Source organism: Macaca fascicularis, chromosome 6 (genome assembly GCF_037993035.2).
Source record: "Macaca fascicularis isolate 582-1 chromosome 6, T2T-MFA8v1.1".
In the NCBI taxonomy this organism is placed as follows: domain Eukaryota; kingdom Metazoa; phylum Chordata; class Mammalia; order Primates; family Cercopithecidae; genus Macaca; species Macaca fascicularis.
In genome coordinates this window covers 74,484,891-74,749,130 of record NC_088380.1, presented here as the reverse complement: position 1 = coordinate 74,749,130, position 264,240 = coordinate 74,484,891, and the positions used below count along the sequence as shown (strand labels likewise).

The 264,240-nt window shown below is 41.1% G+C and overlaps 2 long non-coding RNA genes, 1 other non-coding gene and 2 pseudogenes across 3 annotated transcripts; 4 read left to right on the top strand and 1 right to left on the bottom strand.

The window, feature by feature from the left end:
- The first annotated feature begins 23,953 nt into the window (after positions 1–23,953).
- LOC102117506 (small ubiquitin-related modifier 2 pseudogene) lies at positions 23,954–24,351 on the top strand (annotated as a pseudogene).
- Positions 24,352–31,178: 6,827 nt separating this feature from the next.
- LOC102117166 (succinate dehydrogenase cytochrome b560 subunit, mitochondrial pseudogene) lies at positions 31,179–32,416 on the top strand (annotated as a pseudogene).
- A 54,370-nt stretch (positions 32,417–86,786) lies between these two features.
- On the top strand, positions 86,787–262,319 carry LOC102115920 (uncharacterized). Its single transcript, XR_012413709.1, has 4 exons — positions 86,787–86,968; positions 252,332–252,415; positions 255,282–256,459; positions 262,251–262,319. It is a non-coding gene; the product is annotated as an uncharacterized lncRNA (long non-coding RNA).
- LOC135971306 (uncharacterized) lies at positions 99,359–152,084 on the top strand. Its single transcript, XR_010587397.2, has 4 exons — positions 99,359–99,518; positions 133,393–133,698; positions 146,671–146,818; positions 150,896–152,084. It is a non-coding gene; the product is annotated as an uncharacterized lncRNA (long non-coding RNA).
- LOC123574262 (U8 small nucleolar RNA) lies at positions 217,491–217,623 on the bottom strand. The gene has a single exon (XR_006699148.2). It is a non-coding gene; the product is annotated as a U8 small nucleolar RNA (small nucleolar RNA).
- Positions 262,320–264,240: the final 1,921 nt, after the last annotated feature.

Below are 264,240 nucleotides of genomic sequence, written 5' to 3'. Positions count from 1 at the left end.
GTGATCATGCTACTGCACTCCAGCCTGGGCAACAGAGCAAGAAAGTCTCGGGGGCGGGCGGGGGGCGGGGGGAAGAAAGAAAAAGAAAGGATTCTTCTTTGCCACAGGGAGCCTGGGGTCATCTATCAAATAAAATAACTGAGGAAGGTGACTGCTTTTGTGGCTTTTTGTGTGGGGCCTGGAGTACTGGTAACTGTCGTTGTTGGAGTTCCTGAAATCCAAGTGTGTAAGGACAGAACATAGGAGAAGGAAGAGGATTTTGTTAAGTGTTGCTGCAAACTGTTTTGTCTTCTTTTTTAGAATTGATTTTCTTTAAACTCTGCCTGTGAAACTGTGTAATTCAGGCACATCTGTAAAAACAGGTCAGGTAGTGTTACCTGAAAAGGGGTCCCCATCCAGACCCCAAGAGAGCTTGGATCTCGTGCAAGAAAGAATTCGGGGCAAGTTCATACAGTAAAGTGAAAGCAAGTTTATCAAGAAAGTAAAGGAATAGGCCGGGCGCGGTGGCTCAAGCCTGTAATCCCAGCACTTTGGGAGGCCGAGACGGGCGGATCACGAGGTCAAGAGATCGAGACTATCCTGGCTAACACGGTGAAACCCCGTCTCTACTAAAAAATACAAAAAAAAAACTAGCCGGGCGAGGTGGCGGGCGCCTGTAGTCCCAGCTACTCGGGAGGCTGAGGCAGGAGAATGGCATAAACCCAGGAGGCAGAGCTCGCAGTGAGCTGAGATCCGGCCACTGCACTCCAGCCTGGGCGACAGAGCGAGACTCCGTCTCAAAAAAAAAAAAAAAAAGTAAAGGAATAAAAGTACGGGTACTCGATAGGCAGAGGGCGCAGTGGCTCATGCCTGTAATCCCAGCACTTGGGAGGCTGAGGCAGGTGGATCACCTGTGCTCAGGAGCTTGAGACCAGCCTGACCAACATGGTGAAACCCTGTCTCTACTAAAAATACAAAATTAGCCAGGTGTGGTGGTGCATGCCTGTACTCCCAGCTACTCGGAAGGCTGAGGAGGAGAATCGCTTGAACCCGGGAGGTGGAGGTTGCAGTGAACTGAGATCGCACCATTGCACTCCAGACTGGGCAACAAGAGTGAAACTCCGTCTCAATAATAATAATAATAATAATAATAATAATAATAATAATGCCCAACCTCCTGGGAATGCAGCCAAGTAAGTCTCCGCCTTATTTTACCCAGCCCCTATTCAAGATGGAGGCACTCTGGATCAAACGCCTCTGAGGTAGGACTGGGTATTATAAAGGTTATTTTTCTGTTGCTAAAAATTTAGGAATGTGGGCTCCTGTGTCAGTCTTGGTTTGAATCCCAACTTTGCCACTTAGTAATTGTGGGTCAGTTAGTTGGCCTTTCTGTGCCACAGTTTTCTTATCTGCAAAATAGGAATAGTAGTATTTATATTGTAGGGTTGTTGGGAGGATTATACATATGTTAATATGTGAAAAGTCTCTAGAATTTGTTAGGTTTTGAAGGGAACGCGAGGGTTAGAGAAAGACACACACACACAAACACACACAGAAAGAGGGTGGCTCGACAGTAAATGCAGGCTTCATGTCCAGCATAAAACCTACAGAAGTGGGGGACCAGCCTAATGCCAGAGCCCACCACTGCTTACAGGCTGGGGGTACTTATAGGTATGGGTGGGAGGGGTCTGGGCAGGATGGCTTGCTGCCTGGCAGGATATTGATGAGATGTTCCTGTGATGAGGCAGTTCTGGCCCTTGTTCTGGCAGATGTCATCGTGGTGTTCCTTGGAACTTTGCCCAGCAACATATGATAGGGATGTTTCTTTATTTGGGCCTTTGTCCACCTTGTGGTCGAGTGGTTAGACAGGATGTTTCTTACAGCCCCGAAACCCTGTGAAATGTTTCACTTTGACCAAGGTCTGCAAAATAGTGGGGAGCTTACAAAATGGTGCAGTTTGGACTAACAGAACTGTTGTCAGACGCGTTTGAACCAGGGCAACTCCATCTTAAATAGGAGCTGGGTAAAATAAGGCTCAGACCTACTGGGCTGTATTCCCAGACATTTAAGACATTCTAAGAGATGTCTATGGAGTAGCCATTCTTTATTCTTTATTCCTTTACTTTCCTAATAAACTTGCTTTCGCTTTATGGACTTGCCCTGATTTTTTTTTTTTTTTTTTTGAAACCGAGTTTTGCTCTTGTTGCCCGGGCTGGAGTGCAATGGCATGATCTTGGCTCACTGCAACCTCCACCTCCCAGGTTCAAGTGATTCTCCTGCCTCAGCCTCCCCAGTAGCTGGGACTACAGGCATGCACCACCAACTCCAGATAATTTTGTATTTTTAGTAGAGACGGGGTTTCTCCATGTTAGTCAGGCTGGTCTCGAACTCCCGACCTCAGGTGATCCACCTGCCTCAGCCTCCCAAAGTGCTGGGATTACAGGCATGAGCCACCACGCGCGGCCCTGAATTCTTTCTTTCATGAGATCCAAGAGCCCTCTCTTGAGGTCTGGATCTGGACCTCTTTCCTGTAACACTATGACTAGTATAAAATGTCACTCAATAGATGTTAAATATTATTACTCTGGGAAATTTGGGGATGATTTGGAGATGAAAATGGGGTTTTGACCAGTATAAATTATAATTAACTTACAATACTCTAATTTGAATACACACAAAGAGCTTTAGTAGCATAAAAAATGAGGTATCACTGTCTGCCTACTGGAACTTTATTGTTGAAATCACCTATGCAAAAATTATAACAGTGAGAAAATTACAGCAAAAGAGATCTGACCTAATCAAACCCTGTCTCGCCTTTAGCTTTCAAACTGTCCTTAATTATACCTGGGCTTGGGCCAAGCTAACTTTGGGAGACATTTATAGTTTAAATGATAATGGCCCTTCCCCCAAACTCAATCACCTTTGTAAAGCTATTGAGAGAACATCAGGCTAGGAGAATGAGAGGAGCCTGAATTCTGCTAAAGTGTAGACATCAAGGAGTGCTAGCCAGTATTCCAGAGGTCACAGCTTACCTAATTACTCCTGCAGATAGCATCACTCTTGTAGAACCTAAGATTGGACTTTTGAGACATCTTTTCAGGCTTTTTTCTGTATTTTTTGGGCATGTCTGAAGACTGATGGGTCCAGGTGTATCATAGTTCCACCTCGATCCAACTACCACTTCTGTGGCCCCACCCAGAAGGACTCAGCACACAGGAGGACCATTTGCCACACCCCTATGATTGCACCCCAACCAGTCGGCAGCAACTCCCACTCTCTTCCCCCAAACTATCCTTGAAAATCCCTAGCCTCTGAATTTTTGGGGAGGTTGATTTGAATAATAATAAAACTACAGTCTGCTGTTTAGCTTGCTCTATGTGTGTAAAACTTTTCACTATTGCAATTCCCCTGCCTTGATAGATTGGCTCTATCTGGGTAGCAGGCAAGAAGAACCCATTGGGTGGTTTCATTGTGGAAATATTTGGCAATTTGAGAGCAAGGCGCAGTTGGCAATATTACACATAAAAGGCACAAATACCAAGGTTTCCCAAATAAGGCATGATAAGCAGAAAAGACTCGATCTAAAACTTGGATAAGAGTTTGGATGCGAGAGGAAGGCTTTGAAGGAAGACTCATCCTGTGAGAACACAGCAGAAGGTATGACCTTTAAAGGCTAAAGATGTGTACACTTTTGTTTGAGGCAAATAAGAGTAAGAAAGATACTGCTGATAAATAGTCAAAGTCAAACTCTGTAAAATATGTGAAGAGATTTATTCTGAGCCAAACTAGTGACCAACGGCCCATGACACAGTCCCAGGAGACCTTGAGAACATGTGCCCAAGGTGACTGGGCTACAGATTGGTTTTATACATTTCAGGAAGACATAAGACATCAATCAATACATATAAGATGTACATTGGGGCTGGATGTGGTGGCTCACGCCTATAATCCCAATACTTTGCAACACTTTGGGAGGCTGAGGCATGTAGATCACCTGAAGTCAGGAGTTTGAGACCAGCCTGGCCAGCATGGTGAAACCCTGTCTCTACTAAAAATACAAAAATTAGCCGGGTGTGGTGGCAGGTGCCTGTAATCCCAACTACTCGGGAGACTGAGACAGGGAGAATTGCTTGAACTCAGGAGGCAGAGGTTGCAGGGAGCTGAGATCGCACCACTGCTTTCCAGCCTGGGCAACAGAGCAAGACTCCATCTCAAAAAAAAAAAAAAAAAAAAAAAAGTACATTGGTTGGGTCTGGACAACTGGAAGCAAGGCGGGTGTGGGGCTTCCAGGTTACAGGTAGATTCAAAGATTTTCTGATTGGCAATTGGTTGAAAGAGTTATTATCTAAAGACCTGGAATCAATAGAAAGGAATGTCTGGGTTACCATAAGTGGTTGTGAAGACCAAGGTTTTATCATGTAGATGAAGCTTCCAGGTAGCAGGCTTCAGAGAGAATAGCTTGTAAATGTTTCTTATTAGACATAAAGAGTCACCGGGAGCAGTGACTCACAGCTGTAATCCCAGCACTTTGGGAGGCTGAGGCAGGTGGATTACCCAAGGTCAGGAGTTCGAGACCATCCTGGCCAACATAGCAAAACCCCGTCTCTACTAAAAATACAAAAATAAGCTGGGCATAGTGGTGCACATCTGTAGTCCCAGGTACTAGGGAGGCTGAGACAGGAGAATTGCTTGAACCTGGGAGGCGGAGGTTGCAGTGAGTCGAGATCGTGCCATTGCACTCCAGCCTGGGTAACAGAGCAAGACTTCGTCTCAAAAAAAAAAAAAAAAAAAAAAAAGGAGACATAAAGAATCTGTTCTGCCAGTGTTAAGGTCTCTGTGTTGATGTTAAAGCTGGTCAGCTGTGCCTGAATTCCAACAGGGAGAAGGGTATAATGAGGCAGGTCTGGCTCCCCCATCTCATCATGGCCTAGCTTTTTAGGTTAACTTCGGAATGCCCTGGGCCAAGAGGAGGGGTCCATTCGGATGGTTGGGGGGCCTTTGAATTTTATTTTTGGTTTACATTACAGTACTCCATCAGCTATATTGGGATTTTAAACTCAGGATGTTTAATAGTATTATGTCTATTTATTGAATTTTTATAAAAACATCCATGTCTTTTGCCTGTATCTGATAATAATTGACTCAGAGTGGGATGGGCCAGATAAGGCCCAGAAAAGAATGATAATCTTGCTTCACTTTCTCGAAGTGACTTTTCTTTTTCTTTTTTTTGAGACAAGGTCTTACTCTGTCACCCAGACTTGAGTGCGGTGGCAGGATCATGGTTCACTGCAGCCTTAACCTGCTAGGCTTAAGCAATCTTCCCATGTCAGCCACCTGAGTAGCTGGAACTACAGGTGTGTGCCACCACACCTAGCTTTCTTTTGTAGAAATGAGGTCTCACTATGTTGCCCAGGCTGGTCTCAAACTCCTAAGCTCAAACAATCCTCTTGCCTCAGCCTCCCAAAGTGTTAGGATCACAGTTGTGAACCACTATGCCCAGCAAAGTGACTTTTCTGTAGCTGTTTTTGGGTAGCAGTTTCTTCGTAAAATTGCTGTTTTCTAATTAGGATGGCAGCAGTAATAACTATTTTTCCAGAGCTAGTTTAGTTCCTTTGGAACTCAATGAACTAGGTGAAATGACATGTACGAATTGAGATGAGCTTTTATCTTAAATGGAACTTGAATATAGTTGATATTTTGATTTGGTTAGAATCACATTTTTCCATTTTTCTTTCTTCCTTTTTCTTTTCTTTTCTTTTTTTTTTTTTTGAGACAGGGTCTCATTCTGTTGCCCAGGCTAGAGTGCAGTTGTGTGATTTTGGCTCACTGCAACCTCTGCTTCCTGGGTTCAAGCAATCTTTATACCCCAGCCTCCTAAGTAGCTGGGACTATAGGTGCATACCACCATGCCTGGCTAATTTTTGGTTTTTTTTTTGTAAAGATGGGGTCTTGCAATGTTGCCTAGGCTGGTCTTGAACTTCTGGGCTCAAGCAATCCTCCTGTCTTGGCCTCCCAAAGTCCTGGGATTATAGGCATGAGCCATCGGGCCTGGTACATTTTTCTTTTTTTAAACTTTTTTTTTTTTTTTTTGAGATGGAGTTTTGCTCTTGTTGCCCAGGCTAGTGGGTAATGGCACAATCTCGGCTCACTACAACCTCCGCCTCCCAGGTTCAATCGATTCTCCTGCCTCAGCCTTCCCAAGTAGTGGGATTATAGGCATGTGCCACCAAGCCTGGCTAATTTTGCATTTTTAGTAGAGACAGGGTTTCTCCATGTGGGTCAGGCTGGTCTTGAACTCCTGACCTCAGGTGATCTGCCTGCCTTGGCCTCCCAAAGTGTTGGGATTACAGGCGTGAGCCACCACGCCTGGCTGGGCCTGGTATATTTTTCTTTTAGGCCAAATGTAAGTACATTTCTTACAATTGTTTTTTGTGGTAGAAGGAAAAGTGCCTCTCTTTTCTTTCTTCCTGTTCAACTCTGAACCCATTCCAAGCTGGCTTCTATACTCCTCACTCCCCTGAAGCAGCAGGACACAGTAGTCCTCACTTACCTGTGGGGCAAATGTTCCAAGCCCCCAGTGGATGTCTGAAACCATGGATAGTACCAACCCCTATAGATACTATATTTTTTCCTATATGTACATATCAATGATAAAGTTTATAAATTAGGCACAGTAAGAAATTAACAACAATATCTAATAATAGAACAATTATAATGATATACCATTCACAATTTCACAGAGAGATTTGTTCTTACTGTAGATCTTAGCAACCTTGGGATACAATTTTTTTCTTTCCTCATTAAGTTGAGAACTTTCAACTTTTCACTTAAAGGAAGCACTTTATGGCTTCTCTTTGGCATTTCCAAATTGCCAGCACCACTACTCTTGTGCAACGGGGTCATTTTTAAGTAAAATAAGGGTGACTTGCATGTAAGCACTGCAATGCTGTGACAGTCAAACTGATAAGGGACAAGGATAATAAGTGTCTCATGGGCAGGAAGCATGTACAGCTATGCTGGACAAATGGAGAATTCATGTCCCAGCTGGGCTGGAGTGGGACAGCATTAGATTTCATCACACTACTTGGAACTGTGCTGAATTTAAAACTTATGAATCACCTGGGCATGGTGGCTCATGCCTGTAATCCTAGCACTCTTGGAGGCTGAGGCAGGCAGATCGCTTGAGCCCAGGAGTTCGAGACTAGCCTGGGCAACATGGCAAAACCTTGTCTTTACAAGAAATACCAAAATTAGCCAGGGGGTGGTAGTGCGCACCTGTAGCCCCAGTTACTTAGGAGGCTGGCTGAGGTGAGAGGATCACCTGAGCCCAGGAGGCAGAGGTTGCAGTAAGCTGAGATCATGCCACTGCACTCCAGTCTGGGTGACAGAGCAAGACTCTGTCTTAAAAAAACAAAAACAAAAAACAGGCCGGGCGCATGGCTCACACCTGTAATCCCAGCACTTTGGGAGGCCGAGGCAGGTGGATCACCTGAGTTGGGAGTTTGAGACCAGCATGACCAACATGGAGAAACCCCATCTCTACTAAAAATACAAAAAAATTGGCCGGGCCTGGTGGCTCATGCCTGAATCCCAGCACTTTGGGAGGCCAAGGCAGGTGGATCACCTGAGTTGAGAGTTCGAGACCAGCCTGACCAACATGGAGAAACCCCGTCTCTACTAGAAATACAAAATTAGCCGGGCATGGTGGTGCATGCCTGTAATCCCAGCTACTTGGCAGGCTGAGGCAGGAGAATTGCTTGCACCTGGGAGGCAGAGGTTGTGGTGAGCTGAGATTGTGCCATTGTACTCCAGCCTGGATAACAAGAGCACAACTCCATCTCAAAAAAAAAAATTAGCCAGGTGTGGTGGCAAGCACCTGTAATCCCAGCTACTTGGGAGGCTGAGGCAGGAGAATTGCTTGAACTCTGGAGGTGGAGGTTGCAGTGAGCCGAGATCATGCCATCGCACTCCATCCTGGGTGACAGAGTGAGACTCTGTCTCAAAAACAAACAAAAAACAAAAAAAACCCTTATTAATTGTTTATTTCTGGAATTTTTCATTTAATATTTTCAGACTGTGGTTGATCACAGGTAACTGAAATTGTGGAAAGCAAAACCATAAGGGGCCTACATACTTTCAGCTGTATATTATCTCATTTCTGTACAGCTTTCAATATAATTGATCTCTCTGTCCTTCTTGAAACATTCTCTTTCCTTGGCTTCCAGAATACTGCATTTGATTGTCTCAAAGGAAATTCGAGTTCTTTGTGTCCTAAAATAAACTTACACTCTTTCCCCCAAACCTAATCCTCTTCTATCTCATTGGATGGCGCCATTTATCAAGTTTAGCAAATCAAAAACTTAGTTATCATCCTTAACACCTCCCCTTTCTTGTAATCTATTACCAGGTTGCATCATTTTTTACCTTGTAAGTGTTTCTCAAATCAATCCAAAAATTTTCATCTCCATCACTATCAAGTCTACGCTGCCATCATCTTTACCACTACAGTCATCTCCTAGCTAAGCCTTCCAAGTTTACACTTTCCTTTATCCAATCTATTTTCCACATTCTGTCGTGGTAATATTTTCCAAATGCAAATCTTATAATGCATTGCCCGCCGCATAACACTCCACCCCCGCTTTCCAGTGGCTTTCCATTATCCTTATGACAAATCATTACCAATGGCCAATAACATCCTACATGGTTTTGCCCCAATTTACCTTTTCAGCTTCATTTCACATTAAGCTGTTTCCTGCTCTCTGGGTTCCACTAGCCCGTTTTGTACCTTCCTCAATAGCGCTGTTTTGTCTTCCAATACAAGACATTGCTCAGATAATTTTCCATGCCCTAGAACACTCCTGTTAAATCAAGTTTAGCCTAAAGCTGCCTCCTTACATATTTTAACTTCAGTCTAAAAGTTTCTCTGTACATCATGAACTATTACCCAAATAGAGTTGTAAACAGATTGTAGCCTACTCTTGTGCTAAGTTTTGACCAAAGGTGGCCAACTGTTCAAACTGTGTTCAAGTAAGGCAAACACCGAGCTGTAACCAATTTGACCTTTTCTGTACCTCACTTCCATTTTCTGTATGCCAATTTCCACTTTCTGTCCATAAATCTTCTTCCACCACATGGCTGTGCTGGAGTCTCTGAGCCTACTCTGGTTCGGGAGGCAGCACAATTCATGAATCATTCGTTGCTCAATTCAACTCTTCTACATTTAATTTGGCTAAAGCCTTTCTTTTAACACTCCCTACCTTAACATTTTCTCATTAACACCCTCCTTATCCTTTTTCTTGCAGGTTGAGTTCTCCAGAAGCAGACTCACATGGAGTTTAGTGTGGAAAAGGGTGTTTTTGGGACAACAGCTGGGAAAGAGAGGGAAAGAAAGCATACTTTGGAAGAGGGAGAAGTCAAGAAGTAGTACAGTCCAACAAAAGCCTCATGGAGAACTTTTGAGCTAAAATGAACTTTCAGGTATCTTACATTCAGTTGAAGTGACTGGGCCTTTATACTCCCACTTCAGTCATTCATGAGATGTACATCAATCTTGGAAGGATGATTCTTTGCATGTAAGGAATCCCTAAAGGTACCTATAGCTAAAGATCATCTGCTGACCACATTCCCCATAGGGCAAGAGATCTTTCTTTGAAGGAGGATTTGGGTTGTGCACAGTAGTGTTGCAGCACCTCCTTCTTAGTTCAGCTAAAAACAAGATCTTTGTCACATGACCATGAAAGATTAGGCTTGCAGACACTTTGAAGGGTGAGAAAAGTAGAATTTATTGGTCACAAAGGGAAAAAAAAAAGGGAAACAGGGACTCTCAGCAGAGGGAGAGTCCTGCTAGTATACAGGCTTCCCACCTTACAGATTGAATCAAAGGTTCCACCCAGGAAGAGAAGGGCCAGGCTCCTCCTGCTGTAAAGGCTGTGAACTTCTGTGGCTCTACCCCAGTGTGCACAGGCTGGTCAGAGTTTCTCTGGGAGACTCTTTACACTTGGCTATCTCAGTAGTATGTTGGTACATGTTTAACAACCAGCTCTTTGGGAGAAAAAGCCCCATTTTATAGTGTTTGCCAATTTCCATGGTGTACATACCCCCACCATGGCCAGTTTCAAGCTATCAATTGTGATATCAGTGAATGTGGAACTGGGAAAAGATACACAACAGATAACCTCAAAAGCACAGATAATAGTAAAATGTAGCAAAAAATAATTAGGAAGTGATGCTTTTTGAGTATTATTGATTTGTGTTTTTAATATAGTTATAAGTTTACATAATATTTAATAATGGCTGTTTAAAACCTGTCTCAAAATTCCTAACAGTTCAACCGTTGGCTCCCATGAGGTAGTATGATCTGACTCCAGTACCACTGCTGGTCACACATCACAGCATCCACCACACTTCTGACCCAGCTCAGTAATCACTTTCTCAGGGAGCCTTTCTAAAATCCTCAATGAAGATAAAATATTACTATTATATGTTATTAAGCTACTGTGTACTTCTTTATCACAGGGTAGTTTTTTATTTATTTTACTGATAGATTAGTTGATTATGCTCCACGAGAGTAGAGACAGAGACTATTTTACTTCTTCCCTCTATCTCCTCTATCAAAAATTGCTGGGCGTGATGGCTCACGCTTGTAATCTCAGCACTTTGAGAGGCTGAGGCGGGCAGATCCCTGGAGGTCAGGAGTTTGAGACCAGGCTGGCCAACATGGTGAAACCCCATCTCTACTAAAAATACAAAATTAGCACGGTATGATGGTGCAGGCCTCTAATCCCAGCTACTTGGAAGGCTGAGGCTGTAGAATCACTTGAACCTGGGAGGTGGAGGTTGCAGTGAGCTGAAGTCACACCACTATCCTCCAGCCTGGGCAACAGAGTGAGACTCCATCTCAAAAAAAAAAAAAAAAAATTGCAGATACAATACTTGTTGAAAGAGTAAATGAATGATGAAAACAGAAAGTGTGTATATCTTTATATATTCCAGAAATCTGTTCCTTCTAAAAAAGAGGTTTTCTTCTATTATAAATGAATTATGTACAAAGGAGTCTCATCACATACAAATTTACCATATGCAAACTCAACCATATTAACTCAACCCCATGAAAATAAGAGAGGGAGAAAGTGGCAAAGTAAATGGTGCATGATTCTACCTAACATTCCGCTCAGTGAACCGTAGGCTGAGCATGAGATGGGATGTGCAAATCTGCTTTCCCTTGGTCCCTAGTTTGTTGGTCCTAGTGCCTGGGTGCCCCTGATAACATCATCTTACCGGAGTTAAGTGTTATTCTAAAAAGAAATACATGTAGATAGTTGCTTTTCTGTTGTTCCATCTGGTGCTCAATCAAACAAATAGCAACAATTCCAATGATAGGGGGAAAAAAATAGGCCATGTTGCAAAATTACCCTAAACAGTTACTAAATCACTATTGGACTTTCTGAGAGATGGCTCAATTTTTTTTTTTTTTTTTTTTGAGATGGAGTCTGGCTCTGTCGCTCAGGCTGGAGTGTAATAGTGCGATCTGGGCTCAATACAACCTCCGTCTCCTAGGTTCAAGCGATTCTCCTGCCTCAGCCTCCTGAGTAGCTGGGACTACAGGCCTGCACCACCGGCTAATTTTGTGTTTTTAGTAGAGATGGGGTTTCACCATTTTGTCCAGGCTGGTCTAGAACCCCTGACCTCAGGTGATCTGCCCGCCTTGGCCTCCCAAAGTGCTGGGATTACAGGCATGAGCCACCGTGGCTGACTGAGATGGCCCAATTTAAGGGATGTTTGGGGTAATATTGCATACATGATTTTTGGTTTTTGTATTAGCTTGGCACTGAATCTCCATGGAATATGAAACTGCATTGTTTTATTTATTTATTTATTTATTTATTTTTTGAGACGGAGTCTTGCTTTGTCGCCCAGGCTGGAGTGCAGTGGCACCATCTCGGCTCACTGCAAGCTCCGCCTCCTGGGTTCACGCCATTCTCCTGCCTCAGCCTCTGAGTAGGTGGGACTACAGGTACGCACCACCACGCCCGGCTAATTTTTTGTCTTTTTAGTAGAGACGGGGTTTCACCGTGTTAGCCAGGATAGTCTCGATCTCCTGACCTCGTGATCTGCCCGCCTTGGCCTCCCAAAGTGCTGGGATTACAGGCGTGAGCCACCGCGCCCGGCAAAACTGCATTGTTTTATAAAAGAACTGAAAATATAGAAAATTGGAAGAAAGTATACACACTTAAAGCCGTAAAATAAGAAATCTATCTCTAAAATGCTCATGCAATAATAGCATATTTCCTTTTAGTCTCTTTTCTAAGGATAGTGTTTTGGAATTTTAGTTTGTATATTGTGGTACATGTATAATTTTGTATTCTTTTTTCTCATACTATAACTGAGAGAGAAAAAACATCTTTTAATCTGAGAAAGGCAAGCCTCTTTAAATTATCCAGGCCCAGAGAGGCATTTAAACTGCAACAGCAGTCACTCCCCTCTTGAAGCCACTTGCAACGCGGGGCACTAGACTATAGTTCAACAATGGATAGCCAATGGCTAACCAATGTTGTTTCTGTAAGCCAAGGAGACTTCCTGACAAGGAACTTTAGTAATTGCACCCTCCTGACATGTGGGTTTGAGCCTCTCCTTTGCTTCCCAGAGCACTCTAAAAAGCAAGCTGGAAGTATGTCCCATGCTACAGTCCTCAACCTTGGCCCAAATTAACTCTCTATATTTAAAGTTTGCCTTAGTTTTGCCCTTTTAGGTTAACAGAACACAGAAATTTCTGTATTATAGTAAATTCAGTATAAATGTATATCTTGAATTTTCTGAAAAATGTGCTAGACATGCATTTTCCTCATTATGTTCTTTTTTCTTTTTCTTTTCTTTCTTTTTTTTTTTTAGACAGTCTCTCTCTCTGAAGCCCAGGCTGGAATGCAATGGCACGATCTCGGCTCATTGCAACCTCCGCCTGCTTGGTTCATGCGATCCTCCTACCTCAGCCTCCCAAGTAGCTGGGATTACAGGCATGCGCCACCATGCATGGCTAATTTTTGTATTTTTAGTAAAGATGGGGTTTCACCATGTTGGCCAGGCTGGTCTCGAACTCTTGACCTCAGGTGAGCCACTCACCTCGGCCTCTCAAAGTGCTGGGATTACAGGCGTGAGCCATGGTGCCCAGCCTTTCCTCATTATGTTCTAAAAATGATGGTTTAGTAACTATAACTACATAAGTGTTAAGTAAGGTTTATAGCAGGCCATTGTTTTGGGATAACCTCCTGCCCTAGGCCCCAGCAGCCCAAACCAGAATGGAGTCACTTATGCTAAGTGCCACGTAATCAAACAGAACTTTGAAATGGGCCAGTTTTCCAAAACACAGGAGATTCCAGTCAACCTGAGACAGCATAATAAGGAAGTCCCCTCTGTTTTTGTTTGTTTGTTTGTTTTTGAGACTGAGTCTCGCTCTATTGCCCAGGCTGGAGTGCAGGGGCAGCAGTGGCATGATCTCAGCTCACTGCAACCTCCACCTCCCGCGTTCAAGCGATTCTCCTGCCTCAGCCTCCTGAGTAGCTGGGACTATAGGCGTGCGCCACCATGTCCAGCTAATTTTTGTATTTTTAGTAGAGATGGGGTTTCACCATGTTGGCCAGGTTGGTCTCGATCTCCTGATCTTGTGATCCACCCGCCTTGGCCTCCCAAAGTGCTGGGATTACAGGCGTGAGCCACCGCGCCCGGCCAGTCCCCTCTGTTTTTAACCCTAGAAGGAAAGTAACTATGAAATGGCCAATTTACCTTTTGGTCTCTGTTTCCGTTTTCTTCAGCCCTTTTTGGCCTACAAAGCCAACCTCCTCTGCTCTGTCTACCAGAACACCCGTTCTATTTCATACAGTGAGGCGTTGCCTGATTCTAGAATCACAAATAAAAGCCAAGTGGATTTTTAAACTAAATTTGTTGTAATTTTGTCTTTTTTTTTTGTTTGTTTTGAGATGGAATTTCACTCTGTAACCCAGGCTGGAGTGAAGTGGTGCGATCTCGGCTCACTCTAACCTCTGCCCCTGCCAGGTTCAAGCAATTCTCCTGCCTCAGCCTTCCAAGTAGCTAGGAATATAGGCACCAGCCACCACACTCAGCTAATTTTTGTATTTTTAGTGGAGACAGGGTTTCACCATGTTGGCCAGCCTGGTATCAAACTGACTTCAGGTTATCCACCTGCCTCGGCATCTCAAAGTGCTAGGATTACAGGTGTGAGCCACCGTGCCCAGCCTGTAATTTTGTCTTTTGAAATAAATTAAAGTCAAACATCCTAATAGCAAATAGGCCAAGAAATGAACAGATAAGAGACAGTATAATTTAGCCTGAGTGGCTACAGCTGTATAAAAAGATGCTTGACCCCGTTAGTAACAGGGAACTTCAAATGGAAACCACAGTGAAATACAATTCCGTATGCTTTGGATTGGCAAAACTTTTGAAGTGTTATGACATCATCAAATGTAGTGTGGACCTTGCCCACTGACTAGACAGAGCCGATTTCTCAAGACAGGGCAACTGCAATAGAGAAAGAGTAATTCAGGCAGAACTGGTTGTGCGAGAGACTAGAGTTTTGTTATTGATTCAAATCTGTCTTCCTGAGCATTTGAGGAGCAGAGTGTTTAAGGACAACTTGGTGGGGGAGGCAGTGGGCCAGGAGTGCTGATTGGTCAGGGATGAAATCATAAGGAGTCAAAGCTGTCATCTGGAGCTGAGTCAGTTCCTGGGTGGGGGCCACAAGATCAGATGAGCCAGTTTATTGATCTCGGTGGTTCCAGTCAAGTGCAGGGTCTGCAAAGTATCTCAAGCGCTGATCTTAGGAGCAGTTTAGGGAGGGTCAGAATCTTGTAGCCTTCAGCTGTGTGACTCCTAAACCGTAATTTCTAATCTTGTGGCTAATGTTAGTCCTACAAAGGCAGTTTGGTCCCCAGGCAAGAAGGAGGTCTGCTTTGGGAAAGGGCTGTTATTGTCCTTGTTCCAAACTATAAACTATAAACTAAGTTTCTCCCAAAGTTAGTTCAGCTTACGCCCAGGAATGAACAAGGACAGCTTGGAGGTTAGAAGCAAGATGAAGTCGATTAAGTTAGATCACTTTCACTGTTTCAGTCACAATTTTGCAAAGGTGGTTTCAGACATGAGAAAGAGAACTGACTTCTTTGGGAGAGCACATCATTAAAATTCCTTTGCAGAGCAATTTGGCATTGTTTAGTAAAGTTGAAGATGCACAATTATTTGATAGCAATTTTACTCCAGGATGAACATCCTAGGGCGGTGGTTCTAAAGTGTGGTCTTCAGGCCAATAGCATCAACATCACTTAAGGACTTGTTAGAAATGAATTAGAAACTCCAGGGGTAGAATTCAACAGTCTATTCTTTAATAAAACTCTCAGGTGATTCTGATGCTTTCTAAAATTTGAGGGCCACTGGCCTAGAGAAATACTTGCAAATCAACACAAGGAGTCAGATTTGGGGTTCATTTTGGCATTGATGGTAGTAGAATAGATGGGGTAACAATTTAAATGCTCATCAATATGATACGCAATGAAAAATTATATATTCATATCATGAAACACTATATAGCAGATACAGTGAGTGAATTAAAATTATGTGTATTAAGTTAAATAAATATTTAAACTTGAGTGATAAGACTTAGGAATTTTCAGAAAGCAAACAAACCAACCCCCCCTTCCCCACCAAAGAAAACTTGAGTGAGAAAAATAAGCTTAAAAGGACATATACAGTATTATACAATTTCTGTAAAGTCAAAAATCATGCCAAACAATATTATCTTTTGTTAAGAAATATATACTTGTGTAGTAAAAGTATAAATACATAAAAGAGAATGACAAATGCTAAATTAAAGATATTGTACTGGGAATGTGGTAGGGAAGGGAGTCTATTGTGTTTATAAATGTTTTAAATGTTTTATTTTAGACTGAGTGGGTGTTCATTGTATTACCTAATGTATTTTCTTTCTTTCTTTTTTTATGAGATGGAGTTTCACTCTTGTCACCCAGGCTGGAGTGCAATGGCGAGATCTCAGCTCACTGCAACCTCTGTCTCCCAGGTTCAAGTGATTCTTCTGCCTCAGCCTTCCGAGTAGCTGAGATTACAGGCATGCACCACCAAGCCCGGCTAATTTTTTGTATTTTTAGTAAAGAGGGGGTTTCTCCATGTTGGTCAGGATGGTCTTGAACTCCCGACCTCAGGTGATCTGCCCGCCTCGGCCTCCCAAAGTGCTGGGATTATAGGTGTGAGCCACCGCGCCTGGCCATATAATGTATTTTCTAGACTTTTTTTGCTTTATTTGTTTTATAAAGAATTGAAATAAAATGAAACTTATATACATGAACTCCAGAAAAACTCTGATACATAATCCTCTTGGGATCATAGTACTTTATTCTTTTTTTTTTCTTTCTCTTTTTTTGAGACGGACTCTCTCTTTGTTGCCCAGGCTGGAGTGCAGTGGCACAGTCTTGCCTCACTGTGACCTCTGCCTCCCAGGTTCAGCTGATTCTCCCGCCTCAGCCTCCTGAGCAGTTGGGATTACAGGCATGTGCCCCCACGCCTGATTAATTTTTGTATTTTTAGTAGACATGGGGTTTTGCCATGTTGGCCTGGCTGATCTCAAACTCCTGGCCTCAGGTGATCCGCCTGCCTCAGCCTCCCGAAGTGCTGGGATTACAGGTGTGAGCCACCACGCCTGGCCCATAGTACTTTGTTCTTGATCCTTTTTTCCTCCTTCACAAAGGTGACTTTATTGATTTCTCTGGTGATGTTTTGGGGTCTGCCCCCTTCCCCCAGCTCTCTCCAGTCACCCGTCCCCAACTCAGTCATAGAGGAGACCACCTTTTCCGCACAGGAAGGAGCTCAGGAACCCTGTCAGTGCATAAAGGAGGGCACAGAGAGATAAGGAGAGTCTGGAGAAGGAAGCAGGGAGTCTGAGATGAGAGGTCTCCAACAGAGTGCGGGAAGAGGGGCCTGGGGGCAAGAGAGAGGCAAGAAGCAAGGAGGAGGCTCTCAGTAGAGGCAGAGGGAGAAGAGAGGTGGAGCCCACAGAGTCCTTTTAAATCTAGCCGTACCCCGACTTTGGACCCCACCTGCAGCTTGGTCTCACCACCTCCCCATCCCTCTTTGCATCCTCTCTTTCAGCCCTGAGGCTGGTCTTGCCACTGCCCAGACATTTCAAGTTGTGCATCTTCCTTGCCGCCTCCACAACCTTTCATCTAGGGTCCCTCCCTCTTTTCTGTCCAAAGTCCTTCCCATTTTTTAAGTTAAGTTGGAGCACTAGATAAATCCAGGCACCAGAGATGGGTTGTGTGTGTGTGTGTGTGTGTGTGTGTGTGTGTGTGTGTGTGTGTGTGTGTGTGTGTTTGAGAGAGAGAGAGAGGCGGGGAGAGAGAGAGGGGGTGGGGAGAGGTAGAGAGGGGCGGAGAGAGAGGTGGGGGAAGAGAGAAAGAGAGAAGGAGAGAGTATTTAGGGGGCTGGGGTGAGGCTGCACAGGAAGCTGAGGGGGTCAGAGGAAGGGAAAGGGCGGAGGAGGAGGAGTGTGTGGTGTGGCCCCAGGAGCGCCCTTGGTCATCGGATCACTGTGCTGAGGGTGGAGTAGTACTCCGGGTGCCCTGGCAGCAGGGGCCGCTTGAGGGTGCGCCAGGTTTCATTTCGGTTCTGCCACACATAATGCACCAGGTCAGCTACCCTCCAAAGGCAGGGGCCACATTGGTGCTCCCCTGGGCCCTGCCCCACCCCACACAGCTCTTCCTCCCCTGCCAGCAGCAGGAGCTCCTGCTCCACCGAGGTCTGGTCGGGTGCCGGGGCCGCACACGATGCCTGTCCTGGTGCCCGGTGCCAGCCTCACCAGCCTGAGCACTCCCTGGAGGGCACAGTCCCAGTGTCACGGGTTGGCGGATTGGTTCACTTGGATCTGCAGCCCCACGAAGGCCTCCACGGGCACCGAGGTCAGCTTTTCAGAGAGGTTGAGATGGTGCACCGTCCCCGCCAGGAACGAGAAGGCTGCCCCTAAGAAGCGGGCGAGGACATTACGGGACAGATGCAGCTCCTCCAGGACAGGTGGGTGCTGGAAGGCACCGCGGGCACTGACACCAGCTGGTTGGCACCCAGGCCTGCGGGTGTAGCTGGGATGTGGCGGGGAAACAGAGCTTAGGCCTGCCTGGCTGCAGCCGAGCGTCTGTTCACCGGCTTCCTCTGCCACGTGGCAGCCTTGGGGAGGTTCCTGGGGGCTGGGCACGGTACCCTGGTGCCTGTTACCAGCGGGAGGGATGGGAGGTGACAGGCTTCTGGTGGGAGCGTGGCCACAGATGGGCAGGGTCCTGGAGTGGAGTAGGACCCCTGTCGGCGGCAGGGCCTTCTCCTGTGCCGCTGCCGTCTCCGGGGAAGTAGCCTCCCTGCTGCTGGGCTCTGGAGACCCACTGCCTCCTCCACAAGCCCTGTTTGCTCCTAGCTGCTGGAAGTTGCGGGCTGGGACCGAACAGTGTTGGGTTTCCTCGCATGTGGTTCCGGGCCCAGGTGTGGAATACCTGAGCCAGGGCTTGGCCAGTCAGTGCCAAGAGAGGGCAGATCCTGGACCTGGATGAGCTCTGCCATGGGGAAACCAGACCCCAATTCCAATTCCTGCCTCTGGCTCCACTCCCAAAGCCTTGGCACTGCCATCTTTCTTCACTCTTCGAGTTTGGGACTGCCTCCCAGAACCCCTCTTCTTTACCCAGAGTCTGGCTGGACGAAAGGATCCCTGGTTGGCAGGCCAGAGGTGCAAAATAGGGTGGGGCCCATCTCACATCCACTGCCTGCAGCAACCTGTATCCCCCACCTCCATCCATCCCTCTGCTGTCCTCAGCCCTTCTAGCATGTTCTGTGGCACTTTCTTCCATGGTGAGCAGACGTCCCTCTGCCTTTTCCTTGGAAAACATGTCTCTCTTCAGGGGACCTCATTTCCTGGCTTCTCACGGTGCTCAGTCCCTTTCTATTCTTAATCCTAATGTAAACATATATGACAAAAAGACTTGAGGAACTAGACTTTTCAAGCTCCTCCTGGCTCTTTAACACTAAAATTTCATATGTAATTAAGAAATAGAACCCAAGGGCTGGGCGTGGTGACTCACTCCTGTAATCCCAGCACTTTGGGAGGCCGAGGCAGGTGGATCATGAGGTCAGGAGTTCGAGACCAGCCTGGCCAAGAGACCAGCCTGGCCAATACGGTGAAACCCTGTCTCTACCAAAAATACAAAAATTAGCCAGGCATGGTGGTGGGCGCCTCTAATTCCAGCTACTGGGGAGGCTGAGGCAGGAGAATCGCTTGAACCCGGGAGGTGGAGGTTGCAGTGAGCTGAGATCTCACCACTGCACTCCAGCCTGGGTGACAGAGCGAGACGCCATCTCAAAAAAAAAAAAAAAAAAAAAAAATTGAACCTAAGACTCATAGGCCTTAGTATATTTAGTGAATAGCTCTTATTTATCTTTATAAGTTCTCTTTGTGCCTGACTTATTTCTCATTACCTTCATGTTCTTATTTTATTCTGATCTTGAATTAAAGAGATACCAGGGATTTACAAAATAGAGTTATAGGAAATATTTTTCAGCTATTAAAGTGCACATAATTAAAAACCTCAAGACAGTTTCAAGAATGCTGCAGAGAACTCCTGTGTTCCCTTCACCTGATTCCCTAATCGTTAGTAACTTACCATATCTGCCTTATTATTATTTTTCTCTCTGTGTAGATACAGATTCTTTTTCCAGAACTATCTGAGAATAAGTTACAGACATGCTGCCAATCACCCCTAAATACTTTAGTGTCTGTTTCATAAAAATAAGGATACTCTTCTATGTAATCATAGAATGCCCATGAAAATCGGGAAATTAACATTGAATCCAAAGCATCTTATTTTTTTTTTTTTGAGATGGAGTTTCACTCTTGTTGCCCAGGCTGGAGTGCAATGGCACAATCTCGGCTCACTTCAACCTCCTTCTCCAGGGTTCAAGCAATTCTCCTGCCTCAGCCTCCTGAGTAGCTGGAATTACAGGCACCTGCCATCATGCCTGGCTAATTTTTTATATTTTTAGTAGAGACAGGTTTCACCATGTTGGCCGTTGGCCTGGCTGGTCTCAAACTCCTGACCTCAGGTGATCCACCTGCCTCGGCCTCCCAAAGTGCTGGGATTACAGGCGTGAGCCACCATGACCGGCCACCATAGCATCTTCTAATCCACAAACTTCATTCAGATTTTACTGATTTTTCCCAGTAAAGTTATTTATAGATCCAGGATACAATGCAGGATCACGTGTTGCATTTAATTGCCATGTCTCATTTGTTTGTTTTTTTTCTGGAACAATTCCTAGTCTCTTCTTTCTTTCATGACCTAGAATTTTGAAGAGGACAGGTCAATTATTTTGCAGAATGTCCACCAGATTGTGTTTGATGTTTCCTCATGATTGGATTTAGGATAATCATTTTGGCAGAAATACTGCAGAAGTGATGCCGTGTTCTTTTTTTTTTTTTTTTTGAGACAGAGTCCCGCACTGTTGCCCAGGCTAGAGTGCAGTGGCGCAATCTCAGCTCACTGCAACCTCCGCCTCGTGGGTTCAAGCGATTCTCCTGTCTCAGTCTCCCCAATAGCTGGGATTACAGGCTTGTGCCACCATGTTCAGCTAATTTTTGTATTTTTGTTAGAGATGAGGTTTCACCATGTTGGCCAGGCTGGTCTCTAACTCCTGACCTCAAGTGATCCACCTGCCTTGGCCTCCCAAAGTGCTGGGATTACAGGCATGAGCCACCAAACCCAACCAGCTGTGTTCTTCTTAATGCATCACATCAGAAGGCATATGATGTTGATTTGTCTCATCACTGGTGAAATTAACTTTCATCATTTGGTATGATGATGTCTGCCAGATTTTGCAATGTAAAGTTAGTAAGTATTTTTGTCTTGAGATACTTTGAGACTGTGCAAAAATATTGTTACTGGTTTATTTTATTTATTTATTTTTATTTTTTTAGATGGAGTTTCACTCTTGTTGCCCAGGCGGGAGTGCAATGGCGAATCTTGGCTCACTGCAGCCTCCGCCTCCCAGATTCAAGCGATTCTCCTGCCTCAGCCTCCCGAGTAGCTGGGATTACAGGCATGTGCCACCGTGCCCGGCTAATTTTGTATTTTTAGTAGAGACGGGGTTTCTCCATGTTTGTCAGGCTGGTCTTGAACTCCCGACCTCAGGTGATCTGCCTACCTCGGCCTCCCAGAGTGCTGGGATTACAGGTATGAGTCACCATGGCCGGCCTATTTATTTATTTTTTGAGACAGGGTCTTGCTGTGTCACCCAGGCTGGAATTCAGTGGTGAGATCATAGCTCACTATAGCTTCGAACTCCTGAGCTCAAGTGATTTTCTTGCCTTAGTCTCCCAAGTAGCTGGGACTACAGGTGCCAGCCACCACACCACACTCGGCTAATTATTTAAGTTAATTTTGTTTTAGAGATGGGGGTCTCAGTGTTGCCCAGACTTACCTGTTTATATAAGTACCATTTTATTTGCTTTTTCACCAAAACGATTATTACTGTGAAGGTTACAAAATGATAATCATTGGCTGGGTGCGGTAGCTCACACTTGTAATCCCAGCACTTTGGGAGGCTGAGGAGGGCCAATCACTTGAGCTTAGGAGTTTGAGACCAGCCTGGGTAATAAGGCAAAACCCCATCTTTACAAAAAATACAAAAATTAGCCGGGCGCAGTGGCATATGCTTGTAGTCCCAGCTATGTGGAAAGCTGAGGTGGGAGGATTGCTTAAGCCCAGGAGTTGGAGGTTGCAGTGAGCTATGATCATGCAGTCTGGGTGACAGAGTAAGACTCTGCCTCAAAAAAAAAAAAAAAAAAAATCATTCCTTCTATTATTTCTTCCACATTTATTAGTTGACCTTCATATTGTAAGGGAAAGCTTTCCCCTCCCTCTGCTCTCATTTATTTCTCTATTAATTTTTTGACTTTAATAAAAATTTTGTTTATTTTATTATATTTTTTGAGATGGAGTCTCCCTCTGTCATCCAGGAAAAAAAATTTATTTTTTTGTTTGTAATTTCTATTTTATGTTGTCAATACTTATGAGGAATATTTATCTATTAATTGATATTAGTATGGGCTCATAGGTTCCTATTTAATGGGTTATAAGAAATTGCTATAATTATGTCATTATTTTGATGCTCTAGTTATCCCAGAGTTAGCCAGTGGGAGCCCCTTGGCTGGCTCTTGTGTCACTTTGACACATCCCCATGATCCTTTGAGAATTGCCATACTTTATGGTACAATATGTTCTAGGTGTATTGTATGTTTTCTCTGCTTTAGCCCCAAAGTCAGCCATTTCTTCAAGGAGTTCTGGTTCCTTTTGAGGAGAATAGTATTTAAAACCAAAGTCTCAGTGTCTGGTACGCTCATTGCCGCTGGTGTACTCATCGCATTTATGTGTGTGTGTGTGTGTACATGTGTGCATGCACATGTACATATACAGTCATCCTTTGGTACCTGTTGGCAGGGGGATTGATTCCAGGACCTCCCATTCATACCAAAATCCATGGATGCTTAAATCCCTGATATAAAGTGGTATAGTATTTGCATATAACCTATGCACACTCTCCCTTACACTTTAATTCGTCTCTGGATGACTTACAATACCTAATACAATGTAAATGCTCTGTAAATAGTTATATTGTATTGTTTAGGGAATAATGACAAGAAAAAAGTGTGCATGTTCAGTACAGATGCAGTTTTTTTCCAAATATTTTTCATCCATGGTTCATTGAATTCACAGGTGTGGAACGCACAGACCCAGAGGGCTGACTATGTGTGTATACCTTAGAGATCAGGAATTCAACAAATAAATTTTGGGGGAACATAAACATTCAATGAACCACACCAACCATAAAACTGTTAGAAGAAAACATAGGTATAAATATCTGTGGCCTTAAATTAGGTAATGATTTCTTAGATATGACATCAAAAGTACAAGCAACAAGAGAAAAAGGTAAATTAGACTTCATCAAAATTTAAATCTTATGCTTCAAAGGATTCTACCAAGAAAATGAAAAGATGCAGACACAAAGAGGGGAACAACAGACACTGGTGCTTACTTAAGGGTGGAGGGTGGAAGGAGGGAGAGGATAAGAAAAAAAGTCTACTGGATATTAGACCTAGTACCTGGATGATGAAATAATCTGTACATCAAACTACCATGGTATGAGTTTACCTATATAAAAACCTGCACATATACCCTGGAACCTAAAGTAAAAGTGAAAAAGACAAACAAAAATGTAACTAGAAAATATCCACTATTGAGACAAAATTATACAAAACCTAAATAAGGCGAGGCATGGTGGCTTACGCCTGTAATTCCATCACTTTGGGAGGCTGAGGCAGGCGGATTGCTTGAGGCCAGGAATTTGAGACTAGCCTGGGCAACATGATGAAAACCCATCTACGAAAAATACAAAAATTAGCTGTGCATAGTGGCATACACCTGTAGTCCCAACTCAAAAGGCTGAAGCAGAAGGATTGCTTGTGCCTGGGAGGTGGAGGTTGCAGTGAGTTGAGATCTTGCCATTGCACTGCAGCCTGGGTGACAGAGCAAGACCCCATCTCAAAAACAAACTAACTAACAGAAAAAAAAAAAAAAACCAAAAAACCCCCAAAAAACGAAACTTCAAAACCAACCCTAAATAAATGGAGGGATATACCATCTTCATGGATTAGAAAGCACAATTTTAAACATGACAAAGCCCCTGAATTGATATACGGATTCAACGAAAGCTAAAGTAAAATCCCAGCAGTCTGGTATGAGAATATGTGTTTGGTGAATGTTGATAAGCTGACTCTAAAATGCATATGGAGCCCTCATCCACCACTGCTGCTTCCCTCTTCTGCTGCTCCTGGGGCTGCTTGTGTGCTGGTTTGGTGTGGACTTGGTGCCTTTTTTGTGAAGCAGCAGCTGAGGAGACTGGTGCTTGCATGGCTGATGAAAAGCCCAAGGAAGGGGTCAGGAATGAGAACAAAGAACATATTAATTCGAAGGTGATGGGGCAGGATGGTTCTGTGGTGCAGTTTAAGACTAAGAGGCATACACCACTTGGTAAACTAATGAAAGCCTATTGTGAATGACAGGGATTGTCAATGAAGCAGAATAGATTCCGATTTGACGGGCAACCAATCAATAAAATAGACACACCTGCACAGTTGGAAATGGGGGATGACGATACAATTGATGCATTCCAACAGCAGACGGGAGGTGTCTACTGAAAAGGGAACCTGCTTCTTTACTCCAGAACTCTGTTCTTTATTTTATTTATTTATTTTTGACACAGAGTCTAGCTCTGTTGCCCAGGTTGGAGTGCAATAGCGTGATCTCGGTTCACTGCAACCTCTGCCTCCCGAATTCAAGCAATTTTCCTGCCTCAGCCTCCCGAGTAGTTGGGATTACAGGTGCCCACCACCATGCCCAGCTAATTTTTGTATTTTTAGTAGAGACGAGTTTCACCATGTTGGTCAGTCTGGTCTCGAACTCCTGACCTCAGGTGATCCACCCACCTCGGCCCCCCAAAGTGCTGGGATCACAGGTGTGAGCCACCACGCCTGGCCAGAACTCTGTTCTTTAAAGATCAAGATTACATTCTGCATTAGAAAACTGCAATTCGGTTCCACCACATCCTGACTACTACAGTGTAGTTTTCTCTGTTCTTTCATTTCCCACTTCCCCATTCCTTTATTGTACATAAAGTAACTGGTATATATGCCCAAGCATATCACAATTTTTAAAAACTAAACAGCCAATGGTATGTTTTGATTGATATCAAGTGGGGATGGGATGGGGAAAAATACTGATTCTGTGAAAATACCCCCTTTCTCCATTAGAGGCATGCTCATTCAGCTCTTATCTTTATATTCCAGTAAGTTGTTTTCCTCTCAGTATTTTAACAAAAAAAAAAAACCATAAAAATCCTTTCGCCGGGCTCAGTGGCTCATGCCTGTAATCCCAGCACTTTGGGAGGCTGAGGCGGGCGGATCATGAGGTCAAGAGATCGAGACCATCCTGGCCAACATGGTGAAACCCCGTCTCTACTAAAAATACAAAAATTAGCTGAGCATGGTGGTGGGCACCTGTAATCCCAGCTAAACAGCCAATGGTATGTTTTGATTGACATCAAATTATATAAATGACTATTAGTGGAAAAAAATAAAATGCATATGGAAATGTAAAGGACTAAGCATAGCGAAAACAATCTTCAAGAACAGAGCTATAGGACTGACACTATCAGACACAATGCTTATTATAATGTTAGATTTACAAGTGTGGCATTATTACAGGAATATATGGAGGCCAGGTGTGGTGGCTCACGCCTGTAATCCCAGCACTTTGGGAGGCTGATGTGGGCAGATCACTTGAGGTCAGGAGTTCGAGACTAGCCTGGCCAACGTGGTAAAACCCATTTCTACTAAAAATACAAAAAAAAGAAAAAAAAATTAGCCGGGCATGGTGGTGTGTGCTTGTAATTCTAGCTACTCAGGAGGCTGAGGCAGGAGAATTGTTTAAACCTGGGAGGTGGAGGTTGCAGTGAGCCGAGATCACGCCACTGCACTCCAGCCTGGGCGACAGAGTGAGACTTCATCTAAAAAAAAAAAAAAAAAAAATATATATATATATATATATATATATGTATATATACACACACACACACACACACAGAGACACACACATTTGTGTATATACATATGTGTGTATATATGTGTGTGTGTGTGTATATATATGTGTGTGTGTGTATATGAACAGACCAGAGGCATAGAATTGAGAGTCCAGAAATTGATCACATATGCATGATCACTTAACTTATGATAAAGTGGAAAACAAGCTTTTTAAAAATGTAAGCTGCTTTGAAGCAATTATAAATCTTTAAGAAAAAAAAGAATCTTGATCCCTACCCTTACATCCTACCTTAAAAAAGAATTTTAATCATGTTGTACACGATAAAACACAGAATGGCCAGGGGTGGTGGCTCATGCCTGTAATCCTAGCACTTTGGGATTCTATGACTGGTGGATCAGTTGAGGCCAGGAGTTTGAGAACAGCCTGGCCAACATAGTGAAACTCTGTGTCTACTAAAAATAGAAAAATTAGCCGAGTACGGTGGCATGTACCTGCAAACCCTCAGCTACTAGGGAGGCTGAGAGATGAGAATTGCTTGAACCCTGGAGGCAGAGGTTGCAGTGAGCTGAGATTGTGCCACTTTGGCCTGGGTGACAGAGCAAGATTCTGTCTCAAAAAAAAAAAACAAAAAAAAACCAAAACCATAAAATGTTATATCAATTTTTAAAAAATTAAATTATGGCATAAAATTGGTGCTTCTATTTTGCTAAGATACTTTTAAGTAATAAACAATTTCCTTAAATTAGAAAAAAATTCTAGAGGATTGCGATCTAAATTGAAATGTAAAACAAAATAGGTTTTCAGAAGTTAAAAATAGGAGGCCGAGTGCGATGGCTCATGCCTGTAATCCCAGCACTTCGGGAGGCCGAGGCGGGCAGATCACAAGATCAGGAGTTCAAGACCAGCCTGGGCAATATAATGAAACCCGTTCTGTACTAAAAATACAAAAAATTAGCCAGGTGTGGTGGCGGGTACCTGTAATCCCAGCTACTTGGGAGGCTGAGGCAGGAGAATCGCTTGAATCTGGGAGGCGGAGGTTGTGGTGAGCCAAGATCATGCCATTGCATTCCAGCCTGGGCAACACGAGCAAAACTCCATCTCAAAAAAAAAAAAAAAAAATAATGATGATGATGACAGATTGGGCTATAGTAGAAATAAAAACTTTTATTCATGTAAGGGCATGGCTAAAGGGTGAAAAGGCAATTCAAAGAGTAGGACAAAATATTTACAACACATAATCCCCCAAAAGGACTCATATTCAAAATGTATAAATAACCCCTGCCAATCAGTAAGAAAACAAACATATAATTCACTCACTCAATAGAAAAATAGAAAAATGGGCAAAAGAACAGGTACTTTACAGAGAAACTAGCCTAATGGCCAGCAAAAATATTAAAAAATGGTCAAGTTCATTAGACATTCAAGAAATGCTAACTAAAACTGCAATGTGATATCACAACTACAAAAACAAGTAAAATTTTAAAGCCAGACAACACCAAGTGTTGTCTAAGATGTGGAACAACCTGGAACTCCTGTGTATTGCTTATAGCACTGCAAGCTATTTGAAAGTATTGATGAAAGTTGAACATATACATACTCTATAATACAGAAAATTTTACTCCTATGATACCCAACACAGATATATACATATATTCCTCAGGAGACATGTTTAAGAATGTAGCATCATACTAGCTTACATGAAGGAAAAATACTTGGGCCGGGCGCGGTGGCTCAAGCCTGTAATCCCAGCACTTTGGGAGGCCGAGACGGGTGGATCACGAGGTCAGGAGATCAAGACCATCCTGGCTAACACAGTGAAACCCCGTGGCTACCAAAAAATACAAAAAACTAGCCGGGCGAGGTGGCGGGCACCTGTAGTCCCAGCTACATGGGAGGCTGAGGCAGGAGAATGGCGTGAACCCGGGAGGCGGAGCTTGCAGTGAGCCGCGATCCGGCCACTGCACTCCAGCCCGGGCGACAGAGCGAGACTCCGTCTCAAAAAAAAAAAAAAAAAAAAAAAAAAAGAAGGAAAAATACTTTTCCACGCAAATGAAAGCTGAGGGATTTCATCAACAGCAGACCTGTTCCACAAGAGATTAATGCTAAAGAGAGTTCTTCAATTTGAAAGGAAAGGATGTTAATGAGCAATAAGAAATCATCTGAAGGGCCTGTAATCCCAGCACTTTGGGAGGCCGAGGCAGGTGGATCACCTGAGGTCAGGAGTTCAAGACCAGCTTGGGCAACATGGCAACATGGCAAAACCCTATCTCTACTAAAAATACAAAAATTAGCCAGGAGTGGTGGTGCCTGCCTGTAATCCCAGCTACTTGGGAGGCTGAGGTACGAGAATTGATTGAACCTGGGAGGGGGAGGTTGCAGTGAGACCAAGATCCTGCCATTGCGTTTCAGCCTGGGCAACAGAGCAAGACTCTGTTTCGAAAACAAACAAACAAACAAATAAATAAATAAATAAAACAAATAATCAGAAGGTACAAAATTAACTGGTAATAGTAAGTATACAGAAAAACACAGAATATTATAACACTGTAATTGTAGTGTATAAACTACTCGTATCTTAAGTAGAAAGATGAAAAGATGAACCAATCAAAAATAAAAATTACAGCAACTTTTCAAGACATAGACGTTACAATAAGATATGAATAGAAGGGGGCCAGACGTGGTGACTCACGTCTATAATCCCAGCACTTTGGGAGGCTGAGGCAGGTGGATCACGGGGTCAGGAGTTTGAGACCAGCCTGGCCAACATGATGAAACCCAGTCTCTACTAAAGATACAAAAAATTAGTTAGGTGTGGTGGCAGCATGCCTGTAATCTTAGCTACTTGGCAGGCTGAGGCAGGAGAATTGCTTGAACCCAGGAGGTGGAGGTTGCAGCGAGCTGAGATTGTGCCATTACACTCCGGCCTGGGCAACAGAACAAGACTCTGTCTCAAAAAAAAAAAAAAAAAAAAAAAAAAAAAAGAGATATGAAAAGAGGCTGGGTGCAGCAGCTCATGCCTGTAATTCTAGCACTTTGGGAGGCTGAGGCAGCTGAGCCCAGGAGTTTGAGACCAGTCTGGCCAATATGGCAAAACCTCGTCTCTACTAAAAATGCAAAAATTAGTTGGGCATGGTGGTGTGCACCTGTAATCCCAGTTTCATGGAAGGCTAAGGCACGAGAATTGTTTGAACCTGGTAGGTGGAGGTTGCAGTTAGCTCAGATTGCACCACTGCACTCTAGCCTGGGCAACAGAACAAGACTCTGTCTCAAAACAAAACAAAACAAAACAACAACAACAAAAAAAGACAGAAAAAAGAAATGAATAAAAATAACAAAAAGTTAAAAAGTTGGGGGAAGAAGTTAAAAGTGTAGAGGGTTTTATTAGTTTTATTTTTGCTTGTTGGTTAGTTTATGCAATTAGTTTGTTTTTGTTTTTGTTTTTGAGACGGAGTTTTACTCTTGTTGCCCAGGCTGGAGTCCAATGGCGCGATCTTGGCTCATCGCAACCTCCATCTCCCAGGTTCAAGTGATTCTCCTGCCTCAGCCTCCCGAGTAGCTGGGATTACAGGCATGTGCCACCACACCTGGCTAATTTTGTCTTTTTGGTAGAGATGGGGTTTCTCCATGTTGGTCAGGCTGGTCTGGAACTCCTGACCTCAGGTGATCCTCCTGCCTTGGCCTCCCAAAGTGCTGGTATTACTGGCGTGAGCCATTGTGCCTGGCCACAATTAGTGTTAAGTTGTCATTAGTTTAAAATAATGGGTTATAGGATATTACTTGCAAGCCTCATGGTAACCTTAAATGAAAAATACATACACACTATGCATACACAAAAAGTAAAAAGAAAAAATTAAGATACACCACCAGAAAAAACCACCTTCACTAAAAGGAGGACAGCAAGGAAAGAAAGAAGGGAGAGAAGACCACAAAACAACTAGAAAACAAATAATAAAATGGCAGGAATAAATCTTTACTCATCAAAAATAACATTGAATGTAAGTGGACTAAACTCTCCAATCAAAAGACAGAGAGTGGCTGAATGGATAAAAAAACAAGACTCAATGATTTGTGGTCTACAAGAAACATACTTCACCTAAAAAGACACACATAGACTGAACATAAAGGGATAGAAAAAAGTATTCCATGCAAATGGAAACCAAAAAAGCAGGAGTAGCTCTGTTTATATCAGACAAAATAGATTTCCAGACAAAAACTATAAAGAGAGATGATGAAGGTCATTATATAATAACAAAGGGTCAATTAAGCAATAGCATATAACAATTACAAATATGTAAGCATCCAACACTGGAGCACCCAGATATAAAAAGCAAATATTATAAGAGCTAAAGAGTCAAATAGACCCCAATACAACAATAGTTGGAGACTTCAACACCTCACTTTCAGCATTGGAGAGATTATCCAGACAGAAAATCAACAAAGAAATATCAGACTTAATCTGCACTATAGAGCAAATGAATTTAATAGATATTCACCTAACATTTCATACAATGGCTACAGAATACATATTCTTCTCAGCAAATGGATTCTTCTCAAGGATAAACCATATGTTAGGCCACAAAACAAGTCTTAAAAAACAAAAAAATTGAAATCATACCAATTATCTTTTCTGACCACAGTGGAATAAAACTAGAAATCAATAACGGGAGGAACTTTGGAAACTATACAAACACATGAAAGAAAATTAAACAATAGGCTCCTGAATGACCAGTGAGTCAATGAAGAAATAAAAAATTTCCTGAAACAAATGAAAATGGAAACACAACATAGCAAACCATATGGGGTACAGTATTAAGAGAAAACTTTATAGCAATGAGCACCTACATAAAAAAGTAGCAAAGCTTCAAATAAACAACCTAATAATGCATCTTAAAGCAGGGGTCCCCAACCCCCTGGCCATGGACCAGTACTGGTCCGTGGCCTGTTAGAAACCAGGCTGCAGAGCAGGAGGTGAGTGGCGGGTGGGCAAGTGAACACTACCACCTGAGCTCTGCCTCCTGTCAGATCAGTGGTGGCATTAGATTCTCATAGGAGCACGAATCCCACTGTGAACTGTGCACGCAGGAGATCTAGGTTGCGTACTTTTTATGAGAATCTAATGCCTGATGTTCTGAAGTGGAATAGCTTCATCCTAAAACCATCCCCCATCACCCCCTGCTGTCTATGGAAAAATTGTTTTCCATGAAACTGGTCCCTGGTGCCAAAAAGGTTGGGAACCACTGTCTTAAAGAATTAGAAAAGCAAGAGCAAACCAGACCCAAAATTAGTAGAATAAAATAAATAATAAAGATCAGAGCAGAAATAAATGAAATTGAAGTGAAAAAAATACAAAAGATCAATGAAACAAAAAGTTGGTTTTTTGAAAAGATCAAGAAAATCGACAAACCGTTAGCCAGACTAACTAAGAAAAAGAGAGGAGACTGGAACCCAAGATGGCTGTGCTCTTGCTGAAACATGTTGGTCGTGATTGCCTTTGAGTCCACTTTAGCCCTTAGCTCTATATCGGAAATGCTGTTCCTTTGGGAACCACAGCCAAAGAAGAGATGGAGCGGTTCTGGAATACGAATATAGGTTCAAACCGTCCTGTATCTCCCCACATCACTATCTACAGTTGGTCTCTTCCCATGGCGATGTCCATCTGCCACTGTGGCACTGGTATTGCTTTGAGTGCAGGGGTCTCTTTCTGGCATGTCGGCCTTGTTACTCCCGGGGAACTTTGAGTCTTATTTGGAACTCGTAAAGTCCCTGTGTCTGGGGCCAGCACTGATCCACACAGCTAAGTTTGCACTCGTCTTCCCTCTCATATATCATACCTGGAATGGGATCCAACACTTGATGTGGGGGACCTAGGAAAAGGCCTGAAGATTCCCCAGCTATACCGGTCTGGAGTGGTTGTCCTGGTTCTTACCGTGTTGTCCTCTATGGGACTGGCAGCCATGTGAAGAACAGAGGTTCCCAGCATCATCTTCCTACACCTTATTACATTCATCCATCTTTCTATTTTTCATTCTTATCTCCAGCCTGGGAAAAGTTCTCCTTATTTGTTTAGATCCTTTTGTACTTTCAGATCCCCTTGGAGCAGTAGAGTACCTTGTAGACCATAATAGTGGAAAAGGGTCTAGTTTTCCCCCTTGTTTCTAAAGATGGGGTGGCTGCAAAAACTCCCCATTTTTCCCCACAACTTGCCAACTCTAGAAGCAGTTATTCTGTCTCCATATTGGGTTTTGATTTGTGCTGAGGGTCAGCTTTTGGCTCCTTCTTCCTGAGACAGTGGAAACAATGCCAGCTCTGTGGCTTCTGCCCTGGGGACTGGGGGGTGAGGCTTTGGGTGCCACTGCCTGTGGGTTGCTGGCTTAAAGGACAATTCTGTTCATTGGTGAGAGCCCAGGCCATTAACACCTATGCAGTGTTATTGAAAGAAGAGAGGTGGGGGTGGAGGGGAATTAGTCTGTTCCAGTTAGAGGGAGATAAAGAAGGCTAGTTAGTTCTTGGAGCAGCTACTTTTGAGGAGAAAATATATAGCTTTTGACACAAGAAGAAGATCCAGAAAATTATTGAACATATTAGTGGTTATTTCTTTTTCTTGGATTTCCAGAAAAGCCTCTTAATTTTATGCTTTCTCATCGAAGTCATGTACCCTTTTTTTCTGAAACTGAATTAAAATACTCATTTAAAAAAAAAAAAGAAAAAGAGAAGACCCAAATAAAATCAGAGATGAAAAGGAGACATTAGAACTGGTTACTGCAGAAATTCAAAGGATCATTAGAGGCTCTTATGTGCAACTATATGCCAGTAAATTGGAAAACCTAGATGAAACGGATAAATTCCTAGATACATACAACCTACCAAGACTGAACTATGAAGAAATCTCAAACTTGACAAGACCAATAACAAGTAATGAGATTGAAGCCATAATAAAAAGTTTCCCAGCAAAGAAAAACCTGGGACCCAATGGCTTTACCGATGAGTTTTACCAAACATTTAAAGAAGGACTAATACCAATCTTACTCAAACTATTCTGAAAAATAGAGGAGGAAGAAATAAGTCCATACGCATCCTATAAGGCCGATGTTACCCTGATACCAACATCAGACAAAGATGCATCAAAAAAAGAAAACCATAGTCCAATATCCTTGATGAACATTGATATAAAAATCCTCAACAAAATACCAGTAAATTAAATTCAACAACACATTTAAAAGATCATTTATCATGACCAAGTGAGATTTATTCTAGAGATGCAAGGATGATTCAACATATGCAAATCAATCGACATGATATATCATATCAACAGAATTAAAGATAAAAACCATATGATTATTTCCATTGATGCTGAAAAAGCATTTGATAAAATCCAACATCCCTAAAAAAAAAAAAAAAAAAAAAAAAAAAAAAAAAACAAAACTGGGAATAGAAGGAACATACCTTAACACAGTAAAAGGCATATATGACAGACCCATAGCTAGTATCATACTGAACAGGGGAAAACTGAAAGCCTTTCCTCTAAGATCTGGAATAAGACCAGGGTACCCACTTTCACTACTGTTATTTAACATAGTACTGGAAGTCCTACCTAGAGCAATCAGGTAAGAGAAGTAAAAGGTATCCAAATTGGAAAGGAAGAAGTCAAATTATCCTTGTTTGTTGAGATAATCTTATATTTGGAAAAACCTAAAGACTTCACCACAAAATTATTAGAACTAATAAATTTAGTAAAATTGTAGGATACAAAATCAACACAAAAATCAGTAGGATTTCTATATGTGAACAGTGAACAATCTGAAAAAGAAATCAAGAATTAATCATAGCTAAAAATAAAATAAGATGCCTACATGTAAACTTAATGAAAGCAGAGAAAGATGTCTATAATGAAAACTATAATGCATTGATGCAAGAAATTGAACATGACACAAAAAAATGGAATGATATTTCACGTTCATGAATTGGAAGAATGAATATCATTAAAACATTCATACTACCCAAAGCAATCCTCAGATTTGATATAATCTCTAGCAAAATACCAATGACATTCTTCACAGAAATAGAAAAATTAGTTCTAAGATTTATGTGGAACCACAAAAGACCCAGAATAGCCAAAGTCATCCTGAGCAAAACTGGAAGACTCACATTATCTGACATCAAATTATACTACAGAGTTACAGTAATAAAAACAGCATGGTAGTGGCATAAAAACAGACACATGACCAATGGAACAGAATAAAGAACTCAGAAACAAGTCCCCGCATCTACAGTGAACTCATTTTTGACAAAGGTGCCAAGACCATACGTTGGCGAAAGGACAGTCTTTTTAATAAATGATGCTGAGCAAACTGGATATCCATATGCAGAAGAATGAAACTAGACCCCAATCTCTTACCATATAAAAAATCAAATCAAAATGGATTAAAGACCTAAATCTAAGACTTCAAACGATGACACTAATAAAAGAAAACATCAGGGAAACTGCAGGACATTGGTGTGAGCAGAGATTTCTTGAGTAATATCCCAAAGCACAGGCAACCAAAGCCAAACTGGACAAATGGGATCACATCAAGTTAAAAAGCTTCCGCACAGCAAAGGAAACAATCAACAACCCACAGAATGGGAGAAAATATTTGCAAACTATCCATCTGACAAGGCATTAATAACCAGAATATATAAGGAGCTCAAACAACTCTACAGGAAAAAAATCTATTAATGTGATTAAAAAAGGGCAAAAGATCTAAATAGACATTTCTCAAAAGAAGACATACAAATGGCAAACAGGTATATGAGAAAGTGCTCAACATCACTGATCATCAGAGAAATGCAAATCAAAACTATGATGAGATATCATCTCACCCCAGTAAAAATTGCTTTTAAGCAATATACAGGCAATAATGAATGCTGGTGAGAATGTGGAAAAAAAGGAACTCTTGGTGGGAATGTAAATTAGTGCAGCTATTATGGAGAACAGTTTGGAGGTTCAACAAAAAACTAAAAATAGTGGTACCATATGATTCAAGAATCCCACTACTGGGTATTTATCCAAAGGAAATGAAATCAGCATGTTGAGGAGGTATCTGCACTCCATGTTTATTGCAGCACTCTTTACAATAGCCAAGATTTGGAAGCAACCTAAGTGTTCATCAATGGATGAATGGATAAAGAAAACGTGGTACATATACACGATGGAGTACTATTTTTATTTATTTATTTATTTATTTATTTATTTATTTATTTATTTATTTTTTGAGACGGAGTCTTCCTCTGTTACTGAGGCTGGAGTGCAGTGGCATGACCTAGGCTTATTGCAACGTCCTCCTCCCAGTTCAAGCGATTCTCCTGTCTCAGCCTCCCAAGTAGCTGGGACTCCAGGTGCATGCCACCACGCCCAGCTAATTTTTGGATTTTTAATAAAGATGGGGTTTCACCATGTTGGCCAGGATGATCTCCTTCTCTTGATCTGCCTGCCTTGGCCTGCCAAAGTGCTGGGATTACAGGCATGAGCCACTGCGCGACCTTCTTTTTTTTTTTTTTTTTTTTGAGATGGAGTCTTGCTCTGTGGTGCTCTTGGCTCACTGCAACCTCCACCTCCCGGGTTCAAGCAATTCTCTACCTTAGTCTCCTGAGTAGCTATGATTACAGGTGCCCACCACCACTCCTGGCTAATTTTTTGTATTTTTAGTAGAGACAGGGTTTCACCATCTTGGCCAGGCTGGTCTTGAACTCCTGACCTTGTGATCCACCTGTCTCAGCCTCCCAAAGTGCTGGGATTACAGGCGTGAGCTGCCGCGCCCGGCCACAATAGAGTACTATTTAGCCATAAAAAAGAATGAGATCTAGTCATTTGCAACCACATGGATGGAACTGGAGGACATTATGTTAAGTGAAATAAGCCAGGAACAGACAGACAAACTTTGCAAGTTCTCACTTAGTTGTGGGAGCTGAAAATTAAAACAATCGAACTCATGGAGACAGAGTAGAAGGATGTTTATCAGAGGGTGGGAAGGATAGTTGGGAGTGGGCAGAAGTGGAGATGGTTAGCGGGCACAAAAATACGGTTACATAGAATGAATATAATATTTAGTATTTGATAGCACAACAGGGTGTCTATAGTCAGCAACAATTTATTGTACTTTTTTTGAGATGGAATTTCACTCTTTTTTTTTTTTTTTTGAGACGGAATCTTGCTCTGTCGCCCAGGCTGGAGTGCAGTGGTGCGATCTCGGCTCACTGCAAGCTCTGCCTCCCAGGTTCACACCATTCTCCTGCCTCAGCCTCCCCAGTAGCTGGGACTACAGCTGCCCGCCACCACGCCCGGCTAATTTTTTGTATTTTTAGTAGAGATGGGGTTTCACCGTGTAAGCCAGGATGGTATCGATCTCCTGACCTCGTGATCCACCCGCCTAGGCCTCCCAAAGTGCTGGGATTATAGGAGTGAGCCACCGCGCCCGGCCAGCAATTTCACTCTTGTTGCCCAGGCTGGAGTGCAATGGTGCGATCTCAGCTCACTGCAACCTCCTTCTCCCGGGTTCAGGCGATTCTCCTGCCTCAACTTCCTGAGTAGCTGGGATTACAGGTGTGTACTACCATACTCGGCTAATTTTGTGTTTTTAATGGAGACGGGGTTTTGCCACGTTGGTCAGGCTGGTCTTGAACTCCTGACCACAGGTGATCCACCTGCCTCAGCCTCTCCAAGTGCTGGGATTACAGGCGTGAGCCACGGCGCCGGGCCTGTACATTTTAAAAAACTAAAAACTGGGCCAGATGCGGTGGCTAACGCCTGTAATCCCAGCACTTTGGGAGGCTGAGGCGGGTGGATCACCTGAGGTCAGGAGTTCGTGTCCAGCCTGACTAACATAGTGAAACCCTATCTCTACTAAAAATACACAAAAATTAGCTGGGAGTGGTGGCGCATGCCTATAACCCCAGTTACTCGGGAGGCTGAGGCAGAAGAATTGCTTGAACCTGGGAGGCGGAAGTTGCAATGAGCTGAGATCGAGCCATTGCACTCCAGCCTGGGCAAAAAGAGTGAAACTCCATTTCAAAAAAAACAGTACATAAAATAAAAATAAAATAAAATAACTAAAAAGCTGCAATTGAAATGTTTGTAACACACAGAAATGATACATGTTTAAGCTGATGGATACCCCATTTACTTTAATGTGATTATTACTCATTGTATACCTGTATCAAAATATCTTATATACCCCATAAATATATATACCTATTATGTACTTATAACAATATAACAATTAACAACTTTATTTTTTTTTAGATGAGTCTTGCTCAGTCACCTAGGCTGGAGTGCAATGGCGTAATCTTGGCTCACTGCAACCTCTGCCTCCTGGATTCAAGTGATTCTCCTGCCTCAGTCTCCTGAGTAGCTGGGATTACAGGCACCCGCCATCATGCCCAACCAAGTTTTGTATTTTTGTAGAGATGGGGTTTCACCATATTGGCCAGGCTGGTCTCAAACTCCTGACCTCGGGTGATCTGCCTGCCTTGGCCTCCCAGACTGCTGGGATTACAGGCATGAGTCACTGCATCTGGCCTCCTTTGACTCTAATTCCAACTGTGGGGTTCTTGCCTGGACCATGTTCAGGTATAGCTTCTACACTGTGTTCTTTTTTTTCCTTTTTTCCTCCCTCCCTCCTTACTTTCTTCTTTCTTTCTCTTTCTTTCTTTCTTTCTTTCTTTCTTTCCTTCTTTCTTTCTTTCTTTCTTTCTTTCCTTCTTTCCTTCTTCTTTCCTTCTTTCCTTCCTTCCTTCCTTCCTTTCTTTCTCTTTCTTTCTTTCTTTCTTTCTTTCTTTCTTTCTTTCTTTCTTTCTTTCTTTCTTTCTTTCTTTCTTTCTTTTCTTTTCTTTTCTTTTCTTTTCTTTCTTTTCTTTTTTTGAGACAGTCTTGCTCTATTGCCCAGGCTTGAGTGCAGTACTGAGATCTTGGTTCACTGCAACTTCTGCCTCCGGGTTCAAGCGATTCTCCTGCCTCAGCCTCCTGAGTAGCTGGGATTACAGGCACCTGCCACCACACCCAGCTAATTTTTGTATTTTTAGTAGAGACAGGGTTTTGCCATGTTGGCCAGGGTGGTCTGGAACTCCTGACTTCAGGTAATTGGCCTGCCTTGGTCTCCCAGAGTGCTGGGGTTACAGGTGTGGGCCATCACACCTGGCCATGTTTTCTTTATTTTCTAATCCATCGGTTGTTGCTGCTTACCATAATCTTTAACCTTAACTTACTCACCATGGTTGGGTGGTTGTCCAGTGAGAATTGGATATGGAAGAACTCTGAAAGGTCAAACTCTCAGAAAGTCAGAAAGGTCAAGTCTTGCTCAAGGAGAGTTGTCTGAGTGTCGTTTAAGGCTGGATTGTGGTGCTGACATCTTTTGCTAGAATCACTGTGATAGGCCAGAATTTCATCACGACACCCCCCTATTCAGGGACATTTGGTGACTGTCTTCTTGCCAGTACATAAAGTTCCAAGTTCTCTCCTCAATTGGGTTCTATCCTTCCCTCCCTGTTCAACCTCGTCACTATCTTTCCTGCCTAAACTGCACTGGGGCTTGAAAGCACTTCAAGGAATGGAATAATTCAACGGCCCCTTGTTGGGGAAGGGGTTGTACATGAGATTGAGAGTGTTTTAAAGCAGGATTCAATGTGCATTTTAATCTGTAAATATTTTAAAACTTCAGTAATAGTGAAAGAAATGCAAATCAAAAAAGAAAATATGCCGTGGCGGACACAGAGATGTGTGTCATGGATCCCACTTTCAGGGGGAGCTTGTCTAGTTGTTAGCTCACAGCCTGCAGCTGTCAGCTTCTTTAAGGCTTGCCTCAGCTTCCTGGGGTAGCCCACAACCAATGACTGATTGAAGCTGTGTTACAAGGCCTGGTTATTTTGTCGTAATGCACAGCAATTCTGTTCCATCATACATACTCCACAGCACATCCTGTGGTTGAGACTTCGCCAGGCCTGCACTGGCGTTCCACTCTTCCATCTGCCCTGTCCTGCTTCCTGCTCTGTTCCTTCTATGGGTGTTGATTTTGAAAAAATATATTGCATGCAGATCCCAAATCACTGTGCTCCTGGAGAACCCAACTTGTGTAAGATATTTTTTTCTGAGAAATTTCAAACTAACACATTAAAAAACTGGCAAATCAGGCTGGGCATAGTGGCTCACACCTGTAATCCCAACACTTTGGGAGGCCAGGGCAGGACGATCACTGATGCCAGGAGTTCAAGATCAGCCTGGGCAACAGAGTGAGATCTCTGTCTCTACAAAAAATTAAAAAAAAATTACCCAGGTATTGTGGCACCTAACTGTAGTCCAAGCTACTTGGAAAGCTGAGGTGGGAGGATCACCTGAGCCTAGGAGTTCGAGGCTACAGTGAACCATTATTGCACCACTGCACTCCAGCCTGGGTGATAGAATGAGACCCTCTCTCAAAAAGAAAAACAAAAATTAAAATGCATCAAAAAACATGTAGCAGTGTGAGTGGGGCTTCTGGGTTAAAAATATGTATGACAGAACCATTAACGGGTAGATGAACAGATGTGACAAAACAAGTATAATATTATGTTAATAGAATCTAGGTGATGGGTATGTGGATAGATGTTCATTGTAATTCATTCTTTTTTCTTTTTTTTTCCAAGATGGAGTCTTGCTCTGTCTCCCAGGCTGGAGTGCAGTGGCACGATCTTGGCTCACTGCAACCTCCACCTCCAGGATTCAAGCGATTCTCGTGCCTCAGCCTCCCAAGTAGCTGGGATTACAGGCACATGCCACCATGACTAGCTAATTTTTTTTTTTTTTTGTATTTTTAGTAGAGACAGGGTGTCACCATGTTGGCCAGGCTGGTCTCGAACTCCTGACCTCGTGATCCACCATCCTCGGCCTCCCAAAGTGCTGGGATTACAGGCGTGAGCCACTGCACCCAGTCCCATTGTAATTCATTCTAAAGTTCTTTTGACTTTGCTGTATGTTTGAAAATACATACAGTGGAGTGCAGTGGCGCAATCATGGCTCACTGCAAATCTAATCTAGAAGAAGATACAGTGGAATGTTGACAATTATAATCTTTGGGTAGAGGGCTCATGGGTGATTAGTTTTTTTTTGTTTAAACTTTTAAACATTTTCTTATTGTTCTGAATCTTAAGTCACTCCGTCAATATTATTATTTTTACAATTTGAAAAGTAACTCTCTAAAATTATTCATAATGGTTTTATTAATAACAAAGTAAAAACTACAAATCACCCTTACAAAAGCACCAAGTGCAGAGCTGGCAGGGGCTGTATATTTCTTTTAATCTTGGTACCTCAGTTAACACAGAAGAAGACTGAGGACAGGTGAGATAGAGAAACTGCCCAGCAAGGATCAGACAGAGCGTAACCAGCAGAGACTGAGATGAGCAGGACCGGAACCCCAAACAACTGGCCGCTATTCTAGGGCTTTCCCTCCTGCCTCTGCTATAGTGAATGTCCACTGTAGAGGTATAGCTAAGTTGATTTTGGCATAGTGATATTGGTGTACAACTATGCGGTCATTTAGAAGAATAAATATGAAGACAATGAATAAACATAGAACAGTGTAAAATAATGACAGATTTTTAAAAAGTAGAATATCATGGTAATAATGCTGACTACAACCGTATTTTAAAAATATTTCTGTAGGCCGCACGTGGTGGCTCATGCCTGTAATCCCAGCACTTTGGGAGGCTGAGGCGGGTGGATTACCTGAGGTCAGGAGTTCGAGACTAGCCTGGCCAACATGGTGAAACACCGTCTCCATGAAAAATACAAAAACTAGCCGGGCATGGTGGCATGAACCTGTAATCCCACCTATTCGGGAGGCTGAGGTAGCAGAGTTGCTTGAACCCAAGAGGCAGAGGTTGCAGTGAGCCGAGATGGCGCCACTGCACTCCAGCTGGGCCACAGAACAAGACTCCATCTCAAAAAATAAATAAATATATAAAATAAAATAAAATAAATTTCTGTAGATACACTTATTTCAGTATTTATACCATTATGCTCCACTTTTAAGTCTATTGATTATATATATATTTTTCAACATTTTGATATAAAAATCTCCAAACATACAGCAAAATTGAAAGAATTTTACAATGAATTACAATGAACATCCATCCACATACCCATGACATAGATTCTATTAATGTAATATTATGCTTGTTTGGTCATGTCTGTTCATCTACTTATTAATTTTTCATCATGTGTATTTTTAACCCACAAGCCCCACTCACACCCCTCCATTATATTTTTTGATGCATTTCAAATTGCAGATATCAATACACTTTCCTCAAACACTTCAGCATGTATACTACTAAGCGAAGTTTAATATTTGTAGATTTTTCTTTTTATATAAAATTTATGTAAAATGAAATACACAATCTTATGTATACATTTATCAAGTTTTGACAAATACATATATATTTCTAACCAAACTCCCATCAAGACATGAGACATTATCATCAACTCAAAAAGTTCCTTCATGTCCTGTCTCAGTCAATCTCCATGCCCACTGTCCTTGTGCATTCAGGCTGCTATAACAAAATATCACAAACTAGAGGTTTATAAACAACAGAAATTTGTCTCTTATGGTTCTGGAGGCTGGGAAGTCCAAGATCAAGGCTCTGGCAGATTCAGTGAGTGGTGAGGGCCTATTTCCTAGTTCATAGATGGCACTTCTTGTTACATCCTCACATGGCGGAAGGGGCAAGGCAGCTCTCTTGGGCCTCTCTTTTTTTTGAGGCAGGGCCTCACTTTTTCACCCAGGCTGGAGTGCAGTGGCAAGATCTCAGCTCACTGCAGCCTTGACCTCCCAGGTTCAAGCTATTCTCCTGCCGTAGTCCCCCAAGTAGCTGGGACTACAGGAGCATACCATCACACCTGGCTAATTTTTGTAGTTTTTTGTAGAGATGGGGTTTTGTCATGGTGCCCAGGCTGGTCTCGAACTCCTGAGCTCAAGTGATCCATGTCTCCCAAAGTTGTAGGATTATGGGTGTGAGCCACAGTGCCAGGCTAGGTTTCTTTTCTAAGAGCCCAAATCCTACTGATGAGGACTCCTCCTTCCTGTCCTAATCACCTTCCAAAGACCCCATCTCTTAATACTATTGTATTGGTGATTAGGTTTCAAGATATGAATTTTGAGGGAACATATACATTCAGGTGATAGCACTCACCCAAAAGAAGAAACAACTGTTTTCGTTTTTCTACCACAGAGTAGATTTGACTGTCCTAGAGCTTCATGTAAACGGAATCTTACAACATGTTCTCTTTTGAGTAAGACTTATTTCACTCGACATAATGTTTTTGGGATGTATCAATGTTGCTGTTATATCAATAATTTACTATTTTTTGTTGATGTGTATTTTGTTACTTTTTCTTCACTGCATAAGTGCAGCACAGTTTATTAATTCCCTTATTGATGAATACAGTTTAGGGGAAAGATAGGCTTTTTTTTTTTTTTTTTTAAAATAAACAAGGTCTCTTCCAAGGTTATTTATAATTTACAGAAGAAAAAAAAAAGAAAGAAATGAGGTCACTCTGTCATCCAGGCGGGAGTGCAGTAGCATAATCGTAGCTCACTATGACCTTGAACTCCTGGGCTCAAGCAATCCTTCTGCCTCAGCCACTTGAGTAGCTAGGACTACAGGTGCACACCACTACATCCAGCTAATTAAACATTGTTTTCTTTTTTGTAGAGACAGAGTCTTGCTATGTTTTCCAGGCTGGTCTTAAACTCCTGGCCTCCAGGGATCCTCCTGCCTCAGGTTCCCAAGTAGCTGGGGTTACAGGCAGGAACCACCACATTTGGCTAGATAGTATTTTTTTTTTCCTTTGTTAAATATCTAGGAGTAGAATTGTGACATCACAGAGCAGGTGTCTGTTTAGCTTTATAAGAACATGTCAGACCTTTTCCCAAAAGGTCTCATTTCACAAGCCTACCAACAATGTCTGAGAGTTCTGGTTTTCTAGATCTGCATCACAGCTGGTGCTATCAATCTTTTTAATTATAAGCCATTCTGATAGATGGGTAGTGGTATCTCATTCACTTTGCATTTCCCTAATGACTAATAGAAATGATCAATAAGCACATGAAAACGTGCTCACTTTTTTATGTCTTCTTTTGACAAATGTCTGTTTGAGTATTTCATCTAACTTTTGTTTAGGTGATTTGTCTTTTTATTACTAACTTGTAGGAAAACATTATATTCTGCCTATACCATTTCTTTTTTTTTTTTTTTTGAGACGGAGTCTCGCTGTGTCTCCCAGGCTGGAGTGCAGTGGCGTGATCTCGGCTCACTGCAAGCTCCGCCTCCCGGGTTCACGCCATTCTCCCGCCTCAGCCTCCCAAGTAGCTGAGACTACAGGCGCCTGCCACCACGCCCGGCTAGTTTTTTGTATTTTTAGTAGAGACGGGGTTTCACCATGTTAGCCAGGATAGTCTCGATCTCCTGACCTCGTGATCCACCCGCCTCGGCCTCCCAAAGTGCTGGGATTACAGGCTTGAGCCACCGCGCCCGGCCCGATATACCATTTCTTTATCACAAACGTTTTGCAAATTTCTTTCCAGCAAAGAAGATAAAACTTTTTTCTACCTCCAGTTTCAATACTAGATACGTTATAAATTATTTTAATAAACTTTAAAAATAGCTGAGAATCATAAGATCTCAGTTCTGATATATTACTTAATTATTAATCCTAAGCAACTTTCTCCCACTATATAATAATTTCCTTCATGTCAGAGTCAACTTCTTAGCTATTGTTTTTTCTTTCCTCATGGTAACTGGTAAGGTATTTTAAAGTCAGTAAATACTGAGTGAATATTATTTCTGTGTTGGAATCTAGCAGCATTTTTGTTACTTGAAGAACAGGAATAGAGTCTTGAACTTAGTCACAGCTTCAGTGTAGACTATGACATCAGCTCTGTCATGATGACATCCTGTGGTTTGTTTGCTGTTGAGTCGTCTTCATTTAGGAAAGACAGACAGGTGTCATATGTCCAGAGATAATTATTTCACAGGCAACTTTCCCTTCTCTGAACTATTAAAACCACTCCTCTCTTGGGGCACCCTGAAACATTGCTGGAGTGGAATCTGTGTTTACGCTGCTTTCTTCCTATGCTGTAAGCACTTCGAGGGCAAGGATGTATCCCATTTGCACCTCAATTGCTCCCCAAACTGACCATCAGGGTCCCTTGCACATAGTGGGAGCAATAAACACTTGTTGAACAAATACATAAAGTGGAAAAAAAAATACACAGACAAAAATACCTTAAACCACAAAGCATAATATACCAAGCTGGCAACAACAACAACAACAAAAAAGTTTAGGTCATATATATATATATATATATATATATATATTTTTTTTTTTTAGACAGAGTTTCATTCTTGTTGCCCAGGCTGGAGTGCAGTGGGGCGATCTCGGCTCACTGCAACCTCCACCTCCTAGGTCAAGTGATTCTCCTGCCTCAGCCTCCTGAGTAGCTGGGATTACAGGCACTTGCCACCAAGCCCGGCTAATTTTTGGTATTTTTAGTAGAGATGGGGTTTCACCATGTTGGCCAGCCTAGTCTTGAACTCCTGACCTCAGGTGATCTGCCTGCCTCAGCTTCCGAAAGTGCCTGAATTTACACCTATTACTTGTAATAGGTGTGAGCCCCTGCACCCGGCTTCGTTGTCCATTTTTAAGGACAATGAATGATGGCATAAGTAGCTGGAGCCTAAAATACTTGTATGCTCATTCTTCTAGTGAAGCTGACATAGTTTGTGTCACCCAGGCTCAGTCATTGAGTAGGATGTAGGACCTATGTCATCCATCAGTCCATTTAACAGACATGCATGACATATCAAGCGTCTGTGTGGCCCTGTGATAGGCACTGCCTGTAGAGAAGGGAGAAAAGAAATTTTTGAAACCACTAGAGGACGACATAATACAACACAATCCACCCTGAATTTAGGCAGGCCAAATGCCAAAATTCAGAGACGGGAAGGGTGGGCAATGAAACCTGAATGACTTAGGGGATGGAAGCAGGTTTCTAGCCTTTACCAAAAAATCAGTATACATTTGGCTTATTTCCTGCCTCTAGCAGACCTGCTGAATACCCCTTCCTTTTCAGAAATGCTGGCTTTACTTCTTTGCATGAATCTGGATTTTGAGAGCACTGAGGCTAGTCTATTTTCAACATAATATATTGGTTTGCTCTGTGTTAAACATCCTGAGTAGTTCATAACTAATTCTTTTAACTCTATTATTTTTTGAATGTGCTTTTCTTACTTATGCACCCCTCATACTTCTGTTTTTATCACAACATGATTTGAGTAGAAACTTTTGAGAATTTCTGTAGTTATCTTTTGATGTGTCTTTCTATTAAAAGGGAACCAAAACATTTATCTTAATTTTTACAAGCCATTAAAATTTATCTAGCTAAGTCCTCAGTGACTACAAGTTAAAATGGCTGAGTTTTGTATCTCCGGTGCTTAGCACAATGAAAGCCTGGCATGTAGTAGGCACTCAGTGAAAGCCTGGTGGACCTCTCTTACTAAAAGAATAGGGAAAATGTCAGACAACAGCTTGCCTGTTCACAGGCCATATTAAAATGTTTATGTCTAGAGCCTTTTGTTGAGGGAAATGGATACTTCTACAGCCTCTTGCATTTGTGTACTGTATCTCTGGAAAGCCCAGATCTACTTCGATTACCAATTCTTGCCTCTTGTCCTTTATTGATCACCAGTGCAAATTCTTGAGAGAGAAAACCTGATTGAGTTAGCAAGTATCTATAGGCTTCCTCACAGGCCTCCAGCCCAGTGGTTTTCAAATGTGAGCATGGAATCACCTGGAAAGCTTATTATCCTTATCCATAGGTGGTTACATCCACAACCACATCACATATTCCCCGGCCTACAGCTGAGGACTATCCACCTACAGGCCAGAGCAGTGGTTTTAAAGTGTGATCTCAAGATCAGAAACATCAGCATCACCTGGAAATGTATAGCAATATGGGTGATTGGACTCTGCTGGAGATCTGCTGAATTAGAACCTCTGAGGGTAGTGCATAGCAATCTGTGTGTTTTTCCTTTTTCTTTTCTTTTCTTTTCTTTTTTTTGTTGAGACAGGGAATCACTCTGTCATCCAGGCTGGAGTGCTGCCATGGTGCAATCTCGGCCCACTGCAATCTCTGCCTTCCAGGTTCAAGCGATTCTCCTGCATCAGCCTCCCGAGTAGCTGGGATTATAGGTGTGCACCACCATGCCTGGCTAATTTTCGTATTTTTAGTGAAGATGGGATTTCACCATCTTGGCCCAGGCTGATCTCGAACTCCTGACCTCAAGTGATCTGCCTGCCTTGGCCTACCAAAGTGCTGGAATTAAGGCGTGAGCCACCACTCTGGGCTGCAATCTGTGTTTTAAGAAGCCTTCCAGGTGATTCCATGCTCACATTAGAGAACCACTGGGCTGGAGGCCTGTGAGGAAGCCTATAGTTACTTGCTAACTCAATCAGGTTTTCTCTCTCAAGAATTTGTACTGGTGATGAATAAAGGACAAGAGGCAGTAGATCTGGGCTGCCCAGAGATGCAGTTCACAAATGCAAGAGATTGTAAAAGCCCTGGTCTAGTGGAAGTTATATTAGTTGTGAGGCAGAGAAAAGATACTCAAAGTTGATATCAAAGAGGATGGTAGCAGTGGAGCTGGAGGAGCAGAGAAAGAAAGTTGCTGAGTCACCATGATGGTGTGGGTCAATGAACACAGCTGCAGAAGAGTCACCATGGTGACCTGGGTTTATTTGTTGCTATGGCAGCATTGCACCTTCCGGTTCTGGGAACTGCATCCGGAACTGTGAGAGAATAGATTTCCATCGTTTCTCTTCAGCCTGTGATATTTTGTTGTGCCAGCCTGAGCTAAGGCATACTTTAGGTGATATAATCTCATAGAAATCTAGTCAGGTTGTTTTTGCTTTTTTGAGACGAAGTTTTGCTCTTATTGCCCAGGCTGGAGTGCAATGGCACGATCTCGGTTCACTGCAACCTCTGCCTCCCAGGTTTAAGTGATTCTCCTGCTTCAGTCTCCTGAGTAGCTGGGATTACAGGCATGCACCACCGTGCCCGGCTGATTTTTGTATTTTTAGTAGAGACGGGGTTTCACCATATTGGCCAGGCTGGTCTCAAACTCCTGACCTCATGATCCTGCCTTGGCCTCTGAAAGTTCTAGGATTACAGGTGTGAGCCACTGTGCCGGCCAAGTCAGTTTTTATCTTCATATAACTGGCCATAGTTTTACTAGAAACATCAGAAGAGGAATATCACAACTGTCACAATTTGGGGAAATTTTCCTAGGCTTCTTTGAGTAGATTATTGGAGAGACCTATGCTGGACTGCTTGGTTCCCTAATGAGAAATTAATTCTGTAGCATCTGTTATGCTGGTTTTTTTTTTTTTGTTTGTTTTGGTGGTTGTTATTTGTTTTAAATCTCGCTGAAAATTTTCTTGAAGCAGGTATAGGCTCAAGTTGATTATTATTATTTTTCTTTAGAAACCAAAAACTTGTATACTTTTTTTTTGTTTTGTTTTAGATGGAGTTTCACTCTTGTTGCCCAGGCTGGAGTGCAGTGTGGCATGATCTTGGCTCACTGAAACCTCCATCTCTCGGGTCAGGCAACCTCTCTTTCCTGGGTTCAAGTAATTCTGCCTTGGGCCTCCCTGGGATTACAGGCATGCGCCACTATGCCTGACTAATTTTGTATTTTTAGTAGAGACGGAGTTTTACCATGTTGGCCAGGCTGGTCTCGAACTCCTGACCTCAAGTGATTCGCTCACCTCAGCCTCCCAAAGTGCTGGGATTACAGGGGTGAGCCACTGCGCTTGGCCTTGTATGCTCTCTTAAGCAGCTCTTTCATCAGCTTTAGAAAGCTTCTCCTTTGTCCTGGTGGGAGGCAAACCACATCTATGTTTAAGATGCTTGAGTTACAGAGACACTGGTGTGCCTCATCCTTAGGGTTGAAACTGCTTTTGCAAAATTATGACAGACAGTGAAAGAGATCTAACTGGCTCTATCTTGGTTCTACCCTTTAAGCTGTCCTTTCTCCCTCCTGGGCATAGGCTGAACTAACTTTGGGAGGAACTTACAGTTTAAAACGAAGACAAGAATAGCCCTTTCCCAAAACAAACCTCTTTCTTGTGTAGGGACTAGCCTGCCTTTGTAGTACTAATAAATTAGCCATGAGATTAGAAATTATGGTTTAGGAGTCATGCAGCTGGAGGCTACAAGATTCCGATCCTCCCTAAACTGCTCCTAAGATCAGCGTTTGAGAGATTTTGCAGACCCTGCACTTGATGGATCAGCTGGCCCCACCGAGATCGATAAACTGGCTCATCTGATCTTGTGGCCCCCATCCAGGAACTGACTCAGCGCAAGATGACAGTTTCAATTCCCTATGATTTCATCTCCTACCTAACCAACCAGAACTCCTGGCTCACTGGCTAACCCCAACTCACCAGGTTGTCCTTAAAAACTCTGATACCCCAATGCTCAGGGCAACTGATTTGAGTAATAAAAAAACTCTGGTGTCCTGCACAGCTGGCTCTGTGTGAATTACTTTTTCTCTGCTGCAATTCCCCTGTCTTGATAAATTTGCTCTGTCTAGGCAGCGGGCAAGGTGAACCCATTAGGCAGTTCCAGGGTCTCCCAGTACACAGCTTCATCACAACATGAATGAATGCGGCTTGAGTAGGGGTTTGTATGTTGAATTCGAACCCACAAAGTTGAAATTCTTTCCTTTTCAATAGGCTCTGCAATTTGCCTGATAGCAGATTACAAGGACCACTAAGAGCACTGCTTCCAACCCAACCTTATAAGCACTTAACAGACTAAATATGTTATGAACATAATAAATTTAAAATAAACATATGAGAATCTGTATGGCAAATGCATAATATTCCTTTGAAAGTTTTTTATTTTGTGATTTGGGGTGGGTGGGTGTTCACTTATATCAATGATGTTGGAAATGTGAGAACGTTCTGAAACTATAGAAATGATGTAGTTGGAGGACTAATAAGCCAGGTGTAACTCTTCCTTCTGTGAGACAAACAACCCAGAGAGGTTTCCACAAGTGCATATTAACTGCTCTAAATAATTCTGTTCTTTCCAGAGAATGACAGAAAGATCAAGTCTAGAAAGTTGGTGTAGAACTGATGGAATATATGAGTTCAGATCAGGTTAGTACAGAGGACATTTTAGAAAACCAAACCAAACAACCAGAGTCAATCAGATATATAACTGAGCAAGGCTGCTAGGATGTGTACTTACACAAGGTGCAAAGGTGCAATTACTATTGAAAATCTGGTCATGGAAAGAATGCTGGTTTTTTATTGTTGTTGCTGTTGTTTGGGGTTTGTTACTGTTTTGTATTGTGAGTATGGGCCTTTTCCCCCCCACTCAACTCACTAACTTTTCTTGTCAGACTAGACTCAAGTATTTAAAAAAGGCAGCATTGGCCGAGTGCAATGACTCACGTCCATAATGCACTTTGGGAAGCTGAGGCAGGCAGATCACTTGAGGTCAGGAGTTCGAGACCAGCCTGGCCAACATGCAACATGGTGAAACCCTGTCTTTACTAAAAATACAGAAATTAGCTATGAGTGGTGGCAGGTGCCTGTAATCTCAGCTATTTGGGAGGCTGAGGCGGGACAATTGCTTGAACCTGGGAGGCGGAGGTTGCAGTGAGCTGAGATCGTGCCACTGCACTCCAGCCTGGGTGACAAGAGTGAAACCTCCTTTTTTTTTTTTTTTTTTTTTTAAAAAAAAAAAGCCAGTCTTGCTTTTTGGGTGGACTAATGGCATTTAGCCAAAATGAAAAAAAAAAAATCATTAAGTTGAAAAACCCTGCGGGACAGTTTATGCTGAGAGGGTAAATTGGACAGCTTTACAGATGCCTCATGTTAGGAAATGTTCGTGGATTTGAGTTTTGAATGTAGGAGCAGAGTTATCTGAATACGTGGAGTTGATAGAGACAGACATTCCTTGATGAGGAGCAGAAATTCCCCAGGGACCTTGTAAATCTGAAGCAGATAAAGGGAAATGAAGAAACCAAGTTTTACAGCTTTGATGAGTGGCAAAATTTGTCAAGAAGAGCTAGATATTAAGTAATTAGCTTTTGGAAAGCAAAGTGTATTGGATTTGGCTGTGATGTGAAGGAATTCATTTAATAAATCAAAACGAAAACAAAAACAAAAACAAAGAAGCGAAGCATGAATCTCCTAATCAGCAGAAAAGGAAGTACAGCCGGAGACAATCGTATTCCTGATTGATACTGATCTAAACTGGTGCTGGAACATTGAGTTCTTTGTTTTGTCTTGTTTTTATTTGTTATTATTTTTTAAATCAAGGGAGATAATGCTGGTAGAGCCCCACATACCCAGAGCCCTGAGAAAAAGGGTACATGCAATGAGGCAGGGCCTCCGGGATGTGAAGGGGGACTTGTTTCGCGTTTGACTTACTTTGCTGTCCGAAAACGACAAATACAATGAAGTGCCACAGCTTAGATAGGAATAAGACGGAAGGACAGAGAAGGATGACAAACTAAATCACACAAAGGCTCATGCGCCACAAGAACTATGAAACCTAGGTGTTCTGAATCTCTGGGTTTAGATTTCCGATTTTTAAAAAATCAAACATTCTAGCTGTTACGTGTCACTAGACACTCGGAAGAGCACAGGAGAATCAAGTAAGGGCAGCTGTTTGCTGAGTCTCATCTTATACTACAGCGCCACCTATTGGACGCTGATAAAAATACATCCGGAAGTACCTAAAACCTGTTGAAGTCCTGTCTACGCAATTTTATAAGTAACTATAAATTGTAGAATCATAGGATTTCAGAGTGATGGGGCTTTAAAAGTAATTGGAGTCAAGTTTGTGCCCAACATTTGAATCACTTTTATAACATATTTGATTAATGTTTAATTCTGCTCAAACATCTTCAGTGAATGAAAACACACCCTCACTAAGCCCCTCATTCTATTAATATGAATACTTTCACACACTTTTACTTTTCACTCAGTGCTTCGCCACTCCCTTCTGCAGCACCTGGACAGAACCTAGTCCTAGGTCTTTCCAGGGTTCTTGGGAGTGAATTGGCTTCACTTTCATTGGAATTCCTCTTTGCAGACTCATTGACGGTAGGTTCTGCTAAATTAGTTACTATACACTTTCTGTTTTTCAAATTATTGCTCACATCTCCTGTCTTCTATTTCTCCTCTCTCATTCTCTTTTTTTTTTTTTGAGTTTTACTTTTTGTAAACAATTAATCTATTATCATTTTGATAGGCTTTGGAGGACAGAAGAAATAAACCCCACCATGTTTAATTAGGGGCCTAGTCATGTTTTCCTGATTCTGTTCTCTTTTTTTTTGAGACGGAGTTTCCACTCTTGTTGCCCAGGCTGGAGTGCAGTGGCGTAATCTCGGCTCACTGCAACCTCTGCCTCCCGGGTTCAAGTGATTCTCCTGCCTCAGCCTCCCGAGTAGCTGGGGTTAAAGGCATGCACAACCATTCCCGGCTAATTTTTTAAATTTTTTTTATTTTTTTATTTTTAGTAGAGACGGGGTTTCTCCATATTGATTAGGCTGATCTTGAACTCCCGACCTCAGGTGATCTGCCCACCTCAGCCTCTCAAAGTGCTGGGATTACAGGCGTGAGCCACCGCGCCTAGACCTGATTCTGTTCTTATGCATGAAAGAAATGTAAGCATAGGGCTTTACATTTATTTCAGTTAAAATTTTTATTAAGCTTGGCTTGTCATTAGAGCCTTTGGATCTTCACTCTGCCATATTAAATGTATTGGCTACCTTTCCCAGCAGTCAGAGAAGTGCATTAGCAAGCCAACTGTACACTCAGCTATTTACTCAATGAACAGGACAAGACTGCACACAGAATTCCTTGACACTAGAAACTCTGGGCTGACATTGATTCATAATTAGCACTTATCTTTGTGATCATCTGGGCCACATTCTTCCGTCTTGTTCACAAGGTAAAAGTCTCTGTAATATGCTGAGTTCAAATGATGAAGCTGCATATTGACAGCTTCTTCTGATTAGTCAGTCTGGCAGAGTTTGGATAAAAACCAAAGTCCTGTTAATTCATTAAATCATGACTTTCTCTATCTGAATCTTATGCAAAATTAAATGCTCCCCTTTCTTCTCCCCGTGTTCAAGGTGGTATTGGACAACCTGCCTGAGAATTGCACTATTGATTCCCGCCCCAGTTTCTAGAATTCTTTTGTGATAATGAACAGCAGCTCATTTTATCACCAATCTCTTCTAGGTGTAGGCTAGGATGTAGTTTGTTGGGGCCAGGAGGTTTGCACCAATGTAGAGAACCCAGATGCTTTCTTATGATCTTTCCACCAGTTTGGATTTATAGATCTCTCATATGGATGCTTGTTGTATTATTTTCTGGCCAGTAATCTTTCTCCTTGGCAGAAATTAAAGACAGAAAATAGGAGATAAAGTGGTATCTGCCTCTATTATCTATCTTTCACTACTCTTGTATAATTCCAGAAAGGGCTCTTTTTTTTTTTTTTAAATTCTTTTTGAGATGGAGTCTTGCTCTATTGCCCAGGCTGGAGTGCAGTGGCATGATCTTGGCTCACTGCAACCTCCGCCTCTCAAGTTCAAGTGATTCTCCTGCCTCAGCCTCCTAAGTAGCATGAACCCCAATGCTGGGATAATTTTTGTATTTTTAGTAGAGACGAGGTTTCACCATATTGGCCAGGCTGGTCTCAAACTCCTGACCTCAGGTGATCCATACACCTCAGCCTCTCAAAGTGCCGGGATTACAGGTGTGAGCCACCATGCCCAGAAAGTGCTTTAAGTCAGTCTTTACATTTAAAAGTTTATTTGCCTTTCCTTTGGGTGGTATAGAATCTGAAGTTATTTGGCTAGGCAAGCTTGCTGGATTTCTTCAATTTGACCTTTTAGATTCATTTTCCACCTTTCTCTATAATTTTCTGTTCTGGGAGGCTGTGGATCACAGCAAAGGCACCCATGCCTTCTGGCTTTCTGCAGGAGATGTGAAGGAGAGAGAGAGGAGCATGGGGCCAGGGCATATATTTCCTTGGTTCCTTCCTGTGAGGTTGACACAAGTTGCTGTGTCTCTTAACAGAATGTCACTGCTCTTATCTAGGTGGCCTGCTCTATGCCATTCTCTTTTTGGGTCCCGGCAAGTTCTCTTTTACCCTATTCTTATACAGTTCCACTGCCACTATCTCTTATGGCTCTGCTATCCCCACTCACCCCTTTGTAGTTAGTCCCTCTGTAAATAAAACCTCCTCCAATTTTCCTAATTTGTGTGTGCCATCTGTTTTTGTTCCTTGAGGTGGAGAGAACTGGACTGATACAGAAAGTTTAAAACAAGGGTGAGAGGAAGTTCTTCTATTGTGTCAGGTTTTTTTGGACAGCGTGATAAACTATTATTGGACGGTCCAGTAACTGACCCTTTGTAAAATTTTTGGTGCATCAGAGTCAAAGAGAGAAACTATTTTATGAATTTTTTAGATTAGAAAACCAAGTGGTATTTTTTCTCATATTAATATCTATATAACTGAATGCTATATTCCAGAAATGATTACTGATATTTTGGTTTCCAAACTGTTGGACAAAAAACAGGTATATGAAACACAGGAATAATTTCTAGAATATATAAGGAACTCCTACAAATCAATATGGAACAGACAAAAAATAAAGCAGAAAAATGGGCAAAGGGTATAAATAGACAAGTCACAGATGGAAAATGTATATGAAAAGATGCACAACCTCACTAGTAATCTGGAAAATGCAAACTAAAACAAGATAGCACTTCATATGCATTATAAGGGCAAAAGTAAAAAAAGTCATTGAATAGTCTTTGGGGAGTGGGTACAAGTGTAAATTGATACATCCACTTTGTTTATTTATATATATTTTGTGTTTTTATATGTTTATTATTTTAAAAATTGAGTTGGGATCTTGCTATGTAGCCCAGGCGAGTCTCAAACTCCTGGCCTCAAGTGATCATCCCAGCTTGTCCTCCCAAAGCGCTGGGATTACAGGTGTGAACCACTGTGCCTAGATGGTGCAACCACTTTGGAAAATAATTTGGCAATATTTTGTAAAGCTGAAAGTAAGCATGCCACAGGATCCAATAATTCTAACTCTAGATATTCATTGGTCTAGAACTTTTTGCACACATGCACTAGGAAACATGGAAAAGGATGTACGTTGTGGCACTGCTTGCAAAATATGAAAATTGGAAATAAGCTAATGTCCATCAAAAAGGGAATGTATAAATAATCAAGGTATGTTTATATGATGAAGTGATACAAAGTGGTTGAAATGAATGAACTCAATCAATATATATTAGGAGGCAATGAGTTTTTTTTTTTTTGAAAAAGCAAGTTGCAGAAAGATGTATACTAGATGCCACTATTTTTTTCAACTTGGGTAGAAATTAACACACAAAGAAGAGCATCTTTTGTTTGTGGATAGGTATATATGCAGCAAAACACAGGCTGAAAGACTAAGCCTAGGCCGGGCGTGGTGGCTCACGCCTGTAATCCCAGCACTTTGGGAGGCCAAGGCGGGTGGATCATGAGGTCAGGAGATGAGACCATCCTGGCTAACACGGTGAAACCCCGTCTCTACTAAAAATGCAAAAAATCAACCGGGTTCGGTAGCAGGCGCCTGTAGTCCCAGCTACTCGGGAGGCTGAGGCAGGAGAATGGTGTGAACCCAGGAGGTGGAGCTTGCAGTGAGCCCAGATCGTGCCGCCCCACAGCCTGGGTGACACAGCAAAACTCTGTCTCAAAAAAAAAAAAAAAAAAAAAATACTAAGTCTAATTCATGGTAACAGTTCCTTACAGGGCATGGGTTTCCAGCCCCTGGGCCATGGATTGGTATGGTAGAAATAAGCTAATTTAGGAACCAGGCTGGACAGCAGGTTGTGAGTGTCTGGCAAGCAGGCAAAGCTTCATCTGTATGTACTTATAGCTGCTCCCCATTGCACACATTACCTCCAGAGCTCTGCCTCCTGTCAGATCAGTGGTGGCATTAGATTCTCATAGGAGCGCGAGCCCTATTGTGAACCATGCATGTGAGACATCTAGGTTGTGTGCTCCTCATGAGAATGCCTGATGATCTGTCACTGTCTTCCATCACACCCAGATGGGACCGTCTAGTTGCAGGAAAACAAGCTCAGGGCTCCCACTGATTCTACATTATGGTGAGTTGTGTAATTATTTCATTATATATTACAATGTAATACTAACAGAAATAAAGTGTACAATACATGAAATGTGCTTGAATCATCCCCAAACCACCCCCCTGCCCTCCATCTGTGCGAAAATTGTCTTCTATGAAACCAGTCCCTGGTGCCAAAAAGGTTGGGGACTGCTGCCCTCGGGAGTCTGAGGGGACTGAGACTGTGAGGGAGCAAAAAGGCCATCCCACTGGGTCCCCTTCTCACACTCTCGACTGCTGGTCTTTCAAATGCTCTCTCTCAGGCCCCAGCCCCATCAAGGCTTGCCTGTTCTTCTCTAGCACAAAGTCCCCTTTCAGGAGATTCCTCCTCATGAAGCAGCCCAAAGAGTGGGCACATAGCAAAATTTTCTCATACTGAATTCACTCATTCATTTTCCTTTTTTTTTTTTTTTTTTGAGACGGAGTCTCCGTTGCCCAGGCTGGAGTGCAGCCGTACCGTCTCGGCTCACTGCAACCTCTGCCTCCTGGGTTCAAGCGATTCTCTTGCCTCATTTCCAAGTAGCTGGGACTACAGGCGCCTGCCACCATGCCCGACTAATTTTTTGTATTTTTAGTAGAGACAGGGTTTCACCGGTCTCAAACTCCTGACCATGATCCACCCTCCTTGGCCTCCCAAAGCTCTGGGATTACAGGCGTGAGCCACCACACCCGGCCTCGTTTTCCTTTTTTCTCTTCCCTTTTTCATCCTATTCCTTCTTGTTCCCATACTCCACCAAAATTGTTACCAAACCCTAAATAAACATTTATCTTCCACCTCTCAAAGAGAAAGTGTATTTTTAAATTCACATTTGAAATCCCACCCTCTTTTTCTGCTTGCTTAGGGTACCACATTCCCCGCCCTTGCCCCATCCCATCATTTGTGGGACTGTACATTTGCCATGCTCTCTGTATTGCCAGGGAGAGCCTATGATTTGTGAAATTCTCTTAGATTTTTTTTAAATTTTGTTTTATTATTATTATACTTTAAGTCCTAGGGTACATGTGCACAACATGCAGGTTTGTTACATATGTATACTTGTGCCATGTTGGTGTGCTGCACCCATCAACTCGTCGGAACCCATCAACTCATCATTTACATCAGGTATAACTCCCAATGCCATCCCTCCCTACTCCCCCCTCCCCATTAGGCCCCGGTGTCTGATGTTCCCCTTCCCGAGTCCAAGTGATCTCATTGTTCAATTCCCACCTCTGAGTGAGAACATGGGTGTTTGGTTTTCTGTTCTTGCGATAGTTTGCTGAGAATGATGGTTTCCAGCTGAATTCTCTTAGATTTGACTGGCTGCCTTAATTTTAAGGTTGAGAAGGCAAAAACGGTTTATTTGGGTGTAAAAAGTTCTTTAGAGTCAGGAACACAGTCTTTGCAACATTATTTTCAAAGGGTCTGGAGAGTTACACCCAAGCCCACAGAAGTGAGGAAGGAAAGGAAAGAGTTTTCCACCAGTTGACACGGTGCTGAGAGCTCTGCCCCTTGTCATATCAGCACATTCTCATTGAATTGGCTTTGTCTGAAAATGGACTTCACATTTCCCACCTTATAATTCAGCATGTATGCTATTTCCTGTCAGTTTAACTCACCCCAAACTTTTGTTTAACAGTAACCAGTTCCTGTTGTTAATTCTCAGAAATAAGAGGACACTTTGGGAGGCTGAGGCAGGTGGATCCCTTAAGCCCAGGAGTTCGAGACCAGCCTGGGCAAAGTGGTGAAACTCCATCTCTACAAAAAACACAAAATTAGCCAGGCAGGGTGGCACACCTGTGATCCCAGCTGCTCAGGAGGCTGAGGTGGGAAGATCACCTGAGCCAGGGGAGGTTGAACCTGCAGTGAGCTGTGATCTTGACACTGCACTCCAGCCTGGGCAACAGAGTGGGACCCTGTGTCCAAAAAAAAAAAAAAAAAAAAAGAGAGAAGAGAATAGTGCAACATGGCTTTTTCCTTGTTACTGTCCTGTCATCTCCCCGGAGTCCCTGAAACAACACAAATGATGGCTCTTAGCAGAGACCAGAAGTGAGGTCAGGACAGAGGACCCTCCCTGAATGATCCCTCTCACCCATTCTTTTCATTCATTTGTCCCACTGGCCTTCATGAGTCGATTATTTAACTCTATTAATGTATCCTTCTTTATGAGTGACATTTCCTAAACTTCTTCCTACAGAGTGTGTTCTGTACCCAGTGGTAGCTCAAAAAATGTTGCCTGGTTGATAATCACTGGGTCAGCTGGGCCGAGGAAAGAAGAAGTGGTGTCCTTGGAGGAAGGCAGCTTTTCCTCACCTCCACGTTGGACTTGATGTCTGAGTCCAAACATGTCTCCTATTTCCTTTTTGGTCTTGGAGATTACTTTCTTGAGATAAGTAAAAAGAGTCCTCACTTGCTTACCAAGTTTGATTTTGCTTGAGTTCTTATAAATAACAATTTTGTTTATTGACAGGGGAGTCAAAAGGCTCATTTTGTCCAACTTTCTGATTTTGCAGATCAAGAAATAGGTCCAGAGGCATTGAGATTTCCCCAATAACAGTAATATTATTTTATATAACATAGCTCACAAGTACTACTGCCTCCATTTTACAGAGGAGGAAAGAGATGTTCAGAGAGATGAGGTGGCTGGCCCCAGGCAGCGCAGAGAGTGGGTAACAGCCTGGGCTTGAAGCCAGGTCTCCCGGTTCCCACTATGATGTTCTTTGATGGATTCCACATGGCCTCTGGGCATGAGAGAGGACTTTGGAAATAGATAGTCTGCTGTCCAGAGCTCCAATTAATTTTTATATCTATACTTGGTAATCTAAAAACACTACTGCAAGAACATACACATTTAAAACATTAAATTATATTTATTTGTCATTCATTGGTAAAGCACGTGATATAAAATTCAAAGGGCACAAAAGGGCATAGTGAAAAAAAACCCTTCATGCTCTGGTTCCCCAGCCATCCAATTCCCCTCCCCAATCTCTTTGTCCTTCAGATACATGCGATGCTTAGATGAGCAAATATGTACATACGCACATATAAATTTTCAATGAAAGTGAGGGCATACTGTACCCTGTTCTGTACTTGCTTTTTAAAAAAATTTGATGTATTTTGAATACCAACCCTTATCAGTGCACATAGAGCTACCTCCTTCTTTTTAATGACTGCAAGTATTACATTGAATAGAGGTGCCGTAATTTACTTGTCTAGTCCTCTCTTAATGGATATCAAGATGGTTGCTGCTCTTAGGCTATTGCTGTGATAAATACAATAATTATGTGTATACATGTTTTTGTTTATATGTGCTAGGATACCTAGCAGAGGTTGGCAAAGTATAGCCTGTGGGTCAAATTCAACCTGCCATTAAAAAAAATAAAGTTTTATTGGAACACAGCTCTGCCCATTTGTTTGCCTGTTGTCTATGGCTCCTTTCATGCTACAATAGCAGGGTTGAGTAGTTGTAATAGTGATGGATGGCCTGGAAGCCTAAAACATTTACTATTTGGTCCTTTTGCAAAAGTTTGCTTGCCTCTGAGCTATAGGATAAATTCTTTTTTTTTTTGAGACAGAGTCTCACTCTGTTGCCCAGGCTAGAGTACAGTGGCGCGATCTTGGTTCACTGCAACCTCCGCCTCTGGTGTTCAAGCAATTCTCCTGCTTCAGTCTCTCACATAGCTGGGATTACAGGTGCTTGCCACCACACGTGGCTAATTTTTTTTTTTTTTTTTTTTTTGTATTTTTAGTAGAGACAGTGTTTCACCATGTTGGCCAAGCCAGTCTTGAACTCTTGACCTCAGGTGATCCACCCGCCTTGGCCTCCAAAGTGCTGGGATTACAGGCATAAGCCACTGCGCCCAGCTGATAAATTCCTATTGGTAGAATTGCTGGGTCAAGGACTTTGCATTTCCTACTTGATTGTTATGGCCAAATTCTATTCATAGAGGTTGTACTATTTTATTCTTCCACTAGCAGTATACTTTACCATGTTCTCACCATTGTAGCACATCAAATGTTTTCTTTTTATTGGCTTATGATTTAAATAATTTTAAAATAATTTATTATAATTGTTGTGGATATGTAGTTGGTGTATTTTATGGGGTACATGAGATGTTTTGATGCAGGCATGCAATGCATAATAACCACATCGTGGAAAATGGAGTATCCATCCCCTCAAGCATTTATCCCTTGTGTTATAAACAATCCAATTATACTCTTTTAGCTGTTTTAAAATGTACACTGAAATTATTATTACCTATAGTCACCCTATTGTGCTATCAAATACTAGGCCTTATTCATTCATTCGAACTATTTTTTAATACCCATGAATCAACCATATCTCTCCCCCATTCACTACATCAAATGTTTCATCTTTGCCAATCTATTGGTAGAAAATGATATTTCTCTTGATTTCTTTTGCATTTCTCTGATTTTGATTGAAGTTGAGTATCTTTTTATGGCTGGAGGAGAGATGAGCCTGTGAGGGAAAGAGAAATGAATGTGTAGGAAGATATCAGCCTGAGTTCTCTGATGCAAGTAAGAGAACTTATACCATCAAACTAATCCATGGACACCCTCCCTTCAGCCTAGGCTCCCTTGGTCACTCAGTTCCTTCTTGGCCAGAAAATGAATTCCAGCAGCACCTGCCTATTTGCATCCTTCTCTTCTTGACAGTCGTGCAAAGTGTGAGTCAGTTGCAAGACAGGGGAGGTGAGTGCTGATTTCGGTATGGGGGAAGTGGAATTTAAACTATGGGAAGTTCTTAAACATAAGAAGGCTTTTCAAAAGGTGCAGGGCAGCCTGAAACAAATACCTTTGGCAAGTACTATACCGTGGGGTGAAAACTGCTTTTCTTTTTTGTTTTTATGTTTTTTAATTTTAAATTTTAAATTAAAAAAAATTTTTTTTTTTTTTGAGATGGAGTCTTGCTCTGTCTCCCAGTCTGGAGTGCAGTGGCAATCTTGGCTCACTGCAACCTCTGCCTCCTGGGTTCAAGTGATCCTCCCACCTCAGCCTCCCGAGTAGCTGGGATGACAGGCGTGTGCCACCACGTCTGGCTATTTTTTTTTTTTTTTGTATTTTCAGTAGAGGCGTGGTTTCACCATGTTGGCCAGGCTGGTCTCGAACTCCTGACCTCAACTGATCTGTCCGCCTGGGCCTTCCAAAGTGCTGGGATTATAGGCATGAGCCACTGCGTCCAGCCAAAACTGCTTTTCAGTGTGTGGGCAGATAGGAAACTGTTTCTCTTCCCCTTAGGGGTTTATACTGTGCTGTCCCTGGGGATTAATGTTTGTCATTAGGAGGGTTGTGTGACAGAGCAAAAGATCTAGCAGTTTCCTAGCAGGATCAAGAGGCCCATCTACTCCTCTCGCCAGCAGGGACTCAAGTGATGAGGACCAGAGATTTGAGGGTCCAAGTTAAGCATTTACAGGTCCTTGTTTTTCTTAAGTTTAAAATGGAGATTGGTCCATTGGTCAATCCTTGATCTGATGCTCTGAGGCTGGGGGTGTGGGGATTAAGAGATGCAGGGGCTAACAGCCAGCTGAGTCTTCACAGTTTGTCAAATATAAAGATAAATTTTTTTTGAGAATAAAGCTTTATCCTAAAAAGAAAGCAAATTACTAAAGCTTTGTAGTTCATGAGGTTAAAGAAAAGGTTCTTAGCAACTAGTTAGATACTTAAAATGTGGCAAGGCGGTACAGGTAATTGCATTTAGATGTGTAAAAATTAGATTTCTAAGTTTCCAGAGAGGAACTATTCGAAATGGCTCTGTTGGAGATGGGCTAAATTAATTATGGTAAATCCATTTAATGGAATAGTATGTGGCTGTTAGAAGAATGCAATAGTTAAAAGAATACAATAGTATTGGGGCTGTTAAAAGAATGCAACAGTTAAAAGAATACAACAATTCCAAAGTACAGATATGGAATTCTTTCCAAGAAATTAATAAATGAAAAAAGTAAGGTAAGAAACAGTAAGTGTCTTAGGCTGAGATCTCTGGAAACAAAGACTGAGACAGAGATCCTTGTGTTTTTAGGAGAGGGTGCTCCCAGGAGATGGGGTGGAAACAGCATAGAACAGTGGATAAAAGGTAAGCAAGAGATGATCTCAGTGGATATCAGCGTTAGCCTGATCCTACAGGGAGCTCTGGAGCATGAATTGCACCGTAAAGCTGTCCAACCTTTTGTGCCCCTGTGCTGGCTACAATGTGCCGCAGGATGGAGAATTCTCTGTAGAAGGGGGCAACTGTGAACCATTAGCTGCTAACACTCATAGCGGCCAAGAGATGGGTGCACTGGCTTCCATGGGGGATCTAGGCCGAGCTGCAGCAGCACCCCCTGCAGAAGGCATACTGCAGGAAGGATACCGTAGTATATATGCTTGTACATTCATGGGAATCTAAGAGTAGATGCTCTTATCCTGGAGTACATGGATCCTTAAGGGATTCACAGACAGAACCGTATTACAGGCAAACTGGTTTCTTTTGTAATCCTCTGCACTTTAGCTTACATATTTTCACACATTATTCTGAGAGGGGGATCCATAAGCTTCATCGGATACTGAAGGGGTCTGTGGTACACACACAAAAATGAAGAGAACAAGAAAGTGGTAACATGTTTGCCCTGGGTGGGGGATGAATTCTAGGGGTCTGGAGTCAGGAGTGGGAAAGAGATTCCTATTCTTTGTATATCGTTTTGTGCTATTGGAATTTTTGCTATGTGCATGGATTACATTCTAAAAAGATTAAAACATAATAAAATGTATTTTTAAAAACTATCTCCTCACTTTTTTTTTTTTTTTTTTTTTTAAGAGACAGAATCTTGCTCTGTCGCCCAGGCTGGAGTGCAGTGGTGTGATCGTGGCTCACTGCAGCCTTGAACTCCTGGGCTCAAGCCATCCTCCTGCCTCAGCCTCCTGAGTAGCTAGGACCACAGGTGTGTGCACCACACCTGGCTAATTTTTAAATTTTTTGTAGAGATGGGGTTTCACTGAATTGCCCAGGCTGGTCTTGAACTCCTGGCCTCAAGCGATCCTCTTGCCTCCGTCTCCCAAAGCGTTGGGATTACGACTTTGAGCCACCGTACCCAGCCCTATATTTCCTGGATTTTCTTTTCACTCTTACTTCCCACGTTGCTTTTTCTGTTTTACACCATTTCTGCAATTGCTTGTCTTCCTCTTCCCAGTCTCTTCCTATCTCTAATGCTTGCGTTTGATTTTAAAGCTGTTCTGGCACACTCGGATGGAATCCTGCATAATAATATTTTACTAGTTTTTTCCCCGACTCCTTATCAAATGCTCACTAAAGTGTATAGTTATTTCTTAGCATATACGCACAGACTTGCGAAATAGAGCACTTTAATCTGCACAATTCTTTGAAATTCAGCATTTAAAACATGCCTTTAAATGAACAAAATATTTGTATAATGAGAATAAATTTTGAAGGTTGTTTCACATTCAAGATTCTTTGAGGTTTTTAATCAGAACAGGTCCGAGGACAACAACTGATGCCTCCTTTATTCACAACACATTTTTAAAAAGTCGAGATTTACTAAAATCTACCTTTCGGGATTTTAAAATGGATGCGCAATCTCCACCACTTTTGTTGCCAAGGGAGAACACATCTGCCCTGGAAAACCCTCCTGCGGAGCGATGTCAGCAGAGATAAATGAATGAGAGTACATGCAGTTCTGGAATAATAGTGTAATTTGGCTAAAGGGTGACATCATCTCTTCACTGCTGTATGTGCCATTCTAAGTAGCAATAAGTCCAGCTGAGCTAGAGAATGAATTATAAGGAAAGTACATTGGCAAGGTAGAATAAAATATAAAAAATAGGAAGTGAAATTGAAAAAGAAGGTAGCTTTGAATAGATCCAGTCCACAATATATTTTTTTCATATGGAAGCTCTTGATTTATTCACCACATCATAATTAGCCATTATTTTGGATTATGTGGAAAGATGCAAAGCTTCTTTCCTAATGGCAGGTTTGCTCTATATACACATGTGTGCCACCAGAGTATAAATAGGGACGTTGGAATTGATTTTAGTCTTTAAAGAGTACATTTAAATGCTGGAAAATAAAATGCCTTTATCAGTTAAATCTCCTTACTGTGATCCTACATGCCTCATTGGTAACACTTGAAGAAGGGTTTGCTGGGTTTTATTTTGGTACCGAGAAAAGAATGCCATCGTTCTTCATGCTGATGAATCCTGAAAAATGATTTGTTTCGGGGAGGATCAGTCTGTGACTCTGCATGGGTTCTTGAGGGGTCGGCCAGTATTGACTCATTGCTTTTTTTCTCTTTAAGTAACAGCTTTATTGAGATCGGATTCACATACCAATATATTGCTTCTGTTCCCTAATTTTTTAGAGTGCAACTCAAACCCCTAATATCTCCCTGTCTTCTAATTCCTCAGGCAACAGATGAATTTCTGCAAAGGAACTGATACTAGCTATGAGTAATAAATATTGCAGATGGATTAAATCAAAGAATCAAATTTCAAAGCCAAATTAAAGAGTCATGAAAAGGAGAGAGAAGCAGAAATGAAGAAAAAAGAACACAGAAATAAAATGAGCAACACTGAAAAGAAAATTGTCTGCTGTTCGAATAAAGACCCGAGATCTTTCACTGCTGGGTCTTCAAAGGCAGTGCCCTTTTTGAGCAGCAAGTCCCAAGATCAAGAAATCAGAAGGAATTAAGACTTTAACTAATTAGTAGTAACGAAAATTTACTAGACATCAACAACAAATTTACAAGGCAAATTTATTTCCAAAGTACATTCACATATATCACAGGTAAAATGAGGTTTTCACAAACACCATTTTAAACATAGGATTTATTTGCAGGAGCTATTTTTGTGGCTTAGGGAGCAAATGGTTCATTGAAACAGAACTTTGCTGGTCTGGTTTCAAAGAATTCTATTATACAAAAAATTCTGTAGAACAGATGGGATCAAAAGTCCCTGAACACGGAACAGGAATATCAGGTAATGAAAATGTTCTTTTGGTATAGTATTATGTTTTATGCTTTAAAAGTATTAGTACGCAAGAAACTCAGGCAAGAGCATAAAAGAGGAAGTAGGATAATATTTTATATTTGAATAGGCTTTAGACTTTCCAAAATACTCACATCCTACTGAAGCTTGGTAGCAAGTATTATTCTTGTTTAATCGATGAAAAACATGCTTCCAAGAAAGATGCATTACAAGCGACAGAAAACTCAAGTAGATTACACAATAAAAGGTATATGTCTCTCTCTGTCTGTCTCTGTCTCTGTATATTGGCTCACAAAATTGAAAAGTTCAGGACTAGAACGAGCTTTCAGTGTGCCTTGAAAGAGATGTTCGATTGATACTATCAGGGCCCAGATTCCCTTGACATCTCTCAGTTCTGTTTTCCTAGTATGTGGTTAACTCTGATTAGCCAGGATGGAGACAATAACTGCTGAGCTAAATGCATGGAGCGGGGCAAGGATGGTCCTCCACAGGCAAAGGTGGGGGTGCATTTTAATATGAGTATGGGGGAATGGATCAGATCTGGGCTAGATCTGATACTGAAGAGGTGTAAACAGATAACCAACAAGATGTTAACAAGATGACACAATTAAAAAGATTTTAATCAAGGCTAGAACCCAACTCCTCTGAATCCTGGCAAGACATTGGTAGGAACAAAACTGGGAAACAAGACAAGGGATGTCCCAGGAGCTGATGTTTCCATAAGAGCATAGTTGAGAAGAGAGGGAAGAAAACAATAGTTAACAGAGGTAGGTGGATTTAGAAAGAAGGCTTTACTTTGAACAAGACTTGACCCTAGTTGGGACTTTGCTGAAGGAATCCCTAATAGACAGACCTGAGCCACCTCCTTCCTTTGTCATATATATGTATCTCATATGCACCTTACATATATGATGACTGCTCTTTAAATAACTGAGAAATCCTAATTTCTGGATCTTACCCTGGCCCAACTCCAAATTATCTTCTTTGGTTTTAGCTGGATCTTTAGGAAGACTGGTCTATCTAATGTTGTATCTCATTATGCCCTATTTGCCAGGCCACTGTGATAAGGAGATCCTCATATAATTCCTTTCTGTGTTGCTGCCCTGACTACTGTCTTCCATGTTTAGAGTTCAAGTTCTCCTTTTCTAGTAGCTGAAACACACGGAGATCAAAATAAGCTTCATTAAGGCAGCATTCTACAAAGACAGTGGTTCTCCAGTGGTGGTCCTCAGATTACCTGCATTTTTTTTTGATACTTTATGAAAATTAAAAAAAAACAAACCAAAACATCACCTGTTTCTTAAAATTTTGGTGGAATTCATTGAATACAACTCTCTTAGGTCAGATGCTACTTTAGAAATTACATCATTGATCACATTTTCACATTTTTTTTTTTTTTTTTTTGTTTACAACGCTTGATCTAGTCACATTTTCACCTAATAGGTTTATTTAACTCAGGACTTTATGGAGTTGAGAAAAGCACTTTGTTACTAGAAGAATATATAGGTTATTTAACATAGTCACCTGTAGCAGTCAATATACAATAAACTATAATGATACACAGTAGTTCTAAGGTCGGTCTTGCTATTCACATTATTTTCCAGGGCCGCTTCACTGAGGAACTGGAGATAGCATTTAACTTGTGTGACTAGTTATGGCCTGGTCTGGCTTTCCTTCTGTAGATATTGTCTTGTTCTTGTCTCATCCTTTTCTTGCTTCCAAGGCCTTACTAGTAAATTCTAATCTTTGCTTATGCAGTCTTTAAGTATTGTGTTTTCCTCTATTGATTTCATGGAAGGCTTCCGTCTAATGTAGCATCCACTGGCCCTGGTTGTGCAAAGCTTCTTTTCTCTCCAACAAGCAGGAGTCTTGGGTCTTTACCTCTTTTTCTGCAAGAGCTGCACTCTCCTGTTCTTTTAAGGCCGTGGCAGATGATTTCTCGTCACCTCCTCCCTCCCTGCCAACTTCCTTTCCTCCCTCCAATTTCTTTTATGACAGGAGTTCTTCTTCATTGAAGTTAACATTAAAGCAGTTAGCTTTTTTTCTTTTTTTTTTTTTTTTGAGATGGAGTTTGACTCTTGTTGTCCAGGCTGGAGTGCAATGGCGTAATCTCGGCTTACTGCAATCTGCACCTCCAGGCTTCAAGCGATTCACCTGCCTCAGCCTCCCGAGTAACTGGGAATTACAGGCATGTGCCACCACACCCAGCTAATTTTGTATTTTTAGTAGAGACAGGGTTTCTCCATGTTGGTCAGGCTGGTGTCGAACTCCTGACCTCAGGTGATCCACCTGCTTCGGCCTCCCAAAGCGCTGAGATTATAGGCGTGAGCCACCGCACCTGGCCAACAGTTACTTTTTAACTAAAGCTGAAGTTAAAACAGTTTCTTCATAGGCAGACATATGAATGCTATAATTTTCTTTTAATAACATCTAATGTACTCTCTCCTCCTATCACCAAGCAGTAATTTTGAGTCTTACTGTTTTGTCCTTTGTGCCAGGGTTCTCAAGGTGTCTTACGTGAAAAAACTCTGTGGCACATTACATTTGGGAGCTGCTGATTAAAGACTTATAAGCTCTTTTGCTGACCATTTTTCCAGAACCTTGACTGGAATGTTAATATCCATTGTAAATCTCTACGTGGGTACCAGTGTTTTGATGAGAAGCACTCTGGGAAATGTTTCCCTTTTCTTGATCTTTTGAGCCAGTCTCAATGTATTATAACTTGAGTGAAACAGGGCTGTCCTTTATGCCAGTCTCAGCATACTGCGACATCCAAAGGAAATCCAAGTTTGGCTAAAAAAGTCACCCACCTTGAAAAACAATGTATGCTGGTCAAGACAGATGCCTCCTGGAGAGGGAGCAAAAGGATAACCGCACCACCCAGAATCATCTTTATAGATCTCTCTTCCCGAAGGCCGCCTTAACATCCTAGCTGCTTCTCAATGTCTCTCTGTAGCCTCTTTTCTGTAAACTCTAGCCCTTTGATTTTTCCTCTCACCTCCGAGGTCTATTATATTCTTTCCAGATGAGCTCCATACTCTTTCTCATAAGTAAATTAATTTGACCTTTCTTGAGCTCTTCCAGCTTTTCATTTTACCCAACACTGAGATCATTGCAACGGTTTCCGGAAGCTAGACAGAGCAAAGACAGATTCTTCCTCGGAAGGCATGGGGGGGGGGCTAGAAGGTCATTCTGGGGGCTTTGGAAGGAGCATATACAACACCCCTTTTTCCTGGGTAATAAAACATGGAATAGATTGATGAAGAACAGCTTTGTTCCTAGTAGAGGTAACTGGGGAATGAAACTTACACTTACTCAAAGAGTCATGGGCAGATCTGGGCCAGTACTGCAAGGTGGCAGCTTACTGTGTGTGGAAGACAATGCCTACTTCTCAAGAAAGGGCCACTCTGAAAGAAAGATGTGGTCTGCAGAAGGGGCTCAGTCATACATGCTTCATTCTCTCTTCCCATTTCATTTCTTCCAGTGGGTGTCCTGGTCACAACCTCTGTGCCTAACATAACAACTTCCTCTAAAATATTTATTTGTGATACCTTAGGCCTGGCCACGTTTGTCTGGGACAAATAATAAATAAATTATAAATAAATATTTCACATTTGTGAAGTATCCAAATTGCACAGGGCCCGCCTTCTCCCACCCACTCCTCCCACTCTAGACTCATGAACACTGTAGAAATTGCTCCATGGCATTTGCACAAGATGTCACCCATGGCTGAGTTGTACTTTGTCTTAGACCAATAGAAAGTCATGCTTGTTTTTCCTTCTCAGGGACTTGTTGGTTTTGTGGGAAAGCTCTGTAAACCCATGAGTCAATAAGACACCTTTGCTTTAGATCTTCCCCTACTTAACAATTTAGTCACTGATATGATGTGGTAACAGTCTATATCAGCCTGCTGACAGAGGGTTCATGTTGGGGGATGTGTTTTATATTTTAATTAGCATGCATTTCTTCTGATCTATGCCTGAGCAGCCTCTCAAACTGGCATGGAAGCATTATGTTTTGCCATCGAGTGCTGGGGGCTCCAACTAAAGTTGTGTGACCATCTTTGGGTGCCTCCTGCTTCAAACACAAGTCTTCTTCAGACTTCGCTTGGCTTCTCAGCCATCTGAAGTTCTCTACAGACTCTGATGATACCAGAAGATGAGAAATTAGGATTAGTCTCACTTTTGGGGAGCTCCCATTCAAATACAGCAGAGGTACAATGAGATGGAGACATACCTCAATATTACAGCTCTGTAGTTCTTGCCATACCAATTTAAAGAGCTGTAACCCAGGCGCGGTAGCTCACACCTGTAATCCCAGCACTTTGGGAGGCCGAGGTGGGCGGATCACGAGGTCAGGAGATCGAGACCATCCTGGCCAATGTGGTGAAACCCTCTCTCTACTAAAAATCCAAAACTTAGCTGGGCGTGGTGGCAGGAGGCACCTGTAGTCCCAGCTACTCGGGAGGCTGAGGCAGGAGAATGGCGTGAACCCGGGAGGCGGAGCTTGCAGTGAGCCCAGATCGCCCCACTGCACTCCAGCCTGGGCGACAGAGCGAGACTCTGTCTCAAAAAACAAAAACAAAAACAAAAACAAAAACAAAAACAAAACAAAACAAAACCCCCAAAACTGTAAAGAGAGTCCTTGGGCTGCCCTGCTCTGTGATTCTAGAGAACTATGTTGCTCAAAGCAGGAGATAGACCCTTCCATGTGGGGTGTTGTTATGGTGGCACTTACCTTCTTCCTCTTTGTATCTTTATCTTATCTGAGGTGCATGCAGATGATTGGAATTGAGGAAGGCAGTTTTTAAGACTCCTGGGTAAGCATGACTCCGGTGGTATTTGCTGACCAGTGTATTCATCTAGTTCCACATTGAGGATTTCTTCTCCATTGAAGGAAGCAAAACTTGATTAGGCCTATTTAGCTCCTATGATGTCTGTTTCACTGCACCTCTTTCCCCAGTGTCCAACTTCAGTTTCCACTCCTCCTTCAGTCTCCTCTCCTCTCCTTCATGAAGACTTCCTTGACCACCAAAGCCCAGAGAAATTTTGTCATCTCAGTGATGTTCACTGACTTAGCTTTATCTAACACCCGTGTTGTGCCAGGTGCTGGGTGGAGAATGTGAATCAACAATGCTGAACAACAAGTTCCAACTCTTGAACGATATGCAGGAATAGTCATAGCCCTTTTTATCTTTGCTTTGAATGTAGTCTGTTAAACAACTCTAGGGAGGCACTGTACATGTGGTTTTCTTTGTGAATGGTGCCCCCTAGAGTTGGACAACTCAAAGGGCAGGCTGAGGCTGAAACTTGAAGGGCGATTGAATGTCAGTCAACTTCAAGGGTTGACTGAATGTTAATCATATATTGCCATGCATTTTTTTTTGCAATCTAATTATAAACTTTTTTAGGGTAAGGGTTATATTTTGATAGTTTTTGTATCTTTATGCATAGGGTTTAGCATGCTGGTTTTTCCTTTAATCAAAATTCAGGAAATACTTAATTGAGTTATTGAAATAGCTTTCTTGGTGAGATTATCAAATTAACTTGTACACTGTTGTGGGAGCAGCTGGATACCAATTTCTTATCCATCATGGTGAGGGCGTGGAGGGGAGAATGGAGAATTAATTTTTATAAAGCTCTCCAGGTAATTCTCTTCAGACCATTTAGAAAATGTTGTCCCAAGATTTCAGCATATGAATATCAGGAAGCAGATTGACATAAAACTCTTCAATGTACCACAAACAGCCAAGAAAGTGATGTTAAATTTAGGATCCATTAGAAATCTCCATAGAATGGAATAAAACTATAAAAATTTAAAAAGAACATAATTAACAAGAATTAAGGGAAAGAGAAAGACTTTGGTGAAATCATGATGCTTCAGTTACCAACTGCTGCATAACAAACCATAAAAAACCAAAACTGACCGGATGCAGTGGCTTACACCTGTAATCCCAGCATTCTGGGAGGCTGAGGTGGGCGGATCACCTGAGGCTGGGAGTTTGAGACCAACCTGACCAACATGGAGAAACCTCATCTCTACTAAAAATAAAAAATTAGCCAGGTGTGGTGGCACATGCCCATAATCCCAGCTACTCGGGAGGCTGAGGCAGGAGAATCACCTGAACCCAGGAGGCAGAGGTTGCAGTGAGCCAAGATCACCCCATTGCACTCCAGCCTGGGCAACAAGAGCAAAACTCCATCACAAACAAACAAACACAACCAAAATGGAGTGGCTCAAAGCAACTCTCATGCATTATTTCTCATGGTTATGTGAGCTGACTGGGCTAAGCTCGGTGGTGTCTCTGCTCCATGTGGTGGAGCTGTGGTCATTCATGCAGCTATATTCAACTGGGAGCTTGGCTGGAGCGGAACATCCAAGATGGCCTCATATTGTCCAGAGCTTTTTCCCTGTGATATCTTATCCAGTAGTCTAGCCTCAACAACTTCAACTACTTCCTCTCCTTCTCCTTCTCCTCCTCCTCCTCCTCCTCCCCTCCTCCTCCTCCTCTCCTCCTCCTCCTCCCCTCCTCCTCCTCCTCTCCTCCTCCTCCTCTCCTCCTCCTCCTCTCCTCCTCCTCTCCTCCTCCTCCTCCTCCTCCTCCTCCTCCTCCTCCTCCTTCTTCTTCTTCTTCTTCTTCTTCTTCTTCTTCTTCTTCTTCTTCTTCTTCTTCTTCTTCTTCTTCTTCTTCTCCCTCTTCTTCCTCTTCCTCCTCTTCCTCCTCCTCCTCCTTCCTCTTCTTCTTCTTCTTCCTCCTCCTCATCCTCCTCTTCTTCTTCTTTTCAAAAGAGAAGATATTTACTGATGAGACAGACATGAAGGGATTATTTGTTACTTTTGGGCAGCTGGACTGAGGGAGACCAGCCAGCACTGGCTCACAGTGGTAACCAAACAGTGGGGCCAAGATGGGTGACATTTTTTGATGCTCCCACTTTCACTCCTGACATCATCCAGGAATTCATCTATGGCATCTCCAGACAAAGAAACACCGTTCTCATGGATGCTATAAGCTTTGAGAATTGGCAAAAACCTTAGATGTCATCCAAAAATCTATATGTGTCCTTGAGGCCTCTTTCCTTCATGCTTCACTTCTGATCCACCAGCAAGTCCTGCTGATCTGTCTCCAAAATAATTTCCAAATCTGTGCATTTCCAAGGTCACTGTCACCACGCTGGTTATGGTCACCAACATTGTATACCTCCAGTTGGCTTCCCTGTTTTATTTGATCAGCTCTTCTTGAGACCACACACATGCATTTTCCATGTGCAAATCAAATGATGCCACACCCCTGTTTGGAGCTCCAGGCATTTCTCTTGCACCCTGAGTAAAATCCCAGCTCCTGAACAGGGATATTAATTTCTAGGGCTGTCTTAACAAAACACCACAAACTGGATGGCTTAAAATGACAGACATTGATTCTTTCACAGTTCTGGTGGCCAGAAGTCTGAAATCAAGGTGTCAACAGAGCCATGCTCCCTCCAAAGGCTCTGGGGGAGAACTGGTTTGTACCTCTCTCCCAGCTTTTGGTGGTGACCAGCAATCCTTGGCATTCCTTGGTTTGCAGCTGCATCACTCTCATCTCTGCCTCTGTCACTATGTGACATTTTTGCCGTGCATCTCTGTTTTCACATGACTTTCCTTTTCTCATAAGGATGCCAGTCAAACTGGATTAGGTCCCACCCTAGTAAGCTCATCTTAACTTGATTCCATCTGCAAAGAGCCCATTTCCAAATAAGCTCACATTTATAGGTACCAGAGGTTAGGACTTCAACGTACCTTTTTGGGTAGCCCCAGCTTCATTACAGCATGACAGGTGGCTTCTAAGAGGAGGAAGCAGAATTTGCAGTTCTCTTAAGGTCTGGGTTTAGAAGTCCCAGAATTCCATTCCATTCCTTCCCCTCCCCTCCCCTCCCCTTCGCTTCCCTTGACAGAGTCTGGCTCTGTCGCCCAGGCTGGAGTGCAGTGGTGCAATCTTGGTTCACTGAAACCTCTGCCTCCTGGGCTCAAGCCATCCTCCCACCTCAACCTCCCAAGGAACTGGGACCACAGGCACATGCCACCACACCCAGCTAATTTCTTTAAATTTTGTGTGGAGATGAGATTTTGTCATGTTGCCCAGGCTGCACTCAAACTCCTGAGCTCAAGCTATCCGCCTGCCTCAGCCTCCCAAAGTACTAGAATTACAGACACGAGCCACCATGCCCCACCAGCTGGTGCTACATCTTTTTGGACAACACAAGTGATAGGGCCAGCCCAGATTCTAGGGGAAGAGAAATAGACTCCACCTCTTAATCCGTATACAGAGAGGGGAAGAATTGTTGGAGGCCATATTTGATTAGTATCTACCACACATTTTCATAGCCACATCTGACGCATAGTAAGAAGTGACTATACTTTTGGGCCATCTAATTTTAAGCCAAAACCCAAACCAACCAACCAACCAAACAAACAACAACAACAAAAAACTGCTACAGGTTCCATGTAATTGAATGCTATTCAGTAACAAAAAGGGACAAAATACTTATACATGCGATTACATGGATGCTCAACCTCAAAAACATCATGCTGAGGGAAAGAAGCCAGACAGAAAACCCACTTATTGTAGGATTCCATTTGTGTGAAATGTCCAAAAAAGCAAATCTAAGGAGAGAAAAAGTTGAATAGTGGTTGCTTGGGGTTGGAGGGAGGAATGAGGATTAATTGTAAGTGGGCATTGAGAGATCTTACTGGTGTAATAAAAATAAAAACTAGAAAAAAAAGTAAAAAAGTAAAACTAGACAATGTGGATGGTTACGCAGTTAAGTAAATTTATTAAAAAATCATTGAATTATTCATGTAGAAGGGGTGAATCTTATGGCATATAAATTATGTTTCACTAAAGTTATTAAGAAAATATGGGATGGTGGTCTTTAATTCAAAAGACATGCTCCTAAAGACCTTGCCTAATTTGAACCTTGCACAATTTCAAGTTAATTTTCCCATAGAAATAGAGGTAAAGTAGAAGGGATGTGTCTTCAAAGTGCAAAATCCCACACCTCTTGTGGTCTATTTTTGCTTTAACTGCCTTTGTTTTCTCAGCCTTACATCATTTACACAGTACTCCCTCTTAATTTAACAATAGAGCATATCAAGGCTGATATCTGGCCTTCCTCATAATTTTTTATCACATTTAACTTCCAGTTCACAGCTATTGATTTTCTAGCGTGTTTTTCAGCAGTAGGGCCATCACTTATATGAGCTGTTGGATGACACTGTTATAGACTATTCAAAAGACTTTAATTCTTAACCACTGTGAAATTTAAAATAAGACCCCAATGGCCACTAATACCACTGGCCGAGGTGTGGTTGTGCATGCACAACAGTGCCTGTTGATTAACGATGGCAGGTATTTCTGTAACCCGTTAAAGTGACACTTTCCAATGCAGTAACAAAAACACAGCTTACAAACTTCCCAGCCTGCCCACCTTGAAATTTTGCAAATTTTGACAAATTTCCGCATCTAAGGAGATTCATATGTTTTAAATTTTGGTCACAAAGTGAAACTTTATTATTATTACTTTGTGTATTGCACTATTTGAAATAATGCAAATTCACAGGAGTGGCAAATGTACTATGTTGCACAGTCGGTGATGGGGAGATCTTGCCAGCCTAGTTCTCCCTGCCTCCCCCATATTATTGAGATGGAAAAACCTCCATATTCAGCATGTGCAGTCCAGATGGCAGATGAAGCCCTTTGTATCTGCATCTATTCAATTTTTAAAGAGTTTGTGTTCCATGAATTTGCATTAAGTTTCAGGTTAGACTCAATAATCCTAAATACCAAGTGAAATTGTGCCTGATCCATTCAGCCTCTGGAGCTTGTCAGAAACTCCAAAATTGGCTTGAATTTTCTTCAAGGATTTATGAATCTGGGATGAATTTGAGGTTCATAAAGTGATCCAGCCAGAGTTGCTTAGTCTGGGATTTCAGAAGACGTGTTTCGCACATTTCTCTCTTCACGTCAAGCAAGTTGTCATCGTCTGCTGGATTTGTGTCCTGCTCTCCCTAAATGACCTCGCTACCCATTTTAGATCCTCGTGTCTTCATTGATGTTATGGGTTCAGTTGTGTCCCTCCCAGATTCATATACTGAAGTCCTAACCCCCAGCGCCTTAGAATATGACCTTATTTGGAGATAGGATCTTTACAGAGGTAATCAAGTTAAAACGAGGTCATTAAAGTGGGCCCTAATCCAATACGACTGGTGTCCTTATAATCAAGGGAAATTTGGACATAGATAGGCACACAGGGAGAACATCAGGTAAACATTAAGGCAGAGATCAGCGTGATGTGTCTACTAGCCAGAGAATGCCAAAAATGGTCGCAAACCACTAGAAGAAGAGAAGGCAGGAAACAGAATCTTCCTCACAGCCTTCAGAAGGTACCAATCTTGTTAACCTTGATCTTGAACTTATAAACTTCAGAACTGTGAGGCAACTAATTTCTGTGTGTAAGCATTCAGTTTGTGGTACTTTGTTAGGCAGCCCTAGCAAACTAATACAGTTGATAAAATAAGAAGAAAGACAAATAACATGTGTTTTGGATTTTGACCAAATCTTTTCTTATACATTTGTATCAGTTGTTTTTCATAAGAACTCAAAAAAGTAGGCATAAGCTTCATTTTACACAAGAGGAAATGGAGGCCAAGAGACTTGATCAAGGTCACACAGCTCCTTTCCTTACTTGACACAGGACGAAGATCTCCTGATTCCTAGTTGTCCCATCCTCTTGTGCTTGTTGGTGGCAGGGTTTGGGAATTAAAGGCAGAATTAACAGAGATAACCTCAATCTACATTATTAGAAGTTGAATTAGAGAATAACACAAGCTAACGTTTATTAATCTCCATGTGTCATGACCCCCTGCATCCCCCAACTTTTTTTTTGAGACAAGGTCTTGCTATGTTGCCCAGGCTGGTCTTGAACTCTTGGACTCAAGCAATCTTCCTGCCTCAGTCTCCAGAGGAGCAAGGATTACAGGTGTGCACCACCACACCCAGCAAGCACTGTTTAAGGCTTTACCAAATTAACTTACTTCTCACAACAACCGTATGAAATCAATGCTATTATTATTATCATCATTTTATGGGAAAAGAAAGTGAGGCAGAGAGGCGCCAGGTAATGAAGAAAGTTGTTTCCAGTCATGTGAATGAGTTTCCAGGAGGAACGTGAAACTTTGTCCAATTGCTTTCTCTGATGATTTTATTTTAACATATTTACCATCTATAATACAGAAGTTACATGTCTATTGTGAGAAAAAAATTTATAAGATTTTACTATAATAACAGATCAATTATCTTAATGCTTCCATATTGGCTTCTAGACTTTTCTTCTATGTGCATACATAACATTTACCCAGAGTAATCATAACATGAAGGAAAATTGGCATTCTCCTTTCTTTCTACTTAATATCATACCAGAAACCTTTTTCTTACTTTAATGTAGTATCCACCATGATCATTTTAATGAATATTTCAGAAACTCTCCATTAAGCTTTAGAGGCTCTTCTTTTTGGAAGAACCTAAGGGTAACTTGGCCAAAGTTGAGGAAAAAGTGAACATGACTCTCTAGGCTACCTGCAATTTTATGTTTTTATTCTTTGGTGCTTAACTAGTAAACACCAATGATGTTTGTTGAATGCTGTTCCAGATACTATTGCTGTGTAACATACCACCAAAATTTGTTGTAAAATGGCAACTATTTTATCATGCTTATGGATACTGTAGGTCAGAAATTCAGAAGGGTTGAGTCAGCACAGTGGGTACAGCTCATCTCTGCTCCACGATGAATGGGGCCTCAGTTGGAAAGACTTGCAGATTGGGGGACAACTTGTTTACTGGGATCTAAAGCCATCCAAAGGCTCTTTCATTCATATGTCTACAGGTTGATGCTCACTATTGGCTGAGACCTCAGCTAGGGATGTCAGCTGGAACATCTGAAGCTGGCTTCTTGATAGTTGATCTTCCCCATAGTATGGTAGCTAGGTTCCAAGAGCAGCATCCCAAGAGAACGTGGTAGAAACTGTGAACCTTTCATGACCTAGTCTTAGAAGTACCTAGTGTCACTTGCATTAGAGTCATAAGCTCTCCTAGATACAAGGAAGGGAAACTAGACCACCATATCTTGATGTGAGCACAGTTAAAATTACACTAAGGGCATGTCAGATAGGAAGTATGGATGTGGTTCATTTTAAAAAACAAAATCTACTCCAAGGTCTTTGATATGAAGCTCTCTATTTATTTGTGATTGCTCTCAGTTTGTTGAGAGCATTGCTCTTGTGGATAATATACTTAAAAAATATAACTGCATTTCTCTTTTCTTTAATCTAGATTTTTTTTTAAAGTGGCTATTTGATACATTATACCCCTAATGTATAGTTGCTAAAGGAATGAACTAATCCTGGTTTCACCACTAACTTCATGACCTTGGACAAGTGCTTCTCTTATCTTTAGTTCCCTCATCTCTAATAACGGGAACTACTTTGTCTGAATGTTGTGAAGGTTAAGTATAATAGTGTAAGTAAAGCAATTAGCATGATGCCTGGTTCATAATAAGTGCTCCATAAACAATAACCACTGTATTTGTCATCATTGTGGTCAAGGCAGGAATGGCTTACACAATGTTTTTCCAAATCAGATACAAGTGATGCTTTGACCTAGCACTTTGATTAAAAAATTCTCAATAGTTGATAGCTTCAAATAATCTTAAAGGAAGATGTGGGATAATAAAAAGCTGATTAAAAAGGATGGCAGAATGAATTTAACTGGAATTTGAAGAACAGTGTGTTGAATTGGTGTCATGAGGTTCTTTCAAAACCCAAATGGAAAGGAAGTCCATTGAATATAAAATTGAGAAAATGGGACTTTTGAGGGATTGATTTTATATTGAAATCCTGGTGGTGTCACCTGGGACTTGCATTGTCATCCCTCCACTGCCTGTCTCCTGAAGAGTCAAGCAGACTCAAGCCCACATGCTGCCAGCACCCTTACAGCAAATCTCTGCAGATCCTTGCGCTTATACAACTGGGATCCCTGGTTTCCACTCTCATGTATTTCCAGGGCTGTCTATATTTTGTCCTCTCAGAGTAATACATTGCCTTTTCTACCTTTTACAAGAAATGGAATTCCACAGAGGGCATTTATCATGACTTTTTTTTTTTTTTTTTTTTTTTTTTTTGAGACCGAGTTTTGCTCTTGTTGCCCAGGCTGGATCTCGGCTCACCGCAACATCTGCCTCCCAGGTTCAAGTGATTCTCCTGCCTCAGCCTCCCGAGTAGCTGGGATTACTGACGTGCACCGCCATGTACGGCTAATTTTGTATTTTTAATAGAGATGGGAGTTCTCCATGTTGGTCAGGCTGGACTTGAGCTCCTCACATCAGGTGATCTGCTTGCCTCAGCCTCCCAAACTGCTGAGATTACAGGCGTGAGCCACTGTGCCTGGCCTATCATGATTTTTATAGGACTATTAAAGACTGGGGCTGTGGGGGTGAAGGTTCACACTGTCGAGCATTTAACAGTTTGCTCTCTCTCATCTCCTTATCACCCTTACTCTTTACTTCTTGCAGGTCTCAACTCTGCATACCTGGCCCTCCCATGGTTGATCAGCCTCCTAAGAAGTATGGTCCAATTTACTAACTATTGAGAAGAATTGCAAAAAATTTAAACAGAGAATTTGGGAGAATCAAAATAAAATGCCACACATGTGAAATGTAATGCTGTTTTTAATCGTGGAAATGCAGTTTGACTGGAGTATGCTGAAATGTGATCACATATCATCCCCAGAAGAGCACTCTGAAGTGGGTATTATTATTTTATCCCTATTTTACAGATGAGAGGACTGAGGCACACACAAATAAAGTGGCCAAAGTTATTTGACGCCCTGATATCTAACTACAAGACCTATGCCCTTAATTCTTTCTTTTTTTTTTTGAGACAGAGTCTCTCTCTGTCACCCAGGCTGGAGTGCAGTGGCGTGATCTTGGCTCACTGCAGTCTCAGCCTCCTGGGTTCAAGCGATTCTCCTGCCTCAGCCTCCCAAGTAGCTGGGATTATAGGCACCCGCCACCACGCCCAGCTAATTTTTGTAATTTTAGTAGAGATGGGGTTTCACCATGTTGGCCAAGCTGATCTTGAACTCCTGACCTCGTGATCTGCCCGCCTTGGCCTCCCAAAGTGCTGGGATTACAGGCGTGAGCCACCACGCCTGGCATACGCCCTTAATTCTTATTCTGTTTAACATTTTCTGATAATTCTGTGTGGCCTTTTTCCATATTGGGCTACAGATTTTCCAGACTCAAATAGTTTTAAGGAAGAGTTATTTGATCTTCAGGAGTTGTTTTCACCTTTTATATGGAGGTGCCTATGATCCCCTCCATCGATAAATTGACATGCTCCCAATTTTGCCTTTTTGAAATGCTACTTATATACGTATTTAAAAATGTTTTTTTTTTTTTTTTTGAGACGGAGTCTCGCTCTGTTGCCCAGGCTGGAGTGCAGTGGCCGGATCTCAGCTCACTGCAAGCTCCGCCTCCCGGGTTTACGCCATTCTCCCGCCTCAGCCTCCGAGTAGCTGGGACTACAGGCGCCCGCCACCTCGCCCGGCTAGTTTTTTGTATTTTTAGTAGAGACGGGGTTTCACCGTGTTAGCCAGGATGGTCTCGATCTCCTGACCTCGTGATCCGCCCATCTCGGCCTCCCAAAGTGCTGGGATTACAGGCTTGAGCCACCGCACCCGGCCTAAAAATGTTTTAATAGTGAAATCACCAATGTGCAAAAGTTACAAATGAATCAATATACTGTAAAAGATGTTCATTGGGAAGAGAAGACCTCCCCAGTTTTTTGGCAATCATCTTACGATATTTCTGATTAATGACTTCATTTGGGCCATTTCAATGTTCAGTGGTCTCCATTTGTTAGTGTTGATTATAGGATGCCATGCGTCACTGGAGAATGACTCGTTTTGACCAACAAATGTGAATTAAAATCAATAGAAATGTCATTAGCATCCCAATATCATGAAAGATAATATAACCATTCCTTATGCATTCCGTTTATTAAAATTTGCTAAAGTGTGAAATATGTAGGACAAGTAATGATGTTTTAATCTTTCACCAAGGTAACAATTGAAAGCTGATTGATTCCATTCAGTAATTATAAAATCAGAATGATGGAAGATTGTAATCAAGTAGGATTCATTCTCCTACTTTGTCACTCCTCCATGCAAGATAAAATTCTCATTTGCATCATCTCTTTTATCTGAAAAGAAATCAAACTTCTATTTGCTTCACTAAATCCATGAGGCAGATAATAGCCTTTCCTGACTCTGGAAGGGATAGAGAGGCGGCTGCTGCCTACTAATAACTGAGAAGAGAAGGACAGTCGTTCTTTAAGTCTGGGTTGTCTCTGTGAGAACGGCCAACTCTACTGGGATCTAAATATTCGAAGTACAACATCCCTCCAGTGTTTGTATAACATACCCAATAAGGTAGGGGCTTGTACATTATGATGATGCTTTTCCTTGCTTACGTAAGGCAAGCCTGGCTGGATGTAGCTGACCAAATGTTATAGGACGTAGTCAATTCACTTGGCTTGTAGAGAGCTGTGGTCAACTTTCTTTTTCCAAAAAGCCTGGCAAGAACCCTAATATTCTTGTCTTTGAGGTATGGAACAGTTGCCATTAGCTCATGGCTATGCAGTTGTTAGGCTGGGTGTTAAGAGTGAGGAAGAGGAGAACAGTGGGGGCAGGAAAAGGGAGGGGTGTGGATCCATGTCATTAAGACTAAAATCTAGAAACTCAAGCCTTGGAAGAGGAGAAGGCCAGAAAATTCAGGAGGTATGGACAACTTGAATGGCTCATATTCATTATCTTATGGGCCTGGTTGATGGCTTTGAAGATAGAGGTGTGGCCAGGTGCGGTGACTTACGCCTGTAATCACAGCACTTTGGAAGACCCAGGCGGGAGGATCACTCGAAGCCAGGGGTTCAAGACCAGACTGGGCAACGTGGTGAAACCTCGTCTCTACTAAACATACAAAAATTAGCTGGGTGTGGTGGTGCATGCCTGTAATCCCATTTACTCTGGAGGCTGAGATGGGAGAATTGCCTGAATCCGGGAGGCAGAGGTTGCAGTGAGCTGAGATTGCGCTACTGCACTCCAGCCTGGGTGACAGAGTGAGACTCTGTCAAAAAAAAAAAAAAAAAAAAAAAAAAAAAAAAGAAGAAAGTAGAGGTAGCACAGTAGATCATGTCTGGCCATCATTGTTATGTAACCCAGAATGTATCATCAGCTAACTTGGGAATAGTTAACTCTTATTGAGAAAATAAAAATTCCTTAGGGAAGGCTTTCTTCCCTATATGTGACTGCTCCCTGCCCTCCCTTTAGATCAAGTGCTCCGCTATATGCCTTCAAAAAATACTGTGCTTTTCCTTCCTAGCACTTTTCACATAATCATGTTTGTGAGATTATTTGGTTAATACCCCACCATTAGACTGAAAGCTTGGGGAGGGCAGGGACTGAGCGTATCTGGCTTTGAATGTGGCTGAATAAATATTCCTGACATATGCTCAAAATCTCCTTTCCTTCTCAGGGAGTCTGGCCTGCATAGGAATTGGCATTGCTTGGTGAAAATTTTCTTTCCTACTTGACTGCAAAATATGTCCATCTGTCTCTTGGACCTTCCGGTTCCCACTCAACTGGTCATAATGATTCAATGTCTATAGGACCTGATTACACAACAATTTGGAAGTGACTTTATAACACACCCCACAAATTAACCAGGAAGTATTTCCATTCTCAAAGGACTTGGATGCTTTACAAACTTTTCTTTGACATGATTGAGGATGTGAAGGCTGGGATTTTAAAATGCCTTTCTTTGGCTCAGGGTAGGAAAGAACGTTGGGGTGATGCTTGTTATTTGCTATACAAATATTTACTTTCATTGTTGTGTTACTGACCTTCCAACAGATTTTCTGTGGGCAGCAGAGCATTGTGAAAAGATTGTTGTTTTTGGAGCCAGGCAGATTGGAATTTAAATCCCAGTTCTAATGGTTACTAGCCATGAGGCATCTCATTGAAAACTTGGGAAAATGGTGCTTGTTTTGTAGGGTTATTCCATCTCTAGATACTAGAGCTTAGAGTGCCTAATATGGTACCTGATACGTTGTAAGGGCCAAATATGTGGTTGGAAGGTTACAGTTAGGATTATCATTGCCAAATTTCAAAAAGTGGAAATTGATGGCCATGGAAGTCAGATAATTTACTTTAAAAATTCACCGTGAGATAGTGCTCAGAAGAAATGGATATAACTTTTTTTTTTTTTCCTTTTTTTGAGACAGTTTCACTCCATCGCCCAGGCTGGAGTGCAGTGGTGTGGTCTTGGCTCACTGCAACCTCCACCTCCCAGGTTCAAGTGGTTCTCCTGCCTCAGCCTCCCAAGTATCTGGGATTACAGGCACGCACCACCACGCCCGGCTAATTTTTGTATGTTTAGTAGAGACAGGGTTTCACCATGTTGGCCAGGCTGATCTCGAATTCCTGACCTCAGGTGATCCGCCCACCTTGGCCTCCCAAAGTGCTGGGGTTACAGGCATGAGCCACTGTACCTGGTGGGATATAGCTCTTTTAAACTTCATAGAGAGGCAGACTTTTAGGAATGCTGGAGAAAGATTAATATTCAGGAACATATGGGCATTGACTCTAGTTTCTCTACTACCCTAAGATGTAGCTTTGTCGATGAATATGTTACAGAACCAGAAGAGCTTGGCATTGAAATACATTCCCTTACGTGGCGGTACATAGATTATTAGTGTAAGTTCTGATGTGGCGATGTCAACTTTAAGTTTAAAATGGCGCTGGTTTAGCAAGAATTCGGTAGCTTTCTAGGACTCTTGCTTGCTTGGGGAAGGTTCTATGAGGGATAGAGAAGACAGACCAAAGTACACTGCGTCTACTGCTATTGTGGGTGGAATTTCCCTTCTGCTAAGAGTGATTAGTTTTTAACAACGGGAATGTAAAGCAGATGTGTCTGAGGCTCTGCCTGCTACTTGGAACCCCCTGGAAACACTGCAATCCCTCTGCCCCGTGGTTCTCACACTAGCCTCGTATTAGAATCACGTGGGAAGTGGTTAAAAAAGGCTGATGCATGGATCCCCCATTAGACCAATTAAATAAGGAAGGGGACTAGACATCTGCGTAAAACACACACACACACACACACACACACACACACCCCTCTCTAGCCGAGTTGAATGTCTCAGGGTTGAAAATCACTGCTGGCCCCAATTTCTCAATACTCAATACTTTAGAAAATTTCAGGAGCTTACATACAGGGACACAGCAAATAGAAGAGAGAATAAATTGTAAAAGAGCTTGTATCTCTGCTTTGTTGTATTTGGTTGAGGGCATTGGTCTGGGAATTAGGCCCTGTTGCTACCATCACCTGGAATAGGCAGCTCACTGTTTTTCAAACCGTTAAAACTCCAGGGGAGGCGAGGTGATGGGTTCTGGGAATGGGATGTCAAGATTTGTCATTTTCAATGCGGCGTTTTTAGGAAATACTCCGCTTAGAGTGCTTCCCTTGGGCCTGCTGGTTTGGCAGCTTTACGTCCAGCACTTAGATCTCCCTCTGATCTCAGAGAGCAGAAGACAGCTCTGTCGGCAAAGACAGCGTGAAAGCCAGCCCCTACAACGGGCTGCTCGATCGTCATCCCCACACAGGTGGTGCCCCTCCCGGTTAGGCACTCGCCATGTGAGTGTTAACTGAGTGGGTGGCTCCCACCTCTTCCATAGCCCTTGTGGAGGACTCAAGATCACGTGTCTTGGAATGGGAGGGGCTCAGGAGATGTGTTGGGTCACTCCACCCAGTGGGGGAAGACTGAGGCCCAGAGAGGCCACCCAGACAGGTGCACAGGGTTGGGGTGGAGCGGTTGGCCACCGTGCAGGTCCTTAAGCCTAGGTTAGGGCTTTTCCCATCTTTTTTTATTCCCTCCACTTTTAAAAATTTTATTTTAAATGGTTCTGAGCCATATCCACTTTTTTTTTTATTCCTTGGTTTCTCTGGCTTTCTCTTTTCCTAGCTTCCTTCTGACTCCATCCTCTCCCATTTTCCCCTATTTTTCTTATCGATTTTGTCATCTTAGCTCTTATGTTCTTTGTTTTGCTTTGATCGAAGTGTTCTGACAGGAAAAGATGGTTAATTTTTCTTAGATTCAAGCAATCTGTTCCAGTGAATAAGGTGACTGTTTAAAGTTTGTGATCTGTAGTTCAAAAATGTAAAAAATTGGGTCAAAAGCAGGAAAAAAAAAAAAAAAAACATAGGAAAACGGATGGAAAGAAAACTCAAAGTTCACCATTTCCGAACTCCTTCACAGAGGCAGATGCTGTCAGGTGGAGACGGGAATGAGGCCATTGTTTCCCAAACTCTTCACAGATGGCAAGAGATGATGCTGGACAACTAGATTGCAGTGTGAAAGCTCATTTGAAGAAAACTTCTTGTGGCATCTCAGCAGGAGAGCGTTTTTATGAACAGGATGGTTATTGCTCGCCTGGCTGGAAATTTTTATTTTCTGCGTCATTCTATTTGATATCACGGGGATTTGACCAGAGGATACTTCCCTCCGTGTGTATGACATTTTGTATGTGGGATAATAAGTACCTTCTCTCCAAACATTTTAGGATGTAAAAATGTACTAAAGTGACATGTACTTTCTCCCTCAGATATTACCAGATTAATCTCTATAAAAGCAGAAAAAGGAGAAAATGTAGATCTGAATGTAATTTTTGTTCAATATCTTTTTTGCTTCCCGTAACTTCCCGGAAGGAAGAGATTATTATGAAATTCTCTGGAAGGACGAAATCTGTGTTCCAGTCTTGGGGAGAACATGACCCCTCTTAAAGTGTTTTCTAACAGGCTGCAGTAGTGGATGCTAATTTAGTTTTGGTGTTCAGTATCCATCCATCCACCTTTTATGGAATCCTCTCTTCTCCAGGCTCAGGTCATTTACTAAAATAAAGCTGGTCTTATGCCCAGCTCTATCTAGGGAGCATATAACCCGCGCTTAAGTCACGTGCGTGTGGTCTTCTCCTGCCTGTAGTGACTGGTTGGAGATTGGCGTGTGATCCTGGGGAGCCAATGAGACTACTGAGGGAGAAACATGTCCTGTTGTTCCACTTGAACCTGAAAGGATATGTGCTGTAGTTGTAGCCAGTTATAAAGAGAAAGCCCATTTGAGAGTGAACTGACACAGAAAATGAAACCTGATTGATAGAAAACAGATAATGTTTGAATATACTCAGAGGAGACTTAGACAACTGGGCAGAGTTGGGGATAAATTAGTGAAGATCAATGTGGGCTGAATTGTGCTCTCCTGCCACCTCCAATGAAAGATATGTTCAAGTCCTAACTCTGGGTACCTGGGAACGTGACTTATTGGAAATAAGGTCTTTGTAGACATAATTACGAAGTCAGTTAAAAATGATGTCATGCGGCCGGGCGCGGTGGCTCAAGCCTGTAATCCCAGCACTTTGGGAGGCCGAGACGGGCGGATCACGAGGTCAGGAGTTCGAGACCATCCTGGCTAACACGGTGAAACCCCGTCTCTACTAAAAAATACAAAAAACTAGCCGGGCGAGGTGGCGGGCGCCTGTAGTCCCGGCTACTCGGGAGGCTGAGGCAGGAGAATGGTGTAAAAACCCGGGAGGCAGAGCTTGCAGTGAGCTGAGATCCGGCCACTGCACTCCAGCCTGGGCAACACAGCGAGACTCCGTCTCAAAAAAAAAAAAAAAAAAAAAATGATGTCATGCAAGAGTAGAGTAGGCCTTTAATCCAAATGACTGGTGTCTTTATAACGAGAGAAGAGACACAGAGACAGAGACACGTAGAGCAGAGATGCCATGTGAAGACAGACACACACATGGAAAAAGGCCACATAGGCCAGGCGCAGTGGCTCACAACTGTAAACCCAGCACTTTGGGAGGCTGAGGAGGGAGGATTGCTTGAGGCCAGGAGTTTGAGACCAGCCCGGGCAACATAGTGAGACCCTGTCTCTCCAAAAAAAAAAAAAAAAATTGGCTGAAAGTGGTGGCATGTACCTGTACTCCTAGCTACTTGGGAGGCTGAGGTGGGAGGAGGATGGCTTGAGCCCAGTAAGTTGAGGCTGCAGTTAGCCATGATCATGCCACTGCACTCCACCCTGGGCAACAGAGCGAGACTCTGTCTCAAAACAATCAAACAAACAAACAACAACAAAAAAGTAGCATGTGAAGAAAAGACTGTTTTATTTTTTTTTAATTCCAGGGAAAATATAAACTTGTTCAGAAAAGGAAAGGTGAACAGGATATACTGCATGGCTTTGTGGTCAATAATTTAATAGTTATAGTTCCATAAATATTGATTATTGCTCTTACCAAAATTATAGTATACTGGAAAGTATATATGTGTGGTGGGGTTGCGCATGTGTGTGGGGGTACTTATGAAGTCATCTTCCATAGTGCAAAGTCAATATATGAAGCTTAAACTAAAAAATCAAGAGGCAGGAACATGAACATGCCATTTAGAGATATAGAGGTAAAACGTAAATGGTTCAGTTAAAAGAGCTGAAAGTATCTGCCTTCTGGAGCAGGAAACAGGAGGTAGGGACTGCTTGGACTGCTGTAGAACAGTTTGACTCTTTATACTATGTGCATGAATTACTTTGATATAAAGAAAAACTGCTTTAAAGAGGAGAAGAAAATTTGAACCTGTGAAACAAACTACTTGTAGAACTATGGAATGTAATGACTTTGGATAAAATTATGACACTAGATACATTTATTTTGGGGCTAGTTGCTAGTACCTCTGTTTTCTGGGCAGTGGGGGGTGGGGGTGGAAGGGAGGGGGTCAAAATTCCTCCATGAAGCCTTTATATCTCCCCTTCTCCTATATTCAAGTCCCACTCTTATAAAAGAATAGAACCTCCATTACTCCAAGTTTGTAATTACTTTTTAAAAACATAAAGTTCATTTTTACAGGGATCTTTCCTTAAGATCTGAAGGAGGTTCTAAAGATGAAATTTCCTTCTATGTATGTTTCCCTGGGGTGGGACTCACAGACATTTTCTTATCCCACTGGAATTCTGAGTTGCATAAGTTTGTTTCTGAGTAGTAACTAAAAGCTCAGTGTCTTTGGCCTCTCACACTGACCTTTAAGGCAAATGCCTTTGAACCGTCCACTCCAGTCTGTCAATCCTCCTTGAAGAATGGTCCAGCCTGCACTGCTGCTTTTTACCATCAGGGGGCAGTGGGGCCATGAGTGCCCAGGGAGACAGGGAAGGATGCTTAGCACCTGGCAAGTGGGAGGAAGTGTCTCTCAGTGTTTGCACTTAAAGCATCTCAGTAGCTAGATACTTCATTGGTACAAATGGTGTATTTTCTTCTAAATTTTGTGCAATACAAAAAGGCAGGAAGTTTGATCTTAATGCATTTGCCATGGCCATCTATTTCACTATGAGCCAAGAATTTATTAGGAAAACGAAAAGAATTGAAACTGCTAACCTGGTTCCCTGTGCTGTTGTAACGCTATCTTGATGGGTTGCTGTGAAAATGTGAAGATGTCTGTCAGGCAGGAAAAATTATGTAAAAATGATGTGGGTATAGAAAATGGGATCGACAAAATGTAATAAACTCCTCCTGGGCTGAAGAGCAGAGCTGCATATGTAATGAAGTACTTTAGGATTACGTCACCTTTTATATAACATCTGGCAGTGACTTTTATTTCAGAGCTAATTTGAAGAAGCCAGGCGCTTTTCTCTTCCCCTCCCCAAGACTGCCTTTATCTGAAAGAAGAAAGAAGGAACTGTTAGATTTTGCATGCAAAGAAAGCCAGAGTGGCTAGATTACTCCCTTAGGGTAATGGAGAAAGGAAAAAGAAATTGAAAAAGGTCAGGTGAACAAAGCAGAAGGAATGAAGAGGTTTGTGTGATTCTTAGTGAAATTGGACCAGTCTAAGCAACCAGACAGGTAATCTGGGTGACTCTACCCCTCCTTCTTCCCTCCTGTGCCCCTCCCTTGGCTGTGGCTGTATAGATATGACCCAAGAATCCTATGGAAATAGCATTTCCTTAAATATTTTGTTTGAAGTGAAGGGTGGAAAAAATCATTGAGATAATTTGGGAAAATCCTAAAATTTGAAAAAGCTCAGAGCTCAAACACCTTTCTCCCCCAGTAATATCCAGACATTGATCTATCACAATAGATTATTCAGATGGTCAACTTGCTGCTTTAATTTGTCTATATAGGCAATGGTGAAAAGTCTTTTATGAAATTGAATGGGAATTCACTCCTTTGAAGCCAGGGACACAGGAGGGATGAAGACCCTCTTTGTACTTCCCCTTTTCCTTCCCTCATAGCTTCTGGGTCTATGGTTGCCTTGGCGCAACCTGGACCTTGCTGGACCATGTTTGCTGACCTCCTTGTTCTCTTTCATCATGTGTTTTTTGAATCTTCCATTATTGTGTCAACCCTGGAAATGCTCTTGTCTGAATTTCAAGGCCATGTCTACAGTTCAGAAGAGGTAGTGTCTTACTTACGTATCTAATGGGTTCCCAAAAATGTGTTTGAAAGTTAGTTGGATATTTGAAAGTCGAACAATAGATTTGCATGTTGTAAGGAAGAATTTGTTCTCAATTCTAGCTAAAGTATATGATGAAATCCCTAATTATGGTTTCTGCCAGTGCCACCTCCCTCAGGCCTTGGCAACCCTGTGGGTGGGTGAGAACAGGCACATGGCTGGAGTGGGTGGCAACTGCCAGTCGTTGTGGGCTGAGGAAGTTAATCCAGGAATCTCTCCTTCCAAGACTTAGCCCTCCTTCTCTCAGCCCAGCCTGAAAGGGCAAGGGCTGGAGTAGAGGGTCTGGTTCTTTTTTTTTTTTTTGAGACAGAGTTTTGCTCTGTAACCCAGGCTAGAGTGCAGTGGCTCGATCTCGGTTCATTGCAACCTCTACCTCCTGGGTTCAAGCTATTCTCTTGCCTCAACCTCCCAAGTACTGAGATTACAGGTGCAGGCCACCATACCTGGCTAATTTTTTGTATTTTTAGTAGAGATGGGGTTTCACCATGTTGGCCAGGCTGACTTCAAACTCCTGACCTCAAGTGATCTGCCTGCCTCGGCCTCCCAAAGTCCTGGGATTACAGGCATGAGCTACCTCCCCTGGCTGAGGGTCTGGTTCTTAACCTACCTCCAGGAATAATCACATGTGACACCTATGAGGTGGTGGACATGGTGTTGGTGGACGTGCGCAGAGTACTGGAGTGGTTGGGGCTGGTCAAACGACACCCTGAGAAATGTTGGTCCTGTGTGAGCTGAGAAACTCCAGGCTCCCTGGCCATGATCTCTGGAGTTCTGTCTGGCAGTTCTGGCCAATGGAGACTTATCTCTGGAGGTGCTAGAAAATTCTTCTGTTGTCTTAACTTAAAACTGGCCCCTTCTCTGAGTAGCTGTGGCTGCCTGGCATGAGATTGTTCTATCAATAATCTAAGGTAATTCAGGAAAGATTGAATTTTGAGTAAAAAAGGTTTTGCAGATGTTAGTGTTTAATTTTTTTTTTTGAGATGGAGTCTCGCTCTGTCGCCCGGGCTGGAGTGCAGTGGCCGGATCTCAGCTCACTGCAAGCTCCGCCTCCCGGGTTTACGCCATTCTCCTGCCTCAGCCTCCGAGTAGCTGGGACTACAGGTGCCCGCCACCTCGCCCGGCTTGTTTTTTGTATTTTTTAGTAGAGACGGGGTTTCACCGTGTTAGCCAGGATGGTCTCGATCTCCTGACCTCGTGATCTGCCCGTTTCGGCCTCCCAAAGTGCTGGGATTACAGGCTTGAGGCACTGCGCCCGGCCGCTAGTGTTTAAGTTTTGATAGTGTGGTGTCTTGGTTATGTACTGCAGCATAGCATACTACCCGAAAACTTAGTGTCTTAAAACCACATTTTAATTATCTCACAAGTTCCTTGGTCAGGAATTTGGTCAGTGCTTGGCTGGGTGATTCTTCTGCTTCACATGGCATTGACTGGAGTCACTTAACGGTCTGGTGTGAGCTGAAGCATCCAAGATGGCTTCCCTCACATGCCTACTGTCTTGACAGAAATGGCTGACAGGCTTTGGGCCCTTCTCCCTCTTGATGCAGTCTTAGAGTATCTCTATATGTTCTCTTTAGAAGGCCAGTTGGACTCTCACATAGAGGTTCACTCAGAACTCTGCTGGTTATTTTAGAGACTAGGGTTGGAATTGGCATAGCACCAATTCTGTGATACTCCATTGGTCAAAGTAGTCACAGGACAGCCCAGAATCAAGACTAATGGAAACAGATCCCTTCTCCATAGGAGAGGAGTGTCAAAGAATTTGTAGCCATCTTTGATCCACCACATGGGGGTTGCATAACTATAGAATGTGTGGAATTGAAGCAACAAGGAAAATATGTGGGAGAAACACATTTCCTGTCTTTCCTAGCTAGGAATCAGAAGGACTAAGCTTCATTTTCTGCTGTCACCCGAGGCAAATGTTTTGCAAAACTAGGGCAATATTGAGGTTTGTGTCCCCCCTTCATGCTTTTGGTTCAAGATACAGCTCTTGTTAAAGTGCTTAGGAACTCTGCTGGTAGGTGCACTGTAAAAACGTAAGTGGATAACGTCTGAAGGATACTTTGGAGATGATATTGGCAAATTTCCAAAGGAAGAGTTGGGAACGTTTCTCGTTTTCTCCATTGTATCACGCAGCTGTGCCAATGACTAAACAAGCAATGGATTATTCAGGTTTTGAAAACTTTTCAGGTTTTTCCTTTTGTCTACAGCAGAGCAGGGAGGGGGAGAGACTTGGTTTTTAAAGTCTAATTTAACTACGTTTAATTTCCTTTGTCTCTAAGTTTGATATGCACGATTTCAACAAAAGCTTTAGCAAAAATGATAGCAATAGTGTGTTGCTTATTATTGTAGATATGATACAATACTGGCAGCATCATGGGGTCCTCTTTCAGGCACTAATTTAACCAGTTTTTGAAGAGATAATTTGTGCACATAGTACAAATTTTAAAGGAACAATAGGACACCAAATACAAATCCGTCCCCCGCCCAATTCCCATTCCTGAGTCCCTCATGTCCCTTCCTCAGAGACAGTTGCTCTTTATTGTATATCCTTCTGGACAAATTCTCTTTTTTTCTTTTTTTGAGATGGAGTCTCACTCTGTTGCCCAGGCTGGAGTGCAGTGGCACAATGTTGGTTCACTGTAACCTCTGCCTCCCAGGTTCAAGTGATTCTCCTGCCTCAGTCTCCCAAGTAGCTGGGACTACAGGCACATGCCACCATGCCTGGCTAATTTTTGTATTTTTAGTAGAGATGGGGTTTTGCCATGTTGGCCAGGCTGATCTTGAACTCCCGACCTCAGGTGATCTGCCCACCTTGGCCTCCCAAAGTGCTGGGATTACAGGTGTAGCCACCATCTCCCGTCCTTCCAGACAAATTCTATACATATACAAATATCCACTCTCTCTGTGTGTATGTATAATTGTAGGATATTTGGTTATATATCCCTTTCCCTCACAAAGAGAAACATACTGTATATGGTTTGCACTTTGCTTTTTCATGAAATGATGTATTGGAAATTGTTCTGTATCAGTAAATCTAGATTAACTTCTTTTTTCTCAAGAGCTACATAGTATTTTATTGCATCATCCTTTTTTTTAAACAAAACAAAACAAACAAACAAACAAAAATGACCAGGCGCGGTGGCTCATGCCTGCAATCCCAGTACTTTGGGAGGCCAATGCGGCAGATCATGAGGTCAAGAGATCGAGACCAAGAGATGCAGACCATCCTGGCCAAAATGGTAAAACCCTGTCTCTACTAAAAATACAAAAATTAGCCAGGTGTGGTGGCATGTGCCTGTAGTCCCAGCTACTCGGGAGGTTGAGGCAGGAGAATCGCTTGAACCTGAGAGGCAGAGGTTGCAGTGAGCTGAGATCGCACCACTGCACTCCAGCCTGGTGACAGAGTGAGACTCTGTCTCAAAAACAAACAAACAAACAAACAAAGAAAAAAACTAGTCTCTGATTGATGGTTATCTGGTTATCTAGGTTGTTTCCAATCTTTTGCTGTTATGAATAACATCAAAATGATTAGTCTTAGGCACGCATATCTTTGCATATGTGCAACTATATCTAGGATGGGATTGTGGGATTGAGGAGTATGAACATTGTAATTTTGATATCTATTACAAATGATCCTCCATAGAGATTCTATTAGTTTACATTCTGCCACTCAGCTTTTGTTTTAGATTCTGGTGATTGTCAGTGGAATTTGTTCTGAGGGAGTCAAAGGTTAAGAAACAAGCTGTAAGATTGAACAAGAAAAGATCCACATTTGTGTTTTAACATCAGTCTTATTTATTTATTTATTTATTTATTTATTTATTTATTTATTTATTTATATTTGAGATGGAGTCTTGCTCTGTTGCCAGGCTGGAGTGCAGTGGCGTGATCTTGGCTCACTGCAACCTCTACCTCCCAGGTTCAAGCGATTCTCCTGCCTCAGCCTCCCGAGTAGCTGGGACTAGAGGTGCGCACCACCATGCCCAGCTAATTTTTGTATTTTTAGTAGAAATGGGGTTTCAGCGTGTTGGCCAGGATAGTCTCGATCTCTTGACCTCATCATCTGCCTGCCTCAGCCTCCCAAAGTGGTGGGATTACAGGTGTGAGCCACCGTGCCCGGCCCATCAGCCTTTATTTTATGAAATTTCTAAGTAGTCTACCAAATATCCTGGCAAAATGGACTAGCATCATGTAGTCCTCACCAGAAGAAAGCCTGTCTCGTGAAAGAATGAGAAGTCTGGACTTGGAGGGGTAAGAATCTGTTTCTGGTCTGACATTGCTAGTACTCACTTTTGGATTTTAGCAAATTATCCTTTCTTTGATCTCAGTTTTCTTATTTGTCAAATGAATATTTGTAGCAGATGATCTTAGAAGAATCATTGGATTCAAAATTATTTGATTCTATGAAAATCCTTTCACTTTTTATAATGTAATAAAAAGTCCTATACAGAAATAGTTGCATAACTTGCAAATCCCTGTGCAAAATGAAAATGCAGGTCCTCTGATCAAAAGTTATGTAATATTTAAAGATGGCCACAGCATTTACCCAAGTGTGGGCCCTTTTGAGCACAGGGACCCTTTGTAACTGCACAGATGGTGAGTCTGCAAAGCTGGTCCTGCTCCTATGAAGACTCTTGCCTCTAAATCAGTAGTTTATCTGTACTTAAGTATTTGGTGGCCACTTTGACATAGAGATGCACCTGAAATTCCCAACATCCTTTTTTTTAAGGAAAGCTGCCTTGGTACACAGTGCCTTGCCGAAGGAAGTAGCCCTAAACTGTACGTTGTGCAGAGGGTACCTGCTGATTGGACCAGAGGCAGCCACCTGACCCACGGGCAACCAGTTCATAGGCTGGCAAGTAACTTGAAGGGTGGTCTGGCAGGGAAAGCTCTGGCCAGTGGGAATTAGGTGATTACGTTGGTGAAACAGACACTCTGGAATTTGAGCTGAGAAATATGGAGAGGATCAGCCAGCTAGATTGGGGATTAGGGGTTGGTGATAGTGGCGGGGGGCGTGTGTAGGTAGAGAGGGAAGAAGTCACATATGTTGTCATGTGTAACTGACCAGTGAACCCTCATTACCTGAGGTAGCCTAAGTGAATTTATTTCTGTCCTTTGTAACCCAAAGAGCATAATTAACCCAGTGTTATGCCAGACCATAGCTTCAGCCTGTTAGTGATTAAGCCATCTAGGGAGTATGGATTAAGAGTAATTAAAAGTATGGAAATAGAAAAATAGCTCCCAGTCCCCATTTTCTCCTTCATCTGCCAGCTACTGCATTGGAATCTGCTGGCTGAGCAGCCTGCATTGGCCAGGTGAGGGGTGATCTGAGCTGGTTGAGGGGGGCCCTTCTGTTGTTTTCCTTCTTTTTTTTTTGTGGCTTAGCCAACTTTCTTACATATCCCTAGGACAGTTTTTAAAAAAACTTCTCCTAAGTTATTCTTGACATCTTGTTCTACTTCCAGTGAAGTAGCCCTAGGAAAAACGTAGCTGTCAAATGTGCAACAAGACACACATTTTCTTGGTATCTTTTTCTTTCTGCCGGACTATGCTAATGGATCCCTGGAGTCTGCAGCAGGATGAGGCAGTAGCTGGACCAAATGACCTCCCCAGACCTTTTGCAGTTAAGCCATGCTAAGGAAAGTATTTCAATATAGTCACTTTCCAACCCGCAATTATAGAATATCTATATAATTGTTCGATGTTTTTCTCTTTCCTTCATGGCTCAATAGAGGCTGAGTTTGTTGGTCTTCAGATGAATAACCAACGAATTTGGTCAGGGATGTCTTATAACTTATCGTTGCCAGTAATTTGCTTTCTAGGATGCATTAAAATCTGTGGTGTGTGGGTGCATTACTTATAATAACATACACTGCGCAGAGAAGCCCTCTTCAATGAGGCATACATAAAGCTGCACCATGCAAAATGGATCCTGATTCGAATGAATCACTCTGTAGCCCGAAAGCCCTGGATACACGTGACATAGGACTCAGAGTGCTCATCTGACCCACAGGTGCCTCTCCACAGGGCACAGTTTAGCTGTGTTTATGGGGGTAGACTGGGGGAACACATTGTTCAACTGGCATTAAACATGGAAAAAGGGAAATTTCTGTTTGCCTTTATGTTAATGCACTGCCTTCAGTGTTCTGCCCCGAAAGGGCCCAGGTCTGGGAGAAGAAACAAAGGTGAAAGGCCTAGAGTTCTGTTTTTCCTAGCCTGGGGCATCAGCTGTACTTTACCAACATCCAACAAATATCTTGGTGAATACCTATGTATGGGTGCAGGGCCTGGCTTGAGCCTGTGGGCTATCTGGGTTGATTACCATGGAAATATACTTGAGGCCTGTGTGACCAACATTTCTATACATGGCAAAGGGAATAATGAACCTGGTAAGATTTCCAAGTTCGTTTTCCTGTGAATTTCAGGAACCTAAGCCTTTCCATGTCTGTCTTCTTTTCATAAAGTGAAGATGCCAACATTGATATTACTCTAAATGCTGGGACATCACCCCCAACATATATTACTGTAATACTTTTTGTTTACATGAAACATATCTGGGTTTTTGAAAATAATAAACATTGAAATACGATTTTAAAAAAGAAGCATTGGCCAGGTGTGGTGGCTCACACCTGTAATCACAGCATTTTGGGATGCCGAGGTGGGCAGATCACCTGAGGTCAGGAGTTCGAGACTAGCCTCACCAATATGATGAAACCCCGTCTCTACTAAAAATACAAAAATTAGCCAGGCGTGGTGGCATGCGCCTGTAATCCCAGCTACTTGGGAGGCTGAGACAGGAGAATCGCTTGAACCCGGGAGGTGGAGTTTGCAGTGAGCCGAGATCGCGTCATTGCTCTCCAGCCTGGGCAATAAAAGCAAAACTCTGTCTCAAAAAAAAAAAAAAAAAAAAAAAAAAAAAAAAGCATTAATATTTAAGGATATCTGGCTGACTGAAAAAGATAGTAGATCAGAAACACTTATCTAACTGTCTGATCACAGGAACAAACCAGGGCAGATATACATATATTTAAACTTATTAGGAGGCTGCAGTGTTAACTGATTAGTAGGTGGGGTGGACCAGGACAATGTCATTTATTTAGGCATTTAAAGCATTCTCTGTAAAATGTATCCTAAGAGTCATAAACTCAACCTGGCAGTAGTAAGTGTGAGGGAAAAACTCCCATGGATTAGAAGCTGATTATCCTGAGGAAGTCCAGAGATGAAGATCATGGCTGATTCCTAGGATGCTGAGGATTAATGGCAGATGACCACAGTGCTCTCCTGTAGTTTATTTTATCATTTGGTTTGTTTTATCATTTCTGTTTCCCATTAGTTTAGAGAACATTCTCATAAACATACCTATTTCACACCCACATGCCAAGTCATGAAGTAATGCCATTTAATTTACAACCAAATATAGATCCATTGCTGACCTTTCCCAGTTTTATAGAATCATGGATTCTTCTGAAAAATCCTCAAAGAGAACAACATAGATGGCAGAAGCAGGACATAGGGCTTTCTCAGGTGTCATTGAAGTCTCCTGCTTCTTGATGAGGCCACCAGGACTCTGCAGTGGCTCTCCGACCCCAAGGCAGAGATGGCTGCCCACACGAGCCTGCAGGCTCTAGTGTGAACCAAGAGAGGGCACACACAATTTGTGGATTACAGGAAATGTCAGTGAACAATAGAAGTTAGACAAAACTGTGAGGAATTTCAGAGGCCAGGATGAATGAGAAATTGGTCAATATGGTGTAATGTTCCCCTTAAACAATTGCTTCACCCCCATCTAGCTTGGCTGCAAAATGTTCAAACAACACAACAGAATATAGAATAAAAAGTGAACATTTTCTGGGTCAGGTGTGGTGGTTCACGCCTGTAATCCCAGCACTTTGGGAGGCCGAGGTGGGTGGATCACTTGAGGTCAGGAGTTCAAGACCAGACTGGCTAACATGGCGAAACCCCATCTGTACTAAAAATACAAAAAATTAGCTGGGTGTGGTGGCGTGCGCCTGTAATACCTCCTACTAGGAAGACTGAGGCAGGAGAATTGCTTGAACCTGTTAGGTGGAGGCTGCAGTGAGCCGAGATCATGCCACTGCACTTCACCCTGGGTGACAGAGCAAGACTCTGTCTCCCCCCGCCAAAAAAGTAAACATTGTCTAATTTCTCATCTCCCCTGAATTTTACTCCCCTCCCCAGAGGTAACAACTGCTTTCTGTTTTCTGTGTACATCGAACTTTCACACCCAAATATATGTATGCATTTAAGTGTGGAAAGTAACTGGGATGATAACGCACACTTGTTATTTAGCAATGTCTTAGTACAAATAGATCAGCTTCATTCTTTAAACTACAGTGTTATTCTCCTTTAGGTGGACATTTAACATTCTCTACTGTAAACAGTACTGCAGTGAAGAACCTTGTTTGTGCTTCTTTGTGAACAGGTGTAAGCATTTCTCTAGAAGAGAGGCTTGGCAGTGAAATTTCTGGGTAGAACTGTATGTATATTTACAATATTGACAGATACTGCCAAATGGTCATCTAAAAAAATAGTCATTTTTATTTCCACCATCAGTGTATAGGAGTATCTATTTTTTCTACATCCTTGACAACCCTGGATATGTTTAATCTTGATAATTTTTGTCAATATGGAGGATAAAGAAGAGTGACTTAATTGTTTTATATTTCCTTGATGAGTAAATGTTGAACATATTTTCCTTACTAATTGACCATTTGCATTTGTTTGTGAAATGTCTATTCTTGTTTATTGCGCATTTTTTCTATTGTTTTTTGTTTTATTGACTTAGAGTCACTATTTTCTAAATACAAATTACTTGGATTTTATGTATTTCACATATTTTATACACTTTAGACATTTGTCATTTTTCTTTTCTTTTCTTTTCTTTTTTTTTTTGAGACAGGGCTGTAGTGCAGTGGTGTGATCTTGGCTCACTGCAGCCTCCATCTCCTGGGCTCAAGCAATCATCCCACTTCAGCCTCCCAAGTAGCTGAGATCACAGGGGTGTGCCACCATATCTGACTAATTTTTATATTTTTTTGTAGACATGAGAGTTTCGCCATGGTGCCCAGGCTGGTCTCCAACTCCTGAGCTCAAGCGGTCCACCTCAGCCTCCCAAAGTACTAGGATTACAGACATGAGCCATTATGCCCAACCAACTGAGCCATTTTTCTTTGTCCCTGGCGTTTTATATTGTAAAGAAGTGTGTGTAGTCAAACCTGCCCATCCTTTTTCTTTTATGGCTTAGTTTTCCTGCTCCCAGATTATAAAAAATATTTTCCCTAAGACTTTGTTGGTAAAAAAATTACTTAATCCTTTAATGTATTCAATATATAGTTTTGTATAATGTGTGATAGAGTGAAACTTTCCTTTTTTCTGGAAGAAATGATCATTTCAGACGCACTCAACCTCTGATATATCCCATACACCCTGTGTGAAATCTTGGAATTATAGATCCTTAGAACGTCTGTAGAGAGAATTCCCTGAAATTGTGCACAGATTTTTGTGTGATGTGTTTAGATGCATTTTCTTTTTCCCTGTGGGAAGATCCCTTAATTTTCATCAGATTTTCAGAAGGATGCATGATGCAACAAAGGTTAGGCAGATGTGCGTTACATTCTCTCCCCCACCCTCCATCAGAGAGTACCAGAGAGGCAGCCTTGTTTCTATGTTTCTTTCCAAACTCCCCTTTTCAATTATTCAAGTCTCATTTAATATTAGTAGTGCTTTCCAGTTAATTCACTCAACAAATGTTAAGTGAGCATCTGCTACATTAGGCTTCGTATCAGCAAAGCTCGCTAAGACCTGGAAGCTGCACTCCACCAGCTGATAGTCTAGTTGGGAAGACCACAAACAATGTAATACATTAGACCATCAGCCCCCAACTTTTTCAGCACTGGGTATTGGTTTCGTGGAAGACAATTTTTCCATGGATGTGGATTGGGGGAATGGTTTTGGGATGATTCAAGCACATTACATTTATTGTGTACTTGATTTCTATTATTATTACATTGTATTATAATATATAATGTATACCTGTATATATGCATATGTCATTACATGTAATATATACAGTGACAGATCATCAGACAATAGATTCTCATAAGGAGCGTGCAAACTAGATTCCTTACATGCGCAGTTCACAATAGGGTTCACGTTCCTATGAGAATCTAATGCCCCCGCTGATCTGACAGGAGATGGAGCTCAAGTGGTAATGCTCACTCATCCGCTGCTCACCTCCTGGTGTGTGGCCTGGGGGTTGGGGACCTCTGCATTAGACTACCGTTTAAGTGTCATGATAATGGTATGCACAGAGGGCTGTGAGTGTTTATAGGAGAAAGCAAGTCCTAGATTTTGTGTGTGTGTGTGTGTGTATGTGTGTGTGCAGTCATTTCAGGAAGGTAATTCTGGCATCAGTGTGAGGAATAAAGACAAAACAGAGACCAGTTGGGAAGCTGGTAGAGAAATGGGAGAAGCATTAGAGATTGAACTGAAGCTGTGTCAGTGAAGAGGGAGTGGATGTGAAAGATTCAGGACACACCAAGAAGGTAAAACAGGCTGGAATTATTTGTTGAGCTATTGATTATGGGGATTAGTGGGGAATTAGAAGTCAGGAACAATTGTGAGGTTTCTGGTTTGGGTGACTGTTTCCTGGCATCATTGCTGAAATTGGAAACAGGATGAGTATCAGATTTAAAGGAAAAGTTGAGTTTAGTTTTGCACATTTACAGTACTGTACATTGATATAGACAGAAATGGATGTGATCACCCTAAATGAGAGTGTAGACAGGCATTGATCTGGTAGCTAACAATGTTTTAGAGGTTCATGGAAAAAGGGAAAGGTTATTAGGTTGAAAAAGAGAAATATGAGAAAAATCAAGAGAAAATGTTGTAAGACATGGTGAGAGAGAGTTTCAAGGAGGAGGAAATGGTCAACAGGGGGAAATGTTGCAGATAAATCAATCGAGATAAAGACAGAAAGGGCAAGCCTGACCCAACGTGGTGACACCCCGTCTCTACTAAATATACAAAAATTTGCTGGGCGCAGTGGCTCATGTCTGTAATCCCAGCACTTTGGGAGGCCGAGGCAGGCAGATCACTTGAGGCCAGGAGTTCAAGAACAGCCTGGCCAACACTGTGAAACCCTGTCTCTACTAAAAAACAAAAACTAGTGGAGCATGGTGGCTCATGTCTGTAGTCCCAGCTATGGGCATGAGTCCCAGCTACAGGCTGAGGCATGAGAATTGCTTGAGCCTGGGAGGCAGAGGTTGCAGTGAGCTGAGATCATACCACTGCAGTCCAGCTTGGGCAACAGATTGAGATGCTGTCTAAAAAAAAAAAAAGGACTGATTTTCCAGATTGGATTAATAGGACTTCAGGACCCCCAAAGGACCACATCCTAGAAGTTGTAACTCGATCTGCAAAATGTATGCAAACTTCTGTTAAATTAGATTGAAGGCCACATTTGTAATCAAGAGCCTTGGGGGCAACAGAGACAGAAAAGCAAACAGGAACACTGAAACATTTTGTTTTTCTCCCCGTCAAAACTAAGATAAACAGTTATGTGACAAGTGGCAGAGGAAGAACAAAATGAATGTAATATATTCTAAGTAAGAACTATAAAGGCAAGAAAGATTTTAGTTTCAAATGGTAATTTCATTTTGAGCTGTAATGAGCAAAATGTGAGGAGCAAAATGGACTTTTTCTATAGCAGAGCACACGTGAAAGTGAGATTTCTGTTTCTGCCTGTTCTCTCAGTGACCAGTACTAGTGTGGAACGGAAGATGAGATGAGCTTATATCCCCTTGTGTGTGCTGTGCGTTTTAATGATAGTTTGGCGTGCAGGGGCAGAGGCCTACAGCTTTAAAAAGTGGATGTGCTTTATCATTTTAACTCAAGATGACGACTCATTTTTCCCCTTTGGTGAGTGTACAATCTTGCATTATTCCAGGCAATCCTTTTTTCCAAATAGGAAATGCAGTCTGTTTTTTTCTCCTTTTGACAAATGCCATACAGATAAACCTCTCAGCATAATTGTTCCTCTTTCAAAGATTTTCGTGTGGAATATTTATAGCAAAATGTAAGTCTGTCTGGTATAAACAGTGTTAATTATGGCGATTACACTCTCCTTTACACTTCTCAGTGATTGCTTAGAATGTCATGTTGGAATTTAAAAGTCCATTTTGAAAAGAAGGAAGGGAAAATGAGAGTTCTGTGGGACGGATAAAGTGCTTAATGTTCTTTTGGTGGGTCGAGTCAATAATATTACCTTTTTTGAGTAAAGAGAAAGGAAAACTATGTTTGTTTACCTGAATTTAATGTCTGTTGTCATTTTTTTGGTTGAATGTTTTTATTTCAGCTGTGTATTGCAGTTAACTAGCAAAGATAAATCAGAAGCAGACTCTTAGATAGGTTGGGAAAAAAATGTTCTTACCAAGGAAGTATCAGAGAAGGAAGAAGCTGGCTCAGTGGCTCATGTCTGTAATTCCAGCACTTACGAGGCTGAGGCAGGAGAATCACTTGAGCTCAGGAGTTTGAGACCAGCCTGTGTAACATAGGGAGACCCCGTCTCTCCAAAGAAAAAGAAATTTGCTGGGTGTGGTGTGCTCCTGTGGCATCCCAGTTGCTTGGGAGGCTGAGGTGGGAGGATTGCTTGAGCCCAGGAGGTCGAGGCTGCAGTGAGCCATGATCGCACCACTGCACTCCAGCTTGGGCGACAGGATAAGACCCTATCTAAAAAAAAAAAAAAAAAAAAAAAAAAAGAAGGAAGAAATATCCATAACCAACATTTTTTTCCTGCAAATATAATACTGTTACTTGGCTGGGCTTGGTGGCTCACACCTGTAATCCCAGCAGTTTAGCAGGCTAAGGCAGGCAGATCACTTGAGGTGAAGAGTTTGAGACTGGCCTGGCCAACATGATGAAACCCTGTCTTTACTAAAAATACAAAAATTAGCCGGGTGTGGTGGTGCATGTCTGTAATCTCAGCTGCTCGGGAGGCTGAGGCAGGAGAATTGCTTGAACTTGGGAGGCAGAGGTCGCAGTGAGCCGAGATTGCATCAGTGCACTCCAGCCTGGGCGACAAGAGCAAAACTGTGTCTCAAAAAAAAAAAAAAATACTGTTACTTGACAATGTTTCTAACTTGCTGTTTCCAAGTCACACCAATCTGAGGGGACAGGCTTGGAAAACTAGGGTGAGGGTGATGGCCACAAATGGATTTGACCTTGAGAACTTACTAGGCAGAATCCTTGGGACATCAATCCTTCTCTTTCCCGTCCACTTCCCAGGCTCTTTCCCTTTCTCTGGCCTGGTCCTGGGTGATGCACATGTTTTCCCTGGAGACTCTCAGCCTCTCAAACATCTGTCCTGCTGTTACCAATGCTGCTCTTTGCCTTGAGGATTGGTGGCCTCAGTGGAAGTTCATGTCTTTCACCTTGAAGGCCTTACGGTGCCTGTGTCCTGAACCCTCTCACTCTCTTTCCTCCAGTTATTGTCCTCTAAATGCAAAACACCCCAAACAATAGTCTGGATCTTTGTGTCCTTCTAAACTTTTGGGAAGCTTTAGATGACCAGTCCCAGGGCTGAGGATATTTAAATGGCTTTCCTATTTATCAACACCAAACCACTGTCTCAGGAAGATATCCGGTGTTCAATAGTCTCATACTTCAGGGAGGGTTTTCTATCTATACTAAAGATGCTTCTAGGAGAGATTGGGGTAGAGTTTTAGAGGCATTGCCAATTGGTCCTCTCGGCCAGAGAACCCATAAATACCTCAGGTACAAAGACTCCCTGAGAATGAATTCTGCTTTGATGCTGCTCAGAAGATGATGATGCAAATTAAACCCCAATTCTGAAGACTTTTTAAAGCCTTTTCAAAAGGGAAGTTTTTTCATAAATGCTCTGACCTGATATTTCACTGAAATACCTTCAGTCTTAATTAAACCAATTTTCATTCATTTTCTAAAGCAATTCTCTAGGTGTATCAATAGCTCTCTGAAATTTCTGCGAATGGTAATGAGATTATAGAAATTAGACTTTATTGGCTGCCTGACCATATTGCTAGTGTCACCATAGTCTCTCCCCTATCCAGACATTTTACTTTGTATCACCAGAGTTCGCATTAGGCAGTCCTAGCTGTATAAGTTGATTCTCATTATGATTTTCTTCAGTCAAGAGTATTGAGTGCTCACATGGCTGGCACCAGATACCATGAGAAATTATGAGTCTCTGTTCTCAAAGCCTTTGTACTGTAGTTACAGAGGCTAGGGTGTGAACTCCAGGGCATCAGAGGCCATATGCTTTGTCAGTCCTGGAGGTAACAGAGACCTGAAGGTTAGGCTGCAGGGATCCAGCATTTCAGGAAGAGGAAGTACAGTGTCATCTTTGAGAGCATGGGCTTTTAAGTCAGATCTTGGTCCAAATTTTGGCTCTACCATCTATTGACTGGGTGCCCTTAGGCAAATTTCTTAACCTTTTTGTACCTTAGTTTCCTCTTCTGTAAAATAGGAGTGATAATATTATATCTACCTTTCGTAGACTTTTCTTGAGGATTAAATGAAAAAACAAACAAACAAAAGGCTTAGCACAGAGCCTGGAACAGAAAAAGTGCCCAATTATAAGTGATAGCCTTCATATTAAGTGGACTGTTGGCCTCTTCTTGGAAACTGCTTGTTCTAAGAAGGGCCCAAAGACAGAAATAACTACAGAGGTATTGAATATTCAGACTATACCAAGGGAAAGGGGCATTTTTTCTATCAAGAGTCACTGACCCCTGATAGAAAAGGATCAATTAAAGGCCTTGTAAAAAAACCTAATTTGCTTTTTTCCTTCAGGGAAATATAAAATATTGAATTTACCTACTTTAAAGAACAAGGAACATAGCACTTTACTCAATAAATACCTTGAATAGATTTCTAGAACTTTAAGGGACCTCAGAGACCATCTAGTATAATTTCTTCATTTAATAGATGAGACAGCTGAGGGCCAGAAATAGAAACTGACTTCATCATAATTACCTTCCTTGACCATAACAGCCCACAGGAATAAACCTTTTACTTCTAACTCCTAGCGTTTTTCTACTATACTATGTACCTAGTTGATCGGTAAAACAACAGGGAGAGGAAGAGAGAAAGACAAAACCAAGATGAGGGAGAGAGAAAGAGAAGGAGTTAAGAAGAGAATAAGAATGATAGGAAAGTAGAGAGAGAGAGAATGAGAAAAAGAAGAAACAAGGTGGTCATTTCCAACAGCAATTTGTTTAATTAAATGTACATCTTGCTTTTTGAGAAGTCCTGTTGTTCTGACTGAGTGTCTGAATGAATGACAAGACCTCATCACCAGTTGGGAGTCTATTGCAATAATCCGGAAGAGAAATGTAATGAATTGGACTATGGTGACAGCAATAGGTTGAATTTGGGATGTATTTCGCAGAGATAGAGAGATATATTGTCGGATGGATGTTGGGAGATAAATGAATGGAAGGGCAATGGGTGAATCCAAACTTCTTAATTAATTGAGTGGATGGTTCCCCATGTACTGAGATGTGGAAGTCTTTGGATATGCTATGTTTGACATACCCAGGAAAAATTCTGAGTGTACAGTTGGATATTTGAGTCTGAAGCTCAGGAAAGAGAGCAAGCCTGGAGATGTAAATTTGGGAGTTGTCAGTATAAAGATATTTATGGGACTGGATGAGCTCATCTAGGGATGGGATGAAAATAGAAAGGAGAAGAAGGCTGAGTCCTGTCTAGAGTACTCCATCTTTTGGAGGACTGGCAGATGAGAGGGTGCTTGCAAATGAGGCTCAGAAGTTATTACTGGGGAGTATTCTGAAAATGTAGGTTTCTGAGGTCTTAGCAAGTAATTTGTTAGGATAATTTATAATGGAAGAACAGAATATGGAAGAATGTGGGTTGGATAGTAGGACAGGTAGGTGGGTTAGAACTGTGTGTACCAAAGTAGTGTCAAAGAATGGATTGGTGGGAACTTGAAGATCTGTAGGAGAGTACCTCAAGCCTTGCACCTGTCCCATGAACCTGGTTAAAAATATTCTGAGTAGGTCGGGCGCGGTGGCTCATGCCTGTAATCCCAGCCTTTGGGAGGCCAAGGTGGGCAGATTACCTGAGGTCAGGAGTTCAAGACCAGCCTGGCCAACATGGTGAAACCCCATCTCTACTAAAAATACAAAAATTAGCCAGGTGTGGTGGCAGGCACCTGTAATTCTAGCTACTCAGGAGGCTGAGGCAGGAGAATCGCTTGAACTTGGGAGGTGGAGGTTGCAGTGAGCTGAGATTGCGCTACTGCACTCCAGCCTGGGCGACAAGAGTGAAACTTCATCTAAAAAAAAAAAAAAATTCTGAGTAGAAAGAATTTGTTCAGATTTGCAGTGATACAAAGATGGAGAGATAGTTCTTATGTCAGATTGATTAGTAGACCAGATTGATTTGAAAGACCTGGCAAGCCATGTAGAAGTCTGTTGTACTAAACCATGCTTGGTGTGATGAGGGCCTGGTCTAGAAGGGTGGCCGTGGGAGTGGAGGATTGAATTCTAGAAACACTTGAGAAGGAAGAGTTGGCATAATTTTGTGAACGGATTGGATATAGGTGATGACAGAGAGGAAAGAGGCCCAAATGATCCAAGTGCACTATAATTAGTTTATGTTTTTAGTGTGTGAATATTAAGAATAATTAAAAAATAACAAACATGAGTTAAAATAACTTGTTCTTTGCCAGAACCATTCAAACTCTGATAGTTTCAATTTATATACTTTGTTCTGTATGTGGAAGGGATAATAAAAATTTAGTAAAAATAATTATAATCAGTTGGCTCTTCCAACCTTAAAAGGTTAGTAATTACCAATTAATGTGTTTCTGTTTGCAGAAAAACTGAGAGCTGAAGCCAAATGGTATAAGATCGGTTCAGACTTCACATTTTGATGGTTTGCCAGTTGAATATTGATATGACTGCATTTATTTATGAGGTTGTTGATCATTTGAATTGCCCTGTGAGGGCTTGAGTTATTTTACAGAACCATTCTCTTCTGCTTAACTAAATGACATTAATCTTACCCTTCAGAAAGCAGTGACTTTCAGCCAAGTAGAGAGTTCTTCCCTGTATTGAAGATGCTCTTAGTGATTGGGATGTGTGAGTGCCTTGCTTGAAAGGTCTGGAGCTTTTTCCATGCCTCAGAGACTTTGCCAAGCTTCTTAATGGGGTTGACCAATTGGAGTAGCCATGTTCACCTTTCTTAAGGGAAGAAAAGCATTTCAAGCACTTATTTATATAAACACTTATTTCCATATAATTGTTTTCCTACACTGGTTTAAACGCAGGTATTCCTTTGAAAGGAATAATTATTATTGCTTTCAAAACTCTTAAATTTTGACTTTTCCAGTAGTCTCTATGAAATTAGGGATTTTTTTTTTTGTCATTTAAACTATTCAAGTTTGAAAGTTTTACTGTGTATGCCATTTTGTGCACTTTACACCCAATTCGCTTATATAAGAACATCAACTGCTTACACTGAGAGAAAGGTTTCTACCTCCCCCTGCCAAGTTCTGAACATGAAGACATATATTTAGATGAGTTTAATAAGTGTTAGAATAGTAGAAATTTAGAGCTGGAGAGGATGTTAGATATTATCAATTCTACTTACTTCCTTTTTCAGACGAAGAAACAGAGGTCTAAAGACGTGAGTTATTTGCCCAAGTTCATATACCTGATTGATGGCAGAGATGCTATGTTCTCACTGCAGCCTGTCAGGTGGTACATGATTTTGGTTTGTCCCACTACTGATGATGTTAAGTTTGATCACTTGATTAAGGTGGTGTCTGTCAGGTTTTGTTCCTATAAAGTTATTCTTTTTCCTTTTGTAATTATAAAATGTTTTGTGAGGTGGCACTTTGAGACTCTGTATATATTTCTTTCCTCATCAAACTTTTATTGACTCTTATCCATTGATGCTTCTTGGTTGAATTAATTTTCATGATGATGTTTACCAAATGGTGAGTTTCATCATTCCTTTTACAAATATTATTTTGAATTGTACTGTAAGGAAAATTTTTATCTTTCCTCTTTTGGACTCTTATATTGAATTTCATGGATTTCTATTTTATTCAATGAATCTATTTCTATTGCTACTTATTGATGTTCAGATTTTCCCAGATAGGCTAGTGGGAAGTGCTTCAAGCTGGTTTCTATGTCCTTTAACATGGCTCCATAATTTTATTTTGATAATTTAATTTTTTTTATTGTGACAAAATACATATAATGTACAATTTACCATTATAACCATTTTATTTTTTTAATTCTAATTTTTGTTATTTAAACTGTTTCGACAGCTCAGTGGCATTAAGTACCTTCATTTTTTTTTTTTTTTTTTTTTTTTTGAGGTAGAATGACAGAGGTTAGCTCTTGCTGGCCAGGCTGAGTGCAATGGTGCGATCTTGGCTCACTGCAACCTCTGCCTCCTGGGTCCTACCTCAGCCTCCTGAGTAGCTGAGATTACAGGCATGTGCCACCACACCTGGCTAACTTTTTTCTTTTCTGTTTTTTTTTGTATTTTTAGTAGAGACAGGCGTTTCACCATGTTGGCCAGGCTGGTCTCGAACTCCCAACCTCAGGTGATTCACCTTCCTCGGCCTCCCAAAGTGCTGGGATTACAGGCGTGAGCCACTGTGCCCAGCTGATATTGTGAAATCATCACTACTAATATCTAATTTGAGACATTTTTGTCACCCCGAATGGAAACCCCATACTATTAATAATTAAGCATTCATTCGCCATTTCTGCCCTCCTGGCAATCACAAATCTGCTTTCTGTCTCAATGGATTTGCCTATTCTGGATATTTCACATAAATAGAGTAATACAATATGTGGTCTTTTGTGTCTTCCTTCACTTACTGTAATGCCTTCATGGTTCATCCATGTTGTAGTTTGTATCAGTACTTCATTTCTTTTTATAGTTTAATAATATTCCATTGCGTGGATATACCACATTTTGTTTATCTATTCATCTATTGATGAATATTTGGGCTGTTTCCATCTTTTGGCTATTGTGAATAGTGCTGCTATAAAAATTTACAGACATGCTTTGTTCAAATGCTGTTTCCAGTTATTTTTGGTATATACCTAGGAGTGGGATTGCTGGATCATGTGATAATTCTATGTTTACCACATTGAGGAACATCCAAACTATTTTCCACAGTGGCTGCATTATTTTACATTCCCACCAGCAATATACAAGGGTTTCAATTCAATGTCTTCACTTCCTGACAAACACTGATTCTCCTTCCCTCTTTTTAATTGCTATCCTAGTGAGTGTGAAGTGGTATCTCATTGTGGTTTTGATTTGCATTTCTCTAATAACTAATGATGTTGAGACTGTTTTCATGTGCTTTTTGGCCATTTATATAACTTTGAAGAAATGAATACTCAACTCATTTTAAATAGGGTTGTTTCTTTATTTGTTGTTGAATTATAGGAGTTCCTTATGTATTCGGGATACCAGAGCCTTGTCAGATAGATGGCTTGCAAATATTTTGTCCCATTCTAAAGGTTGCAGTTTCACTCTTGATTCTCTCTTTGATGCACAAAGCATTTTAAATTTTGATGAAGTCCAATTTATCTATTTTTTTTTTCGTTGCTGTGCTTTTGGTGTCATACCTAAGAAACCATTGATAAATCCAAAGTCATAAAGATTTACCCTTATCTTCTAAGAGTTTTATAGTTTTAGCGCATACATTTTGATATTTGATCCATTTTAAATTAATTTTTTGTATATGGTGTGAAATAAGAATCCAGCTTCATTCTTTTGCAAATGAATATCCAGTTCTCCTAGCATCATTTGTTGAAGAGATTGTTAGCCTGCCCTTGTCATCATTTTTTTGAGCACTTCTTAAATGTAGACTAAACCAATATTCTGAGCTTTCCCCTGCCAGCTTTGGAAACAGGCATTTTCCCAAGAAACCCGGATTCTCTCTTTTGTTTTTTTTAGACAGAGTTTCACTCTTGTTGCCCAGGCTGGAGTGCAATGGTGTGATCTCGGCTCACTGCAACCTCTGCCTCCCGGGTTCAAGCGAATCTCCTGCCTCAGCTTCCTGAGTAGCTGAGATTACAGGCATGCACCATCATGCATGGCTAATTTTGTATTTTTAGTAAAGACAGGTTTTACGATGTTGATCAGGCTGGTCTTGAACTCCTGACCTCAGGTGATCCACCTGCCCTGACCTCCCAAAGTGCTGGGATTATAGGCATAAGCCACCATGCCCGGCCAAGAACACTGATTCTTTTTAGCAAATAATGATATTCAGAAATGAAGATTTGGGCACTAGGTGTGTTCAAACCTTTTGGGGGCTGATCTTCTTAGGCTCTCTCAATTGTCAAAGCTCTATACACAATACACCTGCACACGCATATTGAAAACCATGAGTTCCCACCCATGCTTCCAATTTCAAGCAAACATCATGGAGTTCATTCTACTTTTCTCCTTTTATTTATAACTCATCTCTGAAGTAAAAAACCTGGCTTTCATTATTCTCAACGTATTTATTTATTACAGGCTGAGTAACTCTTATCTGAAATGCTTGGGACTGAGAAGCATTTTGTTTCAATTTTTTTACGTTTTTGTTGACTTTGGAATATTCGCATTATACTTACTGCTTGAGCTTTCCAAATCCAAAAATCCAAAACCTGAAATGCTCCCATGAGCATTTCATCCACCACCACTGTTCCCCCCTGCACAGATGATCTCACTCTACTTGACTTTTGACCCTTTGTGCTGGGCTATGACCACCTCTCTACTGAGTAGACACCCTCTTCCTTTGATTTAGCTTGGACAACCCATGCTAAATCTGGGTTGTTCAGATTTAGCATGGTGCTAAATGGGTGCACAGATGATCTCATTTTGCTCCAGCTTTGATACCCCATGCTGAGCTGCTGCTGCTACTTTTCTCCCCACAGCCTCCAGAGACCTACCTTGCTTGGCCCTACCTAGTTGATTTTGGACTGAATTATTCATGAAGGAAGGAGGAAGAAAGGGAAACAGGAATCAGTTTCTAGGCTAGTCATCTTTTTTTTTTTTTGTAATGTTACAACTTTTCACTGTGTTTGATGCACTTCTTGCTTTTCTATATTCTCATATAATTATTTTCATGTCTTTGGCAGATGGATTAGCTGGCTATAAAATTCTAGCTTAACTGTTTTTTTTTTCCTTTTCACTACATAAAAAAAAAAAAACCTTTTAAGGGAATTATTTTAGATTGACAGAAAAGTAGCAAAGATAATACAGAGTTTTTGTGTGCTCCTCACCCATATTTGCCCTTATATTAACATCTTAGATGACCACCTCTCTGCACTTTTAAAATAGTGTTTCATTAACTTCTTATATCTACTTTTGCTAACAAGGAATCTGTTGTCAGGAATCAATTGTCACACTGTTTTAGGTTGTTTGTCTTTTCTCGCTGATGAATTTTAAGACTGTCTCTTTACCCTTGATTTCAGCTTTTCACTTCAGTGTGTCCAAGCTTGGTTTTATTTGTATTTATTCTATTTAGTATTTGGTCATACTGATCCGGCAATTAATCAGGTTTCTTTCTTTAATTCTGGAAAATGATCAGCAACTATTTTTTTTTCTTTTTAGAGGCAGAGTTTTACTCTGTTGCCCAGGCTGGAGTGCAGTGGTGTGATTTCGGTTCACTGCAACCTCTGCCTCCTTGGATTCAAGTGATTCTTGTGCCTCAGCCTCCCACGTAGCTGGGATGACAGGCATGTGCCACCATACCTGGCTAATTTTTATATTTTTAGTAGAAATAGGGTTTTGTCATGTTGGCCAGGCTGATCTCAAACTCCTGGCCTCAAGCGATCTGCCCGCCTTGGTCTCACAAAGTGCTGGAACGTGAACCACCATGCCTGTTCTGCAACAATTTTTTCAGATATTTATTCCTTATCATTCATTTTAGTTTCTTCTTTTGGAAATTCTATTCATTAAAATATTTGGACTCTCTCAGTCTATCTTTCACGTTTCATACATTGCTACTTAAATTCTATCTCTATCTATCTATCTATCTATCTATCTATCTATCTATCTATCTATCTATCTATCTATCTATCTATCTATCTATAAAAGGGAGAGCAGTATAGTTCTGTTTATTGTATTTATTTATTTATTTTTAAGAGACAAGGCCTTTCTCTGTTGACCAGGCTGGAATGCAGTGGCATGATCATAGCTCATGGTAACTTTAAACTCCTGGACTCAAGCCATCCTCCTGCCTAAGCCTCCTGATAGCTGGACTACAGGCACGTGCCACCATGCCTGGCTAATTAAAAATTTTTTTTTCGTATAGATAGGGTCTCACTATGTTGCCCAGGCTGATCTCAAACCCCTGGCTTAAAGTGCTCCTCCCACCTTGGCATCCCAAAGTAGTGAGATTACAGGTGTAAGCCATGGTGTCTGGTCCTGTTTTTGTATTTTAAAATTCAATCAATATATATCATTTTCTAAATTTCTAATTGTTTCTTTTAAACGTTCACTTATTCTTGTGGCATTTTAAAACATGTTTTTGTTGAAGAATTTTGTTTTCTTTTGTTTTCCCTTTTCTGTAAATGCTTACTGTTTATAATTTAAAGTCTTTGTTCAGCTGTCCAATAAAATTAATTTTCCAGAGTGAATGCATGATTGTTAATTTTGTTGGCTTTCTTTTGTAGCAACCTATTTTTGTTTTTTGGAATTTTCGTTTACCACTAATTTTGAATAAGCCTTTTTTTTGTTTTGTTTTTCATTTGTCTCTCCTTCTTCCATCTTTGCCCATCTGCCTCTCTGTTCAACATTTTTGCAGTTCTCTCTTACAATGTCCTTCAGAACCCTAAATCTATAATGAGGCTTTAAATTAATTGCTGGTTGGAGTTCCTGCACTATAGTGATGGTAGAGTACCCAAGAGCCAGTCATATGGCCAATGAGCAGTTTGGCTCAGTTCTTAGTGGCAAGGCTGTGGGTTTTAAAGCTATAATGTATGCATTCTCCACAGGGACAATGTTGCTCCTGATCATTTAAAATTTGATTCTTAGAAGGTAAATAATCTTAGATATTACAATGGTTTGTGGCTCTTCAAAGCACAACCCTACCTCCTAAAAATTATATTCCCTAGCATTTAATTTCTCTCACTAGGAAAAATTTAAATAACATTTATCTTTTTAGAGGGATAATCATGAAAATAAAACTTGAGAAAGACTGCAACAGCTCTAAGCAGAAGTTGTCTATGTTTTGTTCAGTCTGCTTCCTTAAGCAGCAAGCCTGGTTTCCGCCTTATCCATGGAACTTTGAAAACTCGTTGACTCTCATGGAGCTGAGTTTCTGGCCACCACAGCCACAGCTTTAGCCTGGCTCTCAGTTTTGCACCTCTGTTCCACGGAGATGTTTATCTTTTTTTGAATATGACACGTTTTCTCCTTTTGTATATTTTAGCCCATGTTTTCACATATTTGGATAACAAAGGGAAAATCAAAGCATGAACTCATTGCCCACTCTTGACTGGAAATCAGTATCTATTATGTTATTTACCAACTACTATTCTAATGCCTTTACACTTTTTTTTTCTTAACTTTTATGACTTACAATACAGGAATATCCAGCTATTAGATATCAATTAAATTCAATCATTATTTGTGTTTACTTCCTAGCTTTGGATTTTTGAGGTTACTAAATAATGTAGATCCTCTTTAGTGGTGCCATCTTCAATGAGAGGTTTTGGCTTTTGCAGCTGGAAATTTATGGCTAAATTTCTTTTCTTTTCTTTTTTCTTTTCTTTTCTTTTCTTTTCTTCTTTCTTTCTTTTTTTTTTTTTTGAGATAGAGTCTCGCTCTGTTGCCCAGGCTGGAGTGCAGTGGTGTGATCTTGGCTCACTACAACCTCTTATGGCTGAATTTCTCTAGAGTATCATTCAATGCATTCTTTGACAACATTTGCAATTATACTTCGAGTCCTTCCATTGTTTCAATCACGATAGCATGACATTTCAACCTTCATGTTTCATCTGGCAGTATGGCATACTGGTTAAGGGGCAGACTGCTCTGGTTGCAAATTCTAGCTGTGCCATTTATTTACTAGCTGTTTGCCTTGGGCAAGTTATTTAATCTCACCATGCCTCAGTTTTCTCATATGTAAAATGGGTTGATTATAATAAGAATAACTCCTATCTCATAAAACTGTGAAGCATTAAATGTATGAATACATGTAAAATTCTTAGAACTGACATAAGATAAACACTCAATAAATATCAATTATTGTATTTTTTCTCATGTTTCCCCTCTGGTTTTTAAGCTTTTATTTTTCTGAGAATTTCTTGACTTTCTCTTCCAAATTTATTTATTTAGAAAGAGTTTCGCACTTTTCGCCTAGGCTGGAGTGCAATGATGCGATCTCGGCTCACTGCAACCTCTGCTACCCGGGTTCAAGCGAGTCTCTTGCCTCAGCCTCCCGAGTAGCTGGGCTTACAGGCATCTGCCAGCATGCCCAGCTAATTTTTCGTAGTTTTAGTAGAGACGGGGTTTTGCCATGTTGGGTAGGCTGGTCTCGAACTCCTGCCCTCAGGTGATCTGCCTGCTTCAGCCTTCCAAAGTGCTGGGATTAGAGGCATGAGCCACTGCGCCCAGCCTCTCTCTCAAACTTTGTATTGAAATATTTCTTTTGGTTATTTATGTATTTATTTATTTTGACTATTTTATTTTTAATTTCCAGGTGTTTTTCTTAATTTTTTACTTTTCTTTTTTCATAGATCCCTGTTCTTATGTTATTGTGCACCATCTTTATGAAGTCTCTATTTTTTTGCCTTTAAAAAATTAAAAAAATTTTTCTGAGTACATAGTAGGTATATTTATTTATGGAATACATGAGATGTTTTGATACAAACATGCAATGTCAAATAAACAGATCATGGAGAATGGGGTATCCATTCCCTCAAGCATTTATCCTTTGAGTTACAAACAATTCAATTACACTCTTTAAGTTATTTTAAAATGTATAATTAAGTCACTATTGGCCTGGCTTGGTGGCTCATGCCTATAATCTCAGCACGTTGGGAGGTTGAGGCAGATGGATCACCTGAGGTCAGGAGTTCGAGAACAGCCTGGCTAACACAGTGAAACCCTGTCTCTACTAAAAATAGAAAAATTAGCTGGGCGTGGTGGCACTTGCCCATAATTGCAGCTATTTGGGAGGCTGAGGCAGGAGAATCACTTGAACTCAGGAGGCAGGGGTTGCAGTGATCTGAGATCACGCCATTGCACTCCAGCCTGGGCAAGAAGAGTGAAACTCTGTCTCAATTAAAAAAAAAAGTTATTATTGACTATAGTCACCCTATTGTGCTATCAAATAGTAGGTCTTATTCATTCTTTCTATTTTTTTTTTTTTTTGTACTCTGCAACCATCTCTACCTCCTTCTCAGCCCCCTACTACCCTTCCCAGTCTCTAGTAATCATCCTTCTACTCTGCATGTTCATGAGTTCAATTGTTTTGATTTTTATATCCCACAAATAAGTGAGAACATGTGATATTTGTCTCTGTGCCTGGTTTATTTCACTTAACAAAATGATCTCCAGTTCCATCCTTGTGCAAATGATGGGATCTCATTAATTTTTATGGCTGAATTGTACTCCACTGAGTATATGTACCACATTTTCTTTATCCATTCATCTGTTGATGGACACTTAGGTTACTTCCAAATTTTAGCTATTGTAAACAGTGCTGCAACAAACACAGGACTGCAGGTATCTCATTGATATACTTATTTCCTTTCTTTTGGGTATATACCCAGCAGTGAATTGCTGCATCACATAGTAGCTCTATTTTTAGTTTTGTGAGGAACCTCCAAAATGTTCTCCATAGTGGTTGTACTAAATTACATTCCCACCAACAGTGTACAAGTGTTCCCTTTTCTCCACATCCTCTCTAGCGTTTGTTATTGCCTGTCTTTTGGGTGTAAGCCATTTTAACAGAGGTGAGATAATATCTCATTGTAGTTTTGATTTGCATTTCTCTGATGATCAATGATGTTGAGCACTTTTTCATATGCCTGTTTGCCATTTGTATGTCCTCTTTTGAGAAATGTTTATTCAGAACTTTTGCCCATTTAAAAATCAGATTATTAGATTTTTTTTTCCTATAGAGTTGTTTGAGCTCTTTATATATTCTGGTTATTAATCCTTTGTCAGATGAGTCATTTGCAAATATTTTCTCCCATTCTGTGGGTTGTCTCTTCACTTTGTTGATTGCTTCACTTTATTTGCTGTGCATAAGCTTTTCACTTGATATGATCTCATTTGTCCATTTTTGCTTTGGTTGCCTGTGCTTGTGGAGTATTGGTTGAGAAATCTTCGCCCAGTTCAATATCCTGGAGACTTTCCCCAGTGTTTTCTCTTAGTAGTTTCATAGTCTGAGGTCTTAGATTTAAGTCTGCAATCCATTTTGATTTGATTTTTTATATGGTAAGAGATACAGGTCTAGTTTCATTCTTCTGCATATGGATATCCAGTTTTCCCAGTACTTTTTATTGAAGAGACTATCTTTCCCACTGTGTCTGTTCTTGGCACCTTGTCGAAATCAGTTCACTGTAGATGTATGGATTTGTTTCTGGGTTCTCTATTCTATTCCATTGGTCTATATGTCTGTTTTTTTTTTTTTCTTTTTTTTCTTTTTTTGAGACAGAGTCCCACTGTGTCTCTCAGGCTGGAGTGCAGTGGTGTGATCTTGGCTCACTGCAAACTCCACTTCCTGGGTTCATGCCATTCTCCTGCCTCAGCCTCCCAAGTAGCTGGGACTACAGGTGCCTGCCACCACCCCTGGCTAATTTTTTGTATTTTTAGTAGAGACGGGGTTTCACCGTGTTAGCCAGGATGGTCTTGATCTCCTGACCTTGTGATCCGCCCACCTTGGCCTCCCAAAGTGCAGGGATTACAAGTGTGAGCCATCGCGCCTGGCCTATGTGTCTGTTTTTATGCCAGTACTATGCTGTTTTGCTTACTATAGCTCTGTAGTATAATTTGAAGTCAGGTAATATGATTCCTCCAATTTTGTTCTTTTTGCTTAGGATGACTTTGGCTGGTCTGGGCCTTTTGTGGTTTTGTACAAATTTTAGGGTTTTTTTTTTTTTTTGTATTTCTGTGAAGAATGTCATTAGTATTTTGATAGGGATTGCATTGAATCTGTAGATTGTATATAGCTTTGGGTAGTATGGACATTTTTAACAGTACAGATTTTTCCAATTTGTGAAAATGGAATATTTTTCCATTTTTTTGGTGTCCTCTTCAATTTCTTTCATCAGTGTTTTATAGTTTTCATTATAGAGATATTTCACTTCTTTGGTTAATTCCTAGGTATTTAGTTTTATGTGTGGCTATTGTAAATGGGATTACTTTTTTGATTTCTTTTTCGCATTGTTCACTGTTCACATATAAAAATGCTACTGATTTTTGTATGTTGATTTTGTATCCTGCAACTTTACTGAATTTGTTTATCAGTTCTAACAGTTTTCTTGTGTAGTCTTTAGGGTTTTCCAAGTATAGGATTATATTACCTGCAAACAAGGATAATTTGACATTCCCCTTTCCAATTTGGATGCTCTTTATATCTTTCTTTTGTCTGATTGCTCTAGCTAGGATTTCCAGTACCATGTTGAATAACAGTGGTGACAGTGGGCATCCTTGTCATGTTCTAGATCTTAGAGGAAAGGCTTTCAGTTTTTCCCCATTCCTTATATTATTCACTGTGGGTCTGTCTTATATGGCTTATATTATGTTGAGGTATGTTCCTTCTATCCTGTCTTTTGGGAGTTTTTATCATGAAGGGAAGTTGACTTTCATCAAATGCTTTTCAGCACCAATTGAAATGATCATATGGTTTTTATCCTTCATTCCTTTGATATAGTGTATCACATTGATTGATTTGCATATATTGAACCATCCTTGCATCCCAGGGATAAATCCCTCTTGGTCATGTTGCATGATCTTTCTAATGTATTGTTGAATTTGGTTTGCTAGTATTTGGTGGAGGAATTTTGCATCAATATTAATCAATATTCAATTGGATATTGGCTTATAGTTTTCTTTTTTTGATATGTCTTTGTCTGGTTTTGGTATCAGGGTAACACTGGCCTCATAGAATGAGTTTGAAAGTATTCCTTCCTCCTGTATTTTTTGCAATAGTTTGGGTAGGATTGGTATTAGTTCATTTTTAAATGTTTGGTAGAATTCAGCAGTGAAAGCCGGGCATGGTGGCTCACGCCTGTAATCCCAGCACTTTGGGAGGCTGAGGCGGGAGGATCACAAGGTCAGGAGATCGAGACCATCCCGAGATTGCGCCACTGCACTCTAGCATGGGCGACAGAGCCGGACTCCGTCTCAAAAAAAAAAAAAAAAAAAAAATTCAGCAATGAAGCCATCAAGTCTCAGGCTTTTCTTTACTCGGAGACTTCTTATTATGGCTTCTGTCTTGTGACTTGTTATTGGTCTGTTCAGGTTTTGGATTTATTCCTGATTCAATCTTGGTAGGTTGTATGTGTCTAGGAATTTGTTAATTTCTTCTAGGGTTTTCAATGTATTGGCATATAGTTGCTCATAGTAGCCACAAATGATCCTCTGAATTTCTTCAGTATCAGTTGTAATATCTCCTATTTCATTTCTGATTTTATTTATTTGTATCTTCTTTTTTTTTTCCTTTGTTAGTCTGGCTAAAGGTTTGTCACTTTTGTTTAACTTTTCAAAAAAACAACTTTTTGTTTCATTGATCTTTTTTTTTTTTTTCTTTTGACAGAGTCTCGCTCTGTCACCCAGGCTGGAGTGCAGTGACATAATCTTGGCTTACTGCAACCTCTGTCTCCTGGGTTCAAGTGATTCTCCTGCCTCAGCCTCCCAAGTAGCTGGGACTACCAGTGCATACCACCATGCACAGCTAATTTTTGTATTTTTGGTAGAGACGGTGTTTCACTATATTGGCCAGGCTGGTCTTGAATTCCTGACCTCAGATGGTCTGCTGGCCTTGGCTTCCCAAAGTGCTGGAATTACAGGTGTGAGCCACCGTGCTGGCCTTGTATTGTTTTTTATTTTTCATTTCAATTTCATTTGTTTCTGCTATGATCTTTTTTTTTTCTTCTACTAATTTTGGGTTTGGTTTGGTCTTGCTTTTCTAGTTTTTTAAGATGCTTCATTAGATTATTTGAAGATTTTCCTCTTTTTTATTGTAGGCACTTATAGCTAGCTATAAACTTCCCTCTGAGTACTGCTTTTGCTGTATCCCATAGGTGTTGGTATGTTGTGTTTCCATTATCATTTGTTCCAAGAAAAATTTCAATTTTCTTCTAAATTTCTTCATTGATCTACTGATCATTGAGGAGCATATTTTTTAATTTCCATGTATTTGTATGGTTTCCAAAATTCCTCTTATTATTATTAATTTCTAGTTTTATTCCATTGTAGTCAGAGAGGATGCCTGATATTATTTCAATTTTTGAGTGTTTTAAGGTGTGCTTTGTGACATAACATATGGACTTTGAGAATGATCCCTGTGCTCAGGAAAAGAATGTGTATTCTGTAGCCATTGGATGAAATGTCCTGTAAATATCTATTAAATCCATTTGGTCTATAGTGAAGATTAAGTCTGATGTTTCTTTGTTGATTTTCTGTCTGGAAGATTTGTCCAATGCTGAAAGTGGGGTGTTAAGTCTCCAGCTATTACTGTATTGGGGCCTCTCTCTCTCTTTAGCTCTAATAATATTTGCTTTATATATTTGGGTGCTCCAGTGATGGGTGCATATATAATTGTTGTAGCCTCTTGTTGAATTGATCCCTTTATCATTATATAGTGACCTTCTTTGTCTCCTACAGTTTTTGTCTTGAAATCTGTTTTAGTCTGATACAAGTATAGCTACTCATACTTTTTTTTTGGTTTCTGTTGGCATGAAGTGTATGTGTGTCTTTATAGGTTAAGTGTGTTTCTTGTGTGCAACAGATGAATAGGTCTTGTTTTTTCATCTATTCATCCACTCTATGTCTTTTGATTGGATAAGTTAGTCCATTTACATTCAATGTTATGTAAATGACATAACATTATGTAAGTTCTTACTTATCAATAACAATATTGACATGATTTAGTTTCTTGCTTTTAATTTTTTGTGTATCCATTGGATGTTTTTTGGTTTGAGGCTACCATGAGTCTTGCAAATACTATCTTATAACCCATTATTTTAACCTGATAACAACTTAACACTTTGCATAAACACACAAATAAGCAAAAAGAAAACCAATAAAAACTATGCCTTAACTTCATCCTCCCACTTTTTAACTTTTTGTTTTTTCTATTTGTATCTTATTGTACTATGTCTTGAAAAGTTGTTGTGTTATTGTTTTAGGTTAGTTCATCATTTATTCTTTCTATGTAGGATAAGAGTAGTTTACACACCATAGCTACAGTGTTATCATATATATATTTTTTTGTATGCTTACTATTACCAGTAAGTTTTGTATCTTCAGGTGGTTTCTTCTTGCTCATTGACGTCTTTTTCTTTCTGATTGAAGAACTCACTTTAGCATTTCTTGTAGGACAGATCTGGTGTTGACGAAATCCCTCAACTTTTGTTTGTCTGGGAAAGTCTTTATTTCTCCTTCATGTTTGAAGGATAGTTTTGCTGGATATACTACTCTAGGTTAGACATTTTTTTCCCTCAGCACTTTAAATATGCTATACCACTGTCTCCTGGCCTGTAAGGTTTCTGCTGAAAAGTCTGCTGCCAGATGTATTGAAGTTCCATGGTATGTTATTTGTTTCTTTTCTCTTGCTGCTTTTAGGATTCATTTTTTATCCTTGACTTTTGGGAGTCTGACTATTAAATGCCTTGAGGTAGTCTAAATCTCCTTTGTGTTGTATAATTCTCTTCTACTTGGAATATTGATATCTTTCTTTAGGTTTGGGAAGTTCTTTGTTATTATCCCTTTCAATAGACTTTCTACTCCTATCTCTTTATCCCTTCTTTGAGGCCAAAACTTTTAGATTTGCTTTTTTGAGGTTATTTTCTAGATCCTGTAGGCATGATTTGTTGTTTTTTATTTTTTTTATTTTATCTCCTCTGACTGTATATTTCAAAAAGAGTCTGTCTCCAAGCTCACTAAGTATCTCTTCTGCTTGATCAATTCTGCTATTAAAGGACTCTGATGCATTCTTCACTACGCCAATGGAATTTTTCAGTGCCAGAATTTCTGCTTGATACTTTTTGATTATTTCAATCTCTTTGTTAAATTTATCTGATAGAATTGTGAATCCCCCCAAAAAGAATTATGAATTCCTTCTCTATGTCATCTTGAATTTATTTGAGTTTCCTCAATACAGCTATTTTGAATTCTCTGTCTGAAAGATCACAGATGTCTGTTTCTCTAGGATTGGTCTGTGGTATCTTATTTAGTTCATTTGGTGAACTAAATAAGGTTTTACCGGATGGTGCTGAGGCTGGTAGATGTTCTTCAGTGTCTAGGCAGTGAAGAGTTAGATATTTATTGTAGACTTCACTGTCTGGGCTTATTTGTACCCATCCTTTTTGGGAAAGCTCTGCAGATATTTGAAAAGAGTTGGCTGTTTTGACCTAAGCTGTAGTTGCTGTAGGGAACACCCTAGCCCCAGCAATGCTGTGGTTCTTGTAGACTCGTAGAGGTACTGTTTTGGTCTTGAACAAGATACTGGAGAATTCTCTGGATTACCAGGCAGAGACTCTTGTTCTTTTTGCTTACTTTCTTCCAAACAAATAGAGTCTCTCTCTTTCTGTTTTGAGCCATCTAAAGCTGGGGATGGAATGACACAAGCACCCTGTGGCCACTAAAACGATGACTGCTCTGGGTCAGACCTGAAGCCAGCACACAACTGGATCTTGCTCAAGGCCTGCTGTAACCACTCCCTGGTTACTGCCTATGTTCACTCTAGGTCCTGGTGCTCTACAATCAGTCAGTGGCAAAGCCAGCCATTCCTGTGTCTTGTCCTTCATGGCGGGGAGGTACTCCAGGCCCTTGGTGGGTCCAGAGGTACTGTCTGGAAGTCAGGGACTAGAAGCCTATCTGGTATTCTATTGTACTGCTTCTGAATTGGCAGTCAAAACACAAGATGCCATACTTCCCACTGTTCCCTCCCCTTTCCAAAGGCAGAGGAGCCTCATCCTGTAGCCACCACTACCCCTGGCCATCAGGAGTACTGCCAGACTACCTCATAAGGATGACCCAAAGACCCATAAGTGAGCTTATGGTGAATGATGCCTGGCCTGGAACTCAACCTGTAGGGCAGAGGGTTCCCCTCTGGCCCAGGGCAGGTCCAGAAATGCCATCCAAGAACCAAGTCCTGGAATTGGAGACCCCAAGAGCCCACTTGGTGTTCTACCCCACTCTGAGTGTGCTGGTACCTAAGGTGCCAGACAAAGTCCCCTTTACTTTCCCCTCTGATTTTCTCAAGCAGAAGGAGTTTTGCCCCATATGCACCACAGCTGGTAATGTGCTGAGTGTCACCTGAAGCCAGCAAGTCTCAAAGTCTTACCCAAGGCCCTCAATGTAGTACCTGGGTATTGCCACTGGTTATTCAGAGGTCCCTCTTCATTTAGCAGGTGATGAATGCTGCCAGCACTGGGTCCTTTCCTTTAAGGCAGCAGATTCTCTTCTGGCCCAGGGTATGTCTAGAAATGTCATCTGGGAGCTAGGGCCTGGAACAGGGGCCTCATGACTCTGACCAGTCCCCTGTACTGCTGTGGCTGAGCTGGTATCCAAAGTACAAGACAAAGTCCTCCCCACTCTTCTCTCTCCTCTCCTCAAGTGGAAGGAAGGGGTGAGTTGTGCAGCTTGGGTTAGGGGAGGATTGATGCCATCACTCCTTTGGCTGCTGCAGCTAGTGTCTTAGCATGTTGTGTGTCCCCTGATTCCACTGTCTCTGGGCCTAGTTCAGCACTTGAACTTTCCTAAGAGTTTCAGTTCATATAGCCTAGACTGCCTTTCAAGTTTACTCAAGCTCAGACTGCTGGGATTGGCGATTCCCCTCTGTCTAGGTCTGGTTTAAATGCTCTCCCTGTGGGCAGGTGTCAGCTGAGTTTGGTCTGGTTTTCCTTTCTTCTCTAACAGGACAGCACAGAGTTCAGTGCCCCACAATTGCTGTGCTCTCCCTCCTGCAGTGCTCAGAGATAGTCTCTGCACTACACAGCTGATGCCTGGGATGGAGAGGGGTGGCATCAGTGATTCAGGACTGTTTTTTCTATCTCTTCAGTGCCTCTTTCGGTGATATGAAGTGAAAACTAGCTACCATGAGTGCTCACCTGATTTTTGGTTCTTATGCAGGTATTTTTTCTGTGTAGAATGTTGCCAAATTGGTGTCCTTGTGGGGGTTGGGAGACAATTGATGAAACCTTCTATTCTGCCATCTTGCCCTGCCTCTCTGCTCTGTGAAGTCTCTTGGAGGGTATTAGTGGGTGTTAAAAAAGTGTTCCCGTCCCATGCCTCATTTTGGTTTCTTCTGAGTTGCTATTTGCTTCGTTTATTTTAGGTACTACCCTTTCATTTTAGGAGTTTTTTCCTAAGGTCTGGTGATCCTAGGTTACCATTTCATATTAAGAATGAGGCACTAAAAAGTAAATTGGAAGTCATGCAGTCTTGTAAAGCTTGTTGAATGACGGATTTGCTTCTACATCATTGTACCAGGAGACTTATTTTATGGGAGATTCCCCTCACATCAGTGAGAAGAATTCTTTCCACTGGTACTTCAGAGAAGAGTCTTCTGATCTCCTGACTTGGGAGATAGTTTTTTTTTTTTTTTTTAGACAAAGTCTTTGGAGTCTTGCTCTGTTGCCCAGGCTGGAGAGCTACAGTGCAGTGGCACACTCTCAGCTCACTGCAACCTCTGCCTCCTGGGTTCAAGTGATTCTCTTGCCTCAGCCTCCCAATCAGCTGGGATTACAGGTACCTGTCACCATGCTTGGCTGCTAGGCTAATTTTGTATTTTTAGTAGAGATGGAGTTTCACCATGTTGGCCAGACTGGTCTCAAATTCCTGATCCACCTGCCTCAGCCTTCCAAAGTGCTGGGATTAGAGGCATGAGGCACCATGCCTAGCTGGAGATAGCCCTTTGATTAGACATGTTCTTTTTTTTTCTTGTTTTTTGAGATGGAGTTTTGCTCTTGTTGCCCAGGCTGGAGTGCAATGGCGCAATCTCAGCTCATTGCAACCTCCGCCTCCCAGGTTCAAGCGATTCTTCTGCCTCAGCCTCCCAAATAGCTGAGATTACAGGCTTGCGCCACCATGCCCGGTTAATTTTGTGTTTTTAGTAGAAACAGGGTTTCACCATGTTGGTCAGGTTGCTCTTGAACTCCTGACATCAGGTCGTCTGCCTGCCTCGGCCTCCCAGAGTGCTGGGATTACAGGCGTGAGCCCCTGTGCCTGGCCTGATTGGACGTGTTCTAAGGAGTGGAGGGAAAGATTTGGAGTGAGATCATTTTCTGTGTATACTTTCAATTAATTTCGGTGGGTTCACCCCTGAGCCTTGACTTGTACTGTACAGAGCCTTATGTCCTGAGAGTGGGAAGAGAAGAGGCAGAGCAACTGCTCTTACAGAAACTTCCACCTTACCCTCATTCGTCTCTTTTCTGTTTTGTATCTCATCCCTGCCCACTGGTGTACCTGGGACCTGAGCCTCTTTATTTTGCTTTGTTGGCAAAGTGTCTCTTATTGTATTTCTGCCTGCATCCTCTCTGCCCACCAGTTCCAGTAGTTCTGTGCCATAACATTTGGGATTTTCCTGATGCAGATTATTGACACCTCTGCTTCTGTCTCTTGGATTTAATGCACTTGGTTTTAAGGAGAGGCTTTCTCATACTTTAGTAAGGTTTGCAGTGACTGACAAGGCAATGGAGTTGTTTCTCTTGATCAGGGAAAATTTTAAAAAAAATTTTGGTTGATTTTTTAAAAATGCATAATTGCTTAGAACAACATTAGAAAATAAAGACAAGCAAAAATGGGAGGAAATCATTCACAGTTCTGTCATCTATTTTGGTGTATATTCTTCTAACTAAAAAATGCAACTCTACGTTTATAAGTAATATGGAGTTCTATAAAAACGATTATGCTGTAGTTACTGGTCTTTCTGTAAAATGTATCTTTTCTCACTTATTAATACAAGGTGACTGTATTCCTGGGTCCATAACTATGGCAGCCCAGCATGTTCCATTGTATCAATTACCCATTTTAGAGCATTTAGATTCTTGTCAACATTTTGCTATTTAAACAGTGTTGCAGTGAACATGCTTATGTATATTTATGTTCATTTGTTAGGAAGAATTCTAACAACAAAGTTCTAGAGGCCTTTTCGTTGTCTTTAATCAAAGAGGAGACAAAAAGCTGAGGGAAGCCCTATTGGGACCATGCCCTGGGAAGTGCCAGGCATGTAGCAGGACCTGGGTAAATGTTATTAAGTGAACAAAGGTCAAAGTTGGCATGAGGAGTTTTGGTAACATGGATGAAAAAACAGCTCTGAAGACTCTGAGGAGACAACTTGGAAACATAACTTTGTGTTCATAAAGAAGGGTCCTGTGAAACTCTGAAAACTGGCAGTATGTTTCATAAGCAACAAATCTCGCCCTTTCATCCAGTTTAGTTACTGAAACAAAATAGATTTTTTTTTTTTAGGTCCAAGTGATTGAATGAATTAGAATATATAATGCTTACTGTTATGTCTGGAATCATCTTTATCTCTCTTTATTACACTTTCCATCATATATTCTGGTGGTCTACTTTATCCTCTCTTGAGGTTATGGAACAGGGTTGAGGCGAGGAGGTAAATATTTGAAAAATTGGAGCAACCAGCCAGCTAGGAAAAAAAAAAAAAAAAGAGAAAGTATAAAAAATCTTCCTCTTATTCCCTGTTTTCTTTATGTTTCTCTTTCTTTTTTAAAATTTCCAATCTTTGCTACGGCAGTGTGTTCCTCTCGAATCACCCACTCATTCCTCCAGGGGTCATTGGAGAGTTATTATTTTAAGTCTAGTTCCCAGGTATGACTTCAAATGCAGTGAAAGCTTCTACTGAGACTGTCTAAAACGTCTCTTGAATCATCTGCCTAGAACACAGCAAGAACCAGGAAACGAGCTGACAAGCCTGAGCAAAAGAGGCAGCATCAAGCTGATGAACTGAGGTGTGGGCATTTTACTCACGGGAAAGGCCCTCGGAGCCCACGCTGAGTATGCACTGAAAACAACAAGTGTGATCAGTGGGTTCCAAACACCCAGCAGATACCTGTGAGGGTGATCTGGCTGTGACATCTGTCACCCTCTTGATTGCCAGGGTTGATTCGGTTGATCTGGCTGGCTAGGTGGGCGTCCCTTTCCCCCCTTACTGTTCCATGTGTGTCCCTCCTGAATCTTTGCACTTGGTCGAAGATGACCATCCTGGATAGAAGAGGACCAGTCTTTGGTCAAGGGTATACAAGTAGCTATGCCTGCTTGCTAGAACCTCCAAACAAGCTCTCAAGGTCCAAATATCCAGCACATAATTAGCAATGGATTAGAAAAGGGAGCTGGGAAGGTGGAAGGAAGCAGAAACAGTGAGCCCCTGAATGAAAGAGACAGAAACACTGAAATCTCAGAAGACAGCAGTGTGGGGCTAATGAACCTAAAGGCAAAGGGCCCTACCCATCCACAGCCCCTGTGAAGGCAGTCACTGGTGGGCCTGAGGACGCACCATCAGGGAGAAGTTCAGTTTAGTGCAATCTGTGGAAAAAAGCAGAGAGCACAGGCTGTCGTGGAGAAGGATTTCCATTCAAAACCGTGGATGTCATAGAAGTTTTGATGCTTGAAAGACCTGTGATCATCTAGAAAGCTTGGTTTTTCCCAAAGGATTCTGTGAGGCTGATTAAGGTTGGTTTTTTCTCTGGGTTTATAGAACTGAAATCACTAAGGTTGATGAGATATGGGGATATTGGCTACTTACCAATGAAGTAATATGGCTGGATTGTGTGGAAAGGGGATGAAATAGAGAAGAGGAAAAGCTGTTGTAAAAATGACTTGAGGTTTTTCTTTCTAATTTTTTTTTTTTTTTTTGAGACAGGGTCTCACCCTGCCACCCAGGCTAGAGTGCAGTGGCACAATAATAGCTTATTGTAACCTCAAACTCCTGGGCTCAAGGGATCCTCCTGCTTCAGCCTCCCAAGTAGCTAGGATTACAAGTACGTGCCATCGCGCCTGGCTAATTTATTGAGTTTAAAGAGAAGAGCAGGTGTGCTTGGTCCTGGGTGCAGAGTGGGTGCTGAATGCATATTCATAGCACTGAAGGGAACTGCTTTCCAGACTGATTCTCTCCCACCCAGTGCTCTGACTGTTACACCTAGAGCTGAATGTGATGGAGGGTGGGGGACGGAGAAGAGGGAAAAGTCTTTCTAGGGAGGCTGCAAGGGAAGGGCTCCTGCAGTGGAACCTGCTGGTGGTAGCTGGGCCGCCTGGGTAATGGCTATTTTGTGTGGCAGTTGGTCCTGGACGGGGTCCCACTAGATGAGAAGCCTGGCTGGCCCCATAGTCATGCTGTGTGGTCTGCCCCTGCTCTGTGTAGGGCCTGCAGTGGACCCTGAGCAGGCTGGGGAGAAGCTCCTGGTCATGTCCGCCCTATCTAGATCATGCAACTGTGTGAACAGAAAAGCAACGGGATCCCCAGGTTATAATACTGATAAGTCTAGCCTCCATCCCATACAAAGAGATGCTGAACTATTTAGGTTAGGGATGCAGGTGGGTTACTGTTTTCCTTGGATTATTAATGGAGAATCATTTTCTAATAATGCACTGACTCTAGGACTGGCACAGGTGTAGTTTTTTAAAAGAATGGATACATTTGTAGGGTTTTAAAAGAAAAATTCCAGTAAAATTTCTACTCTTGGTTGACAGGGCATTACTCTATCTAAAGACTTTGTTATGAAAACTGCATACAATTTTACCATTATTTTACTGTATAATTTAATACTATTGTTTTTCATTTACAAACTGATTCTTATTGGAAAAGTTTTAACTATTTATAAGAGCCTTATAAGGAAACTAATATTGCTCCTGCTTTTATAGGTGAAGAGAAATGAAGCTCACAGCTTGAAATGAGTGGCCCCAAGGATTACCAGAAAAGAAGTTAATGTTTGGAAAGAGAAAATAAAAGTTCTCTGTGTTTTACTTCCCCTCCCACAGATAATAAAAATTGACATTTTGTTGTATTTTTCTCTAAGCATTTTTTTCCTTTGCTATAAATGCAAAAGTCATCACAATATTTGGTAAACATTTTCCTCTCATTCAGTAGTTTCTGAAAACATGATTTTAAGTAGTTGTGTAACATTCTCTCGTGCAGTTGTCCCACAGTTCATAGTTCATTTAACTTCTCTTTTCCTGTGGGGTATTTGAGCTGCTTCGTATTTGCCTGTGTAAAGAATTCTGTGAGAAACATGTTTGCCCCTTCTTTCCTTTCCCTCCCTCTCTCCCTCCGTCCCTCCCTTCCTTCCCTCCTTCCATCCTTTCTCCATTCTTTTCTTTTCTTTCTTTCTTCCTTTCTTCCTTCCTTCTCTCCCTTCCTTCCTTCCTTCCTTCCTTCCTCCCTTCCTTCTTTTTCTTTCTTTCTTTCTCTCCCTTTCTTTCTCTTTCTTTCTTTCTTTCTTTCTTTCTTTCCTTCTTTCTTTCTTTCTTTTTCTTTCTTTCTCTCTCTCCCTTCCTTCCCTCCCTCCCTCCCTCCCTCCTTCCTTCCCTCCTTCCTTCCTTCCTTCCTTCCTTCCTTCCTTCCTTCCTTCCTTCCTTCCTTCCTTCCTTCTCTTACTGTGTCACCCAAGTTGGAGTGCAGTGGCCAGTGATCACAGCTCACTGCAGCCTTGAACTCTGGCTAATTAAACATTTTTTGTAGAGATAGGGTCTCACTATCTTGCCCAGGCTGATCTCGAACTCCTGGCCCCAAGTGATCCTTCTGCCTTGGCCTCCCAAAATGCTGGGATTATACACATGAACCACTGCAGTCAACCTGCGTCACATCTTTGTAGGCAGAGAGGCCTGATTTGTCCAGAGATTGTTGGGCAGTCTAGAGAGGCAGAAAGCTACTATCATTATTGTGGTGATCTAAAAATCACCTAAATGTGCAAAAAGCTCTTCTAAGTGTGGGGCACAAAGGTGGAAAAGACATAGTTTTGACTATAAAGAGCTAGCAATTTAATTACTACTTAGGAGGCGAAGTCTACACGAAAGATAATAATTAATACAAGGCAATAACTAGCCCCAAGGCATGAAATGGGGACCAGCACATGTTGTACAGAGACTTGACACTAAAAACTGTTGATTTATTTTCATTTGCAAGAGCTGAGAGTTTGGGCCACTGAGGATGTGTGATCCAAAGTCTGGTGTGGATTTATAATAAAACAGAACTGGTTTCAACTTCTAGCTCTGCTAATTACTATCAATTTCAACTTGGACCAATCACTTTCCTTCTTGTGACCTCAGCTTTCTTATCTGTGAAATGGGAACAATAACCTCAATGTTACAGAGGGAAATTAAATGAGATGATGAACTTTTAATGGACTCTAGAGTACTTTTTAAGGTTAATAATTATTATAAATGGAAGAATTCCAGATGAATGCCTGGCATTCTGACATTTTGATATTCTTCTTTTTTTAAAAAATTAGAGTCAGGGCCGGGCGTGGTGGCTCATGCTTGTAATCACAGCACTGTGGGAGGCTGGGCAGGCAGATCACCTGAGGTCAGGAGTTTGAAACCAGCCTGACAAATATGGAGAAACCCCACCTCTACTAAAGAAAAAATAAATAAATAAAATTAGCCAGGCATGGTCAACATACCTGTAATTCCAGCTACTCGGGAGGCTGAGGCAGGAGAATCGCTTGAAACCAGGAGGTGGAGGTTGTGGTGAGCTGAGATTGTGCCACTGCACTCCAGCCTGGGCAACAAGAGTGAAACTCCATCTCATAAAAAAAAAAAAAAAAAAAAAAAAAAGAAATTAGAGACAGGGTCTTGCTGTGTTGCCCAGGCTGGTCTCAAACTCCTGGGCCCCAGCCATCTCAAGCCATCTGCCTGCCTTGGCCTCCCAAAGTGCTGAGAAAACAGGCGGGAGCCTCTATGCCTGACCTTGATATCCTTTTACAGTCACTATATAATAAAATAATGTACAGCACAGACATAGACATAGACATAGACTTTTGGCCTTCAGAATTTGGAACAGCAGAGCAACGGGGAGTTTGGGGCTGCAGTAAAATGTTCAAGAACTGTTATGTTCTAAAGTGGAAGCCAACCCCCCCAAAATGAAAAGTGCATGTGTCAAATGCTGTATCTCATTCTCCCTTTTAAATGGTTTTGCATCTAGCATATTTGCAGGTCAGTGCTCCAGGGACAATAAATGGCTTGTTGGCAGAACAAAATGTTGGTCTCACAGTGCTTGTGCGTCCTCCAGCACCGGGAGGAGATGCGCAGCAGCTTGTCCTAAGATAGATGGAAGGTGGTACCTCTTTCTTGTCAAAAATGAAATTGCATGAAATTCTTCGTTCACTGTGCAAGCAGAGAAGCTGGAAGTATAAGTAGAATGGAAAAACAATCTTTCCTTCTTAAGGTCCTGAGGAAGAGAAAGTCCTTGTTGTCGGGAGAAATAAAGCTGGAATTGGATAGCATGGAGCACTAATGATAGTAACCAGTGTTATTAGTTCTTTGTGCAAATGTGTGTGAAGCACGTTTAGGAGATAGAAGTGGGTTGTGTGGAACAGAAATATGGACGCACACATTTTAGTCAGGAGAGGCTGATGCATGGAGAGGAGATCCTGAGATTGGCAAAGGGAGAGTGGGCCTGAGAGAGGCCCAGGAATCCTTGGGCTGGAGTGTACCAGGACCAACACTCTGGGGCCGTGCGGGGCAGGACAGAGGAGAGGGTAGGCTGGAGCCAGAGAAGGTGTGAGGGTGTGTTTGAGATGGCAAGTGGGTGTGGGAGTGGGTATGAGTGTATGTGGGAATGCGTCAGTGTGTGAGAGGATGTGTGTGTGAGTTAGAGGATGTGTGTGTGTGAGATGATGTGTGTGTGTGAGTGAGAGGATATGAATGTGAGTGACAGGATGTGTGTGAGTGTGTGAGGGGATGTGTGTGTGTGTGAGAGAGGATGTGTGAGTGTGTGAGAGGATGTGTGTGTGAGAGGATATGTACGTGAATGTGTGAGAGGATGTGTGTGTGAGAGGATATGTATGTGAGTGTGTGAGAGGATGTGTGTGTGAGAGGAAATGTATGTGAATGTGTGAGAGGATGTGTGTGAGAGGATATGTATGTGAGTGTGTGAGAGTATGTGTGTGTGAGAGGATATGTATGTGAGTGTGTGAGAGGATATGTATGTGAGTGTGTGAGAGGATGTGTGTGTGAGTGTGTGAGAGGATGTGTGTGTGAGAGGATATGTATGTGAGTGTGTGAGAGGATGTGTGTGTGTGTGAGAGGATGTGTGTGTGAGAGGAAATGTATGTGAATGTGTGAGAGGATGTGTGTGAGAGGATATGTATGTGAGTGTGTGAGAGTATGTGTGTGTGAGAGGATAGGTATGTGAGTGTGTGAGAGGCTGTGTGTGTGAGAGGATATGTATGTGAGTGTGTGAGAGGATGTGTGTGTGTGAGTGCGTGAGAGGATGTGTGTGTATGAGAGGATATGTATGTGAGTGTGTGAGAGGATGTGTGTGTGAGAGGATATGTATGTGAGTGTGTGAGAGGATGTGTGTGTGAGAGGATATGTATGTGAGTGTGTGAGAGGATGTGTGTGTGAGAGGATATGTATGTGAGTGTGTGAGAGGATGTGTGTGAGTGAGAGGATATGTATGTGAGTGTGTGAGAGGATGTGTGTGAGTGAGAGGATGTGTGAGTGTGTGAGAGGATGTGTGTGTGAGAGGATATGTATGTGAGTGTGTGAGAGGATGTGTGTGTGTGAGTGCGTGAGAGGATGTGTGTGTGAGAGGATGTGTGTGGGGATGTGTGTGTGACAGGATGTATGGGTGTCAGTGTGTGAGGATGTGTGTGTGTGTGTGAGAGGATGTGTCTGTGTGTGAAAAGATGTGTGTGTGAGTGAGAGGATATGTATGTGAGTGTGTGAGAGGATGTGTGTGAGTGAGAGGATGTGTGAGTGTGTGAGAGGATGTGTGAGTGTGTGAGAGGATGTGTGTGAGAAGATGTGTGAGTGTGTGAGAGGATGTGTGTGTGAGAGAGGATGTATGAGTGTGTGAGGGGATGTGTTTGTGAGGATGTATGAGTGTGTGAGGATGTATGAGCGTGTGTGAAAGGATGTATGTGTGCATGAGAGGATGTATGTGTGAGTGTGTGAGAGGATGTTTGTGAGTGTGTGAGAGGATGTATGAGTGTGAGTGTGTGAGAGGATGCATGTGTGCATGAGAGGAGGTGTGTGTGTGTGTGTGTGAGGATGTGTGTATGTGTGAGAGGATGTGTGTGTGAGAGGATGTGTGTGTGTGGATGTATGAGGGTGAGTGTGTGAGAGGATGTATGTGTGAGTCTGTGAGAGGATGTGTGTGTGAGAGAGGATGTATGTGTGAGGGGATGTGTGTGTGTGAGGATGTATGAGTGTGTGTGAGAGGATGTGTGTGTGTGAGTGTGTGAGGATGTGTGTGAGAGGATGTATGAGTTGTGTATGTGTGATAGGATGTATGAGTGTGTGTGAGGATGTGTGTGTGTGAGAGGATGTGAGTGTGAATGTGTGTGAGATATATGAGTGTGAGTGCGTGAGAGGATGTGTGAGTGTGTGAGAGGATGTGTGTGAGAGGATGTATGAGTGTGAGTGTGTGAGAGGATGTATCTGTGAGTCTGTGAGAGGATATGTGTGTGAGAGAGGATGTGTGTGTGAGGGGATGTGTGTGTGTGAGGATGTATGAGTGTGTGTGAGAGGATGTGTGTGTGAGTGTGTGAGGATGTGTATGAGAGAGGATGTATGAGCTGTGTGAGATGATGTGTGTGTGCGTGAGGATGTGTGTGTGAGGGGATGTGTGTGTGCGAGGATGTATGAGTGTGTGTGAGAGGACGTGTGTGTGAGTGTGTGAGGATGTGTGTGAGAGAGGATGTATGAGTTGTGTGGGATGATGTGTGTGTGCGTGAGGATGTGTGTGTGAGTATGTGAGAGGTTGTATGAGTGTGAGTGTGTGATAGGATGTATGTGTGTGAGGATGTGTGTGTGTGAGAGGATGTGAGTGTGAATGTGTGTGAGATATATGAGTGTGAGTGCGTGAGAGGATGTGTGTGTGTGAGTGTTGTAGGATGTGTGAGGATGTGTGAATGTGAGAATGTATGCATGTTTGAGTGTGTGAGAATCTATGAGTGTATGTTTGTGAGTAATGGTGTACGTGTTTGTCTAATCAAAGGAAATCTCATGTTTGAGGACCACTAGTAAAGGATTTCTCCAAACTTTAGGAATCCTGGAATTTTAGCCGACAATATTCTCTGATATCAGCTTTTCCGTTTTGGAAACACTTTCTCTGGAGCAGCTGCATAGAACGGCGTTTGTGCAGAAATCTGGAGTCAGCCTGCTGAGAGGCCTTCTCTGTGTGAACCTGGGCAAATAACCCCTCTGTCCCTTAGTTTCCTTGTCTCTGGAATGTGGATGACAAGATTAGTTCCTACCTTATAGGGTAGTTGTGAGGGTTAAATAAATGAGTTAATGCACCTAAGGCATTTAGCATGTTGCCTGGCACATAGTAAGTGCTAAATAAAAGTTAACCGTTATCAAAGTGTTGGGTAAAGGCAAACTTCAAGTCCATTCTGGCTGTCATTTAAAAACCACTTAATGTTTGATTAAAATAGTCACATCAAAGGTCAAAATATGTAACAAGTTGAAACGTTTCTTCTCACCTGTGTCCCCCCTGCAGTCCTCACACCCCTATAAACATGTAACCACTGGAATTAATTCTTTGGGCAAACTTTTAGAAATACTTCATGCTGTAATCCCAGCACTTTGGGAGGCTGAGGCGGGAGGATCACAAGGTTAGGAGATCGAGACCATCTTGGCTAATATGGTGAAACCCCGTCTCTACTAAAAAAAAAAAAAAAAAAAAAAGAAAAAAAAAAAAAGAAAAAAAAATTAGCCAGGTGTGGTGGCGGGCGCCTGTAGTCCCAGCTACTTGGGAGGCTAAGGCAGGAGAATGGCGAGAACCCAGGAGGCGGAGCTTGCAATGAGTGATCGCCCCACTGCACTCCAGCCTGAGGGACAGAGTGAGACTCTGTCTCAAAGAAAAAAAAAAAAAAAGAAATACTTTATGCACGTAGAAGCGAACACAAACATATCTCCTCCTTCTTACACAAATGACAGTATATTATGCATATTGTTTCTATACTTTTCCTTTGCAAACATAAAGATGTGGCGATCTTTCTATATTCTTATAGAATGAACTTCCTCACTATTTTTTTTTAAAGCTGCATAGTATTCCATTGTTTGGATGCATCATAACTTACCTACTCATTTTTTTTGGCGGACATTTAGGTTGTTTACAACGTCTTCCAAACTGTCTGACACGATGTTTTTACAGCCCAAATACTGGGCAGAGCCGTCTGCATGAAACATTTCTAGGAGATTATCCATGCACTATGGAGGAGCCGAAAAAAGTTCTTGTATCCTCTCTTTATCCCCGCTTTTTGCTGTAGTCAACTGTAATCAGTCCAGGCAAGAGGGTTTTATGGGATTTGGGCTTTGTACCATCAACATTCATTAAATAATACTGGAATTTTTTCCTGCCACGGATGAAAACTTAGCCAGTTGGTAATAACTTACACATTTGCTGCCTGAAAAGGAGCAAACAGCCGGTAAGTGTGACTAACGTGGACAGTCCGGTCAGGCCCATCCCCAGCACGGTGTCCACTCACCAGCAGAGGGCTCTCTCCTTTTGGGAAAAATACAAATGTCTCCAGGAAAGGTTTTAAACTTCACACCCGGACACCCAGTGTGGTGTTTCTCTTCTCTGCAGTGCATTGGTCTGTCACTCCCTTGCATATTTAGGGATTAGCTGAATACTGCATTTGTCTGTGTTTTGAGTGTGTTTATGTGTGAGGTGTTGTGGGGGAGGAAGAGTCCAGCATTCCCCAGAGGTCTGAGGAGAAAGCCTGTGATTTGACCCAGAATCAGGGATTACAGTTTTTCCCTTCTTCAGGGTATGAGGCATCCTGGCCTTGTCCTGTGTTTCAGGATTAGAAACCACACACATATGTCCCAGTTTCCTGGGATATGCTTGTGAGATGATTGGGCCCTCAACCCCTGTTTATATGACTCCTGGTGACTGCTCTTTCGGGTTAGTGTTCCCAAAAAGTCAGGTGAAAATCTATCTCATTACTTTAAAAGGGAAGAGGAAAAGCACTGACTACCCCCGCTCCCCCTTTCTTTAAGGACAGAGTCTCACTCTGTTACCCAGGCTGGAGTGCATGGGCGCCATCTCACCTTACTGCAACCTCTACCTCAAGCAATCCTCCCACCCCAGCCTCCTGAGTAGCTGCGACTACAGGCACATGCCACCGTGCCTGGCTATTTTTGTATTTTCTGCAGAGGCAGGATTTCAGTATGTTGCCCAGGTTGGTCTCGGACTCCTGGGCTCAAGCGATCCACCTGCCTCAGCCTCCCAGAGTGTTGAGATTACAGCTGTGAGCCACCATGCCTGGCCAGTAGTACTGACATTAATTTAGCATTTCCTGAGGTAGTCTAATGAGGTTAGGCCACTGTGTCCTACTTCTCTCCATTCTCATTGGGTTGATGTTACTCCTGCCCTTTCCATCCCAAACAGTGCAGTTCAGGAAACCAGGCTGAAGAACGTGAAGTATATCGCCCAAAGTCAGACACGAAGGAACAACTGCTTTGGAGCTAGCACATTCCTGAGCTGGAATTGCACCACTGGTCAATGGGACTGCAGAATCCAAACTGTTTTCTACCGGAACAACTCCTTCCCTGCAGGAAGCAGGGTGCTCATGGCTGAACCATGGTCTGAGAAGGTTGATGAAGTCACTGACTCAGCCCCAGCAAGGAAGTTGTCCTTCGACTTCTGACCTCTGGCCCTGTTTGAAAACCAACTCAAATCGTCTTTCTTTTTCAGGTAAAGATAAAATGATGCCATGAATTTCTATTTTCTTTTATTCAGGGCACACCTAGGCTAATATTGAACAAACTTCAAGGAAATGAAAGACACAAGGGGTTTGAGAAACTGAATGTAGAGCCTGCCTCTTGGAAAATGATCCGTTCCCAGACCTGAGTCATTAGGGCAGGTGCACGGAGCACCTGCACACTGGGCTATTGCCCAGAGGTTCTCCAGCTAGGGGGACTGGAAGACCCCAAACTGGTGGTGTCACCCAGGCCAAAGCTGGCCTCTCGGTCTTATTTTTTTTTATGTTTTATTTTTTGAGATGGGGTCTCACTCTGTCTCCCAGGCTGGAGTGCAATGGCATGATCATGGCTCACTGCAGACTTGACTTCCCCAGGTCAAGTGATCATCGCACCTCAGCCTCCTGAGTAGCTGGGACTACAGGTACACAGCACCACACCCAGCTAATTTTTTTTGTATTTTTTGTAGAGGCAGTATTTTGCCATGTTACTCAAGCTGGTCTTGAACTCCTGGGCTCAAGCAATCCACTTGCCTCGGCATCTCAAAGTGTTAGGATTACAGGCGTGAGCTGCCATGCCCGGCCCCTGTCTTATTTGATTAGAGAAAGAAGCAGCACAGAGCGAAGAGAGGCAGGCTGTTTAGATGCTCATCAAATGAGCCCTACAGGTGCTTTTTAACACTCTTTCTTGTAATTTCGCAGAGACAGGGAGCAGACTACTGGGAACTGACTAGGTATTATATAACTAACTTAGATAACTCTTCATCTTCTTTTAAAACTCAGAAACACCTGTTATACTGCTCTTAAAGTCAGTCTTACTAGGTTACCTCACAGGAGTTTGAGAAATAGTTTTCTCTTGATTACTTCTTTTTTGCTCACAATGTTACACACCTGTCAAGCATGTGGCAACAATGTTTGTTCAAATCTCTCTGGAGTTACAATTCACACTGATGGTGATATGGTCTGAATTTGTATCCCCGCCCAAATCTCAGTGAAATTGGAGGAGGGGCTTCGTGGGAGGTGATTGGATCATGGGGGTGGATTTCTCCCTTGCTGTAATAGTGAGTGCGTTATCAAGAGATCTGAGGGTTTAAAAGTGTGTGGAGCTCCCGCTTTTCTCTCTCTCTCCTGTGAAGAAGCTGCTTGCCTCTGCTTTACCTTCCACATGATTATAAGTTTCCTGAGGCCTCCCAGTCATGCTTCCTGTTAAAACTGTGGAACTGTGAGTCAATTAAATCCCTTTTCTTCATAAACCACCCAAGCTCAGGTAGTTCTTTATAGCAGTGTGAGAATGGACTAATATAGACGCTTAGTTTATTGGTTCTCAAACTTAAGTGTGTGTCTTAAAACACGGATTGCTGGGTTCCATCTCCAGAGTTTCTGATTTTTAAAGTCTGAGGTGGGCCCTAAATTTTGCAGTTTAAACAAGTTTGCTGGGGGATGATGATGCTGCTGTTTCAGCGACCATACCTGGGAGTTACTACCTCAGTTACTGTAAGATTGTTCAGCTCAAGATAGAAGTATTGTTGTTTGTCCCTATCGTGCCTTCCCCTTAGCTGGTAGGAAAAGGTGGTAATTAAGAGGGCAGGCTCTGAAAGCAGACAGAACTGTGTTTGAATTCTTCCTCCAACCCTTCAACTACTGTGATCTTGGCTACATTTGTTTAAATTCTCAGAACATCAGTTTTCAGGCCTAAAGAATAGAAATAGTCGCATCTAGTTCATAGGGTTGTGTGTCATGAGACAACACATATAATTGGCCTAGCATCTATTGTATACTATGTTGACATCTAGTATGTATACAATAAATGGTAGTTACTTCTTTTCTTTTCTTTTTTTTTTTTAAGACAGAGTCTCGCTCTGTCTCCCAGGCTGGAGTGCAGTGGCGCGATCTCAGCTCACTGCAACCTCCACCTCCTGGGTTCACGCCATTCTGCTGCCTCAGCCTCCCGAGTAGCTGGGACTACAGGTGCCCGCCACCATGCCTGGCTATTTTTTTTGTATTTTTAGTAGAGATGGAGTTTCACCATGTTAGCCAGGGTGGTCTCGATCTCCTGACCTCATGATCCGCCCGCCTTGCCTCCCAGAGTGCTGGGATGACAGGTGTGAGCCACCGCACTCAGCCAGTGGTAGTTATTTCTAAGAGTTCTTGCATATCTTTGAAGTAGCTTTTTAGGTTTATTAAAAAATAGACCAAAATTAAAATAATTAAATGTAAGGCATGGTTACTTTTAAATAACTGGGGAGGTAGTATTATTTTAAAATATTATTGAAAAAAAACCCACTGATGAAGTACAGCTCTGGCATGACCAATCGTTGCTATTACTCAGGTCAAAAGAAAGCCCAGAGCCTCTGAACACATCAATACTGAAGAGATGGGGGAAAATTTTAGAAAAAAGATTACACAGAGGCACGGGTTGGTAGCTTTTAAATAATGAAACTCAAAACCTTCCCAGCTGTAGGAACAGGCAAGGCTGTTTTAAGTTTTAACATTTGGTCTTGAAATTCCCACCCCTTGTAAAATTGCATCCCTTCCTCTTCTGCCAGTGTAATGGAAATTCCCACTCCTTCAGTTTAAGCCTCTGTGTCTCTAGAATGCAAATTGTGTTCTCTAGGAGTAATAGCATAATAATCCAATAATACTAAGTCTTTCAGATTAGATTGTATTAGATTAACTAGGTGTTACCTTGGAAAATACAGTGCTTTGCCCTGAGGGAACAGGACACAGAAGAAGCTGACTTGGAGGAAAGGAAAGATCTGGAGTCTCGGGCTCAGGGGGCCTTTGGGCAGCCAAGGGCACTGGGGGGCAGGAGAGAACTGCTAGTTAACGATTTAGCCAGCTGCTTGTTCTGCTGGGGAGAGTTCAGCTCGGCTTTCCAGTTCCCTGCAACCTTGAGGTCTAACAGAGTTTATTCTAAGGTTGTGCTCTCAAAACTCATTCTCTTTTGTGTTGAAGCAGAGGAGGATGGTATTGGCTGACAGTTTTGGTAGCTTCAGTCACACCACTGCATCTTCAGGCCCCTCTCCCCATTTCAAGTTTGGAGAGCCACCCATTCTGTAAAAGAAAAAGAAAACCACTGTTCTAGTTGTTCGATTAAGCCAGGCCAAGCAGTTGGCGGCTTTGGGGGGCATTTAGGCAGAAATAACCCACTGAGTTTTTCCCCCTTCTCCACTTCTAGTGATGACTAAGTCACCTGAAGCAAACATTATACAAACCTTATCCTAATATCATGGGAAATCCTCAGACAACAGAAAGATGAGACTTACTGAGGAGCAAGCTATGACTTTGTTTCATTTTAATAGCTTGTGCTGACTGGGAACCTTAAAATAAATTCCATGGAATGTTTTTAGTGATATTTTCCTGGCCAATCTATCAGATGGATTGGAGCACAAGGCTTGCTCCCTACTTTAAGAGCCACACATAAAGTTTGCCTGACTCCATGACAGAAGCACCATGCATCCCACATCATGTTGTAAAGAGGGAAGCCCAAGTTTATTTTGCAGCCCCTTTCAGGTCCTCGGGAGTTGCTGCAGTCTGGTTATAACCTGCCGGGAGTCCTCATTTCTTTGCCAGCTTTTGGTGGCCAGGTGGCCTCCCATGCTGAACCCTAAGTAAACTGAGGTCCACTTGCAATGCTTTGTGACAGAATGTTGCCAGATGACAAAGGACAGGGACAGGGCTGAGTTGGAGTCTGACTGGTCTGGTTTTAGGCATCAGCCCTACGCTGTCCTCACTTGGCAGAGGGGAGGGTGTGGAGGGAGGATCATCTCATGGCCATTGTGCTCAGCTCAGTTCAGCTCATGCTAGGTCTGTGTTTGGAGGGTGAGCCAGTGTTGTGGCCTGTGGAGGGGACTTGGCAGAGGGGGAAATGATGAAGAGGATATGCTGGGCCTATTCACAGAGGCGCTAAGCACTGCAAGGCTGTGTGCATATTATAAGACTATATTGGGCCAGGCATGGTGGCTCACCCCTGTAATCCCAGCACTTTGGGAGGCCGAGGCGGGTGGATCACCTCAGGTCGGGAGTTTGAGACCAGCCTGGCCAACATGGTGAAACCCCATCTTTACTGAAAATACAAAAATTAGCCAGGCATGGTGGCAGGTGCCTATAATCCAGCTACTTGGGAGGCTGAGGCAGGAGAATTGCTTGAACCTGGGAGGCAGATGTTGTAGTTAGCCGAGATCACGCCATTGCACTCCAGCCTGGGCAAGAAGAGTGAAACTCTGTTTCAAAAAAAAAAAAAAAAAAAGACTGTATTAATATAAAATATAAATGTTCAGAAATAATACTAGAGTAAGAGGATTAGAGCATGAGTCGTTTAGTGGCTCCTGGTACTATTGCATTTATATATTTAAAAAATTGTATAAAGTTGTACAACATGATGCTTTGATACACATAAACATAGTGAAGTGATTACTACAATTAAGCAAATTAACGTATCCCTTATCTCACAGGTACTTTTTTGGGTAATAAGAGTACCTCAAATCTCAGGAAATTTCCAGTATATAATACAATATTATTAAGTATTGTCTTCATGCTGTACATTAGACCTCTAGACTTATTTATCCTGCATAACTACAACTTTGTATCCATCATGTTACATCTCCTTATTTTTCCCAGCCCTGGTAACCACTTTTCTGCTGTTTTTATACACTTGATGTCTTTTTTCCATTTCCACATATAAGTGAGCTCATGAAGTACTTTTCTTCCTGCGTCTGGCTTGTTTCACTTAGCCTAATGTCATCTAGGTTCATCCATGTTTTTGCACATGGTGGCCTATCTGGTACTGTTATATTCAGCTCCAAGAGTCCCCTGAGCACTTCTAGAAATAAGTTCCCCAAACCCAGGTCTATACAAAGAAGCCTCATGTTAGCTCTGGAAGGACACTGAACAGTGGGATTAGATTGGGGGTTAGGCCTAGTGGTCTATGAGGTTCTTGTCACCTCTAAGATTCTCTGAATTATTCCAGGCTTGTAAGATGCACGTTTCTAAGCACCTTCGCAGATAATTCTATAAATAACATTGCTTACAATTGCTATATCTCCTTCTTGGTAACTGCTCTCTTGGTGCCTGAAGTTTCTGCAGAAATAAGCACGAATGGGCTCTGTTGGACAGATCTTTTAGAGAGACTGAAGGTAATTTGTTTGAAGTCTTCGCTGTCTGTTACTGGAGGCGACCCTTACATGCTAAGAAGGTTGGGCAGAATGTTATTGCCCTTGATTAATTCTCCCTCCAGGAGGAATCTTTTTATTTAAAATATGATGGTTCATGGCTTGTCAGAAGAAACATGTTCTATAAATCTCGAAGAAGGAAAAGGTCACTGAAATAGCCTTCTATGTGCTTCTTAGAATCAAGTCTTGCTAATGACATAGGCTGAAAGTCATAAGGATTGGTGAAAGTAGGTTTTCAATAGAAACATTTTATTAACTGCAAAGAAGAGGATCACTCCAAGTCCAAATTCTTGCCTGTGCCATTACCTTCCCTGGAGACCATCTACCTCGACATCAAAACTTCTTTCAAAAGTTTAAGAATAACAACGGTCACCCAGACTATATGTATTATTACGATAATCCGTATATATAGAGTCACGATGAGGTGGATTTTATTGATTCAGTTTTGCGGATGGAACTTGGAGAAGTATCTTGTCCGAGGTGTCCTAGCAAAGGAATCCAAAGTAGAGGATTTTTTTCCACTACTCTACGCCTTCTCTTATGTTCCTTTGGCTCTGGTTGTTCTACTTCCTTCCACCATCTCTGGCTCTCACCAACATTAACCTAATCCTTTAGGCAAACTTCTTGCTGGCTACCATGATCCTCCTAGATTTCTGTGTTTTCAGACATTATACCTTCCCCTTGCTACTGCAGGAGCAAAGCAACTTCTCCCCAACTGTTTTGTGAACTTTCCTCTCTTAGTTTCCCCCTCTGTAAAAGCGGGCCAATGGCCAGGAATCATCTTGCCTGTTATCCTCTCTCTTCCACCTCAGTCGGATGGCCCTCTCACCAGGCTCTGTGAGCCCAGCCTCTGATACGCTTGAAGAGCAGGTGATGCTCTGGGCAGGAAGGACATAGAGCCCAGGGCTCAGGAAGCATTCATTCCTTATTCTCAAATGCTTATCTGGATGCTCTTATCATTGCTGCCTGTAGCTTATGGCTCAGTTATTCCTGGCCAGTGCCTCCAACCTTCTGTTGCTTTCTTTCTCCTAGTCCCTAAATCTCATCTGCACCACTTAGCAGATATGTGACCTTGGGCAAATAGCATAACTTCTTTGGGCCTCAGTCTTCTCATCTGTAATATAAAATAGGTTGATAATATCTGTCTTGCATAGATTAGTTGTGTAGACTGAACCAGTTAGTATTTTATAGAAAAACACCTGATATATAGTACAAATAGTAAAATGGATGCATAGTCCATTTTTCATTTCCATTTTTCTTGATTTTGGCCCTAGAAACAATCTTCTAAACAGTAAATAATCACTAGATCATCTTTTAAACTCAGTCTACCCAATCAGACCCTTAAGCCTCTTCATGTTTCTGTCTCCATGTGCTAATTGTGCATTTTCCCTCCACAGGGACCCTGGTCCCAGACCCTCACTACTTTTGATGCTAGTGGTTTTGGGGCCTACTCCCTCTTCCTGCTACACCCTGTCTTGCTTTTCTGTGTCTTTGAGGCTTACCTCCATACCATTTGTCTATGTCCTCCTCGCTACTATAGCCAGGTGCTGACTATAATAATACCTGCTTTGCATACCTCAGGGATTATTGTGAGGATCAAAGGGGATGATTTATATGATGTAAGTGCTTTGAGAAGGAAGATGGGCTATGTCACATGGGTTATTATGATGATTATCACTCCTGGACTATCTTAAGATGACTAAAAATATCCACCTAGTGTGGACCTTCTTAGCGTATTCTTGTCTCTCTTGGGCTTCCCTGCACTGGCTGAGAAGCCTGACAGTTTAAAGCAACTGAAGAACTTGCTGGTAGACAGCAGTGTTGGGGTGGAGAATGCCTGGGTAATGAATTATCTTCTTTAGGGCCCCAATGGGAAATCTGGTACCCTGGAAAGCGTAATTTACCTCACTTGAGTGAATGCTTTAGACCCAGCAAGCATTTCATTTGCCCAGGCAGCCCATTGTGATGATGACATTAAATAATCATTATCATTACGTGGAAATCCTGTCACCTTGGGGATTTAGAAAGTGTTTCTCAAGCCACTTATACATAAGCAACCAAAATGAGCAGAATGTTCATCTAGAAGAAAGTATTTGTGAAGAAAACATTTGTTTGTAATTGTCAGCATTTGGCAAAAGCAGGGAATGAAAGAACGAAATGAACCACAGCTTTGGATTCCTTCCAGCATTTTTTTCCAATCCCAAATTGTCAGACTAGGGAGGGAAGTCTTCCTGTCATGGACCATGAGCTCTGGGGAGGAGAGTAGGAGCCTTCAACTTCCTTACCCTCTCCATCCAGGAAGTCATTTCAAAGGGAGCTATCTCCAGGGAAAAGCAAGAGCCCATTGGCCAATATTTATTTATAGTCGTATACCCTGTAAACTTGTCTTCTTTTAAAAATTAAGAGCAAAAAAGTAGTTTTGGTTCTTAGTTTGTTTGGACCACCTCCAGACAGTCATATCTATTTTCTTTATTTCTGTGCTAGTTGCTCAACATTGTAGGTCTTGATTGAATTGGTTTCATTCCTAGGTCCTCCCTTATTATTAATGTTCTTATTATTGGTTAGTTCTTCTATGTTTGCAGTGTCCTTGACAATCTTTTTTTGTTAGCTGTTCTTTATAACAACTCAGTGAGGTGGATCAGCCTTACTGAATATTTATCCAACACATTGTCCAACATTTTCTTTTGTTGGCTTTGGTTAGGATTTATTGCAGTCATTTTTTTTTTTTTCTTTCTGATAGTCATCCTTCTGCAAGAAACGTGTTTCATGCTCTTTCTTGCAGGGTTACGTGAGCCAGGGGCTTGTGTCATCTGCTTTCAATTCATGTTTAGTTTCTTCCTCCCCTTCCTGGCTTTCTCACCCTCCTCAAAGTTATTGTTGTTTCTCCTGGTCATGCAAATGGCGCTCAACTAATCTAAGGCAGGTTTGAGCAGAGGGCTTTGTTTTTTGATTTCTTGGCATTTGGGTGCATCTCTAAGTGACCACAGGCTGTCAGCAATTCAGCACATGGTTTGTTACCAAATAGGCTGTTGCTGCTAACATTTTGTGGCTGTTGTTGCTGTGGCTGGATGGATATTGGCTCTATGGTGAACCACTAGAATGTACGAAGAGAGAGGTCTCAGGGATGGTTGAGAATTGGTACTGTAGCAAGAAAGGATATCAATTCCCATCACCCAATAAATATCCATGTCTTCTGAAACCCAGCATCATCATCACCTTTATCACCAGCAGCCCTTCCCCCACAATAGTGGCCACCCTCAGCCTTGCCACCACCATCAAAACCATTTTATTATGTTTCTATTTATGCATATGTACTTAGACATCCTTGTAGCCTAGACACTTATAAGTAAATTGGACCCCCAATACCATTTTGAACTTTGAATTCTTAATATGGCTATTTTCCTTCTTCTGCCTACCACTATACTTTAACATTTCTCAATTGCACTTATATCTTATTGTAATTATTGTTGACTTGTTTTTCTCATCCACTTGACTCTGACTTCCTGAGGGCAGAGAATGTATCTTATTCTTTATTTGTCAAGTACTGTGCTACGCACTGGGTATATCTATGGGGGGAGGTGTCAAAAAGTGTTTGTTGAATGAATATTGAATGTTCTTTTAATTAAATGAAAAGTGCTCTGTAAACCATAAAAAATGTTTTAAAAACCAGTACAATAATTAAATAAGTAAGTAATTAAACAAGTACAACTTCTTTAATTATAATTGTATTACTTTGTCTTTAAAGCAATGAAAGATTTAAATCCTATGAGACTGGACAAGAAATACTTGATCTATCAATTTTATAGAACAAGAATGATGGCAATTAGACTGAATTTGGAAGAGATTAAAAAGATCAGTCATGGTGGTTGTTTTTTTTTTTTTTTTTTTTTTTTTTTGACTTATTTTTGATGTCTTGCCTGGACACCTGTGGGGATTGAGAGAGCCCAACAATGGGTGGGAGAATAGCCTTCAAGTATCTCTAAAATTCACTAAAATAATTCTCAGCCAGGTGCAGGGGCTCACACTTGTAATCCCAGCACTTCGGGAGGCTGAGACGGGAGGATCGCTTGAGCTCAAGAGTTCGAGACTAGCCTGGGCAGCATAGTGAGACCTCATTGCTACAAAAAAATAAAAATAAAAAATTAGCCTGGTGTGGTGGCATGCCTGTAGTTCCAGCTACTTGGGAGGCTGAGGTGGTAGGATCATGTGAGCCCAGGAAGTTGAGGCTGCAATAAGTTGTGATTGTACCACTATACTCCAGCCTGGGTGGTTGAGCGAGACTCTGTCTGGAAAAAAAAAAAAAAAAAAAAAATCTCAGCTGCATAAGTGGGTATTTTAGAAAATGTCTTAGTGAGGTTGTATTTAATGAGTTCTGGATGTAGATGGTTCTGGAAAGCTATGTATTGTGCTGTGTTGTATCAGATTTAAACCATTGGAACAGGAGTTGCCAAAGTAATCCAATGTAGTTAGTAGTTTGAAAATAGCTCCATGCTCTGGAACTCTCTCTACTGTCCTTGCCCTTTGAAATTTAGAGGCTGTGAAGAAGGGGAAAAAGTAGATTCCTTTATTTTCTCTCTCCATCCTCTTTCTCATGGTATGCTGCTCCAAAACAATGGAGTGGTTATTTCTGCAGAACAAACATTACAATTAGTGATTAAAGAATAAGTTTTACTTACGAGTCTGGCACATTTCTGGTAATTAATAAATACTGACTGAGTCAATAAGTGAATGAAGTGAGTGAAGTTAGCCTCATTATTCCCAGCTGTTCAAAAAAATTTAACACTTGCACATAAAAAAGGCCCAGGAATGACTTTACTGGTTTTTACCCAAGGGTACCCAAGGATCAATTGGCAACAGGGGAAGAACTTTGAGTTTGAGCCAAGTTCACTTACAAGAAGCAGCTTTTGATAAAATCTCAGTTCTGTTATCAAGATTCCTTCAACTTTTTCAGCAACCCTGGCAAACTCTTTTTGAAAAGCTGTAGGCAGAAGCTAAACTGTAAAGTCAGAAGGCAAGTCCCATCCCCAGTTGGGCAGCAGGAAATCCCAAATCAACGCTTTGGTCCATTTTGCGGGGAATGGGTTTGTAAAAGACCGATAGTACTTCTGATTCTATGCATAGAGACACTAGACTGATTGCTGGACATCAACAGAAAATCAGTGTACTAGAATTTACTTGTGTTAAATGAGTTTGCCAGGAGGTTGCACTACAGGATTCTGGCTTTTCATGAGTTATTCTTGTTACTGGTCACTGTTAGAACTTGACTTTTGGATTTAGTTATTATCTTAAATTGTAGCTTAAAGGCCAGAGGGCCATTTTCCTTCCTTACTGCCTGCTTTTCTGTTCCTCATTTTTATTTTATTTTATTACCATTGATGCAGATTTCTTTTCTGTATGTACTATTCTCTCTGTTTGGCAGGAGCTGGCCATCAGAAGATTTTTTTCATCTACTTAGTTCTTTGGGTGCTGAAGATTTAGCTAATTGGGAATTGAATGAAAGAAAGACTCAAGCAGGGGAATGTGTGCATGAAATGGATTTTTTGTTCCTCCGAGGATTTGTTGTAAGCAGATATAAAGTGTCTTTCTCACTCAGACTACCTCCAAGCGTTTTCACAAATCAATTAGCCACTGGCAGGGCACAGCGAGTGGAGGCGGAATGAGGCATGTCTTGACAGGCAGAGGCTCTGGCTGCTCTCTCTCTCAGGCATGCTGTCCTTGATCAGTAGATAACCATGGTGACACTTCACCCCCCTGGCGACTGTCTCCATTACAATCAGAACTTCAGAGCAAGGGCACAGCTTTCAGGGTCTTGCTCCACTCCATTAATAAACAAACACCCACAAGGTAGGATTTGGGAGAAGGGAGGTTGGCCATCCCTTCGAGACACGAAGCCAGGAAAAGGAAACAAAAAGAAATCAATCTTTTGTTTGCTCACTTTGACTCCAGAACACTTATGCATTCTCTGGATGGTTCCGTCGTTGAGTAATGCGGAACCTGAGTGTTTCTCTCAGTTCATTAGACGGGACTGGTGAAGCACAGCAAAGGATTCTTAATTCTGAGAGGATGAGGCTCTTGACAGGGGCCCTTCTAAGCTTACAAAATAGGTGTGACATGCCTCCTGCCAGTTCCCCAGCAGGCAAAGCCTCCAGCATACTATGCCTTAGGGGCCTGCAAGGTACAGACTAGGGGAAGAATCTGGAGAACACCTAAAAATGCATCCAACTGGGCTGTCAGAGAAATTCTCTGACAGTCACTCTGCAGGAACAAGTGGAGGTTCTGAAATACATGCATCATTTTGGGAACACGTTTTGAACTCTGAGTTCCCAGCCTGTCAATGACAGGGCTAGAGGGGAGGGGTGGAGGTCACAGGATGGGAGAAAAGGGTGACCACTGTAGTAGGTTCAAGAGGGTGAGGGTGAGCCCCGTCCTTCAGGACGCTTGCAGCCCTTCAGACTACTCAGTGAACCTAGAGTTTGGAGAGAAAAGTGTTTCTTATGTAATAGCTAGGAGCTCTTATCTCATTCTTGAGAACAAGCTGGGGGGTAGGTGGCAACTATTTTGGTCTTCTGTTTCACAGTTGGCAGAGCTGAGGTACAGGGAAAGGAATTGGTGTGTCTTAGCCCACTTAGCCAGATGTGCATGTGAAGAGAGTTCCTTTAATGACTCTCAGCAGTTCCTACAGGAATGTCCCCATCCTCCATCAATGCCATTTACAACTCCTACTCCAAGCCCCATGGCTGCCTCATAGAAAGTGGGAATTTACAGCATCACTGAGGTTACCTGAGAGACTTGGAATCCATAGACTTGACTGTGAATTCCAGCTGTTCTACTTATGAGCTCGGTGGTCTTGGGCAAGTTACTTAATCTCTCTGCAGCCTCAATTTGCTCCTCTTTAGAATGAGGATGACAATAGCTACAGCACTTTTAATTTACGAGAATTAAAAGTGTTGGTAAGCATTTAACCCAGTGCCTTGTGTAACTCAGTAAATGTTAATTGGATCTGAATTTAATGAAGACATAAAATGAGCTCAGATTTCCGTCTCTGACTTCTTTTGAGCTGAGGAAAGAGCAGGTTCCAACATACTGATGGCTCACAGATTTCTCCATACCTGTGACTCTCAAAGTGTAGGTGCTGGCCCACCCGGTATCAGGCACCTAGGAACCTGTGAGAAATGCGACTTCTTAGGTCCCATCCTAGACTTAGTGGGTGGTGAAGGGTAGCAATCTATGTTTCAAAAAGTCCTCTAGAAATCCAACAGTGCATGTTCTCACTTATAAGTGGGAACTGAATAATGAGAACACATGGACATATGGAGGGGGAACACACACTGGGGCCTGTTGGAGTCAAAGGGTGAGGGAGGGAGAGCATCAGGAAGAATAGCTAATGGATGCTGGCCTTCATACCTAGGTGATGGGATGATCTGCAGCAAACCACGATGACACATGTTACCTATGTAACAAACCTGCACATCCTGCACATGTACCCCTGAACTTAAAAGCTGAAGGAAAAAAACAGTCCTCCAGGTGATTCTGATCCACACTTAAGTTTGAGAGTCATCGACCTAAATATTAACTTCAAAGTGGCGGGAACAAAACAGCTATGGAAACATCAGGCATAATTATTGTTGCAACGTGGCTGCTACAGCTCTTTCTTTGACAGCTTGGTCTTAGGCCTATATTGGTGGTACCTCTACATCTGTCATGTCTTTGTGGATTTGATGAGAGAAGAGAAAAGAGTATTTGCTAAAGCTGACCGGCCCTCTGAATTTTTAAGACGTCCTGTGTTTCCTCCTACAGGGGATGGAATTGGCAAAAGAATATCGTGGGTCTACATGAGCATGGAGCTGATAGAAGAAACTGTCAAATACAATCTAAAAGAACACAGTCCTTGTAATGTAGGGGTGTGCAGAGACAGAACACATCTTGAACTAAAACACTAAGGGAGGTATGTGCTTAGACATATAAACTCTGGGAGAAGCTGCTAAATGTATTAGATATTCAGAAGGATGCTTAGAGTGTTGACAAGGATTGAAATGATTTTGAAACTACTTTGAAAGCTGAATATGCACTGTAAAGTTTGGATATTTTAGAATTGTAGAGAAGATCAACTTTTCATATTTCCAATAGGTGGTAGGAGGTTGTGTCTCATGACTGATTCCTCATTTATACCATGTACTTCTTCACAGGGGGTTCCGGAGATCCTCTTAGCAACAATATCTACTATTTCCTCCTTCCTTTGTGCCTTGATTCTGCACCTTTTCCACCACTTTTAAACCTCTCTGGAAAAGTTTGGAACCACCTCCCGCCACCTGCATTTTCCTGGGGGGAAACATTGGTTTAGTTGCCTTACCAGAGCCTGACAGCGTAGAATATTTAAGTCCAGAAAGATTTCTTATCAGTCTGTAATTCAACACTCTCATTTTACTGATGACAAAATTGAAGCCCAGAGATGGAGTCTCCTGATTCCAGGTTTGATGCTCTTAAATTATTCTCTAATAGAAGTGTCTCCACAGAGTCTGCATGCTTAGTAATCAACAGGGTATGGCAGGAAAACGGGGAGGCATGGACTAAGGCGCCTTCCCTTCATTCCTAGTTTTTCAGATGTAATACCTGTTAAAAAAGATCAGTCTATATGTGGGTCAGTATTGTAATTCTCCACTTTCATTTAAATACATGAGGAATGTGGTATTTGGTCCATTTTAAATTGTGGGCACTAGGGAATGGGTGTAAGTCAAAACAGAAAAAGTTCCAAATAGCTTCTAGTTTGTCTTTTTGATGAAGAGCTCATTATTGGCAAACCATTAGCTTTTAATTGCTGCCAAAGTCATGCTGTTCACTTACATGGGGAAGAGTGGGTGGGACCCAGTCCTTGACATTATATTATTTCCTCATAGCACTTGAATTTCTAGAGAAAATCACTATTTTCTCCCTATAAGATAGCTTTAAAGTAGGAACAAAATGTTCCTCTTTGGCTTTGGAACTAGGAATATCAGGTGGTTGCTTAATATTCCTTAAATTTTGCTTGACATTCTTCATGCTGACATTCTGAAGTGCCTAGACAGTAAGTCAGATGATTTCTTAGGTGTTCAGGGAACAATGCATACAGCGCCAGTACACAAGTTTTCAGGATAATGGGAGAAAACCTTGGCTTAGATTACTTCAAACCAGGCAGATCATCAGAATAAACAAAGTTGTGTGTGTGTGTGTGTGTGTGTGTGCATGTGTGTGCACGTGTGTGCATGTGTGTTTCAGCTTTATTTTCTTTCTGACTCCATAAGGGACCACTCCGTGGTAAGGGCATACTAGAATATTCACAGCGTATTAACAATATTTTGAACTGTACATATATTAGTTGACTGTTTATTGTGTGCTGGTACTTGAGCTATGCCTTTAATATCTCATTTATTGCTCAAACTCTCTATGGAAAGAATTTTATCCCATTTTATAACCTTGGCAATGTTAAGTAATTTGCCACAGGTCACATAGGAATTAAGTGGGAAAGTCAGGATTTGAACCCAGATTGTCTGAAAGAAAAGGGAAGAGGGGCTTCAGGAGGGGATGGCTGAAAGGAAGAAGGTCAGGAGATGCTTGGGGTTTGCCTGTATGAGAGAGGTCTGGGAAAACTATTTAACCTTAAACAATACGGCATTTTGGAATGAATGACCTCTCCACTCTTGTGCTGCTACCCTCCCTCCAACCTTTCTCTACGCAGCAGTAACAATCATCTTACATGTATACTAGAAAGTGTTATGCCTGCTTTGACACCCTTCAGTTGCTTCCTATTGCACTTAGAATACAATTCAAAGTCCTTCCCTTTGTCTACAAGGCTGCTGCAAGACTGCTGATGCCCCACCCATATTCCTCTCAGGGCTCGTTGTACGTGAATACGTAACAGCTTTCTACTGTGACCACTCAAAACTCCCCACCTGAGGTTTTCTGGCTAGTAGCAGACAAAAGTCTCTGGGAGTTAATGCCCCAGGAGCAGGTCTCAATCAGTGATGGACGAGAACTGGTGGATAAATAACCCCACTGTCTTGTCGCTCAGGTGGTAGAACTCTGAGGTGTGCTTGGTGCAGGCTCCAGCGGTCTCCCATGGGATTGAGCCCCAGCTGCCCACAGTGGTAAACTGCTTGCTAGCACACCGTGTGTTGCCTTCCATCCCACCCTGCCTCACTTTACTGTGCCTTTTCTGTACTTCCTCGAAAATATACTACTTGTGTTCAAATCCTTGTCCATCATCTGATTCAGGGAACCCAACATAAGCCAGAGGTCTGGTCTTGTCTGGTCTCGGCTGCCTACCTCTCCAGCTCCTCTAGAGCCACTGTACCCCATAGACTGCTTTCTAGCTGCACTGCTCTTCTTTATGCTTCTAAACATTCTAGGCTGCTTTGTACATCATGCTGTTCCTTTTGCCTGAATGTTCTGTTCCTTTACTTCCCAGGCCCGACTCCTTATCAGTTTATTTGCAGCTTAAATGCTGCCTCCTCCAGAGGCCTTCCCTGATACCCTGTAAAAGAGAGCATGGTTTTGGAGGAGGGAATCAGACTCCTCTTACTTTGGTCCTAAACAGAGCAGTGTGGATGGTGGAGTGACAGCTGCCTCCTGCCTTCCCTTTTGGCTTCCTGCTTTCTCCATATCTCCTGCCTATGCTGGGTTAGGTTGGGTCCATTCGCTGTGCAGTTGGGACTACTACTGAGTACTCTCATGTTTACGAATAAAGCTTAAAATAGCTTTAATAGATGGCAGGTCTGAGGGGAGAGACATGGAGGCCGGGTACTCAGAAGGTCTGACACGCATCAGAGAAAGCCTTGAAATTAAGGAGATATCCTCTAAATTCAATTCTCAGTATCTTCTGAGGTCCATTCAACAAATGTCCTTAAAATCCTGTGTTGATTTCTCTCATGAATCTTTGTAAGGGGTATCTTCCATTTGTTTAAAGTTGGCTTTTGTTGTTATTGTTTAAGAGAAATGAAGAAGAAATTACAGTCCTTCTTGTACTCGTGTGTTCTATTCTCTTATCAAATAGGCAGTAAAGGTATGTTTTTATCTAGTTGTTGTTTTTCTTTTTAAAAGAGCCCAGAACACAATTTTTTTAAAATGAATTAAGAAGAGACTGTCCTTCTGAGTGGAGGTGGCCTGCCCGTGCATGTGCAAGGTCCAGATGGCAGCCCCGGCTCTTTCTCCTGTGCAGGACCAACTTCTCTAACTTAGGAGGTAATCTGAGTCAAGAGATGGAGGTGTGGCATCCCCACCACTAACATTTCTAACCTCTGAGAAATGTGTGGATGGAGCACAAAGATGCCATTTATGAACAGGGAAATGGGCCCTGGCCAGACACAGAATTTATTGGCACCTTGATCTTGGACTTCTCAGCCTCTAAAACTGTTAGAAAGAAATTTCTGTTGTTTATAGGCTACCTAGTTTTTGACAGTTTTGTTGTGGCAGCCTGCATGGACTAAGACAGCTCTAGAGAGCATGAGTGCCAATCTCTCATCTTACCCAGGAGACTGAGGCCTACAGCCATTTAATGGCTTATTTAAAGTCATGCTGCTGATTTGTGGCACATGTGGGATAAAAGCAGACTGAATATCGTGGAAAAATTCTTTTAAGCCACTAACTGTCTAAAAGGTTGTTATAATTTTCAGGAAGTTTACCAAAGGGGGTGGGTGTCTGATGAAGACAATGGGAAATTCACCAAAGTAGAGGGGCTGATGAAGATATTTTAGGGAACAGTGGCCTTAGAAAAAAGTACTTTTGCAAAAATTTACTTTAGGCTCTCCAAATTTAAAAATTTCCCACTGAGTGTTTCTTCCTTTGCAAATGTTTCCAGAATTATGTTGATTGCTTTTAAACACAGAGCAAAGTACTTATGTGTGGTAAGAATTGATGTTGACCCCAAGATCTTATTTTTCAAGGCAGGAATGCTGCTTTCTTGATGTTTTCAGAGGCAGTGGTCTTAGATCAATGTTACTGAAGCCTTCAGTTCACTGTCATTTGAATGTTCCTTCTTTTTTTCTGTTAGGGCCTGAAATAACTCAGTGACTAAGGAATTTCATTCAGAAAAAAGACAGAAGCGAAACAAATACTTTGTCTTTTGGAATAAATGAATCCTTACAGAAGAGTGGTAAAATGAACACGAGTTTGGATCTGTGGAACCATTATTAAGTAATGAAGATTGAATTCATCTTCTTTGGGCTGAAGTGAAATTGAGATGAAAATCCCTTCAATAATAGATATCTACCCACTCCACGGCCTCTACACCCCCTACTACCCGCATCTGCTGCACATGATGGAAATACTGTCATTCATTTGGTTAATCATCAAACTCCCATTGAACACATACTCCATTATGCACTTAATTATTACATTCTATAATTCCAAGTAGAAGAGACTGTAAGAACTTGTATTCACAAATAACTTGTCTAAAGAAATAACATCAAAAGAATATGGCATCTCAAATGATTATGAAAATCACCCTTCATAGAAGATGGCGGATTATGTTTGTTGCATTGTTTCTGTAATGGGACTCTTAGTTTGTGCTGAATAATTCATGCTATTTGCCCAAGCCCCTTGAAAGTGCTGGCATCTCTCTGAGGGACAGCTGGCTGAGATTATGGGACAGACTGTTGCCACAGACTTGAATATTGCCAAATGGCCTCTTGGGGATTTTTTTTGGTAGTGCAGTGTTTGAGAGTGCTGTCTGTGGAATTATGCAGACCTGGGTTCGAATTCTAACTCTACCCTTTGACTTGGACAAGGGATTTAACCTCTTTTAGTCTCAATTTTCTTGTATGTAAAATGAAGGTGGTAATCCATCCTCATTGGGATTTATACATACAATGTTATAGGAACAGAAATTTCATTGTTTTAATGAAAATTCGTTTTTGAAAGAGGCTGGGTCTGGTTAAAGGGAATGTCCCTTTCCTATTTAGTGCCTTGGGTTTGGTTGTGAAAATCTAGCAAGAGGAGTTGAGGGGTAGGTGGGTACTGGGAGAGTTCCATTCTTTTTAGAAGAAGAAGAAGAATGGGGTGAGGAGAAGAGAAGGGAGGAGAGAGGCAAGAGGAGTCAGTCAAAAGGAGGAAAGCAGGAGGGCGATGAGGCCAATGAATTGGCAAGGTGGTGGTTGTGGGATAAAGGGCAGTTTAAGAAATGTGGTGCTCCTTGATTTATTCCTGATTTATTAAAATTGTATGTGTTGCTGTGAGGGGAACTCACCTTCGTTTTTTATGTCCTGAGAGCGTCTACTTGACTTCCTCTGCTCCTGGCCCAGTCTTTGATAAAGTCTGCTAAGCTTACCAGTGTTTCAAGAAAGTTAGGTTTTGTGTGTGTGTTATAAGTGGAAGTGGGTGGAAGTCAATTGTTGAGATGACACAAGTTGCCAGGAGACAGAGATCATGAGGATGAAAGCTCTTGGGAATTTGCAGAAAGCAGGTGAGGACTTCAGGTTTTCATAGGTCTCGGTGGTTCTACCCAAGTTGACAAGATCTCAAGGGGGCAGACTCTGACGTCGGAATATCCTTAGACCATATTTATTGAACTTCCAGTCTGTGCCAGAGGCTGATATGTGACTATTGTGTGCATTCTCTCCTTCCATTCACTAACAAATATTTACAAAGGGTACAGTTTAATTTTCACAAGTTGATTAAGTATTAGAGTACCACAATTAACCCCAGTTTATTTTTTGAAAAACCTAACGTAAAAGAACATGTTCATATTTCTATTTCTTGTTAGAATTTGAGAAATGTGTATTATAATCCTGGATTTTAACTTTTTAAATTTTTTCCAACTTTTATTTCAGATTCGGGGGTACATATGCAGGTTTATTACCTGGGTATATTGCATGGTGCTGAGGTTTGGGGTATGAATGTATGAATGATCCCATCACCCAGGCTGAGCATGGTACTCAACAGTTAGCTTTTCAATCATTTCCCCCATTCCTACCTCCCTCATCTAGTAGTCCCCAGTGTCTATTGTTGCCATCTTCGTATCCACAAGTACCTAATGTTTAGCTCCCACTCATAAGTGAGAACATGTGCTATTTGGTTTTCTGTTCATGTGTTAATTCACTTAGGATAATGGTCTCCAGCTGCCTCCATGTTGCTGCAAAGGGCATAATTTTGTTCTTTTTAATGGCTGCATAGTATTCTATGGTGTATATGTACCACATTTTCTTTATCCAGTCTGCTGTTTATGAGCAGCTAGGTTGATTCCATATCTTTGCTATTGTGAATAATGCTGTGATGAACATGCATGTGCATGTGTCTTTTTGGTAGAACAATTTGTTTTCTTTTGGGCATATACTCTGTAATGGGATTGCTGAGTTGAATGGTAGTTGTGTTTTAAGTTCTTTAAGAAATCTCTAAACTGCTTTCCACAGTGGCTGAACTAATTTATGTTCCCACCAACAGTGTATAAGCATTCCTTTTTCTCTGCAGCCTTGCCAACATCTGTGGTTTTTTTTCTTTTTAATAATAGCCATTCTGACTGGTGTGAGATGGTATCTCATTGTGGTTTTAATTTGTGTGTCTCTGATGATTAGTGATGTGGAACATTTTTTTTCATATGTTTTTTGGCTGCTTGTATGTCTTCTTTTGTATGTCTTCTGTTCATGCCTTTTGCCCATTTTTAATGAGATTATTTGTTTTTTACTTGATGTTTCTTATAGATTCTAATATTACACCTTTGTCAGATGCATAGTTTCTTCCATTCTGTAAGTTGTCTTTTTACTCGGGTGATAGTTTCTTTTGCTGTGCAGAAACTCTTCAGCTTAATTAAGTCTCACTTGCCAATTTTTGTTTTTGTTGCAATTGCTTTTGAGCACTTAGTCATAAATTCTTTCCCAAGGCCGATGTCCAGAATGGTGTTTCTTAGGTTTTCTTGTAGGATTCTTATAGTTTGAGGTCTTACATTTAAATCTTTAATCTATCTTAGGTTAAATTTTGTATATCGTGAATTATAGGGATCCAATTTCATTCTTCTACATATGGCTTGCCAGCTATCCCAGCACCATTTATTGAATACTGAGTCCTTTCCCTGTTGCTTATTTTTGTCAGCTTTGTCAAAGATCAGATGACTGTAGGTGTGCAGCTTTATTTCTAGGTTCTCTATTCTGTTCCATTGGTCTACGTGTCTGTTTTTGTATAGTACCATGCTGTTTGGTTCCTATAACCTTAGAATATAGTTTGAAGTCAGGTTGTCTAAGTCTCATTATCTAAGTCAGAAGATAATCTTAAGCAAAAAGAGTAAAGCCAGAGCATGACTTGTTTTGGCTATTTGGACTGTTTTTTGGGTTTCTATAAACTTTAAAATAGCTTTTTCCAGTTCTAAAATTTGAGTGTTACTATGTGTCAGGCACTGTTCTAAGTGCTTTAGTTAGCACTTGTTTAACCCTGGAAGCAATCTTTTGAAATGTGTTCTCTTCTTTCTTTTTTTTAAAAATTATTCTTTAAGTTCTGGGGTACCTGTGCAGAATGTACAGTTTTGTTACATGGGTATACATGTGACATGGTGGTTTGCTGCACCCATCAACTCATCACCTACATTAGGTATGAAATGGGTTATTTTATAGCCCCATTTTGTAGATAAAGAGAGTGAAGTCCAGGGGATAAAGTAACTCGCTGAGGTCTTTGAATTGGTAGGTAGCAGAGCTGGGATATGGCCAGACCTGGTTTGATCTCTTGACCACAATGTTCGATTGCCTCTTGTTAAGTATTCATCCATTACCTTCTTACATGTTTGATTTTCAACGAAGTAGCCATTGCTCAAGGGAACAAGGCATAGACAAGGCTAAATTAAGCCTAGTATTGTGGCTGAAATTTTGCAAAGGAAAAGCTAGTTGAACTGCTTTTTAAATAATCCATACATGACTCTGAGGCTGTTAGTTTTGAGGTGAAAGATTCACAAAATAAAATTTATGGGTTTAAAACATATTTTGAGTTCCAAAGGAAGCCATAAAATTATTGATGTGGCTGCACGTTTTTCGGAACAGATGACTTAGATAATGAAAGACTCCTGATAAAGAGATTTAAAAGCTAAAAATATCAGTTCTGCATTTCACATATCTTGTGTGGGAGGGACATTTCTGAAAGAGCAATATCTTCCCTTAGCACTCCATTCCAGATGGCTTCCCTGTATGGAAATGAGTAGGTAATGGTGGCTTGTTGTGGCAAGAAAAACCATTGGGAGGAGTAAGGGAAGGTGGAAAATAGGGAACATGCATATCAAAAAATAATATTAATACTTAGTGACTCTTTAGTAATGGGGCTATTTCCTCACGGTCATATGAATCTGGAAAAAGGCAAGACATTGTACTCTTGGGGGATTTCAAAGAACAAAAAGTTAATTTTAAAAAGTTATACAGCCATTGGATCAGAAATGTTTATGTGGTCACAGCTCATGCAGGCTTGATATGTCATCTAGAAGTGTAGGAATTCATCCTATTAGAATCCCTATTTGAATCCATTTGTAGTTTCTATGTCCTCAAGGGAAGATTTATTTCTGACAAATGAATGATAATATCTAAGGTCATTAGTAATTACAGTCTTTCACCCTGAAATGCTTCTTGGAAAAGAGGAATTTCATTATGTGCCCTTTCTTCTGTAGTCAGAGCCTGAGTTGGGATGGTGGGCTGCCAGCTCTGATATCACTCCCCTCTCGTCTTATAATGATAATGACACTCCCGCTTTAAAACATCTTAAGTATAACTAGCTCCCCTGGGGAGTTTGCTACAAGAGAACGTCCATCTATTTTTTGATTATATGTGGTTTCACCATTACCACTACCACCATTACCACCACTACCACCCTGATATGTTTACTATAGACAAAGTACTCTGCTAAATGCCTTAGGATCATCACATTAACATTTTTTAAAAAAGTATTTTTTATATATAGACAACTACAGAATGGAAGAAAATTTTTGCAAAATATGCTTCTGACAAAGGTCTAATATCCAGCATTTATAAGGAACTTAAATCTACAAGAAAAAAACAAACAGCCTCATTAAAAAGTGGGCAAACTGTCTACCAATGGGTCAGTCTGGCAATACCAAAAACAAATAAACAAAAAGTGGGCAAAGGACATGGGCACATGTATATCTTGTTTTGCAAAGCATCTGTTCAACAATCATATGAAAAAGAGCTCAATATCACTGATCATTAGAGAAATACAAATCAAAACCACAGGGAGATACCATCTCACACCAGTCAGAATGGTTATTAAAAAGCCAAAAGATAACAAATGCTGGCGAGGTTGTAGAGAAAAATGGATGCTTATACACTGTTGTTGAGAATGTAAGTTAGTTCAGTCATTCTGGAAGACAGTGTGGTGATTCCTCAAAGACTTAAAAACAGAAATAACCATTTGACCCAGCTATCCCATTACTGGGTGTATACCCAAAGGAATATAAATAATTCTATCATAAAGCATGCATGCATATGTTTGTTGCATGTTTATTACATGCATATATATGTTCATTGCATCACTATTCACAATCACAAAGACATGGAATCAATCTAAATGCCCATGAATGGTAGACTGGATAAAGAAAATGTACATATACACCATGGAATACTGTGCAGCCATAAAGAATGAGATGATGTCCTTTACAGGAACATGGGTGGAGCTGGAGGCCATTATCCTTAGCAAACTAATGTAGGTACAGAAAACCAAACACTACATGTTTTCACTTACAAGTGGGAGCTAAACGATGAGAACACATGGACACATGGTGGGGAACCACACATACTGGGGCCTGTTGAGGTGGGGTGGGAAGAGGGAAAGGATCAGAAAAAATAATTGGTACTAGGCTTAATACCTGGGTGATGAAATAATCTGTACAACAAAACCCCATAACAAAAGCTTACCTATATAACAAACCTGCATATGTATACCTGAACATAACAGTTAAATAAAAAATTCTTAATGATAAATTATAATTGTATATATTTACAGATTATAATGTAATGTTTATTCAGTGTGGAGTGATTAAATCTATCCAATTAACGTGTCTATCACCTCAAATACTTACGATTTTTTGCTATGAGAAACCTACTTTCTTAGCAATTTTGAGGTATATAATGCATTGTTATTAACAATAGTCACCATGCTGTGCAATTGATGTCAAAAATATATTCCTCCTGTCTAACTGAAGCTTTGTACCCTTTGGCCAACATGTCTGTATTCCCCCATCCACCATTAGCCAGCCTCTAGCAACCGCCATTGTTCTCCTTGCTTTTGAAAGTTTAACCTTTTTAGATTCTATAATACATGTAAGGGAGAGCATGTAGTATTTGTCTCTCTCTACTTGGCTTATTTCACTTAGCATAATGTCCTCCAGGTTTATCCATGTTGTCACAAATGACAGGATTTCCTGCTTTTCAAAGGCTGAATAGTATTTCATTATGTACATAAGCCACTTTTTCTTTATTCTTTCATCTGTGAATGGACGCTTAGGTCAACTCTCTATCTTGGCTATTGTGAAGAATGCTGCAATAGACAAACAAATGGAGAGAGATTCTGTGTTCAAGATCATCAACATTCAATCTTCGTATTTTGACTGAGGGAAGGCCACAGCCAAAAGGCCCCGGTGCATGTAGGGAGTGAGCTCTGCTCCTTGTCTGGTACTCATGGGCTTGAGCAGAGCTGGTTCAGTGGGTAGTTAGGAGGAGCAACTTTTGACCTTGAAGGTTCCCTTTATTTACAGTATGCATCTACTTGGTGTCTCCTAGGAGTTTTGTTAAAAAATTCGGCTGTTCTGTAGGCATTCAAAATTATTTCTTCAAAGAGTGGGGTCTCAAACATCACAATTTCCATCAACACATTTCCTTGAAGGGCCTCCTGCTTTCCTCTGGGTCTTCTGGGTATTCTCTTCCTGATTTACTCAGAGATCACAGCTTTTCTGTAGAGGCAACAGTTCTTGAGTCACGAATATCGATCAGTGGTTGTCTCTTTTCAGATGGGATAATCTACCTCAGCATTTTTCTTATGTATGTTCTGCAAAAAACTAGTGAGATAACAACAACAAAAAGGCTCCATGGACAATGCTCATTGCAGATATGACTCTCGGTGCACAAACTTAATTATACAGGGAAATATCACATTCTTTTATTTTCATGAATCAACCTGATTTTTAGCTCTGATCTGCCATCCCTCCAGATTGATGGGAAATTTCAACTCAGACAAACTTGGGCAAACTTTTCCTTCCAAAGAGTTGTGTCAAGATTCTGTGGTCTTACCACTTGCCAAGGAATGGAGAAATGCTACCCACAGTGCTTGTTGTGGAGATGCTCACTCTACCAACCTGCACAGTCCCTCCAGCTGGGCTTGCTGCTGCCTCTGTCCTGTGCTTGGGGCACAGGGTGTCTGATGAGGTTAGAAGCCCCAAAGATTTGCCTTTGGGAAAAACTAGGGAATAGGGAGCATGTGTCTCTGCTCTTAAAACCTCTAACCTTCTCTCTCTTCCAAACTTATTTGATTTGGGAATAAGAATCGAGAAGCCCTGCTAACCCTCTCCCTGAGGCAAGACAGAGTAGAGTCTTCCTTTTTCTCTAATGTTGAAAGGGAAAATGAAAAGCATAGGGAGAAAATATGCACTAATATCTGACAAAATTATCTTATCACATGAGTTTGTGAAACAGTGCCTATTCTATTCCTCTCTTGGATTTCCACAGTGTACGTATATTGACAGAGGAAAGGCACTGAGAAGTCCTGTGTGTTAGTCCATTCTCACATTGCTATAAAGAAATACCTGAGACTTGGTAATTTATAAAGAAAAGAGGATTAATGGGCTCACGGTTCTGCGGGCTGTACAGAAAGCATAGCAGCTTTTGCTTCTGGGGAGGCCTCAGGAAGTTTCCAATCACGGCAGAAGGCAAAGAGGAAGTGAGCAATCTCACATGGTAGGAGCAGGAGCAAGAGAGAGAAGGGGGAGGTGTCACCCACTTATAAACAACCAGATCTCTCAAGAATTCATGATCACAAGGATGATACCAAGAGGATGGTGCTAAACCATTTATGAGAAATCTGCCCCCATGATCCAGTCACCTCCTATTAGGCCCCACCTCCAACATTAGGAATTACAAATTGGCATGAAATTTGGTGGGGACACAAATCCAAAGTATATCATCCTGTAATAAGAAAAACAGTTTAAATTGGTTTAAACCAGAGGCTCCCAAATTTATTTGATCACTGAACCTACTAACATCCCATAGAACTAGTGTTCTTGTGAATGCTCTTTAGGAAATCTTTGGTAGCTCTGTGTGAACACATTACTGTCCATGCCTAGGAGACCATAAGACCAGGTTCTGGTGTCTTCTCATGGAGGGACAATGCTTGTTTCTGTCCTATAAGCTCAACTCATCTGAATCCTCTTTTGCCCTCAATCTCACTGCCTTTCCAGCATTCTTGGATTGTGCTTTCCAACATTCCTGGAAAGGTTATTCTTTCCTTAGGGCTTTCCATGGGCTTCTAGATCACTGCAGTTCTTCCGTTAGGCATCAAAAACACAGGCATGTTCCTTGGCATAATCAATGACGTGAGCCCAGAGGCAATAGGCACTTGAAGTATATTCCTAGAACCCTGTCCATATACATAGATGGATTAACCATACAGAGACTTTCCCAGTGTGGGATAATAACAAGGGTTAGCAGATGAGCACTGGGACAGACCTGAAAGACCTGCACTCACCTCAGTGCTGCTGGGGCCCAGGCCTGCTGAGGGCCTTTCTTTTTCAGCAAACAGGACACACTTATGGCTTTCTGTTGTATGGTGAGCTGAGCAGGCAGACAAGCTCAGTCTATGCAATTAAGACAGAAGTCATACTCTGTTACTGCTTGTGTGTAGCAATATGTATATTCTTTTCAAGGAGTGTGTGTGTTTCAGTTTCTCTTTTACTTTTTAGTCTCTTTGCTTCTCTGCTGCTAAGGCACCCAGTCACCACTTTGCTCTCACCTAGGTCCTATTCTCTGCCACATTCCTTTCCTTCAGGATGATTTCCCACTTATGATTCATAAACAAGAAACCCGTCAGAGTTCCCACTACTGTTCTACTCCTAGCTGGGTAGGGAAACCAAGCCGAGTAAACAAAAGCACCCAGAGGTGTGAGGTGCAAATGACTGAGGGCCCCCTTTATACTTCCAGAGTACTAGTCTGCATGCTTCCCAAATTGGAGAATTTCAGAGGAGAAACTTTAGGCAGAAGCCTTTTTTTTTTTTTTTTTGTCCTGTTCTTTGACAGTTTTCCCTATTGAGGGCCTGTCCTTAAGAAGGAAGTGGTACCATGGAATACTAAGCAGCCATAAAAAGGAATAAGATCATGTCCTTTGCAGGAACACGAAAGGAGCTGGAAGCTGTTATCCTCAGCAAACTAATGTGGGAACAGAAAATCAAACACTGCATATTCTCCTAAGTGGGAGCTGAACAATGAGAACACTTGGACACATGGGGTTGGGGAAACAACATATACTGTGGCCTGTCACGGGGTGGGGAGAGCATCAGGAAGAATAGCTAATGGATGCTGGGCTTTATACCTAGGTGTGATGGGTTGATTTGTGCAGGAAACCACCATGGCACGCATTTACCTGTGTAACAAACCTGCACATCCTGTACATGTACCCTGGAACTTAAAATTTGAAGAAAAAAGAGAGTGGTAAAAGGAAGCTGCAGCCATAGCCCTTAGAAAACCCATGTTTGGTCCTCAAAATGCCGGAGAAAGGAGTTAATCCTCTCCTTTGCCTTCTGTCCAAGCTTCTAGTTCAAAGCCTGAGGTCTGAGTTAATCTTGTTGACTTTTTTCCTTCATAAATAGGAGAAAACTTCATTACTAAAGGCAACCAAGTTCAACTGTAAACTTTGGAAGTGTCAGAGTTGGGAAGCTGTGGTGGGAAGTGGGGTGGGTGCAGCCATCAGTTTGGGGCTTCTGGGAAACAAGATAGTGGGAGGCCTTTGTGGGGCAAGTAAAGGCATGGATGGGTTCCTCTGTGTTAGCTGATCCAGGGGGTTTTCATCTGGGCCAACTTACTGCTTCTTACTCCACTCAGCTGACCCTAGAAATGCTTGACTTAACTGCAGAGCTGAAACAATTACAGTAATTTACATGAATTATTTACCAATTATCCTTAATTACCAGGCGGCATGATAACAATTATGCATATCATCAAATGTGTGGCAGATCAACTTGGTTGTAAGATTTGATTGCAATGCTAATCAATGTGCACATCTGCTCAGTCTTTGTGAGTTGCTCACATAGTATGAACATTTTCTCACACCTTGAAAACAAGGAGGTAATATTAGAAGACACTTGCTATTCATTGATAGGTTGAAGAAAGATAAATGTAGGCAATGGTGATGAATCTGCTTTCAAAACAAGTTCAGATTATTAGTTTTGAAGATAAAGTATGGCCAATTGTACTTCATTAGAATACAAGTTTCTGTTCTAGAGATCAGGGCTTATGTCTTATTCATGTTTCTACCTTAGTCTCTAATACTGTAGGAACTCAATAACCATTTTTTGAATTAAATTGCACTAAATTTGAAATGGCAGTAGGCTACATTGTATGGTCAAAAATATTAATGGTCACTATCCCAAAATAATACTCATGCTTTGCATAATGACATTTCAGTCAACGATGGGCCACATATACAATGGTGGTTGGAGCAACAGACTATATCATATGTAAGGGAGATAGCTACACTTTAGTCAGGAGTAGGCTGAGGCAGCTTTCCAGCACAGCGTGACTCAGTAGGTTTGGAGTGCAAGTGCACAACTCCACGTAATATGTATCCACACCATAATTACCCTGCTGACGTTGTACACACAGCTTGCACCCGTGGCTTGTGCCCAGGCTTGTGACCAGGCTTGCTCACGTCCAGAGATAGAGTAAAGCCATGTTGAAACTCTTTATGATTCCTCGAGTGTTTTTCCAGCTACCACCACGCCACTGACTCCCCTTGACCTTAGTTACAACCTAACAGTTGGCATCACAAACAGGATCCCGAGCTGTGCTGCTCAGATGGGCTCCAGTGGAAACCTGGGCAGTGGTAGGTGGGTGCTCCATGAGCACAGAGAAGGCACTGAAGTAGCTAGAAGCACAGAGCACTGAGAAGGAGCAAGCCTTTGCCGGCAGAGCTGGATGGGTATTTTTCACTATGCTATGAGCCCATTCTCTGAGGCATGCAGCAGAGATAGGGGCCCTCCAGGAACAGGTGGGTCCCTGGAGGCCTGGCTACACAGTTCAGAAAAAGTTAGAAGCTGCCATGAACGGGGACCTTCAGGTGCGGGCAGGGCTCCTGGAGGCCTGGCTACAGAGCTTGGAAAAGGAATTAGAGGCTGCTGTGAATGCAGGCCTGGGTCTGTCGTCTTGGCCGGAGATCCCCACTTGGTGTGATGTTGAGGAAGCCATTGGCAGGACAAAGGAGTCTGTGCTGTAAAGAAGGGGAAGATGCCCCACCTGCAGGGGGCCTCGTCCATGGGAGAAAAGGGGCCCCAATGAGTGACATGCTCCCAAATGTGGATAGATTTGATTTTGGCTGGGGTTGACTGAGAGAAAATTGATAAGCAGCCCAATGAAGTACTCTAAACTTTGTGGAGACAGCTGTCTCAGGAGCAGCAATTCCAGAAAATGCCCAAGGAGGAAAAGGACATTGCTGCCTGATCTGGTCCCACCCAGGTGCTTCAGCTCAAAGGCTACATGCTGCAGCCAGGTGGGGATGTAGAGCTTTTCTGTTTAATTTGTACAGCAGGCACTGGCGCTGGTAGGTACCAGCGCAGATTGTAGCCTTGTCTATGGGAACCTGGATAAGTTTCCGGGCAAGGCTGCATAGACAGGTATGAAAGCAGGTCAATGAAAGTGAAATCTTTATCTTTGCAAATACGCGTAAATACATTTTGGGTGTGTAAATACATTCTGGGGCTGGATATTTTACATGGCTTGGCAGCTGTGCCATCTATCATGGACTTGATGGACCACTTGACAGAACTGGGACAGTGCCACTGTGTAGTGGACTTGGCCAATACATTCTTTTCCAGAGAGCCAGTAACAGTTTGCCTTCATGGGAGGGTAACAACGGACTTTCACAGTGTTGCCACAGGGCTATATGCGTAACCCCACCATATGTCATGGTCTTGTTAATGACATTATGCTAACCTCTGATTCTCTTGCAGATTTAGAAGTGGCAATGCTCCCCTTACCTAGAATTAAGATGGTGTGGCTGAGACCACCTTCCTGGCAGCCAAGTGGGCTATTTAGCAGGCATAAGCCCTACAGGTAGTTGACCAGGGGAGCCCAAGCTGGATGTGCATGTGACCACAGATAGTTTTGGTTGGAGCCTATAGTGCATGGGGTGCTTGAGAATGCCAGTGGGCTTTTGGTCCCAGCTATGGAAGGGAGCTGATCTCTGATATTCTTTGATAGAGAAGCAGTTGGTAACTGCATATGCTGTCCTTCAGGCACCTGAGGACATGGCAGGACAGGCTACAGTTGTTGTGCGGATGACTTACCCAATAGCAGGATGGGTGCATTCATGGATAACGACCTCTTGGATGGAGAAAGCAGTTAGTAACTGCATATGCTGCCCTTCATACTCATGAGAGCATGATGGGATGGGCTACAGTCATCGATCGTGGGTTGGGTGTATTCATGGATAATGACCCCTGAGACTGGGACACCTCAGGCATTCCACTTTAGCAAAGTGGGGCGCCTACTTAGAGCAGCAGAGTACGCTGAGTACAAAGTCCCTTAGCAGAACAGTTGCAAGAGGTCTTGGGACCTGTAGTCCTAAAGCAAGATAAGGCCATGGGGCCTGAGGCACCCCTAGACCCTGAGTCTTCACCATTTAAGAAGTGTTCTCCCATTCCCAATGGGATGTGGTACACAGATGGGTCTAGCCAAGGTGCTACCACTGCCTGGACCACTATTGCCATCCAACCTAGTACTGACACCATATGGTTTGAAACCAGGGGTGGGCAAAGTAGCCAATGGGCTGAATTTAGAGCAGTATGAATGGTGATTACTAAGGAGGTGACACCTATAATGATCTGCACCAATAGCTGGGCAGTTTATCAAGGCTTAACCTTGTGATTAACTACCTAGAAGTTACAAAAGTGGCTAGTTGGCCACTGGTCTATGTGGGGTCAAGCCATGTGGCAAAACCTATGGGAGGAAGAACGACTTCCTCTGACCAGGTATGGGAATGAACCGTAACCTGTTGTTGCCTGCCCCAGGGCTTCTAAGGTAGGGAAATAAAAACCTGGCTTAATGTATAAAGCAACATTGGGGTAACATCACCATGAAGTGGTTGCCTGCCATAACCTGGAGCTGTTGCTGTCTGTATTGTTGTGGGTTATGAATTCAGGACTCTACCCTATGGGCATGTGTCCCTGTCTGGAGGATGCCCTTGGCCTAGCGGGTGGAGTGTAAGGGGGATGGCTGTGCTTTAGTCAGGAGTAGTCTGAGGTGGCTTTCTGGAGTGCAGGGGCACAACTCCACATGTTATGTAACCATGCCACATGAGGCATGTCATGTAACTTTACCACATAAGGTGCATTGGGTGATGACTCACATGAGCTTATGCTTGGCTTGGAGTCACTATTGTCTGTAAAAGATATAATTACCCTGCTGATACTGTACATACGCCTTGTGCCCATGGCTTGCTTGTGCCCAGACTTACTTGCACCTAGAGATAGAGTAAAGCCATGTCAAAACTCTCTACGATTCTTTGAGTATTTTTCCAGCTGCCCACTACTCCCCTGACTCCCCTTGGACCTTAGTTGGAACCTGATACTTGGCATGACACCATATAACCTAGGTGTGTAATAGGCTACACTATTCAGGTTGGTGTGAGAAGACAATGACAAAATCACCTAACAAAGTGTTTCTCAGAGCATATCCCATCATTAAGTGAAATATGACTGTATACTGAAATTACTCCTTTTGCTCTTCTGAAGATTTGTAAGATCACATACATAGGATTTTATGGAGGCAAAATATTACACATAGAATGAAATGCGGTACTAATGTGCCTTGAGTTCATGACATCTGTGGCCCATATCACTCTATAGAGTTAATGTCTCATTTCCTGAGAAGGGGAGTTGAGCTCATTAACTGCTTAGATACACGAGGCAATGAACTAGACCACGATTAGCACAAAAGCCCTTGTAGGGATAGTGTCAAGTGACTCCTGTTTGCTAAGCTATTAGAAAAACTGTTATTGTTTTGAAAATAACATTTCACGTGGTGTAAATTCAAACAGTATAATTCAAACTGTGTAATAGTGAAGGGTGATTCTCTCTTCCACCCCAGACCCCCAGTTCACTCTTCTGGGGCAAGTATTTTCCTTAGTTTCTTTTTGATTCCTTGCAGAAATCTTCTATGAATATATTGGTTTCTTTATAAATAGTTTTGTTTGAAAATTAGGTAATTATTAAGTAATATTTAAGGCAAAAGTATGAAGAATAATGTCACAAACATATGTGTTCTCACCCTCTAATAATTAAAGCCAATACGGTTGAAGCCCCTTCCTGATTCCATCTTCCTCCAAGAGGTAATTGTTCTTCTGAATTTGGTTCCGATGCTCACTCCTGATACTTTTATGATATAGTTATGTGTCCTACACAATATGTAGAAGGTCATGAGTTGCTTAACAATGGGAGTACGCTCTGAGAAATGTATCGTTAGGTGATTTTATCGTTGTGTAAACGTCATAGAGTGTACTTACACAAACCTGGATGGTATAGCCTACTTCACACCTAGACTACATGGTAGAGCCTATCGGTCCTAGGTTATACAACTGTGCAGCATGTTACTGTACTGAATACTACAATTGTAACAAAATGGTAAATGTGTGTGTATCTAAACATAGAAAATGTACAGTAAAAATATGGTATGAAAAATAATGAAACACTTGTATATGGCACTTACCATCAAAGGAGCTTGCAGGACTGGAGGTTGCTCTAGGTGAGTCAGTGAGTGAGTGGTGAGTGAGTGTAAAAGCCTAGGACATTATTGTACACTACTACAGTAAACACTGTACACTTAGGCTACACTAAATTTATAAAAATATTTCTTCAGTAATAAATTTAACTTAGCTCTGCAATATTTTTACTTTATAAACAATTTTTAACTTTTGATTCTTAGAATAGCACTTACCTTAAAGCACACATTGTATAACTGTATGAAAATATTTTCTTTATACCTTTATTCCATCAGTTTTTTTCTTTTTCTTTTTTTTTTTTTTTTGAGACAGAGTCTCGCTCAGTTGCCCAGGCTGGAGTGCAGTGGCATGACCTTGGCTGACTGCAACCTTTGCCTCCTGGGTTCAAGAGATTCTTCTGACTCAGCCTTCCGAGTAGCTGGGACTACAGGTGTGTGCCACCACGCCTGGCTAAGTTATTGTATTTTTAGTAGAGACTGGGTTTCACCATGTTAGCCCGGATGGTCTCAATCTCCTGACCTCGTGATCCACCCGCCTCAGCCTCCCAAAGTGCTGGGATTACAGGCGTGAGCCACCATGCTAGGCCAGCTTTTTTTTCTATTTAAAAATGTTTTATTTTAACTTTTTAAGCGTTTTTTTTTGTTGTTAAAAAGTTAGACACAGACATACACATTAGCCTAGGACTACATAGGGTCAAGATGATGAAGAAGTCACTAGGTGATAGGAAATTTTTATCTGTATTTTAATCTTATGGGACCACCATTGTATATGTGTTCTGTCACTGACCAAAATGTCTTTGTGGTGCATAACTGTAATGTTTTAAAATAATATATTTATGGAATCATATTATATATTATACATATTGTACATATTCTAATCATACTGCATGTGGCATGGAAAATCATGATTTTTCATTCAGCATTATAAGAGTCATTCATGTAGATGACACCATGATAGAGGCAGGAGGGTGATTTGCCAGCGAGGGCCCCACTCTCAAGCCTGGAACTGTGGCCCAAAGTAAGAACTATCCCTGTTTTTCCACCTGAATGTTGCCTTTTGGCCTACCCTGCCCCGCCCCCTATCCTGTGCCCTTAAGAGCCCCAGACCCCAGACTCAGGAGACTCACACAGAGGAGAGAAGGGTCTGAATGTTGAGAGGAGAAGCAGCAGCTGGATGTCAGAGACTATGGTTGGAGGGGAGTTTGGCCAGGGAGGGCTAGACTCTAGGAAAAGATTATCTTCCTACTCCACCCCCTTTTCAGCTTCCCTTTCCACTGAGAGCCAATTCCACCATCAATAAAGTCCTCCACATTCACAACAGTTCAATTCATTCATGTGATCTGGTTTTTCCTGGATGCTGGACAAGAACTCAGGTACCAAGAGGGCAGGGTGTAAAAGGCCGTCACCCTGAACTCCACTGAGCTGCTTAACACTTAGCCATCTGCAGACAGCAAATGCTAAAAGAGCACTGATTGTAACACATGCCCTCTGGGGCTCTGGGGGTTGCAGACACCCCCTCCTAAAAGAGCATCATAACATGCCTGGAGGTTGCCACGGGGCCCACATAGAGCCTGCTCCCACCAGAGAAGCGGCCGGTTCCAGCGTTGGTTCACTCTGGTTCTCGCACTTGTCCAGTTGTGTGCTCCCTTCAATACGGAATTGAATGTGGTGGCAGAGTAAATGAGCCACCTTTATCGTAAGTCCTGTGAAGGGGTCAGAGAATTCTCCCATTTCATAGGTATATACAGCCTTTTTTACTGCATTCGTTTGCATAGTTATATGGTATTTAATTATATGAATATATCATAATCTATACATTAATTTTCTTTCTGATGGATGATTATGTTGCTTTCAGTTTTTGCTACCATAAACAATACTGTAATGAACAGTCTTATATGTGCCTCCTGATGTAAGTGTGTGAATTTCTCTAAGGTATTTACCTAGGAAGAAAATCGCTTAGTCATAGGATGTGTATTTCAAACTTCTCTAGATATTGCCAAACTGTTCTCTAAAGTGATTGTATGTATCCTTTCAAAATTTATTTATTGACCGAGAGTGGTATGTATGTATAATAGTTAGGTTTTGGAATTGTATTGATTTATTTATCAATGTCCTTTTCTTTCCAAAGGTGTGATTCTGGCAAGAGGTGGGGCTGGGATTTGAAAACAGGACTTCTACTTCAAACTCTGTGCACTTTCTGTTGCTTCATATTTTGTCTCCTCTACCTGAAGGCATTCTCCGTCCTTGCATATGAGATTTGAGCCTAAGTGAAAGTATGAGTTCATGTGTAGCTCGGGTGGTACTTTGTTTATGTGATTGTGGAGGAGACCCTAATCCTTGGCTCCCTTTCTTTTGCTGGTGATGGGGTTCGGGACATACTACACCAAAATATGGCATTTTGGCATTTGACAAAACAGCAGAAGCCAGAGGGTCACTCTCACCTTCCCCTTCCCTTCTCTTCTGAGACAAATCATAAACCTGGTAAGGATTCTCTGACCTTTCCCTGAAACAAGTCATAAGACCGTCATGTGAGAGGCAGCCTCCCTATATCCAGAGGAAGGGAGCCCCCTTATTTTTAAAGACACAGGGACACAGAAGAATCTAACCCCTAGGTCTTGCTAAGTTTTCCCCAGTTTGTTACCATTAGATCATACCCTTTGTCCAATTGTACTTCTCTACAACTGTCCACTTCATCAAACCAAGCATAAAAAACACATGGGTTTACCCATTTCTTCAGGTCTTCATTTCCTTATGAAGGCCCCCATGTCACGGAAAACTTACATTAAATTGATTTCTATGCTTTTTTCTTGTTAATCTCTTTTGCTATAGGAGGCTTAGCCACGAATCTAGTGATAGATGAGAAAACATATTTCTTTCCTCCTGCACTGTAATGGAGCATTTCTTTTCGTTTTCCTCTTTCTTCTTCTAAATCTTAACTCCATTTTTTTTTGAGACCCAAGTAATACGTGTCTCCTGTTCTACTCTCTCCACTCCAGTCTCATTTTGCTCACTAGATTAACTACCCAGTAACATTTTGTGGGTACCTTTCTTGTAGGGACATTTTTTAAGACTATGTAATACCCTATTTCTCATCCAAGTGTTACCCACTAGTTTTAGCATCCATTGATGATTACCACTGAACACAGTTATTACTGTGGTGGCTGCCAACTAGTGATGGACAATCTTATTTAAACCTCAGAATAACCTCAAGAAATACGCTTTATTGTCATTGTGAGTATAGACAGCAGCAGGGGAATTAATATAAAGGGTTGATTGTCATATGTTACCATATGTTAAATAGCTTGATTTAGCCATTCCATAAAGTATGTCAAAACATCATATTATATACCATAAATGTGTAAGCAATTTTTACTTGCAAATTAAAAAAAGTTAAACTTGTAGAAGGAATACTAAAGTCTCTTTATCCATCTCCAAGAACAGGATTCTATGAACTTTTCAATACCTTATTCTATACCTTTAAAAAAAGGCAACACAATTCAAAATAAAACTGCCCCAACAACTTGTATTTCATCTAAGGGAATCTATCTGCTAAAGTTGGGGGAAAAAAAACCAAAACCAAAACCAAAATAAAAACTTCTCCTACAGGTGTTCTAAAGGCCTGTAGGCAGCTTCTGGACCCAAGTTGATGTTTTATTCTAATACAACCTGCAGGGGCCAACTTCTCTTGTAAAGGAAGGCTAAAATTTCACTGTGCATCGAGAGATGTGTTCCTACTTCGAATCCTCATGTTTAAAAACATGTATACTGGGGGAAAGAATGCTTCACATCCTTATCAAGTAGGGCATAACAAAATTGGAAATTGGTTCGTGATTTATTGCACCTCTGGCGACACAATGAAGTGTGTAGTAAAATTAACTTTTGGTATATACAGTAGCTGCTTGCACAGCATGACTAAAGAAAGACCCTATGAGTAGGAGAGGTCACAGATGAATGTGGCCAGAAATGGAAAACTTCCATGGGTTCAAGCAGCACAAATGTGTGTTGTTGGAATTTGCTAGCATTTGCATTCGATCTTTGTGGCTAGTAGGAATATAGACTCAGAAGGCCCTGCAGGTCCTCCTCAGTTCCTTCCTCCAGCCACCTGGACCTGTGAAAGTCCCTTTGATAACAAGGGTCTCTTTGTTTGTAGTTGAGTCAGGGCTGCTACCAGTCGGCAAGCAGAGAGTTGAGCAGAAGTCCAGACTGCAATTGCACAAGACCATATTGTTGCAGCCTCAGGGTTGTGAGACATTTTTGGCCTGCAAGATATTTTGAACACCCACAGGAGCTCAGAGTTGTGGACATAGCCATGGACAGGGAAAATATTTGATAGCAGAGCCCTTTCTGGAAATTCCCACGTGGTGAACAAGAATGTGCAGTGTAATTTTGGTTTCATATTAAAATCCCTTGAAGTGGGCCCTAAGACTGTTTGGGGTTCTCAGATCTTTCCCCTAATGAAATCGCCAAATGCAACACTTTGGCATTAGGACCGCCTTGCAGTAATATAAATCAAAGACAGGCTAATTTATATTTGTGCCCACACCATTAATGTAAATTGCTTATTAGCTATTTATGCTAAAGAGCAGCAATATAAAACATAAAGGTAGTTTTATTAACTACATCTTGCCCTCTGAAATCTGCTGTGCATGGAGTTTACAATCAGTGATTTTCTTCCCCCCTCCATGCAGTATGGCATTTACTCTCCCTAATTAACATATTTATTAACAAATTACTGCCCCTTTTCTGCAATTTGCATTTTATAACACATCCCTACAATGAAGTTAATAAGGCAGTCCCATGCCCTGCTTTTGTGATTCTACTGGAATGTTGCATTAGCCTTTTTGTCTCCTCTTGCTTTCATTTCTCTGTTAGGCAGGGGTAAAGAAAAATGGCATTTACAAACAATGATAATGCAGGAATAATGGGGATGTAAATGAGTTTCAGTCATCACATCCTTTTTTGAGACTATGGACAGGTGTGAGCAGGAATGTGAGTGGGGAAGGAACCTGTCATCCCAGATGCCCAGACTCCTAACTTTACTAGGGATGGCACCAACTTCAAGAGGCTGAAGAAGAGACTTGGAGCCAGCAAACAAGACATAAGGTTTTATTTGTGGGAACTTACATACAGGGAATATATAGGGACGGTCCAGAGGGAGTGGGCTGCACAGGAGAAACAACCACTTGTGAAAAACACGCAGTTTATGTAGCACCTTCACTTAGCACCCTCTTCCTAGCAACCTCCTGGTGGCAGCCCTAATTTCTTAAATTGTTGCTGTCAGGTGCATCTGCCATAAGGGTCATTCTCAGGGTATGCTTAAGTTATTGTTGACAGGTGTTTCTACTCTATAGGACCAAATCATGCATTTTATTCTCTGCCCCTAGGTCTTCTCCTGCCTCACCAATCTGGGAAGGCTATACTTCTTATTTTTTCTCTCATACTGATAATTTCAGGATGTAGACACCTGCTATAAGGAGTCAAGAGCAAAAAGAATGTGGGATCCGTTCTTGGGATATTAAAAAAAAAGTACATATTTGTTATAACAAGTTTCTAGAACTGGTTCTGAACCCTAACAATACTAATGCCTGAGTATACGGCATAAAAATTCAATAAAACTTTCTAGGAGTGAGTCCCAGGAGGTTCCAATGTGCAGCCAGGGTTGTGAACTACTTCTCTCAAGGGCTTTCTAGACCTGGAATTCTAAAATCTTTGGGTGTGGCAATACCCCCCTTTTTTTTTTGTTTTGTGTTTGGACATCATCTAAATGAAAGTATGTAAAACTTGAAAATCTATTCTTATTAAAATTAAGCAATGAATTCACTTTTGACAATTTGGGGTGAAATTTAATATGTGGCTGGAAGTAATTGGAGTCCATACATAAGGATCATCAATTCTGGTTAGGGGACTTATTGAAATGAGGGCAGGTCTTATTCTTTCACAAGTGACTTCACTTTAAATCCAACCCTCAAAGCAACATTCACAGCAGGACTTTCTTAACATCACCTGAACCTAAGAGGAGCAGGTTGCTTCCTGCAATCCTGTTGGTCTCACCTGCGTTTCCCCTTTGAGCTCTCTTGTTGCTTTTTTCTCTTGTTTTATGCCTTAGACTTATGCTGTAGGAGGTAAGGAAAGCTTTCCCTCCATCCTCTGAAGTTTTGCTGAAAATACTGACAATGGACAGATCAATAGGAGAAAAGGTATACCAATTTTTTTAATGTACAGAAGCCCGGGGGTGCAGAAGCCCGGGGAATTGCCTGAGAATGATTCCCTAACAACCCAGTGGGGCACAAATGGTTACATACCGTTCTTCACAGGGGATGGGGAAGTTGGGGAATGTAGGCAATTCTTTTAAGAGGTAGTAACTGACTATTAGGGAGAATGAATGAAGCAGAGAGACAGAAATTAACTTATAAATGATTCTTTTTGCAATTTGAATGAGCCCAAGAGGCATGCATTATCTTGTGGAAAAGTCCATCCAGGTGTGGTTGCATTCCTCAGTCTTCTTTTCTGTGATGGACAGGGAGATTTCAGAGCTGGGGATGGAAGGCAATTGCATTCTCTTTGTCAGATCGAGTCTTAAGGTGGAAAAATATCAGAGGAGAACCTCTTTCAGCATCTGCTGACCTTCAAGGGCCTTTAATTTAAAATATCAGTGTACCAGGGTGCTATATTTTGGAGTGGAATTCCCTGGGCTACTTCACCTATACATATAGTGTTTCCTTGCAAACAACTTGAAATGCTACAAAAAAGTAATGTAAATAACTGGAGTTATTTGGAGAGATCTAATGGTTAAAAAGGGAGACATTAGCCAGGATGCAGTATTAAGCAATCTTGTTGGTAGCTATGCTTGCTACAGTAGGTAGATAGACATGAGTAGAGCAGGAGAGGGCCCTTGCCCCCACCAGGAATGGCAGGCAAACATCAGGTGATGGTCAGGCAGTTGTTAAGCTGTCTCTCTAAAATAGCAATCGGTCACAGCCAGTGCCAGGAAAAGGCAGTTTCCCAATAATTTTTGTCTCCCTGGTCCTTTCATTCTCCCTAATAATCATTTACTACTCCTTTAAAGAACTGCCTACATTCCCCAACTTCTCCATCCCTTGTGAAGAAGGGTATATAAGCATCTGTGCCCCATTGGATTGTTGGGGAAATCATGCTGGGTTTGTCATGCCCAGACCGTTTATTCCCCGAAGAAGACCACCAGAGTCCAGAGTCAAAGCTAAGCAGCAAGGATCTTTATTATAGGTTCGAACCTGGAACTCTCACTCGCTCGCGAAACGAGACGGGCAGGAGAGCTCCCCCACTGAGCTCCGAGCAGTGTTATATAGTCTAAGAAAAGTGGGCATAGAGTTATTATACAAATCAGATATATGATTGGCTAGTGTTTGAACAAGGCGATTTGGCTAACTATGATTGGTTCCCGCCATTTCTGATATTTCGGTTCAACCTTTGAGGCGGGAGAGTAGGTTTATGGCAGCAAGAGTTTATCTTACTTAAACACATCTTGTGACCTTGCCTCAGAGCTTACAAAATCTCTGGTACGTGCAGAAAAACAGATACTCACAGAACTTACGAAATCTCTGGTATGTGCAAAACAAAATCTCTGGTATGTGCAAAGATTAGAGAGCAGAACAAAGGGTGTAGCAAGGGGGGCGGGTACACATCTATCTTTGTGTCCTTTCAGGTTTATGTACATTCGATAAATTAGTATGCCTTTTCTCCTATTAATCTGTCCATTTTCAGTATTTTCAGCAATTGAGAAACTGCTTTTCAATCACCTGAAACTGGTGATCAGCAACTTCCCAATAAGATCTCAGGAGTTGGGCAAATGGGCTCAAGCATGAGCATTAAGAGGCAAAATGGTGGAGTTTAACTGGTATATTATGACCTTCCAGAGGCCATAAAGGGAAGAACACCTCAGGTAGGCATGCATACAACTCCAGTAAACACACGGTGCATGCTCACCTCCCAAATGCTAGCAGGCTACTGCACATGTGGGCAGCTCACCCCAAGGGAATAATCAAGAGAGAAGGGATGTAAGACTCTGAAAGAGTGGCAACATATAAAACCCCAAGTCAAAAGGTCAAACCTTGCACTTGTCCTCCAAGATGGCTGCTTGGCCCTTTTCCAAGTGTTGTTTACTTTCTTTTCATTCCTGTTCTAAAGCTTTTTAATAAACTTTCACTTCTGTTCTAAAACTTGCCTCAGTCTCTTTTTTCTGCCTTATGCCTCTCAGTCAAATTCTTTCTACTGAGGAGGCAAGAATTGAGGTTGCTGTAGACCCATATGGATGTGCTGCCCGTGACTTGGATATTCGCCACTGCTAATGTGCTTTTCCCGAGGACCCTCTCTTCCTCCTCTTTTCACAGTTTTAGCCTGGGCTGAGAAATTGCTGTAGAGAATGGGCACCATAGTCATATCTTCTCACTCTACCCTCTGTGTGATTCCATCACTCATGATTTCTTTGTCAGTAGCTTATGTCTGTGTCAGGACAAGAGGAAGAGAACTAAAGTGGACTGCTGAAAGATGTGTGCAAAACCAAGGCCCACAAAGAAGGGAGAATCTCAATTCATGGTTTTCCATGATTTCTTAGTTCAGAAAGAGGCTCTAGGTGAAAAGTGCCTAACTTGTGTATGAATTGGCTCCATGACACTCAGGTGCAATAAAAAGGCATTTTTCTTTATATTTTTAACATCAAATTAGACATGGCTTATTATATTTATTTTTTAAGAGCTTGTAGTGTATCCAGTTCTTCATAAAGTACTCTTGTCATTGAAACTGCCTTGCAAAAATTGTAACAGAGAAATCTGACCTTACTGATTCCATCTTGTTTCTAAACTCACAAGCTAACTGCCTTTGTTAACTTTAAAACAAATATGGTAACAGTTTCTTCCCAAAACTAACTCCCTCCTTGCTTGGGGACCAAAATTGCTTTTGTGATACTAATGAAAGGCAATAAGATTAGCATTATGGGAGGGGCCTGAATTCTGCTGAGATGTAGGTGTAAACAATAACCAGCTATTTTTCCCTAGCTTGCTTTTCTAAAATTGTTTGCTGTCAAGAGTCATGTAGCCAGAGATCACAAGATTTGTAACTGTCCTAATTGTTCCTATCGATAACATACCTGAGGTTGGTCTTTGAAATATTTTTCAGGCTTTTGCATTCTGGCAACTGACTGACTCCACCTGGACCCATGACTCATCTGGTCTTGTGACCACCCTCCTGCCCCCCGCCCCCCAGAAATTGACTTAGCACATGAAGACATTTGGGACATTCCTATGATTTCATCTCTAACCAATCAGCAGCACCCATTCTATAGCCTTCCGGCCACAAAATTATCCTTCAAAACCCTAGACTCTGAGCTCTCAGGGAGGTGGATTTGAGAATTATCTCTCATCCTTCTGCTTGGCTGGCCTTGTGATTATGAAACTCCTCTTTGCTGCAAAACCTGGTATTCTCAGTGCATTGGCTCTCCTGGGCAGCAGGCAAGAAGAAACTGTCAGGGTGTCATATCATGCTTCTGATTCTAGAGTGAGAGGACATCTTAGAGAACATGTTCTCTATATATGTGTTTTCTCCTCTCTCTGCTAGGTTTGCTTAAGACTAGTTTTAGGAAAAGGCATCAGGACAGTGCATCCTACTTCATTACAATAAAACTTAAATGCTCAGTTCAGTGACAATTCCATAGAGCTATTTTGTTTCTCTTCAAGATCCTATTTATTCAAGAGTGATCCCAGACTAGGGGCCAGATATCTGACTGTCTTGACATGGCCTCAAATACATAATAACATTAATAAGCAACAACCTTACGAGTTTAGCATTTTAATTTCTTACTTCAAATTAAGCCAGTTAATTTTAATCTTGGGTATTAAGGAAATGCAAAAAGACCCTAAAGCAAGTTTCTTAGCTTGGGATTAATTCATAGGTCCCCTGAGGGTCTGGCTGGGCTTTACTAGGCTTGTGAAACTGCTGAAATTGAATGAAAAAATTTGAGTGAATTTTGTGTACTTTTTTTTTTTTGGTGAGAGGGTTTGAGACATCTATCAGATTCTCAAGGTGATTTGTGGGCTTAAATAGATTAATACCTATCATTGATTCTGGATTTTAGGATTATGAAAAATGTATACTATATTGATAGGGTGGGATCTTCAGGGTAAGTCCTTAAAAACAAATATTTATAGCTTTCTTTTTTGTATTTTGTATACTTTTTGTATACTTTCTTTGGTGAGAGGGTTTGAGATATCTATCAGATTCTCAAGGTGATTTATGGGCTTAAATACATTAATACCTATTATTGATTTTGGATTATGAAAAATGTGCATTATGTTGATAGGGTGGGATCTTCAAGATAAGTCCTTAAAAACAAATATAGCCACCATGGGTGTGCTAAATTATACAAATCTGACTTCTCAGTTCTTTTTCTTTGAGACAGGGTCTCACTCTGACCCAGGCTGGAGTGCCATGGCACAATCTTGGTTCAGCGTAACCTCTGCTTCCCAGGCTCAAGCAATCCTCCCACCTCAGCCTCCTGAGTAGCTGGGAATACAGGTTTGTGCCACCACGCCAGGCTAATTTTCATATTTTTTGTAGACGGGGTTTCGCCATGTTGCCCAGTCTGGTCTCAAACTCCTGAGCTCAAGCAATCCTCCCACCTCGGCCTCCCAAAGTGCTGGGATTATAGGTGTGAGCCACTGCACCCAGCCTGACTTCTCAGTTCTAAAGCCCCTTCTGATTCTCGTTCCCTTATGTGTCAGGTTACCCAGGATAGGGATCCACAAGTGCCAAATGAATGCAGGGCATATGTGGAACCATAGGATCGGGCATTTCCTAGGTTCAGTCTGCCTTGGCTTCAAAGGAAATGAAAAAACATTTTTTTAAAAGAAGACACACAAATGACCAGCAAGCATATGAAAAAATGCTCAACATCACTAATCATCAGAGACATACACATTATAACCATAATGAGATATCATCTTATGCCCACCTGAATGGCTATTATTAAAAAGTCAAAAAATAACAGATGTTGACAGGAAGGAGAAAAGAGAATGCTTATACTGTAAATTAGTACAACCTCTATCAAAAAAAGTATGGTGATTTCTCAAAGAACTAAAAATACAACTACCATTTGATCCAACAATCCCTCCCCTGGGTATCTACCCAAAGGAAAAGAAATCATATCAAAAAGATACCTGTATGTTTATCACAGGACTATTTACAATAGCAAAGATATGGAATCAACCTAAGTGTTCATCAGTGGATGATTAGATAAAGAAAATGTATGTACAATGGAACACTATTCAGCCATAAAAAAAGGAAATCATGTATTTTGCAGCAACATGGATAGAACTGAGGGCCATTAACTTACATGAAACAACACAGAAACATAGTAAAATACCACATGTTCCCACTTATAAGTGGGAGCTAAATAATATATAGATATGGACATAGAGTGTGGAATAATAGACATTGGAGAGTTGGAAGGGTGGGAGGAGATGAGAGATGAGAACTTAATGAGTACAATGTGCATTATTTAGGTGATGGTGACACTAAACACTCAGACTTCACCATCATACAATATCTCTATGTAAAAACAACTCGAGCCGGGCGTGGTGGCCCGTGCCTGTCATCCCAGCACTTTGGAAGGCCGAGGCAGGCAGACCGCTTGAGGTCAGGAGTTTGAGACCAACCTGGCCAACATGATAAAACTCCACCTCTACCAAAATACAAAAAATTAGCCAGTCATGGTGGCACATGCTTGTAATCCCAGCCACTTGGGAGGCTGAAGCAGGAGAATTGCTTGAACCTAGGAGATGGAGGTTGCAGTGAGCTGAGGTGGTGCCACGGCACTCCAGCCTGAGCAACAGAGCAAAACTCTGTTTCAAAACAACCCGAAAACTCCCTCCACTTGTACCCCTTACATGTATATAAAAAAACCCAAAACAAAACAAAACAAAACAAAAAACAACCTGCCCTGGCTCCTGGTAGAACTGCATAAATCAAGTGAAGCTGAGGGGACTGGGTGTCATGGGGGGAGCTGGAGAGGCAGTAGCCACAGCTGTGTGATGCCATTTGGTACATTTCCCTATTGGAGCGGGTGAATCCTTAGTCCAGTCTTCTGGAAAAAGCAAGCAGTGACTACTGATTCCTTTCATCCCTGCAAAATAATAGACTGGGGGGTTTCTCTGAGGAAACAGGGCCACATGGTGGTACATAAATTTCATTACTCTTATTATCATCACTCTGATTTTAATTTGATTTAAACATTTTATTGGTTCTAATTGTAGCAGTTATGAATGTTTATGTTATTTTCTGCCATTTCTAATTTCTGCAAAGAATACAGATCTCTTCTTGATAACTGAAAATGACTTCTGCTTAATGGATTCATGCATTCATATGGGATTTCAATCTTTGGCTTTGACATTAAGAGTTAGTGCATAATATTAGCTCTTTTAAAAATTATATTCTTTTCTAAACCCAGTAATTTCTGATCTGTATGATCTAATAGTCTGATTTTTTTTTTTTACTATGGAGGAAAATTAGTCAATTTGGAATGTAAGAAAAAGCTAAATAAACATATTTTTATATGCAAAAATAAGAATAGTGCCTCATGGTATTTTGCTAAAGATTTTATTTGAAAAATTTCATTTGAAGTAAGGCCCGATGGGGATCTCTGTAGATAACGGGTAAGAGTGAGTGTTTGCCTTTGTACCAGGCACACTTCTAGGTCTTAAGGGGTTAAAAGATATTTGGTCCACCCTTGTTAGAACAGGCTGTTATATTAGGAAGATTTGGATAAATACTCAGGAAAGGCCTTGTAAGAGAATAACCTGCTGCAGTCTATTTGTGTTATGGTCACCGTACGCATAAGCTAATTTTAAATATTAAAACTCTAATTATAAAAGACCACTTCCCTGGGGTGCGGACCATGTGGGGAAGGGGGAAGGGTGCGGCCCTGAGGGATGAGTCACAGAGCCAGGGAGTGGTGGGTGGAGTTGATAACTGACCAGCCCGTGTAGGATCATTCCTTGGGGTGCCCTGTGTCCCAAGGGAGAAACCCAAATCAGGTTTGCTCCTCTGTAATTGAGAAGATGGTGTCCTTAGATGGAGGACTTCCATAGATAGCCCTCACATATTGAGAAATAAAAATAAGCTGCAATTTTGACCTAAGATAGGCGAGTCAGAGAGAAGTACCCTAAATAACACGGTGCACATTGCACTAAGTGGTCTGTGGTTCGAGAGCAGTTACTGGCAGGAGATTTGGGGTTCAGTAAAGAGGTCTCAAGCTTTTACTGAGATTCTTGAGATTAGAGTTGTTTATGTCTCTGTCTGATCCTATTTGCATTTTCTTTACTCATTTTCACCAGTATCTTGTTTTTTTTGTTTTTGTTTTTTTAAGAAATGCTGCTTGAACCCAACTGCTTATCTCAGCTATATTAAGGCAAATAAGGAAAGGGTGTTGTTTCTGGACTTGGACTCAGAGAAGAATGATGGCAGAAGACCCGGGGGCTGTAGATGTGGGTCCAAGTGGCCCTTTTCAATCGACTGAGCACCTGCCCTGCTTGCTGTAGATGCAGGTGCGAGGCAGTACTGGGTTTTTGATCTGGATTTGAAGCCCTGTGCTGTCACTTTATAACTGTGTGACTTTGAGCAAAATCACTAAAACTCAGCATCTCAGTTTTCTCATCTGTATAATGGAGATAATAATACTTGCCTCATGAAACTGATGCTACATGAAATGAGATAATGTAGTGAGTACTCAAGCAAGGTGGTTGGTGTGTTGGTGCTGACCTTGGTGTTAATGTTCCTGTGATTCCTGCGTGGATACATTTTCAATTCAATGCTTTAAATGCCATTTGTAATGAAGATGCGGCAAGATACTTAGATTTAAATGGTGTTTTTCTCTCTATTCCCTGACTCTTTCAAACAGAAAACTGAGCCCTTTTTTTGTCCCTTTGTCTCAGGAACGGTCCTATTTTTCGTGAAACTCTGAATAAGGAGACCTGGGAAGGAGGGGTCACACAGAGAAGTCTTCGAAGACACTGGGAATGGGAGGAGGAGGGTGGGTCCTGGAACAGCAGGCAGCAGAGCTTGGCTTGGAGGCAGCTCCCATGTGGAGGATGGGTGTCTCAGAGGCTGGGCTGAGTGGTGCACCTGGGGATGCCTGGGCCTTGGGCTTGAGGCATCAGGATGTCCATCCAGTCTGGCTGCAGATTTCAGGACCCCAAACATGGCTTGGAAGAGGGGCCATGAGGACTGGGACAACACCCATATGGGTATACTGAAGATAATGAGAAGGGTCTCTTGACGGTTTGCTAACACTGTGGAGGGCAATTCCTGGCCAGAACAAAGGCTGAGGCTTCTGCCAGCCCACTAGGGTGCGTGCTCAGAGTTAGGCTTCATTTCATGTAGGTAAAATGAAGATAGAGATATTTTTGTACACTTGATTTTGGTTGAAATTCACACATATTACAGAGCTATGCACAGATTTCAAGAGTATGGAAAAGGCACACCCGACCTAGGCCAGGGTGTAGTGAAAGAGTTCCTTAAAGAGCTGACACCTGAGTTAAATCCCAAATGATGAATGAGGGTTATCCATGGAGAGGGGTTGGGAGAAAGGAGTTCTAGGCAGACGGAACAGCATGAGATTGCATGATTTGTGTGGAGAACAACAGATAATTTAGAGTTGCTGCATGTAACTAACTGCATTGAGGATGTTGGGAAATGATTCTAGACTAGCACTGTCTGTTAGAAGTTTCTGCAACAATGGTGTATTTGCTTTCTCTTGAGGCTGTAACAAATTACCATAAAATCAGCGACTTAAAATAACACAAATTTATTCTCTCACAATTCTGGAGGTCAGAAGTCCAAAATGGGTCTCGCTGTGCTGGGCTAGAATCAAGGTGCCACCTGGGATGTGTTTCTTTCGGGAAATTCTCATGGAAAATCAATTCTGCTGCTTTTCCAAGTTCCAGGAGGCTGCCTGAGTTCCTTGGCCTGAACCCTTTTCTTCCAGTTTCAAAGCCAGCAATGCTGGCCGAGTCTTCCTCACACTGAGTCACTCCGACGCTGACTCTTCTGCTTCCCTCCCTCACATTTAAGGATTTTTGTGATTATACTGGGCCCAGGCTGGTAGCCCGGGATAATCTATTTTCAGGTCACTTGATTAGCAATCTTAATGCTGCCCACTACCTTAATTCCTCTTGCCGTGTATCCACATATTCACATGTTCTGGGGATTAGGACATGGACATCTTTGGACAGCCGTTACGCTGCCTACCACAGATAGAAACATTCTATATCTGTGCTGTCTAATATAGTAGACACTAGCCACATGTGGCTATTTAAATTTAAACCAATTAAAATAAATAAAACTAAACATTCAGTCTCTCAGTCACCCTAGCCGTAGTTCACGTGGTCAGTAGCCACATGTGGTTACTGGCTACTGTATTGGACAGTACTGCTCTAGAAGGTGGGCGCTGCCAGATAAGGTAGGCCCCAGGACTTCTCAACCTCTTCCACTGAAGTACCCTTGAGAGTAGATGAACCTGCACCCGTGGCATCAGTAGATGTAGGGTAGCTGATGAGACCTAATTCAAGCACCAAGTTTCTTGAGAGAAAGACATTTTTATTTTGTCTAATAATATATTCAAGTTTATGTTATTAAACAAGTATCTATATTTCCATGTCTTCAAGTAAAACCAGCATTCTGGGAAAGTCACCGTGTTTATTCTGGAACTCTCCTGGCACATTGCTATACATTCCAGTGTTGATACGCATACCGACAGAAGCCCAGCTGTGGAGATTTCTGGGCAGAGGAGGAATATGGTCCCATTTGAAGAGGGATCCCAGGGAGCAGTGAGAGCAGTGGATAGGAAACGGCTTTGACAGGACATAGACTAGAGGTAAAGAGACCAGCTAAGAGGCTGTGGGAGGACAACTACATATCCTTGCCCTCTTGAACTCAGGTGGTGGTATGTTACTTGCTTGGGCCAATGAAATGTGGGGCAGAAGCTCTAAAAGTCAGTTCCTGCTTTGTGATACTCAGTTTTCCCAGAGTTCAGACAGTGTGGGCAGCACTGCAGCCTCTCGTGGTGGACATACCATGTGAGCAAGAAATTAGCAGGTATTATTGTCAAGATTTTAGGATTATTTGTTAGCACGGCAGAACTTAGCTTATCCATATTGGCACAGAGATGGTGCAGGATACTTGCATAGAGGCCTTGGCTGTATAAAATGTCTATTAGAGAGATGTTGACTTAAAATGGCTAAAGCTCGTGGGTGATTCCAAGCCCGAAGGTAGATTTATACTGTTTGCTTGTCTTTATACAACAATAATTCTTTTTTTCCAAGTTAAGATTATTTTTACTATTTAGTTTATGCTCTTAGACAAATCAAATTATGTAGAGCCAAGATCATTTCATGAGAATACTGTCTGATTGGATTTGGATAGCAAGAACAGAGCATGGAAACATAATTTAGCAGAGACAAGATTTTTCTGTTCACTAGAATTGTCGGAAATTGAGAAGATGGGATCACATCTTTCATATGACTTTCTTCCCTGGTTTATTCCATTGAGTGGTCATTAGTTTGAGATTACCCTTCTAATACCAATAGATAGAATTTTGGTAGTAATTTTTGGAAAGAATTGAGCAATAAAAACAAGTTAATGCTTGACTTGGATATTTTTTTCATTTACCAAACCAGTAATAAGTATACTATCTGTTTCCTCAGAGCAGTAAATAATGGTATGACATCTGATAAACAAAACGTATCATATACCAGACCCAAAATTGGAATGCATGTCTCACATACCATGAGTCTGCTTCTGAGGACAGAGATTTTAGTAGTCAGAAGAGACCCAGTAGCAGCATGGAAAAAGGCTGTGAATTGCCCACAGTGGTTATGACATTTTTCCGTCCAACTTTGAGGAGTTTATGTTATTGTTACCTGGCCTATTTGTGTGCATAAATGAAGGCTTGGAAAGTAAGTGGAGTTACTGGTGGGGAGGAGAACAAGTATATTAAAATCGGTGGCATTAGCCAAAAGGTGTATAATGAGTTGACTGAGGCCCACTGTTCACCTGGATGGGCGTCTGTTTCCTTTTTTGTTTCTGGTAGGATAATACAAAAATACCCTTTGTTGCTCTTGTTGGCCAAAGCATGAATCTTAAAAAATAGAGGAGCCACAACGAATGTGCTTTTCATGGGCCCTCCAGTAGTGGTGGTCAGGGGAGGATGGGGGCAAATAGGGTTGGTGTGCAACCTCATCAGAACTCAAAATGTTGTGGGCTGTTTGCTTCTTTTGCTTCTATTGACAAAATTATGCCTTCGTGAAGGGGAAAAATGTCAGGGAGGAAGATGTATTAGGTGGTAACTTTGTTCTTTTTTAACGTTCTTAGGCTGTTTTTAGAAAGGGACAGGAAAATTTTCATACATTTCCTGAGGATATGGATATGCAAAGACATAAACTCTGTATTTTTGATGGGTATTAGTATATACTCACTCTGCACTCAATGCCTAGAGCAGAGTTGATGATTTTTTTCCCTTGCCAAGGAAGGAATTTTGCCAATAGAAGCTTTTCTATGTAATGAGCAAAAAAAAACTATATAGTAAATTAGAGTGTCTTACGTAAATTATAAAGTGACTCACATTTGCCCCTAGGAGATGTAGTAAAATAAAAGATTGCTTTTCTGACTGAAGAGTTGACAGTAAGAAAATCACAGCTATATCAATATATTGTAAGGGAGAGATTATAGGTGTAGACTTCTGTAATAGATGATAAATTAATAAAGTAATAAAATGAGTATAAATCCACAAGGAGAGGCCAGTGTAATGTAAGGTACATGTAAGAGACAAGAAAACGCATGCATCATGAATGTGACCCCAAATTAATGATAGCTGTAACAAATATTGATTAAACATTAAATTATCTACAATTTTGCATGCCTCCTTAGGAGTAATTTAAACACCCTGGGCTTTTAACAGAGGTAAGCCAATGAAATTTTAACCTATGTTTTCTTTTTCTCTTACAGTAAATTTCCATGTAGAAGACAGGCACTGTTGACCTTTATCACTGACCTTAAAATAGCAGATGTTTCATAAGCGAGTGTTATTGTTGATTATGAGGCTTCTCCCTCCAAAAATTATTTTCTAAAATGAGACTGATTATTCCATTTGCAATAGCACAAACAGAAATGTTTAGGTTCAATATGAAAAAAATTATAAACTTTACTAAGGGAAATGAGAGAAGACCTTATGTTCTTTGGTGGGATTGGGGTTAAAAGTTTTAAAGGTGTGAATTCTGTTCATACTTTTAAAAACATGTTTAATAGAATTCTAATTATTATTTGTGTAAGGTATTTTCGGGACTTACACATAATAGCAAAATTGTTCTTGGAGAAAAAAATAGAGAACGGCCAAAATATTTTTTGACAAAGAATTATAACGAGGAGCAGCTGTATTTTAACTGGGTTAAAATGTATTATACAACTTCACACCCATTATAATGGCTATTATCAAAAAACAGAAAACATGTGTCAGTGAGAATATGGAGGAATCCGAACCCTTGTGCATCGCTGGTGGAAATGTCAAATGGTGCAGCAGCTCTGGAAAACAGTATGGCAATTCCTAATAAAAGAATTTTTTTTTTGCTTTACATATATATATTTTTTCTCAATTTACAATAGAAAGTAAATATTGTCCCTCCCATTTTTTACAGTGGAAAATTGAGGACCAGAATGACTAAAAATAGTGTAGTGCTCAAACAGAAGAATATTTTGCCAGCTATTTTCTTCCCTTCTTAAAAAATTAAACATAGATTTACCATTTGACCCAGCAATGACACTTCTGGGTATATACACAAAAGAACTGAAAGCAAAGACTTGAACAAATGTTTGCACATCCATGTTCATAGCAACATTATTCACAACAGTTGAAAGGTAGAAATAACTCATGTCCATTGACAGATTAATGAATAAACAAAATGTGGTATATACATGCAATGGAATATTATTCAGCCTTAAAGAGGAAGGACATTCTGACACATGCTACAACATGAGTGAACCGTGAAGACCTCATGCTAAGTTGAAATAAACCAGACACAAAAGGGCATATATTATTTAACTCCACCTATATGAGGTACCTAGAATAATCAAATCCATAGAGACAGACAGTAGAACGGAGCAGAGGTTGGGAAATTGGGAAATGAGGAGTTACTGTTTAATAGGTACAGAGTTTCAATTTGGGAAGAATGGGAAGATGAAAAAATTCTAGAGACTGATGGTGGCAGTGATTTCACAACAATGTGAATATACTTTTTTTTTTTTTTTTTGTATTTTTAGTAGAGATACGATTTCGCCATGTTGGGGAGGCTGGTCTCGAACTCCTGGCCTCAAGAGATTTGCCTATTTCGGCTGCCCAAAGTGCTGGGATTACAGGCATGAGCCACCATGCCCAGCCACAATGTGAATATACTTAATGCCACTGAACTTTATACTTCAAAATAGTTAAAATGACAAATTTTATGATGGCATATATTACCAAAATAAAAAATACTACAAATTGTATTACAGAGTTATAGCAGATAAAGTAGTAGAATAATTGCTCAAGACTGCTGCTCAGTTCAACATAACCACATAAAGAGACTCTATTATGTTAATGGATTTAAATCTGATATAAATAGTCATCATAAGGAAGTTGGAAAAAGAATTATTGAATGATTGGAGTTTGTGTTTCAGTTCAACTGTCTGCTGGCACTGTGAACTTGAGAAAATGCCCTAATCACTGTTAATCTGTAAAATGGGAAAAGCAACAGGAAAAAGAAAGGATGATGCCAAAGAATTAAAATAATAAAGATGATGTTACCTGTCACTGGTCTATTCTGGACTGGAGTGGGAGTGGAAGTGGGTGAGGCAGAGTGGAGTGGGAAGGGGTGGTAATCTGTGGGTCTTTTCTGGGTGGAAAGAAGAAGTGGATCATGAAAATCCCGTTTACCCTGGTCAGGTGACGGCTGTGAATGACTCTCTTTGCTACTGAAGATATTCCAGGTGCTTCTGGGATTGGGGGCTGTGAGGAATCATGGGGCGTGGACTACATCCCTCTCCCTGGTGAGCTAACACAAACACACAAAACCCTGAAGAAATTTCTTTCAGTTCCTTACTCCAAGTTCATGATAATAGAGTATCCAGAGTACAAAGAAAGGGCGTCGTAGGGATGAGAACAAAATGTGAGGGGTTGCAGCTTTATTTTGGTTAAATTATCTTTGTGCTATACAAACAAGGAGGGCTTCACTGACCAGACATTTGGGATGCTCCCACAAAGGTACTCTCTTAGGCTAGAGATTTCAGCCAGACCCTCTTCTCTCTTTTGTCTCCAGAAGTCTCCATCTCTCTTTGTCCCTGCTCCTCGTATGCCCCAAACATCCTCATTCCCTTATCACGGGGTGTGAGTCCAGCTAGTCTCTCCAAAGCCCTCCTTTTGCTGGGTAGAGAGAGTAGAAGCTCTAAGACCTGGGGAGAGAGCGGGAGAGGAAGGATGATAGATGGTCTTGACTTCAGGGGCAGCTTACCTTTTCCCTTTTCTGCTTTTTAAAAATATTTCCTCCAGATATTAAAAAAAAAAAAAAAAACAACCCAGATTTTACACTGTGAGAATTTTCTTACTGGATCTCCTTGAAGAATCATTTGCTAGCATAGATCTTGGTTCTCATGCAAAAAGAGTGGATCTCTTCTTGCTGACCTTGAGTTATTTGACCAAACCTGCTTTTATTACTATTTATTTTGCTGTAGGAAGCCCACATCCATGTGCTGTTCCTGGTTTATTCCTTTTCTTTCTTCATTGTAGTTGGGAGGCAGATGTCCTGTAGGAGCCCTGCAGTAATAGTAGTAGTTATAATATTGATGCGGTTGCTGCTGTAAAAGAGATGCCAGCTTTTGTCTAAGAGGAATCTGAACAGGTCTGGGCTTATATGTTGAATTGGTAGGGCAGGCTTGCCAAAAGATTGTTATAAATTAAGGATTCTTTGGGGAAGGGATTCTTTAGGAAGACAGGAGCAACCGGGCATGATAACCAATCTTAGATCTCCAAAGGGGATGGTGATTTGTGTCTCTAATCAAAGTTCCCTCCTCAGAGAGACCTTCTCAGATCATCTTATGTGAACTGATGCTCTCCCTACCCCATATCTCTTATAAAAAGATACTCTGTCACGCTTTAACATTTTTCTCTGTGGCGTTTATTATCTGAAATGATCTTACTTATTGCTTTGTTTGCTTATTTATCATCTTTTCTCTCCTTGACTAGAAAGAAGGTTTCACAACATCAGGGACTTCTTTCTTCTTTATTTCTACTCTAGGCCCCATGGCTAGAAGAGGGCCTACCGCAGAGTTGGTGTGCAATGAGAGAATGAACATTATGCGGTGAAGAAGCTGTCTCGAATTTTTCCCTAACTCAGCCTCATAGAGGCTGTATAGAAAGAAGTTTATAAGCAAAAACTAAAAGACTGATTTCATAAACTAGGAACCCTGACACCCATGGACCTTAACAGATCCTGGTCCTCATTCAACAGCAGGACTATTAGCCCACACCCTTTTTTCCCTTTAGCTCTTTGGATCCTCCAAGTGTCCCAGCTCAAGCCAGCATAAGAGCCACCTGAAACGTGTCCCACTGTGGGAGCCCGAGGCTTTAAGGCCTGTTCATTGCTTTAGGAGCATTTAGGAAGATGGTGTTTCAGGGTTTCAGAATCCTCTGAGCATGAAACCCCAAACGTGATGTAAGTACCTCCTTTGGGGTTTCATGGCCCCGTTTCTCAATCCAGACTTTGACCATAAGTCAGAGAGAATGACATAGTCTCCATGTTGTCCTCTGGAGGATCTAAGAGGGCCAAAGTATTATGCAGACAGCACATGACTACATAAGGAGGTTGCAGGAAGTAGGGAAAACATTAGACTTTGATCTTAGGTAGGTCCTAAGGTAGGTAGAATGCTAGTTCTTTCATTTGATAACTTTGAAACATACTCAAAGTATTTAACTTTTCTAAGCCTCAATTATCTGTCAAATGTAAATAATAATATGTTAGTAAATTTGGAGTAATTCCTTATAGTCTGAGTCTCCTTACTGAACTGACTACAGTTCACTCTTTGTATCTGCAGGGGTTGCATCCTTGGATTCAATGTACCAAGGATTAAAAATGTTTTTAAGAAGCCCCAATAAAATAATACAAAAATACAGAAAAGCCCCAATAAAATAATACAAAAATACAGTATAACAACTATTTATTGATCGTTTACATTGCAGTAGGTATTATAAGTAATTGAGATGATTTAAAGTATATGGGAGGATGTGTATATGTTATATGCAAACTCTGTGCCATTTTATATAAGAGACTTGAGCATCCCCTGGTTCTGGTATCCTCAGGGGTCTTGGAACCAATCCCCTGTGGATATGGAGGGATAAGCATATATGGATTAAGTTTTCTTCAAGTCCGATGATGAGAGTTACTCTGTGTTTCAAGCTATATATCTTAATGGGCAAAAGATTAAGCAGTTCAAACCAGTCAGTTGCTGTGACTATGTTTACAGATACCCAGAGATGCTTTCAGGGGGTAAGAGTTGGGAGGACAATGGTCAGCTGACCTATCCTCACCTCCCTCTGCAGCCTCATTCAGGTGTCAGTACCCACCACTCTGTTCTAAGCCCAGCGACTCAGATTCAGTGAAGAGCTTTGCTGTCAGTTATGTGATGTTAGGAAAATGCCTAGTTTTAGCTCCAGTTCCTTTATCTGTACACTAAAGGATACATTTCAAAGGTCTCTTCCAGCTCTTAAGTTATACAGGATGACTTTTACTATCCAGAAGTGAATCCCCAGGGCAACATAGTTATAGGAAGTTAGAGGTGAGGTTTCCATTGCTATTATGTTAGTTTTAGGACCAGAGAAACAGGAATACCTGAATCCACTTAGCACTCCTCCCCTCAGTTTTCTAGGTGAGGAGCTGTTTAAGAACCGTAGCTAAATGGATATGAAATCTCTGCTATATTAATAGCTAACCAGTGAACACTGACCTCCAAAGCATGCATCTGGCGGAAGCTGAGTTGGAGAATCCGTCTAAGGCATGAGGACTTAAGCGAGGCTGCTATGCCCTCCTTCTCAATTCTGATATGGCTGCCATTTCCGTAGAGGGGTCCCTACCTTAACCTGGTTAGATGATGATAAGACCACACAGAGATGTAGAAAGCCTGGTGAGGCCATCTTCTCAGGCTTAGGCCTACAACAGAGGGACAGTTTAGGTGAGGATTCCGGAAGCAGACTCTTGGGCTACGATACAGGTGCAAGTGACTTATTAAGGAAGGGCCCCCAGGGCAGACCGGCAAAGGTGTGGAGGGAGAGACTAGGGAAGGGGCAGAGCCAAGCAAGGGCACATTGCAGATAAGCTCCCAGACTCAGCCTGATATTGTGGGGGAGCTGTGGAGTGTCACTGACATCTCAGGTTGTTTTCACCTGAGGTGTGGACATTGTGGTTTTCAATGTGTGTGTTCAAGTCACTGGTTAGGCGGCGACTCGGGGGCAGGGGTGGTGGGTGGGACATCAACTCTTGGGCACTCATGGCTCTATGTACATCTGGGTGGAGTGGCTCCAGGCTAATCCTCTGAAGAAGGTGGTGGACTCCACCCCAGGAGCAAAGCAGCACAGAGAAACTGGAGGATGGGGCGCAGAACTGATACAGGGGACCCAAGGTGATCTGGATGGAGAGGAGGAGTCAGGAGAAGAGGATGTTTCGCATGGACTGCCTGCGCAGAGCAAGGAGTGCGAAAGAGTGTGCCTCATGTGGTGTTGGCTGTCATCAGTGACTGTGCTGTGTTCTGACCTGTGTGACTGTTTCTCTTCTTGGGGAGGGAGTTCGATGGATGGGAGGGAAGAAAGAGAGGGAGGCAGAAGCATGGGGAGGGAGGATAGAGACACCCCTGTCTCCAAACGCCATCTCTGCCTTCCTCAGAGAGTGGTTGTTGGGGCCTGAAAACCATGAATGTGAGCATGCTGTGGAAAGCATAAAATTCTAACTCATGTAAGCAGTTGTTAATAAGTGATTTGCCTGAGTTATATAACTGTGGCAGAGTAGAGGTCAGATTTTGTGCCTGTAAATTTGTTGGATTATGTGATCTGCTTGTAGTTAGCACAGTTCTTTGTGAACTAGGATAAGGAAAATAAACTTTGCAGTGGTTATTTTATGACATAATTCTATAGTTCCTCCACCCCCACCTCCAAAGACTAGTCTCAAAAACTCAGCTTTCACTGCTGATGGAGTAATAGTTTTGCCATAATATAAGCAACTGGGTGTTTTTTTTTTTTTTTAATTAACTCTAATGCCATAGGGCTTGGGACCATTGAACATAAGAACTGGCACTATCCCAGGGACAGGTGATCAAGGCAGAAGACCTCTGGTTTATGATTAGTGGCAAGACTGGTATCATCAGTGACACTAGAATATATGACACAGGGACCACATTTCCTGAGCAAAACAGTACCTCATATGGCCTGATGGTATCGGGACAGTTGTATGGAGTATTTGAGATTGGAATGAACCTAGGATATGCATTATGTCTAATCCCCTTAAATTGGTATTTATCAAACTTTTTTTTTTAAAAAGCTAAAACTCATAGCAAAGAATACATTTAGGTGAGGCAGACTGGTGCAGTGGTTAAGAGAATAGACTCTAGCACCCAACTGCTTAGGTCTGAATCCTGTCTCTGCCACTTGCCAGCTGGATGATCTTGGCTATGTTACTTAAATTCTCAGTGCCTAGTTCATTCAACTGTAAAACTAGGCTAAAAATAGTCCCATCTCATGGATGATCTTGAAGATTAAATGAGTTAATACATGTAAATGCACTTGGCGCAGTCCCTGGCACATATTAAACATTACATGAGTGTGCTAATAATATTTTTATATTTGACTCAGTACACATATACTTCCACACACGTAGTATTTGAAACAGAAATTTATTATGTGTAATACATGCTAATATGTTCTATTATTATATTCTATTTCATTAAAAACATATACCTTACCTGGGTTTTCAATTACAATTTCAAAATATATTCAATATATATTGAATTGAAATATATACAATTTCAGAATATATTCATTAGCATCTTATAGTCTTTTGGACAGCAGTCAGCAATGGGGACATTGTTCGATTTTTTATTTTAGTCTTTATCCCTGGTAAATTAACTATTTAAGATTTCTAGACTCAGAGGAGGAGATAGGCTAAAGCTTAAGGGCTTGGTATGGAACACTGGGTATTTGAAAGCTGGAAAATGATGGGACTTAGTTATTGGAACTTTGGGCTGGGGAATTCTGAGCGACTTGAAAGAAAACAAGCCAGACTTTCCAAGATTCCTGCTGTGTCCCTTGAACTTCCGCTCTCAGAAAGTACAATGAATAATATCACTCTCCAGCCCCTCTGTCTCCTGTCCTTTCCTGAGGAAATACATTGTTGGCTGAACCTCAGTGAGTTGAAATGGCAGATAAATGAAGACCTTGTTCCCATCCACCCTCCCCCAGGTAAATTGTCTAAGTGTAAATAAACGCCTTTGTGTTTGTTAGGGTTGGGTGATTTGTTTCCAAATGGGAAAGAGGTTATGCTTTCATGTGTGAAATGTCTTCTTTCTCTTCTTTTGATGATTGTAAGTGTGTCTAGAGATGAGGTGAGGCCTATAAACCTAGTTCATAAACAGTGTGAATCCACAATAAAATTATATGCATCTTTAAAACTGGCTCCCTTCATATAATTACCCTGATGCAATGCTATAAACTTTGGACTTGCGACATTAAATCGGTGAAAGGGAAACCATGTCATACTAACTCAAATGTGTTAGACTGATTAAAAATGAATTTCTAATGAGGAGGCATGTCAGTAAAATAATAATTAAAATAGTGCTTCAAATGATTAAGGTTTGCTTTTATTTTATATTTTGTGGCACAGTATTTCCCAGAAGGTTATGAGTGCATATGGCAGAGATGGAAAATGGAGATGTGAAAATGAGGTCACGCCCAAGTGGGTAAGAGGCGATCACCATCCGCAGCCGAGCCAAATCTGCTTCCTATGCAAATGATGGCCCAGGGCTGGCAGAAGAGCCATTAAGGTCTTTGTTAAATCCTGACTCATCGCCATCTGCTCTCAAGTAGCGCTGCACTAAATGGGCAATGTCGTAACATCTGGGGGAGAAATTTTCTCCAGTATATTCTGATTTGAGATGGTCAAGCAGGTTCAGTTTGATTAAAAAATGGTTTAAAGCTGCTCATCTCTTGAGTCACTTTCCTCCCCTTCCTTTCATGCCCAATTTAAAAAACGTTTTGCTTACTACTTCTGTTTATTTTTCAGTGGATAAGGAGGGTGGTTGAAACTGAGGCTGAAAGGAGGCTGGTCAGAACTGAGGCAGGGATTAGTACATGGTTGATCCTCCCCGTCTTGTTTTTATCATGAATCTAGGGACCCTCTTGGGATTCCCTGTGCATTCCTTCACTCATTGACTCATTGCTGATTTATTCAACAAATATTTATTGAGCCCCTCTACTTAGTGCCAGAGATTGTGATTGGGCTGTGGAATAACTGGGGAACAGAACTGAATAGGCCCCTGGTCCTCATGAGGATATTCCAAGTGGGGATAATGGAAAATAATAAAGAATCACAATTATTTTGGGTTTTGATAAAACTATGAAAGAAATAGTTTTATTTATGAAAAAATCCTCTGGTAGAGAATTTTGGTGGGGTTGAGGTGATGGGTAGGGTAATGACAGATCTGTTTTAGAGGGACTGGTCACGAAGGCCATGGATCAGGTTGCTAAAAGCCAACTAAAGGAAAGTCAATTTGCTGAAAGCTAGTTTGTTACCTGGCCCAATTCATTGAAAGACAAATTCACCAAGCTTGTTTATGGTATCTACACTATTTAGTTTTGGTTTTCATTTTGATTTTCTGATAGCATTTTGAGAACTTTTCAACAGTTTTTTTATTAGTCAGGCTCAAGAACCTGAGGGACAGAAGCAGGGGAAATTGAGAGGCAGAGTGAGGGGCCTTGAGGACCATGATAAAAATATATTCATAAGGATATATTCTTGAATAGGGAGAATTGTTATAAATATATTTTTCATTAGGTTATTATTATTCATTAGGATAATACATTCATATGAACTCTTCATATTTAAGAATATATGCAAGAAGACAGTATTTATAAAGAGTATATTCATAAAAAGAATATTTTCATTGAATATATTCATAAAACAATATATTCATGAGGATAATATATTCATAAGAAGAACATATTTAATTTTTCTCTGCCCCAGCTCCCAGCTGTTGTTGCTGGAGGCTGAGGGACAGAATCAGAGGCAGCAAGGGGAAACTGAGGCACAGATATAGTTAAGCTTCCAGCTAAAGTGTTAGGGAGCTGGGGAAGAAGCAGTCTAAACATAGACTTTCTCAAAGTGGTATTATGAAAGCAAAATGAAAACCAAGTAACTAAACTAGAAAGTTACAAGAAACAATTACATTAGGCAAATTTGTTCTTTAGGGAATGGGTCATTCAAGAAATTAGTTATTTGGGCAATTTGTCATTTGTAGAATCAATAGATTGAGCATATAATTTATCATCTAAACTGGGATGGTTTTGAGCAGGAAAGGAGTGCTATTAATAATTATACTGGGAAAATAGGTATAAACTAAAATGGTCCCGGGCACACTGAGCTGTGAGATCATCTGCCTCCCTGCCCCCTAGTCTAAACTAGTCTCTGGTGTCTGTGTTTGTGTAAGATTGGGCAGGCACAAACCTGAGGAACATTCTGGATCTGCTTGCTTTTGCAATATGGCTACTTGGCTGGATTTGAGATTGAATGTGTGGATTGTTTCTCAACATGAATACCATCTTCTGTTTGAACTCTCCAAAGCTGTAGGGTATTAGAATAAGTCTTAAGGAGAGCTGAGATTTTTTGGATGGCATCCATGGCAGTTATTACCTTTATGTGGATGACTTCCAATTCTAGAATCTCTAGGCCAAGCTCCAAACTCAGATTTCTAAACACAAGCTAGACATCTCCTGCAGGCATCTCAAACCCAACATGTCCGAAATCAAACTCCTAGGGAGAAAGTATAGAGGTAAAATAAGACCTTTGGGAAGGGCTTTTCATGGTCATTTGTTCATGCCATGCTTTTTAAGATTTTTAACAGACTGAGAGGACATTCTTTTTCCTCTTTCTTGCTTAAAACCTACCCACCTGTTAGAGCCCAGTTCAAATCTCTTCTTTCTGTAATGTCTTTATGAAATAGCTACGTTTAATCCTCCCTTATCAAAATTACCAATTGTGTCTCAATAATAGCCACCAGCGTTGTCGTAAATAAGACCTGTGGTCAGTACCATCCAGTCTGGAATTGTATTGTTTCCTAAATGTTTCAGATGTCTAGATATTTTTACCACAGCACTTAAAACATTATTAAGCAGAAAACGAGGGTCATTTGTTCATTAATTCCTTCAATAAATATTTATTGAGTGCCTGTTATATACCAGGTACTATTCTAGGTTATGAGATAGAGCAATTACCAAGGCAGAGGCCCTGATGTTCAAGAACTTACATTTTAGTGGAGAAGATGGACAATGAAAACATAAAGACATGGATACATAATGTAATTACAGATACTGATAGATGCCATGAAGAGAAATAAATTGGTTTAGGTAATCCTATGTCAACTTGGGGGTAATTATTAATAACATCTCCTTTTACTCTCAAAAGCATTTGGGTTTAGAAATTAATTATCTCATAAGAGACCAGAGAGCATAAGATACGCATTTTCAGTAGTGTAGTCAGAAGGGCTTCTGTTGGGTGGGCATAGAGCCATTTGGATGTCTGGGAGTAGTTGTGTTCCAGGCGGCAGGAACCGCATGTGCGAAGGTCCTGAGGCAGGAGTCATTCTTCAAATGATCATGTCTGCTGCCTGCTGAAGTCCAGAAAGGAGTCTAATGTGACTGGAGTGCAGTGAGGATGAAAGAAAATGGTAGGATGGTAGGGGATAAAGTAGAAGAGATATCTGTGGGTCAGACCATGCGAGACATTATAGGCCACGTAAGACTCTGAGTTTTATTCTGTGATAGAAAGCCATTAGAAAGTTTTGAGCTTGGAAGTGACATAATTTGATGTCTTTTAAAAGGATTACTCTGGTTGCTGTGTAAAGACAATGCCACTGGGAGAAAAAGGGAGACAGCAGGGAGAACAATAAGGAGCTTATTGCAGAGGTCTGGGAGAGAGATGAGGGCTTAGAGAATACTTGTGTATTTTTGTGGCCTGGTGGATAGTTATTGGATTGAAGTCTTTGGAGAAAGAGAACAGGAACGAGAAGTGATTTGGCAAAACCGCTTCACCTCCCTGAGAGTTTCTTGTCTTCTGGAATTGGGAAAGCACCACCTGTCCAGCCAATCTCACAGAGCCCTTATAAAAGCTATTGTTTGGGGAAATATTTTGTAGGCTCTAACATACTATACACATGTTAACCTCTGTGGTTATTAGCTATGCTGGATTCTTTCCTTCTTTGGATTGACAACATCCCTATTTTGCTCTAGACTAGAGAGCTCCCTTCCCCCATAGAAAGATATGCAAACTAATTGCTTTGGGATTTGGATACTGAGTTTTGTGAAATCATGACTAAAGATGGTTAGAGTCCAGTTGTGGTGGTGAGGGTACCTGCCATCTGTATCCCTGGACCTGATTCGAGTTCTTTCTGAGGCCTGGGTTTCTAGGTCTCTTTGATTGTATAAATTACCTCACATCCTCCCAATGGAGTCAGTTTTTATGAAAGATGCTAGAGTTGCTTTCTGTTGCTTATAGCCACGCTGCTCTAAAAGAGATCCTTGGGAAATTTACAGGGGATTGGGATTTAGAGAGAGACTGGCACCACTATGGCATTATTGCCTGCTGCTTTTTTTGGTTAGGTCGCAGGTTCCAAGTGAGATTTTCTGAGATGTAGAGCACTCGGGGGTGGAGAGGTCAGCTCCATGAGGGGGAAAATTCCCATACAGAGTATAGGAATGGAATGTAATTTTGAAACAATTCTTAGTGGGAAAGAGTCAGACTGTAATAATAAAGCCAAGAATCTCATTAGTCCAACTGAGGAGTAATAGCCATTCTAATAACATTATTAAATATTACTGAATAAGTAAATCAACGAATAGGTTAATGAATGACTTGAAGGCATTGGAATCCTGAATTTTAGTCCCAGCTCTGCCGTAAACTAGTTATGTGAGCCTGAGTAAATCTCTGGGTGTCAGTTTCCCCACCTGTAAAATGGGCTTAGTAAATCTGCCTTACATATTTCACAGGGGTGTGATGTGACTCTGCATGAACAAATGTAAAGGTCAAAGATGAGGGCATGGAAACATGTTAAAGATTGGGGTTACTAAGAAAAGATTTGGGAAAGGGACAGATTTATACCAAAGAGACAGATTTGTACCTAAAGTGAAGGGAGTATACAGATAATCCAGAGTGATTTAGAGTCACCAAGTAATCACATTCCACATGTGCAGCTTGGGAGCAAAGCCTGGCTCTAGAAAGATCAAAAGATACATCAGCAGTAACAGGAAGGATAGGTTACAGAAGACTGCTTCAGAATAAAAGCTAAATGTAAAGTCAGGCCTTGCTTCTGCAGCTTTGGAGGTTCGGCTTATCAAGTCATCAAAGACCTGCTCTGGACACTGGAATGTGAAGACCTGCTTTAACCAAGAAATCTAGATTTCTAGCCTCACCCACAGATTGCCTAAGGAGATGTCTCATATATGTGTGTGTGAATTCTTGTTACTCTGAGCTTTGGCTAGTTTTTGGCTATAATCTCATTCAGCTTGTGTGTTTCATAACCCACAGGATCTGATGGGAGTGACATGTGGGGCTTTGCAAAATCTAAAACATCATTTGAATGCAAGGCAACTGTTAGAAGGGACTGGTGGGGTATTGGCAAATGTTTAACAACCGACTCTCCGAAAAAAATTTATAATATTTGCCAATTTCTGTGGTGTAAATAGTCCTGCCATGGCAGATTTTGAACTGCCAGTGATTTAACAATCTGCTTGCAAAGTTCCTGAAAATTTAACATCAGTTCTTGTGAGCCAGTATGAATCAAATGTGGCTCACTCTACTGGAAGGAACTGAAAGGAAAAAAGAGACACACTGAGGGGACTGTAAAGATTAAATATATGTCTAATTAGGCAAAATGTGTAGTTTGGAGGTGGGCCTTAAAAATTGTGTATGTTTTCTTAAAAAAATTCACTTTTAAAGACTAACTGGAGAGAGACAAGATTCATACAGATACAGTTAAATAAAAATATAAGACATGGACAGAGTGTTACATAATTAATTGCTAAATAGAAACTCTAGTACAGAGGAAGAAAGGTCACAGTCAATTGGGAGCTTTGGCAAGGCTTCCTCTGGGAGTGCAAATTGATTATTACATGAGGTATGAACAACACCTTCAGAGGGCAGAGGAGGTGAACAGTTTTATCACCCCAGTGCAGTTCTGGGAGGTGGGAGAGGGCCAGTGACGGGGGTAAGAGCCCTCACAAGGTGGTTCCTCAGCACTCAGAGACCCAGTGGAAGGATGTGGCTCCTGGGAGGAGAAGAGAGTGCTTTTCAGCTAGCTGGTTGTAGTGGATATCTGTTGTTTTGCTATTCAGCTTCCATTCCTCACTTTCTCCCCAATTCTTTGTTCTTGTGGTTTGGATGGGACTGACCCCCACCTCCAGAACACAGGGATGAGTTTGTGACTGAGGGCTGGCCAATCGGTGTTCTATTTCTCTGACCACACAGACTGAGTGAGGCCTAGGCATGTGGCGAAGGCGCCCACTCCAATGGGTGTGTCTTCTGAGACTTGTTTGTCAAAGATAATCAGGGCTGGAGCTGCTGGTGGCCATCTTGCTACCATGTGGGGAGAGCCTGACTAATAATAAAGTGTGCCCCTTAGAAACCAAAGAATTTGGAGAGAGACTGATTCCAGATGACATCATTTAAATACCTGTATTAAGCATGCCTGAAGCTGAACTTTTGAGAAAGTCTTTTCACAGCAACATTAAGAAGAATTCTGGAAGCAACTTGAAAAGTCAACAATGGGAAATTGGGATAAATTGTGTTGTAACCATTTGATGCAATATGATACAGCTATTAATGAAAGAGGATATTGTAAAATTAAAATTAGGGATATATGAAGGTGGTCACAATACAATGATGAAAAACAGGTTGAATCTGCTTTTATTTTACAGTTTGTGTAATTAACACAGGCAGAATCTAAAAGGCTAAACGTCAAAATATTTATGATGATTAACTCTGAATGGTGTGGTTCTTTTTCCTTTCATCTACCTATATGTTCTAATTTTACTATAACAAATATGAATTATGAAATAAAAATAAAGACATTATTTATTTACATTTTATAGAATTATTAAAGATACAAAAACAAACCAAAAGGGGGTGATGAACAAAGGCAACTTATCTGAAATTGATCCCAATTCATTTGTCCTTGTCCTCCACCAGTAAGAAACTTATTAATATTGGTGGCTCCAGTGTCACTGATGGTGTGCCGACACGTGGCTCAGGAGGCTAGGGGAGTGTCTGACCAAAGTCTTGCGTGAGTGAGAATGCTAAGGGAGGTGTGTCTGTGTTAGGGTTGGGTGTTAGGTTAGGTTAGGTTAGAGGTGGCCTGCCCTGCTCTGAGTGGCTGAGGGGCCTATGCTGCAATGACTGTGGCCCAAGAGTGAGAAGGAGCAGAGCTGAGCCCAGGCAGCAGGATCCTGGAGTGGGAGCATATGGCCTCAGTGCACTGGCCTGTGCTCTTCATGCGAGGGGGCACATTGGGTTTTCTGAGGAGCAGATATAAGGAGATCTGCCCCTTGGCAGTTGAGCAGAGTGATTCCCAGGGCTTCCTTTTGGAAGGAAGGTCAGAGTACTCACACTAAAGTAAGCCTTGCGTAGAACATTCCGGAGGGTGCACTTCATGTGTTGGGCACCATGGGAGTGTTTTGTCTGCACTGCAATAGCCAGATTTCTGGGCAGTCAAGAGGGAGCCCAGGAGTTTCACCTGCTTCAGGGAAGAAGATGCTTGGCTTTTCACATTTTATTCTGCAGGGGCCAAGGAAGAGCCTGAGAGCTGGGAGTCTGCCACGTAGGCAGGAGTGTAGAAAGGTCCTAGAATTCTGAGTGCGCCTGGAAAAGTCTCCTGTCAGTTCTAACCTATAGAGCCTCACTATGGTTTTGTTCTGTTTTGTTTTATTTTTGAGACAGGGTCTTGTTCTGTAACCCAGGAGGGGGTGCAGTGGCATGATCACAGCTTACCGCAGCCTCAACCTCAGGCTCAAGTGACCTTCCTGCCTCTGCCTCCTGAGTAGGTGGGATGATAGGTGCACGGCATGAGGCCCCACTAATTTTTAAATTTTTTTTGTAGAGACAGGGTCTCACTATGTTGTCCAGGCTGATTTCAAACTCTTGGGCTCAAGCTATCCTCCTGCTTTGGCCTCCTAAAGAGCTGGAATTAATCTCATTTCTTTTCATCTTGAGCATCTCAGGACTGATCTCTGTAGGCACTGTGTTGCACTTTCCAGTGGCCACCACAAGAAGCCCAGAACCCAACGAATTCTGTCTGATTTCACTTCTGTGAGGCACCTAGTGCAGTGCAATGTGGTCACCAGGGTCTGGGGAGTTGGTGAGTGGGAAATGGGGAGTTTCTTAATGGGAGTGGAGTTTTAGTTTTGCAAGATAAAAAGAGTTCTGAAGATCGGTTGCACAGCAATGTGAATGTACTTAACACCACTGAACTGTATGCTTAAAAATGGTTAAGATGGTACATTTTATGTTATATGTATTTTAACACTATTAAAAAAGAACAACAACAAAGTCCAGGACCCAAGGTCTTCTCTCAGGCCCTAGTCACTCATTCCTGTTCATGTGTATGACTATCAGGCAGCTTCTTACTCCAACCATTCTGGTTCTCTTGACCTTGCTCTATCATTCTGCAGAGCATTTATGACAATCCGACCTCCTGTGTGTATTATTTATTTATTTGCCTGTCTTTCTCCCCTCTCAACTAGAATATTCACTCTGTAAGAACAGGGATTTTTGTTTTGTTTACTGCTGAAATCCCAGCATGTAGAGGAATGCCTGCCACGTAGTAGGCGCTCAATGCATGTGTATTGACTGACTGCAGACTGGTAAATTTTGTGTGGATCTATGAAGGGGATCTTGCCACCTGTTAAGGACACAGCAAAAGAAAGGTAGGGAAAAGCAGTATCAGTCTCACCGTGATCTCGCGATGTCATATAATTAGACATTGCCATCAGAAAATAACCGTGTGGCATGTTTTATTTAAAAAAATCAAATTAACTATCTTAAAGTGTTTGTTCTGAAACATAGCTGGAAAAGAGTGGGGGGAAGGCTTTTCTTTATGAGTCTATTTCTTGCTACTGGAAGTGTTTCCTTTTTGGGCTGCAGGGTACCCCTTCTGCCACCACATTTTTTATTTCATGACATTATCCCATGGCTGGTTTCCACCTTCATTTTTTATTAAAAATGTATTAACTCTTTTTCTTCATTCACCCCCTCGAACCCATCATTCACTTGTCTCTTGTACATTCTAATGCTTTGAAAATTGCTGCAATCATCGGTAATCTGAAGAATTTTCCTTTATTAGCAGCACAGCCAGGAGCTAATCAGAAGTCTTCATTTACCCGATACAATTTACAGCCTTTGAGGGGCGATTGCTCTATCGCTTGCCTCTTTCTGTTTCTCAGCATTGTTTTTTCAGGAATAAATTCATTTGGTTTTGTCCTACTCTTAGGATCTTTTTCTTTAAGACTTCTTGCTGTATCAGCACACACCTGCATGAACTATTTTGTCTGTCTATGTAATTAATTATCTATTCAATTTCATCAAAAGCATTAAATCTGTTTTTTAGATGACATTGAACTGTTTGATCGATTTAATTAATGAATTCTGTCAAAACAGTCTTTTAACAACCATCAGTGGTGACCTGCCTTGTATTGTCTTAAGGAAGTTTACCTTTTCTCCTGACTTTCCTTCATTTTCTTTTGATTCAATTTCTTCCCTTTTCTTTTGTTTCAAACTGATCGAGCTTCTTTGAGCTATGGCCTTTTCTTTAATAATGTAGCAGTTTATATGTTCTAGATTACATTATAGACTCCTGCTACTTGAAGGGACAGTGAGGTTTTTTGTTTGTTTGTTTCTAGCCCTCTGTCTAGTAGAATTGCATGTGCTGAAATGAAAAAAATCTTAAATGTATTTATATTAGGTTGGTGCAATAGTAATTGCAGTTTTGCCATTACAAGTAATTTATATTAGATTGGTGCAAAAGTAATTGTGGTTTTTGCTATTACTTTCAATGGCAAAACTGTAATTACTTTTGCACCAACCTAATATATGCTATATACGTGTACATTCATAAAACATGTTTTTTTTTAATACACTTGATCTCCAGTTGTTTTTCATATAATCAAGTTAAGGTTGATGTTCCAGTTAGACTCTTACATAATTTACTGTCAATAGATGTTTTTCTTTATCTCTTTTTAAAAACCAGAGTATGAATTGTAGAGAGAGACATTAATGACATAATCTTTCCCTCAACTCCCATCCTACTTTGGCCCTCAAGTTAGTTATTAGCAATTACAAGTCACAATGTAGTAGCACATTTTGAGTTTGGAATTATTAAAAATTGTTCAAATGAACTCAAATCAACAGTGGTGATGTTTATAAGCATTTCCTTGCCTCTGCTTCTTACACCCCCCACCCCCATCCCAGAAACAAACAAAAAACGCATGCCCCAGATACTTTCTGGGCATTCTTAAGCATTTCTTTAGTGTGGAATGTGTTATGCGCTGTACCAAACATCATGGCACAGTAACACTATAGGAGCCTACTATGATTGGGCATAAAGTGTTCGGATGATTGTTTGTTTTAGTCTGTTCAGGCTGCTATGACAAAAATACCACAGACTGGGTGGCTTATAAACAATAGAAATTCATTTCTCATAGTTCTGGAGGCTGGGAAGCACAAGATCAAGGGAACAGCAGATTCGGTGTTGACTAAGGGCCCATTTTCTGGTTCATAGATGGTGGCTTCTCATTGCATGCTCACATGGGGAAAAGGGTGGGCTGGCTTTCCGGGGTCTCTTGTAAGGGCACTAATTCTAAATTTATGATGTCTCTATCCTTATGACCTAATCACCTCCCAAAGCCCCACCTCCTAATACCATCATACTGGTGATTAGATGTCAACATATAAATTTTAGAGGAACACAGATACTCAGACCATAGCACTGCTGTTTTGGATGATTTGTTTTAATTAGCAAAACCATTTCTTCCAACTTTCTTTTTTAAAAGGAAATTTCCAAAATGATAGTCCACACTCTATATCCTAGTAATCGGAATGTAGGAAGTATAATTGAAACTTTCCTTAATGATGTAGGTCATCCATTAAAAGAATGTTGGTGGACTGTACAGGCAAGTGCTGTCCGAGCTGGGTTTTGATTCTGTCAGAATTCTTAGTTGCACACAGCAGAAATGGACTTTGGTTTATTAAGGATAGAGGGTGCTCACAGAAATATATAGAGGACTGGAGGCACCCAGTCTTGAGGCTGATCTTCCAGAAAAAAAAGTCTAAATACTAGCCACAGGCCTGGTCCTATAAGAAAAGTACAACCACTGCAGCCACGGAGCACTGGGCAGTACAGTTTTGTTTTTTAAAATTTTAAATCCTTTCTCAGCTATATTAATATATAATTGACAAATAAAAATTATATATATTTATGGTGTGTACAACGTGATATTTTGCTCTATGTATACACTGAAATTATTAAATCAAGCTAATTAACGTATCTGTCACCTTACATACTTGTGTTTTTGTGGTGAGAACATTTAAGATCTGTTCTCTTAGTAATATTCAAATATACAATACATTATTATTAACTATAATTATCATGTACAATAGAGCTCCAGAACTTATTCATCCTTTCTGGCTGAAACTTTGTACCCTTTGACCAACATCTTTCCATTTCCTCCCTGTCCCGCTCCCAGTTCCTGGCAACTGCTGTTCTACTTTCTGCTTCTGTGAGTTCAAATTTTTTTAGATTCCACATATAAGTGAGATCATGCAGTATTTGTCTTTTTGTGCCTGGCTTATTTTACTTAGGATAATGTCCTTCAGGTTTATCCGTGTTGTTGCAAATGACAGGATTTTCTTCCTTTTTAAGGCTGAATTATATTCCATTGCATACATATGCCACATTTTCTTTATCCATTCATCTGTCAATGGACATTCATGTTGATTCTCTATTTTGGCTGTTGTGAATAATGCTGCAATGAATATGCAAGTACAGATATCTCTTCAACACACTGATTTCATTTCCTTTGGATCTATACTCAGAAGTGGGGTTGCTGGATCATATGGTGGCTCTATTTTAATTTTTTTGAGGAACCTCCACATTGTTTTCCATAATGGCTGTACTAATTTACATTCCCACCAAGAGTATACGAGGGTTCTCTTTTCTCTACATGCTTGCCAACACTTATTTTCCATCTTTGTGATAATAGCCAATCTAACAGGTGTGAGGGAATATCTTCTTGTAGTTTTAATTTGCATTTGTCTGATGATGAGTGTTAAATCAAGTTTAGCCTAAAGCCGCCTCCTTACATATTTTAAGTTCAGCCTAAAGGGTTTTCTGTACACCAAGAACTATAACAAGTGGAGGTGTAACCATGCTGTAACCTACACTTGTGCCAATCACTGAGTTTTGGTCAATCAAATGTAGCCAACTGTTCAAACCATGTTCAAACAAGGCAATGCCAAACTGAAATCAATCCAGCTGTTTCTTTTCTTTTTTCTTTTTTTTTTTTTTGAGATGAAGCCTCACTCTGTCGCCCAGGTTGGAGTGCAGTGGTGGGATCTTGGCTCACTGCAAGCTCTGCCTCCCGGATTCACGCCATTCTCCTGCCTCAGCCTCCGTAGTAGCTGGGACCACAGGCACCCGCCACCTCGCCCAGCTAATTTTTTGTATTTTTCGTAGAGACGGGGTTTCACCGTGTTAGCCAGGATGGTCTCAATCTCCTGACCTTGTGATCCGCCCGCCTTGGCCTCCCAAAGTGCTGGGATTACAGGTGTGAGCCACAGCGCCTGGCCCAATCCAGCTGTCTCTGTACCTCACTTTCCTTTTTCTGTCCATAAATCTCCCACCACATGGCTGTGCTGGAGTCTCTGGGTCCACTCTGGCAAGGAAGGCTGCCCAATTTGTGACTCATTTGTTGCTCAGTTAAACTTCTTTAAATTCAATTCAGCTGACATTTTTCTTTTATCATTAGTGATGTTGTGCATTTTAAAATATACCTGCTAGTTATTTGTATGTCTTCTTTTGAGAAATGTCTATTCATCTTCTTTGTCTATTTTGTAATCAGGTTGTTTTCTTGCTATTGAGTTGTTTGAGATATATATATATATATATATATATATATATATATATATATATATCAAAGTAGCTTTGCCTTGCAGCTACTGCTGCTGCTGCTAGTATGAGAGAGGGAGGAAGAGAGAGAGAGGAAGACACAGAGAGGAAGAAAAGAAAGATTAAAATCGCTTAGTGCGAGAGAATTTTCTGTACCAAGTCTCGTGCGGTTCTCTGATCGGCAGAACCTTTGCTTCGAATGTGCCCACGTGGCAAGGGACTATGACATTTTCAGCTCCTCTAGGGGAGACTGTCCATCTTTTCCCCACATCAAAACTCGAACAGTATGGAATTCCCCAAAGAAAGGGGTTCCTCAGACACTTCTCAAAAGAAGACATTTATACAGCCAAGAAACATGAAAAAAAGCTCGACATCACTGATGATTACAGAAATGCAAATCCAAACCACAGTGAGATACCATCTCATGCCAGTCGAAATGGTGATAATTAAAAAGTCAAGAAACAACAGATGCTGGTAAGGTTATGGAGAAAAAAGAATGCTTTTACACTGTTGCTGGGAGTGTAAATTAGTTCAACCATTGTGGAATACCTTGTGGCAATTCCCAAAGACCTAGAGGCAGAAATACCATTTGAACCAGCAATACCATTACTGAGTATATGCCCAAAGGAATATAAATCATTCTATTATAAAGACCCATGCACATGTATGTTCATTGCAGAACTATTCACAATAGCAATGATATGGAATCAACCCAAATGCATATCAATGATAGACTGGATAAAGAAAATGTGGCACATGTACACCATGAAATACTATGCAGCCGTGAAAAGGAACAAGATCATGTCTTTTACAGGAACATGGATGGAGCTAGAAGCTGTTATCCTCAGCAAACAAATTCAATAACAGAAAACCAAACATGGCATGCTCTCACTTATAAGTGGGAGGTGAATGATGAGAGCACATGGACAGGGGGTTGGGGGAAACAACACACACTGGGGCCTCTGGGGAAGAGGTAGGGGGAGGGAGAGCATCAGTAAGAATAGCTAATGAATGATGGACTTAATACCCGGGTGATGAGTTGATCTGTGCAGCAAACCACCATGGCACACATTTACCTATGTCACCTGCACATCTTGTGTGCATGTACCCCAGAACTTAAAAGCTGAAGAAAAAAAAAGAAAGGGGTTCCTATTGGGAAGCTAAGGTGAACATTAGACTCCCACTTTAGGTTAAATGTGTAATATTCCCAGACAAATCTTGACACTTACTTTCTTGCATATGTTTTTATAAGAGCCCAATTCCTCATTTTTTCCTCAAGGAAGTGGAGTGCAGCCTGTGCAATTGCTAACAGCATAATGTAGTTGCCTTTTTGCAGAAGTGATACTGAGTAAAAACTGAAATCTCCTAGGGTGTTTTCTTTTCCTCAATAAAAATCTTCAATATTCTTATAATTGAAGTTTGGCTTCATAGCACTGTTAAAAATATTTTCTTATTTTAGTGCCTAGAGCTACTTGTTTTAGCTTTATGGGATTTTTTTTTTTTTTTTTTTTTTGGTTATCTGGTAGAATTTCAGGATATATACCATTAAAGATGGGTGCTGCTTTTTTTGTGACTACAGACATCATTGGGGATTCTCTCTTTGGCTGAATTTCCTTAGCACCAGATAATTATGAGATCTAGAATTCTGGATATAGGTTAATTCAAATTTACCATTGTCTAGTTATTAAGAAGTCAGAATAGCATTTACTGTGTAAATCTGGGCAATCGATGTTTCTCGGTTTCCTTTTTTAACGAATGGAAGTGATTCTTCTCAGGCTGGACTCTCAGGTGTTTGGCGAGTGGCTGAGATGACCGGCAGAGGGGAGAGGTGGAATGGGGGGGGAACCCAGAATTTCCTGACTCCTGGACTCTGTTGTGCTTTTTACCTCCAAAATCATCATCCAGAAATCAAACCATCTACACTCTTGACTTTCAGCCTTTTTAGTATTTACTGTACGCCCCAAATTGGCCAGTTTTCTGATTTTTAGAAGGATGGATAGTGTATTTTGGTGGGAAGGATGAGAAGGTTAAAAAATATTATCTAAAATTAAAATGCAATATTTTGGAGAGAGAGATCTTTGGTTTAGATCCAGGCTGTAACACCGACTGTGTGAACCTGGGCAAGGTATTCAGCCTCTCTGAATTTCAATATCTTTCTCTGCAAAGTGGGGATAATAATGCTTGTTTTGTATAGCCTAAGTAAATGTTGAATCCGTTCTTCTTTGGAGTTTATTCATGTGCACCAACCCTATCCCCCTTGTGGTGACTTTAATATCTTTTTACAGTGCTGCTGATGGAGGATGCTGTCAATCCAGAGTCTGACAGCCTCTCGCTCCTATGTAAGTCAAATGTCATTCTTGAAATCATAATAAACTTATCAACTTTTTTTTGCATAACTTGATGGGGTTATGGAATTATAACTGTTTTGGAAACATTCCAGCCTAGAAGCTATATACCAGAACAAATGAGATCCTGACACAGTACCTCCTCCAAGGAATTCATTCTGCTTTTGGAGACTAGCACATGTATTTGCTTTATATTATGTTTCCTAAATTATATTTATTTCTTTATTTTAGAGTAATGCAATAATTTAAAAGAAAGGACTATCTTGGCTTATTCCTTCTAAAATACCACAGCCTTTTTCGTTAGGATGTTTCATTTAAAAAATAGTATGTGTGCATTCCTTGCCAACCTTCCAAAAAATTCACTGCTGGGCAGAGGAAGGGGTTGATAAATAAAAAGTAATTTGTTCATGAAATTTATAAGCCCCTGGAAATGAAGGCCCTGGAAGAAAGTGCCAACTCAGCTTTAAGTATGAGATAATAATCAAAACAGCAAATGTACAAGTGCATTATGGTCAGAATAAATCAAATGGCAAGGCTCGATGTGAACAATATGGAAAAAACAACTAAGTGAAGAAATGTCAAATGAAGGATTACCTTCACTCTGGAAGTATCTATTCAAATCATAAATTCAGCACAGGATTTCTGCTTCCTAAAACCTAAGGACTTCTACTGAACAACAGCACTGCACCAGCAGCAACCACAACAAAAACAACAGAACCCTTTGTTTTCCTGCCAGCTTCTAGCAGTTTCGTTTCAGAGACAGAGAGAGAGAGGCTTCTTCTGTGGACTGTGTCTTTTACTGAAGATTTAACCCTAAAAGAAGGGCTCCTGCAAGCTCAGCTTAGGGTTGGCAGTATATATCATCAATTAGATATAAGGTTGCCTTTTTTTTTTTTTTTTTTTTTTTTAAACCAGCCTTTCCATAAGAGCTTTTGTTGACTATTTCGGTCTTGACTTCCCAAAGTAAATGTTTCATTGAGTTAGCATGACTTTATTATAATAAAAACTGTATTTTTGTCTTCTGTCCCTTGACATTTATTCCATGGACCTAGTTTTTTTCCTGATCCTAATTGAAAGAAAATTTAGGGCAAATCATTGAATGCCTCTGGCCACTTTTAGTTAACAGTAGGTCTTCCTGTTAGCATGTCCAGGCCAGTGTAAAAATATAATCAGTAATTTCATTCAATGTTAATGCTTCTTCTCTTCCCCCAGCTTGGGCCAACTGAAGGTTGGCCATTGGCACTGTGCAAAAGGAGGCCTGGTTGGCCTCTTCTCTTTTTCTCCAACGTGCATCATACCCCTCCTCCCTCATCTGCAGAATGAGGCTACGATTTTGGATCATCTTTCAGGGAGAAGGTGGGACGGGCTAGGGAGAGAGGGGTCCAGCCAGGGAAGGCCTTAGTTGACTAGCGATGTTGTCATCTGGCGGTGGAACCTGGGCTGGCAGGCATTTGAAGCCGATTGTCTCGGGGGCACTTTGGTGGGTTCTTTGGCTCCTACCTCCGCGGAGCTCTCACTTGGAATCCAGCACTAAATCTGTTAGTTCTGCCTTTGAAATGTCCCCCAAATTCAACCATTTTGTATCTCTTCCACCACTTCCCCTGCTCCGAGCCACCCCCAACTCTATCCTGCATGACTGTGGTGGGTTTCCTTGCTTCTGCCTGTGTTCCAGGAGTCTGTTTTACATGCAGGACAGGTATCTTTTCAGCGTGTAGTTCAGATCATGTTATTCCTTTGTTCCGACTGTCTGGTGGTTTCCTGTCTCATGCAGAGCGGAACTCCCAGACCTCTGAGGGACCACAGGCCCTACACTCTTGCCTTTCCCCCGCCCTACACATCTGACCTCGCCTTTCACCACTCTCACCTTCCTCACTGTCCCAGGACACTGGACACCCCCCTGCCTCAGGGCCTTCCCATTTGCTGCTCCTTCTGGCCAGAAATCTTTCCCTCAGATATGTACAAGGGTTATTCCCTTACCTTGTCTAGTTGTTTTTTTTTTTTTTTTCTTTTTTTTGAGACAGAGTCTTGCTCTGTTGCCCAGGCTGGAATGCAGTGGCATGATCTTGCCTCACTGCAACCTCCACCTCCTGCGTTCAAGCAATTCATCCTGCCTGAGCCTCCCGAGTAGCTGGGAATACAGGTGTCCACCACCATGCCCAGCTAATTTTTTTGGTATTTTTAGTAGAGACAGAGTTTTGCCATTTTGGCCAGGCTAGTCTTGAACTCCTGACCTCAGGTAATCTGCCCGCCTTGGCCTCCCAAAGTGCCTGGATTACAGGCGTGAGCCACCATGCCCAGCAAAGTTTTTGTGCAAATGTCTCTGTCTTAGCAAGCTTTTCCGTGATCAATCCATTGCAAACTGCAAACCCTCCCTCCACCAGGCCTCTCCCTATGCTCCTTTCATACTTTATTTTTCTCCATAACACATTATATTTTGACCCACTCTATATCTTACTCATATAGTGTTTTTCTCCTCCATTAGTATATACTTAATAAAGGAAGAATCTTTATCAGTTTTGTTAATTGTTGTATCCTTAGTTCTCGGAACTGTGCTTGGCACCTAGCAGGTGCTCAGCAATCCTTTTGAATCAATGAATGAATGTTTACATTGATCCTGTGTTATCGTAACTCACTTGCATACATAACTAGCTCTCTTTCTAAGCTCTTGAGAGTAAGGTCTAGGAATTGGTCATTTTGTGTTCCCTACATCTCTAGCTCAGTGCCTGGAACAAAATAAGTTCTCAATAAATATTTATTGAATAAATTGAAGAATGAGTGAATCAGGAAAGATTGCTGGAGATGTGGAAAGAAAGAAACAGAACAGTAAAGCTTCAAGGCAGATAATGTGGTTCAGATATTTCAAGGAGAGGAAACCATGGGATTTAGGATGGGAAAAGGGGCTGGAGACCTTTGAGGAGCATGGAGTGGAGGATGGGCCCCAAGTTGCAGTGGGTGGAGGTGACTGAGCATAGATGGTAGGATGTGGAGAACTCTGTCCAGAAGAAGCCTGTGAGGGAATGAAATTGAAGTTAGCCTGACGAGAAGCTGGTTGGGGGAATATCTATCTATCTATCTATCTATCTATCTATCTATCTATCTATCTATCTATCTATCTATCTATCTACCTACCTACCTACCTACCTATCAGCCTGCAGGAAAACTGAAGGTATTTGTAAGATGAATTTTTAGTGGAGAGAGAGATTAATTGAGATGGGATAGATGAGGAATAAGATTTGGGAGGAGGCAGAAGGAGTGTGATCAAGCCAAAAGGAGAACTGGTCCTGGGAAGCAGTATGGCTCCCTCTTTCTCTGAGGTAGGAGACATCCCCTGGTCTTTGCTTGGACAGGCATGGAGAGAGGGAGGGAGGGAGGGAGGAAGCCACCTACATACCTATCCATCCATGTGTCTGTGTCTTTCTATTTGTCTAGTCATCCATCCATCTATTCACCCATCCATCTGTTCACCCATCCATCTTTCCCTCCATCTATTCATCTTTCTAATGTTCCATTTTTCTTAGAACCCAGTCTCATTTCCCTGGTCCTTCTGACTGCTCATCCTCAGAGATGCTGGGGCAGTAGGTGGTGTTCTGAGGTGAGGCTTACATATGGATAACTTTTCTCCAGGCACTTGCAGCCCTCCATGGCAATATGGGAGTTTTATGTCTTTTGAATTTTCCTGCACAGTGATTTCTCCAGCCTAAAGACCACTTTGCGTCAGATCTACACAGTGCACAATGAAAACAACAGCTTTCTAGTATTTAGAAATTAGGCTTTTCAAAGTACCTGAAAATCCAAAATCTCCCAGCTAATTGTTTACTTTCACTTAGTTTTCTTTCAGACTTGGCAAGATGATTACAGGTAACTCCCACCTTTCCCTACAATATCCAGCAAAAGAATTGAAAAATGCTGCCCCTCCATCCCCCATAATTACCACTTCTATTTATGAACAACGGAAGGGAACAAAGTAAAAGTAAATGGAAGAAATGAAAAAATAAATTCACTCTGACTTGACACTCTGTCCAGTTAATGAACCCTCCAGAGGAACTGCATTCACATTGGCACGTGTTGAATGATGGAATAACTCAATATGTGCACTCACTCAGGACATTTATAGATTATTAATTACTTACACACGGCATTCAAGTCGTGAACGTAATTACTCAGAGTCTGTCTTTCCTTGCTAACCCAGCATCTTGGACCTGTTTCTTGAATCACCCTCAGGTGGTGAAGCCCCCAGATATAGCTCTGTGCCACTCAGAGTCATTTTGGCAAAGCCCTCCCTTAGCCTCTGGCTTGGATTGACCTGGCAGCTGCCCCGTGCTAAGCACCTGCTTTTATGTACTGATGCTCAGGGCAAAGATGTTATGATGATTACGACACCTCCTATCATGCTGTAGTCACAGAGGGCCACAGGAAGCAGATTACAGGGACTGATTTATTTCGGAGACTTAGGAGAGATTCTTGCTGCCCTTGCTTCTGAATCTGTGCTGAGAGACAGTTTAAAAATAATGAAGCTGTTAGCCAGATCAGAGGTCTGCTGAGCAGATGGTCCAGGAGGGGCCAAGAGTCTCAGCTGATGGTAAACCAGGGTGGAGATTTGGAAACAGGGGCTTCCTTGGGGGAATGTACTCTCATTCCCAGATGTGGAGTAGTTATTTCAGTAGCAACAAGGATGACTTAAAGAGGGCCCAATCTCTGACATGACTCAAGGCTCAGGTGTGTGGAACTTTACACTGCAAGATTTATTTTCACAGTGCTGGCTGAGTTTTTGCCCCAAGTCCAGTGGCTGTGCCTGGGTATGTCTTGAGGAGCCCATTAAGATGGAGCCAAGACTTTGTCTTCATTAAAGAGAATGCAGGATCCCTCTTTCTCTCTCTCTACAATGTACTAGTATTAGTTTTCTGATTGTAAACATAATATATACTGATTATAAAACACTAAAATTTTAGACATATAGTAGAAAGTCCCCTTAATTGTACCCCCACAGATAAAACCACTGTTATAATTTGTTGTATACTTTTCCAGCAGTTTTTCTATGCATCTATAAACACATCATGTATTAGCACATATGTATCTTTTTTAAAAATAAAATCATACCTGCTCTTCTATAAGCTGTTTTAATTTAAAATATTTTTCAGACTTCTTTCTATGCTAATACATAGAGTTACAGTGTTTGTTCTTTCCAAGTGCTTAAGGGTATGTGGTTATATGGCTCTGGCACAACTTATTTAATTGGTCATTTAGATTTAATTAAAAAAATTATAAACAATACTGCAATAAGAAATAATATAGATTCATTTTTACCTACTTGCTTATTTCTCTTACACATATTCTAGAAGTTTAACAGCTAGATCAAAAGGAATATTTATGTTTAATTTAAAAATTTGGTTGCACATTATCTAATTCATGACCTCCAAAAGTTGAACTAGTTTGCACTTCATCAGCACAGTATTTTTACACCTTTGCCAGCTTTGAATATTATTGTTCTGTTTAATCTTTGCTAATCTGAGACTGAAAAAAATATTTCATTGTTTTTCTAATTTAAATTTCTTTGGCTATTAATCAGGCCAAGTACTTTTAAAATATTTTTTTTTGTGGCAATTTGTATTTCTTTTTTTTTGAAATTGTCCTGTTCTTGATTCTTTACTTATTTGGGGGCAAGAGGAGATAACTTGTCTTTTTAAAATACGGATTTATGGCTGGGCATGGTGGCTCGTGCCTGTAATCCTAGCATTTTGGGAGGCGGAGGTAGGAAGATTGCTTAAGCCCAGGAGTTCGAGACCTGGGCAACATGGTGAAACCCCGTCTCTACAAAAAATATGTAAATTAGCCAGATGTAGTGGTGTTCCTGTAGTCCCAGCTACTCAGGAGGCTGAGGTGGGAGGATCACCTGGGTCTGGGGAGGTCGAGGTTGAGTGAGACGTGATGACATCAGTGTACTCCAGCCTGGGTGACAGAGTGAGACCCTGTATCAAAATAAATGAATGAATAAATAAATAATACTGATTTATAAGAACTCTTCATCAGATAGAGATACTAACCTTTTTACTGCTCTTTGTGGTACATATTTTCTCCTCAAAATATATTTTGTTGCTGCTTTTATTTTTTTAAAATCAAAGGTTCAATGAAGCTTCACCCATTGCTTTTGGTGTTTAGATCTCTACTTTCTTTTTAATAAAGAAGGGCCACTTAATTTTTTTCCCCAGATAATAGTGACTTTTTAAAGAGACTGTTACTGTCTGGGTGCAGTGGCTCACGCCTGTAATCCCAGCACTTGGGAGTCCAAAGCTGGCCGGATCACCTGAGGTCAGGAGTTTGAGAGCAGCCTGGCCAACATGGTGAAACCTTGTCTCTACTAAAAATACAAAAAATTAGCCAGGCGTGGTGGGGACACCTGTGGTTCCAGCTACTTGGTAGGTTGAGGCAGGAGAACCACTTTGAACCCATGAGGTGGAGGTTGCAGTGAGCTGAGATTGCACCACTGCACTGCAGCCTGGACAACAGAGTGAGACTCTGTCTCAAAAAAAAAAAAAAAAAAAAAAAAAAAGATCTGTATCATATTAAAGTTTCCTTCTATTTCTAGTTTACCCATAAGCTTAATCCAGAATGGATTTAGAATTTTATCAACTGCATTTTCTGCATTTATCAAAATGACCATCTGGTTTTTAATCTATTAATCTAGTGAATTACATTGACATATTTTTTTCTAACTACCTATCCTTGAATTGCTAAAATAAATCCTAAAGGTGTTGCATTGTACTTTTAATGTGTTGTTGGTTCTATTTGTAAATATTATATTTAGGGTGTTTGCATATATATGTATTAATAAATGAATTTGACTTTTGGTTCTTTTTTCACTTTCTCAGTTTTTGCTATCAGGGTTGCAACAGCCTTGTGAAATGAGTTCTTGAAAGCATTATATGACTTTTTAAATAAACCCAACATCTGGAAGTTTTGAGGAGAGTTGATTTCACTGATCATTTCAATTTCAATTTTTTTCAGTAGTGGTAACTTAGAAAATAGTTTTTTTGACTTTATGACTTTATGACTTATGACATTATTGTCATAAGGGTATAAATAGTATTATTTTAATAAAAGTAGTCTCTTCCCTATCTGTAGTTAGACATATATTTTCATTGCTAATGTAGTGTATGTGTTCTCAAACTTTTTTCCGTGTTGTCAGATTTGTCAGACATCCCTTAATCCTTTTTTTCCCCCAAAGAGCTAGCTCTAGGTTTTACTCAACAATTCTAGTTGTTTAAAACTTCCTAATTCATTGGTTTCTTTTGTTTATTTTGTTGTTCTTTTTCTAGCTTCTGAGTCTAATGTGCCAAAAATATTTATTTTAGACATTTCTTGTTTTAGAAAAAAACCTATTTAGGGATATGATTATTTTTTTCCTGAGTAAACTTTGGCTACTTCCCATGGAATTTTCTATTTGGTGTTTCGACATATGTTAATTTTCAAATAATGTATAAATTAAGTTTTTATTTATTCTTTGACACAGACTTATTTAGAACAATGACGTTTTGAATTTATTCCATTTTAATCAGTAAATGAACCCTATAAGAACTCTACCTTCAGAAACTTACGGAGACATTTTTCTGTGGCCTAGTAAGTGATTTCTCTTTATGTATGTATTTTTTTTTTTTTTGAGATGGAGTCTCTCTCTGTCGCCCAGGCTGTAGTGCAGTGGCGTGATCTCAGCTCACTGCAAGCTCTGCCTCCCGGGTTCACGCCATTCTCCTGCCTCAGCCTGCCCAGCTAATTTTTTTGTATTTTTAGTAGAGATGGGGTTTCGCCATGTTAGCCAGGATGGTCTCGATCTCCTGACCTCGTGATCTTCCCGCCTTGGCTTCCCAAACTGCTGGGATTACAGGCGTGAGCCACCATGTGCGGCCTCTCCTTATGTATTTTAAATTTTAAATGAATGTTTCATAAACATTTAGAAAGAATGTGTCTCATTTTTAGAGAGATCATAATTTGCTATGAGTTCAAGCTTATAATATGTATTATTAACATCTTTCATATATTTATTTTTGTCATCTTGACACAACAAATTTTGGGAATAGTTTTCTAACTTTTTCCACTCTACCTATGGGTTTGACAATTTTTTAAAAAAATTTCTTTTTCCTTTTAAAAAAGACAGGATCTCACTGTGTTGCCCAGGCTGGTCTTGAACTGCTGGGATGCAGCGATCCTCCTGCCTTGGTCTCCCAAAGTGCTGGTATTACAGGTGTGAGCCACCACACCTGGCCAATTTTTAAAAAAATTTCTAACACTTCTTTTTACTTTTTGGAGAGAATATAGTAAAAAAATTAAGAGCATTGATGCTAACACCAGGCTGCCTGGTTTGAATACCAGCTTCACTCTCATGAGTTGACAGACCTTGGACATATTTCCTCAACTGTAAAATCACATCATCTACTTTACTGGGTTCTTGGGAGGATTGTGAGTTGTTATATGCAATGACCTTGGAATTGTGCTTGACGTGTTATAATTACTCTCTATGTATCTGCTGCCATGATATTCAGAGTGAAAATGTTCATGGTTGCTATATATTCTGATGAATCTACTGTTTCTTAATATAAAACAATTTTCTTTGTTCCATATAGAGCTTTTTGCCTTGAATTCTATTTGAGGTGATATTAATATTGCTATATTGTTTTCTTTTTGTCTATATTTGCCTGCTGTCTTAGTCCCTTCAGGCTGCTACAACAAAATGCCATAAACTAGGTGGCTTATAAACAGCAGAAATTTATTTCTCACATATCTGAAGTCTGGGAATTCCAAGATCAAGGTGCTGGCAGATTCAGTGTCTGTAATGGTCTGCTTCTTGGTTCATAGACAATGCTTTCTCACTGCGTCCTCACATGGTAGAGGTGGAAAGGAGTCTGCCTTGGCTTGCTTTTATAAGAGCCCTAACCCCATGCATGAGGGTTTCACTCTCATGCTCTAATCAGCTCTGAAAGGCCCTCACCTCCTAATACCATCACCTTGGGGGGTTATGATTTTAACATATGAATTTTGGGGGGACACAAACATTCAGACCATAGCACTTGGTCTCTCTTTGGGCATGTGCATGTTTTCAACCTTTCAGCATTATTTTGTGTTACACACATCTCTTGTAAATAGCATATAGCTGGAGCTTGCCTTAAAAAAAGTTCTTTTAATAAGGGAATGTAACCTGTTTACAGTTGTTGAGATTATTGATATTCCTGTCATCTTTGTGTTTTCTGTTGGATATGTTTCTAGATCTTTTGTCAAGGTTGAATCGTTGCCCCATGATATTCTTGCACTAGTAGCTCAGCTTAGATCTTTCTAGCTGGTGCGGACAGAAAGAAGTCTGCTTCTCCTGCTTCAAAGTAAGAAAAACCAGAAGCTAGCCGGGGGCATGGTGTCTGTGGTCACACTGTTTTTGGGGATCCTGGTACTGAATTTTCTATTAGCTATCATTCAGTGAGTCCCTAGTATAAGCCAGGTGCTTTTTTAGACTGAAAAAAAAAATATTGCTTCATTTAACCCTCACAACAACCTGAGGAGGGGGGTATTAATATTAAACTTAAAAATAGGGAGGTGAATTAAAGAAATGAGAGTGTGTTCCTGAGGGACTGAAGAAGACAAAATTTGTTTTTTTCAGATGGAATCTCACTCTGTTACCAAGATTGGAGTGCAGTGGCATGATCCCGGCTCACTGCAATCTCTGCCTCCTGGATTCTAGCGATTCTCCTGCCTCAGCCTCCCAAGTAGCTGGGATCACAGGCATCCACCACCATGCCTGGCCAATTTTTGTATTTTTAATAGAGACTGGGTTTCACCATGTTGGCCAGGCTGCTCTTAAACTCCTGACCTCAAGTGATCCATCCGCCTCTGCTTGCCAAAGTGCTAGGATTACAGGCGTGAGCCATTGTGCCCAGCTGAAAGACATAATTTGTAATGTATAAACTCGTTCCCTTCACCTCCACGTATGCATGGAACATGAAGTTGGCTAAGAAGTGGGCTTCTGAGTTGACTTTTACTGAGTTTCTAAATGAATTGGTTGCCAATGCTGTTGGGAACGTTGGGCCTTCTTATTCTGGTTCAACCATTTTTTTTTTCATGGTAGTGTAAGTTTCCACGCTAAGTTGATTGTTCTGGAGTGGATAATCCAGAGTTTAGTCATTTTCTTTACTGCTAGAGTAAAAAAAAAAAGTTTTAACTCAGTGGTGTGTCCCATTAACTCAATGGTGTATATTTAATCCTGTTGGTCTTTTTTGGATACTGGGTCTGGAGTTAGGGGGATCTGTGCCTGCTGGTCTCACAGAATCTGAAGAAGGGCAGGCTCATGCTTTATCCATCTTTGTATCTCTAGTGCCTTGAAGAATTATGTGGTCCATAGTAGGTGTTATCTCTTAAAATGACCTGAGCTCGGGGAGGGGATTTGTCTTATATTCATATTTGAATTATAAGGTTTTAGAAAGAAGTCCATAGAATATAAATGCATTATCTGAACATTATACTTTCTGTAACCCCTATAGTACTATGCAATAGAAATTAAGTGTGTTGCATGGACGCTGGGAACGGAACATCACACACCGGGGCCTGTTGGGGAGTGGGGTTGTTAGCGGAGGGATAGCATTAGGAGAAATACCTAATGTAGATGACGGGGTGATGGGTGCAGCAAACCACCATGGCACATGTATACCTGTGTAATGAACCTGCACGTTCTACACATGTATCCAAGAACTCAAAGTATAGCAAAAAAAAAAAAAAAAAAAAAAAAAAAAGGTGGTTGTAATCCACCCAGGGCAAGTGTTTATCAGTCTTAGCTTCAATGATCTCCAATAAAATTTTCACTATTAAAAAGAAATTAAGTGTGTTCCAAGTCCCGATTACACAGAGATGTTAATCACGTTTCATGCATCTCCAGTTATCATGTTCTATCTGTCCTGCAAAGGAGGAGCAGGTAAGGATCATCCCAGCACTTTGGGAGGTTGAGGTGGGCAGATCACGAGGTCAAGAGATCACGACCATCCTGGCCAACATGGCGAAATCCCATCTCTACTAAAAATACAAAAATTAGCTGGGTGTGGTGGCATGTGCCTGTAATCCCAGATACTTGGGAGGCTGAGGCAGGAGAATCACTTGAACCCAGGAGACGGAGGTTGCAGTGAGCTGAGATCACACCACTGCACTCCAGCCTAGTGACAGAGCAAGACTCCGTCATAAAATAAAGCAAAACAAAATAAAATAAAAAGTGTGTTTATTACTTTTTCAAGAGCTTATTTTGGACTAAAGCAGCATGTGGTTTCAGTAGGAGAAGGTCTGTGTCACCATGGGAGGGTGGGATGACATTGACGTATGAATGACCGTTTGCACTGGTAATTCCAGTGAGGGCATCCAGCCAATAATAGTGCTCCTGAGCCAGCTGCTGGGGAGACATGTAGCCCTGATCTCACCGGGACTCCATATTTGAAAAGAAAAAAAAAAGCCAAGTGAAAACTCCCAGCTTTAATGAGATCCCTAGGTGAATCCGAGTTTTATATGGTCTGTTTGACTTCCACGGATATCTGGCTAGACTTTGATTGATTGTCAGGCTTTTTAAGTAGCATTGATTTTTACTTCTGCAACATTGGGATGATGAGGTCATTGCATTTTGCTGTGTTATTGAAGTTCTTGCTAAAGCAACCTGGAGGTTATGAGCATGTCTAGGCACTGGCTTCCCACTTGTGCTAAGTTGGAGAGGTGGGAAAGTTCAGGTAAGTAAAATGATAAAGGCAAAAAAGAATTCTCTCTGATTGTGAGAGGGAATTTGAGAGTTTTAAGAATCATCGTGCTAATTGGTAGCTTTTAATCGTAGCTTGTTTCTTTTTATTAGCAATCATTTGTTGAGCATGTAACTACACAGGGCAAGGACTATGTCATAAGCCCTTTGTGTACACATTAACTCTCTTTTTCCTCACCATACTTCTGTGAAGTAGGTGTTATTATTCCCCACTTTACAGATGAGAAATTGAGTCTAACAGAGGTAGGCTAGCTTGCTAGAGTCAGTGGAAGAGCCAGGTTTTAGATCAAACTGTGCCTGACTCCAAAGTCTGTGATCATAACTGCTAGTTTACTATATGATGGTTGTGTGAACAGTTAGAGGTTTCCTCTAGGTAAGATCAGAAAGGAAAACTTGAGGCTGCTGCATTAGTGACAATCCCCCTCTCTCCTGTACGGACCTGAGTCCTGGGGAAAACTGCAACTAACACAGTGCCCTAGGACATACCATGTAGACTTGCCCCACTTGTAGAAAGAGATCACCTGAACCTCCTTTCTGCTTGAGTGAGGTCGTGCCCATGAAGGGGCCAGAGGGGGCTTTGAACATTTTGAGATTCCTCCAGCTACCACCTATTGATTAGAGGCTGCCAGGAGCTTTAATCTGATTAGAGTCTGTAAAACTGGTTTCCATCTCTGGCGCCTGACTCAGGTTTCAGAGCAAGGGGAAAAAGTATGACATCACCCCTGCTTGCATCTGTGCTGGGTGGCTAATGAAATTACGTGATGGGCTTGAGGACTATTAAAGTCAATGTTGATCCTTATTATTATTAAGAGTACTTTTAAATTTACTGCACCATGAGGCAGGTTCGAAAGCATCATTTTTCAGAGGTGTATTCATTGCTCTGGATTTCAGCGCACAACTCCATGGGATATGGAGAAGGCTAGCAGCACAAATAATCAATTCTGAAATCTGCAGGATTAAAGTGCATGTAGCTCCTTGCTGGAGGGAGGACAGGTTCTGGGATTTTTCCATAATAAGGCATCAGGATGACCTTGGATTAAAAAAACCTGAAGTGAAACAAAACATGTTTGTCAAGGAAAAGTGAAGCTCTACTGTTGCCATTAGCATCAGCAATAGTATATATTTTTAAAAGTTTAAATGGTTAGTATAAAAAAAGAAAGCTCAGTTCAGATTACCAACCGTTTACTGAGTATAGAGACTGAACTGATACCAGGAATACACTACAGCAAGGGGAATAAAACTGTGTGTTTTGTTAATCAACACATCTCTAAGGCCTAGCTAAATGTCAGGCATGCAGAAATTATTCTCTCTCTCTTTAAATATACATATAAGTACACACATATATGGATTAAAGTGCATTGATTTTAACTGTACAATTCAATTAATTTACACACACTCACAGCACAAACACGTGCACACTGTTGAATCATCACTCAAATCAGGTTGTAGACAATTTCCCTTATCTCAGAAGGCTCTCTCTTGCCATTTTACATTTCCACAGCAGAGATAATCACTAGTTTGACTTCTACAGCGATAGACTACTTTTGTCGATAACTAATACACTTCATATAAATTAATATAAGTTGAATCGTCTTGTAAATGGAATCACATGATATTATATCTCTTGTGTCTGGCTTCTTTTGCTTATCTTTTTATTATTATTCTACTTTAAGTCATTGATTCTGTTTATGTGATGGATTACGTTTATTGATTTGTGTATGTTGAACCAGCCTTGCAACCCATGATGAAGCCCACTTAATCTTGGTGGATAAGCTTTTTGAGGTGCTGTTGGATTCAGTTTGCCAGTATTTTATTGAAGATTTTTGCATCGATGTTCATCAGGGATATTGGCCTGAAATATTCTTTTTTTTGTGTGTCTCTGGCAGGTTTTGGTATCGGGATGATGCTGGCCTCATAAAATGTCTTATAGAGGAGTCCCTCTTTCTCTATTGTTTGGAGTAGTTTCAGAAGGAATGGTACCAGCTCTTCTTTGTACCTGTGGTAGAATTTGGATGTGAATCTGTCTGGTCCTGGGCTTTTATAGGTTGGTAGGCTATTACTGCCTCAATTTCAGAACTTGTTATTGGCCTATTCAGGGATTCAACTTCTTCCTGGTTTAGTCTTGGGAGGGTGTATGTGTCCAGGAATTTATCCATTTCTTCTAGATTTTCTAGTTTATTTGCATAGAGGTGTTTATAGTATTATCCAATGGTAGTTTGTATTTCTGTGGGATCAGTGGTGATATCCCCTTTATTATTTTTTATTGTGTCTATTTGATTCTTCTCTCTTTTCTTCTTTATTAGTCTGGCTAGCAGTCTATTTTGTTAATCTTTTAAAAAAACTGGCTCCTGGATTCATTGATTTTTTGAAGGGTTTTTTGTGTCTCTATCTCTTTCAGTTCTGCTCTGATCTTAGTTATTTCTTGTCTTCTGGTGGCTTTTGAATGTGTTTGCTCTTACTTCTCTGGTTCTTTTAATTATGATGTTAGGGTGTTAATTTTAGATCTTTCCCTCTTTCTCCTGTGGGCATTTAGTGCTACAAATTTCCCCTAAACATTGCTTTAGCTGTGTCCCAGAGAGTCTGGTACATTGTGTGTTTCTTCTCATTGGTTTCAAAGAACTAATTATTTCTGCCTTAATTTTTTTATTTACCCAGTAGTCATTCAGGAGCAGGTTGTTCAGTTTCCATGTAGTTGTGCCGTTTTGAGTGAGTTTCTTAATCCTGAGTTCTAATTTGATTGCTCTGTGGTCTGAGAGACTGTTTTTTATGATTTCTGTTCTTTTGCATTTGCTGAGGAGTGTTTTACTTCCAATTACGTGGTCAATTTTAGAATAAGTGCGATGTGGTCCTGAGAAGAATGTATATTCTGTTGATTTGGGGTGGAGAGTTCTGTAGATGTCTATTAGGTCTGCTTGGTCCAGAGCTGAGTTCAAGTCCTGGATATCCTTGTTAATTTTCTGTCTCGTTGATCTGTCTAATATTGAGAGTGGGGTGTTAAAGTCTCCCACTATTATTGTGTGGGAGTCTAAGTCTCTTTGTAGGTCTCTAAGAACTTGCTTTATGAATCTGGGTGCTCCTGTATTGGGTGCATATATATTTAGGGTAGTTAGCTCATCTTGATGCATTGATCCCTTTACCATTATGTAATACCCTTCTGTGTCCTTTTTGATCTTTGTTGGTTTAAAGTCTGTTTTATCAGAGACTAGGATTGCTACTCCTTTTTTTTTTTTTTTTTTTTTTTGCTTTTCGTTTGCTTGGTAACTATTCCTCCATCCCTTTATTTTGAGCCTATGTGTGTCTTTGCATGTGAGATGGGTCTTCTGAATACAGCACACTGATGGGTCTTGACTCTTCAGCCAATTTGCCTGTCTGTGTCTTTTAACTGGAGCATTTGGCTCGTTTACATTTAAAGTTAATGTTGTTCTGTGAGAATTCGATCCTGTCACTATTATGCTAGCTGGTTATTTTGCCCATTAGTTGATGCAGTTTCTTCATAGTGTCGGTGGTATTCTTTACAATTTAGTATGTTTTTGCAGTGACTGGTACTGGTTTTTCCTTTCCATATTTAGTGCTTCCTTCAGGAGCTCTTGTAAGACAGGCCTGGTGGTGACAAAATCCCTCAACATTCACTTGTCTGTAAAGGATTTTATTTCTCCTTCATGTATGAAGCTTAGTTTGGCTGGATATGAAATTCTGGGTTGAAAATTCTGTTCTTTAAGAATATTGAATATTGGCCCCCACTCTCTTCTGGCTTGTGGGGTTTCTGCAGAGAGATCTGCTGTTAGTCTGATGGGCTTCCCTTTGTGGGTAACCCGACCTTTCTCTCTGGCTTTCCTTAACATTTTTTCCTTCATTTCAGCCTTAGTGAATCTGACGATTATGTGCCTTGGGGTTGCTCTTCTTGAGGAGTATCTTAGTGGTGTTCTCTGTATTTCCTGAATTTGAATGCTGGCCTGTCTTGCTAGTTTGGGGAAGTTCTCCTGGATAATATCCTGAAGAGTGTTTTCCAACTTGGTTCCATTCTCCCCATCACTTTCAGATTCACCAATCAAACTTAGGTTTCATCTCTTCACATAGTCCCATATTTCTTGGAGATTTCATTCATTCCTTTTCATCCTTTTTTCTTTAACCTTGTCTTCATGTTTTATTTCATTAAGTTGATCTTCAGTCTCTGATATCCTTTCTTCCACTTGATCGATTCAGCTATTGATACTTATGTATACTTCATGAAGTTCTCATGCTGTGTTTTTCAGCTCCATCAGGTTGTTTATATTCTTCTCTAAACTGGTTATTCTAGTTAACAATTCCTGTAACATTTTATCAAGGTTCTTAGCTTCCTTGCATTGGGTTAGAACATGCTCCTTTAGCTCAGAGGAGTTTGTTATTACCCACCTTCTGAAGCCTAATTCTGTCAATTCATCAAACTTATTCTCTGTCCAGTTTTGTGCCCTTGCTGGCGAGGAGTTGTGATCCTTTGGAGGAGAAGAGTCGTTTCTGGATTTTGGAACTTTCAGGTTTTTTTTTTTTTTTTTTGCGCTGTTTTTTCCTTATCTTTGTGGATTTATCTACTTTTGCTCTTTGATGTTGGTGACCTTCGGATGGGGTTTTTGCATGAGTGTCCTTTTTGTTGATGTCGATGCTATTGCTTTCTTTTTGTTAGTTTTCTTCTAACACTCAAGCCCCTCTTCTGCAGGTCTGATGGAGTTTGCTGGAGGTCCACTCCACACCGTTTGTCTGGGTATCACCAGGGCAGGCTGCAGAACAGCAAAGATTGCTTCCTGCTTCTTCCTCTGGAAGCGTTGTCTCAGAGGGGCACCCACTAGATGCCAGCCGGACCACTCCTGTATGAGGTGTCTGTTGACTTCTGCTGGGAGGTGTCTCTCAGTCAGGAGGCATGGGGGGTCAGGGACCCACTTTAGGAGGCAGTCAGTCCTTTAGCAGAGCTCAAGCACTGTGCTGGGAGATCCACTGCTCTCTTCAAAGCCGTCAGGCAGAAAAGTTTAAGTCTGCTGAAGCTGCACCCACAGCTGCCCCTTTCCCCAGGTGCTCTATCCCAGGGATATGGGAGTTTTATCTATAAGCCCCTGACTGGCACTGCTGCCTTTCTTTCAGAGATGCCCTGTCCAGAGAGGAGGAATCTAGAGAGGCAGTCTGGCTACAGTTGGTTTGTGGTGCTGTGGTGGGCTCCGACCAGTTCAAACTTTCCAGTGGTTTTGTTTACACTGTGAGGGGAAAACCGCCTACTCAAGCCTCAGTAATGGTGGATGCTCCTCCCCCTATGAAGCTCGAGCATCCCAGGTTGACTTCAGACTGCTGTGCTGGCAGCAAGAATTTCAAGCCAGTGAATCTTAGCTTGCTGGGCTCTGTCGGGGTGGGATCCACTGAGCTAGACCACTCGGCTCCCTGGCTTCAGCCCCCTTTCCAGGGGAGTGAACAGTTCTGTCTTGCTGGCGTTTCAGGTGCCACTGGGGTACAAAAAAACTCCTCCAGCTAGCTTGGTGTCTGCCCAAATGGCCGCCCAGTTTTGTGCTTGAAACCCTGGACCCTGGTGGTGTAGGCACCCGAGGGAATCTCCTGGTCTGGGTTGTGAAGACCATGGGAAAGCATACTATCTGGGCTGGAATTCACCATTCCTCACAGCACAGTTCCTCACTGCTTCCCTTGGCTAGGGGAGGGAGTTCCCCAACCCCTTGCATTTCCCAGGTGAAGCAGCTCCTCACCCTGCCTCTGCCCACTCTCCGTGGGCTACACCCACTGTCTACCCAGTCCCAGTGAGCTGAACCTGGTACCTTAGTTGGAAACGCAGAAATCACCTGCCTTCTGTGTTGGTCTCGCTGGGAACTGCAGCCTGGAGCTGTTCCTCTTCTGCCATCTTGCTGGCAATCCATTGCTCATCTTCATGTATGTGAGATCCACCCATGTTGCTCCATACAAAAATATGTAAAAGTAGTTTGTTCTTTTTCATTGCTGTGTAATAGTCAATTTCATAAATATTCCACCATGTGTTTATTATTCTATGATGGGTATTTGGGTTTTACCTATTTTTAGCTGTTATAAAACAAAGCTGTGTTATGAAGCTTTGTTATAAGAATATATGTTATATAGAATATGTTATTCTTAGTTAGAATATACGTTGTAAGAATATATGTGTTATAAGAATGTTATGAACATTCTTATATATGTCTTTTGATGAACATTGCCAACTTTTTTTTGGAGCATATCCACAGAATTGGAACTGCTGGGTCATTTAAAATATTTTTGAATTTTCAACTTGCTATTACTGAGTGGTTTTCTACTGAGAACAGGTGGGATAATTTTGAATAACTGTGGTTGAAAACCATGACCAATTGAAGACAGCATCAATGATAACACTATTCACAAATTGTCTCTCTTAAAAACTACTGAAATTCTGTCTTATATACTCATGCTTAATAAAAGTTTTACAGGATTTCCAAAAGTATGGCTGCCAGATTTCTTAACTGAATATGTAATTAAATATTTAGTAAACTCTATTAGTACTTTCAACTTAGAAACTACTGCTAACTCACTGTCTTAGTCCGTTTGTGTTGCTATAGAGGAATACTTGAGGCTGGGTAATTTATAAAGAAAAGTGGTTTATTTAGCTCAGGGTTCCGCAAGCTGTACAAGAAGCATGGAGTCATCATCTTTTCCTGGTGAGGGACTCAGGCAGCTTCCACACATGGCAGCAGAAAAAGGGTAGCTGGTATGTGCAGAGATCACATGGCTAGAAAGAGAGAAAGAGGAGGTGCTGGCTCTTTTTAACAACCAACTCCTGCAGGAATGAGAGTGAGAACTCACTCACTCATTATCTTCGGGATGAACAAAGCCATTCATGAGGGCTCCACACCCAAAACCCAAGTACCTCTCATAAAGCTCTACCTCCAACATTGGGGATCAAATTTCCACATGAGGTTTGGGGAACAAACATCCAAACTATAGTACTCAATAGGTTATTAGTAAGCAATGTTTGATTGTAGGTAAAAATAAAAGCTAACAGAATGGTGTCATTTGCTGTCAGTATGAAAGAAAGATTTGCATTTCTGGATCTGTTTGTGACAATTGAAAAGACTCTCCAGATAACTGAAATCCACTTGAGGAATCACTGAACTGAGGTGAGAGAAGATACACAAAGAAAATTCCTAAGCAACATGCTGAATACTGTGGCTACTGGTGTATGTTGGGGTTCAGTGGGGTCTTATAAATAGCATTTCTATTTCCCTCTAGAGTTCTGAACCAATTAAGAAATTATCAGGAAGTAAGATAGAGGGAGATAAAAATATTACTGTTGTTACTGGTTAAACTGATAATGGAGAACTCTGGAATAAGACAGACTTATGTGTCTGGGCACAGTAGCACTGGCAGATAAGCTTTTCCCGGGAGTGGCAGAGAGTACCCTCTGTGGCATGGAAAAGCAGGAGAAACACATATTCCCTGTGGCCAGTTTGCTCCCATGAGTGAGAGAAGGAGCTAGACTCCTCCAGGTTGCTTCATCTCCCATGGGGAGGAGTAAGTAGGAGTAGAGAAGGGCCAGTAGTGTTATGATAGCAGAGCTCCTTCCTCATGGAAGAAACCATAAGTCTTTGGGAAGAAACTTTTCCTGCCTCTACAGAATATATTCCATATATATTCCTATGAGACTACAAAGAAAGGATGAACCTGACCAGTCATAGGAGAAAGCACTCTCCAGAAGGTAAGGTGCTTAGTCTTGTAGGAGAACTAGGAGGTAGCCAGGTGGAGATTGGGAAGGGAGGATGTTTTAGATCAGGGTTTGGCAAAATACAACCCACAGGCCAAATCTGTTGGCTATTTTTGGAAATAAAGATTTATTGTAACTCAGCCACACCTATTCATTTATGTATAGCCTGTGGTTGCATTTGTGCGATGATGGCAGAATGGAGTAGTTGGCACAGAGACCACAAGGGCTGTGAAGTCTGAAATATTTGTATATGGTCCTTTACAGAAAGAGTTTGCTGACCTCTGCTTTAGGCAGAGGGTAATTCCCAGGTGATGGTGTTCCAGGGACGTAAAGTTGGGGATAATGGGTGGTTTGATACTGTTGGAACATGAAGCAGGAGGAGGAGAGTGAGACAAGTGGGAGGAGAGTGTGAAGTGGTGGCAGACCGTTGTGTGTTCAGTGTGGGCAAACCCTGTAGCCACCGTGATGAGAAGCCTGGAAGAAGTGATGCAACAGACTTTACAGTCTTCTATGGAGAGCAGTGCTGCAGAGAGACAGGTTAATTATATTAACTCAATGCAAACAAATGGACAAACATTTAACAAACAGAGCCTTTAAATTCGTAAAGAATTTACATCATCTACAAGTCCAAAGATACATGTGAAGAGAGAGCGATTTAAAATGATGAAATGGGTCATTTCTCTTCTAGTGGCTTGGGAGGGGTTGAGAAGAGGCCAAAAACCAAACCAAACCAAACCAAACCAAACCAAACCAAAACAAACAAACAAAACAGAACAAACAAACAAACAAAAAAACCAAACAGCAGCAGAAAGAGAATGGTCAGGGTGTGCTGGAAAGGGGCAACGTGTTTCAGAGATAGGGATGCAATTTAGAGTTGGAATGGGAAGACTGAATGGAGCAAAACCGAGTCTCTTTGGCTGTGAGAATCAATGAGAAGGGATGTGAGCAGAAGGATGATGTCTGAGCAGAGAGGAGACCAGGATATTGGGACCAATCTTTTCTTTTTAAAAGAAGAGATTTCCCTCCACCACCCAGCTGTTAATTCTTGGCATTCCTCTCTACCTCTACTCATTCTGCTTCCAAAGAAGATTATTTTTACTTTTTGGCCTCTGGGGTTTCAGTTATGCTGCTTAGGATAATGGATAAAAAATGCTGAGCTAGAAGGAGTAGGAGATAAGGGTTAAGAAGAATAAAGTTGCTGGGGGACATAGCGACAGAGTGACTGGAGAATACCTCTAGGAAGGCAGGGGAAAGATGGGGAAAATGACCACAGTCAGTTTCCAGGGCAAGACTGAGGAAGAGAGAATTTGAGGTGTTTAGAGAAGGAAAGAGAATCTTTTAGGGGCAGCCCTGGGCATCTATGAAAGATAAATAAGATGAGGAGATGGTGAATTGAAGGTGTTTTGCTATAGGTTATGAGTTGGGTTCCATTTGATGTTTTTCAACAGCCTCACTAAAGATTAAGACTGTTGTCTTTTAATTCTCAGCTATCAAACAACTGTTTACATATGACACTGCAGAGACTAGACCAAATAAAATTAATTATCCTTCCTAAATACTTCCTTTTGAACTTTTTCAGTTTTATATGAACAACTTTATCAAAGTATAGTTGACACAGTAGCACTGGCAGATAAAGTACCCATATTTAAAGTATACAGTTGGATGCATTTTGACATGTATGCACCTCTGAGACATTATCACAATCACTATGATGAGCAGATCCAGCACTTTCAAAAGTTTTTTTGAATCTTTTAAATCCCTTACCTTGTTGCATTGTCCCCAGGCAACAGTTGATCTGATTTCTGTCATTATAGATTAGTTAGTATTTTTTAGAATTTTATGTAAATGGAATCATTCAGTATGTACTCTTTTTTGAGGAGTAGGGGCTGGGCTCCTTTTACTTGGAATAATTATTTTGAAATTCGTGGTTTTTCATAGATCAATATCCCTTTTTTTTCCATAGATCATTTATCCCTTTTTACTGCTGAGTAGTATTCTATTGTGTGGATATACCACAGAGTGTTTATCTGTTGGTAGATATTTGAGTTGTTTCCAGTCTTTGACTATTTAAATAAAGCTGCTAGGAACATTCATGTTCATGCCTTTTTATTGACATGTGCTTTTGGGTAAATACTTAGGAACATAATTGCTGGATGATCTGGTAGGTATATGTTTATTTATGAAGGTGCCAAACTGTTTTCCAAAGTGATTGTACTATCTCACACTCCCACTTGAAGTGTATGTATGTTCCATATGCTCCACATCCTCACTAGCACTTGGTATGCTCAGCTTTTTAAATTTTAGCCATTCAAATAGGTACGTAGTGGCACATCAGTGTGGGTTTAATGTTTATGTCCTTAATGATTAACGATGTTGAATATGTGCTTATTTGCCACCCATATATCTTCTTTGTTCAAATCTTTTGTCCCCTTTTATTGATTGCTTGTATTCTTATTGATTTTAAGAGTTCTTTACATATTTTGGTTAAAAGTCTTTTAACAGACTGTAAATATTTTCTTCCAGTCTGTGATTTGTCTTTTAATTACCTAACAGTGTCTTTTATTTATTTATTTAGTTTTTATTTTAGGTTTGGAGGTACAGGTGAAGGTTTGCTACACAGGGAAATATGTGCCATGGGGGTTTGTACATATTATTTTGTCACCCAGGTAACGGTGTCCTTTAAAGAGCAGATGTTTTTAGTTTTGATGAAGTCTACTTTATTGATTTGTTTTCCTTTTATGAATAGTGCTTTTGGTGTCATATTTAAGAAATCTTTATCTAACTCAAGATCACAAAAAATTTATATGGTTTCTTCCAAAAGTTTTATAGTAGTAGGTTTATTTTCATATAGTTTTAGGTATATGAACCATTATTGTATATAGTGTGAAGCATGGACTAAAGTTCTTCCTCTTCCTTCTCCTCCTCCTCCTCCTCTTCCATATAGTAATTCAATAATTCCAGTGCCCTTTGTTGAAAAGACTATTTTTTCTCTACCAAATTGCCTTTGCCCATAAAAAATCCATATATTTATGGGCAAATTTCTGGACTCTTTATTCTGTTCCATTGATCAATTTGTCTATCTTTGCACGAATAGCAGAGTGTTTTGATTACTAGCTTAGGGTAAGCCTTGAAAATAGGTGCTGTTAATCCTCCAACTTTGTTCTTTTTTTGTCAAATTGTTTTGGCTATTCTGTTCTTTGCACTTTCATATGAATTTTAGTTTGCTAATTTCTGGGGTTTTGATAGGAATTGCATTGACTCTAGATCATTTGGAGAGAATTAGCCCCCTAACATTATTGAGTCTTCCAACTCATGGGTATGGTTTTTATTTAGCTCTTTTAAAATTAGCCTAGCAATGTTTTATCATTTTTGGTGCAGGCCTTGCACAATCTTTTGTCAGAATTATCCTTAAGTATTTCATTTGTTTGGATGGTTTACAAATGATACTTTTTTTCAATTTGTGATTTTTTGTTGTCAGCATATAGAAATATAATTGATTTTTGTATGTTGATCTTGAAACCTGTTGCCTTGCTTAACTCACTTATTAGTTTTGGTAGCATTTTTAAAGGTGAATAACTTTTGATGAGAATACTTGTCAGGATTATGTTTATGGGTGAAATATAGCTTTTGTCAGCACTGGTCTAGAGGTTTTTGTTTTTGTTTTTGTTTTTTCCCCTCTTATCAGTGATGTCCTCCATGTGCTCTGGGAATGGCTCTGTGGTGACCCTTCCAAAATAAAGGGTCTTTCATGGGGAATAGTTGGGGGCAAAGTCATAGTAAGTCATTACTCCCAGATAGAAGCTAGGGAGTATGTCAGAGATATCCACTGGTGGGCAAGAATTATGAGAATTTGAATTAATATGAAAAGTCTATCCAAGGACACTCCTCACATACCAAATGGAGGGATGGTTACAGGAGGTGCTGTGCACCCTTACAGATAGTCATAGTGATGGGGCAGGGAGAAGGCTTATGAGTCACAGCAGTGGTTCTTATTCCCAGTGGTGAGAACATTCTTCTGAACCAACCCGGAGAGGAAGGGCTGACATGGAAGACTGTTGGCTATATCTATATGATAGTGATGTCTAGATGATAACTGGAAAATTTAGTCAAAGCATCTAGAAATTTATTTCAATTCTTGGATTATTGTTCTCATATAGATGAGTTGTTGGGGGTGGCTTTGTCTGTTTTTAGCTGCTTATTTTATATCACAGAAGTGCAGCTGTAAAATAAAAAACAGCATGCTACAGTAACAGATTGATTATGGTAAAGGAAGGATTGAAATGAGTCAAATAGAATATCAGTGTTTCTTTAATGGGAATTGGATGATACTGTTTGCTGTGACAAAAAGCCTGGCATAGGCAAAGAGAGTGATCAAATGATTGATGTCTCATGTCTCCTCTATAGAGTCCTTTTGTTCCAAGAAGATCCTGTGGGGGTACTATCGAGGGCAAAGATGATAGATAAACCAAGTGGGCAGAGGTCTAGGCTCTCCATCTTCCTCCATCTTACCCTAATTTCTCCGGTCAACCAGAAGACCTTCCTCTCCTTTGAGAAAAAAATCTAAAAGGAGGCATACCTCATTTTATTGCATTTTACTTTATTGCATCTTATAGATATTGTGTTTTTCCAAATTGAAGATTTGTGGCAACACGGCATTGAACAAGTCCATTAGGGCCATTTTTTCAAAAGTGTGTGCTCACTTTGTGTGTGTGTCACATTTTGGTAATTCTTGCAATATTTCAAACTTTTCATTATTATATCTGTTATGGTGGTCTGTAATTAGTGATCTTTGATGTTACTATTGTAATTGTTCTGGGGCACTATGAGACATGTCCATGTAGGATAGCAAACTTAGTCTATAACTGGTGTGAATGTTCTGACTGCTCCACCAACTGGCTATTCCTCCATCTCTGTCCCCCTCCTCAAGCCTCCCTATTCCTTGAGATACACCAATATTAGAATTAGTACAGTTAATAACCCTACAATGACCTCTACATGTTCAAGTGAAAGGAAAACTCTCACATCTCATTTTAATTCAAAAATTAGAAATGATTAAGCTTGGTGAAGAAGGCATGTCAACAGCTGAGAGAAGCTGAAAGCTAGGCCTCTTGTGCCAAATAGCCAAATCCTGAATGCAAAGGAAAAATTGTTGAGGAAAATTAAAAGAGCTTTTCCTGTGAATGCATGAATGATAAGCAAAAAGAGCTTTATTGCTGATATGGAGAAAGTTTTAGTGGTCTAGATAGAAGATCCAGCGATAACCTTCTCTTAACCCAAAGCCTAATCTAGGGCAAGAGCCTAACTCTCTTCAATTCTTTGAAGGATGAGAGAGATAAGGAACCTATAGAAGAAAAGTTGGAATCTAGCAGAAGTTGGTTCTTGAGGTTTAAGGAAAGAAACTGTCTCTACAACATAACAATGCAAGGGGAAACAGCAAGTGCTGATGGAGAAGCTGCCGCAAGTTATCTAGAAAATCGAGTTAAGATCATTGATGAAGAGAGCTATACTAAACAACAGACTTTCAATGTAGATGGAATAACTTTATATTAGAGTAAGATGACATCTAAGACTTTTATAGCTAGAGAGAAGTCTTGTTTCAAAACTTAAAAGGACAGGCTGAGTCTTGTTAGGGGCTAATGCAGCTGGTGGCTTTAAGTTGAAGCTCATCTATTCTGAAAATCTTAGGGCCCTTAAGAATTATGCTAAATTCATGCTGCCTGTGCTCTATAAGTGAAAGAACAAAGACTGGATGACAGCAAATTTGTTTATAGCATGGTTTGCTGACGATTTTAAGCCTACTGTTGAGGCCTATTGCTCAGAGAAAAAGATTCCTTTCAAAATATTACTGATCATTGACAATGTACCTGGTCACCCAAGAGTTCTGTTGGAAATGTACAAAGAGGTCAATATTGTTTTCATGCCTGCTAACACAACATCCATTCAGTAGCCCGTGGATCAAGGAGCAATTTCAACTTTCAAGTCTTGTTATTTGAGAAACACATTTCGTAAGGCTATAGCTGCCATAGATAGTGATTTCTCTGATGGATCTTGGCAAAGTAAATCGAAAAAACCTTCTGGAAAGGATTCAGCATTATAAATACCATTAAGAACATTTGCGATTCATGGGAGGAGGTCAAAATACCAACATTAACAGGAGGTTGGAAGAAGTTGATTCCCACCCTCATGGATGACTTGGAGGGGTTCAAGGCTTCAGTGGAGGAAGTAACGCAGATGTGGTAGAAATAGCAAGCAAACCAGAATTAGAAATGAAGACTGAAGATGTGACTGAATTCCTGTAATCTTATGATCCAACTTGAATGAATGAGAGGTTGCTTTTCATGAATGAGCAAAGAAAGTGGTTTTTTAAGATGGAATCTACTTCCAGTGAAGATGCGGTGAACATTGTTGAAATGACAACAAAGGATTTAGAATATTACATAAAACTAGTTGATAAAGCAGCAGCAGGGTTTGAGAGCATTGACTTCAATTTTGAAAGAACTTCTACTGTGGGTAAAATGCTATCAAATAACATTGCATACTACAGATTTTGTTTTGTATTAGAAGAGCCAATTGATACTGCAAACTTTATTTCTTATTTTAAGAAAATGCCACAGTCAGAGGCATAACAAAAAAAAAAAAAAAAAAAAAAGAAAACTTCAGGTCAATATCCTTGATGAACATTTATACAAAAATCCTCAACAAAATACTTGCAAACTGAACCCAGCAGCACATCAAAAAGCTAATCCACCATGATGAAGTAGGCTTTATCTCTTGGATGCAAGATTGGTTCAACAATATGCAAATCAATAAATGTAATTCATCACCCAAACATAACTAAAGCCAGAAATCACATGATTATCTCAAAATATGCAGAAAAGGCTTCTGATAAAATTCAGTGTCCCTTCATGTTAAAAACTCTCAATGCACTAGGTGTTGAAAAAACGTACCTCAAAATAATAACAGCCATCTATGAGAAATCCACAGCCAACATCATATTGAGTGGTCAAAAGCTGGAAAAATTCCCCTTGAAAACCAGCACAGGACAAGGATGCCTTCTTTCGCCACTCCAATTCAGCATAGTGTTGGAAGTCCTGGCCAGAGCAATCAGGCAAGAGAAAGAAATAAAGGGCATACAAATAGGAAGAGAGGAAGTCAAACTATCCCTGTTTGCAGACAATATGATTCTATATCTAGAAAATCTGATAGTCTTGGTCTATAGCTACTTCAACAGATAAACTACTTCAGCAAAGTTTCAGGATACAAAATCAATGTACAACAATCACTAGCATTCCTATACAGCAACAGCAGCCAAGCCGAGACCCAAATCAGGGACACAATCCCATTCACAAGTACCACAAAAGGAATAAAATACCTAGGAATACAGATAACCAGGGAAGTGAGAGATCTCTACAAGGAGAATTACAAAACACCGCTCATGTCAGAGATGGCATAAACAAATGGAAAAACATTTCATGTTCATGGATAGGAAGAATCAGTATTGTTAATATGGCCATATGCTGTCCAAAACAATTTACAGATTCAATGCTATTCCTATCAAACTACTAAAGACATTCTTCAAATAACTAGAAAAAAAACATTTAAAATTTACATGGAACCAAAAAAGAGCGTGAACAACCAAAGCAATCCTAAGCCAAAAAGAACAAAACTGGAGGCATCACACGGCACTACAGGGCTACAGTGATGAAAACAACATGGTACTGGCATAAAAAAACAGACACACAGACCAATGGAACACAATAGAGAACTCAGAAGTAAGGCCATACACCAGAGCCATCTGATCTTCAACAAAGCTGAAAAAAACAAGCAATGGGGAAAGGACTCACTATTCAATAAATGGTGCTGGGATAACTGGCAAGCTGTATGCAAAATATTGAAACTGGACTCTTTCCTTATACCATATAAAAAATAAACTTTAGATGGATTAAAGTCTTAAATGTAAAATCCAAAACTATAAAAACCCTGGAGGACAACCTAGGCAATACCATTCCGGACATAGGAACTGGCAAAGACTTCATGATGAAGACACTGAAAGCAATTGCAACAAAAGCAAAAATTGACAAATGGGGTATAATTAGACTTAAGAACTTCTGCACAGCAAAAGAAACTATCAACCGTGGTCATGTTTGTCTAAGAACTTTTGCTTATAGCATATCCTCATAACCTTCCTATGTGGTGACATAGGTAACAGCAGGTATAAAAGAATGAGTAGAGTGAGCATACTTTTTCAACAGTAAAGAACATTACAGTGGGCAGTGTCATCCCTCCTGCTTTATTTTTATGGTCTCTTAGCTTCACTTGGATTCCTTTTTCCAGATCAGAATCTCTCTCACCATATACCACATGGCTGTCTACCACTTCAGACACAGATGTGCTGCTAGCTGAGTGGGACAAAAGCGGTGTTACTGTTGATATGGGAGGTCACATCAGGCTTTGAGAAACTGGACTTGAACATCTGCAGTGATCACTCATGGAATGGAGAAACATGATTGGAAAAGATGATAGAAATATGCAGGTACCATTTGAATTCACCTTATCTCTTAGAGGTGCACATTCCAACCTACAGAATGGGAGACAATATTTGCAAAATATGCATCTGAAAAAGGTCTAATATCCAGCATCTATAAAGAATTTGTACAAATTTACAAGAAGAAAACAACTCCATTAAAAAGTGGGCAAAGGACATGAACAGACACTTTTCAAAGGAAGACATACACATGGTCAACAGTCATATGAAAACAAGCTCAATATAACTGATCATTAGGGAAATTCAAATCATTTCTGTTCTTTTACATTTGCTGAGGAGTGCTTTACTTCCAACTATGTGGTCAGTTTTGGAATAAGTGTGATGTGGTGCTGAGAAGAATGTACATTCTGTTGATTTGGGGTGGGGAGTTCTGTAGATATCTATTAGGTCTGCTTGGTGCAGAGCTGAGTTCAATTCCTGGATATCCTTGTTAACTTTCTGTCTCATTGATCTGTCTAATGTTGACAGTGGGGTGTTGAAGTCTCCCATTATTATTGTATGGGAGTCTAAATCTCTCTTTTTAGGTCTCTAAGGACTTGCTTTATGAATGTGGGTGCTCCAGTATTGGGTGCATATATATTTAGTATAGTTAGCTCTTCTTGTTGAATTGATCCCTTTACCATTATGTAATGGCTTTCTTTGTTTCTTTTGATCTTTGTTGGTTTAAAGTCTGTTTTATCAGAGACTAGGATTGCAACCCCTGCCTTTTTTTGTTTTCCATTTGCTTGGTAGATCTTCCTCCATCCCTTTATTTTGAGCCTATGTATGTCTCTGCATGTGAGATGGGTCTCCTGAATACAGCACACTGATGGGTCTTGACTCTTTATCCAATTTGCCAGTCTGTGTCTTTTAATTGGGGTATTTAGCCCATTTACATTTAACGTTAATATTGTTATGTGTGAATTTGATCCTGTCATTCTGATGTTAGCTGGTTATTTTGCTCATTAGTTGATGCAGTTTCTTCCTAGCATCGATGGTCTTTACAATTTGGCATGTTTTTGCAGTGGCTGGTACTGGTTGTTCCTTTCCATGTTTAGTGCTTCCTTCAGGATCTCTTGTAGGGCAGGCCTGGTAGTGACAAAATCTCTCAGCATTTTGCTTGTCTGTAAAGGATTTTATTTCTCCTTCACTTATGAAGCTTAGTTTGGCTGGATATGAAATTCTGGGTTGAAAATTCTTTTCTTTAAGAATGTTGAATATTGGCCCACACTCTCTTCTGGCTTGCAGAGTTTCTGCTAAGAGATCCGCTGTTAGTCTGATGGGCTTCCCTTTGTGGGTAACCCGACCTTTCTCTCTGGCTGCCCTTAACACTTTTTTCTCCATTTCAACTTTGGTGAATCTGACAATTATGTGTCTTGGAGTTGCTCTTCTTGAGGAGTATCTTTGTGGTGTTCTCTGTATTTCTTGAATTTGAATGTTGGCCTGCCTTGCTAGATTGGGGAAGTTCTCCTAGATAATATCCTGCAGAATGTTTTCCAACTTGGTTCCATTCTCCCTGTCACTTTCAGGTACACCAATCAGACATAGATTTGGTCTTTTCACCTAGTCCTATATTTCTTGGAGGCTTTGTTCATTTCTTTTTACTCTTTTTTCTCTAAACTTCTCTTCTCGCTTCATTTCATTCATTTGATCTTCAGTCACTGATACCCTTTCTTCCAGTTGATCGAATTGGCTACTGAAGCTTGTGCATTCATCATGTAGTTCTCGTGCCATGGTTTTCAGCTCCATCAGGTCAATTAAGGACTTCTCTACACTGGTTATTCTAGTTAGCCATTCGTCTAATCTTTTTTCAAGGTTTTTAGCTTTTTTGTGATGGGTTCGAACTTCCTCCTTTAGCTCGGAGAAGTTTGGTCGGCTGAAGCCTTCTCTCAACTCATCAAAGTCATTCTCCATCCAGCTTTGTTCCACTGCTGGTGAGGAGCTGCGTTCCTTTGGAGGGGGACAGATGCTCTGATTTTTAGAATTTTCAGCTTTTCTGCTCTGTTTTTTCCCCATCTTTGTGGTTCTATGTACCTTTGATCTTTGATGATGGTGACGTACAGATGGGGTTTTGGTGTGGATGTCCTTTCTGTTTGTTAGTTTTCCTTTTACCAGTCAGGACCCTCAGCTGCAGGTCTGTTGGAGTTTGCTGGAGGTCCACTCCAGACCTGCTTGCCTGGGTATCCAAAGCAGAGGCTGCAGAACAGCGAATATTGCTGAACAGCAAATGTTGCTGCCTGATCGTTCCTCTGGAAGCTTCATCTCAGAGGGGTACCCGGCCATGTGAGGTGTCAGTCTGCCCCTACTGGGGGGTGGCTCCCAGTTAGGCTACTTGGGAGTCAGAGACCTAATTGAGGAGGCAGTCTGTCCATTCAAACTGTCTCTCAGACCACAGTGCAATCAAACTAGAACTCAGGATTAAGAAATTCACTCAAAACCGCTCAACTACATGGAAACTGAACAACCTGTTCCTGAATGACTACTGGGTACATAACGAAATGAAGGCAGAAATAAAGATGTTCTTTGAAACCAATGAGAACAAAGACACAACATACCAGAATCTCTGGGACACATTTAAAGCAGTGTGTAGAGGGAAATTTATAGCACTAAATGCCCACAGAAGAAAACAGGAAAGATCTAAAATTGACACCGTAACATCACAATTAAAAGAACTAGAGAAGCAAGGGCAAACATATTCAAAAGCTAGCAGAAGGCAAGAAATAACTAAGATCAGAGCAGAACTGAAGCAGATAGAGACACAAAAAACCCATCAAAAAATCAATGAATCCAGGAGCTGTTTTTTTAAAAGATCAACAAAATTGATAGACCACTAGCAAGACTAATAAAGAAGAAAAGAGAGAAGAATCAAATAGATGCAATAAAAAATGATAAAGGGTATATCACCACTGATCCCACAGAAATACAAACTATCATCAGAGAATACTATAAACACCTCTACACAAATAAACTAGAACATCTAGAAGAAATGGATAAATTCCTGGACACATATAACCTCTCAAGACTAAACCAGGAAGAAGTTGAATCCCTGAATAGACCAATAACAGGCTCTGAAATTGAGGCAATTATTAATAGCCTACCAACCAAAAAAAGTCCAGGACCAGACGGATTCACAGCTGAATTCTACCAGAGATACAGGAGGAGCTGGTACCATTCTTCTAAAACTGTTCCAATCCACAGAAAAAGAGGGAATCCTCCCTGACTCATTTTATGAGGCCAGCATCATCCTGTTACCAAAGACTGTCAGAGACACAATAAAAAAAGAGAATTTCAGGCCAATATCCTTGATGAATGTTGATGCAAAAATCCTCAATAAAATACTGGCAAACCGAATCCAGCAGCACATCAAAAAGCTTATCCACCATGATCAAGTGGGCTTCATCCCTGGGATGCAAGACTGATTCAACATATGCAAATCAATAAACGTACCCCAGCATATAAACAGAACCAAAGACAAAAACCACATGGTTATCTCCATAGATGCAGAAAAGGCTTTTGACAAAATTCAACAGTCCTTCATGCTAAAATCTCTAATAAATTAGGTATTGATGGGACATATCTCAAAATAATAAGAGCTCTTTATGACAAACCCACAGCCAATATCATACTGAATGGGCAAAAACTGGAAGCATTCCCTTTGAAAACCGGCACAAGACAGGGATGCCCTCTCTCACCACTCCTATTCAACATAGTGTTGGAAGTTCTGGCCAGGGCAATCAGGCAGGAGAAAGAAATAAAGGGTATTCAATTAGGAAAAGAAGAAGTCAAATTGTCCCTGTTTGCAGATGACATGATTGTATATTTAGAAAACCCCATCGTCTCAACCCAAAATCTCCTTAAGCTGATAAACAACTTCAGCAAAGTCTCAGGATTCAAAATCAATGTGCAAAAATCACAAGCATTCTTATACACCAATAACAGACAAACAGAGAGCCAAATCATGAGTGAACTTCCGTTCACAATTGCTTCAAAGATAATAAAATACCTAGGAATCCAACTTACAAGGGATGTGAAGGACCTCTTCAAGGAGAACTACAACCACTGTTCAATGAAATAAAAGAGGACACAAACAAATGGAAGAACATACCATGCTCATGGATAGGAAGAATCAATATCATGAAAATGGCCATACTGCCCAAGGTAATTTATAGATTCAATGCCATCCCCATCAAGCTACCAATGACTTTCTTCACAGAATTGGAAAAAAATACTTCAAAGTTCATATGGAACCAAACAAGAGCCTGCATTGCCAAGTCAATCTTAAGCTAAAAGAACAAAGCTGGAGGCATCACGCTACCTGACTTCAAACTATACTACAAGGCTACAGTAGCCAAAACAGGATGGTACTATTACCAAAACAGAAATACAGACCAATGGAACAGAACAGAGCCCTCAGAAATAATACCACACATCTACAACCATCTGATCTTTGACAATCCTGAGAAAAACAAGAAATGGGGAAAGGATTCCCTATTTAATAAATGGTGCTGCGAAAACTGGCTAGCCATATGTAGAAAGCTGAAACTGGATGCCTTCCTTACACCTTATACAAAAATTAATTAAATACTTAAATGTTAGACCTAAAACCATAAAAACCCTAGAAGAAAACCTAGGCAATACCATTCAGGACATAGGCATGGGCAAGGACTTCATGTCTAAAACACCAAAAGCAATGACAACAAAAGCCAAAATCAACAAATGGGATCTAATTAAGCTAAAGATCTTCTACACAGCAAAGGAGACTACCATAAGAGTGAACAGGCAACCTACAGAATGGGAGAACATTTTTGCAATCTACTCATCTGACAAAGGGCTAATATCCAGAATCTACAAAGAACTCAAACACGTTTACAAGAAAAAAACAAACAACCCCATCAAAAAGTGGGCGAAGGATATGAACAGACATTTCTCAAAAGAAGACATTTATGCAGCCAACAGACACATGAAGAAATGCTCATCATCACTGGCCATCAGAGAAATGCAAATCAAAACCACAATGAGATACCATCTCACACCAGTTAGAATGGCGATCATTAAAAAGTCAGGAAACAACAGGTGCTGGAGAGGATGTGGAGAAATAGGAACACTTTTACACTGTTGGTGGGACTGTAAACTAGTTCAACCGTTGTAGAAGACAGTGTGGTGATTCCTCAAGGATCTAGTACTAGAAATACCATTTGACCCAGCCATCCCATTACTGGATATATACCCAAAGGATTATAAATCATGTTTCTATAAAGACACATGCACACGTATGTTTATTGCGGCACTATTCACAAAAGCAAAGACTTCGGATCAACCCAAATGTCCATCAATGACAGACTGGATTAAGAAAATGTGGCACATATACACCATGGAATACTATGCAACCATGAAAAAGGATGAGTTCATGTCCTTTGTAGGGACATGGATGATGCTGGAAACCATCATTCTCAGCAAACTATCGCAAGGACAAAAAAACCAAATACCTCATGTTCTCACTCATAGGTGGGAATTGAAGAATGAGAACACTTGGACACAGGAAGTGGAACATCACACATCGGGGCCTGTCGTGGGGTGGGGGGAGGGGGGAGAGATAGCATTAGGAGATATACCTAATGTAAATGATGAGTAAATGGGTGCAGCACACCAACATGGCACATGTATACATGTGTAACAAACCTGCACGTTGTGCACATGTACCCTAGAACTTAAAGTATAATAAAATAAAATAAAATAAAGTAGATACTCAGGGAAAAAAAAAGAAAAATGCAAATCAAAACCACAATGAGATACCATCTAACTAGTCAGGATTACTATAATGAAAAAGACACACACACACACACACACAAACTAGATACCGGCAAGGTTACAGAGAAAAACAGAATGCTTATACACTGTTGGTGAGAGTGTAAATTAGTTCAACCATTGTGGAAGGAGTGTGGCAATTCCTCAAAGAGCCAAAAACAGAATTACCATTTGACCTAGCAATCCCATTATTGGGTATATACTCAAAGGAATATAAATCATTCTAACATAAACACACATGCATGCATATGTTCATTGCAGCACTATTCACAATCACAAAGACATGTAATTAACCTAAATGCCCATCAATGGCTGATTGGATAAATAAAATGTGGTACATGTACACCATGGAATATTGTGCAGTCATCAAAAAGAATTAGATCATGTCCTTTGTGGAAACATGGATGGAGCAGGAGGCTATTATCCTTAGCAAACTAATGCAGGAACAGAAAACCAAATCCCACATGTTCTTTCTTATAAGTGAGAGCTAAATAATGAGAACACATGGACACAAAGAGGGGAACAACAGACATAGGGGCCTACTGTAGAGGTGATGGTGGGAGAAGGGAGAAGATCAGGAAAAATAACTAATGGGTAATAGGCTTAGTACCTACGTGATGAAATAATCTGTACAACAACCCCCCGTGACATGAGTTTACCCATGTAACAAACCTACACATGTACCCCTGAACCTAAAATAAAAGTTTAAAAAAATGACCATAGTCACATCAACCTTCAGCAACCACCACTTTGATTAGTCAGCAGCTTTCACCATCGAGGCTAGGCCCTCCATCAGCAAAAAGATTACAACTCACTGAAGCTTCAGATGATCACTAGCATTTTTTAGTGATAAAAAAATTTAAATTAAGGTATGTGCATTTTTTCAGACACGTTATTGCACACTTAATAGGCTACAGTACAGTATAAGCAAAACTTTCATTTGCACTGGGAAAACAAAAAAATTAGTGTGACCTGCTTTATTGCAATATTCATTTTATTATGGTGGTCTAAAACTGAGTCATAATATCTCTGAACTGCAATACAATTCCATTATATACAGTTGACTCTTGAACAATATGGAGATTAAGAGCACCAATGCTCCACACCATCACAAATCCATGTATAACTTGTGACTCCTCCAAAACTTAACTACTAACAGCCTTCTGTTGATGGAAGCCTTACTGATAACATGAACAGTTGATTAACATGTATTTTATATGTCATATTTATTATATACTGTATTCTTACAGTAAAGTAAGCTAGACCAAAATTATTAAGAAAATTATAAGCAAGAGAAAATGTATTTACTATTCAGTAAGTATAAGTGGATCATCATAAGGTCTTTATTATTGTCTTCAACTTGAGTAGGCTGAGGAGGAGGAAGAGGAGGAAGGGGTTGGTCTTGCTGTCTCAGGGATGGCAGAGGTGGAAGATGTGGAAGAGGTGGAGGCAGGCACACTTGGTATAACTTTATGGAAATACATTATAATTTCTGTCTGACTTTCTTGCTTTTTCATTTCTCTAAAAATGTTTCTATATGGTACTAATCTTTCATCCGCCTTTGCTTTAGTTTCGGTGCTTATATCATAGAAAGGTCCGTGTTGTAAAATAAGTTAAAAGCAGTCTTGAATAATTGGAGCCCTTCTGCCAGACTGTCTCATGTCAATTTGTTTCCTGGCACTGCCTCTTCTACATCTTCTTCATCCCCTGGCACTGGTTTGGAAACACTCATCTCCATCAAGTTGCCTTCTGTAAATTCCTTGGATGTGGTGTCGTTAGCTCCTGAATTTCTCCAAGATCTCTATCTTGAAACCCTTCACCTCTACCTGTTTTTTCCATATCCACAATCTCTTCATGATTTCCTTGATTGGCACTGTCATAAATCTTGAGAAGTCATGCACAACATCTGGACACAGTTTCTTCAGCAGGAATTTATTGTTTTGGGTTGGATGGCTTTCATGGCCCTTTCTATAACAATGATATCATCTTCAGTGGTGTAATCCTTCCAGACTTTCATGATGTTGTCCCTATTGGGGTTTTCTTCCATGGTATTGACAATCCTTTCCACAGAATGCTGTGTGTCATGAGCTTTAAAGCTCCTTAACCTCCTGATACAAAGGTTGAATTAGAGACTTTCTGTTTGGAGAAAAATAGACCACTTTTTGTCTTTGGTGTTGAACTAATGGGGTTCTGAGTGGACAGGGGCATTGTCCAACATCAAAAGAACACTAAAAGGCAGTCCCTTATTGGCAAGGTACTTCCTGACTTGAGAGACAAAGCCACCGATGGAACCAATCCAGAAAAGGAGTTTTCATTGTCCAGGCCTTCTTGTTGTAAACCAAAAGACTGGCACCAGATAAACACCAAAAGACTAGTGTTTATCTTTTCTCTTCAAAGCTCAGAGGTTAGTGGTTTTATAGATAATGTCAGTCCTGATCACAAATCCAACTGCATTTGTACAAAGTAGTAAGAGTTAACCTATCCCTTTCTGCCTTAATCCTGGTGCTTACTTTTATTCCTTACTAATAAATGTCCTTGGTGGCATTTTCCTTCCCAGAATAGGGCACTTCTGCATTAAATATCTGTTCAGCCAGATACCCTTTCTCCTCAATTATTTTCTTAATGGTGTCTGGGAACTCTTGAACTCAGAACTAATGGTATCTGCTGTCTCTTGGTCAGCAGAAGCTGCTTCTCCTGTTATCCTGACAATTTAAAAGCCAAACCTCTTTCTAAAATTATCAAACCATCCTTTGCTGGCATTAAATTCTCCAACTTTAGATCCTCCACCTCCCTTTTCCTTTAAGTTGTCACATAATGACCTTTTTTATTTTTCTTGAATTGTATTAGAGTCTATAGGCATGCTTTCCTTATAGCAATCTTACACCCACATTTTCAGTCTGAGATAAAAGATATTTCACAAAAAGTGTAAGGTTTAAACACTGCATGTTCTCACTCATAGGTGGGAATTGAACAATGAGAATACTTGGAGACAGGGCGGGAACATCACATGGGGGCCTGTCGTGGGGTGGGGGGCAAGAGAAGGGATAGCATTAGGAGAATTACCTAATGTAAATGATGAGTTAATGGGTGCAGCAATCCAACATGGCACATGTATACCTATGTGACAAACCTGCACATTGTACACGTGTACCCTAGAACTTAAAGTATAATAACAAAAAAACTGTAATCTTTTTGCACCTGATGGTGTAGCTGCAGTGACAGCTTCATGAATTTTCTTCTTATTTTATTTTATTTCATGTTATTTTTTTTAACAGTGGTCCTTACGATGGATTCATTTATCTTGAAATGGTGGGCAACCACAGCTGCAGACCTCAATCTATGGAACATATCAAGCAATTTAACTTTCTCTTGTAATGTCATGACTTTTCTCTGCTTCCTGGGAGCACTTCCAGCATCCCTAGCAGCACTTCAAATGGGTCCCATGGTGTTATTCAGGGTTTACGGTATTGCACCAAACATGATGAAAAATATGTGAGAACTGCAAGAGATCACTTTTTACTGTGATACGCAATTTACTAGAGAGAGGAACTGCTCATGTGGAGATGATTAGCATCACACAGCATTTTAAGCAGACATTTTGCAACACTTGAGCTCACTGCAATAGCAATGAAGGTGGCTACAAAATTATTACAGTAGTACAGTATGTATTATAGTTCATTTTATGCAGTTTATGATTTAATCCTTCATTTTTACATTTGTTTACATTTCTCTTGACTGCTAATGGCACCATATATGGTGTTTTTATGTTTAAGTTTTGATAAATTTTAGCTTTTTATAGTAGATTTGTGTATATTATATGGTAGTAAATGATAAAATAGGCTAGTATATGGATATATTTTATGCATGAACGACATGACTTTTTCTTAATTTTTTTTGATATTTCTAGGCTATGTGGTTCATGCGTGAGTTTTTCCAAATTGTTACAAATCTCCAAAAAATTTTCCAATATACTTATTGAAAAAAATCTGCCTATAAGTGGACCCAAGAAATTTAAACCCATGTTATTCAACAGTCAACTGTATTAGGATTCCACTTGAGAATTTGTTTTCTGACAAATTCTCAAAAAAAGAGCGTTTTTTTTTTTTGTACGTGTGTATGTTTAAAAACCACTGGATTAGATTAATAAAAATGATCAATGATGAATATCTTTCTCAGAAGCAAGGGGGAAAAGAGAACATGTGCTTTTTGCAAAAGTTGAATAGAGTCACTTCTTTCCTAAATTCAAGCCTTGCTGAAGTGACAAATTACTGATAGCCCAAAGTTAGGATTGCCAAATATTGCATGGGATATACTTAAACTAAAAGTTATTTCCCTGATTATCTGAAATTCAAATTTAGCTGGTTGTCCTCTATTTTTATTTGCTAAATATGGCAAATCTAATCAACACAGAATTCATAACAAAATAGTGAATGGATTCTCCACTATAATGATTTTGCCGCACAATGACCAAAAAAAAAAAAAAAAAAAAAAAAAAAAATCCTCATATCTTAGCTGCATGCATCATAGTGCATTGATCCTTTTGCCTGCCATGCAAGCCTCTCCCCAGCAGCCAGCAGACCTTCTTTGCTGGAACGTGAAAAAGAAACAGGCACCGCCAAGCCTTTCTAGGCTGGAAGACCTCAGCCTGTTCTCCAGGATTTTGAGGACAAATGTGTCCAACTTCTGCCACTGAACCATTTTTTCCAATTCTTGTTGTTTGTACTTTTATATCATTTTATCTCGGAAATTTCAAGTTGTAAGCTTTAATTAGAATATTAATAGTGTCTTAGAGTACTTCATTAATCTCATATACTTCTTTCTCTCAAAGAGAGAATTTTAAACATTATTTTTCTGTTGTCTTTGTCACTTTTCCCTTATAAACCTCAGTTCATTTTTATGTTATCTTGCCAAGCACTAGGTTAATGCTACTAAAATCAGCTTGCTGTAGTTCTGTATCATTCTTTCCTTTTCTAAAAGCCTGTTAGAGAATAGCACTTATCAGAGTACTCCCTGGGTAGCTGCATTGGCTTTTTAGATGTTTCTTGCTTGTCCTTTTCATTTAAATCCCATCATAAGAAATACTATTATAGGAAAGCTTTCTGGACAATAAAGTCAAGTCCATGTTCTAAATTATCCATTATATGAATATTGATGGTTAATAGCCACATTTAGGAATGTGCTAAGTGATGCACACTTATTCAACCCTTATACCCATATGAGATGGTGAGTAATTTCCATTTTACAGAACAGAGAACCAACACATGGGGGAGGCAAAGTAACTTGCCCAAGGTCACATAGCTGAAAATTTATAGAGCTGGGATATGGACCCATATCTCTGTCTGATTCCAAAATTATTGCTCATGGTCATTGTGTTATACTCTGCAAACAAAGCTTTGTTGGCCTGGCTTCAGTCAATTAAGGGTAATAACAATCTGATGGAATGCCTGTCTACATTGTAGCCACTCCAATAGAAAAAGAAATGATTGTATGTTTCCTGCATTGTGGGTTAGAGAAGATAGCTCAGCTCTTCCTAGTAGGTTAGTTTTTTCAGTAGAAGTCATTTTGCAAGTTACCTGGACATGGTGGTGTTTGCCAGTCATCTCAGCTACTCAGGAAGCTGAGGCAGGAGAATTGTTTGAACATGGAAGGCGGAGGTTGCAGTGAGCCTAGATTGTGCCACTGCACTCCAGCTTGGGCGACAGAGCAAGATTCTGTCTCAAAAAAACATAAAGACTTTTTTCAGTAACTCTTATTTTTCACATGGAAGAGCTAGCCATCTAATTTGGTGCCATCTCATGTTTCAAATGATTGATTAAAAAACCCCACATATCATAAAAGTCCCGTACCTAAGGAGGGTAAGGGGGAATATACGTGCTTGTGCATCTGTGACCTTTGTTTCCTCCTGCTGGCCTGAGTTTCCTTAGCTCATGGATTTATTAAGCAGAAGCCGGATGCTGGCGTTCTTTCTTTTCCAGATTCCTCATCTTGGAACATGGTTTCTAACAATGTGTTAATTTTAGAACCATTTTACTTCATTAAAATAATTGGCAAGTTCCCTGAGTTCAACACAATGGGAGTTTACCTATTTTTAACTGTCTAAAACTTAATGTGGTGGTGCTTGCTATTTTTACTTGGAAAATAATTCTCCATAAGTTATTTCTGAAAAACTTTCCCTGTAAAGGTGGTCTAGTTCACCAGTCCCAATTCATGGTGGAGAGAAACCGAGTCTCAGAGAAGTCAAATAATCTTTAAGAGGTTTCCCAGTGCCGAGCTCCTGCCTCAGCTGAATGGTAGGACCTGCTGTCCTCCCTCTGTCCTTGGCCACAAAAATGATTCAATCCCACAAGGTCTGTGACTCCCAGCCCCGCATTCTACTCATAGCCAGTCTTCGTTCCTTCTAGCCCAAAGGACATAATCACCACAACTCAGGGCTGTGGTCAGAGTCCCACCCTCACCCGGATGTGCCATTCATCAAAAGCTTGCTCAGCTGTCCACTTGGTTTGCCCATTTCTCTCTTTGCCCATTCTGTTTTGGGATGGCTTCATGAGCGATGTCTGGGAGGGGCCCATGAGGTGCCATCTCTCTCTTTTATGTACCTTCTGACAGTGGCAGTGCTCCTGTTCTCTTTCCCTGCATTCCCAGCACCCCCACATCCAGGGTGGTTTCTTTCGCCCCTTCACAACTCCTTCTGCTGGTGTCGCTTCTGTAAAAGGCCACTGGCTGCTTGCTAAGGGTGAACAGCCCAAAAGGGAAGTGCTGCTTCCTTGAATAGGACGGTGACGCTCATTGACATTCTAGCAGTAAATCGTCCTTCAGCTGATTGTTGAAGGAGAGTAAGAGGCAACATCGGCAGAAAATCTAAGTTAAAGTGCAAATGTGATGTATGGGAAGGGCAACACAATTTTTGAACTTGAGCTTGGTCCTGGGCCCTCTTCTATGTCTGCCCTCATATCCTGGCTTATGAGTTAAAATACCACCTCTGTGCAGACAACCCCAGCCTCTCTTGTGAACTGTACACTCTGTGTGCAGTTGCCTGCTGGACATTCCATTTAGTCTTGTAAAAGGCAGATCTAACTTGGCAAAACAACCAGACTCCTGACTTTCCTCTCCAAACCCGCTCTTCCCTCATTCTCCTCTCTCTTGGTAAATGTCCACTTTAATTTTTCAGTTTCCTAGGTCAAAAGCCTAGGCCTCATTTTCACTCCCGTCTTCCTCTCACAGCTCAAATCCAATCAATCCTCAAACGTCAGTGATTCCTTTACAATATGTTAAGAATCTGACCACTCTGCTTCAGGCCCATTTTCCTTGTCCAAACCGCCTATCTCTCTCCTAGATTTGTGCAATAGTTTCCCACTTGGTTCTTCTCTTGCTCTCCCGGTCTCTTCTCCACAAGCTAGCCAGAGTGATGTTTTAAAAACATATTGTCATGGGTCTCCTCTGATGACAATCCTTCAGTGATTTCCCATCTTACCCAGGGTAAAACCCAAAACCCTACATGATCTACCCCCTTCCATATCTCTGATCTTACCTGCAGCCACTCTCCCCTTATTCTCCTTCCAGTCTGGCCACCATGGTCTCCTCACTTGGAACATGCCAAGTACATGCTGCTCTGGTTCGTTTGTCTGCCTGGGACACTCTTACCCTAAAGAACCATGTGACTCCCTCACTCCCTTTACCTCTCGGTTCAAATGTGACCACATTAGAAAGCTTTTCCTGACCCACAGAAATGAGAGCAGACCATTTTTGTTTTTGTTTACTGTGTATCATCATTACCTAGAACAGTGTCATTACTTTGGACAAGGTAACAATCAGAAAATATTTGGAACCAGTAAATACAAATGAATTCATTAGTTTCCAGGTAAGAAAAAAGTGTTGTTGTTGTTATTTTTCCTTGAATGTCTTTGATTTAGTTATGGGCTCCAACATCACTTTGATCAGTACTTTGTATGATGAGGGTCAGATCCCATATCCCAATTTCTTCATCTATAAAACTCAGAGTTGCGCTAGGTAGCGTGTAAGGCAAGTTGGCTGCATTCTTCTGGGACTGTAAAAGTGGAATATCTTCTGAGATCCAGCAATAGCATGCTGGGATGCTGGTTCTTGGGGTCTCTTCTATAGGTCTACGCCTGTGTCCACAGTGACCGAGACAGCCTTTTCCTCCACATTTCTTATCCACTTTGTGAATCCTTTTTCCTTATCATCAAGTACTTTATGTGTTTGTGCCATTATGACACACAGTGTGCAGGGGAGGTTGTGAGATGTGTTGCCAGACACCAGTTAATAGTAACAACATAGTTTGTATACAATTTACATTAAAAAGTTGGAGTAGATTCGACATTACCTATACAATAACCTGACCTCACTCATCTGCATTCTGGTATGCCTTCTTGAGTGGGAGATAAATGAGGGAGCATGGTAGGAATGATGCATAACCCAGTGGATGCCTTTGGGGAACGTCTTGCATGTGAATGTCATTGGTTTCATGTGTTGTAGCCAGAAAACAAATGGTTTAGAAACACTGGTGCTGTGATGCTTGAGATCTAGAGGTAAGAAATGTGGTCTCTACCTTCCTTCATGGCATTTATGATCTCAGTTAAAAGACAATACAGGCTGAGCATCCCAAACCTGAAAATCTGAAAGCTGAAATGCTCCAGAATAAGAAGTTTTTAAGTGCGGACATGATGCTCAAATAAAATGTTCATTGGAGCATTTTGGATTTCAGATTTTTGGATTTGGGACGCTCAACTGGTAAGTATAATGCAAATATCCCAAAGTTTAAATAAATCTGACATGTAAAACACTTCTGGTCCCAAGTGGTTTGGATAAGGGATACTCAACCTGTACTGTGAAAAGGTATAAGAACACAAGTTCGTCTGTGTGAGTGCCAGATGCATAGTGCAGTTAGTGATAGAGCTTTAGGGTAGGATCCTTATGGGCTGAGATTGTGGGGTTTGGTTTATAAAAGAAGGGAAACTTGAGTTGTATCATGAGAGGAGACTGTCCTCTTCTCCAGAAGCCAATTCACAAGATGCCTTGCACCTCCTCCTTGCTTTGGCCTGCGGTGATATCAGTTTGGTTGGCACTAACCATCAGGTTTCTGCACTATTCATTGTGGTCCCCTTACATCCACACTATTGTAAACAAGTCCTCTTTGAATTGTGCTCGTTCAGGTGGGTCATCTGCTCTCTGTTGGGAAGCTACAACACAGCTGTGTAACACATTTTCATTTTAATGGAAGAGATGAGACCAACAGATTATGATTGTTTTTCTCCAGCAAGATATGCAAAGTTGCTGCACCCTTTACAGAAAGATAAACTTGATATCTGTGCCAAAGGAGAATGAGTAATGTTTCTAAATCCCCAGTTTCTAAATCTGCTTAAAGTCCCTTGACTTTGGCATCCTGCTTACTTGTTCTTGTTGATACATATGTTACCTTGTATGGATCAAGGAGGAACTTGCCCTTGGTATTCTAAATAAGTGGGTTGACAATATCATTTATTTTCCAAAGTGGAACAATTTTGAGAGTGCAAGGGAGAGCATCATAAATAATGACTCAGGGACAATAGGTATAAATCAGGATTGTTGGAGGCAACATGACTTAATGGTCACTCTATAGACAAATTAAGTGATGTTATAATTGGTTTCAATTAATCTAAACTTATAATTCTGCCTCAGAGAAAATAAAGAGCACTCCTTCTGCTTGCTGAGTCTACCTTTCTGGTCATCTTCAGGGGCCCTGTTTTGGGCTGCAGGGAAAAATCTCATTATTGTCTATTCTAACCACTGAGTGAAGAAGGCCGGCTCCAGGGATCACGGCCACTTGGATGATTGAAGATTTTCACTGCTGGGCACAGGCTGCGTGACAATATGGGTAACACTTAGGATCTTCCTAGCATTGCCTTTGATAGGGAATTAAGGTCATAGGAAACTCTTTCAGAAGTCTGTCTCTTAATGTCTTCAAAGTCTATCTTGTGATCAAAAGAATTGAAGTATGGCCTGTCTCAGGGAAGGGAGTGATTCTAAGTCTGGCAGATGCACAGTAGATGAGAAACATGCAGATCCTCAGAGAGGAAGGGCAAGAGCACTTCCATCAGGACCAGGCTGTGAGCAAAGGCCTAACAGCAGGGTGCCAGCTGCTATCCAAGACAAATTAAAGACCCAAGCCACATCACCAATGCACTCACATCACCAATGCACTCACATCACCAATGCACTCAATGTGTTTGCAGGGCTAGGCTTATTTAGAGGGACACATTTTCTTTACAAACCTTTCACCAACAAAAAACACGAAGAGATGCTTCAAAGCATCAGCCTACCTAGTAGCCTGGTGTGTGCGTGAAAGCTGCTACTCCTCATTTGGCCTTGTGCTGTCAGCTCAAGTGCAGTATTTGGGATTATCTAGCCAATTACTACGCTGGTGTTCTAGCTGCCTTCTCAAGTGATTTCCCTATTAGGGACTCCCTAATAGAAACATTTTGTTTTCCCTAGAAGAAAATCCTTTGTAATCTGTGCCAGAGTTTGGATTTATTTCCACAAGTCGAACATAACCCTTTTCTCCTGGTTGTCTTAGGACGTGGTGTTCTTGCTGCTAATTTATGGGGAGCACTTTGCATCATGCTCTCCAGCTTGGCGATCATCATTTTCTGTTTTTGAAAACAAAGGTGTTTCTTACAGTGGAAAATTCTTCATGTGCACTCATAAATTTGTTGTAAATGTGTATTTTAATTTTGCAGAAAAGCAGGGAGCTATTGTGGTTTGTTGGAAAACCTCTTGCAGGATTAAGTGATACTCTTATGATGCCAAGTCAGAAGCTTCTAGCATTTGGGGCCTATTTATTATTTATTATGACTCAGATTGACACTTAGTTGAGTTGGAATTTCAAGTATGCAACATAATGGCTAATTCCCTCAGCAATAAATTATGCCTACAATTCTACAAACTCTAATAGCTCCCATAAGGTGAATGGCCGTGGTTGTAATTTTAGGTCTAGTGGCTTGGCTCTTCTCACATATAACCATATGTGAGACTTAGAGAGGTCAGATTGGTGAGCACATGCTTTTAGTTCAATTATGCAGCATTTGTGTGGCTTAAGTATGGATATAATATATGGATCAAGACCAAAATGGACATGAATACCTATGTATAAGTTGGCATTACTTTGGCTTTCTCCTCATCACCACCTACAGACTTTTTTAAAGAAAACTCTCCTCTGAGCTTTAGAAAGCTACCCAGGCTGCCTTGATTTTTGTTATCTGTGCTCCTGGACCCTTCTCTGAAATGTTTCTGCTGGCAAACCTCTGACTGGCTCCCTGTTCCTTTTTTTAATTATTTTTTTTAGATGGAGTCTCACTCTATTGCTCAGGCCTGGAGTGCAGTGGCGTGATCTCCGCTCACTGTAACCTCCTCCTCCCTGGTTCAAGCCACTTCTCCTGCCTCAGCCTCCTGAGTAGCTGGGATTACAGGTGCATGCCACCACACCTGGCTGATTTTCATATTTTTCGTAGAGATGGGGTTTCACCATGTTGGCCAGGCTGGTCTCGAACTCCTGACCTCAGTTGATCCACCTGCTTCGGCCTCCTAAGTGTTGGGATTACAGGTGTGAGCCACCGCACCCGGCCTCATTTTCTTTTTAAAAGAAATGTTTTTTTTGTTTTCCTCCTTATGCCTTCTAATTCATTCAAAAGTGCAGTGACAGTCCATTGCTTTTTTCCTGGACGGAATAAAAAACCTCCCTTGTGTTCTCTGTCTCAGCTCGAATGAATAGGGAAACTCAAAGAACACACCCTGCAATTCACTCAGGAAGATCCTTCACTCTTCAGGAACGTGTTCCCTTTGGTCATCATATTTATTCATCTTCTACTTTACTAGATTTGGAAACTTCTGCAGTTTCAATCAAAGAAATGGTGCTGGCATTCAAAAGGAAGATGGAGAATTCACTGGAGAACTACAATGGTGAGGAACTTGATGTTCCATGTGAATAATCTCTGACCCACATTTTTGTTCATTCATTAATTCATTTGTTCATTCATTCTTAACATTTATGGTGTGCCTGAGCAGTAGTAGACGCTGTGCTCAGTGCTAGAGAAATTGAGATAAATGACGCTATCTCTTTTTTTGCTGATGATATAATAGTATTCCCAGAAAACCCAGGAGACACTAATAAAAATGTATAAGAATATAATTTTTGAAACATAATTGGATCAATAATAATTTAAAAACATAAGCACGTTTTTCATACTATCAATACAATGTGGAAATGAAAGTGGGAAAAGTATTCAATTCAAGATAATGACATAAAACTATGAAATATTTAGAAATAAATTTAGCAAAAAAAGTGAAGAAGCTATATGAAGAAACCTGAAATAAATCTCAACAACTAGAAGGTCATACCACATTCTTAGAAGGGGAGACATTATATCATAAAAATGTCAAATTACCCCAAACTATTACATATGTTTAGTATAATGCCAATAGACTCTCAGCCATTTTTAAGTGGATAAAATAATCTCAAATTTCATATAGAAAAGTAAACACCTCAAAATAATGATAAAAGTATCTAAAAATGGATACTTTTCTTATTAGATCAGTATATTCAACGAAACTACTATGATAAAAATCAATATGTTATAGACACAGAATAAACAAATCAGTAGAATAGAATATAGAATCAAGAATATATCTCAATGGCAACAATAGACACTGAGGATTACGAGAGTAGAGGGAGAGGGAGTGGGGCAAGGATTGAAAAACTAAGTATTGGTTACTATGCTCAGTACCTGGATGACAGGATCTATTGTACCTCAAACCTCAGCATCACACAAGATACCCAGATAACAAACATGTACATGTACTCCCTGAATCTAAAATAAAAGTTAAAATTATAACAAAAGAATATATCTCAGTATATATGAAAAACTATATGATAAAGGTAGTACCTCAGTGCAGTAGGAAATAAATTATATAGTTATTAAATATTTCATTAATAAACAGTAACATTATAAATCATTAATAAATAGTGTCAGTATAACTATCTTTCTTGAAGAAAGTGAAGATGGACCTACTACACAAAACATGCAAATATAAATTCCAGGCTGGGCAGAGTGGCACAGGCCTGTTGTCCTAGCTACTCAGGAGGCTGAAACATGAGAATTGCTTGAACCTGGGAGGCGAAGGTTGCAGTGAGCTAAGATGGTGCCACTGCACTCTAGCCTGGGTGACAGAGTGAGACTGTCTCCAAAAAAAAAAAAAAAAAAAAAAAAAAAAAAAATATATATATATATATATATATGTATTCCAGATGCCCTGAAGATTTAAATGTAAACAAGAAGATAATAAATATTTCAGAAGAAAATATAAGAGATTATATGTAACCAGTTATGAATACTAAATAAGTTATGAAAGAATATGTATTTAGAATGAGAAAACAGTTGCAACCAATTACAAATCTGAAAAAGCTAACAAATATCACAAACATTAAAAATACATTCTTTGGTTTCATAATCTTTGATTGCCCCTTCAGAGGACAACAATTTTGTAATACGTTTTTCATAGAGAGAATAGAGAGATAACTCAGTTGTTCTAGCATGGTTGATTGAAGTTTTAAAAAACTACTGATAGTTTACAGTAATTTTTTTTCCAGTGTCCCAAGTTAGATTAATATCACATAAATTTTTAGGATTGATGTCAAATTTGGAAAAGCCTTTATTGAGGAGAAAACTTCTGTCTTTTTGAGGCATCAGTGAAACTTGAATTCTCTAGATTAATGGCTCTGATGATTACAAGAATTTCCCATAGATGATTAGCTTCTGGCTGTCTTCTGGTTTCTCCTCCACTACGTAACATACTCCTGGTGCTGGGCCCTGAAGTTCATATTCATGCTGAGATGTGGACTCTTGCCCTGCACCTCTGTGTGGCTCAGGAGCCGGAGGAGCACTCCTAGAAGCCAGTGTTCTACCAGAACGCTGGTAATCATGTAACTGACACAGAAGCGACTGAGATCCACCTAAATATAGCCTAGATTTCCACTAAACCCTAATGAAATATCCTCAACTCACCTTCTGTTAGCTGGATCCCCCAAATGCTCATGGCCTGTCTAACGTCACCCAATATAGAAGGAAAATTGGAGTGGAGAGAGACAGCAATCTTAAGCATTTTGGTTAAAATAGCTTAAATTGTACAAAAACTTGTAAAAATATTGACCATGTTGCTAGGCCATTGCTGGGTCCCCTCTCAGGGACATGAACTTAAGTTTCATTAGTTTACTATTATGTTGTGTTCCTTCTTTTATTGGCAACCTGCTTGATGCTGTATTGGACACAGTATTAAGTTCACTGAGCCCCCGCCCCCCCATCAATCTTTGTGTGTCCGTATGTGTGTATCTGTGTTTATAGCATTTAAAAATTTCCTTGCAATTTTTCTGGTCACACTACATCATGGGTCCAAATAAGTCAGGCTTGCTTTTCTGGCTTCAAATCTTTTTTTTTAAACCCTGGAATCTCAATACAGGAACATTAAACACTACGGCTGCAGTAATTTTAGAGTCAATGTCCTGAAAATGAGAAATTCCGATGAAATGATGTACTGCACGACATCGTTTCCAGCCCCTGCACCAGCACCGAGGCTTTGCATACATTTTTCTCCTTCATTTTCATATGTATTATATTTACCATCAATCTTGTGGCAAGTTGCAGAGCAGGGAGATTGGGTGACGTGGTTCTCTGATTGAAGATCAATCCATAAATGGTCCTTTCCTGCTCTGGATGAAAAAATGTGAGAACACAGCATTGCTACTCATGGGTCTTTCTTTTAACCCTGCTAGGAACTTCAGTCCTGGTAACAGTAGCAAAGAAGTCAGCCAAAGGTCCGAAGAAGAGAAAAACTAAACAAGAGGAAGGAAGAAAAACCACAAGGAGTGATTGGTCACCTGAAGACCATTTCTGATGAGCTGGAATATAAAGACAAGAATCCCTGAAACGTCAAAAGAAGGCCTTGGATAAAGAACTCAAAGCCCAATTAATCTGTGGGGAAAATGCTTTTCTTTATTAATGGACTATTTTAAAATTTTTCATGCCCTTCGTAAGGTTTTGGTCTCCTGAACGTAAGCGCTTAATGCAACCAGTTTTGAAATATTTCCCATTTTAAAATTGGAAGACTTATCCCTCAGACCAAGGCCTTTCTCCATTCCAAGAGATGTAATCTTATCTCTGTCCAAATAGGGCACTACCCAGGAGAAAAGTGTGTGTGTGTGTGCCTGTGTGTGTGTGTTTAAGTCCACTCTTATCAGCTTTGGAGGAGACTTCTTTGCAAACACACACACACACGCACACACACACACGGTTTTGACATTACTGGTCTAACCACATTGCAATTGCAATAATGAAAAGCAGAATGGGCAGAAGCCCAGGGGCTTTGGGTGTGTTTTCCAGAATGGATTACAAAAATTGGTGGGAAAGAAATAGCTTCATGTACAGAAAAGGATTTGGAAATAAGGGCATCAAGAGCTTTCTGGGAAGAAATGTGAACCAGATGGAAGAACCCAAAATTAAGAATGATGATGAAAGGAAAGAAGTAGTTGTTTCTTAGAAGCAGTGGGGCAGGGAGGTGGGGGAAGATGCGTCCATTCTCTGTTACCTAGTTGTCAAGATACTAGTATGAGAGGAAGGGTGGTGCAGTGCAAACGACATAAGATTTGGGACTGTGTGATCTGTGTTACTGTTCTTCTCCAGATTTGCTTGCTCCAGCTGCCTCTGGGTGCTGGCCACTTGCTCAGCAGAGAAGCCTTGACCACTCCCTTTCCCCCATCTCTTAACATTGTCAGCTGTCCCAGCCTCCCCAAGGTGGGGATCCTGACTTTTTTTTTTTTTTCTTTTTTGAGACAAAGTCTCGCCCCGTCACTTAGGCTGGAGTATAGTGGTGTGATCTTGGCTCACTGAAACCTCTGCCTCCCAGGTTCAAGCGATCCTCCCACCTCAGCCTCCCAAGTGGCTGGGACTATAGGTATGCACCACCACACCTGGCTAAGTTTTGTATTTTTGGTAGAGATGGGGTTTCGCCATGTTGCCCAGGCTGCTCTCAAACTCCTGACCTCAAGTGATCCACCTGCCTCGGCCTCCCAAAGTGCTGGAATTAGAGACCTGAGCAACCGTGTCCAGCCAGGACCCTGCTTCTGTATGACTTCACTATGCTCACTGGGCAGAACTGTAGCAAGCCCACCCCTGACCTTTCAACAACGCCTAGGCTCAGGAGTGTTGGGAAGTGGCATGAGATCTGACCTCCCTAGTGGCTGACTGGAGAGCTCAGGACTGACACTCCCAGAAGTGTTGGGGGTTCGTGCTTCTAGAAGTGTCAGGCATCCTTTGAGCAGTGACAGACAGGAGACAGGAAAGACCTGGCAGATACATTCTGTTCCCTCTGTCCCCACAATGGACTATTGTGAAAAGCACATGACCTCTCTGGAGATGTCCTGCATAAAAAAGGAACCAGCTGTGTTTTCTTTTTTTTTTTTTTTTTTTTTTGAGACGGAGTCTCGCTCTGTCGCCCAAGCTGGAGTGCAGTGGCGCGATCCTGGCTCACTGCAAGCTCCGCCTCCTGGGTTCACACCATTCTCCTGCCCCAGCCTCCCGAGTAGCTGGGACTACAGGCGCCCGCCACTGCGCCCAGCTAATTTTTTGTATTTTTAGTAGAGACGGGGTTTCACCGTGGTCTCGATCTCCTGACCTTGTGATCCGCCCGCCTCGGCCTCCCAAAGTGCTGGGATTACAGGCGTGAGCCACCGCGCCCGGCCCCAGCTGTGTTTTCTAGTGATGCTGTGGCCAGCCCAGTGATGAACCACACTTACATGTTTTCCCTCCTTTCTTGCCTCCCTTCCCTTTCCCCCTTACTCTTGCTGTCTTGAGACTGCACTCCTTAATAAAGCATCAGCACACAAGCTCTGCTTCACAGGCTTGATTTTCTAAGAAACCCGGGGTAAGACAAGAATCTTTTTCAGCTCCTTATATATCACAGTGGAGCTACTAATCCTGCTTTCCCCCTCACGGGAATGGGTATGCCTTCAGTGAGCAATCCATACAATATCGCAAGCCATGATGTGATACGGACAGAGATTTTAGATTCAGTGGTATGGAGATTGCGGATTACTTTAAATATCATGCCATTAATTTAGGTATGTAGCATGTACATGGTAATTTAAAAGTAACACAATAGGGAATGATCAGGTTGGTTCTAAACAGTTATGACCTGAGGAAAGAGATTACGATGAGTTTTAAAGCCACTGCATTATACAATGATTGATATAATTTGTTTATGAAACACTTGAATGTATTCATTTAACAATACAAGATTAATAATAAAACTTTGTCCTCAGTTTATTAAGCATTCTTAACTTGCTGGTGGCACAAGTGGTTTACTCTTTTTCAGTTACTGTTATCAAATACATGCTGTCAAATCTCCTTGTATTACTTCTCTATTGCTGTGTTACAAATTACCACACATTATCAGCTTAAAACAATACCCATTTCTGACATCACAGTTTCTGTAGGTCAGAAGTCTGGCATGGCTTAAATGGGTTCTCTGCTAAGGGTCTCACACTCTAGGAGTCAGCTAACTGGGTACTTACCAAAGGATCTTGGAAGAGCCTACCTCCAAGATCATTCAGGCTGTGGGCAGGACAACCTTGTGGCTGTAGGACTGAGGTTCCAGTTTCCTAGTTGTCAGTGGGGGGTGTTGTCATCTTCTAGAAGCTTCTCACGGTCTATTGCCAAGGGCCTTCTCACAGGCTATCCACAGACCCATTTGCAACATCGAAGCTGGCAGCAGAATTCCTTAGTGTACATCCCCATTATGCTGAAATCTGACTTCCTCTTCTGTTGCCAGTCAGAGAAAACTCTCTGTTGCAGTCGGCTCTATATTAGCCAGTGGAGTACTCCTGTATTCATCCAGGTCTTTAGAGACACAGATGCCAAAATGGGATTAGATGTGCAAGGGATTTATTGGGGGAAAAATGCTTGTGAAGGAGAAGGAGCAGGAGATGGAGGAGGTTGAGAGCACTACCAGGTCGTGATGTTGATCAGAACCCTGTGAAGGAGACAGGGAAGAAAAAAGAAGCACGGTATTAGACGACAGTGTGGTTCTAAGATAGTTCCATCAAGGCTGCCAGGAATGAGCCCGCCTTCGTGTCCCTCAGCCAAAGGAAAGCATGATCTTGGTTCCAGTGCGGTGGTAGATGGCAGTCTGCAGCAAATGGGCTGTTATGTTCTCTGCAGTAGGAGATCTGAGAGCACATTTTCATGGCCACCACACCTGCAAACTCTAGGGCTCTTCCATGGGCTACACCAATGACTCATGATTACAAAGATTCTCCTTAAAACCCCTATATCTCATAGTTGTCTGTGTATTTAAACTGGAGAGAGGTGGAGGGCTTGATGGGGTAGCTGAGCAAGTTCAGCCTCTCTCATCAGAGGCACCCCCCTCACCTTATTTTTGGCTTTCTTTAAAATGTGGTGTCATTATGGTTCTTTGTTACTAGCTTTGGGTTTGGTAACCAATTTTTGGAGCAACATGAAAAGGTCCTCTCATCCTATTTATCTTTCAATAAAAGAACAAGTCGCTTCTATACTTCTTAGATGTTTAGTTCTTCTTAATGAGAATCTCTACATGCTCTTGTTTATTATATTATGTTTTTCTTTAAAAAATTTCTTTCAGTATAAAAGGGGTATATTCTCTTCAAGGAAAAATGTGAAAATATGAAAAAGTAGAAAGCGAAAAGTTATACAGTGACCTATAATGTAAAAATAACAAACATTAATATTTTAAGTATTTTTTTCAGGCCTTTTTTTCTATAGAATTTTATATTCTGCCTCCCTTTCCTACCCTAAAAGTTTATAGCATAAACCTTTAAATTTTCTTTTAAAAATAAGTTTTCGGTGATTGTAAAAGTAGTACTGGTTTGATGCTGCAAATTGGTAATATGAACTGTGATTCTGCTGCCTAGAGATAGCCACTATTAATATTGCATTTCCTTCCAAAAATATGTAAAAACCTGTGATAGTTCTACTTGTTTTATTTTGCATCTATTCTTTTCCATTAAAATGTTATGAGCATGTTATTCATAACATGTTACAGATAACTGACTACTTTAAAAGGTGGCAATTTAAATACCTGCGTAATTTTCTATAGTGTGAATTCTCTTGTTGTGTATATAGATGTCTAACTATTCACCATTGTAAATAATTCTGTGACATGCATATTTCCTTACCTTTCTTATGATTTTCTTAGGGCAGATGCCTGGGAGTAGGGATACTAAGTCAAAGGTGATATATATTTTGAAGGATTTTGATAAATATGTTACCAAACTGTTTTCCAGAAATGTACCAATTTACCCTCCCATCAACAGTGAATGAGAGCATTTTCTATTCTTAACCCGTCGCCCCTCCTTATCTTGGCTTCAACTCACTGGTAGTTTCTCTTATGTATCCTACTTTCTTTATCCATGCGAAGATGTCCTGAGCTGGTTGTGAGGGAGATGGTTTCCCGTGAGAGGAGAACAATCAATCGTTTTTGGTATATCTTTAATTCAGTTTCTCATTTCTGAATTTAGAATCTACCACGAAGCACATATATTTTCCTTTACATCTATAGAACAATATTCAAATACGTCTGTGTCTGGCTTGCTGTAATCATAGGAGGCTTTTCTGATTCTGCTACTTATATTTTTTTCTGCTTTCTCAGAAGGAATCTTTTTCCATCTTGCTCTTCATCTACAGCCCTTGGCTACTTTTTTCCAGGAACCAACTTCTTTAGAGACTGCCTCTGACATAGAATTTAAAGTGACAATATACCTTCAAACAGTAGAAAATTGAAAAGAAAATTAACTGACTTCATTATGGTCATGGTTGCAAAATGTTTGGCTGGCTAGGCTTACAGGTTTAGTTTCTGACTCTGGAGCGGAATGTTTCCCTGTGAGGAACTGTTTCATGTGTTGCTTAAGTCTTGGCCTCACTGGCATCTGTTCTAACCAACAGGAAGCGTTAACTTTGCCTGGAAAAGACTTGGGGACATCTTCATGATTTTCTGTGAGGTTTGGTCCTGTACTGGGGGTTTCCAGACTTGGGTCAGTGAATCATGGTGGGGGTGATGGTGGAAACTTTCATGACTAGGAGACAGACTGAGTGCATCTGCTTACTCCAGCCTCCACTGATGTCTGGTGCCCAGCAAGACAGGCAGATGTGTGTCGCAGTCGGGGCTCTCTCAGTGCACCAGGCCTACATGGCTGGAGCCCTTTCATTAGGACCCAACTTCTCTCTGATGTCAACAGGCCTTTTTTTCCACAGGCCTTTGTATGTCTCCACAAGACATGAGAGAAACATTTGTGCAAGCTTTTAATCCCAAATTTTCTCTTAGTCTGATACCTGAAGCAGAGAAGGCACCGTACTGGATTCATAGTTAGGGTAGATGCACAGTGCTACCAATCTCATCTTGGAGGCAGAGTCATTTTGCCCATGACTGTAGTCACATGAACCCCACATCTGGCAGGTAGCCCTGAGAGGACCATGGTGAGCATGGACTCTACTGAAGGTCCCATTCTTTCTGATATTCCAGGAAAGGAGCTCTCATTCCCATCTGTTCTATGTGAGCACAAGACCAACACAGCTGGTCTCAGACATGATCACATCCATGTTGATATAAGAATGTGTTCAAATAAGCAATCTGTAGTTTGGAGATTTAATTAACCCCACAAAATAACTATCTTCTGTTCCCTGCATGATGGCTTTCCATGAGTTAAGTATGCTAAGATCTCGCTCTTGGGCCATCACAGTAATGTTATGTCAAAAATTGTCCTGGGTCCAGCTAAACCATACCGTTTTTGCCTACCACTTCTAGACTGGAGAGGAAGTTGAAAGGAAACGTTTCTTTTGTCCAGAGAACAAGGGTAGATTTGGACCTAGTGTTTGTTAAATGAGAGGTAAGGGAAAAGGACTAGGGGAAGGATGAGAAGTCTTGAGTCAGGGTTCTTGGGTCTTCGTTGCTTATTTTGAGCCCACTAGATGTACAAGTCAATAAAGGCAAAGCAATAGTAGGATTACATAAGGGCTCAGAGAATCCTAGCAGTGTACACAGTCAATAGGGGATATTTGAATTCAAGATTGAAACAATTATTATTTTCTATTTTTATACTCCCTTCCCCTCTCCTTTTTCCTAGTAAATGCAGGATAAAACTCACTTCAGAAATTCCTTGAATAAACACTAGTGTTATGGCCTCTGGTGAAACAAGCCTGTGGGTAGTTGGATTATAATTAGAAACAAAATGAGTCTAATGGGAGGGGAAAAAAAGGAAAATTTGAAATTTGGAATGGGCCAAAATTTGGATCAGAGTATAATGATCTGGTAGATATCAGATTGGATAATACAGAGAAGAGGACAGAAGGAAAGAAAGAAAATGTTTAAAAATAAATTAATTGCAGCCACATAACAGATCCTTTAGCAAAATTAGAAGCAGCCTGAACCAACACAACACACAACTCTGAATTAATAGACTATGTTCAACTTAATGGCTATGCAAGCCAAGGAAGCAATACAATGGTGAGTCACTTAAAATAAGGCATAATTTATTCTGGAACAAAGAAAAGAGAACAAAAGGGTTGAAAGACTAAAATGAAGATAAAAAGTTTAGATATGTGCATCCAAAATCCTGAGGAGGCTAGAAGCATTCCAAAGCAAGACAGAATGAGCAACGAGAAGTGAGAAGAATGCACTTAAAGAAATGTTTTTGTGTTTGTTTGTCTTATTTTAGGCTTCACAACGAATGTAAAAGACAAGTCTCAGGAAAAGATGTAATTCTATGGAAGAAAAAAGATAGAAACTAACATTACCCAAATGAAAACAGATGACGATAAAGATCATTTCTTGAACAATATCTTCACATCATGGCTGGGCAAAGTGGAAAGAGACGGAAAACTGGTAATTATTGCCAACAGACTTAAAATACGTATTTAGGCAGTAAACTTTTTATTATTTTATTTCTTTATTTTTAATTTTGCAAGTACCTCATGAATACATTTTTTAAAAATAACAATTGAAATGATGCAGTCAAAGAAAAAGTTCCTCCTTTGGCCCCACCAAATTCCACTTTCCTGTCCAAAGAGTTAATCAAAAAACATACTGGAAATAACAAATCTGGAAGGTCATAATTTTCTCCATAAGAAAAATATATGCTAGTTATGCCTTGCTACTCTTATTATGCTCACTTTTGATTATCAGGGAACTTTGAATATAAAATTTCTAGTATTGCTATTTCTCTTTTGAATTTTGTGATGCTAAAATGTTCTTGAAATTAAAATGTTCCACCCCTTCCCACTCTTCAAATCCCCATCTGTTCTCTTGTGAGCACAAGACCCACACAGCTGGTCTCAGACATGGTCACATCCACATTGATATAAGAATATGTTCGAGTAAGCAATCTGTGGTTTGGTGATTTAATTAATTCTACAAGACACCTAAAAAGTGCCAGGTGGAAGGACACAGATAAATAAGACAGGATCCCAGCCTTTAAGGAAATCTTGGCATAACACTAAGGAAAACTCAATATTTTCATCCAGCAGAAGCTGGAACTGAAGTGACTAGTGCCTAGGCTTTGGAGTCATGCAGATCTGGGTTTGAATCCAGCCCTGCCACCTATCATTTCCATGATCTTTAGAAGATGATGATAATGACACTTCATAAGATTTTGTCATGCGTTGCCTTTTCACACTGCTCCATGCCACCTCACACTTTATGGCAACAGATTCTATCCCTCTGGCCACAGAAGTGGGCCCAAGATAGGTCAGTTAGTGTTTATTATCTCTGGTCACAGTGATTGGTTCAGAGAGGGACACAGAATCTAATCTGGGCCAATCAGATTCCTTCTCTGAGATTTTATCTTTTTCTATCTGGAGCTAGAAGGGAAGAATTTTTTTTCTTTTGGATGATGAGGCTTTAAGCAAATAATTTCAAGGGTGACTGCAGCCATTGTTTCAGTGTCACGGGAACAGAGAATAAAGCAGTTGAAAAATATTTTATTATGCATTATTTGAAATGATAAAATCAATATATATGTACATGTCTATGTATAAACACAATAACCCCATTCCTTGACCATTCTTTAGAGGTGATTACTATCCTGAATTTTGTGTTTATCATTTCTTATCACAAGTATAGATATACCTCAACAATTTATTTTTGAGCAGTTTTTTGAACTTTATAAACAATATACTCTATGTTGTCTTCTTCATTCCACTACATGGACAAAAAAATTAAGAATTCTGACTACCTCAAGTTGTTGGTGAAGTCTGAAGTAATGGGAACTCATATCTCCTATAGAAATGTAAATTAAGAGAACCACTCTGGATAATTAATCTGGCATTATCTTGCCAAGCTGAATATGAATGTAGCCTAAGATTTTGCAATTCCATGTCTAGGTATATGCACTGGAAAAACATTTGCTCACGTACTGTGCAGACGTTTACAATGACTTGCAGAGTCTCTCTTGATGAGGAAGGTAAAAAAAGAAAGTAAGCCAAGTGTTATTGATGGGGGGATAGGTGACTATGTTGTGCATTCACATGGCAGAGTAGTATGCAGGAGTGGATATGGAGGAGCCACAGGTACATTCAACAGTGGGAACAGATTTTAGAGGCAATATTGAGGAAGAATAAATTATTTTCAGGAACAGTTGGACTCTGTGGAGAGTTTTGTATGCTGTCCTCTTGGACTTTAGATCAATAACTGGCCCTGACAGCAGCCCA